This window comes from Ovis canadensis, chromosome 10, assembly GCF_042477335.2.
Source record: "Ovis canadensis isolate MfBH-ARS-UI-01 breed Bighorn chromosome 10, ARS-UI_OviCan_v2, whole genome shotgun sequence".
NCBI lineage: Eukaryota > Metazoa > Chordata > Mammalia > Artiodactyla > Bovidae > Ovis > Ovis canadensis.
The window spans coordinates 43,795,398-44,060,772 of NC_091254.1; the positions used below are offsets into that span (position 1 = coordinate 43,795,398).

General features: G+C 44.7%; 1 protein-coding gene across 3 annotated transcripts; it reads right to left on the reverse strand.

Moving 5' to 3' along the window:
- Nucleotides 1-124,943: 124,943 nt before the first annotated feature.
- On the reverse strand, nucleotides 124,944-235,039 carry B3GLCT (beta 3-glucosyltransferase). Of its 3 annotated transcripts, XR_011259450.1 has the most exons (16): nucleotides 234,807-235,039; nucleotides 220,045-220,094; nucleotides 213,960-213,999; nucleotides 205,828-205,937; nucleotides 185,171-185,247; nucleotides 184,558-184,669; nucleotides 177,029-177,165; nucleotides 169,116-169,179; nucleotides 162,024-162,143; nucleotides 160,084-160,153; nucleotides 149,815-149,928; nucleotides 147,125-147,224; nucleotides 143,125-143,244; nucleotides 137,277-137,421; nucleotides 126,359-126,946; nucleotides 124,944-125,503 (listed from the first exon to the last, which is right to left on the reverse strand). XR_011259450.1 is itself a non-coding variant. In XM_069601614.1 (15 exons), the coding sequence occupies exons 1-15, from the start codon at nucleotides 234,877-234,879 to the stop codon at nucleotides 126,779-126,781; spliced, it is 1,500 nt and encodes a 499-aa protein (XP_069457715.1). In that variant the 5' UTR covers nucleotides 234,880-235,039; the 3' UTR covers nucleotides 124,944-126,778. The 3 variants fall into 3 exon arrangements, 2 of the variants coding, with proteins under 2 accessions (XP_069457715.1, XP_069457716.1); XM_069601614.1 differs by having other exon boundaries at nucleotides 124,944-126,946; XM_069601615.1 differs by lacking the exons at nucleotides 213,960-213,999; nucleotides 220,045-220,094; nucleotides 234,807-235,039 and adding an exon at nucleotides 206,544-207,866 and having other exon boundaries at nucleotides 124,944-126,946.
- Between the last annotated feature and the right edge of the window lie 30,336 nt (nucleotides 235,040-265,375).

The following is a 265,375-nucleotide window of genomic DNA, read 5'->3' on the forward strand; positions in this document are numbered from 1 at the left end:
CAGAAGCCAGATTCAGGGCACGAAGGTGGGTGAGGTGGGGAACTCCCTCACCCTGAAGACACTTAACAACGAAGGAAGACATGTGCACCTTCCTCCTGGAGCCAAGCATCTCAGAAAGCAGCCTGAGGGTTCAGGGAACACGAGGCAGTGAGCCTGCTCCTGCCGGCTTGCAGGGCCCTGCTGTTTCCAGCTGCTATTGCTGTTGACTCAACACCCCTTCCTACTCCCAAGGGCAGGAGAAAGCAGTGGCACCTCTGCTAGTGTGAGGAAGACAAACTTGTTCTGAAATTTAATGTGGAAAAAGACAGCCAACAAAAGTCAGCCACCGAAACGTTGTCGGGTATTTTATAGACTCAATTTTGTAGAATATTTTTGGCCAAACCTTTAAATAAGTATGCTATGCTAATGCTATGCTAAGTCGCTTCAGTCGTGTCCGACTCTGTGCGACCCCAGAGTTGGCAGCCCGCTAGGCTCCCCCGACCCTGGGATTCTCCAGGCAAGAACACTGGAGTGGGTTGCCATTTCCTTCTCCAATAAATAAGTACGCTAAATGTGCTCAAAAAGTAAAGCATAACTTTTTAAAAACAAACTCCGTTAAGTAAAAATAAGAAACGAAACAGGTACAAGGAGCAATGAAAAAGAACCAACTGTGAACTTGAAAATAAAAACTGTCAAAATTTTTTAAAAACTATGTAATTTCCAGTAAGAACAAAGTTGAAGAGAGGTAAGTACTGTGGATGGCAGCGGTGGTGTCTCTGTGTGTTAGACACTAAGTCATGTCTGACTCTTTGCGACCCCAGGGACTATAGCCCGCCAGGCTCCTCTGTCCATGGGATTTCCCAGGCAAGAATACTGGAGTGGGTGGCTGTGTCCTACTCCAGGGGACCTTCCTGACCCAGGGATCTTCCTGACCCAGGGATCTTCCTGACCCAGGGATCAAAAGCGGATCTCCTGCATTGCAGGCAGATTCTTTACCGTCTGAGCCACCAGGGAAGCCAAAGCAGAGAGGACAAGACTGTTTTTCAGTTCACAAGAAGAAACTCCCTGCGAGGTCTTGCCTTTTTATTCTCAATCCTGTGAAAGACTTTGCTTTGAGTCTGCTTCAGCTCTTCCAGCGTTAGTCAGCAGCCATCTTGGAAAGCTTTCTAAGAGGAAATGTGTCCTCTTTCTGTCCATTAGGGATACTCAGTTCTATAAAAGTGTGTGCACCCCACTGTGCTGGAATCAGGATTCTAAAGTGATGAGAAGTGTCTTGCTCCCTCCACTCTCCTCAAGCCCGTTTCTGTGACCGAGGCAAGGATGGCGCAGCTGGGATGGGGGCTGCATTCTGTGAGCAAACTTGGGTGCTCTCATGAAACTCACGGCACGAGGGCCCAGCCTGGCCCCCTAAACCCCAAGGTGGACAGGGACAAAGCTCTCAGTGTTGCCAGGAGCTGTAGAGGAGAGAGTTGAGGGTGAGAAGGGGTGTCAGCCACTGTGTCTGAAGGGAGAGATGGCGCCGATGGGTTTTACACAGTCCAGTCCAGGGAAAGTCAAGCTTCAGAAGGAGGGTTCTGTGCACAGCTGTGAGGAGGCGTCATTCCCGGCTGAGTCTCTAGGTCCCTGGGGGCTAAGATGCAGCAGAAGTGGCACTCCTCGGGTCCTGCCCCTTAGAGCTGTGTCCCTGCTGAAGGAACCCGTGCCGCCTGCCTGGATGGCTCAGTATCTCCGCCAGAAGCAGCTCTCTGCCCGGAGGAACTAGAAACATGCAGGAAACTGAGGGGCTCCAGGCTACTTGAAGCTGCAGCACAGAACGTATACGTGGGATTTTCTTCCCATTTGTTCAGACTTTTAAAAATACGTACACACTCCCATATAGATAGCCAATGGGCTATGAGTCAGGGAACTCAAACCAGGACTCTGTGACAACACAGAGAGGGGGGATGGGTGGGAGGTAGGAGGGAATTTTAAGAGGGAGGGGACATGTGTGTAACTGTGGCTGACTCATGTTGATGTATGGCAGAAAGCAGCACAGTATTGTAAAGCAGTTATCCTTCAATTAAAAATAAATAAACTAAAAAAAAAATACTGCGGACAGCGTGCCTGCTATTTGAAAGGTCAGTGCGCAACACTGCTGAGAATTTGAGCAAAGTGCATACTGCCATGGGCGTCTTTTACATAAGTAACAATATCGTCTTGAAAGTAGGTTGAGGACCTTGAGTCATTTTGCTTGGACAATGTTCTCCGCAGTGGCTGCACTGAGCAGTTTGGTTTGTGACTTGACCTTAGACGGTCTCAAGCTGAGTCCCACCTTTTCCTGTGGTACCAGATCCAGTGTGGACCTTGAACTCTGGGCACGTCCCTCCCATCCTTGCCCCTTTTATCTGGCTCTTACTTTCCTTTGGCCAGGCTTTTCTTCCTCCCTTGAGTGACTCTCAGCTCTCCAGAAACTTCTGCCTCCCCTCCTATCCTGTGTAAAAATTTATTTTCATTGTTTCCTGTCTCATTTATTTACTGGGTTGGCCAAAAGTTTCATTCAAGTTTTTCCATGACATCTTACAGAAGAACCCAAGTGAACCTTCTGGTCAACCCAATATTTTGTTTGGTTTCTGTAGAAACAGAGCTAGAAGATCATGTAGAGGTTTTCCAGCTCAGCACCCATATCTTACAGATGAGAAAACTGAGGTCCAGAGAGACTGTTACACTTTGTTACACTCTGAGCTGTGAAGAAAGGACTCTCCGAGAAGGATTTGGCTTGTCTCAGAGGGCGGGCTGCGTTTCCAGGACTTCACGTCAGTAGTTTCTCAGGGTGGCAGACTTCCTGCCTCCCCCAGAATGCCCCAGAGGCCCAGCAGTGCAGGTCACTCTGCAGAGCTCTGCTCCCCCTCAGGAAGGCGGACTCTGTCTCTGACCTGCTGCACTCCTGGCTTACTCTGACCCAGTGTGCTCCTGCCCCAGCTTCCTGACAGTCCTGCTGTCCAGCCCCACGTTCTCCTGCCAGCCTGACCTGCCTCTGTCTAGTACCCATCTCCTGGCCATGGCCTGCCTCTGAGCCTCCTTGTGACAGCAAGCAGGGCACAGCTGCTGGGCTGCGGTGGGGCCAGCTCTGCTCCCAGCCCGGCAGCCACTGGGCCATGACCCGGACGCACCTGCATGGCGTGCTTGCCAAGACAGGATGCTGCGGATGTCAGCGCTGATGAGGACGGCCTCTCAGAGAGTTTTGCCGGACATCTGTGACTCGGGGTTTCTTCTCTTCAGAGGGGATAAAGCAGGACAAATTCAAGTGACCTTGGAACCGTAGTGTCAGTGACAAACGGTCCAGATGAGAGCCTGGTGGGTGTCAGATCTGGGTCATCCAGATCATTTCAGGAGGTGATGAGGGATTCAGATTCCTGGGCCTCCCCCACAGAGGTCGCAGTTTCCGTGGCCCACAGGAGAGCCCAGGAAATTGAGTCTGTAATAAGCACAGGTGATGCTGATTTCCCTGGTGGGCACACCTCCTGAGGCTCCAGGGCCAGGCCCACGGTCCTCACCCGGTGCTGCAGGCTGGCCAGGCTTGCAGAGAGGAGCCTCCAGTGTTGACCCGACACCTCCTCCCTCTCTCCACGCATCTGCTTGTCCTCTGTGCCAGTGCCTCCTCCCCTGACTCGGTAGGAGCTGTGTCCCAGAGGAGTAGCCGGAGGAAGCAGGGACGCACAGAGGTACCAGGGCAGGCGGCACAGAAACGGAGTCGAGAAGTGGTGAGGACGCTGCTCATCTTTCTGCCAGAGGAAATTACTGAGCCGAAGCATGCAGTTGTTGTGTTGAACACCAGCTGTCCAGCATCAGCCAGCCCATGACATGTGTGGTGAGTCCCTTGCTTCCCAACCCCATCACGGAGGTCTGCTGCAGCCCTTCCTTCTCCAGCCTTAACTTCCTCCCCTCCCCCTCCCCCTTATCTTACTACCCTACGTGTACCGGATTAGGAAGGGAGATTAATGTAAAAGGCGCACTGTTTATACGAAGTCAACCTTGTCTGATTGACGTTTTCCCAGGGTCTTTAGATAGGACGCCATGCAAATGAAAACGTGTAAAGTTGTCACCTCATTCCTAAATGGACCAGGAACGGTGTGGTGTGCCGGCACGGCCCTTCCTTCTTGGCTTGTGTTGTGTTTCCTTTTCCCAGAGGGACGCCGGGGATCAAGGGTGACTTGCACAGAGAGTGCAGAGGGGAAGGCCTGGACAGTTCCTGGTGGAAATGCCCTTTAAAACATGACTTTATATTTCAGCTTGTAAAGGGCTTCCCAGGTGGAGCAGTGGTAAAGAGTCCACCCGCCAATGCAGGAGATTCAGGTTCAGTCCCTCGGTTGGGAAGATCCCCTGGAGAAGGAAATGGCAACCCACTCCAGTACTATTGCCTGGAGAGTCCCATGGATAGAGGAGTCGGACAGGCTACAGTCCATGGGGGTGCAAAGAGTTAGACCGGACCGAACACATACGCACGCACGCGCACACTCACACACACCTAGCCTTCCGTGTGAATTCCTCTTTAAAATTAAAATGGCCATTAAGCTCTTTTGCGCCTAGCGTACAATTTCAAATTATTTCCTCTTGCAGTTGTCTCAGTGCTTGCCAAGACCTCACAGATGAGAGGATGTTTTATGCCTTCAGTATAAGTTTTGTTCCACTTACAGACATTAATCACCAAATGCCAAGGAGTGGTAAACATGGGACAAAACACCAGCATAAATTACATTTTCAAGGCGCCCAGATAAGAGCAAAACCCATGTCTCCACATAGCACCTTAGATCTCTTCTGGAATTTGGTAGTGGTATAAATCTCAAGTTATAAATATATGTGATGTTTCTGCACTGTATTACACCATCATAAAAGCAAATCACTTTTTCCCCTTTCTGAGTGTGCCTGAATTTGAAGCAGAAGCAAAAATGAATTTAAAGAAACACAAAAATGTGCTAAATGGAAGCAAATTTAAACTGGGAATTTTTTTTTTTTAATCACTAAGTGAAAGTCACCATCAAACATTGCAACTGCTTAAGAACTCCAGTCAAAGTGTGGCAAAATTTTCTGGGATAAAAGGTCCTCTTCCACTTTGTGGGACGGTGCTTCACAAGTGGGTTTACTTAAAATGTTAAAGTTACAGCTGTCTGATTCCTGCCATCAGATATCTGGTTAGGAAAACACCGGGGTGGAAACCCTGATGATAAAACATGCGAAGCAGCCTGTGCTTCTGGAACACTCCACATATGCATGTGCTGTGTGAATTTCTGTGAGTGTCAGTTCTTAAGATGTGCCAGGAAGAGGTTTGGACTGCAAGGCTTTTGAAGTGGGGGTGTCTCTCACAGGCAATCACCCAGAAGTGATTAAACATTCAACAAACGAAAGTAAAAGTGGTAGCATTTGTTTCTGCACATACTGAAGGGGCGCTTAGAGACATGCTTGACTACAAAACACTTCCAGATTCGAGGGGAAAATCCAGAATTTTTTAAATCACGCTTAACTTCTGAAAGTGATTTTATTGTGGTTTTATAGGAGAAACATTTTTATTTTACTCATAAAAATATCACTCCATTTATTAAAACCAACACAACAATCATAATCTGCAGATGTAGCAATATCCCAACAATTCTGGGGAAAAGGTGTAAAACTATGTGGTTAAAAATAAATACATGGACACAGCAAATGAAAAATGCAACGAATGTACTGACGAATATAGAACTATATGCTTTTTATGTGATGCCATAAACGCAAATGGCATTGTTGCTTTTCAGAGAGTGCTGGCACCTGAAAAGCCAATCACAATGTAGATTGTATGTTAATGAATTTTTGTGTAGCAGTCCAGGCAAAACAAAAAATAGGGCTTTCCTGATGGCTCAGTTGGTAAAGAATCTGCCTGCAGTGTGGGAAACCAGGGTTCGATTCCTGGCTCGGGAAGATCCGCTGCAGAAGGGATAGGCTACCCACTCCAGTATTCTTGGGCTTCGCTTGTAGCTCAGCTGGTAACGAATCTGCCTGCATTGCAGGACGCCTGGGTTGGGAAGATCCCTTGGAGAAGGAAAAGGCTACCCACTCCAGTATTCTGGCCTGGAGAATTCCATGGACTGTATAGTCCTCAGGTTCACAAAGAGTCAGACATGACTGAGCGACTTTTACTTTTTCCAGACAAAATAAACACATCAGTTGAAACTGAAAAAAAAAAAAGCTAATAGCAAAATGCGATACATTTGAAATTAATTCACAAGGAGAGAGCCAAAGTATGTATAAACAAAACGATAACTGATAGAAAGCTTTAAACTATACAATAAAGAGCAAGGAATTCCAATATTATGCCCTTTATGCGACATCTAAATACTTCCTGAGTGAATAGGAAAGTAGAAACCCATTCAGTTCAGTTCAGCCGCTCAGTCGTGTCCGACTCTCTGGGACCCCATGAATCGCAGCACACCAGGCCTCCCTCCATGGCCTCCTGTCCATCACCAACTCCCGGAGCTCACTCAGACTCATGTCCATCGAGTCAGTGATGCCATCCAGCCATCTCATCCTCTGTTGTCCCCTTCTCCTCCTGCCCCCCAATCCCTCCCAGCATCAGGGTCTTTTCCAATGAGTCAACTCTTCTCATGAGGTGGCCAAAGTACTGGAGTTTTGGCTTTAGCATCATTCCTTCCAAAGAAATCCCAGGGCTGATCTCCTTCAGAATGGACTGGTTGGATCTCCTTGCAGTCCAAGGGACTCTCAAGAGTCTTCTCCAACACCACAGTTCAAAAGCATCAATTCTTCGGCGCTCAGCCTTCTTCACAGTCCAACTCTCACATCCATACATGACCACAGGAAAAACCATAGCCTTGACTAGACGGACCTTTGTTGGCAAAGTAATGTCTCTGCTTTTCAATATGCTATCTAGGTTGGTCATAACTTTCCTTCCAAGGAGTAAGTGTCTTTTAATTTCATGGGTGCAGTCACCATCTGCAGTGATTTTGGAGCCCCCCAAAATAAAGTCTGACACTGTTTCCACTGTTGCCCCATCTATTTCCCATGAAGTGATCTAATATAGTCTACCCTGAACTTGTTATTAAGGTGACTCTTTCGGTTTTAAGTCATAAGTTGTTTTAAGACAAATTTGTATCTAAAGTTTAGTGAAGTAACCCAGAGTTTAGTGAAGTAACTCTTTATCAGTTACGTGGCCTTGGGATTGTTGTTTTTTGTTTGAGAAGTAAATAAGTACCTACCTTGGACGCCAAGTTGCACTGTGAAGAGTACTGATCCCACTGTTGTCCACCATCCTCAGACCTTGGGGGCCTGGCCTGACCATTGGAATCGGAACTCACGTAGGGAAAGCTATTTATACTTGGAGGGTTGGGGGATGTACTATAGAGACAAATCCGACACAGTTTAGATCATGTAACAATAACTGATGTACTGATGTGGTTGCTCAGTGGTAAAGAATCTGCCTGCCAATGCAAGAGACCCAGGACATGTAGATTTGATCCCTGGATCAGGAAGATCTCCTGGAGGAGGACATGGCAACCAACTCCAGTATTTTTGCCTGGGAAATCCCATGGACAGAGGAGACTGGTGGGCTGTAGTCCATGGGGTCACAGAGAGTCAGACACAACTGAGTGACTGAGCATGCATGTAAATGATTTTAATCTTCTCAGTAGCAAAAGGACACCAGCTCTTGAACACCCCCCTGTCAATAAGCCCAATTTTTGAATCCAGTACCTAAAGATTATATGAACACTGTACACTAGGCCAGAAGGAAAAGAGGACCCCGATTGACGAAAAGCCCCGTTGAAAGTAAATGTAGAGAGAGGATGGCCTGGGCTGACAAGGAGCCTGTGATCAGAGCGTAACTGTGAACTAAACAGAGTTTACAAGTAAAAGGGACCAATAGTGACAATTAGGGGGCTTTCCAGGTGGCGCTGGTGGTGAAGAACCCAGCTGCCAATGCAGGAGACATAAGAGATGTGGGTTCAATCCCTGGGCCGGAAAGATGCCCTGGAGGAGGGCATGGCAACCCACTCCAGTATGCTTGCCTGGATAATCCCATGGACGGAGGAGCCTGGTAGGCTTACAGTCCATGGGGTCACATAGAGACGGACACAACTGAAGCAACCTAGCACACACATACACACAGCGACAATTAGAAAGATTGCCTTAATTAGATCATTAGTGTTCTGCAAGGCAGCTACATTAAACTGCTCAGGAATTCATTTAGCTGTCATGGCCTCAGCCGTCTTTATGAAAAGGAGGCAAATAAGTATTATGCACACTGATACCAGGGATTTTCCAAAGTAGTAATAACAAAAAAACACACTTCAGGACCATCAGCCCACAATCTACCATCTGCATCTACATCTGAGTCTGCAGTTACAATGAATGAACTAAACACAGAGTGAGTTATGGCTGATGCTTGTGCACCCAAGGATTATCTCTATTGTGTATTCGAGTCAGTGTGCTCTGTCTCATAAAACAAGGGCATGTACACTTTGAAAAGTTTCCCATTAAAAATGAATTATAAAATTTAAAAGGCTTAAAGCCGTCTGAGTAAACTTGGCCCTTCAGAAGTTCTTATTGCCCCAGCACTCTGTGCTGTGGACTGCTTTAAACACAATACTGTGTCGATTGATTTGGGATCAAACTCCTGTTTAAAAATCATTGTATCGTCTTTCTCCTCCTCAGCTCCTCATCCACACACCATGCATGGATTCTTTTGATGCACACACATAGTTTTTCAGCTCAGCATAAATGTCCCTTACCTATTTCTCTTGGTAAATCGTAAACTCTTGTCCCTGTTTTAGCCTCAGTCCTCCTTTTCTCTCCCCCTTTCCTTTTGGAAGCTGTAGTCACAGTGCCGGCAAATGTCTACCGGTTGAAAGTTCTTTGTTGCAAATCACAGCGTGCAGATGGTCTCCCTGAGAAGACGAGGGAAGCCCTCGCTGTGCTGCCCTCTTGCTTTCTGCTGTCTTCTGAACGCTAGTCCCGGGGTCTGAGCTAGAAGAGATGCCACAAATCACCTGGCTTACTCTCCGTATTTTACGGCTGAGGGAATTAGAAGCCCAAGATGTGAATTAACTTCTTCCAACATCATACTGCTGGCTGATGGCAGTGCACGTGGTCCTGTCATTGACCTCCTGAGCCCCAGCCCCGTGCTCGTCCCACTGCATAAGACCCCTTCCCTGCCCCCCCCCCCCCCCCCCCCGCTTCCTGTCTGTTGATGGTGATGTGTGTTGAAGCTTGGTTTGCTTGTTTGGGAAGAGAGGAGTGAAGTGGGTGATAAGAGAGGAGCTGGATGGGTCCCATTTGTCTGTTTTCCAGAAGAATATTAGGATGCATGGATGTTTCAAATGTATTTTGCAAGGGGAATGTCCCCCCAAATAAACATGAAGCATTCATAAGACTCAGATATGGTTTGTTGAACCACAACGTGGATAACTTCCAGATACGGAATGTGGAATATGGAAATACACCCTTTCAGTACTCATCTCTTTCCATTCCCCAACACTCAGATTGGCAGGGCCCAGAATTTAAACATCATCTTCAGTCTGCCCAGGGCTGTGATTAAGAAAACTTCCAACAGCACTGTAAACATGTAAACAACATGCTGTCGAATTTCTTTTCCCAAAAGTGTATACAACTGTCTACCGTGGAGGTTTCTTCAAACCCAGACCACCGCATAGATGCATACAGGCTGTTCTTCCTCCTGTCCTACAAGCCACAACCTGGTCAACCATCAGTCAGCCCTCCAGGGCTCTGCCTCCACTTCCGCAAGTTTCCTCTTGATTCCCCGGTGGCCCCAGAGGCTCACCACCTCCCAGCTAGAATACAGCATTGCTGGGAAAATGCCAGGGCGGTGCGTGTAAACCCTAGTGCAAAGGACCTTCTGAAATGTGCATGTAGCCACCTCCCACCTCACAGCAGAGCTACACCTCCTTAGGGAACAGCTTTCCTGTAGCTGACATGTAATACCGGTTGGGGACAGCTATAGGCAAAACGGTAACCAGGCAAGAGATCTCTAGCGCGTTCTGGGCCTTTTGCCCCTTGGGTGACTTGGTGACCCTCAACATTTCCACTACTATCAAGCAAGTTTTGAAGGGTCAGTGAATTGCTTTAGCTTCATGAGAATATTACAAAGAAAAACCAGCAGTCCAGACTAAAGCGTGCTTATGGAAGTAAACCTGGATAGCAGGTTCGGACATAGCAAAAAGTTGAAGAATGACTCGCATTCATACCCAACTCCATATTACAGAAGCCAACCTAAACGTAAAGAAACTTAAGGCTTATGAAAAAACTGAGGTAAAACTTCTTGTCATGAGAAAGACAGTGTTGTTGTTATTCGGTTACTAAGTTGTGTCCTACTCTTCACGACCCCATGAATTGCAGCACGCCAGGATTCCCTGTCCTTCACCATCTTTCAGAGTTTGCTCAAACTCATGTCCATTGAGTTGGCCACGCCATCCAACCCTCTCATCCTCAGTCGCTCCCTTCTCCTGCCCTCAGGTTTTCCCAGTGTCAAGGTCTTTTCCAGTGAGTCGGCTCTTTACATCAGGTGGCCCAAATACTGGAGCTTCAGCGTCAGTCCTTCCAATGAATGTTCAGGGTTGATTTCCTTTAGGATGGACTGGTTGGATCTCCTTGCAGTCCAAGGGACCCTCAAGAGTGTTCTCCAAAACCACAGTTCAAAAGCATCAATTCTTCAGCTCTCAGCCTTCTTTATGGTCCAACTCTCACATCCGTACATGACCACTGGAAATATCATAGCATTAGCTGATTTTTAAAAGGCAATTTGGTTAGGTTGAAAATCCATTAAGCCAATGAACTATCACTTTCTGAGTTTGAAGAGCAAGACTTTTATAAGTTTCATTGTCCTTGCACTCACTCAACGCTTTTAAATTGGAAATCTATCTTTTCTTTTAATCCACTTCCTTTTCAAATAACTTAAATCTTTGCCTCTCCTCTTCATCCTAACTCTGTGCACTTAAAATTTTCTTTTTCCAGAATCCTTAGGAAAGGGAAGGAGAGGGAGGAAAAGATATTTAACAGAGTCTTGCGTAGAAGTTTGATAGCCGTTTTCATTGATCTACGACTGTAACAAACCGAGTTTTTCCAGTAACTCTGAGCAGCTTTTGGCACTCTGGGTGCTAACTCATCTGCTGACTCACCGACCTGGACTGGCTGCTGGATGGAAATAGAGGGAAAGGTGGCCCAGTTATCAAGGCTCCCAGAGTGTTCAGATATTAAGCTCCTCCCACATCCTGGAGGAGGCCCTGCCTCCCTCCGACCTGCCAGCTACCCCTTCCCAGCTCCTCCCTGTCTTGATAAGTGTGCTTAGTTGCTCATTTGTGTCTCTTTGCGATCCCATGGACTATAGCCACCAGGCTCCTCTGTCCATGGAATTTTCCAGGCAAGAATCCTGGAGTGGGTTCCCATTTCCCTCTCCAGGGGATCTTCCCAACCCAGGGATCAAAGCCACATCTCTTGCCTCTCCTAAGGTGGCTTCTCTCGTGGTGGAGCATGGGCTTTAGGCACGCGGGCTTCAGTAGCTGTGCCTACTTCTTGATGGCTGCGGCTCTTGGGCTCAGTTGCTCCGAGGCGTGTGGGACCTTTCCGGATCAGGGACTGAACTGGTGTTTCCTGCCTTGGCAGGCAGTTTCTTTACTGCTGAGCCATCAAGGAAGCCCCAGCATTTTTTAGGCATGTGGGCTCAGTCATGTCATACTCTTTGTGACTTCATGGACTGTAGCTGGCCTGGCTTCTCTGTCCATGGAATTTTTCAGGCAAGAATACTGGAGTGGGTTGCCATTTGCTTGTCCAGGAGATCTTCCCAACCTAGGGATCGAACCCACATCTCTTGTGTCTCCTGCATTGGCAGGCAGATTCTTTACCAGCTGAGCCACCAGGGAAGCATTTTTTAAAGAATGGTCAAATATGCAAGAATAAGCAAGTGCATACATTTGAAATTTATAGACACTAGAGAATGTAAGGAAGTTGGACAACAAGAATAGCTGCTCTAAACAGAACTGTTTAGTTTTGCAAACCAGTATTTAGGGCCTTCATTCCCTAAAACATAAGAGCCTCAGTTTTGCCCATTTGTCCTAAGAACCGAGATGGTCATTGCAAACTTACCAGGGGAAGTTTGGCGTCTGCAAAATCTCCAGGAAATGGTGCTGTCTCCTTCCACCTTCCTAAAAGACTTGGTGCCCTGTGAAGGGATGAGAAGGGGTACAGATCAAGGGGAGATAAGTGCAGAAGGGTCATCAGAGACCTGGTGGGACCTAGTGTCACAGCCGTGCCTGGAAGCTGTGTCTCAATGTTCCCAAAACTCCGGACAGCATCTCGTTTCCAAAGAGGAGAAAGGTGGTTTCCTGTGCTTGTTGGACCTTGATGATGGAAATGTGGTTCTAATTTATTCCAGCCAAGTGTTTCCAAACTGTACTCAACACTGATTTTTTTTTTTCTAACTTTTCCTCCCTTTTTGATCCTAAGCAGCTTGGAGAGGGGAACTTGGTAGGAATCATACAGGCTCCATGTGCTGATCCCAGTTTTTACGATAGTCCCTGCCTAACAGTCTTTACTTTTTTTTTTATTGGACTATATTTGCTTTACAGTATTCTTAGTTTCTATTGTACAGCAAAGTGAATCAGCTGTATGTTTACATGTCTCCCCTTCTTTTCGGATTTCCTTCCCGTTTAGGTCACCACAGAGCACTGAGTAGAATTCCCTGACCTATACAGTAGGTTCTCATTAGTTACCTATTTTATACATAATATCAACAGTGTATGTATGTCAATCTCAGTGTCCCAGTTCATCCTCTCCCCCTTTCCCCCTTGATGTCCATACATTTGATCTCTATGTGTGTCCCTGTTTCTGCTTTGCAGATAAGATCATTTTTACCATTTATCTAGATTCCATATATAAGTGATATTATACGATATTTACTTGGAATTTTTACTTTTGCATTTAATTTTGTTATTCTGACTCACTTTGTATGACACTCTCTAGGTCTATCCACATCTCTGCAGTGGCTCCGTTCGTTCCTTGTTATGGCTGAGTAATATTCCATTGTATTTATGTACCACACCTTTTTATCCACTCCTGTCTATGCACATTTAGGTTGCTTCCATGCCTGGCTATTGAAAGCAGTGCTACAATGAACACTGGGGTGCATGTATCTTTTGGAATTAGGTTTTCTCTGGATGTATGCCCAGGAGTGGGATTGCTAGGTAGTTCTATTTTTAGCTTTCTAAGGAACCTCTGTGCTGGTCTCCATAGTGACTGTGCCAATTTACATTCCCGCCAACAGTGTAAAAGGGTTCCCTTTCCTCCACACCATCTCCAGAAAGGTTTTATAAACGTTTTGATGATGGTCATTCTGATGTGGGGTGATAGTCTAATAACGAGTGATGTTGAGCATCTTTTCATGTGGTTGTTGACCATCTATATGTCTTCTTTGGAGAGATGTCTAATTAGATCTTCTGCCCAATTTTTGATTGTTTTTTTTTTTCTTTTGCAATATTGAGTTGCATGAGTTGTTTGTATATTTTGGAGGTTAATCCCTGTCAGTTGCTTTGTTTGCAAATATTTGCTCCCATTCTGAGGGTTGTCTTTTCACCTTTTTATGGTTTTTTGGCTGTGCAAAACTTTTTGAGTTTAATTATGTCCCATTTGTTTATGTTTGTTTTGATTTTCATTACTGTAGGAGGTGGGTCAAAAAAGATCCGGCTGTGATTTATGTAAGGGAGTCTAACAGTCTTTAAAATCGGGGCACAGGGGGAGGATGGAGGTTTAGGGAATACTAAGCAACCAGCTTACGAGTCCACCATGTCACTCCCCTCAGTCCATGCATTTCAGACCCTCATGTGTCCTGTCACACAGACATGTCCCTGGCTCAGGGCAGAGTTGCTAAAAAGGAGGGTGTTTCATTTTTAGTCCCATCCATCATTTGCTAATACACCCTATTTGCTTTTAACAGAAACAAGCAAGCACATAAAACTATGGAGTAGGTAAGGGACTAATTCTGTCTGGACCTTTCTTAAACAGTTTCTGGGTTTCCAAGGCAAATTGTTTTGGTGCCTTATTTTTTTTTTCTTGAGAACCTTAAACATTTTTTCCTTAACTGAAAAATCTTAAGAATAAGTACAAAGTATTTTGTTTACCATATTGCTAGTGCAGATTAGAATTCTGCTCAGAGTATTACAGTTGCTTATCAGTCAATAGTTTCTACTTGCTGATGGTAGGAACCATGTTTAAAAGCTGACTCTTGTGTGAAGTACAGACCCATAAAGTCAATAAAATGTGGGTATTCTCCTTGAAATGGGGGCTGAAAGACCTCAATGTCCTGTCTCTCTGATCTGTCCCAGATTACACACACACACAGGCACTCACAGACACATTCACCAACCACTGAGGAGGCTCCTAACACACCTCCTGGAACACAAGCCTCTGAGGGACAGAACTGTGAAGCCACAGCTCTAGAGGGACCCGTTCTTCTAAGCCTCACAATAATCCTCTTTTGCACGTGGCCACACTGGTTATCCTGAATAGGATTTTTTTGTTTTTTTTGGCATGTCCAACATTGGACTTTGCCTTGTTTATCTCCAAAGACTACCAGAAAATATAAAAGGTACCATGTATAACTCATTTTTAAATTTATCCTTGCCCTTCTATAACAATAGAAATAAAAATAGTTTATAAATTATTTAATAAATTATTAAAATTCTTTAAGAGGAATCTGGAGATTTCACCTTGATCTGCTCTTTGGCTTAAGTTTTTTGTCTGTTTGTTAAATGAATATTTCCTCAACTCCTCCTGCATGTAAGACAGTCAGCTGTCCAGGCCAGACAGGTTAAAGCAGCATGGTTAAATGGAAAGGACGTGAGCTTTGCAATTATTCCCCAGTTCAGCCAGTTACTGGTTAGCTCACTGAGCCTCAGTTTCTCCATCTGTAGCTTGGGGATAACGCGTGACTTACTGTGTGGTTGAGAGGTTCAGTGGGATGATGCATATGGCAACACCTGTCCTAGCACTTGGCCCCGAACATATTAAATTTCCCTTGAGGTGGGAGCTGAAGGGGGAGGGGCAAGGCTAGGCGGTTTCTCTGCTTTACCCAGAGTGCAGAGTAAAAGCCTGACATCTAGTGGCAGAAGTGGCAGTTGCACTTCATCCCGCTGGAAGGTTGGGTCTCAGCAGTTCCCAGCTTGCATCTGCATCACAATCACCTGGAGAGCCAGACCCCTCCCTTGGAGATCCTGAAACTACAGGTCAAGGCTAAGATCAGGGAAGGTCTCGCTTTACCAGCTCCCCAAAATGATTCTTACTCACCTGTCAACCATAAGTAGTTTGAGGTCATTGACCTTAGGGTTCAAAGAGGAGAGGCTGGTGGATGAAAATGCTCTTTATTTTAAGCTTCTTTTAAAAAGAAGTCTCCCTGAGAAAATCATAATTGAAAAAAACATGTTACCCCAATGTTCACTGCAACACTATTTACAATAGCCAGGACATGGAAGGAACCTAGATGGAATGGATAAAGAAGCTGTGGTACATATATACAATGGAATATTACTCAGCCATGACAAGGAACACATTTGAGTTAGTGCTAGTGATGAACCTAGAGCCTATTATACAGAGTTAAGTAAGTCAGAGAACAACAAGTATCAAATATTAATACATATATATGGAATCTAGAAAGATGGTCCTGATGAACATATTTGCAGGGCAGCAGTGGAGACGCAGACCTAGAGAACAGACTTGTATACAGGGGAGGAAGGAGAGAGTGGGACAAATGGAGGGAGTAGCATGAAAACATATACATTCAGTTCAGTTCAGTCGCTCAGTCGTGTCTGACTCTCTGCGACCCCATGAATCGCAGCACGCCAGGCCTCCCTGTCCATCACCAACTCCCGGAGTTCACTCAGACTCACGTCCATCGAGTCAGTGATGCCATCCAGCCATCTCATCCTCTGTTGTCCCCTTCTTGTCCTGCCCCCAATCCCTCCCAGCATCAGGGTCTTTTCCAATGAGTCAACTCTTCGCATGAGGTGGCCAAAGTACTAGAGTTTCAGCTTTAGCATGAGTCCTTTCAATGAACACCCAGGGCTGATCTCCTTTAGGATGGACTGATTGGATCTCCTTGCAGTCCAAGGGACTCTCAAGAGTCTTCTCCAACACCACAGTTCAAAAGCATCAATTCTTCGTTGCTCAGCCTTCTTCATAGTCCAACTCTCACATCCATACATGACCATAGGAAAAACCATAGCCTTGACTAGATGGACCTTTGTTGGCAAAGTAATGTCTCTGCTTTTCAATATGCTATCTAGGTTGGTCATAACTTTTCTTCCAAGGAGTAAGCGTCTTTTAATTTCATGGCTGCAATCACATATACATTACCATGTGTGAAATAGATAGCCAGTGGGAATTTGCTGTATGACTCAGGGAGCTCAGACTGGGGTTGTGTGACAACCTAGAGGGGTGGGGTGGGGTGAGAGGTGGTAGAGAGGTTTAAGAAGGAGGGGACATATGTATACCTATGGCTGATTCATGCAGAAACCAACACAATATTGTAAAGCAATGATCTTCCAATTAAAAATAATATTTTTAAAAGAGGTTTGGTGCTTGCAGGAGTGCCAAAGCAACACATTACTTTATGAGAGAGTTGGTTTTAAGGTATGCAAATGCAAGTGACTCCAATCCAAATTAAGAATGATCCCATGAAGGAAAAGCAGTAACTATAGTTCCTTCCATATAGTGTGTTGTTCTTGTTGTTTAGTCACTAAGATATGTCCAGCTCTTTGTGATCCCACAGACTACAGTGTGCCAGGCTTCCTTGTCCTTCACTATCTCCTGGAGTTTGTTCAAACTCATGTCCATCAAGTTGGTGATGCCATCCAACCATCTTATCTTCTGTCATCCCCTTCTCTTGCCCTCAATCATTCCCAGCATCAGAGTCTTTTCCAATGAGTAGGAAAACATATGGTTGACTTACCTTCTAATTACAGATTATTCTCTGAGAAGCAAAGAAAATCAATTATAGCATTTCTATACATTTGACAAACATTCCTTTAACAAATATTAATTCATATCCATCTATGAGGTTCATAACATTGTACAGGAGGCAGTGATCAAAACCGTCCCCAAGAAGAAGAAATATAAACAGGTAAACTGGTTGTCTGGGGAGGCCTTACAAATAGCTGAGAAGAGAAGCAAAAAGCAAAGGAGGAAAGGAAAAATATATCCATCTGAATGCAGAGTTCCAAAGAATAGCAAGGAAGAGATAAGAAAGCCTTCCTCAGTGATTAATGTGAAGAAATAGAGGAAAACAATAGAATGGGAAAGACTAGAGATCTCTTCAAGAAAATTAGAGATACCAAGGGAACATTTCATGAGAAGGTGGGCACAGTAAAGGACAGAAATGGTATGAACCTAACCAAAAGCAGAAGATGTTAAGAAGAGGTGACAAGAATACACAGAAAATCTATAGAAAAGAGGTCTTCATGACCCAAATAACCATGATGGTGTTATCTAGATCACTTACCTAGAGCGAGACATCCTGGAATGTGAAGTCAAGTGGGCCTTAAGAAGCATCACTATGAACAAAGCTAGTGGAGGTGATGGAATTCCAGTTGAGCTATTTCAGCTCCTAAAAGATGATGCTGTGAAAGTGCTACACTCCACATGCCAGCAAATTTGGAGAACTCAGCAGTGGCCACAGGACTGGAAAATGTCAGTTTTCATTCCAATCCCCAAGAAAGGCAATGCCAAAGAATATTCAAACTACTCCACAATTGCATTCATCCCACACACTGGCAAAGTAATGCTCAAAATTCTCCAAGCCAGGCTTCAACAGTACGTGAACCATGAACTTCCAGATGTTCAAGCTGGATTTAAAAAAGATAAGAGGAACCAGAGATCAAATTGCCAACATTTGTTGGATCATAGAAGAAGCAAGAGAGTTCCAGAAAAACATTTACTTCTGCTTTATGGACTACACCAAAGCCTTTGACTGTGTGGATCACAACAAACTGTGGAAAATTCTGAAAGAGATGGGAATACCAGACCACCTGACCTGCCTCTTGAGAAATCTGTATGCAGGTCCAGAAGCAACACTTAGAACTGGACATGGAACAACAGACTGGTTCCAAATTGGGAACGGAGTATGTCAAAGCTATATGTCGTCACCTTGCTTATTTAATTTATATGCCCAGTACATCATGTGAAATGCCAGGCTGGATGAAGCGCAAGCTGGAATCAAGATTTCCAGGAGAAATATCAATAACCTCAGATATGCAGATGACACCACCCTTATGGCAGAAAGCAAAGAGGACTTAAAGAGCCTCTTGATTAAAGTGAAAGAGGAGAGTGAAAAAACTGGCTTAAAACTCAACATTCAAAAAATGAAGATCATGGTATCTGGTCCCATCACTTCATGACAAATAGATGGAGAAACAATGGAAGCAGTGACAGACTTTATTTTGGGCTCCAAAATCACTGCATATGGTGACTACAGCCATGAAATTTTAAAACATGCTTGCTCCTTGGAAGGAAAGTTAAGACCAACCTAGATAGCATATTAAAAAGCAGGGACATTACTTTGCCAACCAAGGTCCATTTAGTCAAGGCTATGATTTTTCCAGTGGTCATGTATGGATGTGAGAGTTGGACTATAAAGAAAGCTGAGTGCCAAAGAACTGATGCTTTTAAACTGTGGCTGAAAAAGACTCTTGAGAGTCCCTTGGACAGCAAGGGGACCAAACCAGTCAATCCTAAAGGAAATCAGTCCTGAATATACATTGGAAGGACTGATGCTGAAGCTGAAACTCCAATTCTTTGGCCACCTGATGCAAAGAACTGACTCATTAGAAAAGACCCTGATGCTGGGAAAGATTGAAGGCAGGAGGAGAAGGGGACGACACAGGATGAGATGGTTGGATGGCATCACTGATTTGATGGACTTGAGTTTGAATAAGCTCCAAGAGTTGGTGATGGACAGGGAGGCCTGGCGTGCTGCAGTCTATGGGGTTGCAAAGAGTCAAACATGACCATCCTCGTCCTTGAGAATGTAAGTGGGATAATATTGATTCAGTATATTACCTTACAGGTCTTTATAGGCTGTGAGGGAGAGAGAAACACATGATCAGACTGTTAAAATAGACTTTTAGGAGTCTTAAGATGTAGAAAAGAAAGGCCTGGAAGCATGTGGAAAACCTTTTCCATTAGTTTTCTGTTGGTACTACAACAAATTACCGCAAGCCTAGTGGTTTAAAGCAAGGCAAATTTATTATCTAAATTTGCAGTTTAATCTAAATGGTCATACTGGACTAAATTGTGCTGTTGCTGTCCACAGAGCTGTGTTCAGTAGAGCCTCTAGAGAAATATCTACATTCTTGCCTGTTCCCGGAGTTCCCAGGCTCACGGCTTCCTCAGTCTGACCTCAGCTTCCCTTGTTACGTTGCCTTCTCAGATCCTGATTCTCCTGATTTCCCCTTATAAGAACCCTTGTGATGACATTGGATCCATCTTGATGGCCCCAGCTGATCATCCCAATTCAGTGTCTATAACTTAATCACATCTACAAAGCCCCTTCTGTTGTGTAAGGTGACAGGTTCACAAATGGATATCACTGGGGAGATATTATTGTTCCCACTGCCCCATTTCACTCTGACTTGGGGAATCAGGGAGCATTCCTAGAAGGAGAGCCATCTAACTGAAACTTAACTAAAAAAATATTGTATTTCTTGGGCGTGGGTTGGGGAAGGGATGAACGGAAGGAGTCATAAAGAGAGTAAGATTCTCCAAAGAGAAGAAATGTGAGAAGACCCAAAGTTAGAGAAAGCTTGTGTGTGGGAACTCTAGAAAGCGTTTTAGGGCTGTGTGGTGGGTGGGTGATAAAGCTGCCTGGATGAGCATTGGGCAGCTGGTTGATGACACTGCTTCATGCTACAAGGCTTCTTTACTTCCAGCCAAGTGACCTTCCGCAGCCTGCTCAGCCTCTGTGTACCTCATCTCCTCTATCTATAGAAACAGGAGTAACACTCACGTCACTGGAGCTTGCTCAGTAGTATTAAGTGAGGGAATACATTTAAAGGACATGGTACAAAACCTGGTACATAGTAAAAAGGTCCAGTAAAAGTTAGCAGTTGCTCTTTAATGACCATTTCAAAGCCAGAACTGAGATAACTGGGGGATTCAAGAGATACGTAGGAGGGAGCATGAGTAGAGCCAGGGCCAGGCTGTTGAGGTGACGTGAGGCAGACCAGGGGGCTGAGGCCTCACAGGGGGCTCAGCTCTCTGGGCGGGTAAGGGACTGCATGGTACTGCAGGTGGCAGTGGCTCAGGACCAGGGTGGCTCTGTTTTTAACATGTTGAGTTTGAAGGTGTTCAGACTCCTCTCTCAAGAGGAGAGGTCCAGTAGACATGGTTTGGGTTTGTCTAGAAAGGATTGTGCCGGAGGTCTCTACTTGGGAGTCATTACTTGGATCCAGGAGAATGAATGAGGTCGCCCAGGAACCCATACACAGTGAGGAGAGGGTCACCCAGGGTGGAGCACTGGAAGGACTCTGCATGCCCCTTCTCATGGCGTTTATTACCCTCTATTGTCATTTCTCACTCAATAACCCTGTTAGACTGCAAGAGCCCTGAGGGCAATGGTTGCATCTAGATTGCTCACCATTGTGTGTCCAAAGGGTTGAATCCAGTTATCGTACAGCTCAGTTCAGTCGTTCTGTCCGAGTCTTTGCAACCCTATGGACTGCAGCATGCCAGGCCTTCCTGTCCATCACCAACTCCCATAGTTTACTCAAACTCATGTCCATTGAGTCAGTGATGCCATCCAACCATCTCATCCTCTGTCCCCTTCTCCTCCCACCTTCAATCTTTCCCAGCATCAGGGTCTTTTCTAACGAGTCAGTTCTTCGCATCAGGTAGTCAAAGTATCAGTTTCAGCTTCAACATCAGTCCTTCCGATGAATATTCAGGACTGATTCCTTTAGGATGGACTGGTTGGATCTCCTTGCTGTCCAAGGGACTCTCAAGAGTCTTCTCCAACCACAGTTCAAAAGCATCAGGTCTTTGGCGCTCAGCTTTCTTTATAGTCCAACTCTCACATCCATACATGACCACTGGAAAAACCATAGCTTTGACTAGACAGACTGCTGGCAAAGCAATGTCTCCGCTTTTTAATATGCTGTCTGGGTTGGTCATAACTTTTCTTCCAAGGAGTAAGCATCTTTTAATTTCATGGCTGCAAGTCACCATCTGCAATCATTTTGGAGCCCCAATATAAAGTCTGCCATTGTTTCCACTGTTTCCCCATCTATTTCGCATGAAGTGATGGGACCAGATGCCATGATCTTAGTTTTCTGAATGTTGAGCTTTAAGCCAACTTTTTCACTCTTCTCTTTCACTTTCATCAGGAGGCTCTTTAGTTCTTCACTTTCTGCCAAAAGGGTGGTGTCATCTATATATCTGAGGTTATTGATACCCACTCAATAAATAGCTCCAGTAAATGATTAAATCATAGACAATGTCCAAAACCAAATCTGAAGGCAACAAAAGCCTTTTAAAAAAAAATGCTTAATATCTGCCAGATACTGTGCCGGCTGTTTTACATAAATCAGCTCATTTAACCTTCACAACAGCTCAGATTAGGGAGGCTTGTTTTCCCTGTCATGCATGTGATGGGCCTGAGGCGAAAGGAGCTTAAGTGAATTGGCTCAGATCTATGGTAGATGACAGCACTGGGCTTGTTTACCCCCAAAGCCTGTGCCCTGCGCTGTACCTGGGACGGCAGACAAGTAAAGGGAAGTGGGCTGGCCTCCTCCAGGAGGGAAAGGTGAGAACAAGCCTTGTTTCCGTGCTGAGAACTCTTTACCCATGCCTCCCCCAGCCTCTCAGGGCACTCCTTCCAGAAAGAGGCTGTGGATCATGGCCACTAGAGGGCAGACATGCCTGGAGTGTCACCAGCCAGATGGGAACCCCTGCCCATTCCCTGTCCAGCCTCATTCAGACCGGGACTGGAGGGGGGACTGCTGAGTCTGCAGAATACACGCTCGTGGTTACCACTGACTCTTCCCCAGCCCTTCACAGTCCACGCATCCCTCCTAACTCACATCTCACTTCATCCTTGGGGCAGCGTCATCACATAGTGTTTTCGTCATTTTCTTTTTACAAAAAGTAATGAGACACACACCTATGGTTTCAGTATCAATATTTTTCTAAATTGCAGAGACTTGCTAGAACCGTAGAAAGCACTGGTACCTCAAGACAGATTGGTCCAATGGAATAAGAAACCCGAGGTGTGGCGTGTAGGCACTTCAGTCCAGGGTCCCACACAAACAGGTGCTTAAGAAATATTAATGAACTTAAGTGATTCAAAAAATAAAACCTCAAGAAAAAGTTCATGACTCACAGGATTTTATACACAGGACTACTTGACATTATTATCTCATTTTAAAAGCAAGGTATTTGAAGTCCACAGAAACTAATGTTAAACTACAAAATTTTTCAGTGAGAAAAGCAGGGCTTGTGTTAGGTATTTATTGTCAGAGCTCTTTTCACCATACCTCCTCATTATCACTGGATCTAGAACCTAAAAAAAATAAAAAATCAAAGTCTAAAGACACAAGCTGACAACCAGCTTCCGGGAGGCTGGTGAGTTCAGGCCTTCTGTCTCTGACAGGAAAATTCCCCCGAATGCGGCACGTCCAGCCCACTCCGTCGGATGAGGCTTAGAGAAAGCTGCTCGCCAGGCATAGATCACAGAGCATTAAAAGAATGCTTAGAAAGCTGTTAAAAGGAAAATTAAGAAAAACTGACTCTAACTAGGTCATGAAGATGGCCACCAAAGAACTTCTTCCAAACGACGCTGAAGGTGCCTGCACTAAGACAGCATTACACACCCAGTTTTGACATCCCAGACGATGAGACACCCAAGGAGAAGAGTGTCCTACAGGGCTTACTCTGCTTACCCCCTTCAGCCAGATCCCAGCGTTTCAGCTCTGGCGACTGAGAAGGCTCCCGAGACACACCTCCAGCTGGTCCTCTGCCCAGCCGGCTTGCTCCTGGTGAACAGCCGGCTGCTGCCTCTTCATGCGACACTCCTTTTGGACTCCTTGTTTCATTCTCCGCTCTGGCTTCGCGCTGCGGTACTGCCTTGTGGATTCCCTCAGCCCCATATTCGGCACCCCCTACCACCAAACCCATCCCACCCCCACTTACAATTTGGCCTCTAGAGTCCCATGCTGTGTGGGACCCTGGCCCTACTCTTCCCCTAAAGGAGTTCTCCACAGAAAGGGAGCCATTTGCATAGCACTGATTCATTATCATTCACCAAATTCCAAAGCAGTGTTATTCACCAACTATGTATTACTTTGGCCACCTGGTGCAAAGAACTGACTCATTTGAAGGGACCCTGATCCTAGAAAAGATTGGGGGTAGGAAGAGAAGGGGATGACCAAAGATGAGATGGTTGGATGGCATCACCGACTCAATGGACATGAGTTTGAGCAAACTCTGGAAGACAGTGAAGGACTGGGAAGCCTGGCGTGCTGCAGTCCATGGGGTCATAAGGAGTTGGACATGACTGAGCAACTGAACTGAATGTATTACAAATGTCCTGTGTACAGGTTGTGCTAGGTACATGCAAGGATCTAAAGAAAATTGAAGTAAAAATCCATATATTCACGTTCAATCATCTATTGGAAATGGGGACAGATTAGGGCAAGATAACCACAATATATGATGAAATGGGTTGAGTTTCATTACAAACAGAAAATGGTGTAGGTGTCCAGAGGATAAAGCAATTACAGAAGGGCCAGGAGAACCTTTGTAAAGAGGTGACATTTAATAAGCATTGAAAAGGTCCAAAGAGAAGGGTGGTTTGAGAGAGAAGAGGACCCCCTCAAGAGCACGTGCAGTGAAGCCACTGAAAGCATGTTTGGGTTTTCAGAATGGTCCAGTGTGGCTGGAGAACAGTCCCATGTGGGATCCTGGAAAGGGTTGGGGTCGGTGGAGGGGGTCAACCACATGGCTTCCTGAGATCTGGGAAGGAGATAAATGAAACTGACCTTCTCAGATGACAGGCACAGTGTGTTCTGAGGCATCAAGCATTGAGCAATGTTTAAACCATAATGTTTCCAGTAGACAGACATGTGCTAGGTGGAGCTCCTTGGTCCTGATTCAGTTCATTGACATTTGGAACTCTTTCTGTCCCCCTCCACAGTTCATTATGCTCTTTTCTCTCTGCTCCCGCACGTCATAAAACTTACACCTCTTTTTCCAAATCCTGACTCATTTCCTAGAAGAGGGGTAGTGATTTACCTTTAATTACTAAATGTGTTATCCCAGGCTGTCCTTCAGAGCTTACTTCCATCTCTCTCCCCAAAATTCAGACCTCTCATCCTCCCCACATCAGACATTTTGCTCACTTTTTGAGCTAAACAGTGATTGTTAAGAATTGGTTACACCCATGTCCATCGCCCAGGTGCTGCCTGTCTCAGGTGGTGAGGTCTGCGTGCTGTGCTTTTCCATGCAGCGTGAATCACTGCCATCATGTGGCTGGAAAGCAGGGCTCAGGAGCAACGCCCGGGTCCAGTCTGGTACCCCATGAAGTGCTTCATAGATGCTTTCTGTGGTGCTGACATAAATCTAAACATCAGTTCACAGACTCTGCAGAGAAATAGCTCAGGAGTGATCTGGGGTATGATGCATAGTGATGGCTTCATTCACTGGTGGTGTGCTGTTAATTCTCGGGTCATTGTCAGCCGACAGGACTTTGGGTGATACAAGAATTTGTTCCATCTTTCAACGCCTCTTCCACAGCGAATGATGAGAACCTAGCAAGATGGTTACAAATAGGTTTCTACAGGCTGGTGATCCATCCAGCGTGCCCAGAGCAAGGGTGAGAATAATGAAGAGACAGGGCTGTCCTCTCTGCCTCTCCATTTCCATTGAGTGTGCTATAAAGTTGCCTGTAAGAACCTGGAAAGCTCAATTAATTTTCAAAATATCTCTGACTTAAGTTTCAGAATCCTTTGTGAGGGTGCAGAACTGAGATGTACTTTTATATTTGCAGAGGGGGGGGGGGAAAGGCTTTACTAAGCAAGCAGTTTTGATTAGTGTATTTCTCTTCTTTTCCATATTCGTGAATTATTTTTCCCAATTTTACCTATGTGTTTCTTCCTCCCATATAATTGACTGATCTGATTATGAGCTGAACATGTGAAAATGGGTTAAAAGATAACATTGGGTTTGCTGAAAAGTAAGAGAAGAACAAAGAGAGAGTCTAAGTATTCTGATGGTATGTAGAAGGAAGGTGGGATTATAAGGCTGTTGATCTGAATGCATAATTTTCACCATTCTTTAAAAATCAGAATAAGGAGAAGGAAATTGCCAAAATACGAATATAGAATGTGGTGACCAAATAAAGACAGAGGGCTTTGAAGAAGTCGTATGAAGACTGATAAACATTTTTTTCTGCAATTAACTTCATAAACTAATCTGTCCACACCTGAAATGGGAATTTTATTCTATTTTCACGGAACATTCCTTGCACCTCAAGTGGCTTGTCCTCATTTGGGCTCTCCAAGGTAAGGGTGCGCATTAGTCATTGTCTGGTGTATGTGTTTTAACACCTGTCTGCACGTAACACTTTCTTATCTTTATGGCCATTTGTCCATCAGTGCAACTTGGATGCAAGAATAAGAGGGATGTCACCATTCCCAGCTTGGCTTAGCATGTTTGTGTAGCCTTGTGATGAGCTTGAAGCCAGATATACCAGGCCTGCCTGTCCGCAAGCCACAAGAGCTCACAAGGACCAAACCTCTGAAACATGTCCACCTGCCCGGGCTGGTTTGAACCAGTCAGCTGCAGCATACGCCCTGCCCAGATGCTTCTTGCAGATCAATGAACTCCCAGTTTTGCATACTGCATTCTTTCCTCTTAGGTCTACTCCAAAACCCCTCCTTTAACATACAAGGCAAGCCCATCGAAGTTAGGCGTTCCTTTGGATAGGCTTTCGGTGTCCCATGCTCCAACTCACAAGACAGCAGTTGTTAACAACTCTCAGACTCTGGCCTTGCGCCTCGTGTCTGGTCCTCATCAGTGGCTCTAACTCACTGGATGCTGTGAGTGTCCTGAAGCTAACCACCTGGAATTGTTTTAAAGAACAGTCCTCTAAGGAGAAATCAACTCAGAATGAGGGCTCACACCCGCCCAGCTTCTCACCGCACCCAGGACACGTCCTGCTTCTTTGACTCTGTATCCCGGCCTTCAAGGCCCTCCTAGCTCAGGCCTGCTGCCTCTGGCTTCCTGGCTGCCTGCTCCCTGACTTTGCCAGCATTTTGCTCCAAGTCTAGAAGGCTCTTTGGTCTTGACTTGTCCAGAGGTCATCATGCTCCCTGTAAAAGCTCCTCCACAGACCAGCTAAAACCTTCCCATGGCAGTTGGGTCTTCCTCTCTTCTCTGGATCCAGACAATTATTTATCCATACCATTTACTTCCCAGGTGCCATGTACTTAGTTATGACTCTGTTGTGTCTCAACATTAACTTCTCATTTACTACTTCACTTGTTATGACCTTTATTCTCCACTTTCCCCTGTTTCTTGAGAGCACAGGCCCTGTTTTCTACATCTTTATATCCCTCAGGGCACCAACCAGTTAGCACACAGTAGAGACTCAGTACATATTTGCTGATAACATGTAAGACTTCAGAAGCCTTATCCTTATGGGAGATTGGGGGAAAAATACATATAATCAATGGGAACAAAAAAATAAAATCTCTCTCTATATATATATTCAGTGATGCCAGCTCTCTGGAGAGACAAATGAAGCCAGCCAGCTCTCCTCCTGACCTGGTGTCTTTCTTGGGCTCCAGCCCCACTCTCCCTGCTCCGCCTCTGACCACACGTGAAAGAGGCCCTGGTAGACAGAGTCTCTCAGCGCTGCTACCCTGCCTTCTGCCCTCTTTCCCCTTTCTGCTCCTAGGCTCCTTGTCTGGGTCAACAACCTAACACTTGATCTTGTGCTCTCTTTTGTTTTGATCCATGTTAGAATCCACAGGTTCTGACAGTGATCAGGACTGGATTTCCCCACACCTGCACGAGTCTGTGCTCCCTCCCTCCTGTGTGGAGGTGTGAGTCATCCCTCTGGTTATTTATTCTCTCCAGTATCAGCCTCCTTGTGATGCTCTGTTTTGTACACATATATCTAAATAATGTGCATAATATATATATATATTTTAGAAAACTTAGGAATTTTTGCCTCAATAAAAAATATATGATATTTTGATTCCACTGGTTTGACTTACTGTGAATAGACTGCTAGATTTCTAATTTAAAAAAATACTTATGCAACATTTGCTACTTAATAAGCCCTTGAGAAACAATGACTGTTAATAGTCCATCTTCATGATTATCGTTGTAGTTGTTCCTGGGGTCAAGCAGTGAGGTCACCATTCTCCTCATTCTCCTAAAGCATTTCTGGACCATTCTCTTCCACCTCCTGGTGAAGACCCCTACCCTGCAGAGTACCCGCTGCCCAGGGAACATCAGCCTTGGCTCTTCTTAGGTGCTGTGAGTGGAGCCACTGGCTCACAGGTGCTTTGTCTTCTCTTCATCAACCAGCCCTGCGTCTTGCTCTGGGGTTTAGATTTCATCACAAACCATCTCCATCCCACTCTTGCCCAAACCTAAACTCCCTTGTCCATCTTCTGACTTCTCCAGACACATCTCATCCCTGAATGGGCATCAGTTTTGCTTTCTCTGTGCCGGTGCCTGGGCTGGTAAGCTCTGAACTCATCTGGCTGATGTTTACAGGAACTTTTTCATGTACTTCATAATACAGACTATTCTGAAATTTTGTTTCTGTAATACATTGTGAAAAGCCCTGAGCATTTGTGAAAGACCTGATTTGCTCCCAGATGAAAGGAAATTGCAACCCACTCCAATATTCTTGCCTGGAGGATCCCATGGACCGAGGAGTCTGGAGGGCTACAGTCCAGGGGTCGCAAAGAGTCAGACACGATGGAGCACACACACACTAATAAAAGCAGTGAAGACATGACAGAGCCATGGCTTCTTGAAACCTAAAGCCATGGCTTCAGGTCTGTAAAATAAATGGGGGTGATTTTCATTTCTTTTTGCTGTTGGATAGTATAACAGGGCAGATTAACCTACTCCTTAAATGTTTCATAGTGAGTAGTGTTGATCGATTTTATTGTGGAGTTTTGGCCTTTAAAATAAGAATCATTTAGAAATGGAAATTACTTAAATTGACATAGATTCAGTAATAGAATCAGGAAGGAATACTTTAAGCACATCGCTGAGTTCTGGATTGTTCTTCAAGACAGCTTTTGATCAGTTTACTTTTGGTCAAGACAGCATCTTCTGGGCTTTTGGTCTTAAAGTGCCTGGTTGCAGACTATATGAAAGAACAACTAGTTAAGGGATCACTGAGTGATGAATTTGGGCACAGTATTCCACTTCCCTTCACCTCAAGACGGACATACAAACCCTGCCCGAGTTTCTGGTCTGCAGGCTTGCCAGCCCTCACCATTATGTGAGCCAATTTATTACCAAAAAAAAAAAAAGTGTGTGTGTGTGCACGTGTGCATGTGTGTGTATTGTATTGGTTTTGTTGTGCGGAGACCTGACTGATACTCATAAACCAAAGTCAGCTATGTTTAGAACTGTCTCTTCACTTTCCAGGGGCCATGATCCGCTGTTATTTTCCTTCCCGTGACATCACAGACAACACAAGCCGTCACTGACCTAAAGTTTCATGAGCACTTAGGAGAACCTAAACCCTCAGATGCTCTCAAACAGCAAACTCATGCAGTTTTTCAAAAATATTTTTTTAATAATAACACCTGGGGAAATGTTCACAAAATTACATAAAATTTCTTAAATCAATAGAAAATCTGTAAATACTTGGTGGGTGACATCCAGGGGACTTTAAGAAACCGATTTTTCTTAAACTTCATTCCAGTCAAGTATGATCCCAATTTAAAAATCAAAAGCAAAACTGGAAAAAAACGTACAGGCATCATTCATTTCCTTGAGGTGGAATTACATATGGATATTTAAATTTTATTCACAGTGAACATATATTGCATATATTAATCAAAAAAATAAAGATTCTGAAAAACAGAAAACATTTTCATATTACACATTCAAAGCAGAATTGGCAATGTTGGATAATGCAGATATTAAAGAAATGTTGAAAAACATTGAGAAGTTGAGAACTCCAGGGTATAGGAATGTCAGTTGATTTGGTAGCATCACAAATCTATGTGTGAGGCACTCAGACAGACAAAGAATACAGGTAAGAGTCTTTACCATCACACAGTGGGAGGAAGTTAGAGATTTAGCTGCCTGGAAAAGCCAAGCTCAGAGGTCTGAATGCTGGGCAGTGGAATATGACACTCTATTAAGAAGTAAGGCCGTTACTAGGGGCCCAGAGTCCTGGTGGGTCAGCTCTGTGTCTGTTCATCAGCGGCCACTGGGGACGCCCCTGCGGTGAAGGGGAAGGATGAAGCAGGGAGTGGCTGAACAAGAGGAAAGGACCTGGGAACAAACTGTTATCCAGAGAGACTGAGCCATAGAGAACTAGGAAAAGGAGCTCAGCTCGTCTACTGTTTGTGTTTTTTTTTTTAAAAAAAAAAAAGCAAAACAAAACAAATGTGTGTCATAATAAGTTAAATTGAAATGAGTTGCATCTGAAAATACAGCTGCAGCAGATGAGAAAGATATTCAGAAACATATTTAAACTTTGAGAAACTTTTTCAATCAAATGCCATCTCTTCTGGATGAAAATCCTTTCACCAAATCATGTAAAGGCTTTATGAGTTTTCCAGAAGAAGGGCACCCTGGAAATTTAAGTTATTTTTATCACTTTTATTGAAAAGGCCATTTTTTTTACCGTAAGGCTGAATTCTTTGATGCAAGCTCAGTAGCTTTGGAGTGAATCTAAATGCAGTTTTCAGAGCAGTTGAAAAAAGTCATGCAGTGTTGAGATGCCAGCATTCCTCCCAGAAATCATTTGAAAGTAACTGATAAAGATGCTTAGGGCTGTGAATTATTGTGAAGTATGGTATTCAAAGAAACTGGTAGTTTGGAACACTTTTCTATAATTATGTGCTGTTGAATTCTTAAATGTCATATAGCAATGTAAGAGCAAGATACGTTCATTTTTAACTCACCATGGACAAAATGCATAGATGCAGTCTCCAATTTGAGGCTAAGGAGGTGGCTGTGGGTGCACCAGTCAGGTTATCTTATTGACTCATCTTAGTGGTCATCATCCATGCCGTGGCCCTTAAGGAAGGAAATGACTGCATCAGACGTTTCAAGGATTTGGCAAAGATGTATCAAATGCCAGAGGGGAAAATGGGATAGAAACAATGACAACGAAAGTCCTCTTGAGACCAAGGACTGGCCCACGACCCGCATAACATCCCATAGAAAGCAGTGACACACCATTCTAACACAAGAACCAAATCGTATCGTTCCTGAAGTTTGGGCATTTGTAGACTGTTGTTTTTCAGAATTTTCTTGTTGCTTTTGTAGCACAGTTTGAACTTTAAAACTCCTCTTATACACTGAGTCACTCATTTAGTATAGTGGCCAGTGCACACTGTGCTCTTTCTGTACCAGGCACTGCGGTTTACAGGCGGCGTCCCACCATAGCCCTGTAAGATAGGGGGTTGTGTCCACTCCCACTTCGTAGAGGAGAAGACTGAGTCACAGGGGCTTAACTTGCCTGAGGTTACACAGCTCTTTGGTGACACAGCTAGGCTTCAAAGACAGGAAGCCCAGCTTGCAAGCTGAGGCCTGTACACTGACCCCTCACACTGCAGGGGTGCTGTTTCTATCGGGCGTTGTTAAGGAGGCAGCACTTGGCTTGTGTCTGTAGATGAAACAAGATTTTTTTTTAAGTTTTAATAAATGAAGTGTTTTTCTACTTTCTAAATCCCATGTGCCTATACACTGAGCAGTTCACCACGTAGCCTCTAGTGCTGCCTGTACTAAAAATCCCCCAAACAGTGTCTGTCATGAGCCAGTTTTGCATCCTGCCATGTTCATAGACTGGTGAAAGCCCACATCCTGCTCTCATAACACAGACCCAGTGTGCACTGCACAGATTTGTTTGGGCTTGTTTTTCTGCTTGATGCTACTGGTGACCCTTGAGGAAGCTCACTTGGCACCAGTGGCATTCTTGTGGGTACAGAGAGGCAACGTCCAGCCTTACCAAAGGGGCTCACTGAGCTCTGTCCCCGCTGAACTGGGGGCTGATTCCTCACTGCCTGGCTGCCCAGCAGGCGGTCCTGCTGCAGCAAGTGGCTTCTCCCCATCTCCCGTGTTGCTGGAGGCAGAACCAACCAACCATGCCTCCTTTCAAGCCTCTGACCTCACCGCCGGGCCCTCCCCACCTGCCCCTGTGCTTCCATTACTGCTGCTCTACAAATGCCAGGGCCTTACTGGCACCCCCACCGCACCCCATGGTTCTCCAGGAGAGGTCTTCCAAGCTCCAGATTGCAGAGAGGCGGGCATAAAATGTTGCTACTACAGGCCCTTTCATGAGCTCGATGCCGCCGCTCTTGGGACAGAACTTCCCAGAAATGTGGGGCAACTGACACCCAGTGGTGGAGAAGAGGAGGAGACTGGCCAGCCAGCAACAGGAGACGGGAGAAAACAGGTGGATTCTCCTACTTTACCCCTCCCCAAGGGGCTGTGCAGGGACCCAGTGCATCCGCACACCCTCTCTGAGGGTGTCCTATGTGTCAGAACACATAACAGCCAGGATGTTTCTCTGGTAAAGTCTGGATGGCACACCTTTGACCTGCTGCCTCTCTCCTCCTGCCTCACTCACTCGTTCCCTTCACATCTGCCTCCCCTGAGTGTGTCCTCAGCAAAGGGGTGTGTGCACATGCATGCATGCATTCAGTTGTGTCCGACTCTGAGACCCCATGGACTGTAGCCCACCAGGCTCCTCTGTCCATGGGATTCTCCAGGCGAGAATACTGGAGTGGGTTGCCATTTCCTTCTCCAGGGGATCTTCCTGATGCAGGAACTGAACCTGAGTCTCCTGCATTGACACACAGATTCTTTAAGGCTGAGCCACCGGGGAAGTCCAAGCAAAGCTTTAGCACTTAGGTTTTTCCATAGGCTCAGTTTTCTGGGGAAACCAGGCTGAGAGATTCACCACCAACAGGAAAGGGAGCATAGTCCTCTTGATTCCCTAAGTGCTTGTGGTTTTGCTAAATGAGTATTATCTCTATTAATCCTTAAGGACAGCTGTACAGTAGATACCATTTTTCCCATCACAGTGAGAAGCCAAGGCTCAGTGAGCCTTAAGTAACCCACCCAGGACGGCACCACGAGGAGGAGGAGACGAGTGCTCAGGTGCTCACATCAGCACATCTTGCTTCAGAGCCAGGACTCCTCTCTCTGCTCCTCACTATCTCCAGTGGGGATGTGGGGGGGTGGGGGTGGGCAGGGAGCCTGTGTAGTTTCCATGTGGTAATTCATCACCAGGGTCCTCAGAACCTGTGAGAATGATTCAGTGAAGGACATTGTAAATATCCAAGCAGAGCATGATAAGGCAGCCCTGAAATGACTGACTGGGTGAGCCATCAATAAAAGCAGATGGTTAAGCCACCATCACTGGACATTTAGATGCTACTTTGTATAGTCATCTCTAGATGGAATCACATTGATGAACCAGCTTAAAGGTCATGAAAGGAGTTGCTCCAGGGAGGAGACACAAGTTCCAGCAGAGAAGCGAGGGCTCTCCCCAAGCCCAGCTCAGAGCTCCATCATGCACAGAATTGCTAGGCCAGGCTCCTCTAGAACATCTGAATCTGCCTGTTCTTTCCACAAAGATCCCTGAGAACAAAGTGTACAAAGATGTAACCAGAAGATTCATCTTGCCAGCAACCGAGGCAGGATGGACTCCCTGCTCCTGAACAGGGTGTTACTGGCGGAGCCCTATATGTGTCCAGGGACTTAGGCTCAGAACTGCACTTTGGAAATTGGAAAAAGACCTAATTTGGACCCTGAAAACACTGCTCGGCATCTCTCCAAATCATGGGTTAGGAAGTCACTTGTGTCCCTCCCGTGGGAAAGAGCTGGTTTTTTGTGTGATTGAAAAGTCAGACTGTTAACAGATCTAATCATTTTATCTTGGTCTGATAAAAGTGTTGATGGGTCAGCCCCTTGAAGAGAGTCGTTAATTTATAGGTGCAAAACAAATTACAAAAAACACGTAGATCTGTGTATTGTGCTGGCCAAAAAGGTCGTTCAGATTTTTCCATAAAATGTTATAAAAAAACCCAAATGGCCTTTTTGGCAAACCCAGTATACACAAAGAAATCATTAATACCGCCTGCCTGATACTAAAACTCCTGCCTCTGAACTTGATAAGCATCCCAGAGGCCTCCAGGAGCTCTGCTGTGCCACAGTAGAGGTGACACCTCTGAGCATGGCTGGCAGCAGAGGCTATTCTCAATGAAGTCTTTTCCTTTGGGGCACACAGTTGCAATGCCAAGCCCCCACCTAAAGAATCAGCACTTACTTCTTAATAAAACAGCCCTTATCCTCTCATACCTCAACCCCCTCCCCCTCCAAAAAACTGCTCAAAGAGCTTAACCCACCATGTCTCAGATTTCAATATCAATCACCTGGAGGTCTTGATACATACAATGAAGTGACATTTTGATTCAGTGGTTTGGAATGGAGCCCAAGATTCTGCATTTCTTCCAGATGAAATGACTTCCAGGATAGGCCGGTGCTTATCTGTGAACAATGCTTCGAGTAGCAAGAGTTTAGAAGACCATCCCATTTTCCTTCTGAATATTTTAAAGCTGATTTGGCCCTTAGAAAAATTTGCCCCTTAAAAATTCCTCAGATGCTACCAACAAGCTGTTCTGAGCACCACTGCAGAAATGTTTAAACAGACGGGGCTGAAGTATGGAGCACTAGAAAGCATTACGCTAGAGTTGTTCTCTTGGCCACATTTGTTTAGTTCTCGGCACAAGCACAAACTCAGTGCTGACCTAAAGGCTTACTTTCAAAATACACATAAAAATGGATTTTACTGACACTCCTTGGCTAAATGTGCTTGTCCCTGGGACCACCAGGCTCATTTCATTCAGTCTCAAATTTGTTATTTTCCATCAGGTAATTTTGATTTTTGTATAGGGTAAGAAGATTTTAATGGTAAAGCACATAAACAGGAGCAGTTTAATTGCGCATTTAAATTCTGTGTTTAATGGAACAGAAGTAATACTTGTTATTCTGCAGCTATTTCAGGGTTCTCATTTTCTGCTTGGAGAATTCAGTCATTTTAATGTCAAAAAAAAAAAACCTAAAAACATTGTGGGAAATGCAACCGGTTCAAACCATCTTAAACTGCCTTAAACAGATGAGGGAGAGGGGTATTAAACTAGGCAGCTTTTTCCAGATGCTTTAGAAATACCTACTATATACTGCCTTTTACCTCCAAAAGCATAGCTATACATTATCTCTTGTAGAAAAATAACTTACTTGGAGAAAAATAAACATGTGGTTTTGTACAAACTATACCAATTCTTAGGTTTATCCCTCACATTCCTTTTTTTTTTTTAATACCTAGGATCTTTATTCTTAGGTCTAATATTGAGTCTGTAATATGTCACTATTTAGAGAATGAAAGTTCCCATTATCTTCATTCAAGTCTTCAGCCACAAAGTTACACCTTATTCTCATACAAGATAAGGGTTGGTAGGGGATTAAGGAAGTACACTGAGGATAAAAGCAAAAGAGAACACTTTTACAAGCATATTGTCCCTGTTACCGTGAAGGTTACATTTCAGGTTAATTTACAAAAGTAGTGACAGAACCATGATTTCAGTGAAAATCAACACATTATACCTTTTCAAACACCAATTCAGAAATGCTAAGTCAGGCAAGCATGCAAAATTCAGAGTATAAAGAAACGCAAGGGCTGGCTGCCCAAACAAGTATTTCCCTCAGAAAGAGATTTTTGAAAACGCTGCACAGAACAAAAGGAATTTAGAAGCTTAATTAGCAGACCCATTTCCTCACTTTATATAATAGGCAAGTGGACAGACACTAACTGGTAAAGCTTACTCAGCCAGGTTAAGAATGCACAGAGATCTAATTCCTGCTGCTATCTGCAACTACACGTATCTAAAATACAAGGAGATAAATATCTAGAACACATCAAACCCACTGATTTAAAGAAAACACTTAAAGGGTGGGGGTGAAGTTACTATAATGTAGCAGCATGTTGTACATATTTAAGAGATTAGATGGAAAGAAATAATCTATTTTAGTGCTCGGTTTTGATCAACACAAGTTTCCAGCCAACTTTCTGATGTACAGCAAAATTTATCAGCTTTTTTAAAAAAAGTGCATTCTTCAGTTTTCTTCTACACTTTTTTTGGCCTATCTTTCAAAACTGAGCACTGGGTATTTTTAATGTAAGTAATGGGATGTTATGGGCTCAATAAGGGACAGAAATGGTAGGGACCTAACAGAAGCAGAAGATATTAAGAAGAGGTGGCAAGAATACACAGAAGAACTGTACAAAAAAGAGCTTCACAACCCAGATCATCACGATGGTGTGATCACTCACCTAGAGCCAGACATCCTGGAATGTGAAGTCAAGTGGACCTTAGGAAGCATCACTATGAACAGAGCTAGTGGAGGTGATAGAATTCCAGTTGAGCTATTTCAAATCCTGAAAGATGATGCTGTGAAAGTGCTGCACTCAATATGCCAGTAATTTGGAAAACTCAGCAATGGCCACAGGACTGGAAAAGGTCAGTTTTCATTCCAATCCCAAAGAAAGGCAATGCCAAAGAATGCCCAAACTATTGCACAATTGCACTCATCTCACAGGCTAGTAAAGTAATGCTGCAAATTCTCCAAGCCAGGCTTCAGCAATATATGAACTGTGAACTTCCAGTTGTTCAAGCTGGTTTTAGAAAAGGCAGAGGAACCAGAGATCAAATTGCCAACATCCTCTGGATCATGGAAAAAACAAGAGAGTTCCAGAAAAATATCTATTTCTGCTTTATTGACTATGCCAAAGCCTTTGAGTGTGTGGTGCTGGGGTCCAGTCCTGGTGGATCCAGGGAATTCGAGGGGAGACAGAGTTGGCATCCTAAGAAAGAACTATTTAATTAGAAAAGAGAAATTAGGAAAGAATGTTGTAGATAAGAAAATAGAGGAGAGAAAGAGGCTGATATTCCTTGGTTTACATAGAGAACCAGTAAAACTTTGAGACAAGAAGTTTGCCCTGTTCACGGAGGCCACAGGTGCCCTCCCGGTCTCCCGAGGGAGTGAAGACACAGAACGTCTTCCCGTTCAGGTCTTAGAAACCTGGGCAGATAAGTGAATGCAGGGAGCTTTTATGCTCCAAGGGATCAGCCTGAAAAAGAGAGGGAGAGGAGAGAGAGAGAATGATTGACACGGGGAGACCAAGCTGCTTCGGTGAGCGAGGCCCAATAGCTTTATTTTCAAAAGGACTTTTATACCTTTCCCACAAATGATGTTGTGTACATTATCTTCTGGCCTTGGAGGCCTGTGAACATTTTAAGACCCTCTTTTGATAAAGTCTGCTCAACCAGAAAACTTATTTTCCCTTGAAGTGTTTTTTCTTTATATTTCTAATCTACGTTAGCCTCAGAAAGTATCAAACAAAGTTACATTTTCACCAAGCAAGGGTGTAATAAGTTACAACAAAGAAAGAACCAATTAGCTCAAAGGTGGTGTGGTTAGTTTCAAGGCTATTATTTTGTTTTCTTACATTCCAACTATGTTAACTGTGCATCCCAGGTGCACAGTGGATAAGAGATATGGGAACTTAGCAACAAGCATTGGCCCAATAATGAAATCCTATACCAGCACTACTCTAATAACTTTTAACTCTTTGAAAGGCTTTATGTTTTGGGCTTCCCATGCCTCTCACAGCTGGGGGGCTGTAAACAATCACATGCGTAGTTGTAAAGTCCGGGTAAGGCAAGTTAGAGAGCCATCAGAGGGGTTTGAGCTGAAACACGCCTTTTATATGCAGGACTATCAACTGGAGCTCTAAGTTAGCTTATTTCAGAGAAAGATGGTTGGGGATAGCCCCCTCCATAATGTCAGAAGACTAGGTGGAAAGCATAATGCAGTAAGGCAGGCAGACTCTGGTTTTGGGGGTAGTTCAAGAAAGCCCAGAGGGTTTTCCTTGAGGCCTGACTCGCCTTTGTGTTTTGTCAGGCCCCTTTCCTCATGACCTTTGCCACGGGCAGGATTCCCCACGCTGGCTCCTGGCAGTGTGGATCACAATAAACTGTGGAAAATTCTGAAAGAGATAGGAATACCAGACCACCTGACCTGCCTCTTGAGAAACCTGTATGCAGGTCAGGAAGCAACAGATAGAACTGGACATGGACCAACAGACTGGTTCCAAATAGGAAAAGGAGTACATCAAGCTGTATATTGTCACCCTACTTATTTAACTTATACGCAGAGTACATCGTGAGACACTCTGGGCTGGAGGAAGCGCAAGCTGGAATCAAGATTGCCAGGAAAAATATCAATAACCTCAGATATGCAGATGACACCACCCTTATGGCAGAAAGTGAGGAAGAACCAAAAAGCCTCTTGATGAAAGTGAAAGAGGAGAGTGAAAAAGTTGGCTTAAAGCTCAACATTCAGAAAACTAAGATCATGGCATCCGGTCCCATGACTTCATGGCAAATAGATGGGGAAACAGTGGAAACAGTGTCTGACTTTATTTTTCTGGGCTCCAAAATCACTGCAGATGGTGACTGCAGCCATGAAATTAAAAGATGCTTACTCCTTGAAAGGAAAGTTATGATCAACCTAGACAGCATATTAAAAGGCAGAAACATTACTTTGTCAACAAAAGTCCGTCTAGTCAAGACTATGGTTTTTCCAATGGTTATGTACGGATGTGAGAGTTGGACTATAAAGAAAGCTGAGCACTGAAGAATTGATGCTTTTGAACTGTGGTGTTAGAGAAGACTCTCGAGAGTCCCTTGGACTGCAAGGAGATCCAACCAGTCCATCCTAAAGGAGATCAGTCCTGGGTGTTCATTGGAAGGACTGATGTTGAAGCTGAAGCTCCAATACCTTGGCCACCGCATGCAAAGAGCTGACTCATTTGAAAAGACTCTGATGCTGGGAAAGATTGAGGGCAGGAGGAGAAGGGGATGACAAAGGATAAGGTGGTTGGGTGGCATCACCAACTCAATGGACATGGGTTTGGGTGGACTCCAGGAGTTGGTGATGGACAGGGAGGCCTGGCATGCTGTGGTTCATGGGGTCGTGAAGAGTCAGACAGGACTGAGTGACTGAACTGAACTGAATGGGATGTTATATGTACATTCTAATTACACATTTGAGAAATAAACAAAATGCATATTTCAGTAATTCAGAGTGTATTTATAAAATGAAAAGCCCTCTAGCAAAAATACACTTTTCACTGGGAAAAATAAAACAGACAAATGGATCTACACAAAGTAAAACTTAACTTTGGGAGACTCCAGTGTGGAGGACAGTCCATAACAGGCTTTATCTGTCCTTCCTCCCCTAAAGCCCATCATCTTCTGAGTTAAGATTTTAAAAATATGCTTTAATTGAGATCCTTATGCCGACATTTGTTTCTCATCCCACATCATCTTTAGCGAAGCTCTGCTGCTGCTGCCGCTGCTGCTAAGTTCTTCAGATGTGTCCAACACTGTGCAACCCTATAGATGGCAGCCCACCAGGCTCTGCCGTCCCTGGGATTCTCCAGGCAAGAACACTGGAGTGGGTTGCCATTCCCTTCTCCAATGTATTAAAGTGAAAAGTGAAAGTGAAGTCGCTCAGTCATGTCTGACTCTTCGAGACCCCATGGACTGCAGCCTACCAGGCTCCTCCGTCCATGGGATTTTCCAGGCAAGAGTACTGGAGTGGGTTGCCATTGCCCTAAGCACTTACAGTTCTCTGACTAATTGTCGGGTGCTCAGTGAGAGTCGTCTGGAACACTGGTGATGGAAGGGTTTGTTCCAACACTTGCCGTGACTGCTGCGGCAGTCCGCACACAGCCATTGCTTGCCAGGTGGTGCACACCCTTCTAGTATTCACCTTGAGCTAGTCCTTCTTCACCAAGCTGTGTTTCTTCTAGGAAGAATTTCCGAACAGTTTCAGTATCTTTAAGGTCAGGTAGCTCAGAAAGCCCAGCCCTCCGCTTGGCAAGCTTCTAATTCTTTTTTTGGTTCTTGCAGCCTGTTCTTGAAGTTGGGGTCACTCCAGGGCCCCGCACCCATGGGCAGCGATGGCGCTGACCCAGCCCCCACGCCCCCACACACACATCCTCCCGCCCCTGTCTTCTCTCCACCGAGGAGGAGCCAGTATGTGCAGCAGGGCCCCAGCAAAAAAGCCTTTCACCAAGAGGCCAGATCCTGGTGCGTAGCTCTGTCCCCACACCTGCTGTGAGGGATGTGCCCCTTAGATTCATTTCTGAAAGCTGCCTGCCTCGCTCAAATCTTTACCAGTACATTTTGCTGACAGTCTCCTAGTATTCTTCTCTCTAGATTCTGTCTATTCCAGCGTGTTAGTCGCTTAGTCATGTCCGACTCTTTGCGACCCCCTATACTGGAACCCACCATGTTCTTCTGTCCATGGGATTCCCCAGGCGGGAATACTGGAGTGGGTTGCCATGCCCTTCTCCAGAGAATCTTCCCAAGCCAGGGATCGAACCCAGGTCTTCTGCATTGCAGACAGATTTTTTTTTTTTTTTTTTTTTTTACCGTCTGAGTTAACAGGGAAGTCCAGTAGATGTCTGTTCCCTAACACGTCTGCTAAAATAATCTCCTTAAAGAGACTAAGATCTTTAGAGTCATTTTTCATATCAATCTCCTATTTCAAGACATTTGCTCAAAATCTGTAGTTCTCAGCCTACTACTCAGCACCTTTCCCTAAATAAACTAACAGCAAAAATCTCAGATTTGGGAACCAGTTGGTTCCTCACTAGAGGAAAAAAATAAAGAGCTCTGCATCCCCAAGATGATCTTAGTTATTTTGCTTAGTTCATACTGACTTGTGCCATTTAACTATGACTTCACTTTTTTTTTTAACAGATATAGAACTGTATCTGTTCTTCTTCAGTGAGTTTTGGCAGTTTGTGTCTTCCAAGGAATTGTTCCATTTCATCTAAGTTTTTGAATGTATGTGATTAGAGTTATTCACAGTTTCCCTTGTAATATTTTAATGTGTGTTGTGTCTGTAATGGTAACATTCTCTCACTGCTGATATAGTAATATGTTTCTGCTCTCATTTTCTTGATCAGTCTGTTTAGAAGTTTAGCAATTTTAGTGAGCTTTTCTAAGAATCAGCTTCTGGTTTTATTGATTTCACTATCGTTTTGCTATTTTCAATTTTACCTTTTTGCTCTTACCTTTTTTCTATTTTCAATTTTATGGTTTTCTGCTCTTATCTTTGTTGTTCAGTCGCTAAGTTGTATCCGACTCTTTGAAGTTGTATCCGACTCTTTGTGACCCCATGGACTGCAGCACACCTGGCTTCACTGTCCTTCACTATCTCCCAGAGTTTGCCCAAACTCATGTCTGTTGAGTCAGTGATGCCATCCAACCATCTCATCCTCTGTCGCTGCCTTCTCCCCCTGCCCTCAATCTTTTCCAGCATCAGTCTTTTCCAGTGAGTCAGCTCATTGCATCAGGTCACCAAAGTATTGGAGCTTCAGTTTCAACGTCAGTCCTTCCAGTGGATATTCAGGATTGATTTCCTTTAAGATAGACTGATTTGATCTCCTTGCTCTCCATGGGACTCTCAAGAGTCCCTTGCTCTTATCTTTATTTATTTATTATAAGTTTGGTTTATTCTGCTCTTCTTTTCTAATTCCCTGAGATGGAATCCATATTCATTTGAGGCCTCTTTTTTCCTAATACATGCATTTAATGACACGTTTTCTTCTAAGCACTACTTTAAGCTTTATCTCGCAAATTTGATATGTTTCATTTTCACTCAATTAGAATCTTTTCAAATTTCCTTTGATACTTGCTCTTTGACCCATGGATTATTTACAAATATTTAATTTCTAAGAATTTGGAGATTTTCCAGATATTTTTCTGTTGTTGATTTCTAGATTAATTCCTGTATGGTCAGAGAATATACTTTGTATGATTTCAATACTTAATTTTTTTAAAATATGTTAAGGTTGTTTTATGACCCAGTGTGTGGTCTGTCCTGACAAGTGTTCCTTGTGCACTTGAAAAGAATGTGTATTCAGCTGTTTTTCACTGGAGTGATATTGTTTGATGCTTCTGTGGTCTTGCTGATTTTTTGTCTCCTTGTTCTATTGCTCAAAGAGGAAACTGAAAGCCTCCAACTATGACTGTGGATTTATTTCTCCCTGCCTCTCTTTCAGTTGTATTTTAATGTTTTTTTTTCTGTGTGTGCATGCATATTAAAGACGATATGTCTTCTCAGTGCATTCACCTTATCACTATGTAATGAGGCCTCTTTGTTCTTGTAATTTTCCTTGTTCAAATCCACTTTGTCTAGTACAAATAGATATAACCCAATTTCCTTTTGTTAAGTGTTTGCTTAATACACATTTTTCCATCCTTTACTTTTAACCTATCTGTGTTAGGATATTTCAAGTGAGTCTCTTGACCACATATGTCTGAGTCTGAGGTTTTTATGTTGTTGTTCAATTTGATGATTACTATCTTTTATTTGGTATGCTTAGAGCATTTATATTTAATGTAATTGTTGCTAAGGTGGTCTTTTGGTCTACCATTGTTTTGAGGTGACATGACGCACAGAAATAATCCAGTTATTAGCAGTGTTGAGCACCATTACCCGGGACAAAGGAAACAGTGGTTCTCCCCGCTAGCATCACTCTCATGTCAGTCAAGCCCCTGTATAATTGGTGGGCCTGTGGGGACCTCCTGTGTCTGTTTCACCTCTAATTTCTGTTGATGAGGCAGGGTGAGTCAGCAGAAGGGAGGGTCTGTGGTCACATACTTTGATCCAGCCACACAGACAGGTGCTGGCCTACATTGTCAGGGCATAAATGATGGAATCTCAGCCTATTTCCCTGTCTATTTTTTACCTTTTAATGATTCTTTTTTTTTCTTTTTTAATTAGGGAAGCAAGAGATCTGGTATGTGTTCCTCCTTGGCAGTGTTCTATGTAAATTGATTTAAGTATCTCAGTTTTGCCAGGTATTGGATCCTTAAACAAGATATTTTATTTTTCTGGGTCTTACTTAGTTTATTTAGCTAAATGATAGAAATAATTATATTTATTGCAATTCAACCAGACTTGATAACATCTACAATTACTCCATGTTAACACACTTTTAAGAAGAGATTTTTTGGTTTATTTAATAAGCTCTGATGATACTCTTTGCCAGCCATTATTCTCAGCAAAGTACAAATATGGATTCATTTAATTTTAATAACAATATGATGTGGGTATTATTTTCCTCATTTTTAAAGGTGGAGTAATTTACCCAATGTCACAAAGCCATAAAGGGCAGAGCTGAGGCCAGGGTCTGTGTTCTTAACTGCCATGCACACTGCCTTATATTTGGGATTAGATGTCAAACTTTAACAGAAAAAGAAATTAATGTCCCTCACTAAAAAGGACAGTCATTTGTGTTGAAGCAGCAGCTTGCATTGTGCTAAGTCACTTCAGTCGTGTCTGACTCTGTGACCCCCATGGACTGTAGCCCGCCAGGCTTCTCTGTCCACGGGGTTTTCCAGGCAAGAATACTGGAGTGGGTTGCCATTTCCTCCTCCAGGGGATCTTCCCGACCCAGGGATCGAACCATCGTCTCTTAGTTCTCCTGCATTGGCAGGCAGAAACTAGCACCACTTGCATTATCCAATATTAAATAATACTCATGCTTAGTGCTCTCTATGTAGCACAGGGTATGCAGACACACGTATTGACTGCTGACTTGCCACACAATTACTGATCTGTTTGCCAAACTGACAAAACACAGAGGGCAAGTAATGGTCAATCATTTACATTTGGCCTGTGAATATCTAATACTCTTGAGCAAGGTGGAGAGGGTTCCCCTTTTAAATGTCCTTTCCCTCATCCGTTTACTAAATCATCCCTCAGACATTCTGCAAGAGGTCAGTAAGTTTTCTCTGACTTTATCTCATTAAAAATATCATTTCCTATAGTTCCAAAATCATTTTACTCTTTTAGTCTTTATGAATCTGTAACTCCTGTTTGTTCGGTGAACTCTCTACTCCAGGTTATACATGCTGTCAGCTCAGGGGTGGCAGATGGGTTTTATCTGGAGGGTCAACTCTGGACAGCTGTGTCTCCCTTGGAGCAATGGATAAAAGAGCTCTGAGCTGGCTCCTGGTTTAATGGAGCATCTTCTGCAGGGGGCCAGGGGAGGCATGGCCACACAGTGACACTTGTTTCCATCCTGTGGCCCAGATCCTTACTCACTACTCTGCGTCTAACCATCAGAGTACAATAATAGTCATGAGGGATTCAGACCCCATTGTTAGCAGATCTTCACATGGTGAGAAACACGTCTTCACGTTTTTAAACTGAAATCCAGCAAAGATAAGAGCCATCAGTGTCAATTTTTGCCTGTCATTCTTAAAAGTCAAACAGGATTCTACTTCTTATATTTTATCAGCTGCCAGTGACCAGCCTCTGAAACAAGAGATTCTGAAACAAAGGTCATTAGCGGTCCCTTTGTTCAAAGTTAAGAGGCTGGAGATGATGTAGGTCAAATCAAGGGTGGCAGGGATAGCTGGGAACTAGTGGGATCTGGGAGTTTATAGTCAGGATCCTGGTCTTTGGTGAGCATGGGTTCATCTGTCTATAAAATGTCACCTATTTCTCAAAGATGAGTCATTGGAGATAAGATACTGTATTTATAGGATAAATATAGGGAATGTGTAAAATACTAGAATTCCTTTTCCTAATAGTGACTTAGACAAAGTCAAGTTTTAATGAAGTAAAGTACAGTACTAAAAAAGTAATTTATTTGACTTCCTTTAGAGGTACTCAACTTTCTTCCACCAAATGGCCTGCTCCCTGGGAATCTTAGGAGATGGTCTATGTGTGAAGAAAATGAAAATCAACAAAAGTTTGGTGGAAAATTGAAGAAACTAAGGCAGAGTCAGCCCCTGCTGTGTACATAAAAGTTTGAGGCCCAGTGGGTGGTGATTATGTCGGAATGTGTGCGTGCATGCTAAGTCACTTCAGTCGTGTCCAGCTGTTTGCGACCCTAAGGACTGTAGCCTACCAGGCTTCTATGTCCAAGGGATTGTCTAGGCAAGAATACTGGAGTGGGTTTGCCATGCCCTCCTCATGGAATCTTCCTGACCCAGGGATCTAACCCTCACCTCCTGCACTGCAGGCGTATTCTTTACCCACTGAACCATGTGGGAAGACCTGTCATCTTGGAATACTGCCCCAATTCATGTTCCCTCTGACTCTTTTTCCTCCCTACAAAGGCACAGGAGAGCATGCTCATTCTTTCTGTCTCAGAGACCTCTGGCAGCATCAGATATTCCACTGGTGCTTAAGTTTCTCCTCCCATCCTTGTGGTGTCTGTCACAAGGATTTCAGGCACATAAATATGGTTGACCAGCCTGAGACATCCAGGGAAACCCATGGCAGAAAAAGAAATCACCAAGTGTATAAAAATGTTTCTACCATTTCAACTTCAAAACATTAGAAAGAGACTTTTAGAACTGAAAGTAGCCCAATGACTTGAAGGATCTATTAGCTTTTCTTTTTTTAATAAACACATAAATTAAACTGGACTCTTTATATCTCAGGGGGAAAAAAGAGTGGATAGAGAACTGTGTCATTTCACAAAGTGACTTTTTTCAAAAAAAAGTCACTTTGACTCTCCTCTTTGAAAAGGATGACATTCAATAGGCACTAAAAGCCTCACATTAGTAGTCACTACTTTCTGAGCTCCTGTTGAATATGGTCTCTGATTATGGTGTTTCTGGATAGACTCCCATTATTAACAGCTGCCTAGCCATCCACTGAAACGACAAAAGGAGGGCCACATGGCGGGAGAGATGACACTTAGTGCAGCACGGACAGGAGAGGTGACAAAAAAAACCTTCCTCCAGTCAGCTGCAAGGATGCCTCTACACCTGGGAGCAGACAGAGAGCTTTCAAGCTGAAGCACAGAATTATCTTTGGAACTCTGGGGATCAGAATGGAATGGTGAAGCTTCGGCACAGGATGAATCAAAGTGATTTTAAATTAGTATTAGCAACCTGAGAGTGTAACGCCTGTAGTAGAATTTGCTACAATAACACTCCAGTTATTACTTCTTAGCCATGGATTAAGCTATCATCTTTATGAAGGTCTGTGGGCATCCCTTTCATTGCTACCTTTTTAACTGCAGTCAAACATAGATTATACTAATGTAGAGTTAAGATGGATGACAACTGTAGGTTCACCTCCCTGGGATTTTTTTTTTTTAATACCTATGATTCTTGCTTTTGCAGAGATCAGATTTTCTAAGAGCAAAGTTTGAGAAAGAGAAACGTGGAAACTGCTGCTGTGACACAAGTCTTTTAAGACTCCATTCCTATTTAATATGAGCAATAGTGAGTTGGATTGAGAAGTAAATGCAGCATGCTTTCTATGTGTTTAATGCCCCCCCAAAAAAAGCATTTTTAATACATGAAAGTGTGTGTTTCCTAACTTTAGTTTTTGAAATAACTAAGCTTACAAGAAGTTGCAAAAATAGAGTTGAATAGAATTCTGTGAACCCTCTTTCCACAATGGTGTTACCTTTTATAACTGTAGTGCAACATCAAACTCAGCCCTAACTGGATTTGAGAGGTTACTCAGTTTTCACCGTTATTACATGAAGCCAGGTGTGTGCATGCAATGCAGGAGGTGCTGGAGACCCGGGTTCCATCCCTGGGTGGGGAAGATCCCCTGAAGGAGGAAACGGCAACCCACTCCAGTGTTCTTGCCTGGAGAATCCCATAGACAAAGGAGCCTGGAGGGCTATGGTCCTTAGGGTTGCAGAGTTGGACACAACTGAAGTGACTGAGCACGCGCAGGTGTGTATGTAACTTATGTGGTTTTATGGGCAAGTTCTGCCTGATAGCTGAGGCAGTAGTAAAGAATCTGCCTGCAATGCAGGAGACCTGGCTTCAATTCCTGGGTCAGGAAGATCCCCGGGAGAAGGGAACTGCAACCCACTCCAGTATCCTTGCCTGGAGAATCCCATGGACAGAGGAGCCTGGTGGGCTACAATCCATGGGATCACAAAGAGTCGCATATGAATGAGTGACTAACACTTTCACTTTTATGGACACTTTCTATCACACTTTTGAGAAACAGATTATTTTAATCATGTGTTAAAGTGGACCACAGGCAGTGTCAACATTTGTTTAGCTGAAAATTGACTGTGAGTTATATATTTGATATAAATATAATTCCATTTTTGCTATTGAGAATTTATAACAGTAGTGTGTCTTTTAATTTTGTTGGGTTCTTGAGTTTATTTTTATTTTTCCACAGAAGTAAACAATATATAATGTCTTTGAAAGACATGCAAATCTATCTTTTATATAAATTTAAACTGAAGTATCATTCAGCTGAAGCTGGCAGAAGTTTCATCTGGCCTGGAGAAAAGTTCTGTTAGTGAAAGGATTATTCGAGGATAGTTCAAAGGTATTATTCTGTAGTTTTGTAATATAGTAGTCTCAAGTCAGGTATCTGAATCCTCCAGCATTGTTTTTCTTTCTCAAGTTGATTTTGGCTATTCAGGGTCTTTGTGTTTTCATACAAATTAAAAAATTTTTAATTCTAGTTCTGTGAAAAATACCATTGGTAATTTAATAGGAAATACATTGAATCTGTAGATTGCTTTGGGTAATATAGTCATTTTGACAGTGTGGATTCTTCCAATCCAAGAACATGGTATATCTCTCCATCTGTGTATATCATCTTTGATTTCTTTCATCAGCAGCTTATAGTTTCCTGAGTTCAGGTCTTTTGCCTCCTTAGGTTTATTCCTCAGTATTTTATTCTTTTTGATGTGATGGTAAATGATATTATTTACTTAATTTGTCTTTCTAATCTTTTCTTGTTAGTGTATAGAAATGCAAGTGATTTCTGCATATTCATTTTGTATCCTGCAACTTAACCAAATCAGTTGATGAGCTCTAGTAGTTTTCTGATAACATCTTTAGAATTTTCCATGGATAGTATCATATCATCTGCAAACAATGACTGTTTTCCTTCTTTTTCAATTTGGATTCCATTTATCTCTTTTTCTTCTCTGATTGCCATGTCTAGGGCTTTTGAAACTGTGTTGAGTAAAAGCAGTAAGAGTGGACATCCTTGGCTTGTTCCTGATCTTAGAGGGATGGCTTCATTTTTTTGTTAACAGTATGATACTGGCACAAAAACAGAAATATAGATCAATGGAACAGGATAGACAGTCCAGAGATAAATCTGGGCACCTGTGATCAACTAATCTATTGCAAAGGCAGTAATACACAGTGGAGAAAAGACAGTTTCTTCAATAAGAGAGGCTGGAAAACCTGGACAGATAAATGTAAAAAAAAAAAAAAAAAAGGAATTAGAACATTCCCTACCACCATACACAAAAATAAGCTAAAAATGGATTAAAGACCTAAATATAAGACCAGATACTGTAAAACTCTCAGAAGAAAACATAGGCAGAACACTCTCTGATATAAACTGAAGCAAGATCTTTTTTGATCCACCTCTTAATGAACATAAAAGCAAAAATAAGCAAATGGGACCTAACTAAAATGTAAAAGCTTTTGTACAGCAAAAGTCACCATAAACAAAGTGAAAAAAACACCCACAGAATGAGAGAAAATATTTGAAAACAAAACAACTGGCAAGGGATTAATCACCAAAATATACAGAAAGCTCATTAGCTTAATATAAAAAAGCCAAACAACCCAATCAAAAAATGAGCAGATCTAAATAGACACTTCTTCAAAGAAGATATACAGAAGGCCAAAAAGCACATGAAAAAAATGCTCCATCTCACTAATTTTTCAGTTCAGTTCAGTCTCTCGGTCGTATCCAACTCTTTGCAACCCCAATTGTTACATCAATTCAAATTAAAACTACAATGAAGTTATCACCTCACGCAGGTCAAAATAGCCATAATCCAAAAATCTACAAACAGTAAATGCTGGAGAGAGTGTGGACCAAATGTAGGTGCATTCCCACCTACACTGTTGGTGGGAATGTAAATTGGTATAACCACTATAGAGAACAGTGTGGAGGTTCCTTAAAAATCTAAATGTAGAACCATCATATCCCACTCGTAGGCATATATCTGAAGAAAACCTTTCAGAAAGATACATGCACCCCATTGTTCACTGCAGCATTGTTTATAATAAACAGCATATGAAAGCAACCTAAATATTCATCTACAGTGGAATGGATAAAGATGTCATACATATATACAATGTAATACTACTCAACCATAAAAAAGAATGAATTAGTGCCATTTGCAGCAACATGGATGAACCTAAAGGTTGTCATACTAAGTGAAGTCAGACAAAGAAAATTATATGATATCGCTTATATGTGGAATCTAATAAAAAAGATAAAAATGCAGTTATTTACAAACAGAAATGATTCAGAGATCTTGAAGTCAAACTTATGGTTATCAAAGGGAAATGTGAGAGGGAAGTGAAAAATTAGGAGTTTAACATATACACACCACTATATATAAAATAGATAACTAATAATGACCTACTGTGCAGCACAGAGAACTCTACTTAATATTCTGTAATAACCAATATGGAAAAGAAATCTCAAGAAGAATATATGTATATGTATAACTGATTCACTTAGCTGTACATTTGAAACTAACACAACATGTTGAATCAGCTATACTCCTGTAAAGTTATTTTTTTTAATTTCATTCTGGGAATATGACTTTCAAAATTGAATCACAAAAGAGATCTAAATTTGTTTTAAATCACCAATAAACAAAAATTCTAGCCTACAAGCAATAACTCAGACATTTGTTGCAAACTTAAGCAGTGTCCAATACAAGACATCAACACTTGGCTACAATAAACAAGGTCAAAACATTGGACAGATGGGCACAATGATTGATGGGACATCAAAGACAGACTTATTTTGGAGAGGATCAAAGCCTATGAAAAAGAAAATAGAAATTGCATGACAATAAAAAAACTATCTGGACAGGGTCTGGATGTTGTTGAAGCACATGAATATGCATATACTGAGACTAGAGAAGATTCTAATGATGGTTTTGTAGTCTGTTCAACCCAAGTGAAACAGCTACCAGCATTATCATTTGCATGTACCAGACTCACTGGAACTTTCTCCAGTGGACTACCTTCATGCACCTCATTTGGACGCCAAAAAATCAAAAACTCTTTCAATAAAGTTATAGTAAATTGGAGAGCTAGTACAGTTTATACTATCTAAAACTACCTTGTGTTTAGTTGTTCCGTCGTGTCTAACTCTTTGTGTGTGACCCCAAGGTTTGTAGTGCACCAGGCTCAGAGCTCTGTCCATGGAATTCTCCAGGCAAGAAAACTGGAATGGGTTGCCATTTCCTTCTCCAAAATTATCATATTTTAAATATAATATTTAATATGCTGGTATAAGGAAACTTCAGTGCTTGTGGTACATATTGGTAGACTGAAACTTTTTTCCTGAAACTCCAGAATTTTCATTATTGTCTATAAGGACAGCAATTTCATATTATATAAACTGTTCCAGAAAACAGAAAAATAGGGAACGTTATTCAACTTATCTCTAAGAGCCAGAGAACTATGACACCAAAGTCAGACAAATACTGTATAATAAATTAAAATTATGGAATGACATCACTCATTTATCTACATGGGAGAAAATCTTAGACATGATGATAAGAGTATACTAGATCCAGTAATATGAAGAATAAACACTACATTCTGACCAAGTAGGGGTTATTCTACAGATGCAGGAATGGTTACCATTAAAAAAAAAAACAAACCAGCAAAACTCTAAACATAGTTCATCACATTAACACAGAAAAACTTCACTTAACACTTCAGTAGGGGCACAGAGTACATTTGATAAAATTCCACACATATTCACAATTAAAGAAAAAAAGAATCTCTTGGTAAATTCAAGGTAAGAAATATAAGAGAATGCTCTTATTATGATTAAGGTTACCTACTCAAAGCCTAACCTAATGGTATAAGGGTGAAACATTAAAAGCATTTCTTTGAAAATCAACAGTAAGAAAATTGTGCCCGATTCCACCATACCCATTCCACTATTCTCGTGATTCTGGCCAGAGCTGTAAAACAAAAAGAAGAAACAAAAAATATAAGGGTTAGAAAGGAATTAGAATATGACACATTAGAGTAATTAGAAAATGACAATTAGAATAATGTGTCATTATTCACATCAGGTTGTGTACATAAAAACGCCCAACAAACCTACAGATTATATTAATCAATAATAGACTTGACCATGGAGACGGCAATGGCAACCCACTCCAGTACTCTTGCCTGTAAAGTCCCGTGGATGGAGGAGCCTGGTGGGCTACAGTCCATGGGGTCGCTGAGAGTCCAACGCGACTGAAAGACTTCACTTTCACTTTTCGTTTTCATGCATTGGAGAAGGAAATGGCAACCCACTCCAGTGTTCTTGCCTGGACAATCCCAGGGATGAGGGAGCCTGGTGGGCTGCCGTCTATGGGGTTGCACAGAGTTGTCGGACACGACTGAAGCGACTTAGCAGCAGCAGCATGCCAGAGTCCAACTTCAGCAACCAGGGATTCAACCTGAAGAGATGAACGCTGTCGATGATGAGGCAGCCTCTCAGTTTTCTTTTGGACTGCCTGTTTATTTCACGTTTAACATTCCCTTTTATACTTTTATAAAAGCATTAGGCCAGAGGTTTGACATTTTCAGATCCCCCTCTCCCAGATTTATTATCTCCATAAATCATTGTTGCTCTTCAAACAGAGTTCCTGCTTCAGTGATTCTCTGGGAATCAGCCTTATCATCTATTATATACCTCTTCTAATGTGTCCTACAGTTAACTTGTGATTACATTCTAACTCATGCTACATTCCTCAGTTTACTACTTATCTTCCTAAGTCCTGTTTGCCCCTAACATCCTGAGCTCACTATCCCTTAAAAAGGCTTCTAGCTATAGTGTCTCTAAAAATTCCTAACTTCTATAAGCTATAGTAAAATATGCTAACTTTACAACATTCCTTAAATCTTTAACTTCTAACTGTTTTAATTATTTCTAAGCCCTAAATTCAGTAAACTCCTTTGCCATAAACATTCTACTCACAAATGGGCTTCAGATAGCAATCCCTCCCAAGGCCTCAAGCTACGGCCTATGTGCTCATCCATTCATCCATCCACCCATCCATTCATCCTCCATCCACTCATCCACCCATTCATCTTTTATAAAAAGATGAACACTCTTTTGTAAAAGTCCTTGAACAAATGTCAATGATTAACTTTATGAATTATTTTCTGAGCAATGCTGCAGAAGGCTTTGCGCCTTCTCATGCTCCTCTCGAGAACAATAAGCACCTTAATATTCCTTTTCAGTCAACTCAGCCGAGGAGAGGAAAAGACAAGTCAGAATTACAAGGCCTAACTCCTTCATCCCGGGATCCGTGCCGGTGGAATGAGAAGAGGGGCCTGGGGACCGTGCCTCCATTTTGTCAGTAATGCCTAACACGGCTCCCGACAGCAGCAGAGTTAACCAAGTTTAACATTAATATTCAAAAGTCAGTTTCACTTCTGCACAATTTCTATAACAAGTTAGAAATTATAGTTTTGTCAGGAGAGTGTATGCTCCTCGGTTCTGTCTCATCACAACAAAGATTTGGAGTGATGGACATTAAAGCCCTTGGCGTGTCACAGCTCTCGGGTCTTGGATAGACTGTGTTATAGCTCTCAGGTCTCGAACAGACCGTGTTATAACTCTTAGACAAATCAGTGTTACAGCTCTGTGTTACAGCTCTATTTTATTTAGAAAAAAGCAGGAAAACCCATACTCGGGGCATGAGAGCATGTTGACCCAAAGACGTGAAGAGAAGAGAGTGGGGGAGTGCACCAGCATGCAGGAGAGAGACCATGGCCCTTTGGCTCCTCTTTGTATATGTTTCTCCTCCGCCTGGGCCTGCCCTGTGTAAACTGGGCTAGCCAGGGCTGCTGTTTGTTCTAACTGAGGTCCTCACACGGGTCCTCAGACCTTCCTTTGTTCTATTTTCGCGGGCTTTTCTCTTCCTTGTCTTTTAGCCACCGCCATTTTGGACTCCTGTTTCCTGTTCTAATTACCTAATAGTTCTGAAAGTGAAACCAAATTAACAACAACAAAAAAAAGCACACCTAGGAATCAATTTTGCAAACTGTATACAGAGACCTTTTCAGAGAATATATTAAAATGTTATTGAACGACATTAAAGATTACTTAAATGAAAAGATACTCAATAGAGAGATTCAGTGTTGTAAAGATATAAATACTTTTGTAAAGACTGTAAATTTGTTAATATTGTAAAAATATCAATTTCCACCAGTTTATTTGTACATTGTTTGCAATGCTTGCTGAAACCCAAACTGACATTTTGGTAGAGAAATTTGACAATTTATTCTAAAAGAATAGAATGCAGGGGGAAAAAAATAGCAAAAGAAGAAAAAAAGTAGCCAGAATATGCTTGAGAAGACTTGACCTACCAGATCTCAAAACTCATTAGGAGTCTATGGTAAAGTAGAACATTGTTTCCCTGGATGCAAGGATAGACATATCGGTCAGTGGATCTGTGTAGAGCTCATAAGAACACTCACACCTCCATAGAAAGTTAAGTGATAAAAGTGACATTTCACATCCACAGGAAAGACAGGCCAGATTGGATTTCTATCTCATATCTTATGAAAAATTGATTCTAGATATTTTAAAAGCTTCACTAAAGTTAAAATTCTGGAAGGAAATGAAAGAGCATTTTTACAACTTTGAGTAGGGAAATTCATCTTAAACAAGACTTAGAGCTCTAACTGCAGAATATTCAAAATTATGTTGTTGAAATCAAGGGCTTAGGTTAAATAGAAGACATCATAAAGTGAAAGGAGAGGCCCTAAAAGCAGAAGATATTTACAACACGTAACCGACAAATGAGGAGTATTTAAAATTTTATATGAAATCTAAAAATCTCCTACAATAACAACAACAACATCTTGAGGCTAGGGTGGGAAGGAATGGGCTAAAGATTTGAACAACTAATTTATTTCACTAAAGGGAAAATATTGACAGACATTCACCTTCATTAGTAATCAAGGACCTGCAACTTAAGATCATAATGAAATATTTTATACCTGTTAAATGGGTTAAAAATAAATATATAAGACATTTGTCAGTAACAGCTATTGTTGTGGAGAAGGCAATGGCACCCCACTCCAGTACTCTTGCCTGTAAAGTTCCATAGACGGAGGAGCCTGGTAGGCTGCAGTCCATGGGGTCGCTAAGAGTCAGGCACGACCGAGTGACTTCACTTTCACTTTTCACCTTCATGCACTGGAGAAGGCAATAGCAACCCACTCCAGTGTTCTTGCCTGGAGAATCCCAGGGACGGGGGAGCCTGGCGGGCTGCCGTCTATGGGGTCGCACAGAGTCGGACACAACTGAAGAGACTTAGCAGCAGCAGCAGCAGCAGCAGCAGCAGCTATTGTTGGGATGTGTATTAATGGACATTTTTGTCCTGCTGACGTGTAAATTGATTTAACCATCCTGAAAAACAATTTGGCATTGTCTTGTAAAGCTGAACACCTGAATATTCATGTCACTAACTGGTTGTGAACCCCTGCCCCTGTGTTTGCATGCCTGTTCTCCTTTACTAACAGAACACCCCAAGTTTTAGCTGGACGTATGGACACTGAGCTGGAGAATAGATTCCTTAGTCTCTGCAGATAGGTGAGGCTAAAAGACTCAGTTCTGACGACAGGATGTGAGAGGCAATTTGAGCAGCTTCCAAGCCATGTCTTTAAAAGACTCCAGATCTCTGCCTTGTCCCAGTGGCTGAGACACAGAGCAACTGGACGGCAGCTTTCACTCAGTGGTGGAAGCTCTGTGTTGAGAGGAGCAGAGCCAATGCCCCAGCCAGAGGCACGGAAAGAATGGAATCAGAGATGCCCAGGCAGTTTAGAGATTGCTAAAAAAAATTTTTTAATGATCCAGCAGTTCCATTTCTGAGTATTTATGTGAAGAAAACAAAGATACCAACTCAAAAAGATAGATGTACCCCCATGTTCTTTGCAGCATTATTTATAATAGGCAAGATATGAAAATGACCTAAGTGTCTATCGTAGGTGAATGAATGAAGAAGGGGTGTGTGTGTATGTGTGTGTGTGTGTGTGTGTTTATACACACACACAATGGAATATTACTCAGCTGTAAAGGGGAAAGAAGTCCTGCTATTTGTGATCCCACTGATGGACCTTGAAGGCATTTTGTTAAGTGAAATAAGTCAGACAAAGACAAATATGTGGAGCCTAAAATAGCAGCAATAGCAATGAACCCCCCCCCCAAAAAAAAAAAAACAAACAGAGAATAGATTGGTGGTTGCCAAAGGTGAGGGGTGGGCAAAAGGCACAGATCTTCAGTTATACAATGATTAAGTTAAGGGACGGTAACATGCAGCATGGTAACTCCAATTAATCATAATGTGGTGGTTTAGTCACTAAGCTATTTCCAACTCTTGTGACCCCATGAACCTGCCAGGCTCCTCTACCCATGGGATTCTCCAGACAAGAATACTGGAGTGGGTTGCCATTTCCTTCTCCATAATAATAATGTATTGCATATTTAAAAGTTGCCAAGAGAGTAAATCTTAACAAGTTCTCATCATACAAGGTATTTGTAACTCTGTATAGTGACAGGTGTTGTGATAATGCCACAATTTATACAAATATCAAATTATATTGTAATCTGAAACTAATATAATGTTATATATAATTGTACATACATACGTAAAAGCTCAAACTATCAAATGTCACCCAAATGAAATCGATAATTTGAATAGCCTTGTAACTAAAGAAGTTGAACTCATAAAAATTTTAACTCCTCAAAAAGAAAATCTCCAGGCCTTGATGATTTCATGGCAGAATTTAACCAAATACATAAAGAATTAACACCAACCCTATACAATCTTTTCTGGAAAGGAGAACATAAAGAAACACTTTTCAACTCATATTATGATGCTGGTATTAACCTGATACCAAAACTAATACAAAAAGAAAACTGCACATCAGTGTCCCTCATAAAAAGATAAAATTGCGTGCTTTTCCTGCCCTTACGCAGATGTATCAGAACTCTGAGCCCTTTGCGGTCCTTGTTGATTTCTGATCCCTTCCCAGTCAACTTTCCCCTTTGCTCACAACCTCTCCCTGCTGGCCCTGTGTCACCCCATGCGGAAATGAGCCTCATTAGCCCAACAGTGCTGCCCTCCTTGGGCGTGTCAACTCTGGGAACCTAGTCTGAAGGTCTAGCCAATCCAAGTATGGCAGAGAGAATTTCCTGGCATTCCTTAACTCGGTATTTTGTGTGAAAATAGCAAAACAACATACTATGAGTGAACGCAATACTTGGAAATGAAAATTATATGAAGTTTGTTACATGCATGGAAAAGGGCTTTTTTTTTTTATCCAAGACCAAGGAGCTTAGAACTCACGACCATTGACCCAGAGGTCAGGTATGATGCTCCAGGCAGACTCCCCTCTTAACTGCCATAGAACTTTGGGAAAGTTCTTAACTGCCACCCAGACCAGTGTGCAGTCATTCCTCTTGATGTGCCTGATGGAGCCGGAGCTCTTTAGGAGCTGGAGAGCCATATATATTCAGATGTTTCTGCTTGGACTGGGTGTCCCCAAAAGAAATCAGACTGCAGGGAAAAACTGCAGGAGTCCTGCGAGGAAATCCCTGTGAATACAGACAGGGCAGGGAGGGCCTGCGCCTGCCTGAGCCAATTTGTCTCCCCACCTACCCTTCCCCAGGGGTGAAGTGGGCTCCAGAGACGGGAGGGCTGTGGTCCAGGGGAACACGAGTGGAGTTGAGTGGTGACCCAGCAGGGCTGGGTGGCAGTGTGGGCAACTGGGCCTGCATTGGGGGTTGGGGGGACTCTAAAAGTATGGGGGCCTTTCTGAAGCAAACCCCCATGATTCCTTCCAGGTACTTCTGGAAGAAAAGTGAACCTAACCTTCCTGGAAGTGGGGATATTCAGATTACAAATGAAAGCACCCTGTAAAGTCCTACGAAACAGTTTGGAAGAAGAATCCTGAAGGGGGAAAAATAGGATTTCTGCTGGGAAAAGAAGAGGGAGCCTGGAGCAGGGAGTATGGCAGAGTCACCACAAATGCGGCATGGGTGCCCTGGGCCACAGGTGAAGTTGGCTCTGAACTTAAGAAGGATTGTATGTGGGGTTGTGGGTATGAACCTGGAATTCTTCTGCACTGGGAATGGGTGGTGACTGTTAGCCAGAACGGACAAGGGCATCATCCCGGTCCAGTCTGCATCCTCTTCCCCGTGTGTGCGTCCTCTCCACCAGCTGTCCCCTTCATCCTTGTTTGAGTCCTGGTCTTGGCTCATACAGGTGCTCACAGGACAGCTCCCGTGTGTGACGTCCTGTCCCGGCTATTTCCTGGCCTCTGCTTCCCCACACTGGGTCCTGCAGCTCCAGCCCAAGCCTGCTGTGCCTGTTTCTGTGTTCTCTTTGGCAATTGCATTCTCTTGGGTACCCAGCCGTTTCCTCCATGCCACAGTAATGTGATCCAAACGCAGCTTAGGAGCTGTTATTCAGCTCAAAAGAATCCCCATCAGACAAAAAATGAGGATAGAGTTTAATGAACTTAACATGAAAAGTCAGTTCCTGCTTGAAAGTGGAGGTGAAAAGTGTCCCCATGAAGCCAAAGCATGGACAGCGATCCCTTCCTATACAGCCAAAGGCCGTGAAGCCTCTTCCTTGGCCTTCCAGCCCCATCCCCTTGCCGCAGTAGCTGATGGCAAGTGTATTTTGCCAATTTTATGCCTGTAATTAATGCAAGGCTCCACAGAGCAGGTCCTCAGACCTAACTGCCTGCCTCGGGTCATTCTGCTTCTTTGTTTCTTAACTTGCCACCCAGTGTCCTGATAACCTGTGGGTAACCTGCTCACCTACCAGGTCTGGACTCCTGCTGCCCCTCCCTGTGGTTCCCTTTAGAGGGTTCACAGGAAGAGAAGGATCTGGAAAGTGTAGCTGAGACGTTGAACTCCAAAACTGAGTTAAAAGTGTGGGAAATAGAAACGGGAGATTCACACTGGATAAAGGACCCTTGATGTTTAAGGAAAGCACACAAGAGCTTCTGGTTCTTATTCTGCCTGATTGAGTGAACTTGAGCGGGTCACTGACTTTCCAATCTTGACTCTCTATCCAAATTTCAGGGAGGCTGGGCAGACCTGGAAAGGGTGATCCCTGGGAACTTTGTGGGTCTGGGGATCCAGCGGTGGGGACAGGCAGCTGCAGCTGAGATGGCTCAGCTGTTTTATATCACCTGCTGTGTGTGTGTGGCCTGTGAAAGCCATTGTTGCCGTGTTTTTCTGTGTCTCCTGACTCCCATAGCTCATTAAGCTGCTTGCGCCCAAGACTCAGGGACCACCAGAGAAAGAATCCTGAGATTCCTTTACCTAGCACAGGACAGACACTTCTCCATCTGGTTCTTTTACTAGCATGTTGGACAGCATTGAAGAAAGAGCTTCCTAGCTCTAAGAAAGACATTAGCATCTGATGTAAGAGCATCCTCATTTTTGTCATCTTCTTCTCTTTTCATTTTTAACTTAAGTCATTTTTAATTAAAAAAAAAAACCAAACATGTATGAGGTGAATGCCACCCTCTCACTGAAAGCCCTAGATGACATCCCATTGCTGATATGTTAAATCAGGCTCCTGGGCAGGAAACACGGTTTATCACAGTCCGGCCCGAGCCTTCCTTCCCAGTGTGATCTCCTGTCCTGCTCCCAGTCTGGTCACTCTTGCTCCTACAGAGAGAAAGCCTAGACGGACTGTGCTAACTGCTCTCGAGCCTCTGTGTTTTTGCTCGGGTTGCTGTTTCTCCTCTGTCATCTGCCTCCGAAGCCTTCCTCTACGTAACTCCATCATGTTTCCTCCCCATCTCTTTTACCTTTGAAAGGCACCTGTTGCCCTCGCTCCATGCTCCGAAAGTCTGCTTCACTTTTCATTTGCAAACACAGTCTTACCTCTTCATATGTATCTCATCTCCCCAGCTGTTAAAACTTCTAGAGAGATAGGGATGGTCCTTACATGTGTTTTAAACTTCCCATGTTGCTGACACAGTGCATACATGTAGCTAAATGTTGGATTAAAGTACAGGAAAAGCAAACCAACCCACCGATAATGGAGGTGTCCAGCCTTGAGTTTTCTCTCTAAAACTGCCACATCCCTCCTAACTGCCTCCAGTGTTCAGGTCAGAGGATCAGCACTGATGGTGCTATTGCATGTCCAGCTCTCAGAGGCAGGAAATCACTGAAGCCAAGCTTCCAGGCACTAACCAAGGAGGGCAGACACCTTCCAGTCAAGACTGTCAGGATGCCCAGGTCTGGCACTTTGAGGTTAGACTAAGACGTCAGAGAAGGGGAAAAATGAGTTTGCCTGAAGCTGTGCCTGCAGAGAATCTATCCAGTTAGAATCTATCTAGTTAATCTTATTTGAAGCAGACTGACTGTATTATTCAAAGTTTAAATTGGAGTTTTGGAGAAAATTGACAAAGTAGATAGCTCGAGACAGCTTTTATTTTCCTAGATGTCTTTTAAGTAATAGATTGTCTTGGAAGTCTTGGTTTATCTCCCTTCTCAAAGGAAAGCCAACTGAATATCCTCTCCCATGATTTCCTTCAGGAATAAGAGAAGAGAGATTTATTATGGTAATTGAAAAATTGAAAGCAGAATGATTTTTAAAACATTAAGGAAGCTAGAGACAGCATTTTTAAATCATTCTTGTCAGCTATTCCTAGAACATATATCATAATTATTTACATAACATAGATAATAATGTGCATCAGAACACACCGTGTCCTCAAGTTTGCAGGGGAAAAACTGAAATGAATGCTATACTTTTCTTGACCAAAGAAAAACCTTCAATCCCAAGCTCCAAAATTCTACAAACTCATTAACCTTTGCTGGGGTGACCTTCAGTCATTTTCTTTCACAGCATTCTTCAATCTTTCAGGATAGGATAAAAAAAAATCAAGCTGCCTAGTTAGGATAAGTTCCTCCTATTAAGAAAAACAGGGTTTTTTCCATCAAAAATAAGCCATGAATTCAACCATGTATCAAGATCTGGAGATTATGAAGATTCCTAGGTCTTGGGCTATTACTTGTTTCCCAGAAATATCAAGAGACATAAAAATTCATTATCCCTAACAATGAAAACCTATTTGATCCAAAAGTGCTTTGAGAGGTTAGTCATATACATGACCATCACATCCTAAATCTCTTCTGCTTTAGACAGATGCTAGATAACGTTGCAGACATTGCCTGAGACACAGGGATGTTGATCCCATAGTCAAGTTCCATTGGATAAAAATTGTTACCAAAGATATCAAAAATTACGATTTGTCATTTCCATCTGATATTTCACTTTATTATATGGTTTCAGATTTTGGAATATGATTTCAGAAACGTCGTCATGGAAGGATAGTATATGTTCTCACTTTTACCTGTAATTCCCTCGTGACTGCTCTTCCCTCTCATCTCTTCTCCACAATGCAGGCCACAGTCTCTAAAATGCGTGTCCAATCCTTGTCACCTCCCTATTTAAAGTCCCTCAGAGGTCCTCCATTGCTCTTAGGATGAAGTCCAAATTCCTTATCTTGGCTTACAGATCCCGCTTGGCTGGCCCTGGCTCCTCCCTCCCATTTCCTGTCTTTCCCACCTCTCACCCCTGCTGTCACCAACTCATCTCTGTTCTCCAGCCGTGCCCTCATCTTCGTGTCTTCAGCATTCCGTTCCCTCCTGCTCCTGCCGTTACTCTTGCCACTCCTTTATTTTAGACTTGACTTCATATGCACGTTTGCCCAAACACACCTAAGAATGAATGCATTGGTGGTGGGAAGAATAAGAATTACTAGCTCTTAACTGCTACACACTACAGTTCTGTAGTGATTTTCCAGGCCAACATGGAACTTGCCATTCTAAACACTGTTGTATTTCTGTCTTGATTACCCACCCCCACCCAAGTCAGTTTGAAGGTTTGACGTGTTGTGAACCAAGTTCTGTCTCCAGTGGAAAGCAGCTCCTGATGCCTTCTGTGGTACACTGACGAGATGGGATGTGATTACTCCATCTGTCTTTGATTTGGCTTGGTCTTAACTTTGTAAAAGATTAGATCAGGAACATTAACAAGATACTATTAATTCACCAAAAAGGTAATTTAATTTTCTCATTTGCCAAGTTAACAAGAAGACAATCGAGGGGGAATAATGAATGCAATTCACCTGATTCATTTTGAACCGTTTTCCCAGTTCCCGTAGATTTTTAGAAAATCTATCATAGTGCTTTCTGTACTTTCATAGGAAAGTAGTTTTGCATCTGGACACAATACCTCTTCTCTCTGCCTCTAAGCTTTTGCTTTTCAACTGTTGAAATTCAGGACCAGATATAGTAAGAATTCAGAATTTTTGCTGGTTATTGGTTATTGCCAAAATACCTTTGTTAATCAGAATTCTTCAATTTTCCCTTTTAATGCCAAAAAAAACACAGCCTTGTATAACTCAACTTTAATTCATAACGCTTTTACTAAACATTTGCTACAGTTCAAGGATTTGTTCCTTGAAAGGGTTCTTCTGTATATGGACCTGCCTAAGTGATGATTAGGTGTGCCTGGGGTGAGGAGGGACAAATACTGTAACACGGATATTCAGATGCCTCTGGGTCAGTGGGTGAGCCTGGCAAGCCTCCTCCACTCCATGTAACGCGGGCGTCTCTCGCTGGTGTTTACTAGCCAGGGCTGCATAGTTGTGCCCAGACAGCTGACGTTGCCAGTAGAGCAGTGCGTTTACAGACATACTGCAGACTACCAGGATGGGTCATGAACAGAAGGATATGTCTCAGCATTACTTCCTGAAGAATCCCTCATATCCCCATTTGTACAAGCAAGGTTCTGATCCAGCTGTAGTTTGTTACCCAGGGTCCCAGCTCCAGTGGCCCAAGAACTCCTGCAGCTGAGTGGTTGCTGAGGGCTGTGCACTGGGCCAGGGGCTGGGGTGGCCCTTGAGAAGATCACCCGCCACTGCCACCCCACCCAGAAAACCCCACGTCCAAATGTCGCGGACTGGGCCTGGTGCCTCCTGCTGCCCTGGCCGTCCACAGAGGTGCTCTGTTGATGCTAAATGGGAGAATGAAGGGGAAACTTTCCACAATGAACAGCCTTATCCTAAGATAGACTTTGTTCTTGAGACCAAAGTCAAAAATAAGATTAAACCAAACTCAAGAATTAATCCTCTAAGGGCCAGGAGCACAAATCCTCACTGGACATAGTACCCGAGTCTAGGCAGTCTGCCAGGACACCAGTTACCCATTGCCTCCCTCTGCGAGGGCGGTGGTGGGGCCGCGGAATGGAGCCTGGAGACGCTGGGAGCAAAGAAACCCAGCAGAGCTTGGTTTCTGATCAGGAAAGAGTGGCAGAGGCTATGGAAACAAAGGAGAATTGGACGGTGGCTTCCTAGGCGAGTTCGTCACTCTGTGTAATTGAAAAAGGAGCCCATGGGGAGCTGAGCCACCCCCATCTCGGTGTGGGGAGCGGGATGGGGGCGCCCTCCTTAGGGACCTTCTGAAGCTCCCGAGTGCTGTGCTGTGGGGAACGTGGCTCATGCTCAAGTTTTCTTTCCAGGGAGTCATTCTGGCTCTGCCTGGAGCGAAGAGCAGGGAGACCCCTGGCCAAGCGGGAGGGCCCCAGACGGAAGGGAGGGGCAGGGTGGCATTCAGGGCTTTTCCTTGGCCTCAGCAGTGGGCGCACAGGTATCAGTTTTACAAGTAGTTGTTAAACTGCATGGATTTATGCATTTTTCTGTGTGTTGTTTTATTTTACAATATAAAAAAAGAATTAAAAAATAACAGAGCACAGGAGCTAAGAGCCAACCCCCTCGCCCGTATCTTAGTAACTGTAGGACTTTGGGCAGTAAACGTACAAACCGCAGCCACTAAGTGCTGGCCAAGGCCGTGTACTGAACTTGCTCCCTACAGCAGCCCTGTTGGTAAGATGCTACTATGCCCATTCTACAGATGAACACATTGTCTTAGCAAGGGGAGAAAGGAATATCGGTCCAAATTGCATGTGTGTGGACGGATGTACCTGGAGCCTGCCACCCTGCAGCCATACGGGGCTGTGCTCTCCAAGGCCAGCTCACTACTGACACAGCTGCTCAGACAAAACCACACCCCCGTGCCACCCCCCCCCCGGAGAGGAGGCGGTGAAGGGTTAGTGTATGAGATGGTAATCCAAAGATGCCGTCTTGACAGCATTCTTTAAAGGAGCATGCTAGCAAGATACAAGTCACTGTGATGACTTTAATTGCTTATCAGCGTGTGTTTTGATTTGACGTAAGTAATGCTTCTGCTGGGTCAAATACCGAAAAGTGTCTGAAATGGCCAAAAGGTTTCAAATGGTTTCTGTTTTTGTATCCAAACAGAGGCATACGGTTGACTCTCCCTCTGTGGAGTCAGCGGCCTCTGGCTCTACAGTAACGTACCAACCCTCTCCCCCAGATCCCTGCCCATGCCATAGTCCCCCTGCCCCTAAGGAGCAGTGACTCGGAAGGTCCCTGTCATCTGGTGACCCTGGAGAGCAAGCGCTGGCAGAACACGGCTCCTCCCAGCCTGGACACATGTCTCCGCACAGGGGGCTGAGGATCCTTGAACCATTTCTCCGATTTCTGGCTCTTGCCACACAGACAAGGGGGAGACAGCTACACGGGGCTCGCGGTCCAGGGCTCTGGGGACACAAGTGACTGCCAGTGAGCATGTGGTGAGCCACGTGCACAGTCCTGTGGACGCTGCTACTGCCTGGCGTCCCCTCGCAGTCCCCAGAACCGCTATGCTCATAACCCCGGTACTATAATGCCATCCGCACACTTCCCAAAAAAGCAGAGTGCTTAGGTGTGGATATAAGTGACAGAAGGCTGGGGGCATACCAGTCACTAGATAAAATGTGAATATTTGCCTGGAGTCAATAGTTCACTATCGTTAGAACTGCAGAATGTTTCCCACCACCTGATGCAGACCCCAGGATGCCTGAGCCTGGCTGGGGTTCCCAGCTCCAAGAGCAGGGAGGGTTCATGGAGAGGCTTCGGGTGACAAGTCAGGAGGCTGTCCACCCAGGGGTGCCGGCCAGCCTCCTGCAGTGTGTGTGGAGTGACACGGAGCGGGGGCACCCTGCGGGGGAAGCCCGGTGCATGTTCCTGGTCAGAGCTCGAGCTGGGGGAGAGTGGGGCCTGGGAGCTCAGGCTGGGGTGGGGGGCGGCGGGGAAGCAGCTCCTCTGCTGTCCCCCCTGCTGGCCCGGACTTCATCCTCCAGAGACGCAGAGCAGCTCTGGTCTGCTAGGCCCATGCCTGCTCTATCATCCTGAGCCTGTTGTTGCCATTGTGTCCATAGGGGGCGAGTCCAAAAGTAAACGTGGACATACCACATACTAAGTTACAAACCTGCCTGAATTTTAAAGACAAAAACACGAGATTTCAAAACAGACTCCATGCCTTGGGGCAGCTTCGGGCCCGGAGTAAGGTTTGGGGGGGTTGGTGGGGAGGGGAGTGTGGTCAGCGGCGGGAAGGATGGAGTGACATAAATTCATTCTCCTCTGCCCTTAGCGACAGTGAGGGGCAAGAGCTCGGGGAGCTAAACTCCTCGCAGCTGACAGATGGTGATGAAAGGGTCTGGGTGGCGGCTCTCCTGCCATGACATCTCAGCACCTCACTTTCCTCCTCTGAGTCCTTACCTCCTCAAGTTGCTGTGAAGATTGAATGGTTTCGTTCGTGTGGGGCTCTTAGAAAGTGTCTGCTGGCATACAGCAAGCACTCAGTAGATGTCAGGTCGCCAGCCAGCAAGAGATGGGGGAGCAGGGGAGCCCGTGAGGAAGTGCCCTGTCCTTTCCAGGGGTCTCCTCTCTGCTCTGTCCTCAGATTGCTTTCAACGGTTGGTAGCATTTCCAGCCATGTTTTTAGATCCACAAGCAATTAATTGCAGGGGCTTCTTGAGAGAAATACTTGAAAGCTCCCCCCGCCCACCCCCTATCCTGAACCCTGGGATGTTACAGCCACCCTTTTCTCCTCCTCCTAGAAGAACCACATGGCTCCCATAGTCATCTGTCCTGGGTGAGCAGAGCAAACACCCAGCTGAGAAGGCAAACCCTGGCCCCTGGGGGCCACTCAGCCTCATTTGCCTTGACGTTCTCTGTGTTCCCTTTCAAGAAGATCCCCTGCCTCAGAGGCTTGTCAGTGCCAAACAGGAAAAGAGCGAAAGGGAGAGGGGAGAGCAAGGCAGACGGAGAGCAAGTCCAGCTCTTGAATTGGATCCTGAAATGGGTTCCTTAGATGATGTGCACGCTCGCTTAGTCCTGGCTCAAGGTTGTAAGGCAACAGAGGTCAAGCATTAGGACGTGCGTCCCTTCCAAGGGAGGACCTGACCCATGATCCTCCAGTCTGCCGTGCCGCTCATGGGCCTGGCGTTACAACCCTCCAGAGGCAGCAAAGGACCGGGATGCAGGGCCATTCCCAGGCCGACGCTGCTCAGCAGTGAGACACAGGGCCCACAGCGCTCAGCGAAGAGGAGCCCATGGAGGGCTGAGAGGACGCATGTCGTCCTCCTGCCTTTGGAGCTGCAAGAGCCTAGACCTTTATGGGACTTGAATGGCCTTTGGCTTGAAAAGATTCGGGAGAAAGCCTGCTGAGTAGGAGCAGGACTCCCCACTGCCCTCCACCCCCACAGTGACAAGAGGAGGCGCCTCTCCAGGGTGGAAGGGGGGAGCAGGGAGGGGGAGGGGGGGTGTGAGGCCAAGGTCGTGGGTCTCTGGAAGAGACCTCACTTTCCCAATCAAGCCCTGGGAGGTCTGAAGAGGGGACCATATGAAGCAGGAACCTGCCCTGTCTCCTGGGGAATCCATGGGAAGTGACAAGACCCCAGAAGATGGATGGGTGAAAGGAGTGGGCAAAAAGATGTTGCTTTGGACAGCCTCAAAAAACTGCTAAGAATCCGAAGCTGGTTCCTTTTTGGCTGAGACACAGCATACCGATGAAGCAGAAAGGGGGCTGAAAGGGGGGACCCAGGAACACTCCATTCCCAGCCTGTGTGGTCCAGCAGCTGCGGGCCCAATGCAACAGTGGACATCACAGTAGACACTCTCCAAGCGAGTGACCCAGAGGACCCTTTTGTAAAGCCCCTGAACTTAGCCAAGACCCTGAGCTAGGGTGGGTGCCAAGTGGGAGCATCTCTGATTGGACCGGGATTCCATTCCCATCAGACCAACAGCTTCAGAGAGAAACTGAAGCTGAACAGGCCATTTCTGAGGGGTGTGGCCTTGAGATTCTTGGGCATCCCACAGGTCTATGAACTAGTGTGGGAACCTGGGAGCCTGGGCTATCACTGCTGAAGACAGCCCTTCAAACGAAAGATTTGTGAGCTCACAGGAAGTAACATGTGTTGAGGATGGGCTATTCTGAGGGCTTCTTCCATGTCCAGGGCCGGTGGTGGGCAGGTGGGGAGCAGGGAGGGGCACCGCCCCAGGGGGAGGAGGAGGAGAGCAGCACAGCTCTCTCATCACAAGCCTGTTCCCAGGCCTTTGAGGAGATGTTGGAATTCTGAGAGGAAGCCTGAGCCAGAAGCGGGGGGTTCAATCAGGAAAAGGAAGATACAGAGTTTAGTGGGAAGGCTTTTGGCCGTAACGCGAGGGAGGCCAGGCCAACCCAAGCAAAGCTGAGTTCTGTATTAAAAAAAGTCACGTTTGCTCACATTCAAGTTCGTGATGGTCTGATGTAGACATGCATTTCATGCCAAAGGAAGTAGAAGAATAGTAGGGCAGGAATGTTGTGGGGGAAATGGAAGGAGGCAAGGCAGGCAGAGGGGTGGGAGCCTGTCTGTGAGAAGACGAGGTCCCAGGAGAGGGTCTGGTAGCCAGGGAACTCTGTGCAAAACTGGAGAGACAATTTTCCCATAGAAAATTCACAACAGTAGCAACAGAGATGGAGCCCGAGGGTTATGATGGAGACTGGAAACCAGAAAAGAAGCTGACTTCTACCAGCCCAAGAGTAGAAAGGCTGAGAAGGGATGGATTTCAGGGGCAAAGGCAAGAGAACTTGCTGTTTGATGCTAGACCGAGGAGCGGACAATGGAAGCTGATGGGTTCCGGGTGACTTCATCCACGGCTTCTCCCAGGAAAGACCAGGGGCTGAGGGGACAGGTTTGGGTGGTGAGAGAAAGCAGGAGAAGCGCTGGATTTGAGATGGCTGAGAAGCACACTCAGCAGGGCGGTCTGTTTAGCCAGGAACCTAGAACAGAGATCTGGAAAGGAACAGATAAACGTTGAGGAGTTATGAGCATACAGATGGTAGCTGAAGTCACGCTATGCGTGAGCTTGCCCAGCAGCCACGCTTAGAGTGAAAAGAGAAAAAAGGGCCCTGGGGCAGAGAGGTAGTGGGGTGGGACTATCAGGCAGTGTGAGAAGAACCCGTCCCAAGCTCTGGCGAGGAGCTGCCTGTGGGCCAGGAAGAGGACCGAGAGAAGGGCAGGTTTCTGCAAGATGCAAGGGGGAGGGTCTCCAGGGTGAGTGGGTAGTTGGGTCAGATCTCCAGAGGAGCCTGGGGAGCGGGCAGCTTCGAAGTCTGAAGGCTCTGAGGTCCAGTATCCCCACATTTCTCCTCTCTTCTATGGTTGCTCGACTCTAGATGAGCTCAGGGTTGCTATACGTTGTCGCACTGGATTGCCAACCCCAATGGGATCTTGTTTTCGGCTTTCTCCCACTGCTCCTCTGATGTAACTAAGAACAGAGAATCAGCCCAATAGCGACAGCAGTTATGGTGAGAACTCTGGGGAGGGGGCAACTCTGGTCTTCCGAACAGACCCCTGGCTGGCCTGGTTCTTCCTAGGAGAGTTTCTCCTTCAGAGCCTCTCCTGCACCACAGGTGCTGAGAACCTCCCAGAGTCTCTAGAACGCTTTGGAGAAATGTGGCGGACAGGCGCACGTACTCAGTACCCCAGGAGCTCCGCCAGGGCTGCAGAGTGCCCCCCAGACGGATTAGAGCCGTGCTTTGAATTGTCTTGGAACATTTCCCATGGCCATTCATCTCTTTGGAGTTGGATAGCACGCAGTACTAACCTTATTTTGGTGTCTGGACCTGTGTACATTTCTGGCCCCTTTTTATCCCACTGTTTTATCCCCACTGTGGCCACTTGTTAGGCTCAGCCACCTTTTCAGCTGCAGATGGAGACACCGTAAGTTAATCAGACTCTTCTCCGTGCTTCAGAGGACTCTCCGTCCTCCCTGCGGGACTCCTCCAGCCCCATTCGGATACCGTGCGCCCGGCCGTGTGTCACGCCTCACCATGCCATCCCTAAGTGTGGCTCTGGCTGTGTCCCCAGTACTCGCTGTTCAGTCCCAGCCTGCTGACTTGTCAGTCTTAACTTCCTGACTGTGCTAGTTTGTATATGCTCTGGGATGGGAACTCTTGTCAGTGAAACTCTCATCATCCAAGAGCCTCACCTTCTCATTGTCTGTTCCTTTCTAATCTTAAGAGACCCACAAGAGGTACTGAACGAAGCATGCCATTCCTATGTAGCATCTAATGGTTTATCTATTCAACAGATATTTTCATGCCAGACACTAGAATGTAGTGAGTCCCCACGGGGGAAGTAGCCTTGTGATGCAGACAGACAAGAGAAGAGACAAACTGATGCTGTGATAAATCCTCCGATGTCATGAAAATGGCCCCTGGAAAGGACCACGAGATGACTGAGCTAGATGCTAAAATGATGCTGTCCAGGGTCATGCTGGGCACCTCGAGGTGCCGACTCGTGAGGGGTGAGCGCTTGTCAGAGCAGCAGAGGGACTGTCTCCTGGAGGCTGGAGTGTGTGTATTTGTTTAGTCTCCCAGACAGACCTGTTGTGTGGGGTGAAAGGAGGGGTCTCTAAGACTGGAAGAAATGGTACAGAAAACTCCAAACTTGAGCTAAGTGATTTTTGAAAAGAAATGGCATGTCTGCTTTCTGATCTCACATTAGAAAATATTAATGACTACGTTTTTTTAGAGGGTGATGTTTCAAATTGCTTTTTTTCTTTTTAATTTTTAGCTGGAGTGTAATTGCTTTACAACGTTGTTAGTTTCTGCCATACAACATCGTGACTCGGCTGTAAGTGCCTATATCCTGGCCTCTTGAGCCTCCCTCCCCCACCCCACCCCCTAGGTCATCACGGAGCACGGAGCTGGGCTCCCTGCGCTCTGCGGCAGCTCCCCACTGGCTAGATTTTACACATGGGAGTGTATGTGTGCCAGTGCTACTCTGAATTCTTTCCACCCGCTACTGCCCGCCCTGTGTCCACAAGTTTGTTTTCTGCATCTGCGTCTCTATTCCTGCCCTGCAGGTAGGCCATTTCAGTGCCATTATTCGATTCCTTAGACATGCATTAATATACAATATTTGTCCAACTACCATTGTTTTACAGAACAAATCTATAATCCTAGTAGATGTTAAGGAATAAGAAAAGTTGTCATTTTGCGAAAAATAATGAAGTGCAGCCAAGCATTCCAGCTGCCTGTGATAACTCTGGCTCACCAGGATCTCTCGTTCCTAACATTCCTCTTACGTTGAAACCATATGGAGTCAAAGGTGAAGAGTCAGCTCTCGAAAGTCCAGGAATGCTGTTTGGGAAAACAATTGTAAAAACAAACTCAAAATAGATGAAACAACTGGAAGAAACCAACGATTCCACCCCTCCTCCTTTTTTTCTGTAAGAAATTAACACCATTTTCAGATATTAATGAGGCAATTAGATGTGACCGTACAGCCCTTTGGAATAGAACAAGGTAAAAAAGAAACAACGTGGAAAGAATTTGCCAGCCTAAGTTTGCGTAACTAAGACGGCCAATCACGCTGGCCCATCTTTGTGCTGCTTCTGCCGGACGGTCGGCAGGTCATGTACTAGCACAAGCTGGAAGGTTGCACACACCAGCAGCAGGGAGTTAGTAGGCAGCACCCCCCGACAGGCAAGGAAGGCTGAGTGGCCCTGACTCACTGCCTGAGGAAATGTCCACGTGGCTGGAAATGCAGAGGGACAGGGGGCTGATGGTGGTGTACACGGACAAGGTGGGAAGAGGTGTGGGAGGTGGAGGAGGGTGATGGGAGCAAGGACGTAACGGTGTGGCCAGAGCGAAGATGAGGAGGCGGAGGAGGAGGCTGGGGTGGGAGTCGGAGTTACAGCGGGCCACGTGGAGGAGATGGAGGTGATGGTGGACACACAGGATGCATTTTAAAGCAGACTTCATAATTCCATGATAATGTTCATGGATGCTTCAGGCATAGAATTCTAAATAGCATGTGTGAATATCCTCTTTAAAGTAGGAACCTGATACTCTGGAATCTGGTTAATAAATGAGGGTTTTTTTTTTTTTATACTAACAGTGGCTCTTTTAAAAGAAGGCAGTGTTTTCCCCATATGTCACATAGTTTGAGCATGACAGGTCTCTTTATACCAAATAAGAAATATTTTTAAAATGACATTTTAAAAATATTTATCAATGAACATGAAAAATGGGAAGTGTTGTCATTGAATTTGGACTGTTTTGCTTATTTCAAATTTGGAACATAAATTACTCCACTTGTAATACAAAGAAATATAAACTTCTAGCCTCATTTTTTTTTTAATTAAAAAGACTGATCAGTGAGATGTTTTCTGAAAGTAGTTAAATAAAAATTCTAAGCAGATTGACGAAGGTCTCCTTGGGAGCTGCAGTTGGGCCACAGAGAGTGGGTCGCTTTCCTGTTGCTAACAGCTTCTAATAGAGCCTTCCAGGCCAATGAGAGAAGGCAAGCATTTCTTTGGTGTTTCAGGCTTAATAAGCAGAATTATGAAGTTGAAGTCTTGCAACGTGTGGTCCCTCTTCATTTGTCTGCCACGTGAGGACCCTCAGCTCCCAGACCCCCCAGCCTGGAGTCGCACTCCATCCCCCTGAGCAAGTGAAACCAGGGGACGAATGAATGAGAGCGGCAGGACACACTGGCTTAGAAGCACTGCCAGGCTCTCAGAGCCCACAGGCCAGCGGTGGTGACGAAACAGCATAGAAAACAATAGAGTGATGGAGTAAAAGGCATTCTGTTTCCGATTAAAATAGGAGCTAAAGCCCCAGCAGCAGGTGTGGCCCATGGCGCTCTTTCCTGTGTGTGTGTACCCCTCTTTCTGTGTCTTCCTTTCTCCACGCCACGTGTGTCCGCATTTCGTCTGTTCAGCAGTTTTTATCAGGCACCTCCAACCCACCCAGTAGTGTGAGCAAGGATGTTCCAGACTCTGTCCTCAGAGAGCTTCCGTTCCGCAAGGGAGGGACTGGAAACACTCAGTGTCTGTGACTTCAGGTAATTTCAGAGAAAGAAAATGCTATTAGAACTGTGTAATGTAGGCTGACATGACGGCGATGGAGGCTGGGGGCCTGATTCCAGAGCAGGCACTCAGGAAGGCTTCCTGATGATGCGACCTGGGCCTTCCGCCCCAACCCAGTGGAGACTGGCCTTCCCCTCGAGTAACACCATCAAAGAAAATGAATTTCAAACTGAAAAATCCCGGAGGAGGGAGTCGAGAAGCCTTTCCACTATGGAAGTAGTAAGAGAACTCGTAGCAACTACTTTAAATCCTTCTCAGAAGAGCTAAAATCATGAGGGAATTTGTAAACATCATCTTGGCGTAATCTTCAAGGAATTATTTTTTGACATCATCTTGGACTAATCTTTGAGGAATTATGGAAGATAAGAGGGGAGCCACCCCAAAATGCTGACAATTCCACAATAACCACAGGGAATGTTCACCTCAATGAAGATTTGTCCAGATTTTTCAGTTTAAAGTGAATTCTCAATAGAATGCGGGACTGACTTTTGAAGGACAAGGGCGCGCATGTCCTCACTGGTCCCCTCTTGAGCCTCCGCGCCGCCGTGGCTTGCCATTAAGCCTGGACTTCCCCGATATCTCCTGGGCCGGCTTCTCACCTGCATGTTCAGAGCCTGTTGTGCCCACCCGCAAACCTGAGTTCCCCATGTTCCTCTTTCCTTTGTCGTAACTTAGTTTACTAACCATTTGTTCATTCATTTCACAAACATTTAGTGAGCAGTGATGAACCGTCAACATGCTATGTGCTGTGGGTGCAAAGAACATTTGGTCCAGTGGTGCACACACCAACCTCTGAGTTAGGCAGTTTAGCCCAGCCCGGGGGCTGCGTGCAAGGGGCTCAGGTGCTTGTGGAGAGGCTCCTTGTCCTTCCTGTACCTCAGAGTCTTCATCTGCACACCAGGAAAGACTGCACACGCAGGGCACTAAAATGTGTATGCAAGGAAGGAAGGGCGGAGGGAAGGAGGCAGGAAATGGGGGGTAGGCAGGAGCAGGGAGAAAGGACTGGCACTTAGCTCATCTGTGAGGATTATTGAATGAGGTGCAGGCACTTAACACTGTGCCTGGCACATGGTGGTATCTAGAAACACCGCCTCTCATCTCACGGAGCTCGCCGTGGAGTGCAAAGATAGGAACACATGGAGATAATACTAATAGCTGACACTTATTGAGTGCTTGTAATGGACCAGGCACTGTTTCCCAAGCTTGACACGTCTGGGCTCCCTTCATGCTCAGCACTTTGTAAGTTAGGTTCTGGTATTACGACCCTGACTCTGTAGACCAGGTGGCAGGCATGAGAGGGCTGAGTTACTTGCCCAGGGTCACACAAGGGTAGTAGTAGGGCACTTTGGCTCCAGTCCCTACACACCCACCGCCTTGCACAGTTGCGAGCAGATACAGTAACAGCAGTGTAAACATGCTATTATGGGGGACTTTGCAGCCCAGTGAGGTAGCAGGGGGTCTGAGGAGCTGTCCTGGGGAAGGAGGGTTCCTGCCTTCGAGAATTCCAGGATGCCCATGAGGAGCTGGCCAGGGGCAGAGGAGGACACAAAGGGCTTCAAAAGAGGGGACCACGCAAGCCCAGCTCCATGTCGCTGGAGCGGGGCTGGGAGGTGCGGCAGCGCACACCATGCTAGGGGCTTGGACTTTATCCTCTAAGCAATGGGGAGTCACCGAGAGGTAGCGCTGTTGGACTTGCACTTTCAAAGATGGCTGAGTTAAACTCATGTGAGGAGCAGCTGATCACTGAGGAGGGAAGTCAGTCCTGGGCTACCCTGGGATAGTGGCCACAGGTGGGGCAGAGATCTGCAGTATATTTGGAAGAGGTAACTGGAAAAAAATGTGGTACTTGGTGAATGAAAAGGTTGAAGAAGGAAGAGGAGATGAGAAAGACCTCTGACTTGCAAGCTGGGAAGCCTGGTTGTACCATCTCCTGGGCAGGAAAGGCAGGAAGAAACTTTGGCATGATGTTCTCAGGAGCAAGAAGCTTCCTGTGTCCCAAAGGCTGGGAGTTTGTTATACCCCTTTTTTTAAACTTTTTTTTTTTCAGCAGTTAAAAAAAAAGTAAATCCATGGAAAAGGAAAATAGTGCAATAAATACCTATCACCTAGGTCCAACATTCCTTCAACAGCTGTTGAATTTACCATATCTTCTTCCTAAATGTGTAAAATATAGTTATATAGCACTTTATCTTGACTTTTATTTTTGCTAAATAATCTTAAATAAGTTACAGATATCATTAAATTTACTCTTAAACATTTTGGCCTGTATCACCAAAAAATATTTAGCTGAACAATCACAATACCATTGTTATACTTCAAAAAATTAATAATTGTCTAGTATCATCCAACTGTGAATCTATATTAAAGTTCCCCAACAATTCCCAGAATGGCTTTATAGTTTTTCTTGAAAAATGGAATTCAAGTAACAACCCCACGTTTACGTATTTTAAGTCTCTTCAAATCTACGACAGTCTTCCCCACATTGTTTGTGACATTGACTTGTTGCAGAAACCAGGCCATGCGTCTGATAGGTGGCCCAAGAGTCTGGATTTGTCTGCTACTTTCATACCCGATTTAACTCTTATTTTCTACTCCCTGCATTTCCAGTAAACTGGAAGAAGGGGCTAAAACCTCGCCCAGATTCGAGGTTAACATTTTAATGAGCATACGTCACCTGATGATGCCATGTCTCCTTTGGCTTCCCATCGGTGTCAGGTTTGGTTTGAAAATAGTGTTGTATTCTCATGCTACTAAACAAGAATTGACTGATTACAGGTCTGGGATAGGGAGTGAAGAAAGTGAGCTTTATTCCGGAAAGCACAGAAGTACCCAGATACTAATGGTAATGTCAAATGAACAGTAGCCAACTGAAGGGCCCCAGTGATTAAATCTGGGACACTGTGAGCATCAAAAAGAATGACTGGGATTAATTAACACACACTGAATATATAAATTATCAGTACTCCGTCAAAATACTCAAAAAATAAAAAAACTCTGGGGCACTTTAAAATTCAAGAGTGGCTCAGAGACTGACTGCTGAGGCAGTTTCTCTGACTGAGGTCTCAGTCTGATCCACAGCTCTGCCTCAAATCAGGACACTGTAACCTTGACTTAACCTTGGACCCTTAACCCAGCTAACCCTCACCTATGTCTGGAACAATTGGTAAAGATAATGGGAATTGAAACTAGATATATCCATCACCCCACCACCACCACCACCACCCTGCAAAATCACTTAAGTTTCATCAAAAGTAGCATACCAAAAAAAAAAAAAAATCACATTCTCATTTTAAAGTAAAATTTATTGCATCTTCTAGAACTTCCTTAGTCCTGCCCAGTTCTTGTCACTATTAAAAAAAGCAACAAAGAAAAAATATACTTTACTAATAAATATTCTGGTGCTCCTGCCCTCCCCCATTATTTTTCTGAAGTTTGCATCGGTAACAGTTTCTTCCTTAATATTTAGAAGAATGAGACTTAACTTCCTTTTTATGAACAACCAAAAAACACCAAACACAATTATACTCCAAAACTTAAAGAAAATAAACATTGTTCATTAAAGTTCCCATATTCTAAATAATTTTTTTCCTCTCAGACATTAATATAGTAAGTTGACGACTAATCCATGCTGCAGAAGTCGCTAAATGAAACAGTCAGACATCACAGAGATGAAGGAAACAATGTTTCTAAAAATATATGCAGGAAGACAATTCAAAAAGGGACTTTTTTTTTTGAGGAAAATAAGTATCATGTCAGGTAAAGACTATTGAAACAAAGTTCTTTTTGAATCTTAACAGAATACTAGTTCTCCCCTCTCTTTACCAACAATTTAAGAGCCTTATTTGGGGGCCCTGCTTTCCTCCCTTTTGTTGTACACAACTTTTGCTTAGAAAGCTGCCCAGCAATTTCTATAGATTCTTTTAAGAACAGTATCATATAGTTTAGCATAGAACACAGCTTTAAAGCCGCTGTCACCTCCTCCCCTAACTAGACAGGCTTCTCCTTTTTTTGGTCTTGTACTAGAATAAATTTGACAGTTGATCCCATTGAACAGTGATCTCGGGGCAGAAGTTTTTAAAACACGCTTCACAAAAATAGAGTTTACATTCATTTCCAAGTCTGTGATTAAGAAAGCATTGTCTTGGTTTACACTTGGTTTCAATACTGGTTTGAGGTTTGAATACTTCTACTGTGTACACATCAAATATTGTATTCGGATAATAAACATTAGACATTTTCCTGACTCTGCAGACAGAAACCGAGCAGGGATGTCAGGCAAGACATGGAATGGAGTGTGGTAGACTTAAGCCTCGTCTCTACCATCTGCAGCAAGGGAAGAGATTTCAGCCCGGGTTTCAAAAAGGTGTGGGAGAGGCTTTCTCAAAACTTCTCTTATTGGCATAAACCATGCTTTTTTGCACAAATACTCAATTCTAAGGGGGGGAAACAGAATAAAATTTGAATGATCTTCTGTTGTGTGATTCGAGAATCAGCTGTGTACACTTTTCATAGTCATTGTGGAGATTCTGAAGCAGTCAAGGAATTGTCATTTCACTTTTCACTACAAGTTCTTTCCACACCAAAGGGTTCTTCTTGGGAAATTAACACTTCAGCCCTGTGTGCGCCCAGGACACCCCGTCTGGTTTGGGCACCCACGACGATTCCCTGCCGGCCGGAAACTGGCCTCCACTAGGCTAGTTGATGTGGAGGATTACGGCACAGTATTTTAAGCACCCAGCAAGTTGGCTATTTCAGTAAATCCTAAATGCCACTTGCCAATACATTCTCAGTTAAGAATTCATTATCATTTTCAAAATTAGCCCTCAACAAAATTTAACCTACCCATAGAGGTATAACTTTTGCGAACTACAAAAGTCACTGGGCTGACTCTGCCCTTCCTCAGGGCCCACTGGTCTCCCTCCCATAGCCAGTCTGCACCAGACCCACTTCCCGGTCTTGTCCTGACCTCTCATCGCTAACTTGTTAAACGTCTTAAACAGCCAGGCTTAGGCTTTGTCAGTAATGCAGGGGGGAACCAAGGGGCAGCACTAGCGTACAGTAAATAAACCTTAGGGGAGAAAACTTTGTATGTTTTCTCAGTATTTTCAGAGGCAGGGGTAAGCCACAATTCTCCTGGCTCTGTAATCAACAGAGCTGTATTAATTGACCACTAATGTATAACCGCCAGGCCAGTAGAATTAAGCTCTTGATTTCTTCTGCCTGCTCACCGACATTCATGGCTGTGACTCAGCTGCCAGGTAGCACTGGGGCAGGAGAGCCTTCTTTCTCAACCATCTTTTTCATGTAGGAGACTGTTTCCAGCGAGTTTCACTGGTTTAGCCAGTGTAGCAGATGATTAAAGGCATCTTTACACATCATTGCAGGGACTCTCACAGAACGTTCCTTGAAAAAGCCCTCCTAGAAAATGGCTTTTCTTTTGAGACCAGCTTCCTTGGCAAGAAGCTGAATTCAATAAATTGGATACCCAAAATGAGCTCCCCCCACCCCAAATTCCTGTTATTACATGGATTTCACAGAACTGTCTAGTCCCTCTCTGGTGCTCACAGGAGCCTCCTCAGATGAAACAGTATTAGTTTGGAAACTAGTTTCTTGCGTTCCATCTCTTCTGTGTGAGTAGTTCTCTCCAGCCTGCTGTGCAGGCACCCCTCTGGGCTGGGGGTCTGGTGCCCACACATTTGTGGGGCTTTATTCTCTGGAGCTCTTAGCACTAGGTGATGGTGTTGGCTTATCAAAAAAAGTTTGGGGGAAAGTTCCCAGAATGCAGCATGGACTCAATCATTTCTTTGTAAAGACTTCATTGGACTCCCTCTTCGAATGTATTTTAGCATAAGACTGGGGGACATTCTTATTTCTGTCAGTTTCAACCTTTTTATCTTCAGTTATTCTGTCTTCAATTTCCTACAACCTCCTCTGGACAGCCTCCCTTGGCAACTCCATTGCTTCACAGAGGTCGTCTCTCTGGCCAGTTGACTGTTGCACGTAGCCCTGTCGCTCTCGTGTCCATCAGGCATGTTACTGCTGAAACCCAGCTCAGAGCAGTGTTCGAGACAGGCTTTACTTTTTTACCAGACAGTCTCCATCACCATCGTCATGCTTCTGCCTGTTTCTTTCATGTTTCTTCTCCCCAGTGAACTGAAACTCCCCTAGCCTCTTAGAATTCTGCCAGGGCAGCTCCAGGCAGTCTGACCCACAGTTGCAAGAATACTTCCTCCCCTCTGCCCCAGGAGGCACTAAGGCAAAAGTGAAGGCTGCCCCCAACTCTGGCCCCCTCCCCCCAAGTCTGTGAGGTGCAGCCCCAGTGATGTCTAGGCCTAACCCTAAAATGTATTCATTTGATTAAAATCCCCAGTGCTGTGTTCTCCCACACGTGGGGTTGTCTCCCAATTACATAAGAATATGCGATAAGATACTGCCTCTCAGGGCTTCCAGAACACTCAAATACATATTTAGCCATATGGAGTAGCCAACACACCAGATCCTAATTTAGGGTAATTATTGTTATCTGCTATCCACTGCCATCAAATGTTCCACTCAGAGAATTGACATTGAATATGGAGAATATATGGTATAAGGCAGTTACTTTTCATTCATCTGCGCATAAGAACCACTTGACAGCTTTTAAATTACAAACACAGATTCCTTGTTCCCAACCCTAGCAGGTATATAATTTAGGAATGACTAGCTGGCTTTAGGAACCACCAGCAAAGGAACATGTCTCCATCCACATCTTTGAAAGTGAAAGTGAAGTCGCTTAGTCGTGTCCAAATCTTTGCAACCCCATGGACTCCTGGAGTAGCCTACCAGGCTCCTCCATCCATGGGATTTTCCAGGCAAGAATATTGGAGTGGGTTGCCATTTCCTTCTCCAGGGCATCTTTCCGACCCAGGGATCGAACCTGGATATCCTGCATTGTAGGCAGACGCTTTACCGTCTGAGCTGCCAGGAAAGACACATCTTTAGTGCTGGATAATTACTGGAGTGTTTATGCTGTTTCCCTTTATTTTTTTCCTCACACACGGACCTCTCAACTCCGTGGAAGTAAGAGGTTGCATTGGCTTTCCTTAGTGAGATTAAAAGCAGAAGTGGCCTGAAGTCAAGCCTCTCTTTCCTGTTGTTTGCGATCACTGGAGAAGTGTCATAAGATACTCCAGGGTGAAGGCGATGGGACAGAGTCATGCAGCGGGATCCCTACCAGACGAAGAAAGGGGCTCAAGTCATAGGTCCTGCCTTGGTGGGGAGCTGCACAGAACAGCATGGCACGTCTCTGGGAGGGTGACCAGTTGCCTTAGCGAGGAGAGGCTATAGGTATGTATGTCGGCAGGCCCTGTCCCAGACCCTGGGACTCCAGCCTTGATAAAGGCTTGTGCCCTGGGAGAGCAACAGAGAACAGTATTGTGTAGTGTCATCAAGGTTTTCTCAGAGAGGCAAAAATAATGAGACGTAAATACGTGTGGATTTATTCAAGGGACTTGGCTTACGTACTCATGGTGGTTCAGTAAGTAGTCTCTGCAAAGTTGTCTCCATGTCTATTGCTGTAGAGTGCAGAGCTCCAAGCTGGTGGTCAGGAAGGAAGGTCATGAGTGGGCTGGAACCCCACGGGCACAAGGACTAGCCCACCCACGCTGGGTTATGTTGCCTCTGAGCTAGGTAACGAGTATCCTGCAGAGGCCAAGGTCCTTCATCAGGGACAGCTTACCCAGGAGTCAGAGAACCTGAAAGAAGTTTCCAGGATAGGGAAGGGGGTGGGGAGGTGGGTGGGAGAGCAGTTGCAGATCACGTTGCTGCTTCAGGCCAGAAAGATGGATCAACAGATTGGAAAGTGTGTGTGTGTGTTACAAAATGGCTGTCCTCCAACTGTGGAGAGAATCTCCTCAGAGCTGAGCCGACAGGAAGCGTGGGGAAAGGAGGATTCTAGGAAATGTAGTTCAGCATGGCCAAAAGGGCACATGCAGAGCTCTGGCAGAAGCAACAGAGTGACTCTGGATATCGCAGTGTGGACAGAGACAAGGCCAACCCTAAGCATTCTATTCTGCGTAAGGGGGATTCTCCAGGCAAGAAAATTAGAGTGGGTAGCCTATCCCTCCTTCAGGGGATCTTCTTGACCCAGGAATTGAACCAGGGTCTTCTGCACTGCAGGCGGATTCTTTACCAGCTGAGCTACCAGGGAAGCCCCAGAATCTCTTTATTCTCAGCCAAAAAAAAAAAAGTACCTGCTTGAATGATCAGTTGCCATAGCAAAAGGTTAGCAACTCAGGTCTCCGCAAGGGCCATGCAGGTGACATCAATAGATGAATCTGCCGTGGTGTAGAAATACATACATAAATGTGCAGCCAATTTATTTGCTCAGACTCTCCATTTTCTCAAAAGAAGCTAAAAATCCATGTTTTATGCTACATCCACCTATTTTTAAATGTTGGCAACTTCCTCGGTTTTCTGTAACACTGTGCAGGTTAAACAAAGCAAGTCTGCTCGTTGCTCCCGGGTCTTGGATGTCCACTGTGCACTCTCTGCTCCACAGCCTTCGCCCACAGCCTTCACCCACAGCCACAGGGCAGATAGCCCTGTAACTCACCACAGTCATCCCATCAAGGGCTCCAACCCACATGCATGCTGTCCTCCTGCTAACCTTTAGTGGGCACAGAGATTCCCGCCACCACCACCACCACCCCCCCAGCCCAGCATTTCCTTTCAAAACATTTTGAAAGTGCTTCTTTAAAGGTGCCAAGTTTGTTTACTCCTGTGGAATCTGAGTGACAGGAAGCAGCTCACTCCAGCACTGTTTCCCAGAGTCACCCCCATGAACCCATGAACAAGAGGCAGGATTCCTCTGAGGGTTCTCTACTTAGTTCACATGCCCAGGGCTCCCTCTTGGGCAGTTTCTCGAGCATTCTTCTGTTTTGAGGGCTACCCTAAGGGACTCGGAACCACCTAATTCCCCACCAGCTCCTGCTCCATGCTCTTGGTCCCTCAGCCCAGAGGCACATGCCTGTCCCTCTTGGCTGTCCCTCCTAGGTCTCCATTTGCTGTGGCTACCCCCAGCCCCTCCAGTCCCTCAGTCACAAAAGCTGGAACCGTGTCTGTTCTTGTTCACTGCTACTAACTGATCTTAGCAGGACTTGTCCAACACAAAACCTTTAGGTAGGTGCCAGTAATCCAGAAAACTCTCTTAGAATGGACTTGCCCTACGAATGAGCACACTCTTAGACATAGTATCACTTTGTGTAGCTGACCAGCCGATCTCTGTGAAACCTCTCAGATGTCTTAATTCCTGGAACACCACACAGACCTCCTTGCTTCTCAGGGAGCTGGCTCCTCCCTTTCTAGCTTGATTGATCTCAGTTGCCCCTGGGGGATGGGGGCTCCAGGCAGTGGGGGCTCCTTCCTCTTGGCTCCCGTTGAGCCCCCTCTTATGGCAGCTGAGGGAACTTCACAGACTGGGCTTAGCCCAGTATGCACGTGAGCTTGGAGACAGCTGAGCTGACCCAAGCCCCAGGTCTCTCCACAGCCGGCTTCCCTAAGCCTGTTGGCTTCCCGACGTGCTCTGGAAATTTCCAACAGAGTCGGTTGTTGTTGTTTTTTTTTTTTTTAATTAATTCTTAGTCTCCTTTTGAGAGCTATCTTCTAAGTCAGATATTCTGTGGCTCATACCCTGGGAAATATCCATTCTAAAGAAAAATAAGTCAACTGAAATAATCGTTGAATGGGCTGCATTTGGGAGAGAAGACTAGGGGGACCACGAGTCATGATCCCTGAAGGGTAGGAAGGTCTTGGAAGTTAGTGAGCAGCCACAGTCCTCTCAGGAACCTCTGCCAAATCATCTGGCTGTGCCGTGGCTGGGTCACCTGCTGCTGCAGCTGCTAAGTCACTTCAGTCATGTCCGACTCCTTGCGACCCCATAGACAGCAGCCCACCAGGCTCCACCGTCCCTGGGATTCTCCAGGCAAGAACACCGGAGTGGGTTGCCATTCCCTTCTCCAATGCATGAAAGTGAGAAGTGAAAGTGAAGTAGCTCAGTCGTGACCCCATGGACTGCAGCCGACCAGGCTCCTCTGTCCATGGGATTTTCCGGGCAAGAGTACTGGAGTGGGGTGCCATTCAGTGAGGAGTCCTTCCTTGAGGATCCGGTCTCTGACGAGGGTGTGCCCAGAGGAAAGCACTGAGTCCCGTCTGTTCTGTGTGTATTTATTCTGCATGTGTGATTGTTCTGATGACCCATGATGGAAGAGGTATAGGGGACCCAGATTGGAAATAAAACTTGGTAGAACACTCAGAACCTGACATAAAAAAACGTGTCAGTGACAGAGGAGGAAGATGTGAAAAGATTCGAGACAGTAAGCTTTGGAAAAGCCAACAGTCAGGGAGCAGAGAGGGAAAAGAGAGCCAAAACATTTTGCAGAGGAGGAGACAGAAGAAGAAAATCAAAGACACTGTATGATTAATAACAGCGACAGCAGCTAACGTTCAGTGAGCTTTCACACCATTTACACGTTGCGTTCATTCAGTGAACCGCACATTATCTTACGGAATCCTCAAGCGAAGCCCCCAAGTGAGTGAGCCAAGTGAAACCCAAGACAGGCCCAGGGTCACACGCTAGTAGGTGGTGGTGGAGTTGGAAGATGGAACAGCCCACCTCTTGGGCGCGTGGAGAGATGCGGGAGGAGCTTTGGGAAGAAGAGTATGGTTGAGAGTGTCCAACACCACAGGAGCACAAGTAAAATGAGAGCTGGAAAGTATTTTGGATCTGGCAGTTGAAATTTCTGGCAAGTGCACCCCAGAAACAAAACCAGATTATTGGTAAAAAGGCTGTGATTAGATGGAAGCAATTTGAAAGTATTCAGTTATGTAACATTTATTTGAGAAGTTTGACCGCAAAAGAAACTGAACTTTCTGGAAGTACCTTGGTTAAACCCTTAATCTCTGTGTACTAGTCAAGGCCAGTGTTACTAGTCAGGACACACTATTTTAACAGTTAACCCCTTAAATCTCAATGGCTTAAAAACCATAGACGTTTATTTCTTGCTCTCATTGGAATCCAGTGAGGAGGTAGAGGGGGAAATTTCTGCTCTGCATGGTCATGGGGGGGACCTGGGCTGCTCCTCACCTGCAGCTCATCCATCCTCCAGACCTCAGAATCTTCTGCTGAATCTGTGACTCCTTAGTCAAAGAAAGAGCCTTTGAGTGGAAGGTGGGGAGAGGGAGGAGGAATAAGGGCGAGGCTAGGAGGTTGTGTCCATCACTGCCGTCCACAGGGGTGTCTTCCTGGCTCTCACGTGACCCCACTCTGACCAGAGGGCTGTCTGGGAAATGGGGTCAGGTGTGCGCCCAAAAAGCAAACAGTGTGGCTTGAGCCTACCTCTCTGAGTCCCTCAGCTCTTTGTGCTTCCTGTGCTAAGTGGGTATGTGGGGGAATGGGCAGTTTGATATGCTCTGCAAGCCTGGTTTCTTTTCCACTTTTGTCTCAAAAATGAACTTGAAGTCCAGTCTTGGTGTAGGCCACCATTCTTCCTGGCTTCATCTCGCCCAGCTGGCCCAAAGTTGCCCTCAGCCATGGGGTGCTGGGCTTCTGCTTCCCAGAAGGTTGGTGGGCTCAAGGTGGCCCTGAAACAAGACTGTGGAATCAAGGCAGACACAAAGCAAGAGACACTCCCACACCCTCTGATGCAGCGATCTGCATCAGCCATGCAGGGCAGACTCTCCCACGGTGAAGGGCAATGGGAGGAGGCCTGGCGGGGGCACGTGGAGCCCTGGGGAAATGTGCCCCTCCTCAATTCGAGCTGAGGGTCCATGCATAAGCACGTGGGGCCCTTGTTGCCACATCTTCATATTTTTCAAGAGAAGTCAGAAATCTGATTTTTATTTGAAGACTCAAAATTAAAAAGAGAAAAAAAAATGGCTCAAACAAAATGTCTGTGAGCCAACCTCTAGCAGCAAGCTAATCACTGCTGTCTCTGGTTTAGATTCTGGAATGTGACCCAAGCAATCCAGCCTCCTCACCATGATGCCCCTCAGAGAGCAGAGGAGTCAGGGTCTGGCTGCCTGAAGAGGAGGGAGGGGGAGCGCTGATGAACTTAATCTTGAAACAAGCTGCCAGATGCTGCAGGAGGCCCCCAGAGTGCCAGGAGCAGGTGCCCCTTGTCAGCGGGTGCAGTCTGGAGCCTTCCAATGTTAGGCTGGAGACCGAGTGTGAAGAATCACTTCCTTCAGGAGCAGGGGGTGGGAGCTTACCTCTCTTTACCTCCTGGGTCCTGGCATTGCTATTGCCAATGCCCACATCTGGGTCCTACCACATCCCACTTCAGTCTGGCAAGAGTGACAGAGCCTTTATGGACTCAGCAAGTGTTCTGCTTAGACAAGCTGAGCTGCGCATAAACTAGCTACAGAAAGCCACTGATGATCTACTCCTGTGTGGTGTCTGCTGCCTCAGTGGCACCCAGGCTCACAAGTTTGACTGTCCTCCCACCCACTTAAACTTGAGTTGAAAACAAGTCTTCTGATCAGATCTGAGAGCGGGGTTCACCAACATGGAAAAGAGCAGGGCTAGAAAGAACACTAGTATTGAATCAGAATTAGATGTATTGGTGTCAGCTCCAGAATGGTTGATACATGCACAGATAGATATAGAAACAGTTACAGGTGTTGTGGGTAGGTATGCGGATGTTGTTATCTATGTCTGTATCTGTGTACAGGTGTATATTTTCATCTCCGTCTGCTGGCCAGGCCTAGAAGCAATGGAAACTCAGTAGCTATGAGCACTCTTGAGTGCTCAGATCAGACTTGGCTTCTAAATGTCCTCCTTCACAAAGAGAACCAGAGCTGCTCAGAGAAATAGCTGATCCCATCAGTGGATTAGGAAGAGTACACTTTTTTTTTTTTTTTTTTTTTGGCCAGAAAATGCAAAAAGTTTCCAAGAATCACAAGAACAAAAAGAGTAAGAGCCAGCCTGAAGGGGGCCCCCACAGGCCAAATCTAGAAATATTTGAGCGTCTGAATTAAAACGGGCAGTGCTGTCCAGCAGCTGTGAGACCCACTGGCAGTGTTGCCAGTACCCTGGTAGAGAATTTGAGGCATATGTTGAACATTAAATGTGTAAAGTGGGCACAGAAGGACTTCAGCCACACAAACAATCGTGCTCTCAGTGAAAGAGCCATTGGGCAGAGCCAGTCTCTCCAACAAGGAAATCGGCCCCGAAGGTGTCCAGCCGTCCCTGCTCCCCATGCCGACGCGGCTCAGGTTGGCAGACAGCCAGTAGCTCTCGGGCTTTTGATACTACAGGGCAAGGTAATTATGGCAAATTACCACCCCCCAACCAGTCCACAGATGCACACCCCATCTGGCTTTCAGGGCTCTCTTTATCATTTGATGATCAGAATAGTCGGCCCTTGAAACACCCCTTGCCCAAAGACTCCTTTCTCGCCTATGGCGACCGACATTGACCTCCGATGGTTCCCTAATACTGAGACCCTAGTGAGGATGAACAAAAGCCTGTGGCCCTCGTTGCTGTTGTTGTTCAGCCACTCAGTCATGTCCGACTCTTTGTGACCCTATGGACTGTAGCACGCTAAGCTTCCCTGTCCATCACCATCTCCCGGAGCTTGCTCAAGCTCGTGTCCACTGAGTCAGTGATGCCATCCAACCATCTCATCCTTTGTCGTCCCCTTCTCCTGCTTTCAATCATTCCCAGCATCAGGGTCTTTTCAAATAAGTCAGTTATTTGCATCAGGTGGCCTAAGTATTGGAGCGTCAGGTTCAGCATCAGTCCTTCCAGTGAATATTCAGGGTTGATTTCCTTTAGGGTCTTCAGGATGGTCACCCTTGAGACACCCTGTAAAGCAGACGTGACCTGAGGGCTGTGGAGTGTGGGGACTATTTTATACTCCTACAGAAGGGCCTGAAGAGAACGTTTGACAAAACACTGCTTAGGAGCCAGTCTGCAGCCTCCAGAACAGAAGGGCCATGGGCGTGCACTGCGGTCAGCATCCTCCAGAGACTTTCTGCACCAGTGACGCTGCTTGCCACCAAATGCAACGTTTAAATCAAACCAGAGACCAAAACTTAACATTTGGTTTTGCAGTTAGGACAAATGCCCTGTCCCCACCCATGTGTACTCTTGTGAGATGTGGCCTGTGGGTGGCGGCTCCCTCCCCTCCTAGCTCTGGTTAAGTACTAGTTAATGTTGAATCACTGTGCATCGTCAGAAAAATGATCAAGTACCATTTGGGGTTCTGGTTTATTTCAGACAGTCTTGTTTTAAAAGGAAGCCCTGTGGCAGCAGAGGAGAGCGTTCTTATTTGGAGGTAGGGAGGAATACATCCCAGAATACATAGTGGTAAGGGGGAACTTGGGTGAAAGGGCTGTTTTGTTTTTGCAACTTCTCAGTAGGTTTGAAACCATTAAAAGGAAAAAGAAAAAGACCAGAAAAAAAGTAAAGAAAAATCCTGAGAACAGTTGCCTTCTAAATGCTGGGAATGTACCTGCTTTTTCAATGTCTGGTTAAATTTTGTTGCACTGTCCAGATATTCTTCAGTAGGAGACATGCAATTTCTAACTGAGGGCCATGGTAACCAGTTCTAAGCACTGGTCATGACTTTGACTTTGCAATGCTACAGAAGATTCCCCCTAGGCACCTTGTACCCCTCCACCAGCAGTTTCCATTGTGCCAGTTTCTATCAGATATTTTTACTAGTTCTTGAATTTCATGTAAATGGAACTACATGGTTCTCTTTTGTGTCTGATGTCTTTTGCTCAACCTGTGAGAGCATCATACAGGTTACATCTACCAATACATTGCTCCTTTTAATTGCTGTAAAGTACTCCATATGTGGACATATGGGAATTTCTGGTGGGAATTTTGGGTTTTTTCCCCTTCCTGGCTTGGAGCTGTTAAAAGTATAAAACTTCAGTGAACTCCCTCGAACATGCATTTTGCGGAACGTTGTCCTCAGGAAGGGCCTTGTTGAGACATAGTGTAGACCAGGGATCAGCACACACTTTTTCTGTAAAGGACCAGAAAATAAATACTTCAGGCTTTGCAAGTCATAAATGGAATTTTATTCTAAAAAGCAGGTGGCAGGCTGGATTTGGCACATGGGCTCTCATTTGTGGAACCCTGGCACAGATGCTTGGTTTGTTAGTAAAAGCTGCCGAAAGGTTTTCCAAAGTGGCTGCTCTTTTAAAACTCTTAAGCAATACTTCACAAGAATTCAGTGTTTGCTTCACATCCTCGTCCATGCTCAGAATTGGCGGTCTTTCTCCTTGTAGCCTTGTTGTAGGCATGTAGCATGTCTCGTTGTGGCTTTCCCTTGTGATGGCATGATATGAGTGACGCTGAGCACTGAAAATGTGTGTTTATGAGCCCCTGGAATTTCCGCCAAGGGGTGGTTCAAGTGCTGTGGACATGCTGGGTGGGTGGCGTTTGTGTCAGGCGTGTAGGCGGCACCCTGGCTGTGAACCTGTAGCACGTGTTGCTGCAGAGCAGCACTGCCGCACACCCGGTGACACAGCATACCACGTGCTCCCCGCCTGACGGTTCACAGGGGCCAGGAGTCTGGCCTTGGCTCCCTTGGGCCTTTCCTCCAGGGCCTCACGCAAGGCTGCAGTCGAGGTGCTGGTCGGGGCTGTGGGCTCATCGGGGTTCATCTGCGGAAACACGTTCATCCGGGCTCAGGGCTGTCGGCTGTGCCCAGTCCCCGTGGGCTGTCGGCCAGCCTGCGGGCCTCAGCCCTGTGCCACTGCCGCCTACAGCCTGCTCTTCCCTCCTTTCCAGAAGACTTGTTTCCTTTAGCCAGCCAGGGAGTATGTCTCCTCGCAGGCTCACGGAGCACACTCACACACATCCCAGTTTACTGCCCCCACCCACCTCACACACAACTCCAGGGAAGATAGCCTAAGTGTGTGATCCTGAATCCCGAGAATCAGGGGTTAGAGGGACCATTTTTAGAGTCTGCCTGCCAGAGTCGTGGTCCGAAGTGTGGATCGATCACATAGCTCGTCTTCAAGTCTGTAACTTACCTCATCCTTTTCTTTGATAGAAAAAATGGCTTTATTCAAACGAAACCAAACTTGTCCATTCTTTATTTTATGGACAGTTCTTCTTATGATCTGTTCACCACTCGATTGCCACCTGAGGTCACAAAGAGTCTTCTGTTCTTCCTTCCAGACCAGAGCTTATCGGCCTCGGTGGTACTGATCACGTTTTGGGTGCAGCGGTTCCTTGTTGTGGGGGGCTCTCCTGTGACTGTCGCGTGTTTGGCAGCATCCATGGCCCCCAGATGTCTGGAGTGCCTCTTCACCATCGTGACGGCCAGCTACGCCCCCGAATGTCTCCCCCAGCTGAGGACCATTGTTCCTTTGTGTTTTCAGTTTAAGCTTTGTATGCTGTCATCCACCAGAATCTATGTGGCTGCTTCATATCGTTCCACAGAGAGACCTGATTTCTCTGCATAATTTCCCTCGTGAATTGTACTTACTGCTTTTGTCTTAAAGTGCCCACATATGTGTGCATCCATTTTTGGACTGTATCCCATTCAGTTTGTCTAATTTATATCCTTCTGCCAATAACTTTTTATGAGTTTTTTGCTGAGTCTTGAAATCTGGTCGTGTAAATCTTCAGGCTTTGTTTCAAGACTGATCTGACTATGCTAGGTTAGCTGCATTTCCATGTATATTTAGAAATCAACATGTCAACTTTTACACATGAAAAAATCTGAGATTCTGATTGGAACTGAATCTGTAGATCAATTTGAGATTGTTGTATTTCTAATAATATTGAATATTTCAGTATGCAAAATGATAAATCTCTATTTAGTTCCTTTTAAATATCTCTCAGCACATTTTATGGCTTTCAGTGTAAAGGTCTTGCAACTATTTCATTTATTTCTAGGGAGGTGACATTTTTTATATTATTGTAAACAATATTATTTTTCTAATTTTATTTTCTGATTGCTGCTGGTGTGTAGAAGTGCAGTTAATTTTTATGTCAGCCTTATATCTGGTGATCTTGATAAGTTCATTAGATACGGTACTTATTAAGCATCTTTGGATTTTCTCTGAATACAATTATTTCATCTCCAAATATAATTTTACTTTTCTATTTCCATTCTTTGTGCAGTTCCATTTTCCTTGTGGTCTTGTGCCATGTGGGATCTCCTAAACAGTGTTGAATAGGGAGTCAAAACTCTAGTCTTTTCCCTAAACTTAGGGGGGAAATAATTCAATTTGGTGACATTAGTCTGATAACTGCATTTTCTGTATACACCCTTTTTATATTGAGGAATTTGCCTTCTATTTCTAGTTTTCTGAGGATTTTCACTGATTTTTTGTGTGCTTGTACTATAAAACACAAAGAGTTTATTAAAAATTGCAACTACAAGGATGAATTTGTCTGTTTCTCTTCTAAGGTCATTCAATTTTTGCTTTATTTTGAAGCTATATTATTAGATGCAATCATTTAAAATGGTTATGTCTTCCTGCTAAATTTCCCCTTTTATGCTTATGAAATGTTTGCCTTTAATAGAATTTTCACCTCAAATGTCCTCCATTGCTATTAATTTTGCAAACAAGGCATTTTTTTTTGACCACCACTTGGCATGTGGGCTCTCAACCAGGAACTGAATCTGCACGTGCTCTGTGAAAGTGCGGGGTCCTAACCACTGGGAAGCCAGGGAAGCCCCATTGTTTTCTTGGTCAGTGTGTGCATTGCCTATTTTTTCCATCCTTTTATTTTCAACTTATAAGGGTTTATATTTTAAAGTGTGTTTCTTTTAGACTGTATAAAGTTGAATGTTAATGTTTAACCCAGTAAAAAATTCATTCTTAAAATGAAAGTTTTTAGTCAGTTTCTATTTTTAAGGTAATTCCTGATGTTGTTGGATTTGCGTGGTTTTACTTAGTTCCTATCAGCCACATCTGTTCTTGGTTCATATTTTCTTCCTTTTTCTGATTTATTTTGGATTAAGTGTTTCACCATTCCATCATACCTCCTCTACTAGGTGTCTAGCTTTTGCTTTTCGTGATTACTCGAGCAATTACCATCTGCATTCTTGATTTATCTACATCTCTCATAAATTTGTACTTTAACCTCTTCATGAGTAAAATGGTAAACAAGTACAACTAAATTTACTCCCTTCTGCCCTCTGCACTTGGGTTGTCATCGATTGGCTCTAAATCCCGCAAGTCGTAGTTATTGTTGGTTAAAATGGTCAATGCTCTTTTATATCCAGCCGCGAATTCATCCTTTCCAGGGCTCTTCCTTCCTTTCTGCAGTTCTGGTTCCTTCACAGGTTGTTCCTTTCAGCTAGAAGACTTTGGTTTAGTGCTTGTTAACTGTAGGTCTGCTGGAAATGAATTGTCCAGAATTTTGTCTTCAGATATCTATTTTACTATCTTCCTTTCTAATTGACAGCTTCCCCAGAATTAAGAACATGAGAGCCTTTAGGACCTTAAACATATTCAACTGCCATGTGGATCTCATCCTGGAGTTTCTGTTAAAAAGTTTATCAGCTGAACTGTTGTTCCTTTGATCGGAGAAGGCAATGGCACCCCACTCCAGTACTCTTGCCTGGAAAATCCCATGGGCGGAGGAGCCTGGTAGGCTACAGTCCATGGGGTCACGAAGAGGCGGACACGACTGAGTGACTTCACTTTCACTTTTCACTTTCATGCATTGGAGAAGGAAATGGCAACCCACTCCAGTGTTCCTGCCTGGAGAATCCCAGGGACGGGGAGCCTGGTGGGCTGCCATCTATGGGGTCGCACAGAGTCGGACACGACTGATGCGACTTAGCAGCAGCAGCAGTTGTTCCTTTGAAGTTAATGTGTCTTTTAATTCCTCTGGCTACTTTAAAGATTGCCCCCTTTAGTTAGTTTTCCTCATTAGTTTTCAGGATTTGGCTTGTGATGTATCTCAGTTTGACTTACATTTTTCTTGCTTGCGATGCACTGAGATTCTTAAATCTGTGGATTGAGATCTTTTGACAGGTTTAGAAAATTCAAACACTGCGTTCACCCCATTTCCTGTCTCCGTTAGGACTTCAGCCACATATGTGATGTGATTTGACACAAGTTTTTTATGTTGGTTTTTATTTTAAATTCCATTGTCTCTGTGTGCTTATTTAAAAGTTTGGGTAATTTCATTGAACCAAATTTTAGTTCAGTACTTGTGTCTTCTCATGTGTTTAGTGTACTGTTCGGTTCAGACGCTCAGTCATGTCTGACTCTGAGACCCCATGGACTGCAGCACACCAGGCTTCCCTTTCCATCACCAGCTCCCGGAGCTTACTCAAACTCATGTCCATTGAGTCTGTTGATGCCATATTAAATTCACCCAATAAGTTCTTTACATTTTTCAGAGTTTAGAGTATCCACTGGGATAAACAGATTCCGTTTCCCTGTTGAAATTCTCCCAAGATCTTTTCATCAGTTTTGTTCACATTCTGTCCCTGTTTTCTTTAGCATGATTATAATAGTCATAAAACCTTGTCTGTTAAATATAATATCTGGGTCATCTGTTTATCCTGTTTTTTTCTCTTGATTGTCCCCCTTTCCCCCCAAGTATTGCAATTATTTATTTTTTTTTACTTGCCAGAAACTGTGTGTGTAAAACTTGTGTAAAGACTGAAGTAAGTGCTCTTTCCCCACAGGATTTGCCCTTTCCTGTGTCAGGCAGCCAGGGTAAGATAAAATGCTGATCAGCATGATGGAGCCAGCAGTGGCACTGGGGAAAGGCTGTAGATTTTGTTACAGTCAATTCACCTCTGGTTCAGATGTCTCAAGGGTGAGAGGTGTGCTTGGTTTATCCTGCACTCCTCTCTTCAGCATGATCTTGGCGTCTGTGCTCCTTCAGAGTGCAAGGAACTTTGTTCTCCTTGCAAGCTCAGCTTGCACCTCCCTTACCACCAAAGTACTCATTAAAGCTGCCACGACAAGAAATCAGCAAGAAAAAAGTGTCTTTGCCTTAGGAAGGCACCAGAATTGACTTTCACACCAGCCCTCAAAAGCTCTGTTTTTCTTTATTCTTTCATAGTTGCCGTGCAATATCAAATCCAGTTTTGAGCCCATGCACACACTTGTCAAATGCCTGAAGTAGGAAGAGAGCTACAGATCTGCATGCAGAGCGGAAAGGAGAGCTTTCTACTCTGGCATTCAGTTCCTCTAGACCTATTTTATTCCCAGTAGCCGATGTTATTTTTAAAACGTGTTCTGTTGCAGTTCATTCAGTTTCTTCTGTTTGTTGTTGTGGGGATAATGACCTGCCACTGCTTTCTGTATCTTAGCTACCAGCAAGTCAAACATGCACAAGTTTTATAATTGGAGAAAAAGAAGTAATTCTCAATTAGAATTATTTACAGAAAACTTCCAAGATATCATGTACAAATACCACTCCATACATTTTAACATTAACAGTTGATTTTGTGAAAAGCACTATCTCTAAACACAAATTAATTTCTTCCAGTCATGCCTCACTCAGCATCTATATTAGGTTAAAAAACTAAATAGCTACTTTCTAAGCACGACTGAGTGACTGAACTGAACTGAACTGAACTGAACTGATGGGAAGAACCGACTCATTTGAAAAGACCCTGTTGCTGGGAAGGATTGAAAGCAGGAGGAGAAGGGGACGACAAAGGGTGAGATGTTTCAATGGCATCACTGACTCAATGGACATGAGTTTGGGTAAACTCCAGGAGCTGGTGATGGACAGGGGGCCTGGCGTGCTGCAGTCCATGGGGTCACAAAGAGTCGGACATGACTGAGCGACTGAACTGAACTGAACTGAAGCTTCCTTTAGCAATTAGTAGAGGCCACTGGGCACAGTTCTAACACGTCCTCCCTTTTTTCAGCCTTGGATGAAAGATGATTTCTGAGTTTGCAACAGTCACTTTTGTTCATGAGGCACAATCATGAGAACACAAGCCAACACGCTGAGGATGACAAGGTGAAAATGTATAAAGAGAATGAGTCCCTGATAGCATTTTTGAGCTGCTAAAGCAAAACCAGAATCTGCCTACTTTTAAGAGAAAAATAAATTCTTATTAAGATTCTGTGAGTTTAATTTTCCTGTCACTTGTAACCCAATGTATTACTAGTACTTAAGTTCCACTTCAGTTACTCAAATGAAACATGATATGTAATAGCCTAATTTCAAATAAATGATACATTAGTGAATGACTGATACTTCTAAGCAGAATTATTTTCCCTATTCCCTGTAGGAATATAAGTTTTCCTCACCTGGATACTGAAAAGGCTTGCTATAGTCTGGAAGTTAGGGTTGAGGCTTTCACAAGAGAGAAGGCAGCTGCTTTTCAGAGGGGTTCAAGGGCCCGCTGGGAGGCCTGTGTAAGCAGTTGACTTCCTCAATCTGACTGTCCTCATGTTTTGCAAGCCCAATGTTAAAAACCAGTCTTTGGAATTAGGGGATTATCCAGAAGTAGTCCTGATTAAATACCTTGGCTAGAAGCTATGATGTTAATAACCATCGTTGCGGGTTTATGTACCAGGGTGCTAACTGAAGGCAAGCCTCTAAAGGACTGAGACAACAAGGGGAGAATTTGAAGATCTGCTGAGAGGGATCTGGAAGGTGGTTTTGGAAAGGGGTGAACATCCCCTAGGAAACTTAAGGCCACGATAACAAAAATACCACAAAATGCCAGGTGGCCCCAACAACAGGAATTTATCTGCTCACAGTTCTGGAGGCCAGAAGTCCAAGATCAAGATGCCAGAAAATTCCATTTCTGGTGGGCCTCTCTTCCAGGCTTGTAGCCAGCCGCCTCATCACTGTGTCCTCATGTGGCCTCTTCTTGGTGCCTGTTCACTGGGGGTAGAGTGCACTAGCTGTCTGGTGTTTTCTTATTAAGGATACTAATTCTTTGGGATCAGGGCCCCATCCTAATGACTTCATCTCATCTTAATCACCTCCTTAGAGGTCCCTTCTCCAAAACCAGCAACACTGGGGTTTAGGACTTGAGGTATGCACAGTGGGGAGATGCAGACCTTCAGTCTATAACACTAGAGAACAGAAAGAGGCATTGAATGTTGCGGGGAAGGAGCAAGAGAACATCAGACGCCACATGGCATGAAAGAGTGAGTGGTCACTGGCCTGGGGACCAGGGTTGTGGCCCTACCACGAGCTCACTGTGTGACAGGCTGTGGCTCAGCCACTTTGCATATCTCCAGTTACAACGAAGAGAGTGAATTTCATCTCCATGGTCAAAGACACAGTGAGCCAGACCTGAAAAGAGGCAGTGTAGCTCATGGATAAGGGAAGCAGCATCCTGCGGCTGGTTCCAGGCCCCAGGACCCAGTGAATGGAGTGCCCTCCGTGAAGGATGGCCCTCCCTGATGACCCCTGGCACCTACTAGGGCCCACCATGTCATCCACACTGGGTGTCCCAGGCCCAGGCTGTGGCCTTCATGGATCCAGTCCTCATCTCCTCTCTCTCTCAGGAGCACACTCCAGCCCTCTGCTCCCTGTGTGGGGTAGACCAGAAGTCCTCTGGGGCTCCAGAAGTCATGCTAATAGAGTTGGCCTTTGGCTCTGGAGTGGAACCCAGTCCCAGGACAGGCTGGAGAGCAGGGTGCTCCCGCTGGCTGGCACAGCAATTCTTTCACAGGATCACATGAGATCGGGCCACCAAAATCGGGCTGAGACACTGATGGGTGGTGAGTGACGCTCATATAGTACACAGGACAAAGGATCTTCACATGCACTAATGGGAAAATAATCAGTCCTTCTTTTCTACCCATTATTCTAAGTCTTCATCAGTAAATCAGTATCTTTCACATGGGTCCATGAATTTTGTAATGCATTTTTGATCAAGTTGTTTATATACAGACAGGTGCTCTGCAAAAATATTTTCCAACAGCCACATGCCCTAGGGGTAGCCCTAGAAAGAGGGCTCCCTATTTTACATTTTGTCTGAAACTGGTTAAGAGAGGAGAGGAGTCAAAGTGGAAAAGAATTGATGATGGACAGGTTGCTGGAAGGGAAATCTTGGCAGCTAGAATATTGCTCAGTCAGAAGAAAATAGAAGACCAGATGAATAAACCTTTATACATCTTTGTTTCTTTTAGATAACTATAAGAGAAGCAGATGAATCTCCAGACCTAACATTAATTAACAACTGAGTGTTGAGCCTTCAGCACGGTGACACGTCCACTCTCTTGGGCTAACTTACTCATTGCTCTGCAAACAGTTCACTAATAACCCTGATCTTGACATTTGAACTATAGACTAGGCTGCTTAGGTCCGGTTTTTGTTTTTTGTGTTTTTTTTCCCAGAAATAATGATTTTAATCAGCATGTTTCACACAGCAGTAATATCCATACTCCTGAGGCACACGCGTCATAGCTGCTTACTTAGAGGGACTTTCTTTAGATGGGGAAAATGCAGGCTTATTCATTTTTAAAAATTATTATTCATGTTTTTTTAATCTGGAACATCTGATGTCACAGAGGTAGCCAACTTATTACTTACAGATGAGAAAAATGAGGGCTGGCTCTGGAGCCAGTCCCTATGAACTTTTTCTGGTCATATAGTGGCTCTTTCACTTACAAACTGTGTAACGTAAGCCAGTCACCTAACTTACTTGGATCATCAGTTTCCTAACCTTTTCTTTGGAGGGCCAGCCAAAAATCTTGATCAATTTACCAGTGGGTCTTCATCTGCTGTGATTATAGAAGCTCTTTCTTTTTTTTTTAATTTTTTAAAAATTTATTTATTTTAATTGGAGGCTAATTACTTTACAATATTGTAGTGGTTTTGCCATACATTGACATGGATCCACCACGGGTGTACATGTGTTCCCCATCCTGAACCCCCCTCCCCACTCCCTCCCCATCCCATCCCTTTGGGTCATCCCAGTGCACCAGCCCTGAGCACCCTGTCTCATGCATCGAACCTAGACTGGCGATCTGTTTCACATATGATAATAAACATGTTTCAATGCTATTCTCTCAGATTATCCCACCCTCGCCGTCTCCCACAAAATCCAAAAGACTGTTCTATACATCTGTGTCTTTTTTGCTGTCTTGCATACAGGGTTATTGTTACCATCTTTCTAAATTCCACATATATGCATTAGTATACTGTATTGGTGTTTTACTTTCTGGCTTAATTCACTCTGTATAATTGGCTCCAATTTCATCCACCTCATTAGAACTGATTCAAATCTATGCTTTTTAATCGCTGAGTAATACTTCATTGTGTATATGTACCACAGCTTTTTTATCCATTCGTCTGCGGATGGACATCTAGGTTGCTTCCATGTCCTGGCTATCGTAAACAGTGCTGCAACGAACATTGGGGTACACGTCTCTTTCAATTCTGGTTTCCTCGCTGTGTATGCCCAGCAGTGGGACTGCTGGGTCCTATGGCAGTTCTTTTTCTTAATTGTGTTTAGACCTAGTGTCTGTCTGGCCGCGGCCTCCGGGGGCGGCCTCTAGGCGTGGGCTGGGCGGCGGCGGCGGCAGGGGTCCGCGATTGCACCAGGCCACCGCAGCCCGCCTGGCCATGGCCGCCCCCGAGGAGTTCAGGGAGCGCGCACCCCACGGCGGCTGCAGCGGTGGTGGCGGCAGCGGGGCAGCACAGCTGAGGCGGAGGCAAATATAACAGAAGCAGCAGCTAGGCTGTAGAGAGTCATTTCTGGGCCTTCATTAGACTGATGTTATCAGTGTTTCTGGTGCCCTTTGGACAAGTTTCTGGTGCCCTTCATCCTTCATCCTCCGTTACCTGCTGTGCATCCCGGGACAGGACCATTGTAGCATTTTAGCAAGCCTGATGTTAAGCTCTGTCAGTAAAGTGCTGCGGAGGGATATCGCAGGAAGAAGAGGCTTCTCTTCCTGATTCCAGTACACTCATCGCATTAGACACTTGCAGGCATGCGGTCTTTTCTGCTCTGCCTGCAGGGGCCAGCGCGGTGCGGCGGCTGTCTTCCCCCACCACTCACCTCAGGAAGCTGTGTAGGAAAATGCCTCTGCTGGTCTCCGGCTCACTCCACTTTGCCGGCTCACTCCACTTTGTCCCTCAGAGTCACTCTCCAATAAAATGCCAGGAAATACTCCCTTGCGAATGCCAGTCTAAAGCACTCAGTGCGAAGAGTCTCACCCTGTAAAAGTTTCTGCAAATGACTCAGCCTTTCAGAGCGGACTTGAGCCTTAGGGAACACCTTCATTCTCAATGTGTTTACTCTTGTTCCCCAGAGGGAGGAAGCCTGGCTTAAATGAAGGCTGGACAGCCCAAGCTTTCTAGGCAGCGTTTTGGCAAATTTAATATTAATCCAGCTTCTAGGTCACCTGAAAATTGTGGGGTACAGCTAGATACCAAGGCCATGTGGGAACACTTCCTATGGATCAGACATTGTTCTGAAGGTTTTACTAGAATAACTCATTTATATGAATCTCACCACCATCATATGAGGTGAGTCCAGCCACTAACCTTGCTCTGAATGAAGTTAAATAGCCTGGTTGAGGTCTATAGGTGACAGACCTTGGATTTCTGCCAGGACACTCTGGCTCTGGAGCACATACCCTTGGCCACTGTGCTGAAGTGGGGTGCCTAGTGGTCAGCTTATCATGTCTTTGGAGGGACCCTTCAAAAAGCCCTTAAAAAACTCCCAGAGTAGCTCAGCCCATTCTGTTTTTCATTTACACTCAAATGGTTGCACTCCAAATATGTTTGAATCAAAAGATTGACTTTCTCCACTTGGCACCCAGACACTAAAAGTTGCTGGAGATGTCACAAAGCCAGACTGTCATGCTGACTTTAAATTCATGATCATTCATCTCAAAAGGTGCCTCAGCCCTCCTCACTGACTCCTCATTAGGAGCTTGAGTCCCCTCAGTCTCTGAGACATTTCCATTTTCTCTTCTCCCCTCAAAGGTCCCATACCCTCTTCTCAACAGCTTTCTCCCTGCCTAACGTGCCCCATATTTCACTGAAAAATAGGAGTCATCAGACAAGAACGCCCTCTTGTCACCGTTGAATCCACAGGTCCTCCTGCATTTACAGACTCATTTTTCTCCTGTTGCGACGGGAGAAGAGTTCTCCTCCTGACGATGGCGGGTCCTCCCGCTGAGGTCATGTCACTTCCTCTCTGCTCTTTTGGGGTTCCCTCCTTCAGTCACCTCGTGTCCCTCCTGCTCTCTTAGGCCAGCTCCTCCTCCACCTGGCTGATCCCTTGAGATTATTCAGAGGCCCTGCTTTCTCCCCTCTTAATAAAGCGACTCTCCTTTGACCCCACAGCCCATTCCTGTCATGTCTCTGTCCTTGTCCACAGTGAACCTTGATAACGGTTGTATTCATTTTGAGACTCAACTTCCTCACTCCAATTGGTCTTTTTTTTTTTTTCTTTTTTGTCCCTGACTGTCCAAATGGACCTGCACTTATCAAGCCCCCAGTAACTGCCATGTTCTCAAAGCCAATGACAACTCCTCAGAAACTCACCTTATTCCATTGATAACGATAGCCTTTGACACTGACTGCTTTTTCCAACACTTTTCTTATTTTGGTTTCCCTTTTTCTTATTTTCTTCCACATCAGATAGATTGGCCAGGTCAACCATGGATTGGAGGGCATTTTCTATTAAGTGCCAAAGAGTAAATGTTTTATCCTTTGCAGGCCATGCAGGACTCTGACCCATGTTTTTCTCTGTTTGCTGCTGCTTTTTCTTCACGGCACTTAAAAAAGAATAAAACCTCCTGAGCTCATCAGTTCAGTTCAGTTCAGTCACTCAGTCTTGTCTGACTCTTCGCAGCCCCATGGACTGCGGCATGCCAGGCCTCCCTGTCCATCACTAACTCCTGGAGTTTACTCAGACTCATGTCCATTGAGTCAGTGATGCCATCCAACCATCTCATCCCCTGTCGTCCCCTTCTCCCACCTTCAGTCTTTCCCAGCATCAGGGTCTTTTCAAATGAGTCAGTTCTTTGCATCAGGTGGTCAAAGTATTGGAGTTTCAGCTTCAGCATCAGTCCTTCCAATGAATATTCAGGACTGATTTCCTTTAGGACGGACTGGTTGGATCTCCTTGCTGTCTATGGACTGTAAAGTCCATGGGGTCACAGCAGATGCCTAACTCTTTCACATCCTTAGAGGGAAGTGTCATACATTAAAAATGGAGCTTCATCTATCTGAAACCATAACAAAAAGATCACCCCAGCATTCCTGAGCTCATAGGCAACACAGACTACAGGCCAGATTTTGCCTGTGGGTTGAAGTTTGGCAACCTCTGACTTAAAGGACAAAGGTTTCATTTTTGTCTGCGTTCCATGTTGATCGTCGGGCAGCCGAGGGTCCTGCCCCCTATGAACCCCTTGAGACCCAGACTGGTTGAGCAGCCACTGTCTCAAACATCCCCGAGCCAGAGTGAAAAGAGGGCTCCGGAATGTACCATGTCAGGAACGGCAGCTCACAGCTCATTGGCTGGAAGCAGTCATAGGGCCCACCCAACCAAGGGGGGGGCCCGTCTGGCCCTACTCGTGGCCATCATCTCTCAGAACCACCTCCTGGGTAGACAGGTCACTCCAGTCTGTGTGTGTCTTACAAGCTGAGGCACTGTCAGCTTTTCTTCCAGACCATCTTTTGAAGGATGTCTGGAGAGCTCAGAGCCTTGGAAGCCAGGAATTATTATTCCTCATTCTGGAGCCTGGGGTAGGTTTGTCTTCCTAAGACAGCAATGGGTCAGTTTGCTTGGAGCTCCTTGAAAAGATCAGGGCTCTTTGAGCTCTGTGTTGCTCGCGTGTAATGCCAGCCCACGGTGCTCACCACATCCGCTTGTCACCCTGTGGGACTGGGAGGGGAAGGGAACTGACACAGACCTGTGGAGCTCCTGCTGCTCTCTGTGCCACGAGAAACAGAGTCCTCTGTCTCCCAGCGTCATGTGTCTTCTGTCAGCATCCATGAAACAGTCGCTGGCTAAGTCCCGGCACAAAGAAGTTCCCCTCCCCTCCTTCCTTAACAGTCAGAAAGGGTCTTCCTGACCCTCTTTCCTACAAGTTATTCTCCTTCATAAAGGTTTCTTAAATCTGAAAAATAAACTGGACCTTAATTTTCCACCTCCCTCCTCTTGGATGGAAGCTCCTTGGCAGTTTCCTAACCACCTTGGGTGCCAAGAACAGTGATCTGGCACACATCAGGGGCTCAAAAGCCCTGCCGAAAGAGAGGAGGCAGAGAGAAAGGGAGAAAATGAATGTGGGTGTCCCTGCCTGCATATGGTCCAAGATCTTCTGTCCTGCTCCAGAGTTTAAGTGTGCTCAGCAGGCTTGGCCTAGTCTTCAGGAAAGGTTAGCCAGTGAGAGTCAACACAGACTCAAGACATTTCTCCCATCAGGAGCCTGTCACCACACCAGACTGTATTCCCAATGGGAGCTGAAAGCTCCTCCCTTGGTGGACAGGTGTGGGTGTAGATGTTGACTGGCCCTGGACACTGAGTGTGCCGGACTCCCTTGCCCTGGTCTGCCCATGTCAGAAGGCCCGGTACCTGTTCTCATGGGAGAATGGGGAAGGGGGCTGGCAGGCAGGCTGTCTTGCTTACCCCTCTCTCAGCAGAGATTCTTGTTCTCTCAACCTGCTCTTTCTGCGGTTTTGATTTCCAGTCCAATGCCGACTCCTAGTTTTAGATCTAGAATCATGCACCTGCCTTTTCTTGGCCTGCCAAATTTGGAGGGGAGGCAAAAAGGATATCTTGGTAAAAAATAAGTCTTTTTTTTAAATGTCTTTTTAGCCTGAGTTGAAGTTTTCGATATATCTCATCTATTTGCTGAGCATGCTTCTCAGAGATAATGGTTTTGCTGGGATTCAGAAAGCTATAGTGGATTAGACGGGCAGCACACCACCAAACAGTGACCATGAGCCTTTTTTGGTGCAAGTTTAACTTTGGGCAGTGCTTTGGAGTTTCTTTCTAGGTGCAGCCACTGAGCCTGTCATTGCCAGTTGTCATATAAAATCCACTTTGCGTCGCACATCAAAATCTGCTGAAGAGATGGTTCATTGTTGTTGCATAAAATAAGAGAAGATGACACTTCAAAGTGATGATTTCTTTGATTTGCACTCAGCTCACGAGGCACCCACTTATCAAGCTTTTTCACCTTTCCAGTGTGCTTCAAATGCCGAACGACCATAGAAAGGTTGACGTTGAGTTCTTCAGAAACTTCTCATGTAGTTGTAAGAGGATCAGCTTTGATGATCCTCTCAGTTGCATTGTCAACTTCTGATGGCTACCCACTATGCTCTTCATCTTCAAGGCTCTCGTCTCCTTTGCAAGACTTCTTGAACCACCACCGCACTGTACGTTCGTTGGCAGTTCCTGGACCCAAACACATTGCTGATGTTGTATGTTGTCTCTGCTGCTTTACGACCCATTTTGGGAGGTGAGAATTTTACCACTGAACCACCAATGCTGTGTGACCCATTTTAAACTCAAATAAGAAAATTGCTTGAATTTCCTTTTTGTCTAACATCATATCCATAGTCTAAATTAAACATGAAATAAAGAGCAAGTAATAAGTCATTAGCAAAAAAACATGCAGCAACAAATGCAAATTAAAATGATTTATAATATAACCACATACATTATTTAGAATGTATTCCAATATCAAACAGCAAAAACCACAATTACTTCTGCAGCAACCTAGGAGTACATCAATCACAGGGATTTGATGCACAGCACAGAGAATACAGTCAGTGTTATAGTAACTTCCTGTGGTATGTAACATATGAAAATACCAAATCACTGTGAGGTACACTGAAACTAATGTAATATTGTAAGTCAAACATACTTCAATACAATTAATACATTTTTTCCCACTCTTTCTAAAATTCAGCATCTCTTGTTAACTTTTCTTCTCTTCTGCCCTCTTAGTATTCTACCCCCCTTCCTAAGCCTTCTGCTCTGTGCATTGCCAGCTATCACCTAAAATCCACTGCCCTACCCTGTACGTGTTGACAGTTTCAATACGTCTTTTCTTACCTGAATTATAGATATTGTAAATAGGCTGGGGGAGAATGATAGCAATTTTTCCTTATTTAAATTGGCAGTAGTTGAAAAGGGTTTGAATTTCCAAATTTTCTAAAAACGTTTATCGTGGCTTGTGCTGGGTCTTTGCCGCCGCCCACGCTTTTCTCTCATTGCAGCCAGGGGGGACGACTCTGTAGTTTCGGTACGAGGGCTTCTCATTGCGGTGGCTTTTCTTGTTGCAGAGCCACGGGCTTTAGGGTCCAAGGGCTTCCGGAGTTGCAGCTTGCAGGCTCTGGAGCACAGACTCAGTAGTTGCACTGCACAGGCTTAGTCCCTCCAGGGCATGTGTGATCTTCCTGGACCAGGGACCGAACCCATGTCTCCTGCACTGTTAGTGCAAGTGGCTTCTTTACCGCTAAGCCACCAGGGAGGCCCCCTTGAATTCCTAGATTAAGACAATGCGCTGCGCTCTTAATTCAACCGTTGCGCACAGGCAGAAGGTTCTGCTGACTTTTGAGTCAGTATGGCAGATCAAAGGCTCCGCAACTTTTTTGAAGTGAAACGAAGCAAACGCTGACTTCAGTAAAGGACAGATCTGAACCCCACCACCCTGATGCCTAGGCCTTGATTTCTATTTTTGCTGCAACAGTGATTCTCCAAAAGGTCCTCCTACAGAATAGTTTCCCAAGGTTATCACGCTCAAGTACTCAGATTTTAACAACAGTCGTTTTTGTTTTTCTGATTGTCCAGCGGAGGGGGAAACTAAATGCATTGTAATGTTTTCTAGATTTTAACATTTTTCTCCCATAGCGTCCACACCCATGTGAGCTGCCACCGCCTAATCTGTTAAGCGGTTAGCAGACAACCAAATCCGAGGAATCAATAGCAACAGATACTAACTGAAAACTCCTAGTTGGATGATCCTGCTTAACCTGATTGCATGTGTTCCAAATACATCATTATGTGTGTTTGCAATGGTTCCTGGTGCCGTGAGGAAGTAGACTCAGTATTTGTGGGTTTCTAAAACAAATTCTTTGGTTTCAAGTTGTTCTACTGTCTAGACAAAGCTGTGATTCCTTATTCCAGACCGTGACACAGACCAGTGGCTCTCATAACTGCAAAATTATGAAGTGTTTAAATTCGGTCTTGCAGCATTCTCTTGCTACCTAATTCTATATTATCCAAATTCATTGGTGAACCCAGTCAGCCCAAGAGGGACTCCTGAATGAACACTAAAGAACCTCAATGTTCCGCAAGAGGACTGGACCTCCCATTGTCTCCTCTGTGAACTTTCTTGTTTGGTCAGTTAAAACCACAGAGTTCAAATATTTGTTTCTTTCCGTACAGGTTGATTTGAAAAATGATTGTTCCCGTCTAGGACAGCGTGGCTTGTGTTGTGTGCTCAGTTGTGTCTCTTTGCGATCCATGGACTGTAGCCCACCAGGCCCCTCTGTCCATGGGATTCTCCAGGGAAGGATACTGGGTTGCCATTTCCTCCTCCAGGGGATCTTCCTGACCCAGGGGTCAAACCCGCGTTTCTTGCATCTCCTGCTTTGGCAGGCAGATTCTTTACCACTAGCGCCACCTGGAAGCCCAGAGTTTGGCTTATGGCACCCCACTCCAGTACTCTTGCCTGGAAAATCCTATGGAAGGAGGAGCCTGGTAGGCTGCAGTCCATGGGGTCGCTAAGAGTCGGACATGACTGAGCGACTTCCCTTTCACTTTTCACTTTCACGCATTGGAGAAGGAAATGGCAACCCACTCCAGTGTTCTTGCCTGGAGAATCCCAGGGACGGGGGAGCCTGGTGGGCTGCCGTCTATGGAGTCACACAGAGTCGGACACGACTGAAGCAACTTAGCAGCAGCAGCAGCAATGCCAAATGAACTTAATGCCAAATGAAGGGTTCTTTCTTTGTTAGATGGTTGTGCTGGCTGTGGATTTTCTGGTTACCTTTGTATCTTATCCATTTGTGTGCGTGTGTGAGTGTGTCTGTTGACTCGAATGACATATCATTCAACCTCAGGTCAAAAAAATGATTCAAACCACTATCTCTGTGGACCCATTTAAGATGAAAATATATAAATCAGGTACTGTGGAATAATGAAGGCAATATCAAACTGTTAGTCTGCAGTAACGAGGATGGATGCTGGGCCAGAGTGGAGGAGAGTAAGCCATCTCATGACGTGTTTGATATATGGAAGCTGTGTGCCCAAGCGTTTGGTATAGGTCATCTTGCAGGAGACTGCATGCACGCCTCCACTGAGAAAACGTGATATTTATGACCCATCTGTCAACTCAAAGTTTCCTTTGGTTTTTATGTTCCCCCAGTTCCCTTTGTCTTTGTGGCCACAGGAAGTCAAGCAGTAATTGGTTTCCAAGGAGACAGTTATCAAGCCTTGCCTATTGCAGTGCGGTTGAACGCTTTAATTCCACTTGTTTTCCCCTTTAAGTGTATCAATAAATTGTTCAGATTATTATTTAACATTCAGACCGTTGTCACTTTTTCCAAATATCTAGTTGCTTCTGAAGTTATTCTGTGAGAGGTAAAGAGGTACCTTGCCTGTATTGAAATCAATAACCAAGGCAGCATGGCCCAGCACTACGTGGAAAATAAATCCCAGTAAATGCACTGACCGAGAGAACCAGCTGCCCTCATTTCTCCACCTAAAATTCTACCTACATAACGATTAAATGAAAAATTCATTTGCTTTTCTGATTATTTTTCACAGCCTGTGTATTCAGTTGGCCACTAAATAAACTGCTCATTACATGCCACATAACAAGACAATTGTGATAGAGAACGTGAAGATACAAGGAGTCTCCCACAGTGTCTGTGGCAGGAGTTCTGAGATGAAGAGTAAAAGCTGAGCCTTGAAGGAGGAGGTCCGGCCAGGAGAGGTGTGCCCGAGCCAGGTGGCTGGGTGTCCACTGAGGCATCCAGCCCTGGGACGCCACCACCACTCCACATGCTGTGGTGATCAGATGCTTTTGGCAACGCTCTCCTGGCCGAGGCTCCTCCTGTGAGCACTGTCTGAGCTGTTTAACCCACCATCATGGCTTCATTAGACACTGGGCAGATTTGGTTATTGCCTGACCCCTCCCTCTGGAGCCATACACTCCTGTTTCCACCTGACCCGGTGACCTTCCCAAGGCCACTTGATTCATTTCAGGTGCATTACGACCAAGCCTAAAGCCTTCATCATCTTGCTCCCTCAGTCAGCCCACCCACGACCCTTGATTCCTCACCTCCCACCCCAGCACACCCCCACAGCCCCCGCCAGCCTTCCTTACCCCTAATGCTCACTGCTCTGGCCAGGCCCTCGTCCCCTCTGCCTTGTTCCAGTGCAGCAGCATCCTTACTGGAACCTGTCTCATGTCTTAAACCACGTCACCCAGTCCCTTGGAATCTTTGTTTTCTGCAAAGTGTAGTAAGTCTTTCCCTGGATAAAAATTTTTTAAGATCATATCATAACCTACGGTAAAATGTGACTCGTTTTTACAGTCTGCTGAGTTTGTCATAAATCTGGACCTTAGCTCTCAAGTCAGTACCATCTTTTAAATTACCTTACTTTTGAAATGTTTGTTGTTTTCACATTTTATAAAAAATAACACATATGCATAGTCTTAAAAATCAGAGGGGAAGGTACTGAAAAGTGGAAGTTCTTATTCTAGTCCTTTCCTCCCTAGTTCAGACCCCCAGGCATCACTAACTCTTCTGGTGTTTGCCAGTGTATTTCTAGATGATATACATTTTTTTTTATTTTTTTATTTTATTTTTTATTTTTTTTTTTAGTTTTTTATTTTTTAAATTTTAATATCTTTAATTCTTACATGCGTTCCCAAACCATTTACCAAATGCTTTGCTATTTACCAAAAATGTTCATAAAAATAGTGCCCCAATGAAAGATATATGCAGTGTTTATTTTTCTGACTTCCCAAACGCGCCAAGCCCGTCTTTCAGCACGAACACGCACACACACCCATTCACTTAAAACACTGCTAGTTAGATGATTTACTTTTTACTATCATTATTTACTTAGCAAACTTAGGGATCCCCTCACCTCTATTCTCCTCCTGTCCCCAATGTAGTTATAACACCTGTTTATCTCTCTGCTAATTACCTTTCCTAAAGTCAGGTAGTAGAGTTAAATTTCTCTTTCTTAGAACATCAGCTGTAGACATTATCTGTCAACACTTCACTTTCACATGCTTTGTATGCTATTTGGAGCAAAAATTAATTGCTCTCCTCTTTGTCTGTGGGTATATTTTTAAGGTCTTCTATATCAGTAAAATAATGACATTGTTATCTGTGTAGAGACTGTTCACTGCAGAGCTACTGTGTTATGATCACGTGTGTCTCCTTTACAGCTTTTACTTTCTGGAATATCCAGCTGCCTTTCTAGTGTTTCCTCCCTTCATCACCTTCTTGAGTTCATCCCGCCTCTCAGTAGTTCTGTAAGCCATATGGACCTCCTTTTCCCCAGGACAGCTTCCCCCCTGGAGTTGTCCGTCTTCCTGCAGCAAGCTGGACTGGTTTTTCTCTAAACCTGCTCTGTTCTGTCAACTCTGGAACCCTTACGGTTCAGCTGAGGAGGGGACTTTGTTTACTGCCTCATTTGGCTGGAACATGAGGACTTCCTAAGAAGCAGTATACAGCGCATGAGAAATAAAATGTCTGCATCCTGGCATAGTTAATAGTTTGTTTACTGGCTCTTCAGACTTGATTGACAGTGCGGCTTGTATAGCATCCCAGGTTCCGAATCACTTACTCTCAGCACTTAAAGGACACTGATCCTTTTGATCCCAGCATCTCGTATTGCTTGACACCCATCTTACTCTCCCTCCCGTAGGAGTCCTGTGGTTTTCTTCATCTTTCAGATCGGCCCTTTATTGTTCTGTTAAATTGCACACGGCTGTGTCTAAGTGTCAGAGGTTCTTATGTGTTGTTTTGTTTTTTTATTTATCATGCTAGACGTAGAATAGGACCTTCTAATTAAAAAATTGAAGTCTCTCTATCTCCCTGGGGAATTTTGTAATGGAAAATTGTTTTGTTGATAACTTCTCCTCTCCAATTTCCATATTATCCACGGAAGCCCCAGTCATTGGATGCTGCACTGAATGGTTTCATTTATATGAAATTCTGGGAAAAGCAAAACTGTGGTGACAGCAGATCAGTGTCTGTCCCAGGCCCCTTGTAGGCCAATGGGCTTGTCTACGAGGGAACATTAAGATCAAAGCGTTCCGTATGATAAGGATTGTGGCGGTAGTTTCATATAACACTTGATCATTGTACCTCAAAGAAAATAATTTTTTTTAAGTTTCTGAGTCAAAACGGAGTAAAAGGCATAATGAGATCTATAGCTGTATTTATCTGCATGAATTAAAAGTAGCCACATATTTCAGCCATAAATAGAAAAGAAGTCTGGACACCATGCTACAGCATGAGTGATCCTTGGTTTCAGTGATGCTGAAAGAAGCCAGACACAAAGGGCCACACATTGTATGATTCAGTTAACATGAAATATTCAGAATAGGCTCATTCATAGAGGCGGAAAGCAGACTTATGGTTTCCAGGGCCTGGGGGAGAAGGGAGTGGAGTCGATGGATGGGTGTAGGGTTTCCGTGTGTGGTGATGAACATGCTCTAGAAGTAGGTGGTGGTGACGCTTGCACACACTGTGGAGTGAACTAAGTGCCGCTACCTCGTACACTTTCACATGGGTAAAGCGGCGCATTATATGTTATGTGTATCTTCCCACACAAAAGTTCATGTATACTTTTCTGCTTGAAGCACTGATAGAGTAACTTGTATTAAACCCAAATTTCCACCAAGAAAACTATAAAAACAGAATAAAACTGAAGGGTGGGGAAAAGCTTTTGAATCTGGCCATCAAAAATTGGCTAGGGCAGGCAGGCCATGATAGCGGACTCTCAGATGGTCCCCAGCTATGGAATCTATGCCTCTGTGGGATCCCTTTCTCTGAGTGCGGGTGTGACTTCTAAGTGGTCTCTAACCAGCATTATCACAAAAGTGCTGGGCTGTCACTCCGTGATTCCACGACGTGAGACTGTAAGGTCCACCTGGCTAGCAAGCTCTCCCAGCGTGTAGCTTCTCAGCGTGTAGACGCTGATGGAGCGGGCAGCCACGGGGGAGTAGCTTGTGGGGCGGGAACGGAGGGACTGTGGCCAGAAGCTGGCTGGGAACGGTCCTCAGCTCTGCAGCCCCCAAGCGTGACTCCTGAGTGTACCTGGGAGCGGGACCTTCCCTGGTCTCTCCTTGAGAGGCGATCCTGCCTCTAGTGGACACAGAGGACCCAGCTAAGCCGTGTCTGGATTCCTGACCCTAAGAACCTGTGAAATAAAGTGTGTCATTCTAAGCCTCTACATTTATGTATAATTTGTTGCACAGCCCAAGAAAATTAAGATCGAAGAGCTAAGAGCCCAAAGTTAATAACGACAATATTCTGGGGTGGGCTGACCTTTCTTGGTCCCCTTTACCCTCAAGGAAAGGCTCATTTTCTGTGCAGGAGGTTGAGACCGGGCAGAGAAGAGCGGCCTAGAGATTTTCTGAGTTAGGAGGCAGAAGTGAACGCACGGTGAGCAAGGCAGCCAGGGCTTGAGGTGCCAAGATCGTAAAGTAAAGGGAACTGCAGAAAAGTGAGCCCCAATGATCTACTGTTGGGTGTTGCATTTGTCCTCGAGGGATTTCCCACACCATAGATGAGTCTGGGTTGGAAGCCAAGAAAGTAAGCAGGAAATACTTGCTAAGCAGCTGCCTGATGAAACAGTCTGAACAGTCTAACAGAGCTGAGGAGGTAAAACTGCACATCAGGGTGTGGCAGGAAGCAAGGGCCCCGATGAACAGTCCAGGTTTGTAGCCCGAGGTCCTGCAGTACCAAGCCCCAGATATAAGGTCAGCCCTTGGAAAGCCTTAAGTTCTCCTCAGATCACCTCGAATCCTGATTGGATCAAGTTTTTTGCCCCGAGTCTGTTGTCTAGAGGGAAATGAAATCATGTCTGGGGAAGCTGGAAATAGAAAATAAAGAGAAAGTTATAGAAAGTCAGTGAAATCAAAATCCAGTTTTTTCGAATAAACTACAGTACATCTGTGTGGTGGAATATTACGCAGTCATTAGAGCAAACATACACACATACGTGGTTTTGTATTTATTTATTGACCTTAAGCATCTTCCCGAAATGTTATTAGGTGAAAGAATCAAGTAACAAATCCATTTATACCATATGATCCCAATTTTGTGATCAGACATGAAGTAGTGTTTTGCACAATATGTGTGAACTGCGGTTTTTTTCAGGTGCACATATTACATATGCCTTTTATCTTCTTCGGATGGTGTTATTCTTTATATATTCTGCATTTTGTTTTTAATAATGAACATGCGCCTTTATAATCAGAAACAATTACAAGATGTTTCTTATTTATAAAAACAAAAAGCAAAACATCTCTTAAGTTAGAGCCTCAGGAGCAAAATAGCTTTTCGTAGCCTAACTGGGAGCCACCCCAGAAGAGGGGGAGGAAGGTGTTCTTGCATTTAAGGTTGGCAGGAATCCTTAAAACAAGCAGAACAGGACACACAACGTCAGACCGTGGCCCTCTCTTCCCAGGTGTGAACAGCGGCACCCTCCCCCCGCCGTCATCTGAGTCACGTGAGGGGACGTCTCAGAGAGCTTGCGTGTCTAGAGTTCAGTCCTTGCTGTGCTGTGGAGGGTCCCCAGGCCACACCCGTCGCCACCGACTCTGCAGGGACGGAACCTGAGCATCTGCATTTTTTTTTAAAGCCACTCAGGAAATCCTGACGATCCTTGAGAGGTGAGGACTTAAAGCTCTTAAGTCGAAGAAGCCTGAAAATGAATCTGTTAACTAACTAGAGGAAAGCATTATCTTTAGTTCTGCGGTTGAAGGATTCAGAGCACCAGATGAAACAAAACAAAACAAAACAAAATTTATTCGAGCAAAAGAGAAACCTTCCCTTTCCTCACTAGAAACCTCGTAAACTTCCTGAATTTCCGAAGCATTTGGGAAAACGTTTGGGGCAAACTCTTCGGTAATGGCTTTCTTTTTTCATCCCCAATCCGCGTCCCAGGTCAAGCCATTTGCTTAGTGGGGAGGATGAAAGTTTGGGTGTAATGGATCATTTTCCTTCAAAGTCCCATCTGGAGATGGTGAAAGCCAAGAATTAGGAGAACAGCCTGACCCCTTCTCCGCGGGGACTCACTCATACAGACTTGAAGGGTTCAATGCTTGCCTCCCCACTTCCTTGCTCCTTAGGTCAGAGGTGAGGGGACTAGGGTATTTTGGTGTGGCCTCCCCCTCGGCCACCGGGCACAGGAAGCCATCAGCAGGCTTGCTGCTCACCGGTGTGCAGCGGGGTAATCGTCTCCTCATTTCTCTCAGCTGGGTTAGCTTAGCGTGATGACGAGTGACTCCCAGGAGGAGAAGGAAGCGCGAGTGTGCTCACCGCTGACCCCTCACAGACGGGGACCAGCAGGGGCCCCTGATCCATGCCGAGGAAGCACATTCATTTTCTTGCATTAAAATAGCCTTCCTTCATAACATCAGAGGGCAGAGAAATACTCTAATCTGAAATCTTGGAATATATGTATGTATGTATGTATGTGTGTGTGTGTGTATATATATATATATATAATACATAAATAACCTCATTAGCAAAGACTCATCTACAAGTTAACATTGCATGCCTTAGGATGAGTTTGAGGAGCTTTATATGTATTTGCTTTTTTTCCAGTTAATTAAATTAGCCCTGACTTCCACGTGAGTAAGTGAAAGTTGCTCAGTTGTGTCCGACTCTTTGTGACCCTGTGGACTGTAGCCCACCAGGCTCCTCTGGGATTCTCCAAGCAAGTGGGTTGCCGTTTCCCTTCTCCAGGGTATCTTCCAGATCCAGGGATCGAACCTGGGTCTCCTGCATTACAAGTGGATTCTTTACTGTCTGAGCCATGAGGGAAGCCCCACGTGAGGTTGTAGAGTGGAATGATTTGGAAGTGGATAGTAACAAGAGAATATAAAAGCTTGTTTCCTTTACGTTTCGCTCACTGAAATTTAAATACAAGCTTCTTGAGAGCTTGTTGGAAGAAGAAGGGGAGGGACTGTTAGGTAAAGATGACCGGGACACCGAAAGAGTGTCTAACAGGCTTTTTAATGGCGAAGCGCTCACGGGCGGGTTGCTGGACCTAACGGAGCAGGTCGAGGAAGTCCGAGCCCGGACCGCGTTGGGGGTGGTTTTTATACGTTTGTTGTGAGGGATGGTCAGGCTAGATGGACGGGGTTCGGATAGGTCGCCAGGCCGAGGCGTCGCGGGCTGACAGGTCCTTCCACGTGGCTGGGGTGGGGCGGCTTTCTGGCGAAGTGCGCTGTCATTGGTCCCCGGGTCTGGGAGGCTCCTTCCGTTAGGGACTTTCCCGCCGGCGGGGGAGGGAGAGGAGGGGGCGACCCATAGTGGCCCCCGGGTCGGCCTTTCAGGGACTACATATCTTTCCGCTTGTGTGTGGTTTGAACTGATGTTTTCCGGCAAACGATGATAGCTCTAAGTAGACTCTCTAAGCATTCTGCTAACTTTCTCTGATTGACTGTCTTTCTTCATATCACGGGGGACGTGATAAGACATTTCTGCATCTTAATTCCAGGCAGATGAGTCAGTACGACTTTGTGCTTTAATGTCAGAATAAAACATTGCCATTAGTGACTGATGATAGAGAATATTTTTCATCTTTTTTAAAGTGCTTACCTCAAAAAACTGTTGTCAAATGCTGACACAAATTTCTAGGTTATGTTTTCTTCGCTTTATGAGCTTCTTGTTGGAGTTACATTGGCTAACTGCACAAACGGCGCGATGGGATGGACTCAGTGCACCTGTGCTGGGAAGTCATTTACACCCCTGGAAAGGCCAGTTTCGGTGGTTAAGGGAATCCTGCTTGGCAGCATCACACAACTGCGAGCCAAGTTCTCTGGAGCAGCAGCCTTCAAACTGTAAGTGGTTTGGGATTTTTAACAGAATTCATTTCCAGACCTGCACTTGCATCCATTCTCTGAACGCTGTACTTCAGGGCAGGTTCTCACTTCTCCCTTCTCACTCTGTAAAATAAAGGCCTGCACTCTACTGCCCCTAATCTCACTAGGATGCATCACTCTGGGTAGAAAGCCCCCTAGGCGCAAAATAAAAAACCCATTCAAAATATTGGTATCAGCCATGGGAAGTGACCAGCTAGAAATCTTATGTACATCAGGTGGTTTCCAGTTCTTTGCTGTCAACGAAATTGAAGAATGATGCAATGGAGTTATTAGCTGACAGATCACTAAACATCATTTTGTATGAATAAACTACATTGTAATTTTTGGCATGTCACTCAGAGGATTTCAAAGAATTAAATGACAGTACTATAATATTGATAATATTTCCATTTCCATCTACTTACTGAGGTGCTTACATATTGGGTTAGCAAAATTAAAATAACAAAAAGTAATATTCATCTTTGAATATATAGAAACATTATATAAACCTCCACTAATTTCACTGAGCTGCATTTCCAATAAAATACTTTCTTATAATCAATAACTATCAAAACATCTCACATATAACTCTTATTTTGATTTATTATGCTTTCATTATAATTATGATAAATCAATTGAGACTATTTTAACATTTATATCTTTAGAGTCAAAGGAAATTTTTAAAAATAATTTATATATATATACATTTTTGCCAAGAAGTATGATAGGATTATTAATAACTTTTGAGAATTGTGGGCATGAGTTTAAGGAGGGAAAACAGTGACAAGCTTCAGCTTGTTAAAAATGAGCTCATTTCTCTATTTTTTAGAGAATGATGATAGGTGTTATATCACTGTGGTATTTGGATTCATCTGGATGGATCAAAAGGTTGATTTAGCAGTAGACCACAATGAGGTACCATTTCACACCAGTCAGAATAGCTGTGATCCAAAAGTCTACAAGCAATAAATGCTGGAGAGGGTGTGGAGAAAAGGGAACCCTCTTACACTGTTGGTGGGAATGCAAACTAGTATAGCCACTATGGAAAACAGTGTGGAGATTCCTTAAAAAACTACAAATAGAACTGCCTTATGACCCAGCAATCCCACTGCTGGGCATACACACCGAGGAAACCAGAATTGAAAGAGACACATGACCCCAATGTTCATTGAAGCACTGTTTATAAGAGCCAGGACATGGAAGCCACCTAGATGTCCATTAGCAGATGAATGGATAAGAAAGCTGTTGGTACATATACACAATGGAGTATTACTCAGCCATTAAAAAGAATACATTTGAATCAGTTCTAATGAGGTGGATGAAACTGGAGCCGATTATACAGAGTGAAGTAAGCCAGAAAGAAAAACACCAATACAGTATACTAACACATATATACGGAATTTAGAAAGATGGTAATGATGACCCTATATGCGAGACAGCAAGAGACACAGATGTAAAGAACAGACTTTTGGACTCTGTGGGAGAGGGAGAGGGTGGGATGATTTGGGAGAATGGCATTGAAACATGTATATTATCATGTAAGAAATGAATCACTAGTCTAGGTTCGATACAGGATACAGGATGCTTGGGGCTGGCGCACTGGGATGACCCAGAGAGATGATATGGGGAGGGTGGTGGGAGGGGGGTGCAGGGTTGGGAACTCATGTACACCTGTGGTGGATTCATGTCAATGTATGGCAAAACCAATACAGTATTGTAAAGTAAAAAAAATAAAATTTAAAAATATTTTTTAAAAAAAGTTTTTTACAGTATACTGCAGTTACATGTTTTATGACTATCTGAACTGTCAAAGCATAACTCAAAATGTTAAGAACAGAATTACCATACCAACAGATGAATCAACACTTTAGTTAACCCATTAAAGAAGGGACCAACACGAGACAAAGTTTTTTTTGTTGACCAGGGTGTGTTGGGGGGCAGGGTGGTTTGCATGCAGGATCTTAGTTCTCCAGCCAAGGGTTGAACCCACACCTTCTGCAATGGAAGTACCGAGTTTTGACCACTGGATGGCTAGGGAAGGCCCAGCCATTTTTTAAAAGACACCAGACTCTGGGGTTTTATGTAGTTAGTAAGAGAAGGAATGCTGAGACAAGACTATTAAATTAGAAACAAAACTGGCTAATTCCTATACTGTATTAAAATCATGACCCTTAAGGTTATCTGCTCTAGGAGACGGAAGAAAAATCAATGCACCTTATTATTTTTATACAAGCTAACCTCTAATTTTACAGAAATGTAAAATTGTAAAATGACTAGACTCTAATCAAGTGTAAAACTGAGTCAAACTTCCATTCCCTGAAAGAGTCAGATTGCCTTAAAACTAACTTGTTAAAAAAATACTCTTAGCAAGATATTAAAAGTTCACAGAATCATCAGTACCATCTTTCTAGATTTCATTGTCCTTCCATGAAAAATAATTTTTTTAAAGTTCACAGAATCATCTTTATCTTATTCTCCTTGGAAAGCTTATGATGAGATAGTTTAAGTGTTAACTTAAAAAGGTAAGAGTAATGTAATTTTTCAAAATCCTTTTAAAGGCTACATGAACAATAATGCTTTAAGTCTAAGTATGCAGTTTATGTTTAGCCATGTTTTAGAGGATGACAATGGCACCCCACTCCAGTACCCTTGCCTGGAAAACCGCATGGACGGAGGAGCCTGGTGGACTGCAGTCCATAGAGTCACGAAGAGTTGGACACTTACTGAGCGACCTCACTTTCACTTTTCACTTTCATGCATTGGAGAAGGAAATTGCAACCCACTCCAGTGTTCTCGCCTGGAGAATCCCAGGGACGGGGGAGCCTGGCGGGCTGCCATCTCTGGGGTCGCACAGTCGGATACGACTGAAGCGACTTAGCAGCAGAGGATTAGTAGGCTGTTTCTGCCCAGATTTGTATGTATTTTCTAAGAACAAGTGCATAAAGAATAGCACAAGGATCAAACTCATAAAATTTAACATAGGAGCTGATCCACAAATTTCATCATTTATTCTAGTCAAGTCCTTTATCAGCTATTTTCCCCTGACATCCAATATTTGAGGCTGTGTGATACTTACCAAAAGAATTCTCTGATCTTTCCCATTTATATAGATAGAAAACAATCTGTGTGGGACTGGATCTCAAGGGCATGAAATCACGATGGAAAGGATGTAAAAATTGGATAAAGCTGAGATGGGCTTGCAAAAGCACAATTCTGAATACAATGTTTTAGCTGGAACAGAGAGGAAGAGCTCTTTTTGGTGGACTGTCTGAAATATGGACTAACGATGGCATATGCCAGGACTGCATTGGTAGACTGCCTTGGTGGACTGCAGAGAAAGGCATCCAAGATTGAGGGATGTTGGAATGTTACAGTGGATTTATCATACAGACCCTGCTCTCCCACCTTGAGTGGGACCAGAATGCACACTATTTACTGTCGGTTCAGTTTATTCATCTCCCTTGGCTCTTGTCTTGTTGTAACAAAGATTTGAAACGACAGGCTAACCCACAACTAGAGCAGATGGGATTTCTCTGCTCTTCTCTCATCCAAGCAAGCATTTGAAACAGACTAATTATAGCTCAAGTAGGCAGGATTTATTAAAGAGGCAGCACACAGGGTACCCTCAAGTTTCTTGTCTCAACAGACTAGTTACAGCTCAAAGAGGCAGCAGATACTGCACCCTTGCGACTGACTCCATAAACGTGGCTTCCTCTTCCTTCCCATCTTATAGGATCTGTCTCTTCTCTCTGGAGGCCGATTGGTTCAGCCTTATGCAAAATAGGGCTTGTACCCACCACCAATCAGGGAAGGGAATGCCAAGAGGCCTACGCTTAAGGCCAATCAGAGGAGGGGAGGTGTTTGGGGCATGTTTGTCCCGTCAGAGGTTCTCAGTCCAGTCCTCGGCTTCCTCTTTCACAGCCTTTTTGTTTTGTTTACCCAGTGAGTGGTTCCTCTAGCCACCATCTTGGACTCGTTGTTCTGTTCTAACTACCTTAACACTACCATGATCGTGAACAGTGGATGGTAGGGGGCCCCAGCAACCCCGTGAGCTGTGTGGTTTCTCTTCTTGGACAGAAATTGCAGTTGGAACAACTACCAGACAGCAGGAGTCTCTAAATGCAGTGTGAATTATGGGGTCCCAGGGGTGGCAGAGGTCAGGAGGTGGCACCTAACTGGGAAAGGTGGGAACTATTTAACACGACCCCCACACCCCCAAAGACACCAGCATATTTTCTTTTTCCTCCAGGGTTCAGTAACACAGGCTTGTTCTTTATTTCTGTAGTTGGTAGGCACTCCTTTTCTGGGGTGATTTTTCTGTGTGCTACAGTGACTAGCCAGCCACCCGATCTGCTCCCTCTTCTTTTCAGAGTCACCATGGGATTCTGGCTCCTCCATCTTCTGTAGAAGCAGTATCTCCAGGGAACGGTTCTGAGTTATCACAGTGTTTTTCTAACCTGTGCTCCCCCTCCCCACAGTTGGCTGTTACCAATCGAGCCTTCCTAACTCCCTGTGGGCCTGTCTGATCTGACTTGAGGTACCACATGGCCCACAGATGCCTGGCAGTTTCCTCAGGGACTTGGTATTTGGTTCTCTGCTCCCTCAAAGTGCAAATAATAGAACTTAAATGCAATCATTTGAAAACAGTTGTAAGAAATAGAAACTTGAAGTGGTCCATTTTCCAGACAACATTGATGCCTGGACTCTTTAGACAAAATTGAAGCCTGGACTCTTTAGATAAAGTTGAGGTTGGGGGAGGGAGATCAGACTGGATCCTAAAGAGACAGGACTCCACCTGTGGCCTGTGCCCTGGCCATGAACTTGCCTGATGGCTTGTGGATGTGATGCAGCTCATGTACCTGGAAGTGAATAGGATGTTGGGGAAGGGACAAACTAGCAAGAAAGTCTTGTTGAAAAATGAGGATGTAAGTTGGGAAGGGAGAACGAAGGATACCCTGTAAGGAAATAATGAAACTTAGGTGACATCTGGGAAGATTATACATCCCAATGAGGAACTGGGGGGAGGGACCTGCATGTTAGGAAACAAATTGCTTGTTGTAACTGCCCTGAGGATGCCTGCCCACCAGACAGACGATCTTGCAAGACCATCATTAAAAGTGTCATTTCTGCTGCGCTTTGTATCTCTAGGCCATCCCTTGGTTTTGGGCTGGTGAGCGTGTTTCTCAGACAGCTCCTTTTCTTCTTCTCTTGAACTCCCAGGTTTCCTGCCAGAAAATCACATTCGTAAGTCTCATAGTGAGGGCTTGTGTCATTCATGGCACACAATGTAAAAGCAGAATTTTTGTGAATTTGTGCTTTTCAGAACATCCCTGTTTAAATCCATTTTTCACTCTTAGGGGGAATTGCAGTTGAAATCATCTCTTGGAATAGAATTCACCATGAAAGTGGCAATGAACTCAATTTTTGCAAAGGCTTCTAAAACTGTTTGTTAGAATTCTATTTAAATTTAGCTGTGGTTTCATCCATAAGGTCATTTCCCTTACCTGTAGTTCCTAAAGAGCCACTGTGGAAATTTCCTAAATTAGCTAGTGCTGAGCATCTTAAGGGCCAAGCCAGAGACCTTATCCTTGGAAACAGTAAGAAACGGTAGCATGACAAAGGAGGCTGGCTTCCAGCCATCACCAGGCAGTCCTCATGTCACCTTGTTGCCAGCATTTCTCTGAGGTGCTCCACCTCCCATAACAAAATGTGAGAACACCAGGAGGTGATGATCGTGTGCAAACCGACATGATGAGCTGTTACAGAAATGTTAGGGGACCTCTCGTCCATTGGTTCCACACGTCCTGTGTGATGACAGGGAGAGAAGTGTGTTCAGCTGTAAACTAAAAACAGTGTTTTAGGACAATGTCGGTTGCGTTCAAGTTGTACAAAAATGCATGCAGAGTTGAGTTGGCAGAGAAAGCGTTTGTCACGCACGTAGCGTCATCATCCACGGAGCCCAAGGTAGCACTGAACAGAAACACACCCAAGTAAATCCGACTTCAAGGAAGAACAGAGCCTCGAATGGTGTGGTGGACAGAACCATGGTCCCCAGAAACGTCCACATCCTCATCCCTCAGGGCCTGTATACATGTCACCTCAGGTGGCAAAAGGTGTGCAGATGTGATGAAGGAAAAGACTTTGAGACGGGGAGGGTATTGTGGGCTTTCCCGGTCAGTCCAATGTAATCACTGGACCCGTTAAGAGGGAGGCAGGAGGGCCAGAGGTGGAGAGAGGTTTAAACGTGATGACACGCTGCCGTCTTTGAAGATGGAACCAGGAGCCAGGAGCCGAGGGGTGCACGTGCAGGTGGCATCCGGGGGTTGCACCGGGGAATAGATCCCTCACTTAAAGGGAAGGAGATGAGTTCCCCCTTGGAAGCTCCAGGAGGAAAGCAGCCCTGATGACCCTTGATGAGCCTGCGAGACCCGTTCCGGACATCTGACCCCCAGAACTCTAAGATAATAACTGATGTTTTAAGCCTGCTGAGTTGCAGTCATTTGTTACGGCAGCAGTAGGAATCTAATAACAGATGGCAAATCCTCAGCTAGGTGAAAAGTTTCCACATTCCATCTCATATTCCTCCCAGTTGGAAGTTGAAACTTTGGGATTTATAGTTTACAGAGCGCCCCAAAAGCCTGAGTATGTGTTTTATGGTATTATGTTTTCAGAGAGTTTTATGATTCTATTGCCTAATGCGAAAAGGAAATTGAATTTTTAACTAATCCTTTGGGTCCTTGGAAAACCATTTTATCCCCATTACAACTCTTCTATAACAAAGGTATGTGCAGCTTTAGAAGCAAATAATTTGCACCTTTGTTAGAACTAGCAACCCAAGCTAAATCTTGCCAAGGATAGCTCATGCTATTTTTCTCCCAAGATTTCTTGTTGGCAACTTTACTAAATCCCTTTTGCTTGAAATTTTTAAATGTCCTATATCCTTTATTTCTAAGTTGTTTTTTTTTTCCAATTATAAGAGCTATTTACAAATAGCACAGAAATATTGTAAGTTAGCTATATGGCTCTATCAATAATTTTTTTGTTTTACTAGGAAAATTTATCAGAATTAGGAAGATAAGGAGCAAAATGGCATGAATAATTTTTAAACAAGACACAGCTTTAATGTAGGTTTCTATATATTGTGCTGGGTATTCTCATTGATTATATCATTTAACTCATTTATTCCTCACAGCCGCCTAAAAGATAGGAACTATGGTTCTATGCATTTTACAGAAGAGAACACTGAGGTGTAGAGAGATTAATCAGCTTGTTCAGCATTACATAGTAAGTTGTAGAGTCAGGATTAAAATCCAAGTTTTATGACTTTGGGCTTCCCAGGTGGCTCAGTGAAGAACCCACGTGCCAATGCAGGAGACCTGGGTTCGAGACCTGGGTCAGAATGACCCCCTGGAGTAGGAGATGACAACCCACTCCAGTATTCTTTCCTGGAGAATCCCATGGAGAGAGGAGCCTGGTAGGCTACAGTCTACAGGGTTGCAAAGTGTCGGAATTGACTTAGCACAGAGTTCAATCCATGACAATTTATGTTATAGCTCTTATACAACTGTGAAAGGAAAACTAATTGATAAATGCAAATGGCATTCCCAAACAGATAAAACTAATCACATTGATTTACTTCATGTATAGTTGATTTACAGTGTTGTGTTAATTTCTACTGTATACCAAAGTGATTTACACACACACACACACATATTCTTTCCCATTATTGTCACAGATATTGAATATAGTTCCTTGTGCTAAAAATATAGCAGGACCTTGTTATCTACCCATCCTATATGGATGGGCTAGTACTAGTGCATCTGCTAACCCCAAACCTCCCATCCTTCCCTCCATACCCTCTCTGCCCCTTGGCAATCATAAGTCTGTTCTCCGTCTGTGAGTCTGTCTCTGTTCTGTAGATATGTTAGTGTCATATTTTATATTCCACATATTTGTTGTTGTTCAGTCACTAAGTTGTGTCTGACTCTCTGCCACCCCATGGACTGCAGCACACCAGGCTCCTCTGTCCTTCACTATCTCCTGGAGTTTGCTCAAACTCATATCCAGAGTTGGTGATGCCATCCAACCATCTCATCCTCTGCTGCCCTCTCCTTTGGCCTTCAGTCTTTCCCAGCATCAGGGTCTTTTCCAATGAGTCAACTCTTCGCATTAGGTGGCCAAAGTATGACAGCTTCAGCATCTGTCCTTCCAGTGAATATCCAGGGTTGATTTCCTTTAGCATTGACTGGTTTGATCTCCTTGGTGTTCAAGGGACTGTCAAGAGTCTTCTCCAGCATCACAATTCCAAAGCATCAATTCTTCGGCACTCGGCTTTCTTTATGGTCCAACTCGCACATTCATAAGTGACTACTAGAAAAAACATAGCTTTGACTATACGGACTTTTGTTGGCCAAGTGATGGCTCTGCTTTTTAATACGCTGTCTACGTTTGTCATTGCTTTTCTTCCAAGGAGCAAGCTTCTATTTAATCCCTTATAAAAATGAATCCAAAGTGTGGAAATGGCAAATGGTCAAAATAACCGATACTGGAGAAATCCTCAGATGAGTTACAGTGTAAACATACGTGCAGTGACCACTCTGTGGGATTCTGTTATGGAACAGTGAGCGCATGGAGAGGCCCGTGAGAAAAGCCCATCACAGGGGGCGTGAGACGTGACCCCAGAGCACGGCAGCCCCACTGGCTTCCCTCAGTTTCTCAAAGAAGCTGCGATCCCTCCACCACAGAACCTTTGCACCTTCTGTTTCTTCTTCCTGAAATGCTCTCCTCCTGACCCTTTGCCTGGTTAACTGCTTTTTAGTTTTGTATCTCAAATCAAAGCCCAAGTCCCTGTGAGCCTGTGTGGAAGTTCACGGTCATGTGAGTCAGTGGCAGCAGTCTGTCTACTTTGTTTGGCTGTGCTGGGTCTTTGTTGCTATGAGGGCTCTTCTCTGGTTGCGGTGGCTGGCGGCTCCTCTCCACTGTGGTGCTCAGCCTTCTCACTGCGGCGGCTTCCCTTTTTGCAAAGCACGGGCTCTGGGGCTCCAGGAGCTGCAGCTCAGTGGTTGTGGCGCACGGGCTCCAGTTGCTCTGTGGCTTGTGAGAACTTCCCAGACCGGGGATTGAACCCATGTCTTCCACAATGGCAGGCAGAATCTTTACCACTGAGCCACCAGGGAAGCCCAGTAGTTTTTGATTCTTATCTATGCCCTTGGTGATAAATTTTGCAAGAACAATAAACTTTCTGCTTTTGCTTACTATGAGATCTCCAGAACCTTAAAACATAAGAGAAAACTTAATATTGATTGAACGAGCCAAAGTTAACTTTTGTGTCCATACAAAGTATTATCTTAAAACCCTTATTACAGTTCTCCCGGGTTTCTGAATCCGTGAATGAAAGTCAGATGTACTTCAAATTGATTAAACTCAATCTGACAAAATTTTCCAGACTGATGGAGCAGATAATTCATTGTAATTAAATCAAGATTAAGGTCTTTTCAGAATGGAGCACAGATGTAGAAATAGCACCTATGGGGGATAGTTAGTGATAGGGGCCCTCTATTTAGATAGCAGAATCATAGCATTTTAAAGTTCAAACTGCATTTCATTAGCAAACTGAGGCCCAGAGACACGGCGTGACCAGCCCGAGGTCACATAATAATGAGGCCAGCACAAGACCGTTTAACCCTGTGCTCACCCTGCCCTGATAAAAAAGGAGCAGAACAACTCCCAATTTGGCTTATAAAATCAGTAGAAACTCGATGGTGGAGTGGGGAGGGGGTATGGAAATAAGACAGGAAGATAATCTAGTAAAAAGAAATTTTAGGTTTGGGAATGTCTGAAAATGTCCAGCAGACTTGTGGGCAGAGAAGCCCAGAATAATACCAGACAGATCTTTAGGTCATTATTTCTTTCTTTGGCCACATAGCAAGCAGGATCTTAGCTCCCAGACCAAGGATCAAGCCCATGCCCCCTGCAGTAGGAGCTTTTTTTTAACCACTGGACCGCCAGGGAAGTCCCTCAGGCAGGTCTTTAGCCTAATTTCTTCTCTGTGTAAAGAATGACTGAAGTTAAGGTGTTGGTCGCTCAGTCGTGTCTGACTCTTTGTGACCCCAAGTGCTGTAGCCCACCAGGCTCCTTTGTCCATGGGATTTCCCAAGCAAGAATATTGGAGTGGGTTGCCATTCCCTTCTCCAGGGGATCTTCCTGACCCAGGGATCGAACCCAAATCTCCTGCATTGCAGGCAGATTCTTTACCGTCTGAGCCACCAGGGAAGCCCAAGAATGGCTAGCTATGTAAAATAAATTTGTGTGTGTGTGTGTGTGTTTGCTGGTAAGAGATGATCTAGGTGGCATCACTGGGCACCCAGTATTTACCACAATGCCTGGCACAAAGTGTTAGTCTCTCAGTCATGTCCCACGCTTTGCTACCCCATGGACTATAGCCTGCCAGGCTCTTCCAGGCAAGAATACTGAAATGGGTTGTTGCCATTCCCTTCTCCAGGGGACCTTCCTAACCCAGGGATCAAACCTCCGTCTCCTGCGCTACAGGCAGATTCTTTACTGTCTGAGCCACCAGGGAAGCCCCCTGGCACATGGTAGTTGCACAAAATATATCTGTCAAGTGTGAATGAATGAGTGAATGAAAGGAGTAGGCAGGCCATCCTCAGATTCCCCTGACTCACCTGTCTGCCAAAGTATCACATCACATACTGTGGTGAGCTGATGACACTCCCCAAAAAGATACCCAGATACCCACGTCCTAACCCCTGGACAGTGTCATGTCATATGGGAAACAGAACTTTTCAGATGAGGGGTGATTAAGTAAAAGGATTTAGAGACGGGGAGGTAACTACTATCTTGAATTCTGTCTATCCTCTTGTTTTAGATGTGTATCTATATACATTTATTTTTTCATTTTCCACAGTTTCAAGTTACATAAAGGAGGTCCAACTGTAAGTTTTATTCTGTGATCTTTTAAAACTTGCTTAACATTGAGGCATGTCATGTAGCTGTATTTCACTCATACTAACCACAGCATAATGTGACACTGTAAAGACATTCCAGAACTTACCGATTCCTCCAAGCGGTGGACACCTAGACTTTCAGCTCTTCTGAACTGTGTATGCTACTCTGAACATTCTTGTTCAAGCTTATCAGGGCAAGGGTGTGTCTCCTGTCTCCCTAGGGTATGTGCCTCCGGGAAGACCTTCTGGGTCAGTGTATGAGGATCTTAACTCTTACCAGAGGTACTGTTTTTCAGAGTTCTAGAGCAAAAATTCAGTTCCAGTGAGCCAGTTTTTTCCTTTTCTCACCTCGAAGTACATATTGCTTCTGTAATTTGATATGTAATCATACTTGCCTTTCATCTCTTATGTAGAGTTACTTCATGATTAACTCTTGGATTCTAATAGTCATTTACCTGGCAGCAGGGGATCTTTAGTCATGGCATGCGAACTCTTAGCTGCGGCACATGGGATCTAGCTCCCTGACCAGGGATGGAACCCAGGCCCCCTGCATTGGGAGCGCGGAGTCTTAGCCATTGGACCACCAGTTAGGGTTAGAATCCCTAACTCTTGGTTCATGGCCATCTTTACCTGTGCTGGTGTTTTAGAACCAGATGCACGGTCTGGGAAGAGGCTACGTGTTCCTGACAGAGGTGGATGAGCAAAGAGATTCTATGAATAAACTCTAGAGCCAAAATGTCTGGGTTCAAAACCCAGCTCTGCCACTGAATTAGCAGCTGTATGACCTTGGGCTGGATATTAAATCCATGCCTCAGTTACCACCAGTATAAACTGGGGAACACTCTAGTATTCACTCCAGCGGTTGTTGTGAAGGGCCAATAACATAATGTGTGAAACACTAGGAATCGTGCCAAGTATAATAAGTATCACATAAGTGGTTGTCATCATTGTCATTGTTATTAATGTTGCCATTTCCGTAAAGTAAATCTGTGTAAAAAGTCAGACATTCTCAGCAAATAACCCTGTCTCACACTTAACAGAAATGATCAATGTCAGTACCCACATCTTCATGTCAGCAAATCGAAACACCTTCCTCTTGACAGTAGACCCTCCTGTCAAGATTCCTGCACTGGACTCCGGGGATCTCCCGCTCCATGTCACCAGGACGCCAGTCCAATCACTCATCCTTTTCCCCTCTACTTATCACTCACATCTCACATTGACGTCTCCCAGAATCTCCCACCTTAAAATAAAAACTCCCGAGATCCCATGGTTTCCCTCAAACTACCTTAGGCTGTCTTTAAATCATAAAAAGAAGATTTAGACCCCTCCAGATGTTTATACCCACTCTCTACAGTCTCAGCTCCCACTCTGCCACCTTTCTGGGAGCCATCTCGTCAAGGTCACTCCCATGCTGCTAGGTCACACTGTCCCTTCCCCGTTCTCTCCTAATGGGCCTCTTGGCAACATGTGGCACACGACCACTTGCTTCTTAGAATGCTCTTTCCTTGGTTTCCTTTACACAAACCTGTCCCGAGTTTCCCTTCCATCCCCCTGACCCTCCTGCTCAGGCTGACTGTTTCCTTCTCTCCCAAAGCAATCTTGTCCAGTCCTGTGGGCTTCCAAAATCTTTAAAAATTACTGGTAAGTCCCCAAATTATAACGCTGGTTCTGACTTCTGCACTGAGCTCCAGACTTTCATAGCGACTGTTTATTTGGCATCAGCTGGATGTTTAATGATAACTGTGACAACAGCCAAGCAGTCACACGGGCTCGCTCGTGTTTTCGGACATGCCAGGTCTGTCCCCACCTTGGAGCCTTCAGGTCTGCCATCCCCCCTTTCCTAGACACTGCGCGCATCCATCTCTGCATTCCTGACTCTTTGTTCAATGCGGTCTTTACTCAGCATGCCTTTCTCAGCGGCCCTCTCCAACCACTCCATCCAAAGGAGTCCCCAGCCCCCACCTGGTTCTGTCTCCCTGCTCTCATTGTCTAGTTTAGAGCATTTATTATTATTATAAATCATCTTATTACTGGTTTATGTCCTTTTCCCTTGTACCTACCCCAACTCCTTCCAGGAATATGTGTCTTTAAAGTGAAAACATGTGCTAAAAGACTTAATGCCAGAAACAAAGTCTTCCCTTTCTTCCAATATTTATTCATCTGTCTGCACTGGGTCTTCGTTGCAGTATGCGGGATCTTTAGTTGCTGTGTGTGAACTCTTAGTTGCGGCATGTGGGATCTAGCTCCCTGACCAGGGATGGAACCCAGGCCCCCTGCATGGGGAGCATGGAGTCTTAGCCACTGGACCAGGGAAGGCCCAAAGCCTTCACTTACTATACATAGAAGGAAAGCATCTTTTGCAGGTGACATGTTGATAGAAAGCTTGGGGACATAAAATGATAGCACCTACTGTGTGCCAGGCATTCAAGAATGCCGGGAATAACATGGTGAGGAGGACAGACAAGGGGCAAGGGTCATCCTGGAAGGTCCGACATGTAGTAAGGGTTTAAGAAATAGTTGCTGAATGAATCTACTGATTGATCCATTTTAGTCCAGGTAAGTTCCATCTCCGATTATGAATGGAAGACAGCAGAAACATTCTTACAAATGTCTACTCTGTTATAAATGTTTGAGGAAAATACAGAAACAATCGCAATGGATATGTTTGTGGAAGCACTGCAGTATTCAGTAAATCAGGAAACTCAGCACTGGTACTTACACACCCATGTTGAGCGTCACTGGCAGTTTAGCACGCCCATAGCCCTTTGTTTTCAAACAGTCTGTAAAGGCTGTGTTTGCGTTTGGATTTCTATTTTGCTACAAGATGTAAAAGTCCTATTTAGTCAGGCAACTTGCTTTGGCTCTATCAGCAGAAGTGGCTTAAAAGCAAAAATGGCATTCCAGTGACTCCACCTGCAACGCCTTGACAGTGATACCCCTGTATTAAAATAGCCATTTGAAGTAAATTCCTATTTAAAAGGCACAGAAAGTATGCAAAGGACAGTGTCTGTCCAGGAAAGTTCAGATTCAAAACTAGTCCTTAAGATACGGACTCTCTGAGAATCAGTTCCAACATATTTCCAATTCATTATATAATAAAATAGATAATGGTTTTATAGACCATGTGTAAATACATCTTCAACGTCCATGGTTTTCTCTCAAAAGGATAGGTTTTTCGTTTTCTTTTTAAAAACTGTGTTTCCCCAGCTGCCAACTTCCTCCTCTGACTTCATTATTTCCCTTTCCCCATGGCCCCCCCCACTCCCACTCCACTCGGACTCATAAATCGATTGGCGAAATCAGAAGCTTAGGCAAAGTTCTTTTACTTATTGTTAGGCTTACACAGTCCCAAAAAGTAAACATAATTAACAGAATACCTAAAAGTACCAGAGGAGGCGCCCCGGTATCAGCAGAAGGCACTGGTCATCGTAACAGAAAGCTTGACGAGGACCTTCACATAGAGATGCCTCACGTTCAGTCCTGTCAGAGGAACACACTATTCTCTGAGTGTGAACGGCCAGCACGAGTAGGAGCTGAAGGCTTTTCTCCACGGGGTCAGGCAGCCCAGCCTCCAGGCACACAATTACAGGAGCCACAAAGGTGCCTATGGCAGCGGCGGCGGCAGGAATCCCAGCTATGACAACAGTACTGATGTCAGCAGCAGCAGCTCGGCCAGACGTCTAAATCCTTCAGGCGCTTCTCATCCAACCAATCCTGCTGGATCCATTCCCCGGACAGACCACAAAATCCACCTTCAGAGAGACGAATCCAGTGTGTTCAGTTATCATTGAAAACACACCAGTCTTGGTATTGGCTGGTTTGGAAAAATGATAAATACTACTGCATTGTTTTGGAAATCCATATAAGCTGCAAGAAAAATGTATCGATAAAACACACACATGGGTACGTTTGGTGGCACAGCTTTGAAACCCTATGCTTGGATATAAAAACATTACAAACAAAATTAATAATTTTATTTTAAAAAAAGTATTTTACTATGTCAAAATTAGTTTAAGACACAGTAAAATCAAATTTTGTGCAAATACCTTTAGAAAATGGAATTATATAATTAAATGTTAAATACAGAATAAGCTTTAAAAATTAATAGTGTATTAAATTACTATATATTAAAGCTATGATGTGGAAATTAGTGCAGTTTCAAAATACTGTTTGCAGATTTCATTCCTTGAGAACCCTGGGAAGTTGCCAAATCACCATGCAGCCCTCCCTGACACTGGGGAGGTCCTTTCTGAGTCTGGAGTCATTACGTAATATACAATAAGAATAAAATACCAGGTACAATTAATTTAATATACTTGCTGAGACTTTACACAGAGCTCAGTGACTTGAATAAAATACAACGCTGTTTTTTAAATACTGAGAACATTTTTCTGGCAGCAGTCAGTACCCTTTTGTGTTATAAGTAGGTCATAAAGATAGGGCTTCGGGGAGAAACAGAACACAGATGAACCTCTAAAGAAGCAGAAAAGTCTCGCAGAAGACTTCTTATTCTCTTTTTATGAGGCATAAACAGAAAAACAGATAAAACATAACAACCCTGATTACAGACTCCAGGGGATTTTTTCATTTGCTAGACTCTCACGATGTTTTACGAATGATCCTTAATATAGCAGTCTTCCCACTGAGTTACCAGGAAATCATTTCGATCATCAATAGTATGGTTTAAAAGTTGGCCCCATGGTAAGATCCAGGTCAACACACCTTCTCTTCTTTATTTTATGTATAATGATGAAGACAGTCACGTCTCTCCAGCCTCATGCCCAACTGACACGTCCGTTATAATGAAGAGAGAGGACAGGAAGGAGACTTCTGGTACCATTTATTTTTCTGTGACAGAAATAAAGCTGCTGTTTCACAGCTTGAAAAATACACAGTAATCATTGTGTATTACAAGAACTGCATAATGCCAACGCAAGTGATTTTTTTTCCCCAGAAAAGAAAAAAAAATCTGTTTTCCGTATGACTTCTTCCCCGCCCCCAACTCACAAATGACCACATCACACGTCCACCTGCAGTCAGGACGCTTCCGACGCCGTGTGTCACGCACAGCTGAGCTGTGAGATGCAGCCCAGCAGGACAGCGCGAGTCTCAGCCTCCGACCGTGCCTGCGGGCCCCGTGCCTCACAGCTCCTCTCTGAGGCCTCTTCGACTCTGCTCCCTGGCTCGGTCCTCCTCACCGGGCGCCAGCCACGTGAAGTAGACCTTCACAGGATCAATGTTCCAGTGCTTGTGGAAAGACACGGGAACCTGGTGAGACAGGAAGTCCTTAGGGTAATCCACGGGCCGCGCCTGCAGACAGAACAGAGAATCGCACCCTCTCACTCACCAGAAACAGTCCTGCTTCAGAATAGCATTGAAACGTGGATCGACTGCTTCCCTTCCAGAGCTGGTGTTGGTTATGGGAATCTAACAGCAAAGAGGAGAATCCTTTCCAGGAAAATCTGCCTCTAGGCTCCTTGCTTCTGCATCTCCAATTACTTCCTTACCCCCAGCACAATGCTCCAAACACATCCGCGCTCTGCTCCTAGGTTCCACAGCCATGCCCCAGAGAGATCAACCATGGTAATATGAAAAGGTTTCCTTGGCAAGTCATTTAAGTTACTATCAAAACTTCTGCAGAGAGGCAGAAAAACTTACTTCCCAGGACTAAAGAAACTCTGGCCATACATGGTGTGTGTATGGCAAGGTGGGGCAAGGCGTTCTGGGGGTTCCCGTTGCCCATCTGCTGTTCTGACGTGGAATCAAGCATATGTCTTTCAGAGAAGGGAAACACAGATCTCATCAGGGACAAGGACAGGTCTAGAAAAGGAAACACCATAGAGACACATGGTTGATGGCTGGATGGCATCCTTGACTCAATGGATGTGAGTCTGAGCAAACTCCAGGAGATAATGAGGGACAAGGAAGCCCACTGTGCTACAGTCCGTAGGGTCGCAAAGAGACACAGTTTAGTGACTGAACAGGAACAGCAGTGGAGACACAAGGCAAACCTGTGGTGCCCTGGGTCTGCAAATGCAGTGGGGAACGGCTGCAAATGCCTTCAAGGGAAGTGTGGGGGGCATGACTATCAGGCCATAAAACCAGGTTTGTGATGGGCCAACTCTGGAAATTTGCTAAGATGTTTCAAGCTGCCATTCACACCATCACTGTGTGAGAATTGTGTATGGGATGTAAATCACAGCTGTAAAGCGTCTAAAATAGTTTTACCCTCCACTTGTTGCGCTGTTCAGTGAGCTGTCATCTCTACAGATAAGGTTTACATTTTGCCCAACTTACGTCCTGCAGATTTAAGCCCTCTCTCTCTCTCTGTACACAGCGCCCCCTCTGCCCGTGTCCATTCTCTTTGGTATTTGGGCCCAGAGGTTGGTTATCAGAGGCAGTACAGACTTCTGAGCATCACAGATGCTGCTCTGGGTGCACTCTACTTTTCTGGTTTTGTCTTGTTCTCTTCCGTGACCTCATTTATCAGAAATGATTTTGCAAAGAGTCGGACACAACTGAGTGACTGAACTGAACTGAACTGAATGCTTGATAAGCCCACACTTCACCTGCATGGATGACTCCTGAGATTCAATCAATCACTTGTGGAATCTGCATCAATAGAGGCAAAGGTATTATGGATTTATTTTTTCCTTTTAGATGTAATTATATTTCCCAACAGTTCATTTTAAAGTGTGAAAAACAAGCAACACTTTTGACACATTGCTAGATTTGGCTGGTTGACATTTTATTATGAATTCAAGAGAAACGCTGGCCTGTGGTTTACTTTTCTGATATCCCATTTTAATCCCTTTGTTAATTTTTTAGCTATTTTTTAAGTGATCTTCTCAGTGCTTGCTCCTGGGAATACAGCGTACATCTGTGGCATCATAAACTGAGTTGGGAAACATTCTTGCCACTTCTCGAATTCAATTTCATCAATGTATAAAGGTTTAAATACATTTTCTATTTCTTAAGAAATAGACTTGCTTAAAAAGTGTGATTCTAGAAATTTCTCCACTTCATTTAAACTGTCTAATTTGTTGGCATAATTTTGGTAGGGTATATAATAATGCCCCTTTTTCACTTCTGAGTTTGGCAACTTACATCCTCTCTTATGCAAAGCAGGAGACTCAGGATGGATCCCTGGGTGGGGAAGATCCCCTGGAGAAGGGAATGGCTACCCACTCCTGTATTTTTGCCTGGGAAAGCCCATGGACAAGGAAGCCTGGCAGACTACAGTCCTCAGGGTCACAAAAAAGTTGGGTACAACTTAGCAACTAACCAACAAACAGGAGCAAAAACAAAACAACTGGTTTTCTGTTGGTCAAGCTAGTTAAAGGTTTATCGGATTAGAACTAATTTTTGGTTTAACTGATTTTGTTTCCTATTTCATTATTTGTGCTCTGATCTTTAACATGTCTTTTATTCCATGTAGTTCAGATTCGATTTTATATTATTCTGCTCTCAATGTAGAAACTTAGACTAGTAATTTAATATCTTTGTTCCTTTCTAACATCGCAGAGAGCCGGACATGACTGAGCGACTAAGCACAACACCGCACAACACGTTTAAAGCTATCAATTTCCCACTAACACTCTATCTTGTGAAAGTGAGAGTGTGAGCCGTTCAGTCGTGTCTGACTCTTGGTGACCCTGTGGACTGTAGCCCGCCAGCCTCCTCTGTCATAGGATTCTCCAGGCAAGAATATTGGAGTGGGTTTGCCATGTCCTTCTCCAGAGAATCTTCCCGACCGAGGGATCAAACCCGGGTCTCCTCCACTGCACGTGGGTTCTTTAGTGTCTGAGCCACCAGGGAAGCACAGCACAGCACAACATATTTAAAACTATAAATTTCCTACTAATCACTCTATAGCTGAACTCAAATTTTAGGATATGCTGTGTTCTCATTTTCATTTTCTAATTTTCCTTATGATTTCTTTTTTCAACCCAAGGGTTATTTTAAAACATGTTGTTTAATTTCCAAATATTGGGGGAATTTCCCCATTTTCTGTTGATTCTAATTTCATTCCATTATTCTGGGGGTATACTGTGTATGTTTTCAATCCTTTTAAATATATTCGGCAAAACAATATTACTTACCTTATGGTCTATCCTAGAGAATGGACATATACATTTGAAAAAGAATGTTTATTCTATTGTCAGAATATTATTCTTTATGTGACAAGTCAAGTAGCTAATACTTGTCTGTTTCTCCTTTCAATTCCATTTGTTTTGTGTAATGTGAACATCTGTTAGCTGTAAACATGTGTTATATTATAATCGTTTTTCCTCTTGATGTTTTGACCTTCTGTCATGAAATGTCCCACTTTCTGTCTAGTAATATTTCTGTTCTTAAAATGTATTGTTTTTAATATTACTATAGCCACTCAAGCTCTCTTGTGATCAGCTGGTTGCGTGGTTTTTTTTTTTTTTTTTTAGTTTTCTATACCATTTTTTAGGTTGAAATATAGTTAATTTACAGCTCTGTGTTAGTTTCAGGTGTACTGCAAAGTGATTCTCTTTGTTCCAGTGCTTGTGGAAAGATATGTGTATATACACATACAGATATTTTATGCTCACATTTTTCTTAATTTTTTACACATGTGTATATATACACACAAGCAGGTATGTACATATGGTCTTTCCAGTGTACTTACTCACTCGCTTATATATTCCAGGTACCACATGGTGTCATTTTCTCTCAGCCCAAAGGATTTTCTTTAGCTTTTTTTTAAGGGAAGGGAATGTCTGCTAGCAAAAAGCTCTTCTCACTTTTTGTTTATCTGGTAATGTCTTTATTCCACTTTCATTTTGGAAGGATAGCTTTACTGATAACAGAATTGTTGGTTAAATTCTTCCTTTTCTTTCTGCCCTCAGGTCTCTCTTACTTCTAATGAGACATTAGCCAATAGCATTTTTTTTCTTATTTATTTATTTATTTATTTTAATTTAGGTATTTTTTTTAATTTTTAATTTTTTTAAATTTTTATTTTTACTTTATTTTACTTTACAATACTGTATTGGTTTTGCCATACACTGACATGAATCCACCACGGGTGTACACTGGGAACGCATGTACACCAACAGCATTAATTTCAATTTTCATTAGGTTTTTTTTTATTAAGGTTCTCACTTTGTCATTGTTTTTCAACGACTGAACTATAACATGTTCATGTGTAATCTTTTCCTGATTATCCTGTAAGGGCCTTGTTGATTTCCTCAGATCAACAGACTGTTTCTCGTTACAACATTTGAGAAAATGTTGTTTCTTCTAAAAAAAAACAAAAACAAAAGCAAACTGTCCCATTTTTTCTCCCTTCTCTTTTTGAAAAGAACTCCCATTAAATGCACGTTGGTATACTTTATGTTTTACCACTTTGAGGACACGTTCATTTTTCTTTAGTCTCGTTCTGCTCTCTGGATTAGGTAATTTCTATTCATTTGCCTTCAAACTTACTGATGGTTTCTTCTGCATCTCCAATCTACTGTTAAGTTCATTTAGATAATTTCTCATTTCATTTGTTGCGTTTACAACTATAGAGTTTTCATCTGGTTCTTTATCAAAGTTTCTATCTTTCTATTAAGATTTGCTATTCGTTGAGTTACTGTAATATTTTCCTTTAATTCTTTGATTTTTTTTTATTAGGTGCTTTGAAGGCTTTCTCTGTCAAATCTAATACCTGGTCCCATTCAGAGTCCATTTCTGTTGACTACATTTCTCCCTGAATATGTTTCTTTGCAACTTTCACCATATTTGGTTGGAAACTGGCTATTTTAAATAATGTGTTATAGCAGCTCACAAATTTGTTCACTTTTGCTGCTAAGTTGCTGCTAAGTCACTTCAGTCGTGTCCGACTCTGTGTGATTCCAGAGATGGCAGCCCACCAGGCTCCCCCATCACTAGGATTCTCCAAGCAAGAACACTGGAGTGGGTTGCCATTTCCTTCTCCAATGCATGAAAGTGGAAAGTAAAAGTGAAGCCTCTCAGTCATGTCCAACTCTTCGCAACCCCATGGACTGTAGCCTACCAGGCACCTCCGTCCATGGGATTTTCCAGGCAAGAGTACTGGAGTGGGATGCATTGCATTCTCCACCTGCAATTGCCAGGCACTGTTAATTTTAGTGCTTTAAATAAAATAACCCATTCAACTTTCTTGGGTTAGGTACTATTATGTCTCATTTTACAGATGAAGTCTCTGCAGTATAGAGCGGTTAAGAAACTTGTCAAGGGTCAAACAGATAGTGACTGTTAGAGCCAGGATTTTTCACTTTTACTACTCTTTATGAAAGACTAACTTACTTGAACTTATACCATAGACTCCTTCTCCCTGGAACGTGTGGCTGCTTTCTCCCTCAAGTTTTAATTCTCATTTTTTAGCATGATTTTCTAGAAGTCATTCCTATGCCTGAGCAACTTAATCTAATCAACTATCAGTCAGTTTAGTTCAGTCCCTCAATCGTGTCCAACTCTCTGCGACCCCATGAATCGCAGCACGCCAGGCCTCCCTGTCCACCACCATATCCCAGAGTTCACTCAAACTCACATCCATCCAGTCGGTGATGCCATCCAGCCATTTCATCCTCTGTCGTCCCCTTCTCCTCCTGCCCCCAATCCCTCCCAGCATCAGGGTCTTTTCCAATGAGTCAACTCTTCGCATGAGGTGGCCAAAGTACTGGATTTTCAGCTTCATCATCATTCCTTCCAAAGAACACCCAGGGCTGAACTCCTTTAGAATGGACTGGTTGGAACTCCTTGCAGTCCAAGGGACTCTCAAGAGTCTTCTCTAACACCACAGTTCAAAAGCATCAATTCTTCGGCGCTCAGCCTTCTTCACAGTCCAACTCTCACATCCATACATGACCACTGGAAAAACCATAGCCTTGACTAGACGGACCTTAGTCGGCAAAGTAATGTCTCTGCTTTTGAATATGCTATCTAGGTTGGTCATAACTTTTCTTCCAAGGAGTAAGCTTCTTTTAATTTCATGGGTGCAGTCACCATCTGTAGTGATTTTGGAGCCCCCCCAAAAAAAGTCTGACACTGTTTCCACTGTTTCCACATCTATTTCCCACGAAGTGATGGGACCAGATGCCATGATCTTATTTTCTGAATGTTGAGCTTGAAGCCAACTTTTTCACTCTCCTCTCACTTTCATCAAGAGGTTTTTTAGTTCCTCTTCACTTTCTGCCATAAGGGTGCTGTCATCTGCATATCTGAGGTGATTGATATTTCTCCCGGCAATCTTGATTCCAGCTTGTGCTTCTTCCAGCCCAGCGTGTCTCATGATGTACTCTGCATATAAGTTAAATAAGCAGGGTGACAATATACAGCCTTGACGTACTCCTTTTCCTATTTGGAACCAGTCTGTTGTTCCATGTCCAGTTCTAACTGTTGCTTCCTGACCTGCATATAGGTTTCTCAAGAGGCAGGTCAGGTGGTCTGGTATTCTCATCTCTTGAAGAATTTTCCACAGTTTATTGTGATCCACACAGTCAAAGGCTTTGGCATAGTCAATAAAGCAGAAATAGATGTTTTTCTGGAACTCTCTTGTTTTTTCGATGATCCAGCAGATGTTGGCAATTTGATCTCTGGTTCCTCTGCCTTTTCTAAAACCAGCTTGAACATCTGGAAATTCAGTTCACGTATTGCTAAAGCCTAGCTTGGAGAATTTTGAGCATTACTTTACTAGCATGTGAGATGAGTGCAATTGTGCGGTAGTTTGAGCATTCTTTGGCATTGCCTTTCTTTGGGATTGGAATGAAAACTGACCTTTTCCAGTCCTGTGGCCACTGCTGAGTTTTCCAAATTTGCTGGCATATTGAGTGCAGCACTTTCACAGCATCATCTTTCACGATTTGAAATAGCTCAACTAGAATTCCATCACCTCCACTAGCTTTGTTCATAGTGATGCTTCCTAAGGCCCACTTGACTTCACATTCCAGGATGTCTGGCTCTAGGTGAGTGATCACACCATTATGATTATCTTGGTCGTGAAGCTCTTTTTTGTACAGTTCTTCTGTGTATTCTTGCCAGCTCTTCTTAGTATCTTCTGCTTCTGTTAGGTCCATACCATTTCTGTCCTTTATTGAGCCCATCTTTGCATGAAATGTTCCCTTGGTATCTCTAATTTTCTTGAAGAGATCTCTAGTCTTTCCCATTCTGTTCTTTTCCTCTATTTCTTTGCACTGATCACTGAGGAAGGCTTTCTTATATCTCTCCTTCCTATTCTTTGGAACTCTGCATTCAGATGCTTATATCTTTCCTTTTCTCCTTTGCTTTTCGCTTCTCTTCTGTTCACAGCTATTTGTAAGGCCTCCTCAGACAGCAATTTTGCTTTTTTGCATTTCTTTTTCTTGGGGATGGTCTTGATCCCTGTCTCCTATAGTGTCACGAGCCTCCATCCACAGTTCATCAGGCACTCTGTTGATCAGATGTAGTCCCTTAAATCTATTTCTCACTTCCACTGTATAATCATAAGAGATTTGATTTAGGTCATATCTGAATGGTCTAGTGGTTTTCCCTACTTTCTTCAATTTAAGTCTGTATTTGGCAATAAGGAACTCATGATCTGAGCCACAGTCAGGTCCTGGTCTTGTTTTTGCTGACTGTATAGAGCTTCTCCATCTTTGGCTGCAAAGAACGTAATCAATCTGATTTCGGTGTTGACCATCTGGTGATGTCCATGTGTAGAGTCTTCTCTTGTGTTCTTGGAAGAGGGTGTTTGCTATATCCAGTGTGTTCTCTTGGCAAACCTCTTAGGCTTTGCCCTGCTTCATTCCATATTCCAAGGCGAAATTTGCCTGTTACCCTATGTGTTTCTTGACTTCCTACTTTTGCATTCCAGTCCCCTATAATGAAAAGGACATCCTTTTTAGGTGTTAATTCTAGAAGGTCTTGTAGGTCTTCATAGAACCATTCAGCTTCAGCTTATTCAGCATTACTGGTTGGGGCAGAGACTTGGATTACTGTGATACTAAATGGTTTGCCTTGGAAACGAACAGAGATCATTCTGTCGTTTTTGAGATTGCAACCAGGTACTGCATTTCGGACTCTTTTGTTGACCATGATGGCTACTCCATTTCTTCTAAGGGATTCCTGCCCACAGTAGTAGATATAACGGTCATCTGAGTTAAATTCACCCATTCCAGTCCATTTTAGTTCACTATTCCTAGAATGTCAACGTTCACTCTTGCCATCTCCTGTTTGACTACTTCCAATTTGCCTTGATTCATGGACCTGACATTCCAGGTTCCTAAGCAATATTGCTCTTTACAGCATCAGACCTTGCTTCTATCACCAGTCACATCCACAACTGGGTATTGTTTTTGCTTTAGCTCCATCCCTTCATTCTTTCTGGAGTTATTTCTCCACTGATCTCTAGTAGCATATTGGGCACCTACCGAACTGGAGAGTTCCTCTTTCAGGGTCCTATCATTTTGCCTTTTCATACTCTCCATGGGGTTCTCAAGGCAAGCATACTGAAGTGGTTTGCCATTCCCTTTTCCAGTGGACCACATTCTGTCAGACCTCTCCACCATGACCCGCCCATCTTGGATGGCCCCACAGGGCATGGCTTAGTTTCATTGAGTTAGACAAGGCTGATTCATTGAGGCATCAGAGGGCAGACACACAAACCATAATCACAGAAAATAGGCAATCTTATCACCCGGACCACAGTCATACCCATTAGTGGCATATAATTTTGTAACCACAGGAAAACCGCATGCTCTAGACACTTTGTTTTTAACAGAGAGCTACACATTCCTTTTCTGTTCTGAACCTGTGATTTCACAATAACCTTCCCTGACTCAAAAGAGAAGGAATGGGGCCCAGGCAACTTTGAATCCAGCTTGTTTCCACACACCCACTATAACTCACTACGAATCCTAGATTTTTTTCTCTTTCTCAGTATGAACAGATACACTCTCTGGTGTGAAAGTATTAGTCGCTCATGTATCATGTCCGACTCTTTCCAGTGTTCAAACATTACAAATGGAAAGTAATGTCCAAATCAAAGCAAACCCTCTTAAAAGAGGCTTAAGAATTGGAAGATAAAGCAGCGCCTGTTGGGGAGGATGGGTTTTGAGCACACTTTATGACTTTGGAAAGGTTTAAAATGTATTATGTGAATTAGCAAAATCAAGAGTTTTAAAGTTTGGGAAACAACACTTTTTTAATTACTTTCAAAGGACTTTTACTTACTGATTATTCTCCCTCTTTCTTTTCTCCTTATCGCTTCATTTACTAATGAATTCTTCCCTAAAGAAGCTGCTATAAAAAACTAAGACTGTGATGTGTGCTGTGTGCTCAGTCGTGTCCAACTCTCTGTGGCCCCTGGGACCGTAGCCCAGCAGGCTCCTCTGTCCATGGGATTCTCCAGGCAAGCACACTGGAGTGGGCTCCCAAGCCCTCCTCCGGGGGGTCTACCCAGGGATCGAACCTGCACTCCTGCATCGGGTTCTTTACCACTGAGCCACCTGAGAAGTCCCAAGACTGTGATATTACCAGTGAGAAATTATTTCCCTTATACACCAACAGTTTTCATTGTCCTTCCTCTCTGTGAGTGAAACATCATGAGATAGAACAAGAGAGAGGGGTCAGAGAGGATAACCTGCTTTGCTAAGTCCTCAGAACACCACATATAGGCTCAAGGTTTTAAAAGACGGCCAAGTACCTTCCGACTTGTACCAAGGAGGTGGTGTCTCAGACACTTCTTACTGTAAAGTTCTTTTTTTTTTTATCCTTCCTTGCAGTCCTCGAGAACGCAAAAACTGGACTCTGCCTTTGTTGGTGACTTAAGCACTCTCTGTGCCTTGCTCAAGCTCTCCTGCAGTGCCATTTCTGTCAGGCCCAGGTCTCTGTGTGGCTACTGGTTACTGAATAAGCATGGAGACTATATTTTCAATGTAAAGGAGCACACTTAAAATACATGCGCACTTAGATATTTCCAATTTCAAAAAGCTTTGAATTTCCCAACAATGGGTGTGAACTATGGTTATTTTGTAAAATTTTACATAAAATATAAAAATACTCTAATAGGATTTCCTTCTTACCCCACATTGCAGGATGGTGACCTTATTAGCGCCAACCACCCCTTGTGAACATAACCTCATCTCTTCTATAGCCCCCAGAATATATGCTTACTGAGATACTATACTGAAATTTAATTAGTTTAATAGCAACCAAAGGGGAGAAAGCCCAATAAAAAGGCAGCCAATGCTATAAAGACTGAGGCCAGTGGAGAACTGCAAACACTCGGTGGTAAGCAGGACAATATTGGGTCAGTCCTGATATTTCTAAATAGCATCTGATAGTTTCTAAATGCCATCAATTTTTTTTTAACACAAAAGGGGGTAGGGGGAAGGAACAGCTTTTACCTGGTCCCGCATGCAAGGATGCAGGTCAAATACCATTTCATTTTGCATATGTTTCTGCGTTCCGTCTTCATGCTGTACAGGTACAGCATCAACCCTCTGGACAAACAGGTCTAGTTAAAGATGTCCCCGCCTGGAGCCTGTCTACACAGTTCTTAAGACTGTTTCCAGAAGAATACGTGAGGAGAAAAAAGTAGGGTCTTCAAGTGAGAAGAAAATCCCCATCTCCCGCTCTGAGGTGGGAATAAAACTCTTTTTCTCACCTGGTGGAAGAGAGGGCTGTGTGTCACGGGGATGCCTAACCCACTGAAGCACATCCCTAGGACCATGTCATCTGGAGCATCGTTGCTGTAGCAGCGACACTTGCTGGCGAGAAGTCTCCTGATGGCCTCTCTGCTGAAAACCATTCTGGGGGAAGCCAGAGCAGACAGAGAAGGCAATTAGGTCCTTGCGGCTGGTAATCTAAACGAGGAAAGAGAGTTGAGAGCCACGTTTCTCATAAAGATGTCAACATCAGTAGTGTTTCATAACAATCACTTTTAAGATATTTAATAAGCAATTGTATTTTGTCATATGTATCTTATACACAAATAAATAGGCAGTATTCTTTTTCTAGTATGTCACTGGAAAATTTGAAGAGTTCGTAAGTTCACACATGCTTAATAAGATCAGTAACAAAATCTGCCAACATTCCCCCAGCAGGTAGATGGACCCAGATACACAAGGTACCTAAGTCATACAGGTGATAACTGACAATGAGATCAAGTCTAACAGAAAAACACACGTGGTCCACGTGATTCCTGCTCACAGAAGCCTCCTTAAGGTGATTTTGAGAAGGGTGGTAGGAGAAAGAGACAGATTTGCCTCCACTGGTGCTGACACGCTGCCCGACCTGACATGCCAGGCACCTCCTAGTGGGACTCACACTGTTCCCGCCTTTCTGCGCTCTCCCTAGTGCTGCAGGAAGCTGGAAACTTTGCAGTGCCCTCCAGACTCCCTGGTCAGCTACATCCCGGCTTCATCCTGACAACAAGGGGCACATCCCCGGAGGAGGCCGTCTGCTCCTGTCTCAGCTGGTCTCTATACAGCAGGTGTTGGGGGTGCGGGCGCCAAGGGCTCCAGGAGAGCTGGCACAGGGTGGTAGAGCTATAGGGACGGTTCCCAAGCAGCAGTGCGAGCCAGTCCCGGGTCCGCCCCGGGTGCTGCGTTGCTAGTCTTACAGCAGCGGTGGCCGCAGCAACCTGTGCCAACGGACTTCCGAATCCAGCACCTTCTGCTCCTCCAGCCTCGGGAACAGCAGCACTTCCTGGAGTTACTGAGCTCTGGGTAAAGCCACCAGCTCCCTCTCAGTCCTCTGGCCCTTTCCAATACTCTTGTACCAAGTTTCTGCAATTAATTCTCTTCTTTTTAAATACAGATCAGTTTCTAGTTTCCCTTCTGGTCCTAGAATAGTACTAGATGTTTTCGTATCATGAATAACCCAAGAGCTGATAGGACTAAGATGATTCACAAGTTCATTCCCATTAAGCAAAGACTTTACTGATGGCAAAACTATCTATGTATCCATATATTCCCATCATCAAATAGAGGGTCTCACAGTAAGTCCTCAATAAAGACCTGATGATCCAACAAGTGAGAATAAGCCACTTTTGCAAAGCTCTTCCTGAAGGAGGGAAAGAGGATGGAGCCCTTGAGCACAGTCTCTGATGCAAACACATCCGTTCCCGCTCAGCATGGCTCAGTTCAGAACTGTGGAACCAGCACCAGTGATCACAGCTGGTGAAGCAGCAACATGGAAGACTCCCTGCCTTTGCTGAGATGTCACAAGACTGGATGGAATACGACAAGAAGAAAAAGCAGCTCTTTACTTAAGGTGATCCAAGGAAATACGGCTGTACAAGAAGAAAAATGGTGCTATGAACTATACAAAAGGGAACTCCAAGTTTGAAAACTCACCATGAACTGCCTCTCTTAAAAATCGAGCATTCATCAGTGACTCTCAAAATGGCTTAAAGACTTAAATGTAAGACATGATACCATAAAATTAGAAAACAGCATAGGTAAAACCTTCTCCAACATAAATGGTACAATGATTTTTCTTAGGTCAGCCTCCCAAGACAACAGAAATAAAATAAACAAATGGGACCTAATCAAACTTACAAGCTTTTGTACGGCAAAGGAAGTCATAAAAGAAAAACAACCTACGGAATGGGTGAAAATAGTTGCAAATGATGCAACAAGGGCTTAATCTCCAAAATATACAAATAGCTCATACAGCTCAACAGAAAAACAACCCAAACACTGAGCAGAAGACCTTAATAGACATTTCTCCAAAGAAGACATACAGATAGCCAATAGGCACAGGAAAAGATGTTCAACATCGCTAATTATTACAGAAATGAGAATCTAAAACTACAATGAGGCACCACCTCACACTGGTCAAAATGGCCATCATTAAAAAGTCTACAAATAACAAATGCTGGAGAGGGTGTGGAGAACAGGGAACTCTCTTACCCTGTAGGTAAGTGTAAGTTGATGTGGTCACTATGGAAAATAGGATAGAGGTTCTTCAGAAAACTAAAACTAGAATTACCATATGATCCAACAATCCCACTCAGACAAAACTGTAATTCAAAAGAGACAGGCACCCCTGTATTCACAGCACTATTCACAGCAGCCAAGACATGGAAACTAAAATGTCTAACAGATGAATGGATAAAAACGATGTCTCACACACACACACACACACACACACACACACACACACACAATGCAATACTACTCAGTCATTAAAAACAAAATGAAATAATGCCACTTGCAGCAACATGGATGCCACTAGAGATTATCACATTAAGTGAAGTTGTCAGAAAGAAAGACGACCATGCGATAGCGCTTGTTATGTGGAATCTAAAATACGGTACAAGTGAATCTGTCTACAAAACAGAAACAGACTCACAGGAAAGAGACTTGCGGTTACCAAGGGGGAGAAAGAGGGATGGAGTGGGAGCTTAGAGTTATAGATGTAGGTGTTAGTCACTCACTCATGTCCGACTCTTTGCGACCCCAAGGACTGCAGCCCACCAGGCTCCACTGTCCATGGAATTCTCCAAGCAAGAATACTGGAGTGGGCTGCCATTTCCTTCTCCTTATAGATGCAAGCTATTGCATTTAGAATGGATAAACTACAAGGTCCTGCTGAAGAGCACAGGAACCATATCCAATCTCCTGGGATAAACCATAGTGGAAAAGAATATTTGAGAAGAATGTCTATATAACTGAGTCACTTTGCTATACAGCAGAAATGAGCACAACACTGTGTAAATCATCAGTTAAAAAAATAAAAGTAAAAAATGTTAATTATAAAAAAGATGTTGAAAGGCTATAAGACTAATAATATGACTTCCTTTAATATACAATATAGTAATTTTAAAAATAGTTTAAAAATAAGGAAAACTAAAATAGGAGTCAGGGACTTGCCCAAGGGCATACCTGCAAATCAAGACACCTGCAGAAGTGCGTCAGAAACAGGCCAGACCTGTGCTGGGCTCAGATGAACAGGTCATGGTGGCCTCTCTGGGCAACAGTGCCAAGGCCTCTTCCAAGGAGGAGCCAGACCACCAATAACATCCTGAGCACAGCTTCATACCAAACATATGTAAGCACTTTTTAAGAAAACAGTTATGGAACTAATTATCTCTAATTACCCAAACTTTCCAGGAGTAAGCAACAAAGTGGAAAACAGACAACTGGATTCTAATAGTGCAAAGGTCTCATTTTCCACACATACATCACTGGAGTCCACACTCCTGGGTTATCCCTGATAACTGGGGCTTAAGAGGGTGATTTATAGCAATGGTTTTCAAAAACTGACTTGACCCTAAACCACAGTGAGGAAACAAGAAACACAGTCCATATGTAACCATTTATGTTTTGTACATGTGTGTAAAACTGAAAAATACACATAACATTTGCTACATAATATATCTATTTTATTCTGTTCTGTTCTATATTTCATTATTTTTAAATGTTGGCTGTGATCCATTAACTGGTTTTTAAAAGCCATTGATTGATTCCGACTTGCTGTTTAGAAAATAAGCATGTTGGTTCTTAAGCTAGATCATCAGAAAAGTCTCTTGTAACATCAGAGAAACTATTATGCCTGCAGCTTTTATCAAAGGCAGAAATGAGACAATCTCATGAAGAATGTTTCTGGATCTTTGTGAAGTGCTGCTATGAACAGAACATTACACTGGTCCATGTTAGTCATATAAAGATCAGATCAGTACCAGTGTTCATGCATCTGCTTATTCATTTGTCCCCTGGACCCTGAAAACTGAGTCTCCACGACAGGAAGTGAGGATGGAATGAGAAATGAGATGCAGGTGCCGCCTTCAAATAATTCATCATTTGGGTGGAAAACAGGAAAGTAAATAGGCAATTAAATGATAATGGTCGGTATAATGTGCTTCGTGTATATGAGGAAGCTATCTAACCCAGATTCAGGAGCCAGACTAGCTTAGGGCTTGAGAGTGATACATTGTCCACAAGAAGCAGAAGGATTAGCCAGCTGAGAGAGGCGGAAGGCGGCCGGGGGCGGGGTGGGGAACTGTGCTATGCAGAGCCCAGCAGACGCCGTATGTGAGGGAAGGGTTAAAAGACAGTGCCTCCAAGGAACTGAAAGAGGTTCAGCACAAATTCTCTCAGAATGAGGGTGCAGATAAGCGTGGCTAAGACAATAGAACAGCATCTGCCAAGACAGAGGCAGGCCTGGTGAGCCCCAGTGAGGAAACTGGACTTTATCCCAATGGAAACGAGGGGCTGTACAAGGGCGCGAAAGACTTCCACTCCCTTGGTCCCGCAAAGAAAAACCCAAATAAGATACAAATCACACTAACCTAAGGAACTGCTGAAGAGATGAGTGAGTGGAAGCCTAGATGAGCCAGCTTCCAGGGAAGAGCCTTGCCCGGGCGAGAGGGTCTAGGGGTGGGAAGGCAGGAGGAAAGACAGGTTAGAGACGTAGCCCCAAGGCCAGGTCTTGAGCACGTGGGGGCTGGGGGTTAGGCCAACAAGAGGTGGTTAAAAGTGAGGCCCGATCCAGGTCAGTGTGAGTCTGGTGAAATCTGAGCGATCATCTTCTAGTGTCTTCTCCGAGGCCCCTGTGGACCCCTACTTCCTACTGCTAATGGCCTCAGGTAGATCAACAAAAGATCAGTACTTGCCCAGGCCTGGTTATCACTAGGAATGGCCACCTCCACAACCATGCTGCAGTCACCACTGACCAGACCAGACCAAAACAGGAACCCCTGGAAGACCACCCTGTAGTCGTAGGCCCGGTTCTAACCTAGGGGACTGCAAAAAAGTCCGAGGGTTCAGAAATCTACAATGCAGTGAATGTTGCCCACCACATAGTGGATACTCAACAAAACCTGCTGAATACGTGTAAATCACTACAGTGATAAGATTTTCCCTAAACACCTAGCAGCAAATACTATAGAAACAACAGAACTAACTGCTTGACTGATTCACCTACACGAATCACATCAAAATCTCTCCCCATAAGAGATTAGGCAGGAGCTTACTTAAAAGCACTGATTCTTAACTATATATAAAACCCATAAATCTCACACAAATATCACATAATTGTTTAAATCTAAACTTCGGTAACTACTCTTTTCCCCAAATACAATCAATAAGCACTGGATAATTAAGAAGTCTAATGAATTATTTTCTGAAATGAAAATCTATACCCCCAATTTTTTTTTTCATTCAAACAGATGATCAAAACTAACTGGCTGCCTAGAAGCAATCACTACTACAGGCACATTTCCACCAACTTCCCTGACATTGAGATATATATATATATATATATACATACATACACACACAATCTATATATTTATATATATACATACATATATATATATATAAAATTTCTTCAAGGAATAAAATGTTCTTCACTGCGGGTTCTTTTTAATGTTCACGTTCCTATCATAGTAACAGCTCCCCACATTTACAGAGCACTTAGGTATCAGCCTAGAGCCTGTGGCACAGACCCACCCCTGCATCCCGGAAACAGAAGTGCAATTTCCAGAAAGCCAAGCTTATAGTTACCCTCCTCCTCCCGTAACGTAGCTGTAGCCACCGGTGCCCAGCCCGTAGCCGTAACGCTCTCCCAGAAACACAGGTTCACGGGCGTCGTAGCAGCTCAGCAGGTGCCGGAGTCTGGAGATGCTAAGATTCCCAAGGGAACAGAAGCAACAGTTCCTTAATTCAACTGTGTCTGCAGAATACATATTTTACAGCTCTTACACCCCACTGGTTATACTCTGCAATACTCTCTCTCAGTCACAGGGATGAAATTCAGGAGACTTACAGAAGAAAGATTTTTTAAAAAGAAAAACGAAAAAAACTTGATGTACACTGTACATCACTGGAAACAGGAGAGAAACTGAGAAACAAGGGTCTCCTCCCCAGTTTTCACAAGCCCCGACCAGCAGTGGCCGCCTTGTGTGGATGGGCAGGGTGGCCGGGTGAGGAATGAGGGTGGCCAGTGGCCTGCTCCCCACTGAATGACCTCATCAGTGTACCTTTTCAGACCTCCCTGGTATCTGTTACAATATTTGCTGGCTCAAAAAGGAACCTGTGAAGTACAGATGAGTCCTTGGCAGGCAGGTGAAGGCAAGGTGGGAAGGGAATTTGGGCAGCAAAGCTTTCCAGGGGGCCTTCGGATTGTGGCACACCACTGCGTTGTACTTACGGCCTCCTCTAGGGAGGCTTCCCTAACCCGTGGCTTTTTGTATCTGTCTGTTTATACCTCCAGCCCCTATGCCTCCTTGTTGTGTGTCAACAGTGACAGCTTCCACAGGGCTGTGGGAATATCCATGAGCTGCTCAGAAAAATGCATTTATCATTCACTTTGTTCTCAGTTTCATCTCCTTTAACGGTTCCTCGGTTTTTTTAATCTTTCATGACACTGGTATTTTTTAATCTTTCATGACACTGGTATTTTTTAAAAGTAAATGCCCACCCCACTTTTAACAGACTGGTCCTCATCTTGGGTTTGTCTGATGTTCCAATGTAACAAAGGCAAGGTTTTGCATTCTCAGGGGCTGCAGGGATAAAGAAGGCATGCCGTCTGGCCTGCGGCGTCCGCCTGTCCTCCACTGGAATTGTCTGTTTTGATCACACGGTGCTGCCTGGGGTCTCGCCTGGACACTTGCTATTTGGCCTTTGCTGTTTCTCAGAGTCTCCGGCAGACACTTTAACCCTAGCAAGTATCCTGGTCCTCATCAAAACTTATCCCTAGTTTGGCATCCGTCAGTTTCTTGCCTGAATCAGTCTCTACTCTGAGAGATGACTTTTCCAGCTCCATCAACCAGTCAGAACTCCTCGCTCCCTGCTAGCTGGAACCTGCCTGCTGTGGACTGAACTGTGTCCCACACACAATATTCATATGCTGAAGCCTTAACCCCCGACGTGACTTTATTTGGAGACGGGGCTGAGAGAGTCAATTCCTAGGCAGGTTGATAAGTCTGGAGCCCCCAAGGAGGAGAAAGGGGTCTGGGGCTCTTGAAGCGGAGGGCTCTGGAATTCTCAAGGAGGAGCAAAGGACAAACATCTTTTTTCTTTCCTCTACATTCCTTAGTCTCAGTCACATAAAATGTTTCCTTTAAGCCCAGAACTGATGATTACACAACAAACAACTCAGTTTAAACTCTGTACTAAGGACCATATAACAACAGTGTATCCTGCTTGAGGACAGGCTCTCCTTTCTAAAACCTTCTGGCTAATCCTGTTACCTTAAAATGTAAATTAAGGGAGTGGGTCTAGTAAGATGTTTACAACCTTGAGACATTCTTTCGATTTATAGTAATAACTAATTTTAAAAGTATTTAACTCCCTTGCTTAGGCTATGGGGGGGGTGGCGGCGCTCTCCATCCCCTTTCTGATATCTATGTCAGAAGCTTTCTCTGTCCCCATCTATACTTTAATAAAACTCTGCTGCACGAAAGCTCTTGAGTGATCAAGCCTGGTCCCTGATCCCGAAGTTAAATCATCTTCGGAGATCACGAAATCTGACACGGTTACCCATAAGCTATCAGGGCCTAGAAGGAGATTCAGTGAAGTCACCAGGGTAGGACTTGGGTGCGACAGAACCCGTGGCCACATGAGAGGAGACACCAGGGAACACTCTCCATGGCAGACAAAGAAGAGGTCCCGCGAGCACACCAGACCAGCGGCCACCCTCAAACCAAGAGAAGAGCCTTAGAAACCCCCCTCGCTGGGATCTTGGACTTCCCAGCCTCCAAAATGAGAAATAAATGTCTATTGTTTAACATAAATTATTTTATTATTTGGTATTTTGTTATTGAGCTGGATCTGCCTCATTACTTTTTTATTACAAGCACGAATTCACTGCTTCCGAATTGTCATTGTTCATAATCCATTATCATCCTCAATGACACTGATGCTCTTGTCCCAGATTCCACCAAAGGGAACCTCTTCAAGCTTGCTCCTGTGTCCTCTTAACATGCATTTTTCTTTCTTTTTTCCTAAGCACTTCCTAACTCTCTGGCATAAGGAAAAAAAGTTAAAATGTCTTCCTATATCTTCCTTGCCCCAACCTTAAAATCAGCTATTTCTCTGAGAAGGCCTGGTTCCTTTTAGTAGGAAAGTTGCAGTATTACTTCTGTTCATTAGTTGCTCAGTGCTACTGGAGATCTTTGCATCTGGTCTTCTTTGGTGTAAAGAACTAGAAAGATATGTGTGCACACAGATACATACATGAGTTAAAAAAATGAGTCTAATAGAAATTATGAATTCTTGGGAGATTTCTCTACTTCCAGTCTTCCAAGCCTATCAGCTTGACCTGGCCCATCCCATGTCCTTCCACAGTGAGAACCGTGGCTCCCAACCAACACTATTAACACTTAGCCATCTACTCAGTCCTACAACCTACTTAACGTGCCTTCAGAGTGGCTTCATGACAAAAACCAGACCGACTGAAATCTCAGGAGTTGTTTGGCATCCCCACTCCTCCACCCCTGCAGGTATGTCTCTAAAACCCATCTTCAGCAGTATTTGCTTTATATTTTCTCTTCAGTGTGATTATGTTTTCATCTGAAATACAGTTGGTTTGTTTCAGCTTTCTCCTCATCCTTATTGATTTTTCCCCTGTCCTTATAGATTCATTTTATTTTTTCAATAGGTAAAATATGAGCACACTTCCCAAAGTCAAAACTAAACAAAGAGATAGAAAAGGGGCCCACATACCCTGACTCCATCTACCCCACGCTCCCACCCACCCCTCTGTGGGAGGTACTTCACGAATTTCCAGTTTATCTGCCCACTTTGTTTCTGAACAGCTAAGACCACATGGGTATGTTTTATTTCCCCTTCTTTCTTACACACAGGAAAGCAAACAAAATACATTCTTATGCACTTGGCTTTTTCCATGTAGTGGTATCTACTGGAAATCACTTGATACAATTTGTTAATTTTTTTTTTAAGGAACCAAAATTTTGGCTCTTTAGTTTGATCCTCTGCTTTTTTGACCTCTATCTCATTATTTCTGCATGTATCTTTATTATTATTTTCTTCCTTGTTTATCTGGGTTGACTTTGTGATTCTTTTCCTAGCTTGAGTTGGGAATTGAATTTTTTATTTTTATTGCTCCCACTGGCTTGGCAAACCTTACCCATCCCTTTATCATTAGACTTTTTGAGTGACTATGTTTATGTGTCTCTCGTATAAAGCATAGATTTGGGGTGTTTTATGAAGCACTTTGAAAAGTTTATTCTTTTACTAGGTGAGTTAAACCCACTCACATTTAGTGCTATGACTGATGTTTGACTTCAACATTAAAATTATTTTAGTTTTGAATTATTTAGGTTTGAATTATTATACATATTATACTGTATTGTCTACTGTCCATGTTTTAAAAATAACTCATTTAAGCAACTGTGTCCTTTGGGAGGGCGTGTTTCAGATGTGAGGGTAAAATCTAGTCCCTGTTTCTACATGCTGGCCAGCAGCAGAAGTACCCATCCTAGTCTCTGACTATGAATACATGTAGAATTTAAAGCCACCTGAGGACAAGAGGACCCCTTACCTTATTAAGGTGTCATCATCCACAATGACCAACCAAGGTATTTTGTCATGGCTGTGATTTAGAAATCTTTCCAAAATGGCAAATGTCTTTCCACAATGCCCTAGGAAAGGTGAGAAGAAAACTTACAATGCATTACTTTCCTTAAAACATTGTGAGTCAAAGTTTAAACACTGGTATGCACTTAAGTCAAGGCTATGGTTTTTCCTGTGGTCATGTATGGATGTGAGAGTTGGACCGTGAAGAAAGCTGAGTGCTGAAGAATTGATGCTTTTGAACTGTGGTGTTGGAGAAGACTCTTGAGAGTCCCTTGGACTGCAAGGAGATCCAACCAGTCCATTCTGAAGGAGATCAGCCCTGGGATTTCTTTGGAGGGAATGATGCTGAAGCTGAAACTCCAGTACTTTGGCCACCTCATGCGAAGAGCTAACTCACTGGAAAAGACCCTGATGCTGGGAGGGATTGGGGGCAGGAGGAAAAGGGGACGACAGAGGATGAGATGGCTGGATGGCACCACCGACTCAATGGATGTGAGTCTGCATGAACTCCGGGAGTTGGTGATGGACAGGGAGGCCTGGCGTGCTGCGATTCATGGGGTCGCAAAGAGCCGGACACGACTGAGCGACTGAACTGAACTGAATTGATGCACTTAAGAATTTGAAATTTTGAAAAGCAGCCTTTTCTAATTTCCATGGACTTAGTGAACCAGGGGGAACGATAAAAATCATGAAATCAGTCATTCATTTCACACATGAGGGACTGAAGACCTAGAGAGGTGAGGGGAATTACACAAAGTCAGGTACAGGAAACGCTGTAGTTCACTCCAGACACATAAGAAATTTGTTAAATCTTGCAGAAATTACAGGAGCCTTGCTTCTTTCCTTAGACTTCCTTATTCTGAAAGAAATATTAGAACCTCAGGCATCACAACCTTAGGGAAACAATGGTACAAGATACGATATTATCCTGTCAATTATTTATTTTGTAAATATTTGCTATTGCGTTTCTAATATGTCAGACATGGTGGCCAGTTCTAGGATGTACACTAAAGATACAGTGCTATCAGAGGCACAGTCCCTTAGAGGCCAACAGATAGCAAACCTTTAATGGAAAATGCTGAGGCCAGGACAGCATTAAATGCTTGGGAAGAGAATGCAAGTCAATAAATAAGAATAAACCCCTCAATTCAAGAAAGTATTAAGTGACACAGTAGAGAAGAAAGCACTCAATTAACCTTTACTTTTCTTATTCTTGATCACTTTATGTATTTTTAACCATTATAGTATGGTTACCATAATACATTTTAGTACATTATGGTATATATTTTGAAAGCCATCTCAAAATTCCTTTTGGATAAGGTAGAATATAAATATAAGCAATAATAAGGTCAGACTGAAAATAAAACAAATCAAGAATGCATCAATATATGAGTATTAGAGTCAATTTAGAGTCTAAAAAGCAAGATAAACAAAAAAAGAAAATTCAATTTGAAATCATTTTTCCAAAACAGACAGCAACAGACAGACTTAGTGATATATATACTAATCTTGTCAGAATAATCAAAACTATAGGATGGAGTGTCTGATTCTACTCTGTACTTTATCAATCAAGACATTATGAGTGACAGTATCATAAAATAATCAAGATAAATTACTCTATAGAACAAGATCATCAACTTACTACTCTTTTTTTCATAAAAAGGTTTGGGGGGAACCAGAAAACTAAAGAAAAATGTGGTAGGAACAATGGATAAAGATTAAGATAAATAAAGAGCATCTGAAGGTGAGGTGGCCAAATTTATACTTCCAATTTTTTGAAATAAAATTGTTTTGAACTAGAAAGCCTGCAATCGGAAGAGAAAAGCAGGTGTACTTCAACAATTGACTTATATATTATATATACATATATGAGCTTATATTACATATGTCCCATGTAGAATGTGGTTAAGTGCTACTCAGAAGCACAAACGAAATGCATCCTGGACCGTAACAGACCATAAGCTTCTGGAAGATGGACACCATCAGCTTCATTCCTGTTTCCCTCAGTGTCTAAAAGGGGCCAGCACACCACAGTCGGATGATAATACTGGCTGAATAAATGGCTAAAATTAAATGAAGAGACACTTTGCATGGGAATATGGAAAGTTAACTCTGGAAGGGGGGCTTCCCTGGTGGCTCAGATGGTAAAGAATCGTCTGCAATGCAGGAAACCTAGGTTTGACCCCTGAGTCAGGAAGATCCCCTAGAGAAGGGAATGGCAACCCACTCCAGTAATCTTGCCTGGAGAACGCCAGGGACAGAGGAGCCTGGAGGGCTACAGTCCATGGGGTAGCAAAGAGTCGGCCATGAGTGAGTGACTAAGACACAGGCACCCCATTACGGCCATAGTGAATTATGAAGGCACAAAAAACCTGTCATCAAACTCCACCGTGACTGCCATGTGCATAATTGTCATGTACGTCAACCACCTACATACGACCAACTGAAAACTTAGAACCTTTGCTAATACTAAGAGCAGTGCTTAAACTGCAAGAATCGGTCCACATCCATGGATAAAGATGCGAGGAGGAAGGAAAGAAACTTACACGAGGGAAAAATTACAGTATTTATAAAACACTTCGTTTTTATCCTAAGCTACTATATTTACAGGATGGACACTCTGAGTAAGAGGATCGGTCGGGACTGAGGACTCACCTCTGTCTGTGTTAGGAATCCCCAGATCCACCGTCGGAATGGAGCTGTCTGCGTAATCACTGTAGTATTCGAGGTGACCTGCCTGCCCTGCCCAAGTCTGCTTCACGATGGGGACTGAAAAAATGAGAGAGGGGACCATCACTGACACAGTCACCCAAGAAGCTGGAACCCCAGCGTGACGGGATGACCTCCCAGAAAGGAAGGGAACCAGCACCTGTTCTTCTCCAGGTGTTCCAAGTTAGAGCTCCCTTCCTACCCTGAGAAACGTCAACAGCACAGGCCCTCCTCACTGCTGGTGATAAACACACTGCTTCCACAGAGAGATACACTGTCTAGTCGGATTAGACTGCTGTGTAGAAGTTAATTTTAACCGATTTTTCTCTTTCCCCAGACTGCTTTATTTGAAATTCACAACTGGAGTTTTAGATGTTTTTTAGGGGTGTGGGGATACAGTTACTTCTCAGGGCTGGAATATTGTGTGCAGTTCTTGCGGTTCTAACTGAGATATATACTTGCCTCCCTCACAGTGGAGGGGGGAACCTTTTCAAAGTACACGTCTCCACCCAAAGATGCCAACAGGACCACCCGATCCTATAAAGGAATTTTTAAAAAATCACTACATGTGATAGCTGATAGTATTGTGTTACACTTTTGGAAAGTGTAGAAGACATAAAATTGAAAACCACTGCAGATTCTAAAACAGTATCATGAACAGATAAATTATTTTAATAAACACAAACAGCAGAAAACTTGGCTGATTTTCTGTATTTTAGGGTGAGATGCTCAAAGGTAGCTGTGACTCCACACCCGAAAATCAGCTTGACCACGATTTGATACTAATTCACTTGACCAACTATCTCAGTAATTGCTTTCTTCTATAATTTTTTTTTAAAGTTACTACCTGTGCATCTCAATTTTAAAGGGATTCCACTGTTGTTTTAATAAAAAAGATCATCAACATAAAAAACTAGATTTTATACTGTTGATTTAAGAATCTCAACTCTGAGGAACCACATCTTCAGGTCAATATTTTGAACCTTTATTAAATCATTCATAGTTTTTCTCCCAACCTAAATAAAAATAGATGATATGCAAAAACTACCCATGCAATGTCAAAGTTAAGCGTCTAGCTATGCTAGTCAGCAAACTGGGAGACAAACTCAGATAGCCCATATACAGAAAATACAAAAGCACGTCATTCCACAGTCCACTATTCACCAGCTCTTAAAAGAGAAAAGACTTACGAATTCTGGACATTTGCTATGGTAACCTCCAAATTACCTATTTTAAGCCACTAAATATTATTTTATATATTAAAATACAATTTTCTGCAATCATAAAAAAAAGGCAGATATAAACATTTCTCCAAGCCAGAATGGACAAATATCCGTTAATGATAAGGTTGGGGGCAGGAGAGGGTGGAAAGAATTGAAAGGGTAGTGCTGAAACATATACATTACCATATGTAAAACAGATAGTGAATGGGAAGTTGCTGTATGACACACGGAGCCCAACCTGGTGCTCTGTGACAACCTGGAGGGGTGGGATGAGGTGGGAGGTGGGAGGGAGGCTCAGGATGGAGGGGACACGGCTGGTTCATGCAGATGTATGTCAGAAACCAACACAACACTGTAAATTATCCTCCAATTAAAAATAAATAATTTTGAAATAATAATAATAATAGAGAAGGTTGCTAAGGGAGAATAAAAGAAATAAGGAAAAATTCTTATTCTGTCCAAATTCCAGCACAAGAAAACCCACACTTGGCCCTGTGGTGGCCCTTGGCTTTGCACATATAATAAGCAGGACTTATCCAGACAAGACCGGCTGCCCTGGTGGCTCAATGGTAAAGAATCTGCCTGCAGTGCAGGAGAGCAGGGTTCAATCCCTGGGTCGGGAAGATCCTCTGGAGAAGGGAACGTCCACCCACTCTAGTATTCCTGCCTGGACAATCCCTGGACAGAGGAGCCAGGTGGGCTACAGTCCATACAGCCACAAAGAACCAGACACGACTGAGCGACTGAACAACAGCACACCTAACCTACTTGTTTCCTGGTTTGGTTTGAAACAGGTGAAACGGAAATGGTACCAGAGGTAAGAATTCCTCAGAGCCCAGCGCCCCACACAACCCGAGACACAGTAAGTGCTCAGTGAACAGCTGACTGAAGACTGGGTGCTCCGGGGATTCCAAAAGGCAGAGGCCTCCTTCTGGAACTGGTTTAAAGGAAGGAGTTTTATCTGTCAGTGATTCAGCCTTTGTACAAGACCATGCTAAGTTGCTTCAGTCGTGTGGACCCCATCAGGGTCCTCCATCCATGGGATTCTCCAGGCAAGCATACTGGAGTGGGTTGCCATTTCCTCCTCCAGGGGATCTTCTCAACCCAGGGAAGATCTGTCTCTCTTAAATCTCCCACACTGGCAGGCAAGGTCTTTACCACTAGCACCACCTGGGAAACCAATACCACCATAACCAATCATTTTTAAATGGACCGACCATTTCAACACAGCAACGTGTTCTGAGTCTCAAACCCCGAAAGCATCCAACAGTGAACAATGTTATCAGCTATCCAGTCCTCATCACGGTAATGCCTGTGCAAAGAACTGAAGTCAAGGTGACGTCTCCTACAAGAGCAGACGAAGACTGTTTTAAACCAGAGTTGATGCAAAACTGCTTAAAACTTTAGAAATTTTGGTCTATTTTATCATCACTGATTGAATACTGAATAACTGAATTCTTTATATTATTTATATTTCATATATTAAGACACTCTATTCCTAAAGATATTAAACTTGGACAAAGTATTTCAATATAGTTAACGTGATCTACTATTTCATTTTCAATACAGAGAAGCATACTTCCTCCCACATAATAAAACAATAGTGAATGTCTCTTTCAAAAATGTTTGCCACAGATAATTTAAAATTAGGATAAAGTAAAAAGAACTGTACTATTAAAAAAAAAAAGCCATCTGCCCAGACGGCATACATCTTCCACCTGGCTGCACCACTGAGAAGCAGGAGATGCAGAGAAGTCCCTTCTACTCCCGACGGGCTGACGTGCAAAACTGTGATTACAAACAAAAGGGAACTGAGCCTTGAGCAAAATCTACCACACAACCAGATGTGCGTGACCATTCTGATTTAAGGAATCCACCGTTTTCCCACTGACAAACGGACCTTCTGTCTCGGTGTGAAAGTCAGTGAGCACATAGGAAAGCCCTGGTTTTTCTTCTCTTAGGAGAGGCTTAGCGACAACACCAAGGCTGTGCTCTGATTCCTGGTTTGGGGATGGGATGTCTGCAAGACTGAAAGGCTACTTGACACAGTAGTGTCAGGGCACTCTGGCCCCCCGTCTTCACCTGCACAGCAGCTGGGAGAGAACTGAACTTTGATCAGGAATTAAGCTACTCTGGGCATTTGTTCTCTACGTCATGTCTCTGCTTCTGCCTTGTGAATGAGATCATCAATACAGTTTTTCTAGATTCTACATATATGAATTAATACCGAATACTTCTTTCTTCCAGACTTACTTCACTCTCCACGACAGTCTCTAGGGTCCAGCCAGTCTCTACAACGACCTAATTTCATTCCTTCTTATGGCTGAATAATAGTCCATGAGGGGGAAGGATTGGGAAATTGGGATCAACACATATGCACTATTGATACTATGCATAAAATAGATACCTACAGAATACCTGCCAAGAGAACGCACTGGTCATAGCAAACACCCTCTTCCAACAACACAAGAGAAGACTCTATACATGGACATCACCAGATGGTCAACACTGAAATAAGATTGATTATATTCTTTGCAGCCAAAGAAGGAGAAGGTCTATACAGTCAGCAAAAACAAGAACAGGACCTGACTGTGGCTCAGATCATGAACTCCTTATTACCAAATTCAGACTCAAATTGAAGAAAGTAGAGAAAACCACTAGATCATTCAGGTATGACCTATATCAAATCCCTTATGATTATACAGTAGAAGTGAGAAAATTATTTAAGGGACTAGATCTGATAGATAAGAGTGCCTGATGAACTATGGATGGAGGTTTGTGACATTGTACAGGAGACAGGGATCAAGACCATCCCCAAGAAAAAAGAAATGCAAAAAAGCAAAATGGCTGTCTGGGGAGGCCTTACAAATAGCTGTGAAAAGAAGAGAAGCCAAAAGCAAAGGAGAAAAGGAAAGATATAAGTATCTGAATGCAGAGTTCCAAAGAATAGCAAGAAGAGATAAGAAAGCCTTCTTCAGCAATCAATGCAAAGAAATAGAGGAAAACAACAGAATGGGAAAGACTAGAGATCTCTTCAAGAAAATTAGAGATACCAAGGGAATATTTCATGCAAAGATGGGCTTGATAAAGGACAGAAATGGTATGGACCTAACAGAAGCAGAAGATATTAAGAAGAGGTGGCAAGAATACACAGAAGAACTGTACAAAAAAGATCTTCACAACCAAGATAATCACAATGGTGTGATCATTCACCTAGAGCCAGACATCCTGGAATAGAAGTCAAGTGGGCCTTAGGAAGCATCACTATGAACAAAGCTAGTGGAGGTGATGGAATTCCAGTTGAGCTATTTCAAATTGTGAAAGATGATGCTGTGAAAGTATTGCATTCAATATCCCAGCAAATTTGGAAAACTCAGCAGTGGCCACAGGACTGGAAAAGGTCAGTTTTCATTCCAATCCCAAAGAAAGCCAATGCCAAAGAATGCTCAAACTACCGCACAATTGCACTCATCTCACATGCTAGTAAAGTAATGCTCAAAATTCTCCAAGCCAGGCTTCAGCAATACATGAACCATGAATTTCCAGATGTTCAAGCTGGTTTTAGAAAAGGCAGAGGAACCAGAGATCAAATTGCCAACATCTGCTGGATCATCGAAAAAACAAGAGAGTTCCAGAAAAACATCTATTTCTGCTTTATTGACTATGCCAAAGCCTTTGACTGTGTGGATCACAATAAACTGTGGAAAATTCTTTAAGAGATGAGAATACCAGACCACCTGACCTGCCTCTTGAGAAAGGTCAGGAAGCAACAGTTAGAACTGGACATGGAACAACAGACTGGTTCCAAATAGGAAAAGGAGTACCTCAAGGCTGTATATTGTCACCCTGCTTATTTAACTTCTATGCAGAGTACATCATGAGAAATGCTGGGCTGGAAGAAGCACAAGCTGGAATCAAGATTGCCAGGAGAACTATCAATAACCTCAGATATGCAGATGACAGCACCCTATGGTAGAAAGTGAAGAGGAGCTAAAAAGCCTCTTGATGAAAGTGAAAGAGGAGAGTGAAAAAGTTGGCTTCAAGCTCAACATTCAGAAATGAAGATCATGGCATCTGGTCTCATCACTTCATGGGAAATAGAGGGGGAAACAGTGGCTGTCTTTATTTTTCTGGGCTCCAAAATCACTGCAGATGGTGACTGCAGCCATGGAATTAAAAGATGCTTACTCCTTGGAAGGAAAGTTATGACCAGCCTAGACAGCATATTGAAAAGCAGAGACATTACTTTGCCAACAAAGGTCTGTCTAGTCAAAGCTATGGTTTTTCCAGTGGTCATGTATGGATGTGAGAGGTGGACTATAAAGAGAGCTGAGCGCCGAAGAATTGATGCTTTTGAGCTGTGGTGTTGGAGAAGACTCTTGAGAGTCCCTTGGACTGCAAGGAGATCCAACCAGTCCATCCTAAAAGAAATCAGTCCTGGATGTTCATTAGAAGGACTGATGTTGAAGCTGAAACTCCAATACCTTGGCCACCTCATGCGAAGAGCTGACTCATTGGAAAAGACCCTGATGCTGGGAAAGATTGAGGGCAGGAGAAGGGGACGACAGAGGATGAGATGGTTGGATGGCATCACTGACTCAATGGACACGGGTTTGAGTGAACTCCGGGAGATGGTGATGGACAGGGAGGCCTGGCGTGCTGCGATTCATGGGGTCGCAAAGAGTCAGACACGACTGAGCGACTGAACTGAACTGACCTGAAGGCGAACCTACCGTATAGCGTAGGGAACTCTCCTCAATGCTCTGTGATGACCTGAATAGTACAGAAACCCATGAAGAGGGGCTATGTGTACACATACAGCTGATTCACTTTGCTATCCAATGGGAACACAACTGTAAAGTAAAGCAACTAAACTCGAATAAAAATTAACTTAAAAAATAATTAATCCACTCACTTCATCTAACACAGGATATGGCCTGCCAGTTGGCTGACTGCATTTTGATTCAACTTTCTGTTTTCAATAAACCTCTCCAACCAAAAGGAACACACTCTTTAGCATCAGTATGTTCACATCTAGAGAAGATCAATACAGTCAAGATACCAGGTTTTTTTTTTTTTTTTAAGCTGAAAGATGTCAAATGTTTATTTTAAGAGCTCTGGAGGCTGTGATAAGGAACTAAAGGCTGAGCAAATGGCAACTGAACCTCTCTACTTAGAGGGGGGCAGCAGGGGGGGGAACACCTCACAACCACCAGCTGACAAACAGAATCAGGGGTGGCCACGACATCTGTGGGACCCACACAGGAAGCATGTGGCTGCAGGACACACAGAAGACCCATAACATTTTGCTGACAGCTCACATCACATGGAGAGAGACACATAACCCAAGAGGAAGCAATGAAGCTGCTTTATTAAGTCCAGAGAGCTTTTCCTTGCTTAAACCTAACCTCACATGCTATGGCGGTTCATTGCTTTATATAATACCTCCAAAGTTTCTTTAAAAACCCTACCAACCACTTGCATCTCAGCAAACCATGCTTGTTTGATGCTGTTGACATGTACTGCTTTCTTAAGCCAAGAGACAGTGTATATTTTTGCTAACTGTGTCCTAAGATGCTTTAATTCATCTAAATCAGAATCAAGACACAAGTAGTTACGTAAAGGTCTGCTTTACTGGTAGGCAAAAAAAAAGTGTAAGATGTAAAATAATTTTTTCCTAATTTTGAAATTTGGCTGTATCAATTCTTCCAAAAGAGTATGAAAAATGAGTTCCGTGTGTACGTTCCCTCGCCTTGACCACAGCCTTGGCCGGACTGTTCTATCCCTCACATCCTCACCCCTGGAGGAGCCAGGACTGGGGCGTGATGAGTGTCCAGGGCATAGAGAACTGCCTCCAGGGAAGTCACTGACAGCGCACTCAACTGCTCAGAGACAAGCACAGCCTGGTCTGTGTTTATCTCTTCCTTCACTGTTGTCTGGTTTCTGTAACCTCAGGTGTTTCTACCAGAGTGCGTACAGAAGGAAAAAACAAAGCCCCGAGTCCATGCATTCTGCTTGACTGCCGCAATAATATGCGAGGACGGGGGGCCATCTGACTCCCCAGCTCCGTGTGTGTTTCAGATCATCTGTGGATTTAAAGTCCTGGCCGTCCTCACTGCTATTCAAAGTAAAAAGCCTCCTGTCACTGCTTCCAGCCAAGTCAGATCTGACCTTGAGCACAGCAGAGAATCAACACAGCTATCAAATACTATTTATCAAGCGTTATGTTCCTAACACACCCAAAAAATTTCCCAGGTGGCGCAGTGGTAAAGAATCCACCTGCCAATGCAGATGTGGGTTCAATCCCTGGGTCAGGAAAGAGCCGCTGGAGGAGGAAATGGCAACCCACCCAGTATTCTTGCCTGGGAACTCCCATGGGGCCCATGGGGTCGCAAAGAGTCAGACATGACTGTGATTGAGCACACACACACACAAAGAGCTCACAACACAGCTCTGCTGTGGCAGAAGGGACTGGGGGTTCAGGGCCAGAAAACCTGAGCCCCGCTCCCCTGCTCAGTCTGCCTGACGTCGGGCCAGTGCGTCGTCCCACAGTCAGCTTCCTTTCTCTGCGATATCAAGTGAAGAGCAACCACTGCCACGTCACAGGGAGCTGTCAACATGAAATCAGATGACAGGATACGGTGAAAGGGACTCCCCTAGTGGTCCAGTGGTTAAGAATCCACCTGCTAATGCAGGAGACATGAGTTTGGCCCCTGGTCCAGGAAGATTCCACATGCCGTGGGGCAACTAAACCCATGCACCACAACCGCTCAGGCCTGGGCTCCGGAGCCCAGGTGACGCAAGTACTGAGCCTGTGCCCCCCAACTACTGCAGTGAGAAGCCCCTGCACCACTCCTAGAGAGTAGCCCCCGATCGCTGCAGCTAGAGAAAGCCCACACCCGGCGACAAAGACCTGGAACAGCCAACTATAAATAAACAAACTGCTACTTTAAAAAAAAAGTGAAAAACACCAGAGAATGTGTTTAAAAAAAAAAAAGGATTAGCAGTTAGAAGCAGTTACTGTGGCACTGTTGACTGAAACTAATACAATTATGGGTAATTCTCTTGACAGAACTAGGTTTCCAGAAGGGGGGCCAGAGCCCCCTGGCCTGGTAGACTTCACGTCCATCAGGCAACATAGACATCAGAGTCCCTCAAATCCAGCCCCCTTATACTATCTTTTCAAACAAACAGGTCCAAGTCTAAAGACAGCCTGCCACAGCAACTCCACTGCGAAGTTCTCAAGATATCTTTTAGGTCTCAGGCTTCAGTGACCCCAGACCCAGTTAACAGCAGTAAGTCAGTACATCTGGTTTGGAGACGTTTGGTCTTTATGCTCCTAACAGACTTGGAAGATTTTATAATTTTTATAAACCTTTGACTCAAAATTGAAATATAAAAGCATTTGATAAATATCTGAAAGGATTATCATAACCTTATGCAAAATAAGAAAGCAGTAAGCTAGATTATTCAGAATGACCAAATTAAAATTAGCTCTTTTTTTCATTTCTGTAGAATATGAAAACTACAAGAGACCATCACTAATTTTACCACTTTACTGCCAACTTGAAAAATGTGTTTCAAAAGAGAATATACCACCACCCCCATCCCTAACACTGATATATACTCCAAGGGCAGCTTTAAGATCAAATAAACCAATTCGAGTACTTCTGCTTGCTGTTTAAAAAAAAAAAAAAAAAAAGAAGAAAAGCAGTCTAGTTCAGTTCCCCTGACGCTTTTTTAATGAAAGGTATTTATCAAAAATCGTCCCTCCAGATTATGTAAAAAACAAAAGGATATTAAACCTAGGTTAAACTTATGAAAAATCAAAATTTTAAGTTCTATATTGATTTTTAATAGTATTTTAGGACTTCTTGTATAATGAATACATATATTTATTTAGACTGATTTTAACAGGACTTAGAATTTATTGTGACTATTTTAGGTAACCATGAAGGTTTATAGCAAACGTACTTTTAAGATAGTGTTGACTATAACCAGACCTGAATTGATGTCAGTGTCTTAAACAATGCCATAATTCCAAATTATAATATTCTTTTATCTGTAAAATATGTTCCTCTTTAAAGCATCATTTGTAAATATCATATTATCACACAAATTATATAAATGCCCCACTTAGCTCCAATCCCACAAAAATGACAGCTGGTTTAGAAATCTCTCCTCTATAAATATCACACTCTTGGTAAAACTGAGAGTCTTTTCATAGAAAAAAAATAAAATATGTGCTAAAATTAGAAAATGCAAAAGACTGTCTAATCCTCAATTTGAGAAAAGTGCTGTTTGAAGTAAGGTGAAAAAACAGATAAATTATGTATTTATATTTAAGATAGGCTTTTTAAAAAACAGTATCACCATAACGCAGAATTCTGGAATGGGATCAAAAAATTAAACAGAAACATCTATGTGCAGGATTTCCTTAAGAAGGAACCATGGCTTATAAGACAAACATTTTTTACTTTTCTCTGTATATCTACACATGAGCAAATACACATCCTTACTTACAAGTTCTGATGTGTGCGTGTGAAATAAATATAAAAAGAAGGAACAGCATGAGAAAGACATTCTCTCTGACATTCTGTTACCTTGAGAAATGCCCTCTCATTCTTCACAGCTCGGAGTCCACACTTGGACATAACAGGACACTGTTTTGCAAAATGGATTATTATCCACTTACAGTCTCTGAGATTGCCACAGCTGAGCATTTCCATTTCCAATTTAAAACACTGCTCTAATCAGTCCTTAGAAGGGCCACGGCCTCTCATGTTGCAACACAAAATTGTCTTTTCTAATTGATCTTGGTGATTGAAGTGCTATGAGGAGGAAGAATGATTATATAAGTGCTTGCACTTCCAATAATACATCTGTCATTATCCCCTTCTTGAGCTGAGCTCATATCTGATTTGTCCTTTTTTTTCTTTTAAGACAGTGTGGATTTTTAAAGTTCAGTAAAAATGAATAATCCAAAACGTACTTCTATCACCATGAAACTTCTTGCATGTTTTCACTGCAACAAAAATATCCTCCTTCTTCACTGGATTTCCCTTAAAAAAAAAAAAATGCACACGTGAGTCGATGTGTCTTAACAGCACACCCAAATTAGTTGTCACATGCTCTTGAGTTCAAATTCACCAGTGTCAGGGACATCAAACTTGTCTCCAGAATCAAGTTTCAGGGGATGACTGTAGCTCGGAGGACCACAAATGCTTTGCTCAGCCAGAGGGGTGCAGGGGGGTGGGCAGGGGGTCATCCCTGATAGCTCAGTTGGTAAAGAATCCACCTGCAATGCAGGAGACCCCGGTTGGATTCCTGGGTCGGGAAGATCCGCTGGAGAAGGGATAGGCTACCCACTCCAATATTCTTGGGCTTCCCTGGTGGCCCAGCTGGTGAAGAATCTGCCTGCAACGCAGGAGACCTGGGTTCAATCCCTGGGTTGGAAAGATCCCCTGGAGAAGGGAAAGGCTACCCACTCCAGTATTCTGGCCTAGAGAATTCCATGGACTGTATAGTCCATGGGGTCGCAAAGAGTCAGACATGACTTGAGCGACTTTCACTCACTCACTCATAGCCAGACGGAGACCAGAAGCCCAGCCGTGCCATTCCCCTACATCACCTGGACGAATGTCCTCTAAATTTCCAGCTCATTCAGGAAATTGGGATGATAACCACCAGCACAGCTGCTTTTATTACTACAATTTATTATGAACATCACAGGTGCCCAATAAGTATTGGTTACCTTCCCTTTCCTTTTTCCAGCTCGTGAAAAAATTTTTTAAAAGGGAGAGAGAAGTAGAAGGATGTTTTAGTGCAAAGTAAGAGATGACTCCCTTTAGGGAGCCTGGCCTCACTTTGAAGTTTACAGTATTTTTATGGCCCTTAATGGTCCACGCAAGTCTAGGCAACAGCGGCGCTCTGTCCTCTGCCAAAGGCAGGATTATGTCAAACACTTCGCGGGGGTGGGGGTGGGGTCCTGGAGCCCTGCGCTGGCTCCAGCCCAGGCTGGTCACTCAGATGAAGGGGTCACAGAGGGGCTTGTGGACAATCCAGCCCTTAGGCTGTGGGCGCTTCTCAGTGGGGCCGGGGCGGGGGCTGACCCCTTTATCACTGTCTCAGGGCTGTAGGGACATTCAATCCTGATTCTGCATCATTTGAGGCTGGTTTGCAGCAACGTGCAACTGGAGGTTCGTCATGCCACTCAAGGCACTAGGAGGTCAACCCTTCCAGATTTTTCAGAACATTAAAGAACAAGCAAGCACAAAGTCTGGAAAGACATTCCCCTCTCAAGCACTATGCCAACAGCGCAGATTCTCTCCCACTGTTACTGTGTGCGTGTGTGAATACACATACTCCTCTTTGAAAATGCAACCCAGACTTCTGCGTCAGTGACTTGGAAATAACGGACAACATGTGAGGCAGTGAATCTGCTTTTCCTTATGAGGAAAGGCCGCTAACCACCCAGCTGAGCCCACGGTCTTCAGGTTCATCCTGGGGACTGGACCAAGGGCCCACCGTGAGCAGGTGCATTCTGAAGGCTGTGGACAGTCTCAGGTGAGGTCAGAGCGGGGTCGCTGGCTGAGAGGAGGGTAGAGGTGGGCTTCAGGAGAGGGCTTAGGAACAACTGCAAATGTCTGACATTGCCTTTCTAGGAAACAGACCAGGAATTGCAGCAGCTCTGTGCTATACCTTCAACCAAAGAACTGACTTGGGGGCCATGCCTCTGCAGCTCCGGGTGCCCCCTTCTCGTGTGTCCAACAGAGTAACAGTGGTGCTTACCTTACGGGCTTACCACCCCTAGAAACGTGATATACAGTTCTCACAGGGCATGTGGCAAGTGGCAGTGACTGCTAGGGCAACATCATGCACAGCACGCATATTTCCCTTTGACACACGAGGAAGCTGCCCTCCTGTACTCACACAGAGCGGTAGGGAAGACTGCAACGAGGTGGCGCAGGCGGAGCCCACGACGTCTGTACAGAACTCAGGCACGGGCGTGAGCGGGAGTCCGTTCCCTCCGTCCCAGATGTAGAGCGCGATCTGTCACACAGGAAACCGGCGTGAATGAGAGCCAACACCACCGTCCACGGAGGTACTTCCTGTCTCCGGGGAAAGCTACACCTCCCCTTCTCGAGAGAACATCACACTGAACCACACCTACATGGCAGCATTCTGCAGGCTTCCCAATAGGTGGCGCTAGTGGTAAAGAACCTGCCTGCCAAAGTGGGAGACGTAAGACACAAGGGTTCAAGTCCTGGATCAGGAAGATCCCCTGGAGGTGGGCATGGCAACCCACTCCAGTATTCTTGCCTGGAGAATCCCAGGGACAGAGAAGCCTGGTGGGGCTACAGTCCATGGGGTTGCAAAGAGTCAGACGTGACTGAAGTGACTTAGCACGGCACGCACCAAGACAATAATTCCATGTGGAGCAATCAAATCTTTTATTAACCATAAACAATTAATTAAGAGTCAATATCCTGGGGGACTTCCCTGGGGGTCCAGTGGTTAAGAATCCACCTGCCAATGCAGGGGACGGGAGTTCAACCCCTGGTCCAGGAGGACCCCACGTGTCACAAGGCAACTAAGCCCGTGCACCACGACTACCGAGTCAGCATGCTGCAGCTACCAAGCCCTCAGGCCTAGAGCCTGTGCTCTGCAACAGCAGAAGCCCCCGCAATAGGCAGCCCGCGCACTGCGAAAAGCACAGAGAAAAGCCACTGAGCAGCAACAAAGACTCTGTGCGGCCAATACTTTAATTCTTTTAAGAGAATCAATATTCCGACCTCCAAAAGATTTCAAAACTGTCATAAGCAATTCCAGGGAAGCTATTTTAAGGATTCTAAAGCATCACAGAGGAAGATAAAACGTAAGATCATCGTGACTCTGGTTTCCTGCAGGATGGTAATTACACACCCTGAATAACCAAAGGGCTGAAACTATCTAAAAATACTGCATAAAATATCTTTAAAAGCTTTTTAATGTACTGCTAAACTTGCACAAAACGTGGAGCTCACAAAGACAAAACTGGAAAGTGAGAACCCGGGGTCAAAGTGAGAAAGTGGTCCCTGAGGGTCGCTTTCCCTCGCAGGCACCAGCTGGGTGCTGGGCATGCTGAGGTTCTGATATGTGTTAAAGAGAATAAAGCCCGTGACCCACCCAAGTTGGGGTGTCTAACAGCAAACCCCCACATAAAGCTGGGACTTTGGCACTAGATAGGGAAAAATCATCTCCAGCTATCCTGAGATTTTATAACCAAAAGCCAGGCCTCCCTAATCTGTCACCTACATAGTCCAAAAATACCTTAAACAGCGTGGCCCTGAGTGAATATGAGTCTCTAGCAAGTAGGCAAAAGCTAACACAAAGCCTTACTGAGGAGCCCACAACTTTAATAGGACTCGTGGACTGTCACAGGTGAAGTCCCCAGGAGCAAGAGCACTCAGAAAAATCACAGAAAATAGAACAAAGGCAAGAGATAAAGAGCAAGAGCCAGTGGACACAGCTTAATCAGGCCCACCCAGAAGAATCCAGGGATCGGAGTGATCAAGCACACAGATTAGAAAACTACTGTTTCATATATTTTTATAAAGAGAAACTTTAAAACCTGAGCAAAATTTCTGAAAGATTACACAGGAAAGCAAATTTGAAAAAGAAATACCTAGAACATCAAGACATGAAAAACAGAAGCTGCAAATGAACATTTTAATGGTAAGGATAAGCAGCCTATCATAGACACAGCTGAATAAAAACTAGGGAACTAAAAGATGAAGCCCCCCAAATTATCTGAACTGTATCTCAGCAAGAAACAGAGATGGGGAACATGAAAGAGAAGAGCAAACCTCTAGTATATATCTAAAGTTCCAGAGAGAGTAACAGAGGGGAGGAGAAAATAGTTGAAAAGACAGTAGCCGAGAATTTTGTTTAACTGCTTAACAATTCTATTATAGAAAGGCCCAATGAATGCTAAGTAAGATGAGGGAAAAAAATAGCCTGCGTCTAGACACTGGTGTTGCTGTTCAGTTGCTCGTCATGTCCAACTCTGCAACTGCAGCACCCCAGGCTTCCCCATCCTTCATTATCTCCCAGAGCTTGCTCAGACTCATGTCCATCGAGCTGGTGATACCATCCAACCATCTCATCCTCTGTCGTCCCCTTCTCCTCCTGCCTTCTATTTCTCCCAGGGGTCTTTTCCAATGAGTAGGCCCTTTGCTTCAGGTGGCCAAACTATCGGAGCTTCAGTTTCAGCATCAGTCCTTCCAGTGAATATTCAGGGTTGATTTCCTTTAGGATTGACTGGTTTGATCTCCTTGCAGCCCAAGGGACTCTAAAGAATCTTCTCCAACACCACAGTTCAAGAGCATCATTTCTTCAGCGTTCAGCCTTTATGGCCCAACTCTCACATCTATACATGACTACTGGAAAAACCATAGCTTTGACTGGATGGACAGGACCTTTGTTGGCAAAGTAATGTCTCTGCTTTTTAATATGCTGTCTAGGTTTTTCATAGCTTTTCTTCCAAGCACCAAGTGTCTTTTAATTCCACGGCTGCATTCACCATCTGCAGTGATTCTGGAGCCCAAGAAAATGAAGTATATGGTGTATGTGTGTACATGTGTGTATGTATATGTTAGTCGCTCAGTCATGTCCGACTCTGGGACCCCATGGACTGCAGCCTGCCAGGCTCTTCTGTCCATGGAATTCTCCAGACAAGACTACTGCAGTGGGTATCCATTCCCTTTTCCAAGGGATCTTTCAGACCCAGGGATTGAACCTGGGTCTCCTACATTGCAGGCAGATTCTTTACCGTCTGAGCCACCAGGGAAGCTCTCTACACACACATACACACATAGACACACACCGAGAGACACACACACACACAGACACACACACACACAGACACACACACAGACACACAGACACACACACACACACACACACACACCCCATAGTGAAACTGCTCCTTGGAAGAAAAGCTATGACAAACCTAGATAGTATTAAAAAGCAGAGATATTACTTTGCTAACAAAGGTCCATCCAGTCAAAGCTATGGTTTTTCCAGTAGTCATGTATGGATGTGACAGTTGGACCATAAGGAAGGCTGAGCACCGAAGAATTAATGCTTTCAAACTCTGGTGCTGGAGAAGACTCCCGAGAGTCCCCTGGACAGCAAGAAGATTAATTAAGTCAATCCAAAAGGAAATCAACCCTGAATATTCATTGGGAGGACTGTTGTTGAAGCTGGAGCTCCAATACTTTGGCCACCTGATGTGAAGAGCTGACTCATTGGAAAAGACCCTGATGCTGGGAAAGATTGAGGGCAGGAGGAGAAGCAGGAGACAGAGAATGAGATGGTTGGATGGCATCACCGACTCAATAGACATGAGTCTGAGTGAGCTCTGGGAGGCAGTGAAAGACGGGAAGAGTGGCATGCTGCAGTCCATGGTGTTGCAAAGAGCCACACACGACTGAGTGGCTGAACAAGTGAAAACCACAGAACACCAAAGACAAAGAATAATCTTAAAAGCAGCCAGAGAAACAGCAGGTTGGCTACAAAGGATGCACGTGCGAGTGATGGCTTGTCACCCAACACAACAGCAGTAACAGAAGAAGGGGCACGGGGGGCAGCGCTGCTGTGATGAGAAAAGGCCTCACAACCCAGACTCGAACACACAATGCGACTATGCCTCAAGAACAAAGCTGAAATAAAGCATCTTTACAGGGCAACCTGAGAATTCGCCACCTCACTAAAAAGGAAATTCTGAATGATATACTTCAAGAAGAATAAAAATGATCTCCATTAGCAGGGTCCAGAAGCAAAACAAAATAGTGAGGAAACACGGGGTTTATGCAAATAGTAACCGCATAAAGTAAGGACAACATCTGAGCTGCAGCTTTAAAAGGAATGACATAACAAAGCTACTGGACAAAAGAGCATCAAACTGAGAGACGGATATATCCTCAGGTCCTTAAATTTTCAGGATATTGATTAATTAGCCATGGTTAGGTAAGCATCACCAATTCAATGGACTTGAATTTGAGCAAATGCCGGGAAACAGCGGAGAACAGAGAAGCCTGGCGTGTTGCAGTCCATGCCGTGGCAAAGAGTCAGACAAGACTTAATGACTAAACAACAAGGTTAAGCATGCATGTTAAAATGTTTAAAATAACCATTAAGAAACAGACATGGAGACTGAACTTCCAAAAGGGTTAGGGTTGGAAAAAGAAAAATGGGAGGGAGAACAAAGGTGCAAAGCAGGAAACACGGGTTCGATCCCTGGTCAGGAAGATCCCTTGGAGCAGGGAATGGGAGCCCACCGCAGTACTGTTGCCTGCAAAATCCAGTGGGTAGAGGAGCCTGGTGGGCGACAGTCCACAGGGTCACAAAAGAGTCAGTCACCACTAAGCGACCGACAGCAACAAACCCTGAAAAATGTAAATTTGCTACGTGGTTTGAAGATAAAGGTTGTCAAACTGGGAGAAAAAGATAAGCATATCCTCTTCAAGAGAAACACATCAAAAGATGAGGAGATGAGAAAGAAAAAAGATGAAAAACAATAATGAGGCAAACGCCAACAGAAAGCTGGTACAGAAGTGTTCCTGTCAACAAGATAGACACTGAGGCAACAAGCGTTACTAGAGATGAAGACAAGTTTACCAAGAGAACAGGACACGTCTAAGCCCGTATGCTTCTTACTGACATAGCCCCAGGCTGTAAATAGCAAGAGCTGGCAGCTCCACAAAGAGACACTGTCACCGCTCAGAGGGAACAGTTTCATATCCCTCCCTTAGTTAATGACATATCAAGCAGACAAAACAAAAAACAGGAGGAAGGGAGAGAGGGAGGAAATATGTGAGAAGCACCCAAGATTAACTGATGTAGCTATTTCTTCTTTAACAGATATAAGCGAAAGTGTTAGTCACTCAGTTTTGTCTGACTCTTTGCGATCCCATGGACTCTAGCCTGCCCGGCTCCTCTGTCCATGGGATTCTCCAGGCAAGAATCCTGGAGTGGGCAGCCATGCCTTCCTCCAGGGGATCTTCCTGAACCAGGGGTCAAGCCCAGGTCTCCTGCACTGCAGGTGGCTTCTTTACTATCTGAGCCACCAGGGAAGCCCCAGTAGGTATGAAGAGAATAATATACCCTCCAACCAGAGCACGCATATCGTTTTCTCCATTTGTGAAAGCTGAACATGAACCTGGTCTTAGAATTAGGCCTAAAAATATTTCAAATGACACTTACACAGACCAGTCACGCTAAGCTGGAAATCAATAACAAAACAGAAGAACAACACACAAGTACAGAGTCACAGTGAAAAACATTCTTTTTAAAGTGAGTCCCAGTGACAAAACGATCTAAAAGCTTCTGCTGCAGAGAAACTTACAGATGATCACCATGACATGTGTAAAAAATGTTCACAGAAGCAGTGACTGCAACAGCAAAAAGCCAGTAGTGACCCAGAAGCCCACTACCAGGAGGCTGGGCAAATGTACCAGGGTGTAGTCCTGAGACAAGACTGTTACAGAAAATGATGATAAATTCATTAAAGCTGCACATAGCAACACAGGTGAGTTTCAAATCAAATTATAATCATATTCATGGTACAGTTCTGTTTATATGAAGCCCAGAAGGATACCAAACTACACAGTATATATTCAGAGATACATTCATACATTATAAAATAATGAAGAAAAGAGGGAGAGGGAGAGAATTCAAGAAAGCTATTCAGTCTGGTGAGGACGAAGCAGGGTCCTCTTGGGGAGAGACATCCAGGCAACCAGTCAAGTTCTCTCTCTTAAACACAGATATTCTGACTGATTTCATACCTTTCAGGGATGTTAAGAGCTTTTCTTTCTTTTTTTGTATGTTATTTAATGTTTCATAAGCTCCCAAACCTGGGGATCTATACCTGAGCTGATTATTCATTAAAAATATCTAGACAGACCCTGGCTTTCAGCTACTCATTCCCTCCTTCTCATGGAAAAGAATGATTTCTGACATGTATTTTCATAATTTAAAAAACACCCCTGAAATGAAAATCCTCCGAGTGCCTTTTCTGCTCCTGGCAGGCTGCCAGTGCTGCTGGACTGAGTTACGTGTCATGACTGACCCCAATGTCGTAAGACTCAGAATTCTCTGGAGGGAAAGGAGGGCTGGCCATCAGAGGTACCCACGAACAAGCTGCACAGAGAGATGATCAGAGATTACTGGATTCGTGATGGCTCGCCTGCCACCTGCCTCAGGATGCCTATCGACCACAGTCCACCAAGTGCCAGGGGGCCAGACGGCTCCACCCTGCTGCAGAGTGCCAGCACAGAGACGCGATGGAGGCGGAAGAGCGACCAAGGGACCAAGTCAGACGAGAGGTATTTTAATGACATTTTGGCAAGCTTTTTTAAACATTCACCTCTGGCTTCCCTGGTGGCTCAGGAAGTAAAGAACCCACCTGCCATGCAGGAGACTCAGGTTTGATCCCTAGATAGGGAAGATGCTTCTCCAGGGGGAGAAGGCAACCCACCCCAGTACTCTTGCCTGGAAAATCCCATGGACAGAGGAGCCTGGTGGGCTACAGTCCATGGGGTCGCAAAGAGTCAGACACAACTAAGCAACTAACACTTTCACTTTAGTAATATAGAATTCTACCATTTTGTGTTAGCCAATCATAATATAATGGTATTAAGCAAATAATATTACATAATCACAAAAGTAAAAGATGTTTATCAGTTTTCGCAATGAATAGCCAGACAAAAAATAATTACAATTAAAAGCCATAATGGAAATATGATTAACCTAACACTATAAAATAATTACCTACAGTTTTGGGGGTTAAGTGGAGTGATATGCTAAGTGGAAGTGCAAACACGTGGGGGCTTTCATCTTCCAGCCTTTGTCTTCTGGTTGGTGCATTAAACCTATTTATCTTTAAGGTAATTATCGACGTGTATCATCTTATTACCATTTAAAAAGACACAGTTTCTTGATTACAAAGACTTTTAACCAAACAAATTCACGACCCACCTCATGTTTTAAATCTATTGTGAAGTCAGATTTCAGGGATTCACTCTTTAATCTCTTTGTAAGCCTAGAAAGTAAGAGACAATGTGAGGTTTTTTTAAAAAACCAAAATAGGCATCAAACAAGAATAATACATTCTTGAGACCTTCTAATATTGGAAAACAAAAATAGAAATTTTAAGGTAAAAGTAAGACTTTCATTTCGTTAACGCAAAGGACTATGAAAACAGAATTATTTGTGCACCAGGAAATGAAGGTAAGGCTTGTTGCAAACATAGGTTTCACTATTTCAACACCTGGAAAATAACATAAGACACAATGTGACCCAATAAAAGTCTTTCAAAAAGCCATAAAGTGTGTTCACTCTGGATAATCCTTGACTGAATAACAGAAAGGAAAAGAAACGCAGCTTGCGGAACAAGGAGACACAAGCTGCTGCATCTCAGTCTCCCGCTTTTAATGACCCTAATGAACCACAGTTTGTGGAGTTTTCAGGGGGAGAGAGCAGATGGGTTCAGCAAAGAATAACAGTTTCAAGTTATTTTCTTGCTTCAAAAAATTAACAATGGCTCTTTTCAACACAGAATAATGCCCCCAACCCCACCAGGCTCTAGAATCCCTGGCTCCTCAGCACCCTCCTGCCACCCCCAGAGCACACCCCTGGCCTAGTTCACCCCGACCCAACCTTCGCCTGGCAGCCTTTTCTTTAAGACCAAATTCAAGGGCTTCCAGACTTTCCCTCAAGACTAAACAGAAGCTTCCCCTGCTCCCAGAGTGGGAAGCACAGCCCATTCATCCATCACACACAGCAGCCCCACAACACCCTCTACACGCCTCCTGCTGTGTACCCCAACGCTGCCCACTGCCCCCCAAAACCAGTGCTCAGTCAGCAACGTGGACGGGTGAGAGCAAATACCAGGATAGTCCTTGATTCCCAGCTGAGAGAGAGGATTACACACTTACCAAGACCACTCAGATGCCACACGGTTCTATGCTTGTTACAGGACTAGAGGTAGGACCTCTCATTTCAATTACAAACCTCCTAATAAATACTCCCTGGTGGCTCAGATGCTAAAGAATCCACCTGTAACACAGGAGACCCAGGCTCAATCCCTGGTTCGGGAAGATCCCCTGAAGGAGGGAATGGCTACCCACTCCAGTATTCTTGCCTGGAGAATCGCATGGACAGAGAAGCCTGGTGGGCTACAGAGTTGAACATGACTGAACGACCAACACTTTCACTTAATAAATATTTTAACTGCAAAGAAATCACAGCGATTTTAAAAAGAAAAGTAGTAACAATTTTCCACAGTCCTCACAGAGTTTTCAGCCTGGCTGAAGCACAAGTATTTCTTTTTTTAAAAAAAATTTATTTTAACTGGAGGATAGATACAATATTGTGCTAGTTTTTGCCATGTATCAGCATGAATTGGCCACAGGCATACATGTGTCCCTTCCATCCTGAACCGCCCCCCCACCTCCCTCCCCACCGCATCCCTCCAGGCTGTCCCAGGGCACAAGCTTTAGACGCCCTGTGTCATACAGAGATACAGGAGGGGGACACAGGTTGTAATTTACGTTCAGCTATAAAGCACTGGTTTCACGGCTGATATGAATGTGGCTTGACAGCCAACAGCCCTAAAAAAGCCCGAAAGAATCTCTGTCACATTCCTATCGGGTATCTGCCCACGGACCCGTGAGCAGGAGTGGGTGAGGATGTTACATAAAGGGACTGCATTCTCAGTACATTCGTGATATATATTAAGAGGAAAAAACCTGCCCTGGCACGGAATCTTGCCCAGCTCGAATTCTGAACTTGGTTGAAGCCAATTTATATAAATAAACTCTTTCAAGTTAACTTTGGAATCTGGACTCATGACAAGTGCCTTCAAAATCTGATCAGACCATATTCAGACTCCAAAGACCAAAAACAAGTCATACCTGAGCTTACTGCCACAGGCAAGGAACAGATAACTGTGATCAGACGCCAATGTCAGACAGCCACACCACCCCTGCCCCTTCTTAATATAAAATAAACACCTCTGAACTGCCACCCTAAACAGGCTCTCTACTCCTGACTTTCCAAGTTTCTTTCTCATCCAGTTCTTGAACATTTTCCTTTGAGGAAAACCAGAGAGGGACAGAAAGTGACAGCCACTGACAGGCTCTCTTTAAGATGAGCACTGATTGCGTGGAGACGGATCAGTGTGTACGCCAGCATCTGTAAGTGGCTGCCTTTAGCAACCCATGGACTCTGCCAGAACCAGTGATGGTTAATCAATATCACGAACTTCCCCTGGATGAGTCAGCCGCATGGGACGCCCGCAGCCTAACCCAGTCATCTTGCAAAGGAGTCCCAGTTCTAAACGTGTGCAGGGAGAGCTCGCCTAACTGAAGAGGCAAGTCCCAGTGATGGAACCTAGGTGTCATTTTTCTATACACACCAAGGGCTATACTCGAGGGCGTTTCAAATGCGAATTTCAGGAACCAGCAAGGCCAGAAATCCCCATTATTTCATGAAAACATTTCTTCATTAAATATTCAGTTCCCGGCAAATAAGACATTTGACATTCAGCTTTCAGTTCTAATCACACAAGCAGCTAGACTGGAAACTTGCAACAAACAGCGAACCCCTCAATTCTGTATTAGGAAAACTTCCTACTCACTTTTCTAATTCCACTTGTGAGATAGTCAACAGAGTAAGATAGTGGAGGAAATCAAGATAAGGTTTGCTGGTAGAAAAACAACAGAAGAAACCAATAACTGTGTTGCGTAGTAACACTTATTTGAAGAAGTCCCCTTATTGAAAATTAACAAGCATTTCTCCAAAAATGCAATCTTTTAAAATGGATGTTAGGAGATCATATTAGATGAATCACCAGGAAACGTTGGAAAGTGTTAATTCAACATTCACTAATGCAAAGAACTGACTCACTAGAAAAGACCCTGATGCTGGGAAAGACTGAAGACAGGAGGAGAAGGGGATGATGGAGGATGAGGTGGTTGGATGGCATCACCGATTCGATGGACATGAGTTTGAGCAAGCTCCGGGAGTCGGCGACGGACAGGGAGCCTGGCGTGCTGCAGTCCATGGAGTTGCAAAGTCAGACATGACTGAGGAAATGAACTCAACTGATACAGAGTATATTTCCAGTGAGGAAGTATTTCAGATGAGAAAGCCTAAGAAAGTGAGTATCATGAGATGTTTTAAGTAATCAGTTTTTCTGGTGACTTGAGTAGAAGAAATGACAAAATGAGGTCCACTGGAGAAGGGAGTGGCAAACCACTTCAGTACTCTTGCCTTGGGAACCCCATGGACAGGGTGAAAAGGCAAAAAGACAGGACACTAAAAGGTAACTCCCCGAGATGGTAGGTGCCCAATACGCTATTGGAGATCAGTGGAGAAATAACTCCAGAAAGAATGAAGAGACAGAGCCAAAGCAAAAACACCACCCAGTAGTGGATGTGACTGGTGATAGACGCAATGTCCAATGCTGTAAAGAACATTATTGCTAAAGGAACCTGGAATGTTAGATCCGTGAATCAAGGCAAATTGGAAGCGATCAAACAGATGGCAAGAGTAAACATTGACTTCTTAAGAATCAGCGAACTAAAATGGACTGGAATGGGTGAATTTAACTCAGATGACCATTATATTTACTACTGTGGACAAGAATCCCTTAGAAGAAATGGAGTAGCAATCATGGTCAACAAAACAGTCCAAAATGCAGTACTTGGTTGCAGTCTCAAAAATGACAGAATGATCTCTGTTCATTTCCAAGGCAAACCATTCAATATCACGGTAATCCATCTCTATGCCCCAACCAGTAACGCTGAATAAGCTGAAGTTGAATGGTTCTATGAAGACCTACAAGACCTTCTAGAATTAACACCCAAAAAAGATGTCCTTTTCATTATAGGGGACTGGAATGCAAAAGTAGGAAGTCAAGAAACACCTGGAGTAACAGGCAAATTTGGGCTTGGAGTACAGAATGAAGCAGGGCAAAGGCTAATAGAGTTCTGCCAAGAGAACGCACTGCTCATAGCAAACACCCTCTTCCAACAACACAAGAGAAGACTCTACACACGGACATCACCAGATGGTCGACACTGAAATCAGATTGATTATATTCTTTGCAGCCAAAGAAGGAGAAGCTCTATACAGTCAGCAAAAACAAGAACAGGACCTGACTGTGGCTCAGATCATGAACTCCTTATTGCTAAATTCAGACTTAAATTGAAGAAAATAGGGAAAACCACTAGACCATTCAGGTATGACCTAAATCAAATCCCTTATGCTTATACAGTGGAAGTGAGAAATAGATTTAAGGGATTAGATCTGATAGACACAGTGCCTGATAAACTATGGATGGAGGTTCGTGACATTGTACAGGAGACAGGAATTAAGACCATCCCCAAGAAAAAGAAATGCAAAAATGACTGTCTGAGGAGGCCTTACAAATAGCTATGAAAAGAAGAGAAGCGAAAAGCAAAGGAGAAAAGGAAAGATATACACATTTGAATGCAGAGTTCCAAAGAACAGCAAGGAGAGATAAGAAGGGCTTTCTCAGTGATCAGTGCAAAGAAATAGAGAAAAAAAATAGAATGAGAAAGATTAGAGATTTCTTCAAGAAAATCAGAGATACCAAGGGAACATTTCATGCAAAGATGGGCTCAATAAAGGACAGAAATGGAATGGACGTAACAGAAGCAGAAGATATTACGAAGAGGTGGCAAGAATACACAGAAGAACTGTACAAAAATGATCTTCACAACCCAGATAATCACGATGGTGTGATCGCTCACCTAGAGCCAGACACCCTTGAATGTGAAGTCAAGTGGGCCTTAGAAAGCATCACTACGAACAAAGCTAGTGGAGGTGATGGAATTCCAGTTGAGCTATTTCAAATCGTGAAAGATGATGCTGTGAAAGTGCTGCACTCAATATGCCAGCAAATTTGGAAAACTCAGCAGTGGCCACAGGACTGGAAAAGGTCAGTTTTCATTTCAGTCCCAAAGAAAGGCAATGCCAAAGAATGCTCAAACTACCACACAATTGCACTCATCTCACACGCTAGCAAAGTAATGCTCAAAATTCTCCAAGCCAGGCTTCAGCAATACATGAACCATGAATTTCCAGATGTTCAAGCTGGTTTTAGAAAAGGCAAAGGAACCAGAGATCAAATTGCCAACATCTGCTGGATCATCGAAAAAACAAGAGAGTTCCAGAAAAACATCTATTTCTGCTTTATTGACTATGCCAAAGCCTTTGACTGTGTGGATCACCATAAACTGTGGAGAATTCTTCAAGAGATGAGAATACCAGACCACCTGACCTGCCTCTTGAGAAATCTGTATGCAGGTCAAGAAGTAACAGTTAGAACTGGACACAGAACAACAGACTGGTTCCAAACAGGAAAAGGAGTATGTCAAGGCTGTATATTGTCACCCTGCTTATTTAACTTTGTGCAGAGTACATCATGAGAAACGCTGGGCTGGAAGAAGCACAAGCTGGAATCAAGATTGCCGGGAGAAATATCAGTAACCTCAGATAGGCAGATGACACCACCCTTATAGAAGAAACTGAAGAAGAACTAAAGAGCCTCCTGATGAAAGTGAAAGAGGAGAGTGAAAAAGTTGGCTTAAAGTTCAACATTCAGAAAACAAAGATCATAGCATCCAGTCCCATCACTTCATGGCAAACAGATGGAGAAACGGTGGAAACAGTGGCAGACTTTATTTCTGGGGGCTCCAAAATCACTGCAGATGGTGACTGAAGCCATGAAATTAAAAAGACACTTTCTCCTTGGAAGAAAAGTTATGACCAACCTAGATAGTATATTAAAAACCAGAGACATTACTTTGTCAACAAAGGTCCATCTAGTCAAGTCTACAGTTTGTCCAGTAGTCATGTATGGATGTGAGAGTTGGACTACAAAGAAAGCTGAGCACAGAAGAATTGATGCTTTTGAACTGTGGTGTTGGAGAAGACTCTTGAGAGTCCCCTGAACTACAAGGAGATCCAATCAGTCCATCCTAAAGGAGATCAGTCCTGAATGTTCATTGGAAGGACTGATGTTGAAGCTGAAACCCCAATACTTTGGCCACCTGATGTACAGAGCTGTCATTTGAAAAGACTCTGATGCTGGGAAAGATTGAGGGCAGGAGGAGAAGGGGATGACAGAGGATGAGATGGTTGGATGGCATCAGCAACTTGATGGACATGAGTTTGAGTAAACTCTGGGAGTTGGTGATGGACAGGGAGGCCTGGCGTGCTGCAGTCCATGGGGTCACAAAGAGACATGACTGAGTGACTGAGCTGAACTGAGCAGAAGAAATTCATAAGTAACTATAAATCGTTGCCCTACCTTCTGAGTCATCAGTCAAAGAAAGGAGACACAGGGAATAAACACTCCTGCAGTGGGCTCTGTTGGCTAACCACACAATACAGAGCCTTCTAAGAGAATTCTGATTTTGATTAATTTTTTAGGTCAATAAAGAGGCCCCAGAGTCAGTTAGTTTGGTCCCAACTGATGCCCTCAAGTACCCTGGCAGCTGTTTATGGTCCAGAGGTTGTAGACACCTTAAGTTGTCCCCATCAACTTTAACTGGACAGGATCCAACTAGACACATCCCAGGTGCAGGGCCTAAGAGACTCGGGTTCAATCCCTGGGTCAGGAAGGTCTCCTGGAGAAGAAAATGGCAACCCACTCCAGTATTTGTGCCTGGAGAATGCTATGGACAGAGGAGCCTGGCGGGCCTTGGTCCATAGAGTCTCAGAGAGTCAGACACGACTGAAGCAACTTGACACAAACACACATCTAGAGACTAAGGATTAGCATACTCTATGGTTAGAGGCTCTCTCCTGCTGGACATGGATAAGAAACACACAGCCCTTACTGCCTTGAAACCACAAAGTGAAACAGATTTAGGATGAAATGATGCTGTGCGCTAAGCCAGAGAGACAGAGATAACCAGACTCTTGAATAACACTGTTGAACTCCTGCACCAACAAACCACCAATCTCCCCTTTCAATTCCAGCAACAAAATTCCTTTCATCCCCTCTGAGGACTTTCCTGCCCCTTGCACTTACACTGCAAAGGAGAGTATGACCCTGTAAAGAACCTTCAGGTGGCAAGGGAGCAGTCCACAAGTTTTGGGCAACCATGGATGACAACGCGTCTACTACCTTCTGCATCCACAATGGGCCAAAAAGCTTTCCAGGGCTCCAACCCCTAGAAATAGGGCACTTGGTGTAAGAAATAATAGAAACACTTTAATCTTTGCAGAAATAAAAACCACATTTGCATTCTCAACTCTCCATTCCTGAAAGAATAAAAACTCACAAACAAGCTGAATTATTTAGGTTAAGAGGGCTGTCAACAGCCATATTTCCCCTGAATTACAATTCCCCTTCTCCTTTCACATCACAAAAGCATCACTGGGATTATCCCACAAATAGCCAGGTACAATTATCTGCAGCATCTTCTGCCCGGGCCCCATTTAAACTCGTGTATATATCCATGCACATAACCAGCCATTAACCCAGCCCCACAGGCATGCTGCGGCTTCATTTCCTTAAGTCACGCCTGAAGATCACCAGGTCCACTGACAGCAGTGATCACCCTCCTGGGTGTAGAGTCCTGAGCACTCGTGTGCCCTCCTCAGCCTCACAGTTCATCATTCACCTCATTTTGCAGCAGGTGAGGCAGAGGAAGCACAGAGCAGTTGAGCCCTGAGACACGATGAGTACGGGATGGAGCCTCTGTGTCTGGCTCCTGCTGCCCGTCTCCCTGTTCTACCACTCGCTGCCTCTGCTGAAAAGCTCACTCAGATCCACCAGTTATAAGACTCGGCGAAATAAAAGGCGATTCATACACAAAATGAAATGAAAAGAGAGTCTAATAAATTCTTACTTGTTTACCAGTGGAATACTAAGGGCCCAGCCGGCAGCCAAGTCTGGATATTTAAAAACTGTAGGATTTTCAGAAAAGGCATAATGGTGAATTATTGTAGACTCTTCATCATGTAATGCTTTTCCTAAAAACCATTCCTGTTAAATAAAGATAGAAAAAAATTTTTTAAAAGCCATTCAGGCAAGACTCAAAACAAATAAGTACCATTAGTTTTAGTTAAATATTCTGAGTGATAAAGCATAAGCACAGATTATATATTTTTTAAGAATTTTAACAAAAATATAATACTCATATGATAATGAATACAGCATAATCTTTGGCTATGAAGAAAGCAATTTAAGATCATACCATCAGGATGAACAAAATGTTAGTCATCATTACATTATAAACACAAAAATGTTACTTTATAGAATATTTCCTATCAAAATACTATTAAAGGAAATTGTTCCTTTTTTGTGTGTAGTTCAACATTTATTTAATGAATTTAGGAACAAAGTGATAGTCTACGAATACAGTTTGAATACAAAAACAATCAAATGTAGAAATTTATATACTAATTTATTTGTACTGGCTTCCCTGATAGCTCAGTTGGTAAAGAATCCACTTGCAATGCAAGAACCCCTGGTTTGGGAAGATCCACTGGAGAAGGGGTAGGCTACCCACTCCAGTATTCCTGGGCTTCCCTTGTGGCTCAGCTGGTAAGGATGTGCCTGCAATGTGGGAGACCTGGGTTTGATTATTTTTATTGACCAAAGCAGAGTCAGTAGGCTGAAAGATGACACACTCAAATTAGGATAATTCAAGAGGTTTATTTGCCAAAGGGACTGTAACCCTCCCAGGTATGAGGGGTCAGGAAAGAGCCATGAGTGAGACGGCGGGAGTCAGCACGGAGCCCATGACTGCAGAGTGGTCCCCACCCTCTGGTGCTTGAGAGATGAGAGGAAGGAGAAAACAGAAAATTCCTTCCAGAACCAGTGCTTACTTTATTCATTCATTCAATTAACATTTACTATTTGTTATCAATTACCATTTATCCCTTACCAGGTGGGAACAGAGCTTATACAACAGTGGGGAGACAGAAAGCAATCAAGAAAATAAAATGAGTTCAGATAGTGACGGCATGTGCTACGATGAAAATAAAACAGAGTGACGGGGACCACCCTGGAAAGAGGGAACCTCTTAGGAGATCACCACTGAACTCAGCCTTAAGATCACTAAGCTGAGCACACATCTGGGGAATAACAGGTGAGGCAGTTGATATAAAGTCCCTGAAGTGGGAAAAAAAAGAACTTGATATATATCTGATGAAAAAATTTAGTTCGGTGTGGCTGGAAGATACTGGATATGGGAAATAAGGTACAAAAGAGAAGCCGAAGAGAGACCAGGGTTCGTATGTCACAAGAGAACAGCCTGGGTCAGACCTACTCTCCCACCAAGAACAAGTACAAAAGCTGGAGGCGTTCTTAGAGCAGATGACTGAGAGCAGCGGAAAGCAACAGGCAAACAGGATGTGAGGGTTAACATCCCAGAGAGCAGGAGAGCCCACCCATGGGAACCCCATATTCATCGTCTTTACCCTCGAGGAATTTGCTGGTTCTCAGAGCAAAGGAAAAGCTATGACAAACCTAGACAGTGTATTAAAGCAGAGACATCCCTTTGCCGATAAAGGTCCGTATAGTCAAAGCTATGGTTTTTCCAGTAGTTGTATACAGATGTGACAACTGGATCATAAAGAAGGCTGAGCACCAAAGAATTTATGTTTTCGAACTGTGGCGCTGGAGAAGACTCTTGAGTCCCTTGGACAGCAAAGAGATCAAACCTGTCAATCCTAAAGGAAATCAACCCTGAATATTAAATTGGAAGGACTGATGCTGAAGCTCCAATACTTTGGCCACCTGATGCAAAGAGCTGACTCATTTGAAAAGACCCTGATGCTGAGAAAGATTGAAGGCAGGAGGAGAAGGGGATGGCAGAGGACGAGATGGTTGGATGGCATTACTGACTCAATGGACATGAGTTTGAGCAAGCTCTAGGAGTTGGTGATGGACAGGGAAGCCTGGCGTGCTGTAGTCCATGGGGTCGCAGAGTCGGACAAGGCTGAGCAACAGAACAACAAGAGCAAAGGACAGCACAGCACAGAGAGTGGCAGCTGGGGGCTCCTGTATGGCTGCGCCGCAGAGACAGCTGGAGCCGGAGGCTGCCACGGAGATAGGGGCTGGCGGGCACCCAAAGGAGCGACGCCAACATTCTGCCTGCAATCTCCCTTCAACTCCTAGGCTACACGAAAACCAAGAGAAAATCACAGGAACCAAGTGGAAAACAGCAGTGAAGTGGCTAAAATCTAAGCAGAGGAAAACTTCAGCAGTAGTTCTGGGAGCCCAAGGCTGGAGTACAGGGTCTACTGGGGGAAAGGGTCTATGGATAAGGGCAGTCTGTAAACAGACCCACCCAAACAAGGTCTACAACCCCAGAGAAGATCCAGTCTTCCTGTAGGAAGGGATACCACCCACAATCTCTTCAGTTTTTCACATCAAAGAGCTGACACTGAGTGAAAATTAACCCTGCATACCAAGAAACAGGACCACACCAAAAACAGAAAAATGAGAACTAGAGCTTCACAAATAAGATTTTGCAGTTAAACTATAGTTAATATGGTTAAGAAAATAGATGAAAAGATGATTTTTACCAAAGAACTAGAACCTATAAACAAGAGCCAGACAGAAATTCTAAAACTGAATAATGCAATAGCTAAAATTAAGAATTCAAGTGAATATCAGACATTAATAATATTGGGTTGGCCAAGAAGTTTGAGTTTGTACAGAAAAACCCACACTGACTTTTTGGCCAACCCCAATACAAGAGATACCAGGGCTTCAGCTAATAGCTGAAGCTAGTAAAGAATCTGCCTGCAATGCAGGAGACCCCAGTTTGATTCCTGGGTTGGGAAGATCCGCTGGAGAAGGGAAAGGCTGATAGACAGGGATGCCATTTCTGAGATGCGGGAGACTGACGTGGAAGAGGAACAAAGGGGAACGCAGAGTTCATGTTTGAACCGGGCGAGTCTGCAGCTCCTGCTGGGCCGTGGGCACGGGATCAGAAAGCACAAAACTCACTCCCTTGGCTCCTTCACTTGTGGCTCAACCTGACGTGAGCTGTGAAGCTCTTCCTAAATACCCCAAACAGAGAAGGAAGTCCACCCCCAGCCTATCCGGCATCCCTCTCATTTTGTGTTCTTTCTCTCCACAGCACTTACTCCCATCTGATGCAGTATTTCAGGTCTGCCTACTGCCCGTCTCCCCGGCATCACTATGAACACTCCCTCCTTGTGACCTGGGATGGTGTCCATTTCACCCGCCGCTCTATCTGCAGGCCCCCTCACCTGCCCCAGGTGCTCCGAGTTTTGTGTTAAATGATGCACCAATCCTGGGAGAGCTTTCAAAGGCAACCATTAAAGAAACGTCAGCAGGATCGTTAGGTACCCGAAGTTCTAAAGCTTGGTAGTATTTTCTGTTATCCAGCCATCACGACCTCCCTCCCTATTCCTTATCAGAAAATAAAAGCAGGAGAGAGACAGTGCTGTCTCCTAAGAGCCCTCTTCTGCTCATGGCTGTATTTCAAACACCTCCCCGTCTCAGTCTGGGTCAGTTCAGCAACAAGTTATAAATGAGCAGACATGAAAGGTCTAGGTTCCTAGTTCCACCCAAGGATTTCTTCCCACCACTTTATGGATATATGAAGTCACCACTGGGCAAGGGAAGTAATTATAAAGCAAATAACCTTGGCTTAAGATAGAAAATTCAACAGCTTAAAAATTCAAATGACTAAACATTAACCAACATGAAAATCATCACATTTAACATACCATGTAAATATAGCTTGTTTAAAGAAAATAAAAAACACTTCATCATAAATAAATGATAATTTTATCATTTCAATGTTCAGTATATTTTAGCACTTTTCTCAATAATCTTCTACTATTATAATCTCCTGTTCCAAACATAAATTTATACAGAACATGTTTTTATATTTTAATGATTAAGAGCAGTGTTTGGCTATCTAGTATATAAGACTGTTTTTCAATATTTTTGTGGGGGGTTATACTGTAAAGTGGGCTTCCCTGGTGGCTCAGACAGCAAAGAATCTTCCTGTAATGTGGGAGACCTGGGTTCGATCCCGGGTAGGGAACAGCCCCTGGAGAAGGGCATGGCAACCCACTCCACTATTCTTGTCTTGCCTGGAGAATCCACATGGACAGAGGAGCCTGTCCATGCTGCAATCCTTGGGGTCGCAGAGTCGGACACAACTGAGCAACTAAGCATCAGTTCAGTCAGTTCAGTTGCTCAGTCATGTCCAACTCTTTGTGACCCCATGAATCGCAGCACGCCAGGCCTCCCTGTCCATCACCAACTCCCGGAGTTCACTCAGATTCATGTTCATCGAGTCAGTGATGCCATCCAGCCATCTCATCCTCTGTCGTCCCCTTCTCCTCCTGCCCCCAATCCCTCCCAGCACCAGAGTCTTTTCATAGATGCATATTATAAACTACTCTAAGTGAGAAATTGGGAGAAGGCAATGGCACCCCACTGCAGTACTCTTGCCTGGAGAATCCCAGGGACGGGAGAGCCTGGTGGGCTGCTGTCTATGGGGTCGCACAGAGTCAGACACGACTGAAGCGACTTAGCAGCAGCAGCAAGGGGGAAATTAATACATATTCTGTGAAGAAGCACTCCCTGTTGTGTCCCTCTTTGTGACCCCGTGGACAATACAGTCCATGGGACTCTCCAGGCCAGAATACTGGAATGCGTAGCCATTCCCTTCTCTAGGGGATCTTCCCAACCCAGGAATCGAATCCAGGTCTCCACACTGCAGGTGGATTCTTCACCAGCTGAGCTGCCAGGGAAGCCCAGTGATTTTCCTAATGACTTCTTAATAAAGACTATTAAGACAAACTGTAAAAGAATAACTCAGTGCTCTAGTAGTATCTTAGAATTACTCTTTGCCAGCACTCATGTTTTACCTCTATTAAGAATTAAAAATTAAAGACATTTCAGCAAATGCACACATAATAAAAGCATCCTGTAGGGGAAAAAGAAAACCAGAAAGACTTCAATAAGATATAGAAATTAATAGAAATCACCCAGAAAGGCAATTAACAGAGATTAATTACTTTAATAAAGATTGAAGTTTTTCATTTAAAATATTGTATAACAGCATAAATTTGATTGGTGAGGATGACAAGATATTGAAGGGAAACAATGTCAGAATCCAGTGAAATAATGACATTCTAACACATATTATTTTAATATAGTTTATTTGTGTTAGTGTCAAAACTAGGTTTGTTTTATACTTTTTTCCTAAAATTTCATATGGTCGGGGGAAAAAAAACACTGGTTTGAGCTAACTTCAACATCATGTAATTTTTATTCCCTAGTGCTAGTTTTAAATGAAATAAAACGTCCTTGACTTTTTTTCATGTGGTAGAGCTCACAAAAGAAGAAAATGTCTTATTTTACCTCTGTTCTGTACTTGATTTTCATGAACTTGCTCTGAACTTTTAAATTTATCATTCCAATTTTCATTAAAAAGAACAGTGAGTCACCATCTTCTGTACAGAATTAGAGCTATGGATAATGGAAAAAATAATCTCCAGGTGAAGCAAACACTAGGAGGCGATTAAAACTCCTACATTCCAAAAAAGAGCTGGGAGTTTTTCTCAAGTCAAAGGAAAACATAAAAGCCTAACAAATCTTTTACATAAAGCATGGCACAAAGCACACAGACACTGCTCAGCACCATCTGAAAAGACTGGATCAGACACATTCATAAATCTTCTCTCCTTTGAAGGAATTTTTTTTTTAACCTAACAACTTTCTCATTCAATTATATCTGTGTTTTCCCAGAAGTCAAAAGCATGAAAAGAAATCATAATGGGTCCTTACAGCATTTAAAAAGCATCAAGACCAGTGGTTTTATTGTAGTAACAAACTTTCCAACCAACCTAATGGTTGGAAACCAACCTAATGGTCACCGTTGCCCAATTCTGTGTGTGTCCACATCAACAAACCCCACGGGCACTAGGAAGCCACGGCTCCTTTTCCGTACCCTCACTGAATCTGATTCACTTCTGGAGTGGGCATCAGAACAGGGGTGGGCGGGTGTCCATCAGTACCAGAAAGGACCCAATTCCACTTATTCCACATTGAAAGAACCCCATAAATTGATCATGGCGTAACCTGGACTTCTCCAAGAGAACCGAACAGCCTAATTTACCCTCCAGAAAGCTCCAGAGCTGCCTGTCAACCTTCAGAGATACTGCACGTAGCCCAACAGGACAGCTGACGTTTCAGAGTTACTCAGTCCTACACAAATATTTAGGGTTTATCAGGCGGCTCAGTGGTAAAAAATCCACCTGCCAATGCAGGAGACACAGGAGATGCAGGTTTTATCCCTGAGTCAGGAAGATCCCCTGGAGGAGAGCGTGGCAACCCACCGCAGTATCCTTGCCTGGGAAATCCCATGGACACAGGCGCCTGGTGGGCTACAGTCCATGAGGTCACAAACAGTCAGACACAACTGAGCATGCACGTGCACACACATGCGCATACACACACACACACACATATTCAATGACCACCTAGTAAGTGTTAAACACTGTGTTCAGCACTCAGAACTTAGAGGTAAACATGATCCATTTGCAACATCCTATCTGCATGAGATAAACTGTTAAAATATGAAGGCAGGGGTGAACTTTTCTCACAAGGTGTATCTATCTCACCTCCAGCCCTTCTCAGATATTGTTCCCTCTGCTTAGAGTTCTCTCTCCTACTAACTCCTACTCACTCCATGGGACTCAGGTTAAATGTCACATTACGTCATGACCTTCCCAAATAAGATCTGATGCCCTGCTGTGTTGCTTCTAACAATGCCCAGTGTTTCCCTTAAAAGATGTCTCACTTTTAACTGTAACTGCTTCTTCGACGGTGCATCACTCCCTGCTACTCTGCACCATCCATCCAGTCAAGACCCTTGTCTGTCAGTCCAAGCTCCTGCTATCATAGTGCCCAACACACAGTTGGTACTCAAAGTTATTTCTTACCTAAAATAATATGCGGTCATTGTTGACAAAGAGAAATAACCAATTTTAACTTATTTCTGAACTCTGGTTTATAGTTTTCTTAATTTTCTAAAACTGGTAAAACATATAGATGCTTTTTTTTTTTTTTCATTTAAAAATGGCTCATTGTAACTTTCATCTGTCTGATAGCTCCAAACCTCAAGGAGAATTATTTAACATTGTTTCCAGATATTTAACTGCTATTTCATTCTTTTTTCTTTAAAGTTAAAGCAAGTTTACTGAGATACACATTCCATATAATATGCTGCATAGCACAGGGTGAGAGCAGCCTATTTTGTTCTTCTTAATTTTAAATTAAGTGTTTTTTATTGGACTGAAAAACCTGTTAATCAAAATTAAACTTCCTTTAAGCACTTTCTCCATGCAAAATAAAAATACTTGAAGTTGTATTTACCTTTGATGGGTCATATCTTCTGAGTGTTTCTAAGAGTTGTACAATTTGTATTCTTGTCTCTTCTTCACAGAAGAAAATCCATGATGAATTTCTGCTATACATTACAGAAAAGCTGAGAAAAGGAAAGATTCTAGTAATCATTCTTATAAAGTGAGTTTTATAACAAGGTTTAAAACTTACTAAGGAAGAGAAAGCAGGAAGCAAATAAAGGACATACGAAATAGCATGAAATCTGAATTTTTTTCCCCTGTTATTTTTCTTCCATGTATAGTTTCAGCTTATATTAATAGAAAAGCCAGATACTAATGGTTTATGAAACAGCCAGAGTTCAAGTTAACTCTTTCCATGACAAACCCCAGATCAACAGATCTCAAAATCAGTCTCAAAATATCAAATATACTGATATTATATCTTTTAAGAAAGAAACATTTAAAAATAAAAGCTATTCATGATTAAGAATCAATCATTAAGAAATCTGATTAAGGTAGCAGTTATAGAATCCAACGACTTTACTTGCTGACTCTGGGGAAAAACACGCTTAGTGAAAAAACAAGGAAGCCTACAAGTGTCAGGTAGGGATGCCAATGATGAGCACGTTTCAAGGGCAACGTACTGCGGTAACAACGGAAGGATGGTCCACGCGCCTTCCTGCTGAGCCAGCTGGTGAAGGAGAAGCACTGTGGGCATTTCCTGAAGAAACAACCATCAAAGCAAAACATAAATAACACAATATGGCCACAATGATTTCCTTAAGAGACTCAAATTTCAAACCAGGTATTTTCAAAGATCTGACATTTTATTCTTCATACTACTCTCTTCTTTTTTCTTTTCTTCGGGAGCCACTAGAAATGAAGGACTTTAACTGAACCCATGCAAGCTCCCCAGCGCCTCGGCTCCAGACAGCGCCGAAGCCCTGAAATTTGCATGTCTGCAGTTGGACTGTGAAGAAGGCTGAGCGCCAAGAATTGATGCTTTTGAACTGTGGTGTTGGAGAAGACTCTTGAGAGTCCCTTGGACTGCAAGGAGATCCAACCAGTCCATTCTGAAGGAGATCAACCCTGGGATTTCTTTGGAAGGAATGATGCTAAAGCTGAACTCCAGTACTTTGGCCACCTCATGAGAAGAGTTGACTCATTGGAAAAGACTCTGATGCTGGGAAGGATTGGGGGCAGGAGGAGAAGGGGACGACCGAAGATGAGATGGCTGGATGGCATCATGGACTCGATGAACGTGAGTCTGAGTGAACTCCAGGAGATGGTGATGGACAGGGAGGCCTGGCGTGCTGCAATTCATGGGGTCGCAAAGAGTCGGACACGACTGAGCAACTGAACTGAACTGAACTGAACTGAAAGCCGACTGGAAAGGAAGAGCCCAGGGCAAGTGAGGGAAAACTCAGAGGTATAAACACAGCTTTTACTGTGTACCCAACGGAGGAAGCATGTGGAAAATGGAAAATAAAACACTTCGGCTAAACAAAAGGAATAATATACAATTTATCTGATGTGAAGAAAAACACTTTAGAATGCCCTAAAAACACTAAAACACCACCATAATGAAGAGCTTCAGTTCTGAATACTAGAAATAGAATCCTTAAGTATTCAGGCAACAACAGTAACAGTATAATGATGGAATTTCAAAATCTACAAGCTTTGTAAGAATGAAGATCCAGAAATAGACACAACTATAGCTATATATACATGCATACATGCTGCTAAGTCACTTCAGTCGTGTCCGACTCTGTGTGACCCCATAGACGGCAGCCCAACAGCCTCCCCCGCCCCTGGGATTCTCCAGGCAAGAACACTGGAGTGCATTGCCATTTCTTTCTCCAATGCATGAAAGTGAAAAGTGAAAGTGAAGTCGCTCAGTCATGTCTGACTCTTAGCGACCCCATGGACTGCAGCCCACCAGGCTCCTCCGTCCATGGGATTTTCCAGGCAAGAGTACTGGAGTGGGGTGCCATTGCCTTCTCCAGCATACATATACATAGAGACTCATATTTTTTAAGCTATAAATACAAAATGATTAAGCAGTATTCAATCTATTTCCAGTTGTGACAAGCCAAAAGTCAGACATATAATATGCTTGAACACCCCACAACAAACTTCAGCATATTCTGTGCTTTATACAAGCTATATCCAGGTAACTATTACAGAGAAAAGACTTTAAGGATACATGTTTAACTATTTGAAATATTACCACAGTAAAGTAGATTCCATACCATTCTTGAAGTTCATATAAGCTTATTATTTAAGAAAGAATGATTTTCAATATAAATCTTTGGACTATCAAATATGTCTTCTTTCTTCATTTTATATAGTATTTTTAAACTTTCATGTACAAATATGAAATGTAAAAACAGTAACCTAAGGTTACATCATACTCGGAGAAGGCAATGGCAACCCTCTCCAGTACTCTTGCCTGGAAAATCCCAAGGACAGAGGAGCCTGGTAGGCTGCAGTCCATGAGGTCACTAAGAGTTGGACACGACTGAGTGACTTCACTTTCACTTTTCACTTTCATGCATTGGAGAAGGAAATGGCAATGCACTCCAGTGTTCTTGCCTGGAGAATCCCAGGGACAGGGGAGGCTGTTGGGCTGCCGTCTAAGGGGTCACACAGAGTCGGACACGACTGAAGGGACTTAGCAGGAGCAGCAGCAAGGTTATATCACACTAACAATATGGCATGTTACAGAGAAAAGCAAACCCTCAAGTCTGAATTAGCAGCTACCCAATGTAACTCTGGGCTTTCCTACTGTTGATTCTGAATAATGAAGTAATTCTCACTGTCTTTCAAAATTTGTTATATGTATGCATATATACATACTAGCTGTATGTTTTATACACATATATGCCACACATGTACATGTATATGCCTGATATATATATACACATATATAGCTACACATATATAGCTATATGCTATATACATATATATGCCATATATATACAAATACATACCACACATATATTCATAGGGGATTATATAAGAGAAAAATATCATGTGTGAAGATAATAACTTTAATACTTGCATTAAAATTTCAAATAATTATTTGTTGTTCAGTCACCATGTTGTGTCCCAACTCTTTGCGGCCCCATGGACTGCAACATGCCAGGCTTCCCTGTCCTTCACTATCTCCTGGAGTTCTCTCAAACTCATTGGGAGCATGCTAATATGCATTAGCTAGAAAACAAACACAGAAGACACTAAAAAAAAAAGAGTCTTACAAGAAAATAAGTAGCAAATGAGCTGTTATGTAGCAAATGAAATTATAATAATGAAGACATTATGACAATGGGAATGTCTTTACGCTAAATATTAAAACAGACATAACTCCAACCATGCAAAATAAAACAGAGAGCGTAAGGGAGCCAGAAAAATGAAAATATTTATGTCAGAATGATGAAATGATTACATGTACACTTTAAACTATCTGTTAAGTAAAAATCTGTTTTCAGCAGAAATAAATACAAAAATTTGGCTTCCAAACAAGAACCACCCATCTGAGTTATATAGCAAGTTATAGGAAATATACAAGGGATGGCAACAAGTATTGATATGACACCAGACAAGTAATCTCAGCAGAAAGACTGTGAGGGCACTTGCCAGGCAAAGATGCAAAGAAGGTCAGGATGATAAAAGTGCAGCAAGGGTTTGGGCAATACAAAGGAGGAGTTAAATTCTAGACTAAAATAAGCTCTCTGGGTTACTGGTAGGTTACAATCTTTCCTATCTCCATCACTTTTTGTTTACTAAATCATATGCTTGGATTTCGTATTTGCTTCAGTTGGTTAACACAAAAATGGTAGTCAAGTTTTCTGTACCTCTGCATCTCCAAATAGAAGTATTTCAAAAACTAGTGTGCTGTTGACAACTATCTCCAAATATGTCTCAAAATATAAACTAGGTCCTCACCTGATACTCAAAAACATGATCTTGAATAAGCCAAGGCCATTTGTGAAAGTTGGACCACAAAGAAGGCTGAGCACCGAAAAACTGGTGCTTTCAAATTGTGGTGTTGGAGAAGAATTCCTTGAGGGCTCCGGGGACAGTGAGGAGATCAAACCTGTCAATTCTAATGGAAATCAATCCTGAATACTCATTAGAAACACTAATGCTGAAGCTCCAACACTTTGGCCACCTGATGCAAAAAGCTGACTCATTGAAAAAGACCCTGATGCTGAGAAAGACTGAGGGCAAGAGGAGAAAGGGGCAACAGAGAATGAGATGGTTAGATAGTATCACCAACTCAATGGACATGAATTTGAGCAAACTCCAGGACATAGTGAAGGACAGGAGAGCTCGTCAACTGAACAACAATAACATTTTACTTAGAAAGTTTTGTCTATTAATCCTCAGAAATAACCAATAGCTTTTATTCTTGTTTTATATATACATACGTGTGTATATATGTATGTATGTGTATATATGCATTGTGTCTATATGCACACACAGACCAGACTTAGATACACACATATGCATATGTATTGGGTTGGCCAAAATGTTCATTCGGAGTTTTCTGTAAGGTGTTATAGAAAAACGCAAATAAACTTTTTGGCCAACCAAATATTAGCATGCTGTGGGTGTGCTCAGTCCAGCTCTTTGCAACCCATGGACTGTAGTGCCCCAGGCTCCTCTGCCCATGAGATCATCCCGGCAAGAATATAGGAGCAGGTTGCCATTTCCTCCTCCAGGGGATCTTCCAGACCCAGGAATCAAACCCATGTCTCTTGCATCTCCTACATAGGCAGGCGGATTCTTTACCACTGCACCACCTGGGAAGCCCTTATTAGCACCCTGAGATAAAATAATTTAAAAGGTAACAACAAATGTTCCATCAAATGATCTCTCAGTTCTTAACACTGTAATAATTTATATTCTGTCTGTTCTACCCACACCACAAGACTTATACCTCTTTTAAGTACCATATCGACAGTTTAAAGCACTTTTGGACACAAAGACCATTTTTTAAAATGTAATGCCTGGCTGAAGAAGAAAGAGTTTTCAAACAAAAAAATCAAGGGAAAAGTAAGAAAATGTTCTATCAACAGAGCCCTTTGGAATAAAAGCTAGACGCTATAGCAAAGGCACTGATGTGTGGAGTACTGCCTTTCACCAATCTGCTGCTAAGTCGCTTCAGTCGTGCCCAACTCTGTGCGACCCCATAGATGGCCTCCTACCAGGCTCCTCTGTCCCTGGGATTCTCCAGGCAGGAACACTGGAGTGGGTTGCCATTTCCTTCTCCAATGCACGAAAGTGAAAAGTGAAAGTGAAGTCGCTCAGTTGCGTCTGACTCTTAGCCACCTCATGGACTGCAGCCTACCAGGCTCCTCCGTCCATGGGATTTTCCAGGCAAGAGTACTGGAGTGGGGTGCCATTACCTTCTCCGTCTCACCGATCTAAAGAATGCTTATTCACCAAACCATGCTACTATTTTAAACCTAAAAGCTGAAGGTAAAATTCTATCAAAAATGAGATAATACCATTTCAGAGGCAAGCATAAGGGAACTAAAAATACAAATAATCAAATAAAGGTAAGTAACAGAAGAGGAAAATTTTAAAAAATGGAAAAGTTGATCACGGTAATTTAAATACATTTAATTCTATTTGTCTCATTGAACCAAAAATCTACATTTCTAGCAGGCATCTGCTTCTATCCTAATAAGCACTTTGAAGTCAGAAAGCCTAGAGGACCTTCCCACAGTACTTCCTTTGAACATTTTTTCTCAAGGCACATTCGCATTTAAAGACACTAATAATTACTGAGAACCAAAAATGCAAAACCAACACTCTCCCTTGTTACCTGGCTCTCATACATATTCATCATCTTCATTCACAAAAAGGTTCAGATTCCACAGCTGAGCATCTGAAGATGCTCTGAGAGGAGAAAGCCCATTATTCTTGATATGGAGAGAGAGAAATCAGTCAAAATTTATATCTAGAAACATCAGTAGCATGAATGAAAATGCCAACATGTCAATGTGGACCAAAGCAGATTAATGTTTTAAATGCCGTAACTTTAATCATCAGGCAAATTTGGTTTAGGACCACTTCAGTTCTTCTGCCTCGCTCGGAAAAAAAAAAAAAATTCCGCTAATGTAAGTCTGTGATGCTTTCCTTTTCTCTTGTCACAGACTGTTTCCCAAAATCTGAAACTTTCCCTTGCATGTGTGCTAAGTCGCTTCAGTCGTGTCCGACTCTTTGGGACACCATGGACCATCGCCCGCCAGGCTCCTCTGTCCATGGGATTCTCCAGGCAAGAACACTGGAGTGGGTTGCCATGCCCTCCTCCAGGGGATCTCCCTGGCCCAGGGATTGAACCCAGGTCTCTTATGTCTCCTGCACTGGGAGGTGGGTTCTTTACCACTAGCACCACCCATACCTTAATATAAAATATAAGCCTGGCAGTACATGAGTTTATGGTCTAATTCAGTCTCATTATTCAGACCAAGCACTCAGAAAGCAAAACCCAAGACATTTGTTCAGTATTAGGCAAATGTTCTAAAGGACTCAATTGTGTTTTAAGACTGATCCCAATTCAACTGCATTTCCAAAGCCCAACTATTATATACTTTCTAGGCACTGAACTGAGCTTTTAGACTAACAAATAAATCATGACAAAAATTAACATGTTTATTGTTATAATTTCTTCCATATGAAGTAGGCCTATCTTATGAGATAATAATAGAGATGGATAATGTCTTGTTGGGAACATATATCAGACAGATTTACTAGCCTTTAAAAACCCACCATTCATTTGTGGACCAGAAGATTACATGTGATGTTATAATAACAAACCTTCCAAGAACCTAAGCCTATATTAAATGTATTTTCCCCCAGAAATTTGTCTTACTCATTAACTGTCATTTCTTAACAAGAGAAAAATATTACCTCATCATTGATGTAATTTATTTTATGTAATTTATTTACTTTGAAATGTTCTACTAAGTACATTTTTATAGTTCATAAAACATGCTTTAAATAATCATTCACTCATTCATGAAAGGCAGCGAAGCTTAGCATTTTAGGAACCTGATTTCTGGAGCCAAAGTGCTTACATCAGAATCCTAGCTCCAGCTCTTCTGAACCCTGCAGCCTTGAGCAAGTTCCCAGATCTGCCTGTGGTCTGTTCTCTCACCTCTAATACGCGGGTAACAACAGTCCTGGGGATCAAGTGAGTTAATATTTGCCAAGCACTTGGCATATGCCTGAATGTGATGGTTACTAATATTATTATTGATTGCATGATATTTGTTGAGCAACTGCTATGTGCCAGGCACTGTTCTAGGAAGATGCCAAACAACTATGGAAACACAGGGCAGAGTCCCTGCCCTCTTGGATCTCAAGTGCTAGTGAAGGAGGCAGGCTTTAAGCAAAGAAATCTAGAATACACTGTCAACAAAAAATGGTATTAAAAAAAATATAAAGCCAGGTAAAGTGAGAGAGGGCTCAGGCATGGAGTTACTTGCACACGGCAGCTGCAGCAATCTGCTGCCTGGCCCTGAGGTTACGGCCCCAGCTGCGTGTCAGGAGACAGGCCAGAACTGAGAGGCAGATGTCAGGAGCACGGGCACGGAGCTGAACCCCACAAGGCCTTGGTTTTCTCTCTGCAAAGGGGGAGAGTTACAGAAACCACATAGTAACTTAGATGAGCTGAGGCTTCAAAAGCGGCAGAGCGCACTGACATGAGCTCGGAGTAAGATAAAGATGACTGTGTGCTAAGTCACTTCAGTCGTGTCCGACTCTGTGCGACCCCATGGACCATAGCCCTCCAGGCTCCTCCGTCCATGGGATTCTCCAGGCAAGGAGACTGGAGTGGGTTGCCATGCCCTCCTCCAGGGAATTTTCCTGACCCAGGGATCGAACTCAAGTCTCTTACGTCTCCTGCACTGGCAGGCGGCTTCTTCACCACTAGCGGGCACTCAATAGAAGTCAGCTGTGATCACTCCTGCAGAAGTGAACCCTCCTCGAGGGTCTCCACTGCAGACTCCAGCCCCACGTGTTGGGAGTCTCACTAATCCCACCAAGTTCACCTCCCCAAATAGGAACTCAGGGTGCTGTGTGAGCTCAGAGTGGCTGACCCCTCTGCTAACATCCCAAGGGACTCCAGTTCACTGTCTCCATCCGTGGGAGTCCTTGCAGCCACCCCAGGCAGGAGTCCAGCAAACACTACTTCAAGGCTCAGTTCAGATGTCACAACAAAGCCAAACTTTCCAACCAGGGCAGGCTGCTGCCTGGCTGTGTTCTCATGGTGGCTGCTAATGTGGCTGCAAAAAGGGACGTACAGTGTCCCTCGATCCCAGCATGGGCCTCCCAGAGGGCAGCTCATGTGGGGGCCTGACCACAGGGAATCACAAGGAAGGGGTCACCCCACAGGGTGCCACCTGGCCCAGAGCACTGGCATCCTCCACACACCAGCATGTGCTGCCGCCGCATCTGATCCTGTCACCACCAGCCTCTGGGCACCAATGTCACCACCAGGGGAGGGAGAGCTGGTGATCACTTTAGGACTTCCCTGGAGGTCCAGTGAAGACTCCATGCTTCCACTGCTCTCTGGTTGGGGAACTAAGATCCTGCATGCCAAGCAGTGTGACCAAAAAATAAAAAATTCTTAAAATTAAAAAAATTAAGTGACCACATCTTTGGGTCCTGGCTCCAGACTCAGAATCCTGAGTTACAACATCCAACACCCTCCCTGAGTTGGAGAGACCCTGAGTCTGGCCTCTGATATCTTTAGTGGGCCAAGCCCACTCCCTCCAGACTCACATGGGGTTGAGTTTGCTGGTAAGGGAGGGGTCCAAATGTTGGGGGCTGAACAGAAAGGCATGTTCATGACAAGATGTGAGGAATTCATCACTGCTGAGCAAGCCCCTGAGGAAGTAAACTGTCTCACTGCTCCATGTTCCAGGGCATCTTGCCCAAGCCTTGCCTGAGTCAATATTCCACGAAGACTTAGTAAATGGATGCATAAATTCTTATTCAATAGCAATGTAATAAAAACTTATTACCTAACACCTGTCAATTATGACAAAAAACAAACTTCACCAAGAAATTAAGCATTTGATTGGTCTCACCTAAAAAAGGAAAAGACCTTGATGCTGGAAAAGACTGAAGGCAGGCGGAGAAGGGGGCAACAGAGGATGGGATGGCTGAATGGCATCACCAACTCAATGGACATGAGTTTGAGCAAGCTCTGGGAGATGGTAAAGGACAGGGAAGCCTGGCATGCTGCAGTCCATGGGATTGCAAAGTCAGACACAACTTAGCAACTTAACAACAACAAAAAGGGAAGCTTAGTGAAAGCCACTTGACTCACAGCTCACCTTTCAAGGAAGTACTTCACCCTACCTCCTTGCCAACAAAAAAAAAAGTCTAAAAATAGAAAACACAAGGCCATTTTCTTAAGCTTCTTCACACTAATCCATGAAAAGCTTTGCTCCCAGCTCTCCTGGCTTATAGTATGGAAATAAGGTTTTTTGTTTTGGTTTTTTAATTAATAAGCCAAGGCCTAACTCTTCTCAAGAAAACAGTGATTTCCAAAACTTTCTGCAAATAAGCAGAAAGAATCATTTATTTGTACTGTTATAATTCTGCCAGGTTTTAAATAAAGTTCATACCACAAAAGATGGCAACAAAATTAGAAGTGTCTGTTCTCTTCACTTTGGTTATTTGATTTCCATGTAAATCTTAAGAGTCAGCCTGGCAATTTCCAGCGAAACATCTACTGGGGTTTTCATTGGGATTGCATTTAATCTCTTGATAAATTTAGGGGAAATGGACACACTATTGAATCTTACAATCTATGAGTATGCTTTTTCTCTGTTCATTTAGGCTTTCTTTAATTTTTCTTTAATTTTCCTGAGAAACCTGTCTGCAGGTCAAGGAGCAACAGAGCCAGACGTGAAAGAACTGACCGGTTCACAGTTGGGAAAAGAGTATGTCAAGGGTGTGTACTGTCACCTTGCTTATTTAACTTATATGCAGAGTGAAGTGAAGCGAAGCAAAAGTCACTCAGTCGCGTCCGACTCTTTGCGGAGTCATCATGATGCAGAGCACATCATGAGAAAAGCCGGGCTGGACGGACCACAAGCTGGAATCAAGACTGCTGCGAGAAATAACAACCTCAAATGTGCAGGTGATGCTGCCCTAACGGCAGAATGAGAAGAGGAACTGAACAACCTCTTGATGACGGTGAAAGAAGAGAGTGAATAAGCTGGCTTAAAACTCAACATTCAAAAAAACAAAGATCATGGCATCTGGTCCCATCACTTCATGGCAAATAGATGGGGAAAAAAATGAAACAGTGACAGACTTCATTTTCTTGGGCTCCAAAATCACTGTGAATGGGGACTGTAGCCATGAAAGTAAAAGACACTTGCTAGTCGGAAGGAAACCTATGATAAACCTAGACAGCATATTAAAAACCAGAGACATCACTTTGCCAACAAAGGTTCATCTAGTCAAAGCCATGGTTTTTCCAGTAGTCATGTATGGATATGAGAGTTGGACTCTAAAGAAAGCTGAGTGCTGAAGAATTGATGCTTTTGAACGGTGGTGTTGGAGAAGACTCTTGAACTCCTTTGGACTGCAAGGACATCAAACATGTCAATCTTAAAGGAAATCAGTCCTGAATATTCATTGGAAGGACAGATGCTGAAGCTGAAGCTCTAATACTTTGGCCACCTGATGCAAAGAGCTGACTCACTGGAAAAGACTCTTATGCTGGGAAAGATTGAGAGCAGGAGGAGAAGGGGACGACAGAGAATGAAATGGTTGGATGGCATCATTGACTCAGTGGACATGAGTTTGAGCAAACTCAGGGAGATAGTAAAGGACAGGGAAGCCTGGCGTGCTGCAGTCCATGGAGTCACAGTCAGACATGACTTTGCAACTGAACAACAATTTTTCTCAGTAATGTTACATTTGAATGTAGAATCCTGAACATTTTTCATTAGATTTATCCCTGGGTATTTAACGCTTTTTAATGCTATGAATAAATGATATCATTTTAAATGTTTCAATTCTAATCGTCACTGCTTATATATAGAAATACAACTGATTTTTAAACATTGACCATGTTTTAAAATTAGTGACCTTGATAACTCTTTTGTTGGTTTTGTACATTCTTTTTTTTCCCTTCATGCACAATCTTGTAGTCTCTGAATAATAAAGTTTTCTTTCCATCTTTTTTTTTTTTTTAAGCTATTGTGGGTAGGAAGAGTACAAAGATTTCTAAGCAGCTAATCTGGCCCCTTTTGGTCTAAAACAGAAAATGTAATCCAACATCTGCCATAAAATGAAATGTACTCGCTCAGTCATGTCTGACTCTTTGCAACTCCATGGACTATACAGTCCATGGAATTCTCCAGGCCAGAATACTGGAGCAGGTAGCCTTTCCCTTCTCCAAGGGATCTTCCCAACCCAGGGATCGAACCCAAGTCTCCCACATTGCAGCGGATTCTTTACCAGCTGAGCCACCAGGGAAGCCCAGGAATACTGGAGTGGGTAGCCTATCCCTTCTCCAGTAGTTCTTCCCCACCCAGGAATCAAGCTGGGGTCTCCTGCACTGCAGGTGGATTCTTTACCAACTTAGCTGGCAGGGAAGCCCAATGGGGGCACCATGCCCACCTAAAACATAAAAGACACCTTGTAAGCCTAATCCACTTCTGAATTTTCTTTTCTGTATTTGGAGGATGCCTTACAAATGGATCCATAATTCATCTGTGCTTCTGCCCCCAGCCCGCAGGTCCTGCCTTCATTCTCAGCTCTGCCCATCCCCATCTCTCCGTACTCGTCCTGCAGGGACTTCTTCCCTGTTCCTCATTCAGAGCGATTCCCCGACCAAGCAGCACCTTGTACTAAAGCAAAGGGTCACACTTCAGAGTCTTCAAAACATACATGAGTCTTTCTTTTACTAGAACCTACTTTAAAACAACAACCGCGCTTTAGCCTCTCTTCTTCACTGTTTCACATTTAATCTCTTTTAAAAACCTTTGCACGTATTTACTTCTGGCTGTGCTGGCCTTCAGGGCTGTGGGGCTTTCCTCCAGCGGCGGCGAGCAGGAGCACCCTCCAGCTGCGGCGCACGGGCCTCTCTCTCTGTGGTGGCTTCTCATTGCCAAGCACATGCTCTAGGTGTGTGGGCCTCAGCAGTTGCGGCTCCCAGGCCCTGGAGCACAGCCTCAATAGTTCTGGTGCTCAGGCTTCACTGCTCCGCGACATGTGGGATCTTCCCTGATCAAGGATCAAACCCGTGTCTCCAGCATTGGCAGGTGGATTCTATACCACTGAGCCACCAGAGAAGCCCTCTGATTTAACCTTATTTTGAATCTCTTTTGTGAACTGGGATATTGGAATTGAAATATATACACTATCGGTACTATGGATAAAATAGATGACTAACAAGAACCTACTGTATGGTACAGGGAGCTCTACTCAATGCTGTGGTGACCTGAATGGGAAGGAAGTCCAAAAAACAGGGGATATACAAATACATGTAACTGATTCATCTTGCTGTACAGCAGAAACTAGCACAACATTGTAAAGCAACCATACTCCAATAAAAGTTAATGAAAGTAAATAAAAAATTTAAAAAGAAATTCCTTAGGAGAACAAAATGGTTCCTGTAATTTTAAGCAAGTGTTCATACATTTCTGAAGCTGCAGTAAAAATGATCTGGGATCAACCACGGTTACTGGATCCCAGGATGCAGGAGAGGGGATATAAACAAAACCTCTCACTGGACAATCTCTGCATCACAACACAGACCATAGTCACAAACTTCTTCAATAGAGTCTTCACCAGAGACTGAGCTGTCAGCACCCATTTTTATTTAACAAAAAAAAAAACACAGAATTTTCCCACAAACATCCACTCCAGAAGGAATTGTTTGCAAGTTCAAAAACCTAAGTCATAACATAATTGACACACAGACGCCACACAGAATAGGTATTTACGACAAAACACACCGAAGTGCCTGATTAAATCAGAGACTGCCACACACACTCTCTTCCTGGGTTTCCGTCAGCCTCACTTCCACCTGGCTTTTGTTCACGCGCCTCTTTAAATAGTCAGGCTCTAGCTGCACGTTACCCTTCCATCTGTAATGCAGGGAGAAAACATTTGAGGAAAACCAGTAGCACTTCTTCCAAACTGCAGTCTTCTCTCGAGAGATGTGCACTCAGGAACCCCACACTAGGCAACCACATCCCCCACCTTGCCAGCTCTACAGTCCACCCATTTCAATCTAAAAAGACCACTCTTCCTGCTAAAACACACTTTACTCATCCCCCCAAACAAACCCTAGGTCTCTAGGTACCCCAAAGCCGACCATACTGATGCTTCATGTCTCCATCTTCCAGATCTGTTCCCTGTTCCAAACCAGCATCCCTCCAGCTCAATTCCCGTCCCCCTTTCTGGACCTGACACAAGTCTTCCCTCTGTATCTCCTCAAGCTCCACCGTGCACTGTCAGCACAATATTCACTCATGCTTTTTACACAGCGCTCTGCTTCCTAAACAGCTTCTTGATTATTGTCTTTTCAAGGGTCCCATGGACTGTCTAGAGATGTTTGAAAGTACTTAATAGAGCTAGAACTGTGCAATTAATATTTGTCAAATAGATAGGTTAATAGACTTCACTTGATTTTAAATTTCTACTTATGTTTGTGGTCAGTCATATCCAACTCCTTGTGACCCTGTGGACTATAGCCCACCAGGCTCCTCTGTCCATGGGATTCTCCAGGCCAGAATACTGGAGTAGGTTGTTGCCATTTCCTTCTCCAGGGGATCTTCCTGACCCAGGGATCAAACCTGCATCTCCTATATTTTCTATTATGAGATTGTTACCATCTATCTTATTCCATGGGATCACAAAGAGTAGGACACGACTGAGCGACTGAAAAACCACCACCACCATCTATCTTATAAGTAATTCAAGGAACTGGAGTATCTTTGCTAATTCCTCTTGAACTGCTCCACAACAATCCAGAATGGTTCTCTGCACATAGGAAGCACTTGGTAAAGTCTGCTGCCTTCCTCTTTAGAAGAAATGTCTCACTATAGACTTCAAAGCCATTATGAACTGCACTATAAGCTTCAAATCTAGAGACGGAAGTGACAATCCACAATGACCCAGACTGTTTCAGAAGATAAAAATAGCTTCACCACCCGAGTAACAACTCCAAGTACAGTATTAAGTTTCAGACAGAAAGTTTGCTTAGGCTCCTGGTTCCTACAGTCACATAAGAAGAATGAAAATTGTCTTGTGTTTTCAGCAAGACTGCATTTTAGCATCTTGAGGCAAAACAGGCATAGAGGACAACGTGCCAAAGTGAAGAGAACAGCTAAAAGCAGACGCACGACAGCAGCAACCATTAAATTTTTACACCTTAATTTTTGGCAGATTTCGTAGTCAAGTGCAACCCGACAGGAGTAATGAATAAATAAACAGCAGCTCTAGACATCTGGTGGTGTGGGAGGAAGAGATATTTTGGGCTATCAGATAAATATTCACATGATAAAAATTACCGGGGATTCTCTCCTCACTAAGCAACTGTTCTGAATGCTCATGGTAGGCAAATCTATGGAAAAAACCAAACTGCAACCTGAAGACGTCGAGTTCAGGTTGCAGGTAACATCCTGTCCCATTAGAGGCACAGCACACACCTGGCAAACGATGGGGCTGGCCCCTCGGAGGAAGAGGAGCCGGCCGCTCCATGCCACAGGCTGGAGAGGCCCTGATAACTCTGCCTGGGGTTCGGACATCCTCAGTTTCCTCAGCTGATGACTAGGCCGTCAATTCTTTCTCAAGAATGTGTCAGTTTCAGGCATAGAAAATAGACTTATGGACATGGGGAGAGGAGAGGTGAGGGTGAGATGTATGGGAAGAGTAACATGGAAACTTACATTACCATATGTAAATAGACAGCCAACAGGAATTTGCTGTATGGCTCAGGAAACTCAAACAGGGGCTCTGTATCACCCTAGAGGGGTTGGGAAATGGGAAATGGGAGGAAGGTTCAAAAGGGAGGGGATATATGTATACCTATGGCTGATTCATGTTGAGGTTTGACATAAAACACCAAAATTCTGTAAAGCATTTATCCTTCAATAAAAAATAAATTAACTTTTTTTTTAAAGGAAAAAGAAAAGTCAGTTTTTTAAAACAAGTTTCAGTCAAGCTATAACCAGGGAGCCACTACCTGCCTCTCCAAGTGACCCTGCTGCCCTATATTTTGTGCATCTCAGCACTTAATTCTCTGCACAGCATCTTCTTTCTCTGTTTTCATGGAGTTCTAGGTCAGGGTAGCATATCACTGCTCAAAGAACTGTCTGCAGATCCAGTGTGAGCTTTCAACCCTCTGTGGATCTCCAAAATGCTACCCATGAAATAAATTCGACTCTCAATCGTATAAATAACATGAAGAATTCTACAAAGGTAAAAAATGAGCCAGCACCATGTACAGTTACAAATGCTTGAAATCGTTCCAGCTATTTCAACTACCACAAGACTTGCTAACCCAAAGATGAAATTACTTTAAGTCGTAACAGGACACCCTGGATCTTGTGAGCAAATTAAACCCAAGTGCTAAAACAACGTTCTGCCATAACTATTTCAATACTCATAGCTGGCTTTCATGCTAGGAAGGAATTTCAGAATAAGAAAAACATACCTTCTGATAATTAAAGGGAGCTTTCCTATTGCTTCAGTCTAGACTCCACCTAAGACCACGGAAACTTAGGGATGGGGAGAGGGGTTTCTTGATGATGCTGCTTAATTAGGTGTCTTTAAATGTAAAACCAATACTGCCACCTAGTGGCCGTCTAAGTCACCGGCTAAACAGGCGATCTAACCAGCAAACCACCTTCCCCAGGGACGGGGGAGCCTGGTGGGCTGCCGCCTATGGGGTCACATAGAGTCAGACACAACTGAAGTGACTTAGCAGCAGTATCAGCAGCAACCAGCAAATAGTGAAAGCAAATGACAATACAAATTAAGCAGAAGCACAATGAAACCAGACAGACAGACAGCGCATTAAAAAGCGGAGACATCACTTTGCTGGCAAAGGTCCATATAGTCAAAGCTATGTTTTCCAGTAGTCATGTACAGATGTGAGAGCTGGACCATAAAGAAGACTGAGTGCCGAAGAACTGATGCTTTCTAATGAAATCTGGTATTGGAGAAGACTCTTGAGAGTCTCTTGGACTGCAAGGAGATCAAACCAGTCAATCCTAAAGGAAATCAACCCTGACTATTCATTGGAAGGACTGATGCTGAAGCTTCAATACTTTGGCCACCTGAGGTGAAGAGCTGACTCCCTGGAAAAGACCCTGATGCTGGGAAAGACTGATGGCAGGAGGTGACAGGGTGAGATGGTTGGATGGCAGCATCAACTCAATGGACATGAACGTGAGCAAGCTCGGGGAGATAGTGAAGGACAGAGGAGCCTGGCTACAGTCCACGGGGTCGCAGAGAGTCAGACACAACTTGGCAACTGAAAAACAACTTCAAGGTCATGTCCTTAAAAGATCCCTACTTGTCCTCCACACACCAGGATGCAAAGTAAGGGTGTCAGCCAGCTTCAACCATGTAGTAAGGACAAGACCCCTCAGCTCACAGCAAGCAACAGACAGCAGGAAAGCAGAGCAGGGCTGCCTGCTCCTGCCCTCCTCATGTGGACTGTTTATGGGGGAGTGAATTCCCACCTTCCTTAGTCACCGTTATGCTGGCTGTGTGAAAGCAGTCAGTGAACGTTCTGGTTCTTTTCCATACTGTCTCTCAAAGATCCACCTAAGCGTGAGATCACACTTTCCAAGCAGCGACTCATGCCCGTTCTATTCTACTCTTCTCCCTAAACTCTGTGGCTTCCTGGGGAGAAATAAAATAGTTGTTATATTCAACGTAAGAGGTGGTGGCTCTAATCATTTTAAAAATTAAGACAAATAATTTTAACAGATAAAGTAACTTACTTAAAATAATGCTTCGTTTTCATTTGTTCCATTTATTCTCAATTCAATTCAAATGCTGCATGCTCAATATTCACTATGCGAAAGCTACTGTGAGAGAATTAAAAGCAGAACAAGCCAGAGCATCTGCCTTCAAAGAACCTGTGATTTCATACGAGTCTGTGTGCTTTGTGTGTAGTCAAAACTGTTCATTCCAGCACTATTCACAACAGCCAGGACATGGATGCAAACTCGGTGTCCATCCACAGATGAATGGAGAAAGAAGACAGGGCACATATACAACGGAACACCGCTGCTGCTAAGTCGCTTCAGTCGTGCCCGGCTCTGTGCGACCCCAGAGACGGCAGCCCACCAGGCGCCCCTGTCCCTGGGATTCTCCAGGCAAGAACGCTGGAGTGGGTTGCCATTGCCTCCTCCAATGCATGATAGTGAAAAGTGAATGGAATGCCACTCAGCCATAAAGAAGAACAAAATGCCATTTGCAGCAACATGGACGGATCTAAAGATTATCATCCTAAGTGAAGTAAGCCAAAGACAAATATATGTGCAAACTAAAAAAAAAAAAAGGCACACAAACTTATTTACAAAACAGAAACAGACTCACATAGAAGACAAACTCGTGGTTACCAAAGGGGAGGGGAGAAGGATAAATTAGGAGATCAACATATTCATACTGCTATATGTAAAACAGATAAACAACAAAGGCCTACCGTGGAACACAGGGAACTATATTTAATACCTTCTAATAACCTATAATGGAAAAGAACCTGAAAAAAAATTTACATCTGTGTGTGTGTGTGTTAGGTAAGGTGTGTACACACACACACATAACTGACTCACTTTGCCATACACCTGAAACGCAACATTGTACATTAACTAAACTTCAATTTTAAAAAGGCAGTTTAAGAAAAAAGTGACCATACTGTAAGAGAAATAAAAGGAAACTTCTATTACAATAGAAAAGAAAATACAGAAAGAGTTGGATGATTAATCTCAGGGATTGAGTTTAATGAATATTCACTGAGGACTCTGGTTCTGAAAATGGAAAGCTCTGCGTTTGGTTCTGAGGATCAAAAACCAACAAGACATTCTCTGCTCTCAAAATTTACAAAAAGAGAGATGGAACAAAAATAGTACAAAAGTGAAAACTATACAATGAAAGCAGAACCAAGGAGGAAGCCATTTGTCCCTGTGGGTCAAGACGCTGCACAGAAAGACATGCCCAGGAGCTTGTCAAGATGAAGGGGGTCCTGTGCAAGGTCACAGAGGCTTGGCATAGCCAGGCAGGCCCAGGACTCCAAGGAGTTCGCAGTTACTGGCAAAGAAAACACAAGGGGACGGGGGATGGGAAATGAAGCTGGCGCCAGAGGTGGGACTACAGTTAGCAAGCTCTGGTGTGGCCTTGTGGCAAAAGGTAGGGAACACAGGAGGCCCCACAGCTCTGCCAGACCCACACCCTCAGCTGCTGCCACCTGCCTCCATTCCCAGGAGATGCACACGCTCTCCATCCATAAATGATGGCCACACTCTGTTTCGACACGAACCTGCAACCATCCTCCCCAGAGTCTACTTCCAGTTTTAAGCACCCTGTGATCCTGCATGTGAGCCCCAGATACCTGAAGAAGCAGGCATTCCCAGCCCCTAGCAGCACCTTCTGCCTAAGTGGCAGGAAAGAAGGAACATTTTACAATCCCTCTTCAGTCCCGTCTATCAGTCGTGTCCGACTCTTTGCGACCCCACGGACTGCAGCACGCCAGGCCTCCCTGTCCATCACCAACTCCCAGAGCTTGCTCAAACTCATGTCCATCGAGTTGGTGATGCCATCCAACCATCTCCTCTGTTATCCCCTTCTCCTCCCGTCTTCAATCTTTCCCAGCATCAAGGTCTTTTCCAATGAGTCAGTTCTCTGCATCAGGTTGCCAAAGTATTGGCGTTTCAGCTTCAGCAACTTCCTTGCAATGAATATTCAGGACTGATTTCCTTTAGGATGGACTGGTTGGATCTCCTTGCAGTCCAAGGGACTCTCAAGAGTCTTCTCCAACACCACAGTTCAAAAGCATCAATTCTTCAGCGCTCGGCTTTCTTTATAGTCCAACTCTCACATCCATAGATGACTACTTGAAAAACCATAGTGTTAGAAATAATAATAATCCCTATTGCTTCCCTCCAAAAGGTACCCACATGCCTTTTCCCCACTGTAAACAAAGTGCCAGGAGCACTGTCCTGTCCCTGGTTACCAGGAAGCCACTCTTCCCAGCAGAGCAGAGGGGATAAGACAGGTAGGGAGACAGTGATGAGTACCTATTAGAACAAAAAAAGTACCCATTTGCCAAAAAAAAAAAAAAAATTAAACTGCAAAAAAGGAGCTGGCAACTAGCAGAGGAAGTACTGGGGGTGTACTTAATCAAGTGGCCTTGGCTGGCAATGTAACCAATCACATTAACAGTGAGGACTACCAATATGGAGTAAATGCGGAAGGTATATAATCTAAAAGGCACACGGGGGACTTCCTGGTGGTCCAGTGGTTAAGACTCCGTGCTCCCACTAGACAGGACACAGGTTCAGTCCCCGGTCAGGGAACTAAGATCCGGCACGTTGCAGTCACAGCCAAAAAAAGGAAACACACATGAATCTGCCTCTCCAAGAAGGAAGGCATTTCTGGGAACAAGCCACTCAGAGATAGTCATGCCCTTAATCCATACATGAAATCAAATGACGCATAACTCTGTCCTGATGTTATCACTGACTTGCAGTCTGGGGTAACTGCCAAGGCCTGGTTGAGTTCAGTTCCACGAACACTCGCCTGGACCCCACTGAGGAACTATGTGGGCTCCTGGCTTCCCCTCCACCCCTCCACTTTCCCCACCCCCACCCTCCCCACCCCACATCCACCCACCCCACCGCTGCCCTGCATCCGCCTCTACCAGAGCCCATGGGGGAAGGCCAGCCGTGCAAGGTTGCTACAGGAGTTCCTCTGTGATGGAATCTGAAGAGTTTTAGTAGAAGACACTGCCCCAAGCTGGGTTTCCAGGCAAATAATAACGAAAGTCAATCAGTCATGTCCGACTCTTTGCAAACCTTGGATTCTCCAGGCAAGAATACTGGAGTGGGTAGCCTTTCCCTTCTCCAGGGGATCTTCCCAACCCAGGGATCAAACGTAGGTCTCCTGCATTGCAGGCAGATTCTTTACCAGCTGAGCCACAGGGGAAGCCCAGAAAAAGGAGAACTTTAATCAAGCTACTATCTCTAATTACTGCCCCGCCCCAACCAAAAAAAACCCCACTTGCCTACAGCCTGCAATCCTTTCCTGTCGCTTGAGAAGTTCTGATGCTCCAAGGAGAGGAACCAGGATCTGTCCTCGTGGGGACATGGGGAGGTCGGATGAATTTCTCACACACAGCATTTAAAAAACAAACACAATAAACCTCACTGCCAGCAGTGCCCTGACGTTGAACACCATTAAGTTTGTTCACTTTTCCATTGTTATTTCCAACCCTTTACTTCCGCACTCCCACCGACAGAAAGCAAGCCATGCGCCAACCACACAGGTCTGTGGTCGAAGAACTCTTGATGGCTTTTACCTCCAGACAAGCACTTCTGCCTCGAAGGCCAAGGCCACAACATGCAGTGTACTGGGCTGGGAGGACTGTCTCTGCTTGGCTAAGGAGGAACGCTTCCACATGGCTGCACGCATGGGGAGATCTTCCTTTGCCCCGAACCTCCCACAATATGCAGAGCAGATTTAAATTCAGTTCACGCTTATTTTAAACTTTATTAAAGTAAACCTGGATGTGTCAATCTTTCTCTCCATAATCCTCCTCGGATATTACATTATAAATCGAATCAGAAGTTCAGCTAATAATACCCAATCAAAAACCAGATTAAGAAACTCATAGAAGCACTACTGCACAAAGGTTAATGAAAATGTTATTTCAACATAAAAACTGCCTTAGAACCTGTTACCAAAATTTCAAACATTAATTATCTTTGCTATTTTAAGCTCCGCCTTTAAAAAGTTATTTCTTCCACTTTTTTCTGTCGTATTTTATGATGAAACCATGCTAGCCCTATACATTTTTACATGTTTGTTAAAATATGTATATAATAATTTAGAACATGATACTTAGAGCATCTGAAATTAACTAGAGCATTTTAAACAATAAATAGTCCATATTAAGCCCACAAAACAAACCAGAAGATGTATTCTGTCTAAACAGAACTCACTCTCTATGGACCAAGAGCTTTGGAAAACATAAACATATCAAGAAAAAAATCAGACATCCCAAGTCATCTTTACCCACCTGTGTAAGAGCTGTAGATTGCTTTAAGATGCTTTGTTTTAACTGTTCCGCCTTCTTCGCATGAAAAGAATTACTTTGACTCTGGATGACAAATACAATTTCTTTTAAATCTAGAACAACAAAAAAATTTGTTCAGGTTTTTTTTTTCTTTTAAAACAACAACTGAAATAAACTTGAAAACAAATCACAATGAAAAGAAAAGGAAAAAAACCGTCACAAGGCATGCCTTCAGGCAATAAACTCTGGGGGGGGGGGGAATCAATTTATATGTAATTCTAGTGACAAAATCTCTCTTTTTAAACTGATCTCTGCAACTTCCTTCCTAGAAGTTAGCAAGTAAATACGCTGGCTGTACTAGACCCAGTCTGGTAACAAACTGTGAATTTGTTCCTGCATCTGCCACAAAGTATGCAAATGTAAATGTGAGAAAGGATGAAAATGTCTAGAACACTCACCTCCCCAGTCACTGAAAACCCACTGTGTTTGCAAGAAACCTTTTAACAATTATGCAGAATCCTACAATGTGGCTCCCTGTTAGGGGTTGCACTGCGACCCCCAAGTTTCACAGGATGAAGTGTCCTCAGCCCCAGGACCTCAGAACGTGACCTTATTGGGAACTGGGTCTTTACACAGGCAATCAAGTTAACATGGGGTCACTAGTATAGGTCTTCACCCAACATACTTGGTGCCTTTATTAAAAGAGGACTGTAACCTACCAGGATCCTTGATCCGGGGGATTCTCCGGCCAGGAAGACTGGAGTGGGTTGCCATTTCCTCCTCCAGGGGATCCTCTCGACCCAGGGGGTTGAACCCAGGTCTCCTGCATTGAGGGCAGATTCTTTACCAGCTGAGCCACCAGGGAAGCCCCTAACCCAATACCCTGGTGTCTTTATGAAAAGAGGCGATCTGGGCGAGAGACACAGAGAGAGGCTGCTGTGAAGACCCAGGGGAAAAAGGGCCACCTTCAAGCTGAGGAAGGGGGCCTCAGAGGAAACCATCCTGCCTCCAGAACCTGGAGACACATCTCTGAGGAAGCCACACAGTCTGCGCCACTTTGTTTCAGCAGCCCCGCGCAAACGGACACTCAACCGCAAGCACGCTCTGGACGGCCCCTCAAGGCGACACTCAGCAGGGACCTCAGGGGGCACCTGGCCAGGCTGAAGTTCGTCTCCAGGAAAATAGCCACGACTGCAGGGCAATGGGGCTGCAGCGGGAATGAGCTGCCCATCAAGCCTGGGTTCAGGGCCGTCGGGGTCTTGACCGGGGCTGGGAGGGAGGCAGCCCTGGTCTGTCACCCCCTCCAGACCAGAGGAGGGTCTTGCCTGCAGAGGGGGAGGCCCAGACCCCACATCGGGAAAGCATGTCAGGCCTGCCCAGGTTCTGAGCTCGTGATGAAGGAAAGAAACTGCAGGTGGGTCAGGACCCTGCCACCAGACAGGGGTGTTGACCAAAGGCAGACATCACATAAAGTTGCAGCCTCCAGCAAGGTTGACTACAAACCAATATGGGGACCCTCCCCACACTGAGCTCTTCCCTTTAACACCTCAACTCCCAGGTGGCGCTAATGGTAAAGAACCTGCCTGCCAATGCAGGAGATGAAAGAGACACAGGTTTGATCCCTGGGTCGGGGAAGATCCCCTGGAGGAGGGCATGGCAACCCACTCCAGTATTCTTGCCTGGAGAGTCCCATGGACAGAGGAGCCTGGCAGGCTACAGTCTATGGGGTTGCAAAGAGTCGGACACGAATGAGTGACTAACTCTTTTTTTTCAAGGACACTAACTTGGTTTCTATTTATTCCACTGTATTTTACCATTCTTGTGTTGAGCTCTACAGTTCTGTTAATTTATTCACTCACTCAAATATTCATACAACAAACAGCCCCACAGTGAGCCATCCAAATCCTAAAAATGATCCAACATGCTTTTTGAACAACCTGCTAAATGTGACCTAATTCTTTCTATGTAGGAGTTTATATAAACTTGAACCTTCCACGTACTATCTCTATTTTAAGTCAGCATCCTGGCTCTACAAATCAGACACACAGATAAAGCTCAAATAAGTGTCTTCTACTTCAACTGAAATGTAACTTCCGATCCACTACATCTGAAACATTAACGTAACTCACTTACCAGAATGAAACAAGGTTTATTTCTGTTCAAGAATGGAGTCAATAAACCTCAGAGAATATTTTTGCAAAATGTAATAAAGCTGAAGATGCACATTTGCAATGACCCAGAAACTCCACTGGTGTAAGTCATCCTTGAGAAGCCCTCGTACATGTTAACAAAAGTGCTCACCGCAGCATCACTGTGTGAAAAGGAAAAAGCTGGAAGCAAACCAGACACTCACAAGATATACAAACTAGGATACTACACAGTGGTATTCCCACAGCAAGAAAGAGTAACAACCCAGACGGAAGCTGGAGATGAACCCTCCAGACAGAACGCTGGAAAAAATGTGGGAGGTAATGACCATACGGCATAAATCAATGGTTTTCAAAACTATAAACATAAATCTATATAAAATGGATATATGCTACATAATACGCTTGTATACACATATCTAACTAATGTGAAAGTAGCAAAGACTATAGGGGAGCTTCCCTGGTGGCTCAGTGGCAAAGAACCACCTGCCAAGGCCGAAGACGTGGGTTTGATCACTGCTCCAGGAAGATGCCACACACCACGGAGCAACGAAGCCTGTGTGCCACAACTGCTGAGCCCGGGCTCTAGGGCCCAGGAGCCACAGCTACTGCAGCCCGTGTGCCCTAGAGCCCGGGCTCCAAGACAAGAGAAGCCCCTGCAATGAGAAGCTCGCATACCACTAGGGAGTAGCCCCCGCTCACTGCAACTAAAGAAAAGCCCCAAAGCAACAAGGACCCAGCACAGCCAAAAATAAGATAAAAAATTTTTTGGAAAAACAAAAAAGGCTATAGGAGAGTGATGAACACTGGAATCAAGATACTGGTTTAAAGGCTACAGCCATGCTAGCAATGTTTTGTCTCTTAATCTGGGAGGTAGATACCTGGATGTGACTCTTTGTAGCTCCTGGTATGTTCAAAATAATTCACAATAAATTTTCTAGAAGAGCAGCTCCGCCTGTCAAGAGGTTAACCCAGCAGGAATCACCTCCCACCACCTCCTCTACCAGATCAGCACAGTTTCCACCGTTCACACACACAGCAGTTTTTTCGCATGGGGAAGAGGCTTGGCAAGAAGAAAGGAAGCAAATTCTCCCCCTTTCCATCTCCTGGGTCCCGTGCCATGACTTGTATTCACTTCCCCTCCTTTTATCATGCACTTGGATCTCACATGCTGTGTGCACTCAGTGAACATTGAGCGTCTCCTAGCACAAGAGTCCAGGGTACAAAAGGAGCAAGCGCGGCTCCGGCACAGCAGTCCAGCTCAGAAGACAACACGGAGCATTCCGTGTTGGGAGCCAGGTGGGGACGCTGGGGCCCTGGAGGCAGGGAGCCAGGGTAGGGAGAGCTTCTGGGAAGGACACTTCCTGCGTTTCCTTTAAAACACAACAGTGGGGCTTCCCTAGTGGTCCCAGTGATTAAGACTCCATGCTTCCACTGCAGGGGGCAAAGGTTCCAGCCCTGCTCGGGGAACTAGGAGCCCACAGGCCATGGGATGCAGCAAAATATATATACATATATATATAAATTAAAAAATAAAACTGAAATGCAGCCGTTTCCTGCAGACACAGGCACAGAAGGGAGCAGCTGAGTGGCAGAAAAAGAACTGGGTTATCACAGAGCCCTCAGCCCACCTCATCTCTGCAGCAGCCCTAAATGGGTGACTGGGGAGTTTATCAGGCATTTCTGAGAAAAGGATGAAGAGAACAGCCAGTGATGAAGTCAGAGAGCGGTGTGGTCAGATCAGGAAGAACCTATGTGCCACACAAACAGGCTGGGTCTACAGATTCAGTTCAGTCGCTCAGTCGTGTCCAACTCTTTGCGACCCCATGGACTGCAGCACGCCAGGCTTCCCTGTCCATCACCAACTCCTGGAGTTTACTCAAAACTCACGTCCATTGAGTCAATGATGCCATCCAACCATTTCCTCCTTTGTCGGGTCTACAGATTAACAGCTTTCAAACTGGGGAAGGGCCCCGGAGCCACCTGGGACCCCAGACAGCAGGGCCTCCCCAGGGAATATGACGAGGGCAAGGAGTCCTGGGGACCTCAGGGGGCCCTTTCCCAATGGAGGGAGCAGCGGAGGTTTGCAACAGCAAGTGAAACACAGGGCACCAGCAAAGATTACAGCTAGAAGAGATGGCACCGTGAGGCAAGGGACGGACGCACAGAGGAGTTACCTGCATGAGGCAAGAGAGGAAGAGGTGCCCCGTGTGCCCAGCGCTATAGCCCTGATACAGTGCATGACAGAGGACCGCATTCAGCCCCACCCCCATTCCAGACAAGAACCAGGAGAGTCCAGTCTGATTATGTGTTTGTGCCCTCCCAGAGTGGAGTCTCTTTCCTTCAGTCCTGTGGCAGGCAGGCCTGGAATCAAATTCTGCCAGCCTTCAGAGTCAGACTCCCTGGGGATCCCCAGGCTGGGGAGCCTGATGTAGAGTCTAGAACCTTCACACGAGTGCAAGAACGTCTCTGGCATTAACGTTCTCCAGTTCGTGGGTCGCCCACCTGGTGGGTGTGGGATTTGATTTTACCGTGCTTGCACCCTTCCGCCGTCTTGTTGTGGCTTCTCCTTTGTCCTTGGACATGGGGTGTCTTTCTTGGGAGGGTTGCAGAAGGAAATGGCAACCCACTCCAGTGTTCTTGCCTGGAGAATCCCAGGGACGGGGGAGCCTGGTGGGCTGCCATCTACGGGGTCGCACAGAGTTGGACACGACCAAAGCGACTTAGCAGCAGCAGTGTCCTCCTGCAGACGGCTGTTCAGCAGCTAGCTGTGATTTTGGTTCTCTTGCAGGAGGAAGGAAGCATACATCTTTCTACTCCACCATCTTGAACCTAGTCCAGTTTAGTTATTAAATTCCTGCTGTTCTTTTTCTTTCCAAATGGGGTATTTTCTTTTTAAAAAACGTTTATCCGTATTTATCTGGTCTTAGCTGCAGCATGTCTAAGCTGCAGCACTCAGGATCTTTAGTTGCGGCATGTGGACTCTCAGCTGCGGCATGTGGGATCTAGTTCCCCGACCAACAACAGAACATGCATGCACGCTAACTCACTTCAGTCGTGTCCGACTCTTTGCAACCCCATGGACTATAGCCCAACAGGCTCCTCCTCTGTCCATGGGATTCTCCAGAAAAGAATACTGGAGTGGGCTGCCATGACCTCCGCCAGGGGATCTTCCCAACCCAGAGGTGGAGCCCAAGTCTCCTATGTCTCCTGCACTGGCAGGCAGGTTGCTTACCACTAGCACCATCTGGGAAGCCCAGCTGAACTTCAGGCCCTCGCATTGGGAGAGCAGAGTCCCAGCCACTGGACCACCAGGGAAGTCTGTCCTGCTGTTCTTTGTATCAGCACCAAGAAATACTTCCTGATATACATCCTAAGCTCTGCAGACTGCATTCATCGCATGTTGACAAAGTCCAGACCCCAGGGCTCACCTCGGGAGCCGTCTTCTCTATTCACGTGGCTCAGCCCCTCAACTCTTAAGCTCCCACAGCCTGGTCACTGGAGTCAAATAAGATGATTCCATCCCTTTGCTGATACTTCCTGAAACCCACTGTGATCTGCCTTTTGCAAACACTGTCACAATTCAAGACAGACTGTCATTGTCTCTCCTCCAGGAATGAGCAATAAACGGGAGGCACACCAAGTGCCTGACAATAATGATGAGTGTGACGGGTGAGAAGGGGCGATGAAGACATCCATCACGGGTGCGGAGAGGACCCAGGCGGTGCTGAAGCGGACAGAGGCTGCGGAGAGCTTCCAGGAAACAGAACCGAAGGGGGCTACACAAGAGGATTAACTCTTCTGTGCAGGTAAAGCAACCCAAGGTTCTTGGAGTCTCATTTCTGAGTATGCACCATACTAAACATCACACCACGTGCTAATCTGTCTCAGTCAGAAAGTATCTAGAAAGATGGACTTCCACACACTGGCATTTTTCTGATGAGAAATCAACGTGATGTTCTTCAGACAAAAGCTACATGACAAGCAGCCTGTGATGTGAGGCAGAGGAATACACACACGTGCACGCCTACACACACACACGCAGAGAGCCATACAGTGATGCTGGTGAGAACAATGGTCACTGGTGGATGTACTGACTAGGCACTGAGTCAAGAGATGAAAAGCCCACCCCAACCTTGGAGTCGGTCACCAGGCCCTGGGGACCATGAGACCACGGCGGCGTGCAGATTCTGCTGGGTCAGCTGCTTTGGTAAACCTCAACCCCACTCCGTCCCACCAACTTACATTAAGGGTGTGGCAGATAAGTCCTCTGGTCTGTCTTCAGATGAACAGATACCAAGTCAAGCATTACCCGCTCTGCCATGTATGACTGCGAGAATGCAGATTCACCTGCTCGGGGAGCTTCCCGGGTGCGCTGAAAACTCACTCTCTAGACCACCACCACCGTTCATTTAAGAGCCACCTACAGGCTCCCCTGGCGGCTCAGCGGTTAAGAATCCAGCTGCCAATGCAGAGGACACAGGTTCGATCCCTGACCCAGGAAGATCCCACATGCCACGGTGCAACCAAGCCCACACGCCACAACTGCTGAGCCTGGGCTCCAGAGCCCGCAGGCCACGGCTACTGAGCCACGCGCCACAGCTGCTGAAGCCCACACACCCCAGAGCCCACACCCCACAGCAAGAGAGCAGCTCCGCAGCCACAACTAGAGAAAGCCCAGGCGTGACAACGAAGGCCCAGTGTGGCCTGAACTAAACAAATCAATCTGAAAAAAAAACATTTGCTACAAGGAGGCCCACCAGTTTCCACAACAAAAAAACACACGGAGGGGATATATGTATACCTATGGCTGATTCATGTTGAGGTTTGACAGAAAACAAAATTCTGTAAAGTGAGTATCCTTTAATAAAAAAGTAAATTAATTAAAAAAACAACAACAACAACCACAGACAAATGCCCAAACCCACCAAGGTTGGCTGCGGAGGTAAAATCTCTATTTTAAATCTCCTGAGGAGTGGCTGACCACACGGGTATTGTCGTGTTGTCATGTAGGGAAGACAAGCAGTGAATCACTGTGGCTTCTTAAACATGGCTACTCTCAAGACCCCAAGACTCCAGCCTGCACCCCTGTGGTCCCCGGACACCTGGGCCCCAGCACAGCCCATCCTACCCCCGCCACCCAGCAGGGCTGCTACCACCTTCCAGACTCCTCAGAATCCAGGCCCAGGCAAGGAGGACCTTACGAAGGAAAGTGTGTCCCTCTCCCCTCGTCCAAGGTTCACCTCCCGAGTCTCCATCGCCCGTCCTGGGATGACCCACGACACACGCTTAGGGAAGAGACCGAACATGCAGAGGTCAGCCTCACCCTCCTGTCAACACAGAGCCTGTTTCCCAAAACTGAACCCAGAAAAAAAAAAACACAACAAACTCACAGTCACAACCCTGACAATGCTCACAATACATGGGGGAGAAAGATGGGTTTATAAGGCAGTGCGTGCAGACTGGGAGCTGATGGGGCTGACACGTGCAACATCTGCAGAGAAGCCAGGAGCCGCCTCCGCCAGAGGATTTGACAGAAGACGTGGTCCCCAAGCTGACCCACAGGGGACAGGCTGCCTGCAGGTCAGCAGTAGTGCCCTGGCTCCAGGCAGAGGGGACACGATAAAGGCCACAGCTGACCCTTCCTCCCACAAAGTGTGTGTGCGCCCCTGAGAACAGACTCTGTCTCCATCACCACTGTACTCCCCACGCAGCCCCCCAGCATGGAAGTCTCTCTTTACCAGCAGCTCAATACATTGTGGCTGAGGGAAATAAATCCAGCTTATGAATTATTACTTCCAATATGTCCATCTGAAACGTGTTCTCGTGTCTCCATAACAGTAAACACTGGGCTGAGCAAAAGACGAAGTACTTGGCCAACAATATTTATCACGTAAATAAAATCAGAAAGAAAAATTCACTGAAATGTAATTTACAAGGAATAGCCCCTGGATATCAACTCTTAAGTTAAAAAAAATCGTTACTCACCTATGTCATTTTTCTTTGATGTATCACTTTTCTCCAAATTCTGTATTTTAAATAAAAGAGAAAAAGATCAATCTCGTCACATTAAAAAAAAAAACAATAAACAAACAGCAATACATGAAATAAACACGTACGATACATATTAACATCCGGGGGTAAGACATGGAAAATGAGAGCTTGGACATGCAACTTAAAGAAACAGACAAAAATTAAGGCAGGAAAAGCAGCAATAATATATTTCTGCATCAGAACAGAAGACTCCTAGGGGGCCGTTCCTCTCCTACGTGATGGTGGGCAAGTCACCGAATCGACCTGAGGCTCTTTCTTCTCATGTAAAATGGTTCACAATGTTCCTGGGAGAGATTGTTTTAAACCCTGATACATGGTAAGCATTCCAAACACGCCAGGACTGTACCCATTCTGCCTATGCGTTCCTTGGGAAGTGGGCTCTACCAAACACCGTATTTATCATCTGGGGGGCTCAGCCATGCTGCCATCAGCAATGTCACCACTGTATTCACTCCTGCCCGAGAAGCAGCCCTGGGGGGAGGGGGTCCGCTGGGGCTCACAAGATTTCCTGAGCACGGAAGGGCCTCTCAGAGCCGCAGAGCTTCAAACACAGAAATGTGGACGTGGGCGCGTGAGCACGGATGTACCTGATCCTGATCAAACCAGCTCCTCAAAGACTCCTCCACAAAGCGCAGAGTGTCAGCAGCTAAATCTGCCATCGTCACTGTCTCCTCTGGCAGAAGGAATTCTCCCTCTAATTACCCCTCTCCGTTTTCAACCACCACACGCTATAATTATGAGAATTGGACGGTGGCAAATATCCTTCCATTTCCCACACGACTACAACAAGAAATGCAGTCGTGAGCCGTTATCAACAAAACATCAGCAGCTTACAAGCCAAGATACTGCCACCGAGACATGTCCTCTCGGGGTGCAGGAGGGACTGTGGCAGCAGACGGGGGAGCGGCCACCTCCGGCAGCACTTTCTGAAATTCTCTGTGTCTCAGGGGTAGAAATAACAGCGAGCGGAGAAGAACCTGAGTTATGTACTGATCTGCTTGCTACACCTCGGGGTCAAGTGACACCTGACCTAATGATGATAAAACACATACTTCTCAGAAGAGCCGCCAAGAAGACTGGAAAGCTCAACCACTTCCCTAAATGTGCTCAACCAGAGCCGGGCTAGCATCCTAGGTCGGCACGTGTGGACTCACTGCCTCTCTGGCCAGGAGCACGGCCTGAGCCCGGGGACGGAGCCCTCAGCTTCCCCTTAGCCAGGCTGCCTCCTCCTTGCCAGGCCACGCTAGACAGGCTGGCAACAGGCTGCTAGACACGGGTTATAGAAAACTGGAAATTTCAGATCCAAAAGTAGCACTGGAGTGGATAAAGAAACTGTGGCCTCTTTGTACAATGGAATATTAATCAGCCTTAAAAAAGGAGAGCATTCTAAGACCTCCTTGGTGGTCCAGCGGTTAAGAATCCACCCGCCAATGCAGGGGACACCGGTTCGATCCCTGGGTGGAGAACTAACATCCCACATGCCACACGGCAACTAAACTTGTGCACCACAACCAAAAGCCCACAGATCCCGAGTGCCACAACTAAGACCCGACACAGCCAAATAAATAAATAAGAAGATTTTTTTTTAAAAAAAGGAAGGGAATTCTGACACAAGCTACAATACGGATGAACCTTGAGGACAGGATGCTAAGTGAAATAAGCCAGTCATAAAAAGATAGAGACTGTATGACACCACCTACGTGAGGTACCTAGAGCTATCAGAGATGGAAAACGGGCCGGTGGAGGGCCAGGGGCCAGGAGGGGACGCAGAGCTGTGGTTTCATGGGGGGCCAAGGTTCAGTTCTGCAGGATGAAGAGAGTTCTGGAGACTGCGTGCACGACAGTAAGAACATACCTAGCACTACGGAACTGTGCACTTAAAAATGGCTAAAATGGTAAATTCTATGTGTCTTTTACTGCAATTTTCTAAAAATAGCATGGGAGATGATCCAATCCAACATTCCCCTTCTGCAGATGAAACAAAAGAGGCTCAGAAAAGGTCCAGGATTTGCACATCTAACAGCCATTCTAGCCACAGGCCAGGCCTGGAATCCAGCTCTTCGGCTCCTTTCCAGCGTTTCTGCCTTATACCTTCCAGTAATGCGTGCCCAACCCTCCCCCAGAGGCATTGTTCAGAGAACTCGCATCATGAGATGGAAACATACTTTGAGAGTAAGCTAAAAGATATGCAGAGTACATCATGCGAAATGCCAGGCTGAATGAGGCACAAGTTGGAATCAAGATCGCCAGAAGAAATATCAATAACCTCAGACCAGATGACACCACTCTGATGAAAGAAAGCGAACAGGAACCAAAGAACCTCTTGATGAAGGTGAAAGAGGAGAGTGAAAAAGCTGGCTTAAAACTCAACATTCAGAAAACTAAGATCACGGCGCCTGGTTCCATCACTTCATGGCAAATAGATGGAGAAACAAAGGAAACAGTGACAGACTTAGTTTTCTTGGGCTCCAAAATCACAGCAGATGGTGACTGCAGCCACGAAATTAGACACCTGCTCCTTGGAAGAAAAGCTATGACCAACCTAGACAGCATATTAAAAAGCAGAGACATTACTTTGCCGACAAAGGAGGGTATAGTTAAAGCAACGGTTTTTCCAGTAGTCATGTATGGATGTGAGAGTTGGACCATAAAGAGGGCTGAGCACAGAAGACTTGATGCTTTTGGACTGTGGTGTTGGAGAAGACTCTTGAGAGTCCCTTGGACTGCAAGGAGATCCAACTAGTGAATCCTAAAGGAAATCAGTCCTGAATATTCATGGGAAGGACTGATGCTGAAGTTCCAATACTTTGGCCACCTGATGCTTAGAGCTGACTCATTAGAAGAGCCCCTGATGCTGGGAAAGATTGAGGGCAGGAGAAGGGGATGACAGAGGACAAGATGGCTGGATGGCATCACCAACTCGATGGACATGAGTTTGAGCAAGCTCCGGGAGTTGGTGATGGGCAGGGAAACCTGGTGTGCTACAGTCCATGGGGTCTCAAAGAGTCAGACACGACCGAGTGACTGAACTGCAACAGCAAAGGGATTAATAATTCCTACAACAAAAGCCACCTTTACCGGAAGCTGCACATAAAAAGTATCCTGAACTCAACGATTCCAGCAGCCGAGCTGGAATAGGAACTAGACTTTCTGCCAGATGCCTTGGCAGAACCAAAGAAAATCAACTGAAATTCCACAGCTTTCTGTTATTAAGCACTGCAGCTCTGACTGCCGGATGCAATAGGTAGGAAATGACTGACCATTTCAAACAGCTCAATTGGTAAACTGTAAAAATAAAATATCCAAGGATCGTCTGATTTAGGTGAACTGAAATGGAACCAAAATGGTCTTCATTAATTTCCCCTTTGAGAAAGAAAATCGGAGTAAATGAACTAATTGACAGAACATTTAAAATTCTGTCTCCAGCTTCCCTTGTGAAAAGGCTTAATTCTTCCTAAGAAGAGACACATGGTTTATTTTATTATCTCTTCTGCTGTGTGTTTCTGACACCATCAGTATCCATCAAAACGTGCTCACTGTCAAAAGTTCTCTAGGTCAACGGAACTGCTACTCAGACAGGAAAGACATCTGCTACCAGGGCACCCACCCCACAGACAGCTCCTACCCTAGCCAGAAAAACACAGATCTAAGACAACCTTCAGTACAGCTTTTATCTTTAAAGCACAAGAGATTTGAACACTTGCAATCCATATAGCACTTGCATGCTTAGTTTATAAATCCTTCATTAAAAGAAGATTAAAAAAAAAAAAAGCCTCACAAGAATTTGCTATGAAACCTTTTAAGTAAAGAATTAAACTGGCATCTTCAGCTTGATCACAACCACCCAGCCACCCTGTGTTGGAAACTTCTTGAAAGGTTGCATGGGGCCTTTCTTGCTGTCACAGCAGGTAAACGTGTAAATAGGGATGGGCACTGCTCTCAGTGGCAGACACACAACACAATCTTCAAAACCGCTTTGTGAGGGCAGTCCTGTTCCAGATGAGGGAACTGGGCATGGGTGTGTCCACCGGGGGCCAGGGTGGGAGAAGGACCGTGAACCACAGCAGTCTGGCTCCAGAGCCTGGCTCCACGCCTATGTCCCACAGGGCCCAGTGTCACAGGCCAGCACAGGACGGAAGGCAGGTCGAAGTCACCCCAGAGCTTGGCTGAGGCCATGCATAGCATGAGCTGGGAAGGGCACGCTCCACAGAAAGCAGGGGTGGGCCAGAATTCAGCAGAGCCAGGGACCCAGGAGCCAGGAGACGCATCTGGGCCAGAGGGCAGGCCCCGGTCGGGACGCAGGACAATGGCCACCTCAGGATTCCCGTGAGGAGCCTCCTGACGCCAACCAGGGAAGTTGAGTGGCTTGGGGAAGGCCCCCAGCTCTGAGCAGGACTGGCCTGGTTCTAGGGAACCAGCGCCCTTGACTGCAGTGAGCAGTGGGGTGAGCAGGACGGCCTTCTGGGCCGCAGTGACGGCTCCCAGGTGTGCTGAGCGTGATACACCAAAGACAACCTCAGTGAGCATGATTACTGTCAAGCGCCTTAAGTCCTATCTCAGGTTCATCCTCAGACAGACTTCAGACGACCTTGGACAAATTGATTCTCCTCCGTCTCCCAGCCTTGGCATGGGCTACAGTAGACATTTCATCATTGCCTCTCCTCAGGGGATTAATGGCTTTTTGGCTCCGTAGCCAAGCACAGATGGGGTTAATGACACTTTTCAAGGACTTTGGACTTACCTTATCTCTGCTTATATTCATATATGTATTTAAGGCCAAAAATATATGTATTTCCTCTTTCAGAAAGATGAGTAAAAACCTATATTTGAAAGTATATGCTATAATTGCTAAATCTATTATACAAAATTTTAAATCCCTATTAATAACCCTTAAATTCATAATGAGCTTCATTACGGCCAAACACGTGCCAATGCACAGGGCAGCGTAATACAAAATCACAGCGTGAAAAATTCACGGAGTCTGAAAGTGTGGATTCTGACTTCACCTTTTAATAGTCACGTGACCTCGATCAACTCACTTCTCTAGGCGTGTATTTTCTCTGCTCTGTATGTGAGTATCTGCTTTGCTTAGCAATAACACGACCACTGAGTAAAGCAAACCGAATTAAACGTCTGAAATGCTTTATTAACCATAAAGAATCATAAAACCATAAGGAATTATTCTCCTCAGTTCCCTTGTGTGGGAAACCCATGGTATTGTTAGAACAGATCACATTCTGCTGGTAAAAGAAACATTCTATTTAAAAACACTTTTATACTAATTGTGGGGTAAAAAAGAGAGTCAACTGAGCCTTAATTAATGCGACAAAAACAACTCATATTTTAAAAAATATTCTCTTTCTCAAATGCTAAACTGATCTAATGCAACCCCAAATGCTAAAATTTAGATCCAGTTCTTAATTGCAACCACTGATTGGAGAGGAGCAGCTCTGAGATTTGGAAAAATGCTGTTCCTTCTCATGGGTCCCCCACGTCTTCATTTCAGGTTCTGACTGTCCAAGGAGCCTGGTGGTCACCTTTGGGGTCTCTCAGCCAGTCCCCAGGATGCCCTCTCACTTAAGGTCACCTCACGGTGAGGGGCACTCAGGGACTTGTGACCCCGACACAGCACATGTTTCACAGGCTGGGAAAACTAGGTCCAAGGTTAAGTCCATGGGGTCTTAAAGAGTCAGACACGACTGGGCCACTGAACAACAACCTAAGACGTGGTAAGACCAGAAAAAATCTACAGTATCCAAGTTAAGACTTCTAAAATGTCTAGCTCCATATCCAAATACCTTTTTTCTTAAGATAAAATTTAAAACCAAGTGGATCTGCCTTAATAAAGGTGTTTTTTTTTTTAAGCAAGACTATCTGTGAGTTGCTGCTGTGGATTCAAAAATCAATGTTGACCAACATTTCATTAATTCTTTGAAAGATGTAATCATTATAGCTCCCATTAAAGAAAAGACAGACAAATCTCAGACCGCAAGAATAGATTTGATTTTAGAATTAGTACCTTAGACTGTTTGGCCTCTTTCTTCACATCTTCAGAAACCAAAGCAAAAGCTGGGGGGAAGGGAGAAATAAGAAACATTTGTACATTAAAATCAGCAATTAAGATTCATTCTCATATTCAACAGTTTTGCTTAAAATGGAAAAAAAAAATTATACTTTAACAGAATAAAATTTTGCTCATTTTAAAAGCAGCTGCATTGCTGCAAACTAGTACCAAAGGCCACCTTTCTCCAGACCTAAGAGCATCCACTGGTGTGAAGTCAACAGGCTTAGGTGCCCAGCGAAGGAAACATTACATCTAAAGAAAGAGGATACCATTTCTATCTGTAGCTAAAAACCACAAGACAGAGGCATACAGAGGACAACTTCCTAGAAACCTGAATTCTGGTGCCTTCCAAAGCAAAAGGGAATTGCTGAGATTCCACTGGGAAGAAGTGCAAATTCCCACTCTCACATCCCTGCCAGAGCCCGGCGGGCAGCGGAGCGAAATCTGGGGCAAGCTGTCCGCCTCCGCGGATTCGGGTCAGTGCTGTGGTGTAGAGGCTGCTCCAGGCACGTGGGGAGAGTTACCAGAACCCGGCTAAAGCCACGGTGCCAGGGGAGAGAGAGGAAGTAGAATCATTCCCCATTTAGAATGACCTTGAGTCGGAGCCCATAAATAGACAAAGATATCCCCAGAGACACATCTAGGCTCTACATTAAAATAGTAATAATAATCTGCCAGTAACACGTGGAAAATAGGAAGTAAAATGATAAACCAGTCAGGATGGTTAACCAGACAAAACCATAATACCTTAAGTTTACAGTGCATTTCTCCTGAAAAGGTAAGAGGAAAGCATTTCATAGAGTCTGCTTTCTCCAATTAGCATTCCCAAGAGAAAACAAGAAGGTAGGAAGGGATGGCCAGACAATTCCAGGGAACAACAGAGGAGTGCAAGGTGCAGGGGTGGCGGGCAGGACAGGATTCTAGGCAACGGAGAAGACCCTGCTCAGCAGCAGGAGACAGGACCACCCATCCTGATGCCTGGAATCCTCCCACCCCAGCCCCAGAAATCCACTGCCTCAAATCTAAAACATATTCACACTCGGAAGCAAATGACTAACGTGGTTTAATCACTTCCACTTCCAGGATGACATTTCAGAAGGCAGGTAAAATCCAGATGAACCTCTCTGTGGGCACTGAGATCCCAGGTAGCACTGTAGGAGGCTCTGGAGAGTGCAGTGCCCCACCCCCCATGGACCCCAACACCCCTTCCCCACCCTTCACTGCTTTATTCTTCTCCAGAGTGCTTACCACCACTGACACAGTCTATAGCTATTTGTCTATTGCTTGTCTTCTATGTTAGTTTAATGTAAGCTTCATGATGGCAGGAATGTGGTTTTATGTACTGTTTTCCCCCTACAACAGGGGCAGCACACAGAAGAAAGTCAATAAATATTTATCGAATAAGTGAACAAATGAATGAAAGTCTTCCCAAACCACCATTTAAGGGCTGTCTCTTTACACTGACATCGCCAACCCTGGAGAACAAAGGCGTTTAGTGCCCCCACTGAATTCATGGTCACTAAGATCGATGCTTAATTCACTTTTTACACACACACACCCCCCAAGACAAATGCAAAGCCCAAATCATTCACAAAGTTCTAAGAAGGGAGGAGAGATTTAACATCAAACACCATTTACATTCTGCTTCTGGGTATTTAATATTTTGGTTTTGTTTTACTTATCTCTAAACTAGCAAACACATTTAAAACCCTCAAGAAGATCCCAAAAATGGATTAATAAACATCTTGCAAGGAGGCTGCAACACGTCAACACCCCTCAGCAACACGTCAACACCCCTCAGCATCACAGAATTCTAGAAAACGAAACAGTGTGTCAACCTACGGGATATAAAAACTGTGGTCCATCTAACACAGGACTCTTGAGTCTCAAAAATCCATCTCCCCAAACCCTGTGCACGTCATGCTAAGTTGCTTCAGTCATGTCCAACTGTAGCCCATCAGCCTCGTCTGTCCACGGGACTTCCCAGGCAAGAATCCTGGAGTGGGTTGACATGCCCTCCTCCATGGAATCTTCCCGACTCTCCTGTGGCTCCTGCTTTGCAGAGGGATTCCTATCATGGAGCCACCAGGGGAAGCCCTCCCCCAACCTCATGGATGCCTAATTCTAATCATAGACAGTCAAAGCTCTCTGCACTAGAATTTCCTTTTATCAAGAAAAAATAACCTTCCCAGTGTAACAAATTCAGTGACTCCTCAGCTAATAAGCAGGGTTAGTCTTAACCTCATTTTTCTTCCTAGGCCACGTGGCCTTGTGAAAAAGAACAGTGTGTCAACACAAAAGCCCTTACCCTTCGGAACAGACTCTGTACTGAAGAAAAAGTGTCTTTAGTACGAATTGGTTCTAAATACTACTAACACATCACCTTTCATAAACAAGCAGCTAATGCTAGCTGACAGTGTTACTGTTTAAAGTAAGAATTACCTTCAGGAAAGATGCTCCCCATAAATCAAGTGAATTCCACAAATCCTCCTTGTCTTTATGGAATAAAAACACCATACTCTTATTTAGACAAGGATTAACTGAGGGAAGGGTAAACTAGATTTTAATTCTCTGCAAAAAATATACCAGCTGCCCAGGTGACTTAGTGGTGAAGAATCCACCTGCCAATTCAGGAGATGTAGTTCATTCCCTGGGTCGGGAAGATCCCCTGGAGGAGGGCATAGCAACCCACTCCAGTATTCTTGCCTGGAGAATCTCATGGACAGAGGAGCCTGGTGGTCTACAGTCTATGGAGTCCCAAAAAATTGGAGATGACTCAGCCACTAAATGACAACAAAAAGTTAAAATATCCTTTAAAAACAAGTAACAAACAAAACTTATTTCTCCCCATCACTCTGTGAAATTAAAAACTCCTTCTTCCCATGACAGAAATAAATTATATAATATTTAAAGCAATAACATAAGAAATGCAGTTACTTGCACGCATAAGAGCAAATCAGAACATGGCAAGATAATCCCCATTAGATGAATATTAAGAAAAACACTAGCTGGTTTTATCTTTGCATAATCTAAATAAAGAAATCATCAAGGAACCAAATGCATTTCGAAGGCACAGGATATGCTATCTCATTAACAAATCCAAATATAAAATGATGAATCACTGACAGAATTCCTACCAGCTTCCCTGTTGTCTCAGATGGTAAAGAATGTGCCTGCAATGCAGGAGACCTGGGTTCAATCCCTAGTCCAGGAAGATCTCCTGGGAAGGGAATGGCAACCCACTCCAGTATTCTTGCCTGGGAAATCCCATGGACAAAGGAATCCACGGGTCACAAAGAGTCGGACACAACTCTGCGACTAACACCTTACCAGCAGAATCCCAGCTTTTGCAGTTTGTGGAAATGAAGGAGAAACGGTGCTGACAGAGGAGGAAAGTGAGAAAAATTAGCGAGTGAGGTCAGAAATTATCTGTTACCTTCGACAACCACAACAAGAATACAGAGTGGGACTCTCCCACAGCAGGAGGGAGGCAGAGACCTCAGTAAGGAGGGGTAGCTTCCAGGGGCTCAGTGTTTGCTGTTTAGCTTCATACTAATTTCCAGATTCAGTGGGGGGAAAAAATATTCTTGAAAGCTTGGCCTTAATGCACACTTCGAGAAATATTCTAAAATGTAAATCATGCTCTTCTATGCCAAGCGGCTGTTTAAAAAGTAATTTTCCCTTTTCTATCTTCAACATGCATTCCTGTAACAGCTACAGGGAACTATATTTAAAGTGCAAATCAGGGCAGGCAATAGAAATAAGACCTTTCTCGTGATAACTTTAGATAATTCAAGCCAACGAATGTGTTTGAGCACACCTACCCCGAGAGATACATCAAATTTTACAGCGATCCCAGGCCTGAGATTTATAGGCTAGCCTCGGCCCTGTGAGTGTAAGAAACGGGAGAGGAATTAATTCCGATGCATTTAAGCAACACTAATCAACTGTCTTCCATCCATCCCCCCAGGGGAGGGAGGAAGCAGGACCAGCCCAGGCAAGAAAAGACCCCTGAGCCTCCTGTCTCTGCTTTGTTCCCTTAGCCAACTCACCCTCCCAAACTGCCCCTGTAACCTTTATCACAGAAATCAAATTAAGTACCAAACATGGAAAGCAAGAAGCTAAGTGGCCCCCTCAGAGGAGAGCTGCCAGGATGGGAGAGCTGTGGGATGGGCAGAAAGGGTTTAGTGAAGGTTCAGCAGGACTAAAGGCTCAGGAGGTGTCGGTGGAGGAAATAAACGAGCACCACGGGACCAGGCGGTCCTGGGCCCCCACCCCAGCCGTCTGGGACAGAGCCCAGCCCTGGAAGCCTTGGCTGGCGCCCCCAGGCTCAGGGCTCCCCCTGGTCCGTTCTCTGCTGTGACCTACTTCACATAACAGGTTTCAGTGGCAAACCCGGCTCCCTAGGGCTTCCAGGTTTAATTCCAGCTCCTCCAAAGGGGCCTGGACTCCAGGATGCAAGGCCTGCAGCCAATTTAACTGGTCCCACACCCTGCTTTGAAGATAATCCCTGGCAGCAGAGGGAACAGAAACAAAGGCGTCTGCCCAAGCACCTGCATTCCTCACGCTCCTCTCAGAGCCACTGTCTCCAGGGTTGCAGACGTGGGGGCGGGGGGCACCCTGCATGGGGCTCCCGTGACTCTGCGGGGCCGAGGCCAGAAGGGCAGAATCAAGGCAGCTGAAGAGCCCATGGGTGAGCCCACGCAACACACCGCACGGGCTCAGAATGGGGCCCGCCTGGCACGTGCTGGGGGCTCTGGGTGTGAGCAGCCACTGTCAGTATCATTATTAATGTACGCTTTCGCGTGTTCAACAGAAAGTCAAAGAGGGGCTGCCTGAGTCAAAGCACCAGGCTTTATGCTAGGAGCTGGGTGACGATGACGAAGCAGCGGCTCCCCAAGGAGGTCTGACCCCACAGACAAGTCCTGTGTCAACAGCCAAGGGCCGACGGGCGCCCTCTGACGGCACCGCCGCCCAGGGAGTCCCTGAGAAGGAGGGAGGGCAAAGCACCAAGCAGGGCAGCAAGTTCAACCCCAGGCAGCAGAGACTCCAAGCACAAGAGGAGGAGGCCCAGAAACAGGCTTCTGCACACAAAGCACGTCCAACAGTCCAGCGTGCCGAGCATGGGCACCTGGGGGGCGGGGAGGAGTGACCTGGGCAGGGACACCTTGGCGGGGCACAGGGTGGGGGTGTTGTGTGACTGGGGCCAGGGGTGAGGCTGGAATGGCAGGGCCACATCCTGAAAGGGGTCAGTCCGGTTTTACTCTGCCACTGAAAGCTTTCTGAGGCTTTTAGGAAGGGGGATGCCATGCTGAAAGGTGTGCCTGAGACCAGTTTCCAGAGGCAGCGTGTGGGGTGGGCTGTGGAGAGACAAACAACACGCCACCAGCCAGGAGGGTGATGGAGCCAGACACCGAGAGCTAAGGGACCTAATGAAGGTGAGGTGACTCCTGGGCACAGCAGGTGGGGAGCCAGAGTCACGCTGAGGTGTTAAAGCAGCAGCATCTCCAGCTTTGGAGATGGACCCCACGAGTGGGTGAGGGCAGGGAAGGGCCAACGGGGAGACGAGCGTAGGTGACTCCAGGTTTCGGATCCGAGCGACGGGGTAAGCCTGGGGCTCCATTCAGATGCTACAGGATAAAGGACGGTGAGCAGACTGTGGGAAAACTCAACGTGGTTCCCAGTTTCCCGAGCTGCTGCAGGGGATTCAGGTGGAAACACCCTCATCGCGGCCTGGTCCCCAGTGCAGCTCAGCGCAGAGGCACGAGAGGAGTTTCCACACTCAGTGTCTCCGCGGCATGGTGGAACCAGAGCCACAAAGCAGGATGCTCAAGACGGAAGCAGGGGAACCCCAACATCTCAGGGACTAAACTGCCAAGGAGACAGAAAGGCGTGGCCAGGCAGAGAGCAGGCAGGCGTGTGAGATGTTTTCTGAGCCCTCTCCTTAAGAGCACCTGAGAAGGATGGACGTAAGAGCTAGAGACCTTTGCTCAGGGACCAAATATAAACAGCAAACTCTTGGGAAAAGAGATCACCTGCTCTGGGGACCACACCAGCACCATTCCACCACCATGGCAGGTAGAGAACATTCAGGGTCGGGAACCTCTTCACTGTGTTCCTTGGGATTCCCAGCCTTTTCAAAGGATGCAGCCAGTTGGGAGAAGTCAGGAGAGGCGAGGCTTCCCCATGGCAGGGAGCACACAGGCCCCGCTTTCTTTCTGCCTGAGCCCCCTGGCTGCCCACACTGGATCTCACTCCATCTGAAACACGTCCCCTGTTTCCTCACAGAAATCAGCGGGAAATGGAGTCTGGAACACAGACTTTCCCTCACTCAGCAGCAACATTTGCCAGGACCAATATACTCTACATGCCAGAGGGTTAGCATATGTACAGGAAGGACAATAAACGGAGGGGTGGGGGGAGAGAAAAAGGAAAGAATTATATATTTTAGGAAAGAAAAGATCTTTTGCTTCTTTGATTCATATCTCATTTAAACAGATGATATGAAAACCCATATGCCACTCAGAATCTGAAAAGAAGCAAACTCCAACTCAGAGTTTGGCGACGAAGTCATAAGCAGGGTCCACAGGCGGAGTCGTGGGTTGGGGCAGAAGAACCCTGCACACACACCCCACCCCCGAGAACACCCGGAAGGGGTCCAGGAGAGCAACATGCAAACACAGGAGGTCAGAGCTCCGTCCCACTCCCTTAACGCTGCTGGAGAATATTCGGCAGTCAACTGTCAGGCTCGTTTTACGCCTGACTTCTAGTATCTTAGTTCTAAAAAATAAAATGTGGGTCCCAGGGCTTCCTGGTGGCTCAGTGGCAAAGAATCCGCCGGCCGGTGCAGGAGACACAGGTTCAATCCCTGATCCGGGAAGATCCCACATGCCGCAGAGCAGCTAAGCCCAAGGGCCACAAATACTGAGCCTGTGCTCTGAAGCCGGGGAGGGGTCACAAGAGAAGCCACCACAATGAGAAGCCTGTGCACAGCAACAAGGAGGAGCCCCCAACTAGAGAAAAGCCTGTGTGGCAACGAAGACCCAGCACAGCCACACAAAACAAACGGGTCCCCAAAAGCACACCGGTCAGTGCCGCTGAATCCATGGCGCCCACAGTCTGAGACGTTCCAGGAACTCATCTAAAAAAACCTTTGATCCAACAGCCCACTGCTCTGGGTTTTGAGACTCACACTCCAGGTACTAGAGTCCCTCCAGTAGCATCTATAAATCTGCCAAACAATACTGGAACCAGAGGAAGACTTCTGAGTTCCAATTCTAGGGTTTCTCATCCCCTTCCCAAGAAGGCAGAGCCCCTGAATGCCGAGTATCAGGCCTCACCTCCACACTCTGCTTTCCCCATAACAGCTCCTTACTCCACCTTATGACAAAGCAACCAGCAATCACCTTTACATTCTACAGACGTGCAGTCACAGTCCCAGTTCAGATCTGGGCCAGGATGGTCCCAACAGGGTTCTGCAATGTGCCAGCAGACACAACTCACCTGGCGCCTTGTTAAAGACACAGATCCCTGGGGCCTTATCTTGGCTCTCCTGAATCAGAAAAGGCTGGAGCTGGAACCCAGAAATCTGCATTTTAACAAAGGAGACTCTTTAACACCCTGAAGTGTTCCCATGCGTGCTGAAGTCCGACACCCACTCAAAGGAACAGAACGCGTTTTTTTTTTTCCTTCCCCCAGCTGAGTTTGGCCATTTATCTTCCTTTGCTCCCTTCATCTCATAAATGACAAACAAGCTCCCGCCTATCCACCCTCGAGGATCTGGAGAAGATAAATTCAGTGTGATGTGTAAAGAGCCTTGAGCTTCTTATGGGAAGCAATGATGTAAACTAAAACATATCACCTTGTAGGATCATAAAATATTCCTTTAGGAGTGAAAGTAAGTTGTATCCCTAGGAGAGACTGGCACTGCTGTTGCTGAGATGCATTCAAATCGTATTTGATGATACTTTAACTCATTCGTTTTGGTTAAACTTGCTGCTCTACATCAGATCAGCTTTACAGATAAGGCCTGTTTGCTTCTCCAATTTCAGTACACAGACATTTTTAGTATTAATAAACGTTTAAGTAAGTTTATGTTGTCAATCAAGGCTCTCTTCTTTTAAAAAAAAAAAAAGAAAGAAAGAAAGAAAGAAATGAACTCAGATTTCCCCTTAAATCTCTCTCATGCAGATCTCTCCTCTGAGGTCCAGACCCTCAGTGGATCTCACTGCTACTGGACATGGTACCCAAGCATCTTACAGGCACCCCAAATTCAACCTGTCCAAACAGAACTCCTCATCTTCGCCTCCCCCTAAAATTAAAAGCAAACTTTAGAAAACCGTCTGGATACTTCATGCCACCGAACTGTACACATAAAAATGGTTCAAATGATTCATTTTTTGCTATATATATATTTAACTACAATAAAACAATTTTTTCCTTTGACCACATCTGGTCCTTCTCCATCAGCTCCTGTATCAGTAAACAGCTCTGCTCTCCACCTACACTCAGAGCAGGAGCCTGTGACTCATCCTTGGCCCTCCTCTCTGCCCACTGGACCAGTCAACCACCAAGCCTCTGACTCTTAATCAGCTCTGGCCAGGTTGACTCTGGCAGCCTCCTCACTCATTCCCCACGTCCACACCGGCCCCCGCCCATCCCTGTTCGACAGAACCACCAGCCTGAGCTTCTTAACACGTTAAGTCAAATCACATCACTCCCTATGATGGCCCTGCAACAGCTCCCCACTGCTCTAAGGACCAAGTCCAAAATCCCCACGCTGGTCTGCGAGGCCCCCGTGGGCCTTCCAGCCCCCTCCCCTGTCCAGTCTCGTCCTTTCTCCACCAGCTGCCACCAGCCAGAGCCTTGTCCTGGCCCCCTCCATCCTCCCCATGGTAGCTGAGCTCTGCTTCCCCTTCAGGTCTGAGCTCCACGGCCCTGTCTTGAGAAACGTCAGGGCTTCTCAGCCTGGAGTTACTGCGGGTTTGGACCGGAAAGCTGATTCTTTGGGGGGGGAGGGGATGCCCCATGGCACTCTGGGTTGCTCAGCAGCACCCCTGCCAAACGACCCCCTGTGACAGTCCTGAAATCTCTCTGTATGGACAAGGATTCCCTGGGGGGGGCAAAGTGACCGCCCCCACCCCCACTCCCCATTGAGAACCTCAGCTCCAGATTTCCAGTAAAGCCTCATCAGTTCCTGGTGGCTCAGCAGTAAAGAATTCGCCTGCAATGCAGGAGACACAAGAGGGTTTGATCCCTGGGTGGGCAAGATCCCCTGGAGGAGGGCATGGCAACCCACTCCAATATTCGTGCCTGGAGAATCCCATGGACAGAGGAACCTGGAGGGCTACAATCCATGGGGTCGCAAAGAGTCGGACACGACTGAGCGACGGAACAATGTCCCTGAAACACCTGTCACAGCACCCTGGACAACTCCACAGCACTGGGCAGACCGCAGTCCTGCCCTTGGTGGCTCCTGTTCAATGTCACCTTCCCTTCTGAGACTACAAGCTCCATGAGAGTAGAGACAGGCTAGATCGGGTTCTTCCTGCAACAACCCCAGCGTCTGGCGCATACTAGATGCTCAACACCTTCTGAACAGATGAAGAAACTCTGAGTCCAGTTTTTCCCTTTGATACTATGTAAAACTTACTAACATGTTCTGGTAGTTCAAATGAGCACTTACCTGGTTTCTTTGGAAGCAGCTTAGTGATCAGACCTCTAAAACATGGCCTTAAGCGAGACTCTCAATCAATAAGAGATCTAATGAATCCCTGACGCCAACTGTGACTTCTCCTTTATACTGGGAAAGGTGTGCGTGTGCGCTCAGCCCCTCAGTCATGTCCAACTCTGTGCGACCCTATGGACTGTAGCCCCCACCAGGCTCCTCCATCCATGGGATTCTCCAGGCAAGAATACTGGAGTGGGTTGCCATTTCCTTCTCCAGGGGATCTTCCCAACCCAGGGATCAAACCCAGGTCTCCTGCACTGGCAGGCAGGTTCTTTACCATCTGGGCCACCAGGGAAGCCCTTGGTACTGCCTCAAGGAGCTAAAAAATCTGTAACATCTGCAAACTATTATAAATAATGTTTCTAAAGAAAAGCAAAAAAAGCTGACCCTTAATGGTCCAAATGAGGTCAGTAATTACAACTTGAGTACCGGGCCCACAGTGTTTCCCTCAGAAGAACTGAGCACGAGGGTCAGGACATCTCCCCTCCTCCACCCCCATTTGACACAGCTGCTCTTCCTCCCTCTGCTTCCACCCCCTCATCCCAAGAGCCTGACTACTGGCTACAGGCAAACTCCTGGGTCAAGCTGGTGACCACGGGGGCCACGCCAGCCTGGCGTCCAACAACAAAAAGAATCCACCCAGACAGTTAAAATCTGTGCCGGTATTATCCGAGTACTGCTGAAGAAATAAGAGAAGGGCTTAAAAATCCAAAACAGAAGAACACAAAGCAACCTGGAGCCAGGTGTGACTCTTGGGGTCCTAACGTGTCTGATTCGCTGCCATGAAAAGAATCCAAGCAAGACCTGGCTCAGCGTGGAAAATCATCCCTAATTTTGGCAGGTACTAAGAAATATAACCCTGACTCAGTAGAAACAGGGATAAGAAAGATAAATGTTACTATTTATTATCATTGGTTCAAATAAGCTTCTTCACAGATATATCAATTACAATTAGGTTTGGCTGCATGTAGGTTAAAAAAAAAAACCAACAACTGAGGTTTAAACAAGACAGATTGTTATCTCACGCAATACATGTGTGGAAATAGGCAAGGGTGGGCTGGCACAGTGCTCCAATCTACCTGTTCCCAGGTGGTACCATCCTTTCTGCTCCACCCTTGTAACTACTGGCTTCTGCTTTCAAGGTCACCTCATGGTCACAAGAAGGCCACCATAGCTCAAGTCATCAGATTCACATAACAGGCAACAAGGAGGAGGAAACGGAAGAAGGCCTGCACCACGGCTGGGTCAGTCACTTTTAATAAACTTTACCAAGAGACACACTCAGAACTCCCTGCAGACAGCTCACTGGCTACCCGTTTGCAAGGGCCACTGGAAATGTCGTTCCACCGGACACGCTGCTGCCACCACCACTCCTCCACCCTTCCCCTCACCCCCTGTATTATCAGTCTGCTCAGTTCAGGGGCTCGGCAACCCCATGGACTGCAGCTCGCCAGACCTCCTTGTCCATCACCAACTCCTGGAGCTTGCTCAAACTCATGTCCATCGAGTCAGTGATGCCATCCAACCATCTCATCCTCTGTCATCCCCTTCTCCTCCCGCCTTCAATCTTTCCCAGCATCAGGGTCTTTTCCAATGAGTCAGTTCTTCTCATCAAGTGGCCAAAGTACCGGAGTTTCAGCTTCAGCGTCAGTCCTTCCAATGAATATTCACAACTGATTTCCTTTAGAATTGACTGGTTTGATCTCCTTGGAGTCTAAGGATCTCTCAAGAGTCTTCTCCAACATCACAGTTCAAAGGCATCAATTATTCGGCACTCAACTTTCTTTATGGTCCAACTCTCACATCCACATATGACTACTGGAAAAACCGTAGCTTTGACTAGATGGCCCTTTGTTGACAAGGGCGCTAGGGCTGCCATAATAAAAACTATGGGCGGCGGGTGGGGGGCGGGGGTGGGCAGGGGGCTTAAACAACAGAAACTTATTTCTTCCACTTCTGGTGGCCAGAAGTCCAAGACCATGGAGACAGCAGGGTTGGTTTCTGCTGAGACCTCTGTACTTGGCTTGAAGCTGGATGAGCTCTCCCCGTGTCCTCACACAGCCGTTTCTCTGTGAGCATTTCTGGAGTCTCTACCTCTTACTCAGAGTCCTGCTAGATTAGCCCTACCTTTATGACCTCCTTCAACCTTGTTGTTTAGTCACTAAGTCCTGTCCCACTTTTTTTGTGAACCCACAGACTGTAACACACCAGGCTCCTCTGTCCATGGGATTCTCCAAGGAAAAATACTGGAGTGGGCTGCCATTCCCTTCTCCAGGGGAATCTTCCCGACCCAGGAAGAAACCCAGATCTCCTGCCTAGGAAGGCAGATTCTTTACAACAGAGCCACTTTAATCATCTCCTTAAAGGCACATCTCCAAATACAGTCGTATTGAGGATCAATGCTTCAATATATGTATTTGAAGGACAAAACTCAGTCCATAACACTGCTGATTATCTAAGACAGTGATCACCAACCTGTTTGGCACCAGGGACCGGTTTTGTAGAGGACAATTTTTCCCTGGTGGGGGGTTGGAGGGGACGGTTTTAGCTTCACCAGGTATTTATCTCCTGCTGCGCAGCCTAGCACCAGTCCCTGGGGACCCCTAAGAAGTTAAAAAACTAAGGGTTTGGAGGGTAACGGATAGACTCTGCCACAAGAAAACCAGTTGACACCGTAAGAGATGGAAAAGTTCTAGCATTTTATCGAGTCTATGCCTTCCATTTTATAGGAAAAAAACTGAAGAGTCAAAGTAAGGAGAAGCCACATAGTGGCTGACCCAGAAGCGTGAATAAATCTGAGTCTAGTCTTGGCTCTGGACTTTAGAACTGAAGTTGCAGTGACTTTTGTCTGTATAACCATCTGGGTTTAAAATAAATGTTCTTGTCGACTTCTCTGAAAGCTTAAGTGAGTACACTACGCTTGGGAGAGAACTAAAGTACACACAGTCAGGTCCCCTGATCAGGGAATATTTCAGGTATTTTTACCCTGTCTGAATTGTTGACATGCCTTGGAACTCCTATCATGTCTTCTATTTCAACAAGAGTCCAAGAACCCTGATTTCAAGACACACGAAGGCTGGGTACCACACCTTTCTAATTCTCCGTGTCCTTCCACAACATCAAAGCAGAACGTAGTAAAAAGAACTCATGATTTACTTCAGATTTGGAAGAACACAGCTTCCTGTCTATACCAACCCATGAAATCCCCTTCACAAAACCAAATGTTTCACAGGGACCTTTTAATAGGTTTTATGTCTTATATATTGTGCTTATCTGACAACTTCACAAGGCTAAAACACATCTTTTAAGAACGTGTGGACATTTCAGTTCATTCTGAATGTCCGGTAATATATTATCAAGTGCTGACATTCCCTTTCCTGCAGTGAAAAACAGATCCACAGAGCAACACAAGTGTGCACTTCAGCCCCTATAGTGAATATATTACACACAAATATTGCATTCCCAGTACAGCAGTTACAAAGTGCAGAGCTATAAATAGAACGCCAATTTCAGCTCCCACCCACCCCATTTGGTGAGGTGCAAAACGTCCAGGCAGCAGGCCAACTGATGCAGCCGGGAGTCTCATAGTCCCTCCAACCTCCCCTCCTCTCCGGGCGCCCCCCACCCCAGCAATGCACTCCTGCTAAAGCAGATCCCCGCCAAATTCAGTAGCGCCCCCACCGTCAATTACAGCCTTCGCTGCCCAAGGTGCCCAAATATTTTTAATTACATTGTTACTTAATCACGCGTGTGAACAATTACCAATTAATTTCACTGGCTTTTCCCACACTTACTGAACTGCTATAGACAGGCCAGGGGTACACAGTCAAGGTCCTTATTCCGGGAGTTTTAAGTCCAAGTAGAAACGGCCGCCAAGGTTCCGGTGGGCTACCGAAACACCAGTGCACAATGACGCTACGTCTTTTCCGAAATCGCACCATTCTGCCATTTCTAAAAATCTGAAATCACTGCTTCTTAGGCTGGAAACAAAAAGTCTGTGATGACAACAACCCCAAGAACGCTAAAAGGAATATTCTTCCTCCAAGGTTTCAAACTTGAACACACCTCAACCATGAAAGTCAATTGCAATGATTTTTTTTTAACTTTTATCACATTATTTTATGGGGGGGGGGGGCATGCTCTTGCGAGGAACACGGAAGAAAAAAAGGGAAGGGGCATCACAGCAGCAGCAGACAAGCACCGTTTGCAGAGTTCTCTAATTCTTCCCCAGGAAGATGCAGGGTTCGGAAGACTCCCTACAGCCTCCCCCGCGCCCCAACCGACACCCAGAGGCCCAGCCGGGCACCCGGTCCTCCCTTCCCGGTCAAGGATCCGGTAGAAGGGGCTGGGGCCGGGTGGACATCCCAGCCTAGGGGGCCCGGGCAGGTCCGCGAGAACCCCACAGGGAGCCCGAGCGAGGTGGGGGTGCACCGCTGGGCGACCGCGCGGGCGATGCGGGCCAGAGCGCGCGGGAGCCCGGGCCGCGGACCCGGCCCGCCCGCCTCCAGCCTCCGCCGCCAGCGCCGGGCGCGGAGGGCCGCCGGGACGCGGGCGGAAGGCAGGGGGGCGGGCCCGCGGCCGCCGCTTCCTTCGCTCCAAAGTTTCTCGCAGTTGCACATTCACTCCGCGCTTCCTGTGGGGGTGGGCGCCGCGCCCTCGCGGCCCCGCCGGCCGCCCGCTCCCGGCGGAAGGAAGCGCGGAGACGCGAGTCGAACCGGAGCGGCGGCGGGACCCCAGCGAGTCGAAAGAGGCCAGCCAGGCGCACCCCGGGGTTCCGGGGTCCCGGGGAGCCGGGGCCGGCCGGGACGCCGGGAGGGGGCGCTGCCGCCGCGGGCGCGGCGGGGACGGGACGGCGGGGCGCGGGCGCCCGCGGGGAAAGGCAGGGCTGGGCCGCCCGGCGTCTCCCCGGCGCGGAAGCGGGGCGCGGGCGGCTGCACCCGGGGAGCCCACGCCTCTCCAGTGCGCGCCCGGGCCGCCCGCTACTTACCCAGGGAGCAGGTGAGCAGCGAGAGCAGTACCGGCAGCGCCAGGCGGCGGCCGCGGCGGGCGGGCGGCAGCATCCCGGCGGCGGGGCTGCGCTCCCTATACGGGCGCGGGGACTGGAGACGCGCGGGGAGCGGAGCTGCACCGCTGCCGCCGCCGCCGCCCCTGCCGCCGCGGCTGACCCGTCTCCGCGGCTCCCCTCCTCCCTTCCCCGGCCCCGCGCCGACTCCGGACGCGCCCTCTGGCGGCCGGTAGCGGGAACGCCCTCGTGCGCGCTTCCCGCGCCCGCGTGGCTGTGGCCTGGAGGTCCCCCGGGGCCGGGCTGCCGGTAGAGGTGTCCACCCCTCTGCGGGGACAGCCGCCTCCTTAAGGCGTCTGACCTCTGTTCCCTGCGGTCTCCACGTCCCCTTTTCCTTTCTCTCATTTAACCTGGGCCTCATCCTCTGCCTTCGTGCGCTCCTGCCTTGTTCCATCACCTCCCTTTCCTCGATTGCCAGCAGTAGATCAGTGTCCCTTCTTATCCCCAAAGTGAAGCTAAAAAGGGGATGGGCGGGAGAGGAAGGGGAATCGTTTTTCTTCCCTGCTAATGTACCACCTGTTATTAAAAAAAAAAAAAGAAATCAATAATTCAACTCAATATTGTTGGCACCAACAGTTCTACTTTGATGAAGGTGTTTTTAATCAGCTCAACTAATTTACTTCATATCTCTTTTGAAAGGGAATGTTGCCAATAGCTTAGGCCTGGAATTTGGCTTTTAATTGAAGTTTGTGTAAATATAATTTTAAGTGTTCACCATAATGGAAGAGGAAGGGTCTAATTTTATTCAAAAGTCTGATTTTAAAGATAAATTACATTGGAATGCAGAAAAGTGGAGGGACCATGGAAACTTCCTCGGGAAGGTCCCCTAGGTGAGTGGCCCTCCCCAGCAGGGAAGATGGTGGCGGAAAAGGAAGCAATGACAGAGGAACTGCAGCCCCCTCTGAGGGTCCTGCACCACACCACACACACGCACACAGGCCTCCCCCGGAAACTTCAACCCACTGCTGCCTCCCAGGAAGGAGGCAGGACCTAGTGCCCGTGCTCACCCGCCTGTAGCCTCCTGAAGGTCACGCCCATGTTTTCATTCCCATTTCCTCATATTTTTTGGATATTTTCTGCCTGTCACTGCACCAAGCACCCTCTGAACACCAGTATCTTCCACGTGGACATACAGCATCCACCCACTTGCTGAACATCAAGTGAAGACCATTGCCAGGCCCTAGGGATGCCAGTGAGATGTGGGCGAGACAGAGAAGCAGGTGCTGAATGTTTGCTATCTTTAGACCAATAAAGGTGAATGCCCTCTGGGAGGTCTGACCTTGAGTGCCTGGGACCAGTACAGTCATCTGCCCTTACAACAGCTGCTGCTGCTGCTGCTGCTGCTGCTGCTAAGTCGCTTCATACAATTATTTTAAAAAGATGTCTGGAGGCAATGGTGTTTGGGTTTTTTTTTCCTCTTTGATTTACATTGAAGTCTTAAAACTGGGGATTGATTTTGTGTGAATGCAAATAGTGCCATTTGGTTCCATTCAGCCAAGGTTTGTGGCCCCTGTCAACACCATTTTTCTGGGAGGGAAAAGAAATGTAAGACTCCTTCCTTCCATTTTTTAGTGAAACTTTGCAAATTTATGACTGACTGCATCGATCCCTTCTATCCTTCTTTAAAATTCACCTGCCTGGTTTAGGGTTCTAGAAGTTTTCCAATTTCCAAAGCTGTTCAGCTTTCTTCCAAGAAAAACTTTCTCGCATATATTAGATATTAAATATTAAAACAAGAGACTTCCCTGGTAGTCCAGTGGCTAAGACTCTGTCTTCGGTCCAACGCTTAAGTTCAGTCCCTGCTCAGAGAACTAGATCCCACATTCTGCAACTAAGAGTTCACCACAACTAAAGATCCACACGATGCAACTAAGATCCAGTACAACCAAATACATAAATAAAAATCCACTCAAACCAAAACAAACAAAACATTAAAGTGTTTAAACAAACAGAAACCTAGAAATTAAGCAGCTTACTTACTATGTGTTCACATATCTACTCCATGTTTGATAACAAGCAACTCTAGGTGCTTAATATTTTCATCCATGTGTAGTAAAGGTGTGGGAAACAGCCCTAAATACAGCCGAGAGCACCAAGTCGTAAACTTGCCCTGGCATGCTTCCTTGCCACGGCGGACACAGACAAATGGCACATCACAGAGCTCCATAACTAGAGGGTTACTCTTCACTTACCCTAGTCACATGACCAATGGATTTGCTCGGCACGCTCCCTCCCCACCCGATCACAGGTTGAGAGTTGCCTAGAACAAGAAGTGCCCGTGGGGACACCAGTGTTCACAGTGACACACCATCTGCCTCCATGCCTCTTTTGCCACCTGAACCGCCCACCATTAAGGGGAGACCTTTCAACAGAAAAAAAATTCATCTCATTCACTGTAATGCCATGAAAGTGAGCAGGTCACAACTCTCTTCCTGGGGCTCACTCACCTGAATTTCAGGTGCCACCTCCACACACGCCCCTGAAGGCATGCCCTTGCTCTGTGCAGGGCAGAAAACCAGGGAGTCACCTCTTTTTTTTGGGGGGGGGGGGGCGGCTATGGTATTGAAGAAGGAATTCACAGGGCCTGGACTCCATCTTAGGCCTGTTCATGCTGATCATGCTCGGCCACCTTTCCAATGGACTCTGAGCTCTGTGTTTAGTGCCTATGAAAACAACAACAGAAGGGTAAGACACCCTCCAGACAGGGGAACCTTGAAGATCGTATCTAGGTTACTCATCGCCTAAGAGAAACCATACACTAATCACCCCTTCCTCCAGACAGGCCATAAATTTTTCTGTGTCTATCGGAGTGGAACCTCGGGTTTATCGATTATTGGCTAATGTTTGACTGTTGAGCACATGAGCACATAGCACGTGAATGATGGGGTTATTGGGATGGTATTTTCCTTGGATTATGTAAATCTCAAGGAATTTGGAGTGGTGGGTTCAGACATGTACACATGGGGTATAAAAGATTTTCACAAATGCTGGTCGGGGTCCTTGGCTAAGAGGAGATTCTTGCCTTGGACCCGCTGGTGTAATAAACTGCACTCCACTATCTGCATTGTCCTTCTCAGTGAGTTTGTTTCCCAGAACGCATGGCTACAACAGTATCATGATTGAGACAGACTGGTAATGTTTAAAAAGAATTTTCTAAATGCTGAAGGAGAACATAATACTATATGGAGAAAACCATAGATCACCAAATAATCTCATTAATTTCTGAGATTATTACAAAGGTGGTTTCTGATCACTTAATAACTATACATTAGGCCCCAAAGGCTGGACTGCATTCATTCATTCAACCAACACTGACCCACTGAACGCCTTCTAGCTGGCATGCCCATTGCTCAGCTCTGGGGCAGATACAAAGAAACGCAAAGATGGCCCTGGGTGTAAGAACTCCCAGTCCAGTGAGAAAGAGAGAAACATTCAGAAGTGGTACTTCCCTGATGGCCTAAGACTAAGGGTGGCTAAGACTGGGTTCCCAATGCGGGGGGCCTGAGTTCAATCCCTGATCAGGAAACCAGATCCCACGTGCTTCAGCTAAAGATATCGCGTGCCACAACTAAGACCTGGCGCAGCCGAATAAATAAATACCATCATTTTTGTTTTAAGTTCAGAAGTAATGTTCCTGCTATAATGAAACACTATAGCACAGGTGGGGACACTTCAGAACGTGCAGAGGGGAAAACAGACCCTGTCAGGGCCGTAGGATTTGGTTATTAGAAAAGTGGACGTGACCTTTGGACAGGGTCTTAGAGGGGAAACAGGAGGTTCTGGGCCGAGAGAAAAAAGAAAGGCATCCAGACAGAAGCTCACATGCACACCGCAAAGCTCAGAGGTGTCTGGTGTGGGGGACAGTGGTGACAGGGTGCGGGCTTCTTGCCCAGCCCAGCATGGGTATCCTGCCCGGTGCCAGCAAAGACCGGGGGACAGACCCCAGCTCCCCATTCGCAGGGCCCTCTCATACGACATCAGGAGGACCGTTCCTCTGCACACAGAAAAGTGGCCTTATGAATTATGCATGCGCCTTGAGGGTTATTTTCCCAAACTAAAATCCGCCCTGAGGTCTGACAGTGGAGTAGAATGTCTAAAACTGAGTCTTTGTGATACTCAAACCCATGATATAACCATCCCCTAATCTTGTCCCATGGGCTTCCCAGGTGGCTCGGTGGTAAAGAACCCACCTGCATATGCAGAAGACTCGGGTTCAGTCCCTGGCTTAGGAAGATCCCCTGGAGGAGGAAATGGTAACCCACTCCAGCATTCTTGCCTGGGAACTCCCTTGGACAGAGGAGCCTGGTGGGGGACTACAGTCGCACAGAGTCGGTCACAGCTAAGGGACTGAGTACACAGACAACCATGCCCCACCCACCCCCCCCAGAGTCAGTGCACACATGATTCTAGGGAAGAAATCAGTCGCTTCACCTGAGGCCTTAGCCCTTAGGGAAACAAGGGGAATCTCATCGCCTATAGGAGAAGAGACAGCCAATGACAATTACTCAGAGGGTGTCTCCCACACCTCTGATAAGCTTCTCTCCCTTTGCTTTCAAAGCTATTCCAAGACTAGAAGTGAAGCCCACTCTATCAAGCCACATTTTGAACCACTATTTTTACCCAGAGATTAAATTCCCACAGACTATCAGCCCTGAACCAAGATCCAGGAAATAGAACCAAGGTTACCATCTCTGTAGTCCCCCAGGATAAGCCCAGAAATCTGAAGCCGTTGGTTTTTTTGAAGATAGAAAAAGGTGTAGACTCTTCTCTACCAAAAAAAACCTATCTCCTAGAAACTTCTGACCAGAAACAGATTATCCACTTGGTTCTTTTCTTCTCCTTTCTAGAATCACGTAGCCTCTGGTTCTCAGTAAAGATCAGGAATCTCTCCTTTTAGGCGTATCAACAAGAGCAACAGGAAGCACCCCTCTTTTTTTTTCTTTGCAATTTTGTATATTTTATTTACTCTCTATGATCCATTTTTAAAATTCAATTTATTTAAATTTTTTAAAAATCCATCCATTTCTCCCTCCCTCTAATCCCTTGCTTCTGGCACCCACCAGCCTGCATCTCTGAGCTTGGAGTGTGCATGTATTAACTTCCACATAGATCGGGGGGGGAGGGGGCTCCAGAGGGAGGGGGTATACATGTGCTTATAGCTGATTCACATTAATGTACAGCAGAAACCAACACAACATTGAAGAGAAATATCCTCTGATCAAAAGAAAAGAGGGTTCGTATAGTATTTGTCTTTCTCTGACTGACTTCACTTAGCATTAGGCCTTTGGATTTATCCATGTTGTCACAAAACAGCAAGATTTCATTTCTTTTTTATACCTGAATAATACTCTACATACACCACAATTTATCTATTCATCCAACAATGGACATTTAGGACAGTGGGCATTTCCATCTTTTGGCCATTGTAAATAATTCTGTGGTGAAAATAGGGTGCATATTTTTTCAAATTGGAGTTTTTGAAAAAAAATTAACGTTTTTGTTTTCATCAGATAAATATCCAGAAGTGAAATTGCCAGATCTGGTAGTTCTATTTTTAACTTTTTAAAGAAACTCTTAACTATTATCCATAGTGCCTATACCTATTTATATTCCTACCAACAGTGGGATCTGTGCTCTTTGTGAATAACATGATTTTCTGTACAGAAAACCCTAAAAACTTCATCAGAAAACCATTAAAACTAATAAAGGAGTTCAGTAAAAAAAAAAGAAAAGAAAAGAAAAAAATCGGTACAAAAAATCTGTTGTGTTCCTATAAACTATTAGAAAGAGAAATTAAAAAAACAATTCCATTTGTAATTGCATCAGAAAGAATAAAAATATCTAGGAATAAATTAACCACGGAGGTGAAACACTTGTACACTGAAAATTGTAAAACATAAATAAAAGAAATTAAAGACAAGTAAATTAAAAGATTTTCCATGCTCATAGGTTGGAAGAATTTATACAGTTAAAATGTACTAACCTGCACTGAACATTTGCCATAGCTAGACACTCTGCCAGCTACTTTTTCTTTTACTTTTATTTTTAAATTTTTATTGGAGTATATAGTTGCTTTACAATGTTGTATTAGTTTCTACTTTTACAGCAAAGAGAATCAGCTATACATATACATGTATCAGTTACTTTCAAATTTATTATTTCAGTTAATACTCACTAGAAAAAAATATATATATAAAGACTATTTTTCCCGCTTTACAGATTAGTAAACTTCAGTTCAATTCAGTCGCTCAGTTGTGTCCAACTGTTTGCGACCCTATGAATCACAGCACGCCAGGCCTCCCTGTCCATCACCAACTCCCAGAGTTCACTCAGACTCACGTCCATCGAGTCGGTGATACCATCCAGCCATCTCATCCTCTGTCGTCCCCTTCTCCTCCTGCCCTCAATCCCTCCCAGCATCAGGGTCTTTTCCAGCGAGTCAACTCTTGGCATGAGGTGGCCAAAGTACTGGAGTTTCAGCTCTAGCATCAGTCCTTCCAATGAACACCCAGGACTGATCTCCTTTAGGATGGACTGGTTGGATCTCCTTGCAGTCCAAAGGACTCTCAAGAGTCTTCTCCAACAGCACACTTCAAAAGCATCAATTCTTCAGGGTACCAACAGCCAGAACTGTCTTTGGTGGCAGTCTCTTTCCACGAAACCATGCTCTGTAAGCCGGCTGGTGGCAGTGGAAAAATGGAAGAGAAGAGACCATCCTGAAGACCTGAAAGAGGTCACATCAGCAGTGTTTGTGAGTGAGTAGACACTGGCTGAGTGGAGAGAAGGACCACAAGAGACAGATGGAGCCGTTAACTACAAAGGAGATCTGCCAAAGGAATGAGTTTATGGAGAAAAATGAAAGTGTATCATCATTGCTGCTGTTATAAATGATAGCTACACCCTCACATACCAACAGATTACATTAATAGTAATAGCGAACATTTAACAAACACTTGTTATATACCAGCACAATACTAGGTGCTCTCCATGAATTATTTCTTATTAAATAATATTTTGTTTACTTCATAAAACAGCTTTATTCCTATTTTAGAGAGGTCAGGCAGCTTACATTAGGACAGCATTTCTCACGTATCGTCTACGATCCTCTTGGTGTTCCCAGGATTCTTTCAAATGCCCAAGTTCACAAGGTCAAAACTTTTTATAACAGTACTAAGTACAATGTTACCTTTTTTTCCTGTGTTGAGTTTCTACCAATCTTGCAAAACTACTATGGGAAAAATTATTATTGTCTTAGCACTAATCAAGGCAGTGGCAACAACAAAAAAGCCAGATCACTTAAAAGTACCCTTGCTGCAGCAGGACGAATTAATAATTTTATTAAATTAAACCCTTGAGTAGACATCTTTTTAACATTCTGTGGGGGAAACTGAGGCATAACCTAAAAGTCCTTTTGCTGTATATCAAACTACGATGTTGTCTCAGGGAAAAGCACCTGTATGATGCTTGAGTCGCAAGCTGAACTAGCTGCTTTTTTCACAAAACATGGTTTTTAGTTGACAGACTGACACGTAAACTGGTAATTCACCCTTAGAGACCAGGCAAACATTTTCTCAAAAATAAACTGAGCCTTCCACTTCAAAGAAAACAGCTGATGTTATTTGTCACAACTATTAAGATATAAGCTTTGACATGAAACTTGAATTTTAGACAATTTGTTTCTGCTACCAAGAGCTTCAAAGCCCCCCCATCCGTGAAGATTTTTCAGTGACATCAATGATAGTGTTAATAAATGTGAAGTTTTGATGATGTATAACAACATGAGTCAACATTTGTAAGTCCTGCAACTCCTGGAAACTATTTTCCAAGGGACCTATGTAAGATGTTACAAAATCATGAATGAGTTTTTCAAAGTGGGCTTTTTTTAAAGTTTTTTAAAAGCCCTGTTGTTGCCACTGCCTTGATTAGTGCTAAGGCAATAACAGTTTTTCCCATAGTAGTTTTGCAAGATTGGTGGAAATTCAACACAGAAAAAAAAAGGTAACATTCAAAGTAAAAGACAGACCAATGGGTTTTAATGAAACCCCATACAGAAGTTCCCTGATAAGACTTCAGTTTCAAGTTTAAGAAACTTCTGATTGTCTTGAGTCTTGGTGTAATATCAAATAATGCCCACAATTTCATTGAAATATTATTAAAAACCCATTCTCCAATTCAGTTCAGTTCAGTTCAGTTCAGTCGCTCAGTCATGTCCGACTCTTTGCAACCCCATGAATCGCAGCACGCCAGGCCTCCCTGTCCATCACCAACTCCCAGAGTTCACTCAGACTCACGTCCATCGAGTCAGTGATGCCATCCAGCCATCTCATCCTCGGTCGTCCCCTTCTCCTCCTGCCCCCAATCCCTCCCAGCATCAGAGTCTTTTCCAATGAGTCAACTCTTGGCATGAGGTGGCCAAAGTACTGGAGCTTCAGCTTTAGCATCATTCCTTCCAAAGAAATCCCAGGGCTGATCTCCTTCAGAATGGACTGGTTGGATCTCCTTGCAGTCCAAGGGACTCTCAAGAGTCTTCTCCAACACCACAGTTCAAAGGCATCAATTCTTCGGCGCTCAGCCTTCTTCACAGTCCAACTCTCACATCCATACATGACCACAGGAAAAACCATAGCCTTGACTAGACGGACCTAAGTCAGCAAAGTAATTTCTCTGCTTTTGAATATGCTATCTAGGTTGGTCATAACTTTTCTTCCAAGGAGTAAGCGTCTTTTAATTTCATGGCTGTAGTCCCTGTAAAGCTGGATCTTCATTTACTTCATCCAAAACAGCATATCCCGACAGATAAAGAAACAAATATGAGAATCCACCTTTATTAAACTAGATATTAAAGAATTTGGGGGGAGATATAGTTGCTGCTCACAAAAATATACTACCATGTGATAGTGATGCGCACCACGGTTGTGTGCTCAGTTGCTCAGTCATGTCTGATTCTGCGATCCCATGGACTGTAGCTCACCAGGCTCCTCTATCGATGGGATTCTCCAGGTGAGGATGCTGGAATGGGTTGCTATTTCCTACCCTAGGGGATCTTCCAGACCCAGGGATTGAACTGACTCTCCTGCGTCTCCTGCGCTGGCAGACACATTGCTTACTACTGGTGCCACCTGGGAAGCCCTAGGTATCGTACAGGTTTGGGGCAGGTTTGGCCAGGGCGGGGGTGGTTTGGCCGTGCCTTGAGACCCCGGGGGATCTTAGTTCCCAGATCAGGGGTCAAACCTGTGCCCCCTGCGGTAGAAATGCAGTCTTAACCACTCTACAGCCAGGAAAGTGCCACTATAATTACTTTTACATGAATTAATAAAGTGAAGTCGCTTAGTCGTGTCCGACTCTTTGTGACCCCATGGACTGTAGCCTACCAGGCTCCTCCGTCCGTGGGATTTCCCAGGCAAGAATACTGGAGTGGGTTGCCATTAATAAATCACTGTTAAAAATCTTTGGTCTTGTATCTAAAACACCAAATATTCATAGCTGTGACCCATAAAAACAAAAGTTCTTTGGGGTCCTCAATAAGTTTTAAGAGTACAAAGGGATCCTAAGACCAAAAAGCTTGACAACTACCAGTTCAGGACATACAACTTGTAGGAGCCAGGATTCAAACCCTGGTCAGTCTGACCCCAAAACCCTCCTTCTTGCCCTGAATTGCTCCCTGTTTTAGTTTAGATTTGTTGCATTTAAGGTGCCAAATTTCCCACTTTGGCCCTCAATTACCTATTTAACCTCCTAGCCACCAAGGATTTACATAATAAGTATCCATTCGATGGGCAATGCTATGCTTAGGTAACAACCTGCAAATGTCAATCGCTTACAGCCACCAAGGCTCCATTGGTCCTGCCAGATCTGCTGCTGGCCCAGATGCCCCTCCAGGCCAGCTGTTCTACATCGTGGGTGACCTCTGGGCTGACTGCCATCTCAGCTCAAGTTCCTTTTCATGGCCCTCATTGCTAGAGCACCAGCAGACAAATGCTTCCTGCTTGGGTTTCATCACAGAGTGGGGAAGGCACAGTGCCTGCAGCCGGAAGGGAGGAGAGCTGGGTGCTGCTGAGCCCAGAACGACACCCCACCCACCCTTCCTCTGCACCTCCCTCCTGGAACACCCCAACACCTGCTCTGAGGATGCTGTGCCAGGTGTGAGGGGTACCAACAAGGTTCAGTTTTTAATTTTGCTCAAGTACAGTTGACTTACAATATCTGATTAATTTCATATTTTTTATTTTGCTCAAGTACAGTTGACTTACAATATCTGATTAGTTTCAGGTGTACAGCACGATGATTCATATCTACATTCTTTTTCAGATTCTTTACCCTTATAGGCCATTATAGAATATTGACTACAGTCCCCTGTTGGTTATCTATTTTATATATAGACTATTTTCTATATTGGTGGGTCTATTTCTGTTTCAGAAATAAGTTCATTTGTATGTCCTTTTTTTTTTTTTTTTTTGGCCACACTGCTCAACTTGTGGGATCTCAGTTCCCCAACCAGGGATTGAACCTGGGCCACGGTAGTGAAAGCCCAGCATCTTAGACACTAGGCCACCAGGGAACTCTACATATCCTTTTATTTAGCCATATATACATATATATGGATATATAATGTTTATATGTATACATTATAATGGAATATTACTCAGTCATCAAAAAGAATGAAATGATGCCATCTGTGGCAACGTAGATGGGCTTAGATGTCATCATACTACGTGAAGTCAGACGAAGACAAATACAGTATGATACCAGTTACATGTGGAATCTAAAGATTCAGTGTTTAGAACTTAGCCTCTGCCCTTCAGAAACTCATAAAATATCTAGGAAGAAAATAGCAAACTATAAATATCTATAGTTTTGTATCCATAATTATAAAAAGCTATAAGTTATCTCACCTGTGCATGTCTCCTCACTAGGTACCAGGTAACCACACAAATAATCAGGGCACCAGGCAGTTAGAAGAGAAATCCAGATGACTCCAACAGTCGTGAGTGTTCTTGGGAGAAAGAACTGGCTTGAATAATCAAGGATGGTTTCAGGGAGAAGGTGGGATTTGAATACAAGTCAGAAAATGAAGAAAGGACCCAAAGTGATAGACATGGAAAAGAGGAGGGATAAAACACACACACACACACACACACACACACACACACACACACACAGAGTCAGTGAAGTAAGAGGAACGCTTGCAGGAAGGTGAAAAGACAGTGGGGCTGCAGTTCATCATGTCAGGAAACGCCTTCTGGCACTAAGAGGACATGGGGATGAGAAGATAGGAGAGCTGTCTGCAGAGGGCAATAGCAAGCCCAGGAGTGGGCCCTGAGTTGCTAAGGATGCAAGTCCCTGGGTGGGGGACCTGACCAGACCCTGGAAAGGCGTCCACGGAACCCTGAGGACATCTCATTAATCGACAAGAGGAATGCTAGGCTTCGCGATACAGACATCACTTCATCAAAAAAGCTAGAACCAAACCATGATTTATGTCTCTTTTCTTCTAAAAATATATTTCCTTTACAGTTCTCTGACTTCAATAACAATAGCCATAGCATGATAATGTCTCACACAATTGAAACACAATTTTCAGAAATAGCGTTTAACTAGCTTTAAGTCAAGTGGATGTTGGAGTCTCTTTGCTTAAATCAGTCAAGTTCTTTGGCATTTGAGAGGAGGCAAGTCCTGGTTTTGAGTTTCCCTGCTCTGTACACTAACACCTAGTTTGAAAGGGACAGAAGAGGAGGAAAAGGAAGGAGACCACAAATCTTGAGAACGCATTTTTACCTCTGCTCAGAGAAGCTGCAAAAGCGACTCACTGAAGCAGCCAGGGGTTGGCTGAGAACAGGGAAAAAGTGAGGGAGTGCTGCTGGAAGAGAGGAGGTTGCAGGAAGGAACATGGCAGGCACAGGCTTTAAAGGACCTCTCAATAACTGGGGGCCTCCCTGGTAAGTTCAGTGGTTAAGAATTCTGCTTCTCAGGGCACCCAAAGCCAGTGCTCTGAGACTACGCAGAGGGATAGGGTGGGGAGGGAGGTGAGAGGGGGTGTTCAGGATGGGGAAGGACACATATATACCTGAGGCCAATTCACATCGATATATGGCAAAGACCATCACGATATTATAAAGTAATTATCCTCCAATTAAAATTAATTAATTAATGAGGGGGCACGGGTCCAATCCCCGGTCGGGGATCTAAGACTCCACGTGCTGTCCAGCACAGCCAAAAGAAAAAAAGAGTGAGTTCAAGTATAATTCTTATCTAACCCCAAGTCTGAGATCAACACTGTGGTCATCAATGATAGGGATATGGCCATAGATTGCTGGAGGACCATTACGGTCCAAGAATTAAAAATCCAGACCCTCTCCTACTCAGGACTACCTTTTAGAGGTTCGGTGAGGCAGGAGAGCGGTGTGTTCTCATTCCTTCTTTCCTCCCACAGAGAGAGACCCACTCAGCACCATCACCAGGAAGAGGACCCCATGGACTGATCCACAGGGGCGAGGGTTAGCCATCCTGCTCTCTCCTCCCCTCCTGTCCATTGCACTTGGTAAAACACAGGTCTGAGAACTTGGCAAAGTCCTTCTGCATCTTTTACCTAGTCCACTCCTCCCTCCCCTCACCGGTCCCACCATGGATGCAGGGCTCTCTTTAGCCTTTCCACATTTTGTAAAAGTGTTATTGGGCTTCCCCGGGTGACTCAGTGGCAAAGAATCCTCCTGCCGCTGCAGGAGACACAGGAGACTCGGGTTTGGTCCCTGGGTTGGGAAGTTCCCTTGGAGGAGGAAATGGCAACCCACTCCAGTATTCTTGCCTGGAGTATCCCATGAACAGAGGAGCCTGGAGGGCTCCCCCAGGAGCCGTGGGATTGCAAAGAGTCAGACATGACTGAGCACACGTGCTCACACACATGTGAAAACCACTGCGATACTTTTCTTTTGGCTAACGTGGTCCCCTTACTTTTCTGCCCAGGCTTCCTGGGGCATTCAGATCAAATATGCTCATTTGAGAACGTTATTTTGAGTCCTCCACACATCAGATGAAATGATTCCTATTTCTGGTCTTGTTTAGCAGTGTTCTCTAAATCACCAATTATATACCATAACTACCTATGTCTATTTACAAATTATATGTGTGTCATTGGACCAATTATGTCTATCTAAAAACATACAAAAATAGAATAACTTAAAGTATGAGATAAAGACAAGTTCTAATATATTTTTTCCTGTCCATCCTCCACCCCAACCCTGGAACCATACCCTCTAGGCATAATTCTATCACATTCATAGCATCACCTCCTATTATAATTCTTTTTCAAAATCTTGTTTACTTTGCACAGAAACAGACTCACAGACTTAGAGAATGAACTTTTGGTTGCAAGGCTGGGGTGGGAAGCGGGGAGGTGGGAAGAGGGATAGTTAGGGAGTTTGGAATGGACATGTACGCATTGCTATGTTTAAAATGGGTAACCTGCAAGGACCTACTGTATAGCACAAGGAACTCTGCTTAATGTTAGGTGGCGACAGCCTGGATAGGAGGAGACTTTGGGGGAGGATACAAGTATATGTATGGCTGAGTCCCTTTGCTGTCCCCCTGAAACTATCACAACATTGCTAATCAGCTATATGCTGCGCTTAGTCTCTCAGTCCTGCGCAACTCTTTGCAACCCCATGGATTGTAGCCCTCCAGGCTCCTCTGTCCATGTGGATTCTCTAGGCAAGAGTACTGGAGTAGGTTGCCGTGCCCTCCTCCAGTGGATCTTCCCAACCCAGGGTTCGAACCCAAGTTTCCCATATTGCAAGCAGATTCTTAACTGTCTAAGCCACCAGGGAAGCCCAAGAGTACTGGAGTGGGTAGCCTATCCCTTCTCCAGGGGATCTTCCTCACCCAGGAATCTAACCGGGGTCTCCTGCATTGCAGGCAGATTCTTTACCAGCTGAGCTACCAGGGAAGCCTGTAATCAGCTACACTCCAATACAAAAATAAAAAGTTAAAATACCCTGTCTAGTTTGTCTTTGTATCCACAAAGTGCCTGACACAAAAGAGGTGCTTATAAATATCTGTTGAATTAACTCATATAACATTATAAATCATTTTTTATAAATACTTCAAAATTCCCGTAATTTCTCACTGGTGGCTGATTGTAGACACTGCTGCATTAAATGACTTACTGAAAATATGCAGTGTAAACCTCAAATGAATTGCTCTCCTTCATTCAAATGGTCCCAACAATTGTGCTTTTGGGTTTTTTCCTGTCAGTCTTGGAAGTATGCCGCAGGGCACAAATGAACACCAATCTCAGGCCCAGGCTATTAAAAATTCCAGATCTGGGTTTGTTTTAGAAATGAAGTATTCGGACATTACCATTTCAGTGAGGACTGGGTCATTAATTTGCAAATGTAAAACTCTCCCCAAACCAGGCCAAAGCCCTGTTATTCACACAAGTCTTGCATCGGAGAAAAAAAACAGAATGACAGGAATATACTTTAAATAGTCACAGTTCCCATTTCTGCACATTTTATTCGGTTTGGGCATTCAAGGTTCATTGTTTTTTATTACGAGAATTATCTGACTGTGAATACTTGTTTAAAAAAAAATAGAATCTTAAAAAAAAAATACTGTTACGTTGTGGTCCTTCATGATGTCGATTTTAGTCATTTAAATTGTACGACTGATGGCCCAGCTCATCAGACATGTTATTGTTGTTGTATTAACATGTGAATTGTTAATGTTAACATTTGAGCCTGTGAGTTCTCTGACGAGCATGAGTGCACCTGCCTGATGGGGAGGTGATGGTGAGTGTTGATCTTTTGATGTTCTAAAGCAGCAGGCCCCACCATTTTTGGCACCGGGGACCCGTTTCCTGGAAGACGATTTTTTCATAGGCTGGGTTGGGGGATGGTTTCAGGATGATTCAAGCACACTACATTTATCGAGCACTTTTATTATTATTACATCAGCTCCACCTCAGATGATCAGAAATTAGATCCCGGAGACTGGAGACCCTGTTCTATGGCTTCATTTCCCTGCCAATAAGCCTCCAAAGCATACCATTTAATGATTTTTCTAAAAAGTGAATTTGAAGTAGGTGCTTAAGGGGTCTTGACTGAGCACTTATTCTTTATTTTGTTTTCTGTTTACTTCTCCTTCAGGACATTGCATTTCTGATAAGGGCTATTTGGAAACAATAACATGGGTGAGCTATTAGGAAAGCTGCTTTCATTTGGGAAATTCGACAGATAAAGACATTAATGGTAGATTGTATGCTATTAAAGGAGCTGTTTAGGGTTTGAGTTGGTGTTTAGGGTAATAGACCGTTCATTCATCCTTCCCCCTCGGGATTTATTCTCAAGTGTCCGATACCCAAGGAACACTAGCCGAAGAACCGGTAGAACAACAGCCCCCACTGCTGGGCTGGAGTTAGGCTGGATGCATAAGACTGAACAGGATTCCCAGGTGGCTCAGTGGTAGAGTCCAGCTGCAAATGCAAGAGAGGCAGGTTCGATCCCTGTGTCAGGAAGATCCCCTGGAGCAGGAAATGGTAACCCACTCCAGTATTCTAGCCTGGGAAATCCCATGGACAGAGGAGCCTTGTGGGCTACCACCCATGGGGTCGCAAAAGAGTTGGACACGACTTAGCGTCTAAATGACAAATCAGATTGAATATGTTTGAGGCCAGGAGTCTTACGTAAATCCTTTTGCCACCAATGCTTCTCTTCCAAGTCTGTGATGACTAGGTTGGTAGGACAGAGTAAGTCCATCTGCCAAGGCAATCAAATGGGCAGAAATGACAAGCAAGATCCTGAGGAGGCAGAATACAAACAAGAGAGTAGGTCTTGTCAGTCCAGACCTTTCAGACCAACAGCACAGCTCACTGGCAAAGCCCAGGCCAGGGGATATCTTGAATTCTAACCAATCATATAAGCAAGTTCTCCTGCAGAAGCGCTAAAGGGCTTGAGCATGAGAACAAATGTGGCTTATTCTACCCACTATGGAGAGGGAGGCTGAAAATGATAAGAAGGCCTGAAAATTCCTCTTCTCCAATAATGGTAACAAGAAATGGAAAATTTCCTACTAAATCAATAAGCAAGGATGGCATCAGTCAGTCAGTCAGTCACTTCAGTCGCTCAGTCATGTCCAATTCTTTGTGACCCCATGAATCACAGCACGCCAGGCCTCCTTCATCACCAACTCCCGGAGTTCACTCAAACCCATGTCCATCGAGTCAGTGATGCCATCCAGCCATCTCATCCTCCGTCATCCCCTTCTTCTCCTGCCCCTAATCCCTCCCAGCATCAGAGTCTTTTCCAATGAGTCAACTCTTCACATGAGGTGGCCGAAGTATTGGAGTTTCAGCTTCAGCATCAGTCCTTCCAATGAACATCCAGGACTGATCTCCTTTATGATGGACTGGTTGGATCTCCTTGCAGTCCAAGGGACTCTCAAGAGTCCTCTCCAACACCACAGTTCAAAAGCATCAATTCTTCGGCGCTGAGCTTTCTTCACAGTCCAACTCTCACATCCATACATGACTACTGGAAAAACCATAGCCTTGACTAGGGGACCTTTGTTGGCAAAGTAATATCTCTTCTTTTCAATATGCTATCTAGGTTGTTCATAACTTTCCTTCCAAGGAGTAAGCATCTTTTAATTCCATGGCTGCAGTCACCATCTGCAGTGATTTTGGAGCCCCCCAAAATAAAATCTGACACTGTTTCCACTGTTTCCCCATCTATTTCCCATGAAGTGATGAGACCAGATGACATGATCTTCGTTTTCTGAATGTTGAGCTTGAAGCCAACTTTTTCACTCTCCTCTTTCACTTTCATCAAGAGGCTTTTTAGTTCCTCTTCACTTTCTGCCATAAGGGTGCTGTCATCTGCATATCTGAGGTTACTGATAGTTCTCCCGGCAATCTTGATTCCAGCTTGTGCTTCTTCCAGCCCAGCGTTTCTCATGATGTACTCTGCATAGAAGTTAAATAAGCAGGGTGACAATATACAGCCCTGATGTACTCCTTTTCCTGTTTGGAACCAGTCTGTTGTTCCATGTCCAGTTCTAACTGTTGCTTCCTGACCTGCATATAGATTTCTCAAGAGGCAGGTCAGGTGGTCTGGTATTCCCATCTCTTGAAGAATTTTCCACAGTTTATTGTGATCCACACAGTCAAAGGCTTTTAGTCAATAAAGCAGAAATAGATGTTTTTCTGGAACTCTCTTGCTTTTTCAATGATCCAGAGGATGTTGGCAATTTGATCTCTGGTTCCTCTGCCTTTTCTAAAACCAGCATGAGTGTCTGGAAGTTTGCAGATCACATATTGCTGAAGCTTGGCCTGGAGAATTTTGAGCATTACTTTACTAGTGTGTGAGATGAGTGCAATTGTGCGGTAGTTTGAGCATTCTTTGGCATTGCCTTTCTTTGGGACTGAAATGAAAACTGACCTTTTCCAGTCCTGTGGCCACTGCTGAGTTTTCCAAATTTGCTGGCATAATGAGTGCAGCACTTTCACAGCATCATCTTTCAGGATTTGAAATAACTCAACTGAAATTCCATCACCTCCACTAGCTTTGTTCGTAGTGATGCTTCCTAAGGCCCACTTGACTTCTATTCCAGGATGTCTGGCTCTAGGTGAGTGATCACACCATCGTGATTATCCGGGTTGTGAAGCTCTTTTTTGTACAGTTCTTCTGTGTATTCTTGCCAGCTCTTCTTAGTATCTTCTGCTTCTGTTAGGTCGATAGTCACCAGCAATTGCAGCCACGGGGAGTGGTGAGCTGATGAGCTCTGTGGGAACTCAGGAAGGAAAAAACTCCTGCCATCTAGGCCCATCAGACTGCAGCCACTGCCTACGTGAGCCCAGAGGAAGCTGGACACTGGCCCCAGATATCTGAGGTACACATCAAAGGAAGGATTTCAGCGAGCCCAGACTCTTGCATCTTCCCATATACAGAAAAGCACTAAATTCCTTAACTTGGGATATCTGGTTTTCTTTCACAAACAATCATTTTTTATGCCCTTTATGGCCAAACAACCTGGCTCCTCCTCTTGCCTCCTCGGAACTATTCTCTCAGGGTCACTTGAGACACTGTCTGCTGGGCTTGAAGTCCTAAACATTCCTGCCAAATAAAACTGTCAACTGAAAAATATAGTCACAATCTGAAAGTAGAGAGTTATTTTATTTGATGGGAATGTTTAGGACTCCAAGCCCAGGAGACAGCATCTCAATAGCTCTGAGAAAACTGCTCCAAGGAGGTAGGAGGGGACGTCAGGATATATATAAGTTTGCAACAAAGGGAGTCTGAACATCAAAGATCAGGTATCAAGTTCAGGAATTTAATGTTTTATGTACGGGAAGATGCCAGCCTCTGGGCTCACTGAATTCATTCCTTTCATATGCACCTCATATATCTGCAGCCAATCTTGTTTCCTTGTTCACCTTGCTTTTTGCATTCCCTCAGCTCCTCAGCAATCACTGTGGGGGTGGCAGCCTCCGCTGGATCGCAGTTTGGATCACATTTAGGCTTCCCTGGTGGTTCAGATGGTAAAGAATCCACCTGCAATGCAGGATACCTGGGTTCAATCCCTGGGTTGGGAAGATCCCCTGGAGGAGGGCATGGCAACCCACTCCAGTTTCTTGCCTGGAGAATCCCCATGGACAGAGGAGCCTAGCGGGTGACAGTCCATGGGATCGCACAGAGTCGGACACGACTGAGTGACTAAGCACAGCACAGCCCATTCACATTTGGAGGCCAGAAATCCCTGGTAGCTGTGACATTTCTTGTTAATTGATATGGCAGGAGATATTTTCATTTCACAGGGCATAACTCTCAACTTTCAGGTTGTGAATATTGGTTCTGCTCTCTGGTGTCCTCACTCAGAGACATGCATGTCCTCCTCATCACCTGCCACAGGGTGGACTCAGGACAGAGAGAGAGAGCATGGTCATGCTATCCTGAAGTGTGTCACCAAGAGGTGACACACGGCACTCCTGCTCCCCTTCTGTTGACCAAAACAGGTCACGTGGCCATGCCCAAATTTAAAGGGAAAGTACTATCCCTCAGGGAAACCTGGCATGCTGCAGTCCATGGGGTTGCAAAGAGTCACAAAAAGACTGAACTTTTAAGAGTTCATTCACTGAGCAACTGAACTGAACTGAACTATCCCACAAGGTACCTGGAAGGAGGAGAACCAAACTGCAGGTGACCCCTTCCCCCAGGAATGCTCATGGAAGGTATTGAAGGGGTTACATCTGCTGAACTTGGCCTGGGCTGAGCAGCTGCATAAAAAATGCAGAATTCACCAAAGGCCTGTGACTGCTTAGGCCAGGTTTTGAAGATTAGGGGAAAAGAAAAAATAATACTTCTTTTGGCGACTTCCCTGGTGGTCCAATGGCTAAGACTCTGTGCTGCTAATGCAGGGGGCCTGAGTTCATTCCTTAGTCAGGGAACTAGATCCTACATGCTTCAACTAAAAAAAAAAAAAAAAAAAAAAGATCCCACATGCAGCCTAAATAAATAGATACATAAACATATATATTTTTGAAATACATCTTTTGCATGTTCCTTTAACTTTCTCTATGGGGGAAAAAAGTGAAAGTTTTGTTTTTGCCCACACTGTGCAGCAGTGCGATCTTAGCCCCCTGCCCAGGGGTCTATCTAGCTCAGAGGCCACATCATAAAGGTCTTGAGGGACTCGAATGCCCTTAATGATTCTTGGGGATGGGGGTGAGGGGAGAGGATGGATGAAGGGTCAACGTCCCCACTGGGCACAGCAGGCATGGTATCTGGGGCCCACAATTCTTTTAGGGGCCCAGGACAATGTTTTATGTTGTCTTAAAATCAGAGGAAAAAAGTAACTTTTAAGTCAAAGGAAATGTTTTCATATATAATATTAATAGATTAATCTTTTTACCAAGGTCATAGTAAAATACAGTTTTCATCTCTTATGAGAAAAAGGGCTCATGATGACAAATGTGTCAAAATGTGGTGTAGGGAGAGGAACCCTGGATTCTCTCCCAGCCTCCCCTCTAAAGAACAGAAATACGGTTGACCCAGCCTGACTATCGAATGCATTTGGCATTAACCAAGAACAGAAATCAGGAAATTCAGGCCTCGAAGAGAAAACAGAGCTTCAGCCTGCCCCCCAACCCCAGGGCACACCTCGTGGAGGAGTGGTGATAAAGATGGTCAAGCACGACCTATGGGGCCTTCCCAGGTCAAGACTTCCCCTTTATCCTCCACTTTAGCTCCTCTCTGAAGTATCTAGATAATAGTATTTTGATGCAAATTTCCTCAGTTGTTTTGCAGACATGAACAACACCCCCTGTCCCCCACCAAATGGAAGATGTTAACTACTCGACAGTGGGGACCCAGGCCTCCTGGAGTCCAAGGACTGATAATGTTCACCCCGTGACACCACCCTGTTAGCTCACCATCAGCCAGTCAGAGGACTGTGCACCAAGTGACCATACCCTGCAACTCCACAACCTCTCCCTGCTCTCTGGCTCAGTTGCTCTGTCTGACTCTTTGCGACCGCATGGACTATAGCCTGCCAGGCTCCTCTGTCCATGGGATTTCCAGGCAAGAACACTGCAGTGCAGTTCTTCTCAGGGGATCTTCCTGACCCAGGGATTGAACCCTGGTCTCCAGCATTGGCAGGTGGTCCCTTTCCCACTGCTCCACCTGGGAAGCCCCCATCCCCCAACCTGGCTTTTAAAAAATACTTTGCAGAAACGCTTGGAAACCTGGGCCTTTTGAGAGCATGAGCCACCTCATCTCTTTGCGTGGCCCTGTAATAAACCTTTCTCTCCTCCAGACTCCGATGTTTCAGTTTGTTTGGCAGTGCATCAGGCACACCAACTATGTTAATAATGTCTCCAAAATAATTTGGGGATCAAGAGATGGTGGGGCTTTCCTGGTGCTGGAGTGTGATGAGGAAGGGATTACAATGCTCAGCCTGAGCCGAAAGTCTACTTTTGGACTCCTCTAATGTGGTGTTTTGTGTCAGACCCGGAGTTATTCCCGGTAAAGTTCCTCCTCCCTACGGGGAGCAGGGGTGGGAGGTTGATCAACTTCTACCCTCTGCGCTAGGGAGCAGCCATGATTTCTCTAGAGTGCTCCTCCTTGGGGTGTTTGTGCCCTCAGCCTCATCTTTATTCACCCTTCTCTCTTATTTGCACCGCTGCAAGAACTGTCTTCGAAGAAGGCAATGGCACCCCACTCCAGTACTCTTGCCCGGAAAATCCCATGGATGGAGGAGCCTGGAAGGCTGCAGTCCATGGGGTCGCTGAGGGTCGGACACGACTGAGTGACTTCACTTTCACTTTGCACTTTCATGCATTGGAGAAGGAAATGGCAACCCACTCCAGTGTTCTTGCCTGGAGAATCCAAGGGACAGAGGAGCTATGGTGGGCTGCCGTCTATGAGACCACACAGAGTTGGACACGACTGAAGCGACTTAGCAGCAGCAGCAGCAACAGCAGCAAGAACTGTCTTCATTCAGCCTCCAGGACTTTCCCTGAGTTCCAACAGGTGGGTTCAAACAGGTGCTAATCAGGGAAGGGAGGGGATGTGGAGACAATGGAAGAGCAGTCAAAAAACAATGGTGGAGCCTTGGGGCAGGGTCCTGGTTCCCCCTCAAGAGACACATGGAACAGTATCTTTGAGCTGTTTTGCAGATATAGAAACACCCTGCTAGGTAGGAGACGTTAACTGTATTTTGCCCACCAGCATGTAGACCCCAAACGGGTTGGAATCGGAAGGCTGATGATGCTGACTCCCATTACGCCTGGAGAAGGGAATGACAACCCCCTCCAGTATTCTTTCCTGGAGAATTCCATGGACAGAGGAGCCTGGTGGGTTCATGCTGTTGCAAAGGGTCGGACACGACTGAGCTCACATACAGTTGCATTACCTCACTACCAACCAGTCAGAAGAAAGCCCACGAGCTGATCACGCCCTCCTTGAACCACTACTATAAAACTCCTCACTGCCCGCTCCAGGTTTGGGATACAGCTTTGAGGACATCATCCTGTTGTGGCCCCTTTTGCCTGGAAAAGCAGTAAAGCTACTCTTTTCTACTTCTTCCCCCCAAAACTCTGTCTCAAAATTCAATTTGGTACGGGGGTGAGAGGGTACAGAGACCAAATTTTGGCTATGTAGCCACAAGTCAGAAAGAACTATTAAGCATCTGAAGTGTGACTATTCCAAAGAGATGCTGTAAGAGTGAAACACAACAGATTTTGATGATTGAGTATGTAAAAAATGTTAACAACCTCAACAGTAATTTTATAGTGATCTCAGCTTGTACTCTTAATAATTCAGATATATTGGGTTAAGTTACATACATTAAAGTATTTCCACCTGTTTCTTTTATTTGTTACCATGGCTACGAGAAAAAATTTTAAATGACAAATATCTCGCATTTTGTGGCTCATTTTATATTTCCATTGCACAACGCTGGTCTGGACTCCACAGAGCACCTAGAGTGGTCCTCTGAGCGTCCCGAGTCTCCTGACACTCCTCTACTCAGACTCTCCAGTGGCTTTACACATCCCTCAGGGGCAAATAAAAGATCATCGTGTGGCCCATGAGGACTCTGACAATCATACGGAATCCCACCTAATGCCTCTCAGACCCCCTCACTTGTCACTCTTGCCCTGGCCACTCCATTCAGGGACACTAGCCTTCTTGCTCCACTTTCAACATGCCAACCAGGCTTCCAGCCCAGGACCTCTGCGTGTACTGTTCCCTCCGCTCAGAATCCCTTCCTTTACCTATTTGTATGTCACTCCCTCCTTCCTTCAGGCCTCTGCTCACGTGCTACCACCCTATTTAAAGTAGGAGTGCATACACATGCGTGCATCACACACACACGCACACACACACGCACACACACATCCTTGTACCACCCATTCCCTCCTTACTCTGCTTCAGTCTTCTTCATGGTGCCTACCGCAGGCTGCCATTTTTCTGGGTCAGTCTTCTTATCTTAGGCCATAAGTTCCGTGAGGGTAAGAATTTTTGTGTGTCCTTTACTGATGAGGACCAAGTGCCTAGAAGAGTGCCTGGCATATAGTAGAAACCCAAAGACTGTTTGTGGAATGACTAGTGGAGCAGTAAATCTGTGTGGATCGAGGCTGGGGGGAAAGCCCAGGCTGCCCCTCATGTCTGCTGCTGGCCAAAGTAAACGGGTCTCCTCCACCACCCATAGATTTCTACACTGGCGTTTAAAGCAAAAGCCTCATAGTAACAGGGTCCGCTTCACCTGACCTTTTATCTGCAGAAACTGAAGGAAGTGACTAAGGCAGGATGGGACCTGGAAATGCTGGAAATCCCAAATATTACCAATGCAAACACAACTCAAAAGTCTCATGTGCATCATTGTTCTGTTCTTTTTTTCAATCTTTGGCCACATCACACAGCATGCAGGATCGTGGTTCACCAACCAGGGATTGAAGCTGCACCTCCCATTGTGGAGGCACACAGTATAACCACTGGACCACTAGGGAAGTCCCAATCTTTTTTTCCTTCCTTTTTTTTTAATAACTAAAATAAGTTACAATATTTTATAATTCTTAGGTAAAATCAAAAGAAACCAAAGACGCCCCAGTAGCATAATACCAATTACTGTAAGGCTTGGGCTGTGCTATTACAATAACTAGTCAAGTTACAGATGGATTAAATTTTCAAGAGCCAGGCTTGGCTTCAGTTTTCATCTGTCTCCAAGTCACCAGTGCTCTGGACATTCCCTCATTTGCCATTGCTGCTAACTCACTTCAGTCGTGTCCGACTCTGTGCGACCCCAGAGACGGCAGCCCACCAGGCTCCCCGGTCCCTGGGATTCTCCAGGCAAGAACACTGGAGTGGGTTGCCATTCCCTTCTCCAATGCATTAAAGTGAAAAGTGAAAGTGAAGTCGCTCAGTCATGTCCGACTCTTAGCGACCCCATGGACTGCAGCCTACCAGGCTCCTCCATCCATGAGATTTTCCAGACAAGAGTACTGGAGTGGGGTGCCATTGCCTTCTCCATTTGCCATTATCTAGTGTCAAACCAGTCAATCCTAAAGGAAATCAATCCTGACTAGTCACTGGAAGGACTGATGCTGAAGCTACAATACTTCGGCCACCTGATAAAGAGCTGACTCTTTGGAAGAGGCCGATGGAGGGCAGGAGGCAAAGAGGGCAACAGAGCATGAGAGGGTTGGATGGCGTCACCGACTCAATGGGTATAAGTCTGAGCAAACTCCGGGACATAGTGAAGAACAGGGAAGACAGGCGGCCCATAGGGTCACAAAGAGTTGGACACAACTGAGTGAAGAATGACAAGTGTCCTCCTGAAAATTCTCCCCCTTTCAAGGTGAAGTTAGAATGTCAGCTTTTCTTATGAAAAAAAAAAAAAAAATCCTTGCTTTCTAGAGACCTCCAGATCCGTGTTCAGTTACGCTACACACAGTTAATTCCAGTTCTTCCAGTCAGTCCTCTCCTCTGCCCCACTGGCTTTCTTTTCCTTTCTTTTTTTTTTTTTTTGGCCACAGGGCCTGAGGGAGCTTAGTTCCCTGACCAGGGATCAAAAGTGTGACCCATCCCCACCCACGGGGACCACGGGTAAGTCCCTGCCCTCACTGGCTTGAAAGTCATCTTGGTTGGCTGTTCCCACCTCTACTGGACTCAAGGCAGCGCTCCCCCCACCCCCGCAAGATATAGCAACTTGGTCCCAACTAACCGGGAGAGGAGCATCTGCAGGCTGAGTCCCCAGAGGGTAAGGAGCCTCCTGGGTCAGCCTCGGCGTCTGACAGCAGCCTCCGGGCCACCGCCCCCCACCTCTGCCCCACTTCCCCAGCGGAGAGCCAGACTCTGCTCCGTGTGGGCTTTGACAAGCGAGCTGTCCCGTCCACACTCCCGAAACCTCGTCTCGCCCACAAACTGCTCTACACCGGATAATAACTTGTGCCTCCCATGGAATGAAAATTCTGTTCCATTCTTTGGGACTTAGCTCTATAGAAGGTTTTATGACTTAACTGTGCTTGAAGAAAGGGAGGAATTACTTAAAAGCACCTCACACCCTCCTGTGTCCACGCCCACCCCCACCCCCACCCCTCCCTCCACCCCTGGAGGAGGAAATGGCAAGCCACTCTAGTATTCTTGCCTGGAAAATTCCATGGACAGAGGAGCCTGGCGGGCTATGGTCCATGGGGTTGCAAAGAGTTGGACATGACTGAACGACTGAGCATGCACGCCATCACTTAAATCACTTAACAGTTCGGAGAACTACTTAATCCAGCTGAGGTTTGTTTGTAAAACGAGGATGAAATACAGAATAACTATCTCAGGGGGACCTTGGAGGTTATCTGGAAAACATGAGAACACCCACCTCTCTCCTTCTCCTAGGAGTAAGTACTGGCTCCCCGTGGAGCTGGGCTTGGCTTTGCTCCCAAGTGAGGAAGGCCCAGGATGGCAGGAAAGCATCACGGGGCAAAGCTCAGCTGGGAGACAGACAGAGAAGGATGGGGCAAGCCGTGATGAGCCCACCAGAGCCCCTGGGTCTGGCTGAGCCCAAACCAGACACACGTTAAAGCTCCTAAATTATGTGAATCAATAAGTTCTCCTTTTTTTGTTGGTTAGTTGTTTTCTCATCGCCTACAACTGCAAAAGCCCAAACTGAAATATTGCATTTTTAGTCCCTGGCTCTTAACTTAGGCAGCTCTGTGTAAGATTTTCATGAATCTCTGGCTCCCCTGGGTGGCAAAAAGAATAAATTCACATTTCTAGGATTTCTGCTGTCTGCATAAGCATCCTCATTTCTACAGTTTATTTACACTTTGACTCCCACTCCTCTAGTCTCAGATATACTCGGGTTTGCTCTTAACCCACACATGCTTCGACATAGGTTTTTTTTTTTTTCATGTCTCATCTGCTCTGCCAGATGCGGCTGTGCTGTGTCTGCCGTGAGCCCATCAAATTCCATTCACTGGTCCCGTTTGGGGTGGGCACTAGGTTTGGGTTGGGGTATAGTGACTGGCCAGGTCAGGAGGGTGGCGGGCCACCTCCTCCAGAAGCAGTCAGGACACAAGCGCCGTTTTGATAACTTTAGAAACTTTTGCCAACCACGTGACTCTATCATGCTTCTAAAAGCCAGGTGAACTGAGCTCATCCAGATGACTCTGAATAAGAACGTGAAGGATTTTTTAAAAAAGTCAAGCTGATAGGTATTTTCACTTTGTAACTTGTGAGGACATGTTTAAAAACACAAAAGAACTTCCCTGGCCATCCAGGGGTTAAGACTCTGTGTTTCCACTGCAAGGGACACCGGTTTGATCCCTGGTCAGGGAACTAAGACCCTACATGCTGAGCGGCCAGAAATTAAGTAATTAAAAACACAAAGCTCTGACCGTATGGGTTTTATTTGGTCAGATCCATTTCCTGAAGAGTCATCGATATTCCTTGGAACTCTTGCCGTTTCGTCCTGAGAGAGAGTATGTTTCACTACGATGTGCTTGTAGTTTGACATCAGTTATTCCTTCCTTCGTTCAGAAGCAGTAACCTGCTGGTCCTCACAAGTACTGGTTCCTCCATATCTGGCAGAAACAGGGCAGATCCTTCCTCCAGCCTCCTCACCTCGGCTCAGGGGCCACCTGCTTCCTCCCCGACCCCACACCCTTGCCCCGGGCCAGGCTAGGTGTCTCACTTCCATTCCCAGTAACGGTCCTCGCACAGTGCTCTCATTACAATGATTCCTGGATAATTTATGGGTTTATGGATTGTGTCTCCAACTAGATTGGGAAGCTCGAGGTGTGGCCTTTATCTCTTTTTTCTTTAAACCAAGGACTTCCTAGCACAGGGCTTGGTTCAAAGTTTATTAAATGAATATGTAGGTGAGACAGACAGGAGAACATAAATTAGCATTTGTTGAGGACCTCGTGGCCAGTTGTCTCGGAGCACTGGGGTCAGCAGTTAACAAGAGAGCGTAAGTAAATGAATTTGACAAGGACGGCGCCTAGCACAAAGTGGACATGTTCATTGTATGGATGATGGTGGATCCACATTCTGAAGATGAAGACATTGAGGATCAGAGAGCTTACACTGCTTCCTGGGGTCACATAGGAAGACTGAGGTTTGAGCCTAGCTCTCTTTCCGGTCCCTAAGTCCTTGGTTTCACCTGTACTTCCCTGTAGCCTTTCACTTATTCCTCCCTGCATCCCTTGCCCCAGCAGGTAGGCAAACACTTTTTTGTTGATAATGATCTTTGAATCAACTGTTAGCAGTCTTCCACAATGGCTTTACATGGAAGGAATTCCACAGATATTTGTTGGATGAATGGATGAATGTCTACATTTCCAGTGCTGAGCAGGGTGGCTGACTAGTCCATGCAGTTCATGGTGTTGTAATAGTCCTTTAGAAAATAAATCAGTATCACTGTAGTGACCTGTGAAGCAGAAATGTAATGTCTTAAAAAATAACAGTGGGGAAAGGGCTTTAAGAGAAATGTAATAGAATTAAATGTTAAAAAAAAAAATCTTTCCAGGACACTGACAAAATTAAAATTTACGACATTCAGAATATTCTTAAGAATCTCTCAACAGCAGAAAGGAGGCATTTAAAACTCCCTGCTAAAATCTGGTTCTCTGATTTTGAATTATCTGTGACGATATTAACACAGATCTATAAAACTTTTTGAAATCTGTGACTTTTTTTTCCCTTAGTCAGAAATCTCCTCTTATTCTTTCTGTTTTCTCTTACTCTGAAAATAGATACATATATATATATGTATGTATATATAAGCATGCATTACATTGTAGGAATATTTTCTAGGGTGTAAGTAACAAAGGGATTAAAGTGTCTGACGGTTGGAACCCTGGTTCCTGGAAGAGACGGATCTGTGCTGAGCATCTCAGCCCATCATTTAGCACTCCGTAACCCGCGGAGCATCTGATCCCTTCATCTGCACCCTCTTCCTCTGTGCTCGCTGACCTGACCTTCAAGGCGACTGGACTAATACCTCGTCTTCACACCACATGATTGGAGAGGTCCCAAGGCTGGCAAATCAAACATGGGACCAGGTCATCACCTATTTCCAGCATAATGAGTTCATATCCATTTCAGGCTCACTTTACTGCTGTTTGTTATAACTGTTGTCAGGAAGAAATGAGCAGGTTTGTGTACCACAAGGCAAAATAAAATTTGAAATTTGAACGTGTGCTTATTTGTTAAAATTGTAAGAACCCTACTGTGAGGTGGGAGGCTTTTTGCTAGTCTTCGATGCTCTCCCATGATGTGCAGGAGGACTGGGTTGCTTGGCCTTGGGGTGTGTGGTCTCACTCCTCATCCCCAGAGGCAGTACCTTGTGCACAAATCCCTGCCGGCTGATTGTCTAGGCAGCAATGCCACAGAGGCGGCACCCTGTGAAAGATGAGGGCTGGGAAACTACATGTTGTTGCATGTTGTGCTGGGGCAGGATTCTGAGAGGCAGGAAGCGAGGATATGTCTTAGGTGACAGGAGGTTAGGTCATTAAGGCAATAACAACCACAGGTGCAGTTCAGCGTGCTCCCTTTGCAGGCAGGCACTTTGCTTATGTTGTATTACTTAATTGGTCTCCACACAACCACGATGTGGTAGGTTTCCTAGCCACATTTCAGGTACAATTTCACAGAGATTAAGTAATTTGCCCACGAGAGGTTGTAAATGTCAGCTCTTACCCCAGATTCATCTGACCTTAGAAATACAAAAAGGCAAAATGGTTGTCTGAGGAGGCCTTACAAATAGCTGAGAAAAGAAGAGAGGTGAAAGGCAAAGGAGAAAAGGAAAGATATACCCATCTAAATGCAGAGTTCCAAAGAATAGCAAGGAGAGATACAAAAGCCTTCCTCAGTGATATAAAAATAGAATAAGCAAAGAAATAGAGGGGGAAAAAAAAAAAAGAAATAGAGGGAAACAATAGAATGGGAAAGACTAGAGATCTCTTCAAGAAAATGAGAGATACCCAGGGAATATTTCATGCAAAGATGTGCTCAAAAAAGGACAGAAATGGTAGGGACCTAACAAAAGCAGAAGATATTAAGAAGAGGTGGCAAGAATACACAGAAGCACTATACAAAAAAGATCATTATGACCCAGATAATCAAGATGGTGTGATCACTCACCTAGAGCCAGACATCCTGGAATGTGAAGTCAAGTGGGCCTTAAGAAGCATCACTGTGAACAAAGCTAGTGGAGGTGATGAAATTCCAGCTGAGCTATTCAAATCCTGAAAGATGATGCTGTGAAAGTGCTGTACTCAATATACTAGCAAATTTGGAAAACTCAGCAGTGGCCACAGGACTGGAAAAGGTCAGTTTTCATTCCAATCTCAAAGAAAGACCTTAGACACAGGGCCTAGGGTATTTTCTTGAAATGCCTCACCGTAACTCCGAATCCATAGCCCAGCTGGCCAGACTCTGGACCTTGTTCTAAGAGCGTCTTCTACTTTAGATTCCTGAGAGCAGGAAGGCCTCAGGTCTTTCATCCCCATACCTCCAGTCCAAAGTGGAAGTGAAGGCCTTGCAGGAAGAAGGTATTTATCCACTGTAGGTGAAGCTAAGAGTACAGAGTCAACTAGGTAGGAGAAAACATGTCAGATTACATACTAGCAGGCATTTTCATTATGTAACTTGTAAAGACATATTTAAAGCACAAAGGTCTGACCAGATCAGTTTTATTGCATCGTGATGAATGTCCCGGAGCTCCAATCTTATTCAAAAAAGTCAACAAGGGTAAAGTAATTGTCCTCCAATTAAAAATAAAATTTAAAAAAAGAAGAAGAAAAAAAAGTACATGGAAATAGCCCAGGACTCCTCAGTATTGGAGTCCCCTCTCCTAGCTTCGCAGCCAAGTATCCCCTCATTTCCTTACTCATAGACACACTTTACTCTGCCCAAGGAAGAGTTCTGATTCTGTTCAAGGACCAACACCATCCTCAAGGACATGTCATAGGTCACAACAGTAAGGCTGGGGCTTCTTTACTCTCGAGAAACAAAAACGTCCTTTCTTTCATCTCTGCCCCAGTGGTAATAAGCCGAGATTGGTCTTACTTCTCCTCAGGAGGTAACCTCACCGCTGGAAGACAAAACAAAGCCAGAGCAGGGCTGGAGGCGGGGGAGATGGTCTGCTGTGGTTTGTTCTAGGAGAGAGGGGGCACTTTTTTAAATAGCTGATGACGTAAGATGGGACGAGGTTGCCTTTTGCCGGTTCGGCCCCTCAAGCCCTTGTAAGGCCAAGAAGAAATCAGACAGGAACAGGACATGTATACGGGGCTTGAGAACCTTGGCACAAGTGGTCAGGGACCTACATTCCGGGACAGTTAGGAGATACAACCCATAGTAGGTGAGGAGGCTGGGGAGAGGTTTAGAAAGGCAGGAGTCAGGAGCTAAAGACAGACTTTCCTTCTTGCCTTGGGCTGACTCTGTCCCCTCCCTTCAGAGACGAAGGTGTCAACTGAAATAAAAACACACACCCTGAGAGCTATTCGTTTC

Coding starts and splice junctions, on each gene's coding strand:
- B3GLCT (XM_069601614.1), bottom strand. CDS start 234,879: ATGCTGCCGCCCGCCCGCCGCGGCCGCCGCCTGGCGCTGCCGGTACTG. Junction 214,000..220,044: donor AAGAGGCCAAACAGTCTAAG/GTACTAATTCTA, acceptor TTTAAAATACAG/AATTTGGAGAAAAGTGATAC. Junction 185,248..205,827: donor AATCTACAGCTCTTACACAG/GTGGGTAAAGAT, acceptor TTGTTTCTTCAG/GAAATGCCCACAGTGCTTCT.